The 238,977-nt window shown below is 44.2% G+C and overlaps 12 protein-coding genes and 1 long non-coding RNA gene across 35 annotated transcripts; 5 read left to right on the forward strand and 8 right to left on the reverse strand.

Annotated features, from left to right (window-relative positions):
- The first annotated feature begins 10,935 nt into the window (after positions 1–10,935).
- LOC121569087 (hemoglobin subunit beta-like) lies at positions 10,936–11,848 on the forward strand. The gene is made up of 3 exons (XM_041879724.2): positions 10,936–11,069; positions 11,309–11,531; positions 11,644–11,848. Exons 1-3 carry the CDS (start codon positions 10,978–10,980, stop codon positions 11,770–11,772), a joined length of 444 nt encoding a protein of 147 aa, XP_041735658.1. The 5' UTR covers positions 10,936–10,977; the 3' UTR covers positions 11,773–11,848.
- Positions 11,849–19,489: 7,641 nt separating this feature from the next.
- Positions 19,490–20,267, reverse strand: LOC121569090 (hemoglobin embryonic subunit alpha-like). The gene is made up of 3 exons (XM_041879727.1): positions 20,156–20,267; positions 19,840–20,047; positions 19,490–19,655 (listed from the first exon to the last, which is right to left on the reverse strand). Exons 1-3 carry the CDS (start codon positions 20,248–20,250, stop codon positions 19,527–19,529), a joined length of 432 nt encoding a protein of 143 aa, XP_041735661.1. The 5' UTR covers positions 20,251–20,267; the 3' UTR covers positions 19,490–19,526.
- Positions 20,268–21,542: 1,275 nt separating this feature from the next.
- LOC121569085 (hemoglobin subunit beta-like) lies at positions 21,543–22,514 on the forward strand. Its single transcript, XM_041879723.1, has 3 exons — positions 21,543–21,674; positions 21,945–22,167; positions 22,282–22,514. The coding sequence occupies exons 1-3, from the start codon at positions 21,583–21,585 to the stop codon at positions 22,408–22,410; spliced, it is 444 nt and encodes a 147-aa protein (XP_041735657.1). The 5' UTR covers positions 21,543–21,582; the 3' UTR covers positions 22,411–22,514.
- Positions 22,515–23,836: 1,322 nt separating this feature from the next.
- On the reverse strand, positions 23,837–34,509 carry LOC121569083 (hemoglobin embryonic subunit alpha). 2 transcript variants are annotated; one of them, XM_041879720.1, is made up of 3 exons: positions 34,330–34,509; positions 24,190–24,397; positions 23,837–24,032 (listed from the first exon to the last, which is right to left on the reverse strand). In XM_041879720.1, exons 1-3 carry the CDS (start codon positions 34,476–34,478, stop codon positions 23,904–23,906), a joined length of 486 nt encoding a protein of 161 aa, XP_041735654.1. In that variant the 5' UTR covers positions 34,479–34,509; the 3' UTR covers positions 23,837–23,903. The 2 variants fall into 2 exon arrangements, with proteins under 2 accessions (XP_041735654.1, XP_041735655.1); XM_041879721.1 differs by lacking the exon at positions 34,330–34,509 and adding an exon at positions 24,498–24,696.
- Positions 25,478–29,960, forward strand: LOC121569091. 2 transcript variants are annotated; one of them, XR_006661179.1, is made up of 5 exons: positions 25,478–25,903; positions 26,117–26,223; positions 26,387–26,436; positions 27,892–27,988; positions 28,906–29,960. It is a non-coding gene; the product is annotated as an uncharacterized LOC121569091 (long non-coding RNA). The 2 variants fall into 2 exon arrangements; XR_006661178.1 differs by having other exon boundaries at positions 25,479–25,903; positions 26,114–26,223.
- A 1,567-nt stretch (positions 34,510–36,076) lies between the features above and the next one.
- On the forward strand, positions 36,077–36,956 carry LOC121569084 (hemoglobin embryonic subunit alpha-like). The gene is made up of 3 exons (XM_041879722.1): positions 36,077–36,215; positions 36,321–36,528; positions 36,725–36,956. The coding sequence occupies exons 1-3, from the start codon at positions 36,082–36,084 to the stop codon at positions 36,851–36,853; spliced, it is 471 nt and encodes a 156-aa protein (XP_041735656.1). The 5' UTR covers positions 36,077–36,081; the 3' UTR covers positions 36,854–36,956.
- A 2,459-nt stretch (positions 36,957–39,415) lies between these two features.
- On the reverse strand, positions 39,416–40,180 carry LOC121569088 (hemoglobin subunit beta-like). Its single transcript, XM_041879725.1, has 3 exons — positions 40,073–40,180; positions 39,741–39,963; positions 39,416–39,628 (listed from the first exon to the last, which is right to left on the reverse strand). The coding sequence occupies exons 1-3, from the start codon at positions 40,162–40,164 to the stop codon at positions 39,500–39,502; spliced, it is 444 nt and encodes a 147-aa protein (XP_041735659.1). The 5' UTR covers positions 40,165–40,180; the 3' UTR covers positions 39,416–39,499.
- A 2,304-nt stretch (positions 40,181–42,484) lies between these two features.
- Positions 42,485–43,392, reverse strand: LOC121570427 (hemoglobin embryonic subunit alpha-like). The gene is made up of 3 exons (XM_041881888.2): positions 43,279–43,392; positions 42,839–43,046; positions 42,485–42,648 (listed from the first exon to the last, which is right to left on the reverse strand). The coding sequence occupies exons 1-3, from the start codon at positions 43,371–43,373 to the stop codon at positions 42,520–42,522; spliced, it is 432 nt and encodes a 143-aa protein (XP_041737822.1). The 5' UTR covers positions 43,374–43,392; the 3' UTR covers positions 42,485–42,519.
- A 9,289-nt stretch (positions 43,393–52,681) lies between these two features.
- LOC121569080 (KN motif and ankyrin repeat domain-containing protein 2) lies at positions 52,682–78,286 on the reverse strand. 2 transcript variants are annotated; one of them, XM_041879718.2, is made up of 13 exons: positions 78,183–78,286; positions 68,663–68,772; positions 61,957–62,026; positions 60,087–61,520; positions 59,542–59,754; positions 59,329–59,443; positions 58,433–59,209; positions 58,214–58,301; positions 56,879–57,098; positions 56,473–56,615; positions 55,889–56,089; positions 54,205–54,303; positions 52,682–54,089 (listed from the first exon to the last, which is right to left on the reverse strand). In XM_041879718.2, the coding sequence occupies exons 3-13, from the start codon at positions 61,994–61,996 to the stop codon at positions 54,033–54,035; spliced, it is 3,387 nt and encodes a 1,128-aa protein (XP_041735652.1). In that variant the 5' UTR covers positions 61,997–62,026; positions 68,663–68,772; positions 78,183–78,286; the 3' UTR covers positions 52,682–54,032. The 2 variants fall into 2 exon arrangements, with proteins under 2 accessions (XP_041735652.1, XP_041735653.1); XM_041879719.2 differs by lacking the exon at positions 78,183–78,286 and adding an exon at positions 69,137–69,258.
- Positions 78,287–84,029: 5,743 nt separating this feature from the next.
- Positions 84,030–125,770, reverse strand: LOC121569079 (dedicator of cytokinesis protein 7-like). 6 transcript variants are annotated; one of them, XM_041879717.2, is made up of 46 exons: positions 125,615–125,770; positions 122,537–122,621; positions 120,376–120,548; positions 119,943–120,011; positions 119,452–119,791; positions 116,489–116,574; positions 116,197–116,263; positions 115,782–115,931; positions 113,419–113,499; positions 112,947–113,103; positions 112,566–112,696; positions 111,412–111,505; positions 111,105–111,267; positions 104,190–104,307; positions 103,048–103,118; positions 102,803–102,941; positions 102,481–102,582; positions 102,281–102,367; positions 101,920–102,151; positions 101,501–101,665; positions 101,092–101,267; positions 100,244–100,345; positions 99,522–99,608; positions 98,828–98,923; positions 98,433–98,573; positions 98,100–98,213; positions 97,588–97,758; positions 97,236–97,375; positions 96,948–97,117; positions 96,305–96,453; positions 94,600–94,782; positions 94,332–94,458; positions 94,153–94,234; positions 93,754–93,985; positions 93,439–93,591; positions 91,760–92,019; positions 91,329–91,521; positions 91,073–91,216; positions 90,689–90,835; positions 89,413–89,538; positions 85,918–86,007; positions 85,557–85,793; positions 85,230–85,373; positions 85,023–85,129; positions 84,718–84,897; positions 84,030–84,094 (listed from the first exon to the last, which is right to left on the reverse strand). In XM_041879717.2, the coding sequence occupies exons 1-46, from the start codon at positions 125,662–125,664 to the stop codon at positions 84,052–84,054; spliced, it is 6,354 nt and encodes a 2,117-aa protein (XP_041735651.2). In that variant the 5' UTR covers positions 125,665–125,770; the 3' UTR covers positions 84,030–84,051. The 6 variants fall into 6 exon arrangements, with proteins under 6 accessions (XP_041735651.2, XP_045077218.1, XP_045077221.1 ...); XM_045221283.1 differs by having other exon boundaries at positions 113,413–113,499; XM_045221286.1 differs by lacking the exon at positions 100,244–100,345.
- A 15,077-nt stretch (positions 125,771–140,847) lies between these two features.
- On the forward strand, positions 140,848–161,025 carry LOC121550841 (ELAV-like protein 3). 14 transcript variants are annotated; one of them, XM_045221301.1, is made up of 8 exons: positions 140,848–141,381; positions 150,700–150,919; positions 151,094–151,197; positions 153,202–153,355; positions 153,788–154,013; positions 154,159–154,212; positions 154,624–154,662; positions 155,517–161,025. In XM_045221301.1, the coding sequence occupies exons 1-8, from the start codon at positions 141,364–141,366 to the stop codon at positions 155,842–155,844; spliced, it is 1,143 nt and encodes a 380-aa protein (XP_045077236.1). In that variant the 5' UTR covers positions 140,848–141,363; the 3' UTR covers positions 155,845–161,025. The 14 variants fall into 14 exon arrangements, with proteins under 14 accessions (XP_045077236.1, XP_045077232.1, XP_045077233.1 ...); XM_045221290.1 differs by having other exon boundaries at positions 140,849–141,381; positions 150,700–150,940; positions 155,496–161,025; XM_045221294.1 differs by having other exon boundaries at positions 140,849–141,381; positions 155,496–161,025.
- Positions 161,026–161,275: 250 nt separating this feature from the next.
- LOC121550840 (glucosidase 2 subunit beta-like) lies at positions 161,276–171,004 on the reverse strand. 2 transcript variants are annotated; one of them, XM_041863218.1, is made up of 18 exons: positions 170,926–171,004; positions 170,364–170,513; positions 168,428–168,544; positions 168,206–168,301; positions 168,040–168,097; positions 167,802–167,919; positions 167,452–167,581; positions 167,037–167,121; positions 166,862–166,940; positions 164,430–164,513; positions 164,061–164,231; positions 163,845–163,935; positions 163,569–163,638; positions 163,251–163,340; positions 163,031–163,105; positions 162,807–162,906; positions 162,369–162,531; positions 161,276–161,511 (listed from the first exon to the last, which is right to left on the reverse strand). In XM_041863218.1, the coding sequence occupies exons 2-17, from the start codon at positions 170,461–170,463 to the stop codon at positions 162,385–162,387; spliced, it is 1,611 nt and encodes a 536-aa protein (XP_041719152.1). In that variant the 5' UTR covers positions 170,464–170,513; positions 170,926–171,004; the 3' UTR covers positions 161,276–161,511; positions 162,369–162,384. The 2 variants fall into 2 exon arrangements, with proteins under 2 accessions (XP_041719152.1, XP_041719153.1); XM_041863219.1 differs by having other exon boundaries at positions 162,365–162,531.
- Positions 171,005–171,523: 519 nt separating this feature from the next.
- Positions 171,524–190,834, reverse strand: LOC121550844 (cAMP-specific 3',5'-cyclic phosphodiesterase 4C). The gene is made up of 10 exons (XM_041863234.2): positions 188,954–190,834; positions 180,009–180,102; positions 178,249–178,421; positions 177,420–177,518; positions 177,119–177,283; positions 176,866–176,965; positions 176,432–176,586; positions 176,163–176,285; positions 175,831–176,013; positions 171,524–175,627 (listed from the first exon to the last, which is right to left on the reverse strand). Exons 1-10 carry the CDS (start codon positions 189,215–189,217, stop codon positions 175,076–175,078), a joined length of 1,908 nt encoding a protein of 635 aa, XP_041719168.1. The 5' UTR covers positions 189,218–190,834; the 3' UTR covers positions 171,524–175,075.
- Positions 190,835–238,977: the final 48,143 nt, after the last annotated feature.

The raw sequence follows: 238,977 nt of genomic DNA on the forward strand, positions 1-238,977 counted from the left end.
CCCTCTCCGAGTTGGGCATCTCCGGCGCGGCTCACTCTTGGATTGCGTCCTACCTGACAGGTCGCTCCTACTAGGTGGCGTGGCGAGAATCTGTCTCCGCACCACGTGCTCTCACCACTGGTATCCCCCAGGGCTCAGTTCTAGGCCCTCTCCTATTCTCTCTCTACACCAAGTCACTTGGCTCTGTCATATCCTCACATGGTCTCTCCTATCATTGCTATGCAGACGACACACAATTCATCTTCTCCTTTCCCCCTTCTGACAACCAGGTGGCGAATCGCATCTCTGCATGTCTGGCAGACATATCAGTGTGGATGTCGGATCACCACCTCAAGCTGAACCTCGACAAGACGGAGCTGCTCTTCCTCCCGGGGAAGGACTGCCCGCTCCATGATCTCGCCATCACGGTTGACAACTCCATTGTGTCCTCCTCCCAGAGTGCAAAGAACCTTGGCGTGATCCTGGACAACACCCTGTCGTTCTCCACTAACATCAAAGTGGTGACCCGATCCTGTAGGTTCATGCTCTACAACATTCGCAGAGTACAACCCTACCTTACACAGGAAGCGGCACAGGTCCTAATCCAGGCACTTGTCATCTCCCGTCTGGATTACTGCAACTCGCTGTTGGCTGAGCTCCCTGCCTGTGCCATTAAACCCCTACAACTCATCCAGAACGCTGCAGTCCATCTGGTGTTCAACCTTCCCAAGTTCTCTCACGTCACCCCGCTCCTCTGCACACTCCACTGGCTTCCAGTTGAAGCTCGCATCTGCTACAAGACCATGGTGCTTCAAATTACATTTACATTTACGTCATTTAGTAGACGCTCTTATCCAGAGGGACTTACAAATTGGTGCATTCACCTTTTTTTTTTTTGGTGGGGTGGGGTAAGGGGGTGGGGGTAGAAGGATTACTTTATCCTATCCCAGGTATTCCTTAAAGAGGTGGGGTTTCAAATGTCTCCGGAAGGGGGTGAGTGACTCCGCTGTCCTGGCGTCGTGAGGGAGCTTGTTCCACCATTGGGGTGCCAAAGCAGCGAACAGTTTTGACTGGGCTGAGCGGGAAACTGTGCTTCCGCAGAGGTAGGGGAGCCAGCAGGCCAGAGATGGATGAACACAATGCCCTCGTTTGGGTGTAGGGACTGATCAGAGCCTGAAGGTACGGAGGTGCCGTTCCCCTCAACGCTCCGTAGGCAAGCACCGTGGTCTTGTAGCAGATGCGAGCTTCAACTGGAAGCCAGTGGAGTGTGCGGAGGAGCGGGGTGACGTGAGAGAACTTGGGAAGGTTGAACACCAGACGGGCTGCGGCATTCTGGATGAGTTGTAGGGGTTTAATGGCACAGGCAGGGAGCCCAGCCAACAGCGAGTTGCAGTAATCCAGACGGGAGATGACAAGTGCCTGGATTAGGACCTGTGCCGCTTCCTGTGTAAGGTAGGGTCGTACTCTGCGAAAGTTGTAGAGCTTGAACCTGCAGGATCGGGTCACCGCCTTGATGTTAGCGGAGAACGACAGGGTGTTGTCCAGGGTCACGCCAAGGCTCTTCACATTCTGGGAGGAGGACACAATGGAGTTGTCAACCTTGATGGCGAGATCATGGAACGGGCAGTCCTTCCCCGGGAGGAAGAGCAGCTCCGTCTTGCCAAGGTTCAGCTTGAGGTGGTGATCCGTCATCCACCCTGATATGTCTGCCAGACATGCAGAGATGCGATTCACCACCTGGTTATCAGAAGGGGGAAAGGAGAAGATTAGTTGTGTGTCGTCTGCGTAGCAATGATAGGAGAGGCCATGTGAGGATATGACAGAGCCAAGTGACTTGGTGTATAGCGAGAATAGGAGAGGGCCTAGAACTGAGCCCTGGGAGACACCAGTGTAGAGAGCAGGTGGGGCGGAGACAACTACTTGCGACGCCACTTGGTAGGAGCGACCGGTCAGGTAGAACGCAATCCAAGAGTGAGCCGCGCCGGAGATACCCAGCTCTGAGAGGGTGGAGAGGAGGATCTGATGGTTCACAGTATCAAAGGCAGCAGACAGGTCTAGAAGGACAAGAGCAGAGGAGAGAGAGTTAGCTTTAGCAGTGCGGAGAGCCTCCGTGACACAGAGAAGAGCAGTCTCAGTTGAATGACCAGTCTTGAAACCTGACTGGTTTGGATCAAGAAAGTCATTCTGAGAGAGATAGCAGGAGAGTTGGCTAAAGACGGCACGCTCAAGAGTTTTGGAGAGAAAAGAAAGAAGGGATACTGGTCTGTAGTTGTTGACATCAGAGGGATCGAGTGTTGGTTTTTTGAGAAGGGGTGCAACTCTCGCTCTCTTGAAGATGGAAGGGACATAGCCAGCGGTCAAGGATGAGTTGATCAGTGAGGTGAGGTAAGGGAGAAGGTCACCGGAGATGGTCTGGAGAAGAGAGGAGGGGATAGGGTCAAGCGGGCAGGTTGTTGGGTGGCCGGCCGTCACAAGTCGCAAGATTTTATCTGGAGAGAGAGGGGAGAAAGAAGTCAAAGCATAGGGTAGGGCAGTGTGAGCAGGACCAGCAGTGTCATTTGACTTAACAAACGAGGATCAGATGTCGTCAACCTTCTTTTCAAAATGGTTGACGAAGTCATCCACAGAGAGGGAGGAGGGGGGAGGGGTAGGAGGATTCAGCCAGGGAGGAGAAGGTGGCAAAGAGCTTCCTAGGGTTAGAGGCAGATGCTTGGAATTTAGAGTGGTAGAAAGTGGCCTTAGCAGCAGAAACAGATGAAGAAAATGTAGAGAGGAGGGAGTGAAAAGATGCCAGGTCCGGAGGGAGTCTAGTTTTCCTCTATTTCCGCTCGGCTGCACGGAGCCCTGTTCTGTGAGCTCGCAATGAGTCATCAAGCCACAGAGCTGGAGGGGAGGACCAAGCCGGCCGGGAGGATAGGGGACATAGAGAGTCAAAGGATGCAGAAAGGGAGGAGATGAGGGTTGAGGAGGCAGAATCAGGAGATTGGAGGGAGAAGGATTGAGCAGAGGGAAGAGATGATAGGATGGAAGAGGAGAGAGTAGCGGGAGAGAGAGAGCGATGGTTGCGACGGCGCATTACCATCTGAGTAGGGGCAGAGTGAGTAGTGTTGGAGGAAAGCGAGAAAGAAAAGGATACAAAGTAGTGGTCGGAGACATGGAGGGGAGATGCAGTGAGATTAGTAGAAGAACAGCATCTAGTAAAGATGAGGTCAAGCGTATTGCCTGCCTTGTGAGTAGGGGGGGACGGTGAGAGGGTGAGGTCAAAAGAGGAGAGGAGTGGAAAGAAGGAGGCAGAGAGAAATGAGTCAAAGGTAGACGTAGGGAGGTTGAAGTCCCCCAGAACTGTGAGGCGTGAGCCATCCTCAGGAAAGGAACTTATCAAGGCGCCAAGCTCATTGATGAACTCTCCAAGGGAACCTGGAGGGCGATAAATGACAAGGATGTTAAGCTTAATGGGCTAGTGATTGTGACAGCATTGAATTCAAATGAGGAGATAGACAGAAAAATAGAGAATGTCCACTTGGGAGAGATGAGGATTCCTGTGCCACCACCCCGCTGACCAGATGCTCTCGGGGTATGCGAGAACACATGGTCAGACGAGGAGAGAGCAGTAGGAGTAGCAGTGTTTTCAGTGGTAATCCATGTTTCCGTCAGCACCAAGAAGTCGAGGGACTGGATGGTAGCATAGGCAAATCAAATCAAATTTTATTGGCCACATGCGCCGAATACAACAGGTGCAGACGTTACAGTGAAATGCTTCCTTACAGCCCTTAACCAACAGTGCATTTATTTTTCATAAAAAAGTAAAATAAAACAACAACAAAAAAAGTGTTGAGAAAAAAAGAGCAGAAGTAAAATAAAATAACAGTAGGGAGGCTATGTGCAGAGTCAATGTGCGGGGGCACCGGCTAGTTGAGGTAGTTGAAGTAATATGTACATGTGGGTAGAGTTAAAGTGACTATGCATAAATCATTAACAGAGTAGCAGCAGCGTAAAAAGATGGGGTGGGGGGGCAGTGCAAATAGTCCGGGTAGCCATGATTAGCTGTTCAGGAGTCTTATGGCTTGGGGGTAGAAGCTGTTGAGAAGTCTTTTGGACCTAGACTTGGCACTCCGGTACAGCTTGCCGTGCGGTAGCAGAGAGAACAGTCTATGACTAGGGTGGCTGGAGTCTTTGACAATTTTGAGGGCCTTCCTCTGACACCGCCTGGTATAGAGGTCCTGGATGGCAGGAAGCTTGGCCCCAGAGATGTACTGGGCCGTACGCACTACCCTCTGTAGTGCCTTGCGGTCGGAGGCCAAGCAGTTGCCATACCAGGCGGTGATGCAACCAGTCAGGATGCTCTCGATGGTGCAGCTGTAGAATTTTTTAAGGATCTGAGGACCCATGCCGAATCTTTTCAGTCTCCTGAGGGGGAATAGGCTTTGTCGTGCCCTCTTCATGACTGTCTTGGTGTGTTTGGACCATGATAGTTCGTTGGTGATGTGGACACCAAGGAACTTGAAGCTCTCAACCTGTTCCACTACAGCCCCGTCGATGAGAATGGGGGCGTGCTCAGTCCTCTTTTTTTTCCTGTAGTCCACAATCATCTCCTTTGTCTTGGTCACGTTGAGGGAGAGGTTGTTATCCTGGCATCACACGGCCAGGTCCCTGACCTCCTCCCTATAGGCTGTCTCATCGTTGTCGGTGATCAGGCCTACCACTGTTGTGTCGTCTGCAAACTTAATGATGGTGTTGGAGTCGTGCCTGGCCATGCAGTCATGGGTGAACAGGGAGTACAGGAGGGGACTGAGCACGCACCCCTGAGGGGCCACCGTGTTGAGGATCAGTGTGGCAGATGTGTTGTTACCTACCCTTACCACCTGGGGGCGGCCCGTCAGGAAGTCCAGGATCCAGTTGCAGAGGGAGGTGTTTAGTCCCAGGATCCTTAGCTTAGTGATGAGCTTTGAGGGCACTATGGTGTTGAATGCTGAGCTGTAGTCAATGAATAGCATTCTCACGTAGGTGTTCCTCTTGTCCAGGTGGGAAAGGGCAGTGTGGAGTGCAATAGATATTGCATCATCTGTGGATCTGTTGGGGCGGAATGCAAATTGGAGTGGGTCTAGGGTTTCTGGGATAATGGTGTTGATGTGAGCCATGACCAGCCTTTCAAAGCACTTCATGGCTACAGACGTCAGTGCTACGGGTCGGTAGTCATTTAGGCAGGTTATCTTAGTGTCCTTGGGCACGGGGACTATGGTGGTCTGCTTGAAACATGTTGGTATTACAGACTCAGTCAGGGACATGTTGAAAATGTCAGTGAAGACACTTGCCAGTTGGTCAGCACATGCTCGGAGTACACGTCCTGGTAATCCGTCTGGCCCTGCGGCCTTGTGAATGTTGACCTGCTTAAAAGTCTTACTCACATCGGCTACGGACAGCGTGATCACATAGTCATCCGGAACAGCTGGTGCTCTCATGCTTGCCTACGGCGCTGTGAGGGGAACGATACCTCCTTACCTTCAGGCTCTGATCAGTCCCTACACCCAAACGAGGGCATTGCGTTCTTCCACCTCTGGCCTGCTGGTCCCCCTACCTCTGCGGAAGCACAGTTCCCGCTCAGCCCAGTCAAAACTGTTCGCTGCTTTGGCACCCCAATGGTGGAACAAGCTCCCTCATGACGCCAGGACGGCGGAGTCACTGACCCCCTTCCGAGACACTTGAAACCCCACCTCTTTAAGGAATACCTGGGATAGTATAAAAGTAATCATTCTAACCACCCCCCACCCCCACCCCCACAAAAAAACAACAACAAAAAAAAACAATAAAAACAATTTTAAATATACTCTAAAAATTACAAAATTATAAAAATATATATATATATGTTTTTTAAATTGTGAAGTGGTTGTCCCACTGGCTATCATAAGGTGAATGCACCAATTTGTAAGTCGCTCTGGATAAGAGCGTCTGCTAAATGACTTAAATGTAAAACGTAAACAATGAAAACCTATTCAGAGATTAACAAATAGTTATTTTAGGACTACATGAATTTTACATATTCTAATAACTTTTGAGTATTTTGTCATTTGTATTGTGGTAAAAATGACTATGTAATTTGCAACAAGATTCTGTACTTCAGAGAATGGTAGGGTATTTTGTATTTTCAGTGCAGTGAATTTGGTTCAAAGGGGGACGTGAACTCGACTTTGAAAGCGAACACGTTGTGTTATAATGTATATACCACACTCACTCTCATTCTGGAAGTTCCGCGTCTCGACTTTATTTCAAACCCCTTTTGGTACCGCAGCATTTTGTAGTTCATTTTGATACAATGGTATTTAGGATTTTAAAATTTTGTAGTAATAAAGTGTCTTTGCGCATTTCTAAACCTAAATGTCTGTAAATTAAAAGGTTTTACTATTTCGTACAAACATGTATTGTTTTTGAAATGTGTTGAAATGTAGCCTAGTAGGCCTACTAGTGGGAGAGTCTCTCTGGCTTTTGTTGCGCGCCCTTGTTCCTGATTGTTTTTACACTCAGGCTTGGTTTTACGCTCAGGTTAGGCGCAGACATGATAGTATTTTAATTAATATGCAGTTTTGCACCGCAAACTTTGTTTGATAGGACTACGTGAATTGATGCAATAATTATCGGAGCACTATTTTGTATGTGACTCACCATCATCGGATTTGTTTGAATAAATCCCTGCATCAGTTGCCCTCAAGATGGCGCATCTGTCAATGCGCCTATTAAGTGAAGCTCCCAAATAATCTTTTAAATTGGGTTATTTCGGGGTAATAATTAAGAAGGCTACCCCAAAAATAGCTTCTTAGCCACAAGCAATTTCTCAAGTAAGAATTTTGCAAGGACTGTCTGGGAGTGGTCTGAGTGGAGAGGGGAAACTTGAAACTAGCTGTTATTTGCAAAACTCCATCCCAGGAAAACAGGCAGACATTTCAGGCCACTCTTACACTAAAAGGGCATTATCATCATTTTCACAATTTCGTAGTATTATTTCAACCTCATAGTGTGGAAATATATATAAAACACAGGGAAATCACGTTTTTGACTGCACTTGGCCTTTACAATTATTTTAGATTATTTGGGTATGACATTTAAAAATGTACTTAAAAGATTGATTTAGGCTACACAGGGTTTTAGTACAAAAACGGTAAAAGCACTTCCTGACAGCGGATTGCAGTAACTATTTTGTAAGGAAACCAATATCTAAATATCTAAAGACAAAGTATATCAATATCCAAATATCTAAATAGTTAGAACTCATCTTGATAAATTAATCAATGTCAGATTTTTGTTTTCACTGAATCTCCTTTTGGATATTTGGTTACAATTAAGCGGGGAAATGTTAGCTACAGTGCATTTGGAAAGTATTCAGACCCCTTAACTTTTTCCACATTATGTTATGTTACAGCCTTATTCTAAAATGGATTAAATAGTCCCCCCCCCACGTCCCCCCCCGTCCCGTCAATCTACACACAATACCCCATAATGACAAAGCAAAAATAGGTTTTTAGAATTTTTTGCAAATGTATTAAAAATAAACAGAAATATCTTATTTACATAAGTATTCAGACCCTTTGCTATGAGACTCGAAATTGAGCTCAGGTGCATCCTGTTTCCATTGATCATCCTTGATATGTTTCCAGTGGTGACCCGTCATTCCCTGTTTTGAGCCCCACATTTTTAGCTACAAAAAAAAATAAACCCCCCCCAAAAAAAATAAATAATAATAATAAACTTGTCACATATCAGTTTGCAAACAATTTTTAAAAAACACACACAAAAAACATTAATTTAGTTAATAAATCCGCATACAAACATGGTCTCTTTTTTGCTTTCTTGAGTAAGGCAGCTCCAAAATGCAGGTGTTTCAGCCTAGCTCAGTGCTTTCTGTGGTGTGGGGCAGCCAGTGGAAAATACGGAGCTTAGGGGTTGGCAATGTCAGCTAGCAGTCATCATCATGAATCAAGTTGACTATCTACTGGCAAATCCTTTTTAATCCTTGTCATATGAAGATAAATCATTAAGAGAAAGTATAGATAAAACGTATCGGTGCTCATTGGCCATTGGACATAAACATTACACAACAAGTTGGAAATCGCAAATTCAACAATGAGTGGTTTGGAAGGAATCAGTGGCTAACTACAAGCATTGCAAAGCAATCACTAGCCTGCTATTCAGTGGAGTGGCTGTGTGGTCCCAAGTCTGGGTTTAAGGTTCTCTTTTCCAAGCTTAAAATGGTAAAGTTTCACCATTGGCCATGCTGTCAATCCAGCATGATTTCTGCCGCGCTCAAAACAACTGTTAACTCGGAACTGGGAAATCTGACTTCAGTGAGTTCAAGACAACTGGGAAATCGGGAAAAAACGAGCTCCGACTGGGAAAATACGTTTTGAACGGTCATCCAACTCGGAATTGTAACTCAGGAACATCTCTTCTGTCTGGAAATACAACATTTAAGGCTAGATCATTTGAAATACCTAGCAGTATGTATGTATGTATTAAACTAGGTCATAACACAGTATCAACATAATAATGATGATTTATTGTTTGTCATTAGGGCTATAACCTTAGATCATCATGATATATTATAGCTATTGCATAGTGCAAGGTTTATTGATAGTATTAGTAGTCTTTACCTGTGGATAGTTGCTCTTAGTTATCTTGTGTTTGATATAGCCTGAGAGCCAGGACAGCACAGTTAGTATGGGTGGTGCTGGTCCAGTTGCCCCATCTCCACTCTTCCCGTTCATCTTTCTCTTGAGCCAGACATACTGACCTCTTGAGCCAGACATACTGACCTCGTAGACTCTTCCACTTTGTCCTACATATCTGCTCTCCTACCCCCAAGGTAACAATCATTTCCTTTCAACTGTTCCCACTAAGAATTTACAGACTGCAAGGTCTTCTGACTATCTTTTTTTGGTGCAGTCCTGACCGGCCTCAAGGACCATGATTTTTGGTTCTTGGTCCCCACATTGGAGGTATCATAATACCCATAAAACCTAGCGGTCAAACAGGGAAATGGTTCCAATCGTTTTCCCACCCTTAATTCTTCTCATAGGGGATTTTAGAAACACTTAAAATAAGGGCTGTGTTTTGTGTAGGCTTACCCTAGCGTGAAGTTTTGATAAGCATGTAAATCTCTCTCGGACAAGGTAACTTTTATCAATAAATTCGGCTCTATTTACTTGTAGTTTCAAAAATGCTAATTAGCATCAAAGTAGACATCATGCAAAACTACAAACCCCTGCAAGCTCCTGCACGTCATCTCTAGCTGACACCTTTGCTAACAGGTATAGAGTGAAAAAAAAACTAGCGGTCAAACAAGGAAATGGTTCCAACTTAAAATAAGGGCTGTGTTTCGCGTAGGCTTACTCTGGCGTGATGTTTTGATAACTGTGTAAATCTCTCTAGGACAATGTGACTTTTCTCAATATATTCGCCTGTATTTATCCCCCAAAAATGAAATGCTGATTAGCTGCAAATGACATGATGATCTGGACGAGACTGCCGAATCGAGGCAAAGGTAAGAATCTCTGGATTAACTAGCTAATGTTAGCTAAATGTAGTAATTAATAAATTGGCTAAATATCTTTAAATTGACAATTCTATGAACTGTCTTGTGCAAGTTTTATTAACTTCCAGTGTAATGAGAGCGACTTCATCACAGTGCTATGTCATACCTGACAGATTTCTGCCTGCTTGAACTCCAATAACTCTGATACACATGAAAACATGAAATGACCCAGGAAATCGATAGAACATCACTCAGAGATGCACCAAAACAATATAACATTCAAAATGGGTGAACCTTTCCTTTAAATAGTATGTGAAATGAGTTGCTCTTATAATAACAATAAAGCATTATCTATTGTACTTTTACAGACTAGCTCTCCAATTGGGTGAATATGTCTTGAGGGCTTCCACCATGCTTCTGCCATTTTAAATTAGGCCTAGTCAAAGTAATCAACTGGGTGGGGATTCCTATGGGTTGTAGCCTCAATGGCGCTGCTGTCACAGACGCTATGATGGCACAGATATGAAGATGAGTCCTCTATCTATCTCTATGAGTGTGCCTCTTTGAAAACGCCATGGTATGTTTAGGTATCTCTTACATGAAAGGTTGAGAGTGCCCTCTGCTGGAGATTTGATTGAGGGGGGAAATTATCCAAGAACTACGTCCAATAAAAAGAAAGCGCAACAAAGTGCCATATAGTAACAGCAGACGGCGCTACTATATTTGTAATAGGAAAACCTAATTTCGCCTTGATGCGTGGCTGTATTGTACACATTTCTGACCATTTTCCAACTCTACTAATATGGAACTCAATAGGCCTATGACAAACATGAAACGTGCCGTATTGGCTATTGAGGATCATTATTGTCAGTTTGCACTTGCCCACACACTTACTTTAGTAGCCTGTAACCGTCCTTTATTGAAATGAGAGTATTCGTAAATGTACATAGGCCTATACCCTACAGGCCCAATATGCCCAACTCTCTATTCTCTTTCTCTGAGCAATTCTATTAGTAAGCCTATAAAATAATATAATTGTCCAAATTGTTTTAGCATACAATATAGCTCAGTATTTTTATTATTTATTTTATACAGTATTTTGTGCTCATCTGTATCAAATCAAATCAAATTGTATTTGTCACATGCGCAGAATACAACAGGTGTTGACTTTACCGTGAAATGCTTACCTACGAGCCCTTTCCCAACAATGCGAGGGAGTTAAAAAGTAAGAAAAATGGGTGCCAATAATTTTGGACCTGAGTGTATACGTTACAAAGTAAACCTTTCCATTCACATTATTTTATCTCTGTAAAATCTGTGACGCTTGGCTTTACAGCCTACCATGACCCCACCCATCGCTGTCTTTAGGGAGTGTTCCGGTAGGCTACTTTAAAAACGCTGCTCAAACAAAGGATACCTGCATAGGATTCCTTAACCTCCATTAAGAACCCTGTCAAAGCAACCTCATAGCCAGCAACATGGTTGAGTGGACAGACTTTGAGCGCGCCACAATCCAGAGCATCTTCTCGAAGATGGACTACGATGACGTGGGCCCCGCGGCTCTTTCCAGGTGAGCTACCTTTTATACCCTATTTGATGTCAGTGTTATGGTGCCTTAAAGACTGTTGCCTACAAATTATTGGAATTAGTCATGTTGTTATCAGATTATTTCGCTTGTTATAACGCTTTTCAAGTCGGGTTCTTATTTGACACATGCACGTAATTTTCCCGTAATGGACATCCCCAAACGACAAAATAATTGATTTGTGTAAATTGAATGTGATTCTTGACTGTTTATTATTTCTACAGGTGTCTGGTCGTGTACCCCTGGACTCAGCGGTATTTTGGTAACTTTGGAAACCTGTACAATGCCGCTGCCATCCAGGGAAACCCAATGGTCGCCGCTCACGGAAAGACCGTCCTGCACGGACTGGACCGGGCTGTCAAGAACATGGATAACATCAAGGCCACCTACGCAGAACTGAGCGTGCTGCACTCCGAGAAACTGCACGTGGATCCCGACAACTTCAGGGTAAATTAGTTCTCCTTTTCTACTTCACAAGGTTACATTCTACTTGCCTATCTATTACAATAGTGTGGCAGAATGCGTTTCTTACATGTCCATTTTCTCCTTTCCTTTGCAGCTGCTGGCTGACTGCCTGACTATTGTCGTTGCTGCGAGAATGGGTGCTGACTTCACCGCTGATGTCCAGGGCGCTTTCCAGAAGTTCCTGGCCGTCGTGGTGAGCTCCCTGGGCAGACAGTACCACTAGAGCCCCTCCACTCAGAGACGGACGACTATCAGAGGACCAACAAGCGCTGATCATTTGTTTAGAGGCACATGTTGTTCCTTCTACAAAAACAAATAAAATCTTCCGCAAATGAATATTTTTTATCTGTGCCTTATTTTTCTTGCATGAACATCAATATGGTGGCACATATGGTAGACTAATGCAATATGAGCTAAGTGTGTAAATATTGCCACCTTGTTATCAGATATTGATCATGTGCGATATATACAAACATTTTGCAAATAACTAAAATATTTTCCAATTAACCACACTGACATGTTACATTAGCTGTGCACGAACGAACCAATGGATCTAATAAATACAACCTTGTGTTTGATACAATGCGTTAAAGGATATCAGGACTGCAATTATTAATTCCTGTTTAAACACACACAATCATCTAATTCATAAAAGTTCAACAGAACTTTTCATAACAGATCTGGTATTCTATGTTAGTGTCACGAGTTGCTAAGCCAGAACCCAGAAGCAGACCAGGACAAGGTAAGTTGAAACGAAGGTGAGTGTTTATTTACAAATTCAAGAGTGATGCTGAATAATCCAGGGAACAGAGCGGGCGGCGTTGATTAGTTGTTGGGGGTGCAGTGGTTGATCCCATCCTGGGTCGGCAGCCGCCGACCACCAGGCAGAGGTTGGATGAAGGTTCCGGACGGGTGACTGCAGATGGAACAAAACGGGGGTAAGTAAGCAACAAACCAACAAGGTGCAAAAACAACAAAACTAACGCTAGGCTCTAAGACTGATACTCTGGTAAACCTACTGTTCATGGCTAACGATCCGGCAGGGAATGGATGTTAGGCCAGAGCCTAAGAAGGGTGATGATCGGGACCAGGTGTGCAGATTGCTGATGGGATGCAGGTGCGGAAATCAAGAGAGCTCCCCGGAGCGTTCCAGAACCCTCGGGAAACTGGAGATCACGAACATAACAACTAGTCCACAGACAGGACCCGACTCAGACTGCCGGGGATCGTTACAGTACCCCCCTCCGACGAACGCCACCGGGCGGACTCCCGGAGCGCCAGGATGGAGGCGGTAGAAGTCACTGATGAGGTCAGCATCTAGGACCTGTCGCCGCGGAATCCAACTCCTCTCTTCAGGACCATACCCCTCCCAGTCCACGAGATACTGGAAACCCCGGCCCCGCCGTCTGGAATCCATGATGCGACGTACCGTGTAGGCAGGACCACCTCCGATCATCCGAGGAGGAGGAGGAGGAGGCGGAGGAGGCAACAGAGGACTGAGGAAAACAGGCTTGAGGCAGGAGACATGAAAGGTGGGATGGACTCTGAGCGTCCTCGGGAGTTTGAGTCGAACTGCCACCGGATTGATCACCTTCTCCACCACAAACGGACCAATGAACCTCGGTAACAACTTCCTAGACTCAGTCCGTAAAGGAAGATCCCGTGTGGCCAACCAGACCCTATCTCCGATGGTGTAGGTGGGAGCGGGGATCCGGCGACGATTCGCCTGGAGCTGATACCGGTCCGAAACTCTAAGGAGTGCTTTTCTGGCCCGATGCCAGGTCCGGTGGCAACGACGAATATGGACCTGAACAGAAGGCACTGAGAGCTCCTTCTCCTGAGAAGGGAACAAGGGAGGTTGGTAGCCATACAGGCACTGGAAGGGAGACATCCCAGTGGCAGATGTAGGGGAGAGTATTGTGGGCATACTCAACCCAAGGCAACTGAGAGACCCAGGAGGTGGGGTTGGAAGAGGCCAGGCAGCGTAGCGTGGATTCCATCTTCTGGTTGGCTCTCTCCGCCTGACCATTAGATTGGGGGTGAAAACCAGATGTGAGACTGACTGTAGCTCCAATGGCCAAACAGAAGGACTTCCAGACAGCAGAGGTAAACTGAGGGCCACGGTCGGAAACGATATCACTGGGCAACCCGTGGACCCTGAAAACCTCCCTAACCAGGATCTCGGACGTCTCCGAGGCAGAGGGAAGCTTGGCAATTGGCACAAAGTGGGCGAACTTGCTGAATCTGTCCACGATAGTCAGAACGACCGTGTTCCCCTCAGAAGCGGGCAACCCAGTGACAAAGTCCAGGGGCCAGATGCGACCATGGTCGCCGGGGAATAGGAAGGGGGTGAAGTAGTCCAGAGCTGGGCCGATTGGTACTCTTATTCTGCGCACACACTGGACAGGCAGCAACATAACCCCGAGTATCCTCGGCCATGGCAGGCCACCAAAAACGTCTGCGAAGAAACGCCATTGTCCGAGCCACGCCAGGGTGACAAGCCATCTTGCTGGCGTGGGACCATTTGAGGACAGCAGGACGAACCGACTCAGGCACAAACAACCGACCGGGTGGACCGTTACCGGGACCGGGCTGAGTCCGAAGGGCCGCCAGCACCTCCTCCTCAATCTTCCACATAACTGCTCCCACGACGCAGTTCCGGGGAGAATTGTCTCGGTCTTGGACCCACTCTCCTCCGTCTTGGAGAACATCCGGGACAAGGCGTCCGCCTTGCCGTTCTTAGATCCAGGTCGGAACGTCAGGGAAAACTTGAATCGTCCGAAAAACAACGCCCACCTGGCCTGACGGGAGTTGAGACGTTTAGCCGATTGCACGTAAGCAAGATTCTTGTGGTCAGTCCAGACAATAAACGGTTGCTCCGCCCCCTCCAACCAGTGGCGCCACTCCTCCAAGGCAAGTTTCACCGCGAGAAGCTCCCGGTTACCCACATCGTAATTCCTCTCCGCAGGCGAAAGGCGACGAGAGTAGTAGGCGCAGGGATGGAGTTTACTGTCCGTGGAGCATCGCTGCGACAGGATGGCGCCAACTCCCACATCAGACGCGTCCACTTCAACGACGAACTGACGGGCCGTGTCCGGTTGAGAGAGAATCGGTGCGTTGGTGAATCGCCTCTTCAAATCCAGAAACGCTCGATCCGCCTCCGGATTCCACTTGAAGGTCCTGATACTGGAAGTCAAGGCAGTTAACGGAGCGGCCACACGGCTGTAATCCCGGATGAATCTGCGGTAGAAATTCGCAAACCCCAAAAATCTCTGGAGCTGCAATCTCGTACCGGGCTGGGCCCATTCCAGAACCGCTCTAACCTTCTCCTGGTCCATCCTAATCTCTCCCCTGGAGATGATGTACCCGAGAAAGGATGTCGTGTGGGCGTGAAACTCGCACTTCTCGGCCTTCACGAACAGGCGATTCTCCAACAATCGCTGCAGAACCTGCCGGACATGCTGGACGTGGTCGGAAGGTTCCTTCGAGAAGATCAGAATGTCATCCAGGTAAACAAACACAAAGAGACCGATCATATCTCTCAGGACGTCGTTCACCATACTCTGGAATACCGCTGGAGCATTGGTCAGTCCAAACGGCATCACCTGATACTCGAGTGACCCATCGGTGTATTGAAACCCGTCAACCACTCGTCCCCCTCTCTGATCCGGACCATGTGATACGCATTGCGTAGGTCTAGCTTGGTGAACACCGTAGCACCCTGTAAGGAGTCGAAGGCAGAACTCATCAAGGGCAGGGGATACTTGTTCTTGACCGTGATGTCATTCAACCCCCGATAATCAATACACGGTCGAAGAGAGCCATCCTTCTTACCCACAAAGAAGAATCCTGCCCCCAGGGGGTGATGACGAGGGACGAACGAGACCAGCAGCTAGGGACTCCTTGATGTAGGTCTCCAAAGCCTCACGTTCAGGTCGGGAGATACTGTATAACCTTCCCTTGGGGTAGACAGCTCCAGGGAACAGGTTGATGGCACAATCATATGGTCGGTGGGGAGGGAGTGACAGAGCCTTCTGCTTACTGAACACTTCCCCCAAATCGTGATATGTCTCGGGAACCAGGGACAAATCTGGGGGTTTAGCCTCAATCACCTGACTGGGAACCGAATGGGGGCAGGCAGTCTTGAGACAGTTAGCATGACAATCAAGGCTCCAACTCGTTACCTTGCCCGTCACCCAATCGAACGTGGGATTGTGTTCCTTCAGCCAGGGGTATCCAAGGACCAGAGGAACATGGGAAGACGGCAGAATGAAGAATGAAATCATCTCAGAATGATTCCCGACAACCGCATCTTAACCGGTTCAGTCCTCATCGTGATACGTGCCAGACTACTGCCGTCCAGAGTGGTAGCTTCAATGGCTTCCGGCAATTGCTCCTTGGAAAGCCCCAGCTGTTCCACCAACTCGGCATCTAGAAAGCTTCCATCGGCACCTGAATCGATAAAAGCGTTAATCGCTAAGCTCTGATTCCTGTTCATAAGGGTAGCCGGAAACGGGGTCTGACAGAGGTATTGAGAGGTCGAAACTGGCTCGCTAAAAGTCCTCCCAACTTTAGCGAGCCGCGCAGTTTGACGACCCGACTGGAACCTGAGAAGCTGATCGGTTGGACGGAACCCATTGCTTCTCCCTCCTTCGCTCTCGGACTCGATTATCCACCCGAATAGACAAGGCTACCAAGCTGTCCAGGTCACTAGGCTCCGGATAGGAGATCAACTCATCCTTGAGCTGCTCCGACAGACCCTGGTAAAAGGCCGCTTGCAGAGCCTCCTCATTCCACCCACTCTCCACAGCCAACGTCTTGAACTCGATCACGAAGTCGGCCACGCTGCGAGTTCCTTGGCGAAGCGAAAACAGGCGCCTAGCTGCGTCCCTCCCTCGGACGGAATGGTCGAAGAGCTTCCTCATCTCGGCCGTGAACCCCTGGTATGAAGCCATGCAGGGATCCTGTCGTTCCCAAACGGCTGAAGCCCACTCCAGCGCTCGACCACGCAGCAACTCAATCACAAAGGCTATCCTAGCCTTGTCTGTGGCATAAGAGTAGGGCTGTAGATCGAACACTAATCCACACTGCATAAGGAAGGAACGGCATCTTCCCAGCTCCCCCTCATATTTATCCGGCGTCGGAACCTTGGGCTCACGGAAGGACACAGCGTCAGAAGCGGCAGGCGAGATGGGTGAAACCGGTAGTGGATCCTCCACCGGACACTTGCGTTGGTTCTGGACCTCCGTCAGACCGGTAGAAAGGTTCCGAACTGACAACGCGATCTCCTGTAGTACCGTGCTATGATGGCCCAACATCTTCTCCTGCTGGGTAATGGCATGGCGAACAGAGTCCAGGTCCGCTGGGTTCATTACTGGCCGGATCGTTCTGTCACGAGTTGCTAAGCCAGAACCCAGAAGCAGACCAGGACAAGGTAAGTTGAAACGAAGGTGAGTGTTTATTTACAAATTCAAGAGTGATGCTGAATAATCCAGGGAACAGAGCGGGCGGCGTTGATTAGTTGTTGGGGGTGCAGTGGTTGATCCCATCCTGGTCGGCAGCCGCCGACCACCAGGCAGAGGTTGGATGAAGGTTCCGGACGGGTGACTGCAGATGGAACAAAACGGGGGTAAGTAAGCAACAAACCAACAAGGTGCAAAAACAACAAAACTAACGCTAGGCTCTAAGACTGATACTCTGGTAAACCTACTGTTCATGGCTAACGATCCGGCAGGGAATGGATGTTAGGCCAGAGCCTAAGAAGGGTGATGATCGGGACCAGGTGTGCAGATTGCTGATGGGATGCAGGTGCGGAAATCAAGAGAGCTCCCCGGAGCGTTCCAGAACCCTCGGGAAACTGGAGATCACGAACATAACAACTAGTCCACAGACAGGACCCGACTCAGACTGCCGGGATCGTTACAGTTAGGTTAATGTATTAGTGTGGCAAGGAATTGTTGAGTGATCGAGAGTTTAAACTAGACTCCTTAGTTTATTCATAGGTTTTTTGAATTAATAATATTTACCCATTGATTCTTAAAGAATATAACTTGTAAATGCCTCATGAGTTCAGTTCAACTGTCGTACCCCATCAGAACCCAGAATATAGGCCTAAGCTTGTTTTACGCTTTTACTCTGTTTGTAAACAAAGTAAATGTAAACAAACACAGTATATCCTCAAAATATGGTTAAAACTATAATTTTGATATCATGGATGGGCAGTCCTTGCATCCATAGCTCTGTCTATGCATTTGAGAGTGGTTACATTTCTCCAGGCCCATCCCTCAGCTTTTTACATTTTCATTTTAGTCATTTAGCAGACGCTCTTATCCAGAGCGACTTGCAGTTAGTGAGTGCATACATTTTTTTTCTTCCATAATGGCCCCCCATGGGAATTGAACCCACAACCCTGGCGTTGCAAGCGCCATGCTCTACCAACTGAGCTACACGGGACCAAAACAGACCGTGACCGCTGTGTTATTGTTTCAATTAAGGATTCTAGCTTTAACCAGATCAGCATGAGATACATTTTTATTTATTAATAACAATAAATCAGTTAGTCAAAAGAACCCTATAAAATACAAAATACATTTATCAGAGGCACCTCCTGTCCTTGCCAACTTTGGAACCATGATAACTTTTTTAAAAAGTGTTCAGATAGGAATCTATTCAAGTCATTGTGTATTTCATTTTACATCATTTATAAATGCAACATGTAACTTTTCACATTTTATGAAAACTTAACCACATTGGTTTATCAAAATACATTAATAATATGTTACAATTATAGCATGATCAGCAAAACCATTAGGTTTTACATGTTTTTTTTTACATGTTTTACATGTTTTATACGTTTTTATGTGTAAGAGTTTAGGAAATGTTATTAATAAATAATATAAATCCATTCATAATATATATATAAAATAGTCCTTAATTAGCCTAATTATCTAATTAAGCAATAAGGCCCGAGTGGCGCAGTGGTCTAAGGACTATTGTGGTCTCTGTGCCGCTAGAGATTCTGGTTCGATTCCAGGCTCTGTCGTAGCCGGCTGCGACCGGGAGACCCATGGGGCGGCGCCCAATTGGCCCAGGGTAGGGGAGGGAATGGCCGGCAGGGATGTAGCTCAGTTGGTAGAGCATGGCGTTTGCAATGCCAGCGTTGTGGGTTCAATTCCCACGGGGGGCCAGTATGAAAAATATATTATTTAAATTATGTATTCACTCACTATCTGTAAGTCGCTCTGGATAAGAGCGTCTGCTAAATATGTACCAAGGCTAAGAGCTGTTCTTATGCCTGATGCAACGTGGTGCTAGGACACAGCCCTTAGCGGTGGTATATTGGCCATATGTCACAAACCCCCGAGGTGCCTTATTGCTATTATAAACTGGTTACCAACATAATTAGAGCAGTAAAAATAAATGTTTTGTCTTGCCCATGGTATGTAGTCTGATATACCTTGGCTTTCAGCCAATCAGCATTCAGGGCTCGAACCACCCAGCTTATAATATATATTATTTTGTTATATGAAATCCTTTTTTCCATTTTGTTTATGTGGTCCTATGTCAAATAGTTTGTTCAGTCTTGTTCATCAATAGCAAGTTCTAAGCGAGCCATTTGATTAATCTATAGGCTACTATTTCAACTTTGTTCCTCCTCGATTTTTTAAATTTTACTTTTTAAACTTTTACTGCTAACTTCTCTGAGGACAGATTTTTGTGGCAATGTTTTGTATATAGTGTCCATTTTCTTTATGAATACCTTTTTGCGTTTCAATGTCTTTCAGCCTTGCAAACAACAAGTATTTCATCATTTCAGGTCCTGTGCTCTACAGCACGACTCATTAAAAACCAAAGTAAAGGCCAAAAAACGTAAATATGTGCGTTTGAACTTTTAATTAAATTTTAGATCAATACAGAGCTGAGCACAGTGCTGATCAATGCTGAAATCCGTCTGGTCTGATGCCTTCTGCCCACAGCTTATCGGTACTTCTCAGACAGAGCCCGGCCCACGGCGGCCAAGAACTTGTCCATGGCCACATGAGCTTCGGGGTTGAATTCATTGGGGAATAAGATAGCCAGCACCACCAAGATGTTGTGGGACAAGATCTACAGGACGAAAGGAATGGAAATTAGTACGCTACTGTTTTAACAGGCTATTTTATTTAATAAGCTATGTTGCCATTTTACTGTAAAGAGTACCCGATATGTTTTTAATGCATTTTAACTATACATTTTGATTTGGTGTCAACGGTAAACAAATTATTATAAATAATGCTGTGACTGTCCTGACCTTGAAGTTGGCGGGATCGACACGCAGCTGGAAGGCATGCAGCTCGCTGAGGGTGAGGAGACCTGCGGTGAGGTCGTCGATGCTCGCCACGGCTAAACTGATGCCTCCCATGACGGTCCCACCGTGCTTCCTGACTGGGGCAGAGCCGGGGCTCAGGTCCTTCCAGTGGGAGAAGTAGGTCTTGGTCTGGGGGTACACCACCAGCGTCCTGCACGGGAAGAAAAAGACATGTCAAGAAAGATGGAAAGCTAACACCAAATAGTCTAAATGTTTACTTCAAAAACAGCTATAAGATTAGCAGCAAGAAAACCATTACCTAGACAGAGCATCGCATCCGATGTCCTCAGCCTTGCCGGCCACCTTGGCCCAGAAGGCCTTGACCATTTCCTTGTCCTTAGCGGTGAGACTCATGATTGTCGTTAAAGACGATGCTGAAATAAAAGTTCAGTGATGAGCTCTTACAAACGAAGGCTTTTTATATTAGCCGCAAGCCCCACCCAATGCAGCCCCACCTCCAAGATACACAAGATACAACATGCCTTTTGTTAATTTTCAATAGGCACAATGCCTCACAAGTTATTTATTTATTTGCTTGTTTTACTGGACAAAAACACAAGTTGGTATAGTCCTCCATTAAATACTTACAAAGACATTGTTAGCACCTTGTGAGCAACACACAATATCAAACATAAAACACACAGGGTAGAGATGGATAAAAAATGATGGAAAAAAAGAAGAAGAAATACATGATTATCACAGTCATTGAAGTCCACAAAGTTATTTAGTATTAGAGATGTGTTGAGAGTTTTTTTTATGCTGGTAGTTTTCACAAGGGAGTCAGTCATATATATATTTTAATTCAATACAAAATAATTCAATATTAGTTGATTTATTTATTTATCACTCTGGCTTTATGGTATTTACCCAATAAAGAGAAAAGTCTAATTTTATTGTCAATGGCTAAATTGCCTGTATCATAAGTAAGAAATAGAAGCCTGTACTCAGAAATATGGAAAAGTTAAGACAAGTTTGAAGGTAGAGATACATTATTCAAAAATAGATTGGAATAGTGCAATTATAAAAATGAATATTAAATGGATTCGACCTTACTAGCACAGAATGAACATAGAGGTGAAATATCAATTAATTTGTTTAGAAATGTATTACAAGGATAACAATTGTGTAATATCTTAGTAGGCTATGTAGTATATCTTAGTAATATATTAATATCGTAGTTATATCTTAGTAATATCTGACTATAGGCATACACAGAGTTAGTTGAAAACTGTTTCTCAGACTTCTCAGACTGTTCTTCTCAGACTGTTTCTCAGACAAAGTCATTGGTCTATCACTTCAGATAGTAGGCAAATTACACATTTATTTGCATATGTTTAGAATTGTATATTTCCCCACTATTTTTGGCTTATTTTTGTTAATATTTCAAATAATGTTAATGTAATAATTGTTATGTAACCTAATACTTTAATTCATGATTTCATTATTTATTTTAGGACAGCATATTCTTGTCAAATTGCTTTTAAACATAATTGGTAAACAGTCAACTTTCACATTATTATCTCAGTAAAATCTGTGACTCTTGGCTTATACAGCCCCCTACCATGACCCCACCCATCGCTGTCTTTGGGGAGGAGCGTTCAGATCCTTTTAAAAACGCTGCTCAAACGAAGACCAGGTGTATATGATTCCTTAGCCTCTGTGAAAGAAACTTCAACAGCTAGCAACATGGTTGAGTGGACAGACTTTGAGCGCGCCACAATTCAGAGTATCTTCGGGAAGATGGACTACGATGACGTAGGCCCCGCGGCTCTTTCCAGGTAGGCTACACCTTTTATACCTTACACGTATTTGATTTCAGAATTATGGTGCGTTTAACACTGTGGTCTACAAATTATTTGAATTAGTCATGTTATTATCAGATTAGTATGCGCTTGTTATTTTGATTTTCAAGACGGATTCGTATTAGAGACAGGCGTGTAATTAACGCGTAATTGACATCTCCAAATGACACATTAATTGATTTCCGTAAGTTGTGTGTATGCAGATATCACGTTTGTGTAATTATTGACTGTTTATTATTTCTACAGGTGTCTGGTTGTGTACCCCTGGACCCAGAGGTATTTTGGTAACTTTGGAAACCTGTACAATGCCGCTGCCATCCAGGGAAACCCAATGGTCGCCGCTCACGGAAAGACCGTCCTGCACGGACTGGACCGGGCTGTCAAGAACATGGATAACATCAAGGCCACCTACGCAGAACTGAGCGTGCTGCACTCCGAGAAACTGCACGTGGATCCCGACAACTTCAGGGTAAATTAGCTATACTTTTCTACTTCACACAAGGTCACATTCTACTTGCCTATCTATTACAATAGTGTGGCAGAATGCGTTTCTTACATGTCAATTTTATCCTTTCTTTTGCAGCTGCTGGCTGACTGCCTGACTATTGTCGTTGCTGCGAGAATGGGTGCTGACTTCACCGCTGATGTCCAGGGCGCTTTCCAGAAGTTCCTGGCCGTCGTGGTGAGCTCCCTGGGCAGACAGTACCACTAGAGCCCCTCCACTCAGAGACGGACGACTATCAGAGGACCAACAAGCGCTGATCATTTGTTTAGAGGCACATGTTGTTCCTTCTACTAAAGCAAATAAAATCTTCAGCAGTGAATATTTTTATCTATGTCTTTTTTTTCTTGGATGAAGATCAAAATAGTGGCACATATGGTAGACTAATGGATCTAATATGGTAATATGATAGGCTATGGGTGCGAATATTGCAGATACCTTGTTAACCAGATATGGATAATTTGCAATATATACAAATGTTTTGCAAATAACAACAAATATCTTTTACAATTAACAACACGGACATGTTACATTAGCTGTGCATGAGCGAACCTATGCATATAATGAAGACAAATGTGTGTCCAACGATGCAGCATTGATACATTGAGTCAAATGAGAGCAGAGCTTCAATTATGAATTCCTGTTTAATTACACACAATCGTCATTCATAAAGGTTCAACATAACTTTTCAGAACTGATCTGTTATTCAAGGTTAGGTTGATGTATTAGTGTGGCAAGGAATTGTTGAGTGGTCGAGAGTTTAACCAGATCAAAATGACATACATTTTCATTCATTAATAATAATAAATCAATTGGTCAATAGAACCCTATAAGATGCAAGATTTATCAGAGACACCTCCTGTCATGGCCCAGCTTTGGAACCATGATAACCTTACATAAAGTGTTCAGATAGGAATCTATTGAAGTCATTAATAATAGACTGATTAATCAATTAATTAATCAACCAATATTCTTAAGAAATTAAACAAGATATACTATGTATTTCATTTTAAATAGTTTAAAATTCGACATTTAACTGTTGACATTTTGTGGAAACTGAACGACATTGGTTTATAAAAAGATTCCTAATATGTTACAATTATAGCATGATCAGCCAATCAGAATCATTAGGCTGTGTTTTACGTTTTAGTTTTATTTAGGAAATTGAATTTATAGATAATATCTGCTTATAATCCATTCATAATATTAAGAAATAATATGTTGGTAGTCTATCAAATCCTTTTTTCGTATTTGTATGTCAGATTGTTGGTTCAATCTTGTTTTCAATAGCAAGTTCGAAGAGGGCTATTTGATTAATCTACTACTGGTATTTGTACTTTGAGTTTCTCCTCACCCCTTTTATAGTTTTAGGCTACATACGAAACCTTTACTGCAAACTTCTTAGAGGACTGCTCATGGGCATGGGCAATGTTTTGCATTTTCTTTATGAATACGTTTTTGCATTTCTTCAACATTGGGAGAAATATTTATTTCAGCCTTGCAAATAGCAACGTATTTCATCATATCAAGTCCATGCACTACAACACGACTCATTAAAAACCAAAGTAAAGACCAGATAACGTAATTATGTGCGTTTGAACATTTATTCATAATTTAGAACAAGACAGCGCGTTGAGCACATGTTGCCATATGTCTTGTCTGATAATGCCTTCTCTGCTCACAGCTTATAGGGGGCCCACAGTTTATCTGTACTTTTCGGCCAGAGCCAGGGCCAGGGCGGTCAGGAACTTGTCCACGGACACATGAACCTCTGGGGTGAAGTCAGCGGGGAACAAAATGGCCAGCACCACCAATATGTTGTGGGACAGGATCTACAAGAGGACAGAAATGGAAATTAGTGAGTATGCATCTTTAATGTAGGCTATTTTAGCCTATGTTGTCTATTTTACTGTAAAAAGTAGCCTACTGAAATGTTACAAATGCATTTCATTTGGTGTCAACCTAAAACAAATAATATACTGTACTCACCTTGAAGTTGGCTGGATCTATACGCAGCTGGAAGGCGTGCAGCTCGCTGAGGGTGAGGAGACCTGCTGTGAGGTCGTCGATCTTGCCCACGGCTTCACCGACGCCTCCCATGACCGTCTTACCATGCTTCCTAACCCGGGCAGAACTGGGGCTCAGGTCCGGCCAGTGGGAGAAGTATGTCTTGGTCTGGGGGTACACCACCAGCATTCTGCACGGGAGGAAAAAGACATGTCGATATTTAAGGCTAGCTAACACCAAAATGTATATTCTAAAACAGCAATAGGATAGGAGTTGGATAATTCCATTGCCTAGAAAGAGCTTCGCATCCGATGTCCTCAGCCTTGCCGGACACCTTGGCCCAGAAGGCCCTGACCACTGCCTTGTCCTTAGCGGTGAGACTCATTGTTGTGTCTTTAGAGAGGATACTGAAGTAAAAGTTCAGATGAGCTATTTCAAACGAACGCTTTTTATATTAAACAAGCCGCAAGGCACACCCCAGACCCACCTCCAAGATACATGCCAACTTGAACGTATTCCAATTTTTGTTGATATTCCAATTTTCATAGATAAGAAGTTGAACAACAAATAACTCGTTTTTAAACTCAATGTATAACATGTTCAAGACACTTACAAATTGAGATGTAAGGGGATGGGCCTCGTTTCCCAGGTGTGATGTAACTTAAGTATTACGATGATCCTACCAGATGCATTGTTATTTACGAGCCAACGTTTTAAGTGCTTGTTGTTTTCCAAACAAGGACGTAGAGAAAATGTTCACTAAGTGCGTCGATACTGATAGGAAGCAGCGCTGCTCTCGGATCAGCTTTCTCCACTCAAATTTTACCTTAATGTTAAATAATTATTTCACAAGAATAATGACGACGGATCAGCTCCTAGAGAGAAATTGCCACCTACGGCTGCAAATAGACTATTGAGGCGGCTTATTAGCCCATGCTTACCCAATAATAATGCACTAAATCACAGATTGAGCACATCATTGCGCACATGTTGTCACACATCATGAAACACATTGAGGCAAAAAGTACAGACCGTAGCCTAGTGGCAAAATATAACTCAATTGATTGAATATTAAATTGATTTCAATATGATTTCAATAACCTATAGAGGCCCATGTAGCCTATGTATCTTTTAATGCAGTCATCTCGGTTTTCATTTGAAGCATCATTTTATCCTTCACTTGTTTGAAACAATACTTTGGCAACTTTGTATTTTTAGTCGACTTCATCTCCAGTCTCAGTCAGACAGATAGCCTAAACATATTGATTCTATGTTTAGCGCACTGTAATCCCAAACAGTTGTACTAGCTCATAAGTAATAAGGTCATAACAGTCAAATGTCGTTATGCAGTTGACCAAACTATAAAGTGTTGAGCTCTGTTGAGATTTATGCCACTTTAATTGAAGAGGGCTCAATATTTTATAGGTAATTTGTGTGGAACGCTCAAAAAAGTTTAGGTAGTGTCATGACGTTATTGACGTTCTGGTGGGTGGGTCATCTCTCCCTCAGGAAAGCTGAGTCAGCCATCTTGAATTTGCCTTGATGCGGGGATGTGGAACACAGTTTAATTTGTTTTAATTTGTTTGCAATGCGCAGTTCTATGCTGCTCGCTTGAAACCACCACCACCTCCGTTTTTATCATTAGTCTTATTGCCTTCGTTTTCTTAAGCGCCATCTTATCATCACCTCTGATTTGGTAAGTAACTCTAATGTTGTTTTTGTTGGGTTTTTTTAAATTGAATTTCGATAGTCTTAAATGTGGAACTGGGAATACATTTGTACAATGTGCACAGTGAATATTTGTTGTAAATAGTTTAAAAATCTAAGTAATTGTAACTTTAGAAGTTGTTAAATATGTGACAAATACGTTACATTACTTCATCTTACAACGGTGTAACGTTATCAGCAGGTTTCCTGGATGAACTACATTTCCCATAATGCATGTTTGCCCGGGACATTGACGGTGGAGGAAGGTCCATGAGTTTTCGCTGTTCGCCGGTAATGCAAGTGCGTACTGTGAGTATACTTATTTCAATAAGTGTCTGCCTTACACAGTAAATATTTTACGTTATCGAGCTGTGTGTACGTGTGTGCTAGCGTGAAACGAACAATGCTAAACAACATAATGTGAGTGTGTTATCATGATGCTAACCAGGCCTGTGTTTGTATTTCTTCCTAGGCTCAAGTGTGTGGTTGTGAGATCATCTCGAAATCCTTTTAACAGTTCAGGTAGGATGTATTATGAAATAGTGTTACTAATGTAATACATTGCTAAAACCAAGTATAGAGTGTATTTGTTATAATTCATTGGTATTAGATTTAAAAGGTGATCGAATAGCTCCTGATTTGTAATGTCATTAATGCATTTCTTTTGAAGCAATGTTTTAAAAAAAATGTACAAGTGAATAGGTTGGTTTACTTTTAAGTTTAAATTTCCCACGTATCTCGTTAAAGTTTTGACCAATGAGCTAACTTGTTAAGTTGTGGCCAATGGGAGAGTGGACTGGTTGCCGGGAAAGAAAAGGGAGGGAAAAGTTGAAAGAAGGGAGAGGAGAGACGTTAGTGGGGTTGGTGAAGGAAAAACGACCAAAGGAAACGATAAAGAGAGAACAAAACCATACCTACAGAGTTTTTTTTTAAGGGAAATCCTGATTTTATTTCTATAAGAGAGTGTTTATTATTTAGTTAAGAAAGACCAAGTGGAGACTGAAGCTGCCGTCGCATTGTGGAGACATTCGACATCCTAGAGGTTAGCCTAGCATCGTGCAAGACTTGGAGAGAATTGCTTGTGACGATCAGTTCGGGTTTCCAACGGATGTCTGTTGCTGCTACCGAGTACTGGCTGCATTGATAGCTGTGTTCGCGGTGGATCTTGTGAGGACACCTGCACGGAACTACTATATTTTGCTGAGGCATTATCTACAAGTAGTGAGTAACTACAAATGTGGGGTGGACTTCGGGACTTTATGTATGTCGTCATTTTTTTTATGAGCTCCAACGCGCGCCCAGGGTTTAAGCAAGCTTGCAAATAATTTGGACATGGGGTTGTGGAAAAATCATTGGGGTTTATAATTTGTATTTCTTTTGATGTGATACATTGAACATTTGATTAATATAGATCTTGAACCTTATGTCTGTTGTATTGGTGGAGTCATTTACTGTTTCAGTTTCATTTAATGCATGGGAAAGCATATCCTTATAACAATAACCAAGTCTATAATCATTCTATCTGAAGTTAATACCCTATTTGTCATTCACCCTAGCAAGTTTACAATAGGGATTCTTATTGGAGATGTCCTTCTCACCTAATATCCCATGCTGTTCAGATATTCTAAATAAGGTAATATCGTGAGAGTCAAATTCGAGCCTGGTGAGAGGGTTACACTAATAATTGGTTTTATTTTTATGTGTTTCCACAGTCATTCTTTTGCTATTTCTCTAAATGTTTTTATCTCAACTGTGGGGTCAACAGTTGATCACTTGAACCCTTTATTAATACTTTGTTAAATACAAAGAACAACAACAGAAATAGCAGATCTATAAGCACACAACTTTGATGCTTTGCTTGTTAATAACTAACTTGCTTATCTTTTAACATTTTCATTTTTACTATAATTAGTGTACAATGAATGTTTTTGATATTTGTGTAATTATTATTGTAATGGATATTTTTTGTCCATGTAGGAACAACGTGATGTAAATATGAGACGGGCCCTCGTCCTTCGTGCACTTCCTGTGTACCTGCGTGAAGATGCCTCCCAAGTTTTTCAGGACCTGTAATGTAAGTGTACTGGCCTCACTATCAATCCCTTTGCTTAGCTATTCAGTCAGCTTAAACATGACATCACTCAAAGAACTCTAGGAGAACCAGAGGGGCATTCCAGAAAGCAGGTTATGTGAAAACCATCAGTATAGCCAATTGTATTTTTTCCAACAACGTAATTTCAAAGTCCGTGTTTCTAGTTTGTCGCCGCATTGAGTATGAGATAAAATGTTTTTATATTTCATTTTCAGCCGATTTTAAATAAAACAAAATAGCCTAAAATAAAACATTGAACAACATTCAACCACTTCCTTAAATGCTAATATAAAATAAAGTGATGTTAAATTCAAAATGAAAAGACGACTGCATCTGAAACTCTGTCAGTGATTTATATAACAGCCGCAGCCAGAAAATGTCTGCTTCCTGTTTTCTCCCGTTGCCATGGTGAATAACCGTATCGGAGCTCCATTGATGATGGCTTTTTACTAGTCGTCAGGCACAAGCTCAACTCCGAGTTAACGTACTCTGAGTCAACTTACCTAACTCAGATCAGCTGTTCTGTAACTGAAAACTCAGTTTCACTTCACAGGGTAAGTCAACTCTGAGTTCAGGGTTAGGCTCAGTTTGTTGAACCTCCTTTCTGGAATAGCCCCCAGAACCTGTTTATGAAGTTTCCTTGAGTTGTTATTCTGCAAACTGACATGTAGAAATTACATAAATGAAAAGGTAAGTATAAAGAATTCCACTAAACAAAAAGTATGCTTACAGGTAGGTGTGAAACTAACATAAAATAATAAGCATGTGTAAAGAAAATAGTTTAAACATGTAGCTTAGTTGCAGTCTAAGTGCAAAGTGACCGTAATGTCTAGACATCATTAGCATGATTTGTATCCTTGAGGGGCTGAACTCATTTTTGTATTATTTGTGTTTTATAGTCAGCAGATGGTCCAGACCTCACTGACACTCCGGTGGCTCTCCTGACAGTTGTCACTGATGATACTACTGATGCGGCCCTCTTCAGCCCTGAGAGCATCTGTATTGTCGTGGAAGATGAAATACTTGTGAGTGGTCCCACAAACCTGGCTGACTCATTTCTCCTGCTCTTTGGGTATGTCTATGCACTAGACCTACAGTACCCAAAGAATCTTGAGCTTACATTCACATTTATCCAAAAAGTTGTGATGTGTCTTGAGGACAACAAACCACTGAAAGGCCGTCTACTGACACTGAAGAATGATTTGTTCAATGAGTGAATCACTCAGAATGGACTATTTGTTGAGCTGAGTATTGAGGATGTTTTTAGTTTTTTTTCCCTCTTTACAAATGTAATAATTTGCCTCTTCTACCTCATGTTTAATATGTTACACTGTTTGCCTCTTCTACCTCGGATTTAATACATTGATTGTTAATAGATAAATATCACAACATTGACGTATTGCCAAGCCCAAGTTTTTGTACTGTACTTGTGGGAAACGACTGTTGAATTCATGCACTATACATGTTTAATGTTGTGTGACCTAATGCTTACCTTGATGTTGCCAGTTGAAGTACGGCACAGTAGAAACCAGTACTTTTATTTGAATGTTTTATTTTAAAAAAGTGAGTTGCAGCCTTCAAGGTACAGTAAGTGCCAAAACGTTTTAAATGGCTCCACATTCTAATAGTTGTCATTGCTGTTGAGGATGGATTATAATTAGAATCTTATTGAATTTTATCATGAAGCCTTTGTGAGTTTTTATCATAATGTTTACTGAATAGTGTGATATGGAGACCCAAAATACTGAATCTACCCTCTGTAGCAATGACCACTATCAGAATATGGAACTATTAACACTTAATGTACTTTAAAACACATTTTGTTTTTATGGAGTCATTTCCTTTTCCTTTTTGTTTTAATTTATGACAAGCACTTTGTTTTGACTGAGCTCCTTTTGATTCGTGCCTTTTTAAAAGCACATTGTGTTGAATAAAAAAAAAAGTTAAATTGTCACTGTGGTGTCACTTTCATGTTTTCTAACATTATTCGCTGATTATAATTGTGTAATGGACCGACATCAGTATTTCAGTTTAGAATTAATTTTGATTGCATGTCCCACATTATGAGTTGAAGAATATTGAAAATTTTGAGTGTATTTCACACATTATATGAGTTGAAGAATATTTAATATTTTGAGTGTATTTCCCACATTTATGAGTTGAAGAATATTGAAAGTTTTGAGTGTATTTCCCACATTATATGAGTTGTGTCACGCCCTGGCTCTGGGGACTCTGAAATGTTGAGCCAGGGTGTGGATTTTCTATGTTTAGTTTCACGGGGTAGCTTCTATGTTGTGTTTTCTATATGTTTTGGGTTTTGTTCTAGATCATATAGATCTATGTTGGTCAGGGTGGTTCCCAATCAGAGGCAGCTGTTGCTCGTTGTCTCTGATTGGGAGCCATACTTAGGTAGGCTGTTTTCAGCTATTCTTTGTGGGATCTTGTTCTGATTTGGTTTGTGTTATACCGTAGACGTCACGTTATCGTTGTTGTTTTGATCGTGTGATCATTCTAAATAAATAATATGTTCACCTTCAACGCTGCGCCTTGGTCCGCTTCATCATGTGTCAACGATCGTGACAGAAGATCCCACCTCGACTGGATCAAGCAGCGTGACGAGGAGAGAGGATGGACGTGGGAGGAGATGAGTGCGAGTCTGGCAAGAGGGATGGAGGCCTTGGCCACGGGTAGGAGTGAAGCCCATACATTTTTAGGGGGGCTAACGCCGTGGACGACGGGGCAGCAGGAGGACGCCAGGTTACGGGAGTCACTGGTCACCAGGGGGGAAGGAGGTTGTAGAGGCACGGCGAGAGGTACTGGCGTGTGTTGCCAGTCCGGTCCGGCCTGTTCCTGATCCCCACGTAGGGCCAGTGGTGTGTGTTCCCAGTACGGTCCGGCCTGTTCCTGCCACTCGCACCAAGTCAGTGGTGCGTTTCGTCAGCCCGGCGCGGCCCGCTCCTGCTCCCCGAACCAAGTCAGTGGTGCGCGTCGTCAGCCCGGTCCGGCCCATTCCTGCTCCCCGCACCAAGTCAGTGGTGCGTTTCGTCAGCCCGGCGCGGCCCGTTCCTGCTCCCCGCACCAAGTCAGTGGTGCGCTTCGTCAGCCCGGTCCGGCCCGCTCCTGCTCCCCGCACCAAGTCAGTGGTGCGCTTCGTCAGTCCGGCACGGCCCGTGCCTGTTCCCCGCACCAAGTCAGGGGTGCGCTTCGACAGCCCGGCTCGGCCCGCTCCTGCTCCCCACACCAAGCCAGTGGTGTGCGTCGTCAGTCCGGCACGGCCCGTGCCTGTTCCCCGCACCAAGTCAGGGGTGCGCTTCGACAGCCTGGCTCGGCCCGCTCCTGCTCCCCACACCAAGCCAGTGGTGTGCGTCGTCAGTCCGGCACGGCCCGTGCCTGTTCCACCGGTGGCTGGTCCGGCACCGGTCAGATGCTTCACGTCGGAGCTAGAGCAATCCGCTCCACCAGTGTTCAGTCCAGCTCCGGCCAGCAGGGCCAGACCGGACCAGGGGTACTGTGGGGGGTTAGAGAGGGAGTGGGGATCATGCCCAGAGCCGGATCCGCCGCCAAGGCGGAGTGCCCACCCGGTCCCTCCCTGTGGTGTTCTGTTGGCGCGGTCGGAGTCCGCGCCTTTGGGGGTACTGTCACGCCCTGGCTCTGGGGACTCTGAAATGTTGAGCCAGGGTGTGGATTTTCTATGTTTAGTTTCACGGGGTAGCTTCTATGTTGTGTTTTCTATGTTTTGGGTTTTGTTCTAGATCATATAGATCTATGTTGGTCAGGGTGGTTCCCAATCAGAGGCAGCTGTTGCTCGTTGTCTCTGATTGGGAGCCATACTTAGGTAGGCTGTTTTCAGCTATTCTTTGTGGGATCTTGTTCTGATTTGGTTTGTGTTATACCGTAGACGTCACGTTATCGTTGTTGTTTTGATCGTGTGATCATTCTAAATAAATAATATGTTCACCTTCAACGCTGCGCCTTGGTCCGCTTCATCATGTGTCAACGATCGTGACAAGTTGAAAAATATTGAAAATGTTGAGTGTATTTCCCACATTATATGAGTTGAAAAATATTGAAAATTTTGAGTGAATTACTCCCTAATTATAAGTTGAGGAATATCAATATTTATAAGATAACATTGAGATAATTTAAGGCAACTGTAAATGTAATTTTTATTTTATGTAAACTTAAAACATTTAAAAACATCACTAAAATATTTTTGTGTAATCTGTTACAAAATAATTTGTGAGTTATGTGAACTTATTAGGGTTTACAGTGCGGAGATCTGGGAATAAAGTGACGCTGAAGGGCAAAAAAGCATCTAACGATGCACTTTGGCTGCTCTACGAGTGGTCTGTTAAGGTTTTCAAGAGCCACGTTACTAACGAAGGCTCTGGGAAACACCTCGGCTACTAAAGACACATCGTAAGAAGGTTCTAACGATGATCTTAACGCTAAGAAGGCTCTGTGAAACAAGGCCCTGTCTAGTTAATAAAATATCTAATTTTGGCATTGGCAGATTGGGTGAAAAAAAGAAAAACTATAATGTTACCCATTTACTTGGATAACATAATAGTTATCGAATATGAGTTCAGCATGTTTTTTGCTCAAAAGTAGTAGCTTAAGTGAACCAATATAAAAAGGAAGTATCTAAAAACAATATCTGGAAATATACTGTATATTCCCATTAAAAACTGTTCTAAATGATTAAATTACTTTTCTAACCTCGTTGTTAGGTCGTAAACAAAGTAATAAGTAGGTTGTGGAGAAAGTTCACATGAGGTTAGGAGGTACATGACTTCTTGAATAACCTACATCGAGATCACTCAATAAAAGTTTTTATTTTGTTACAATCTATAGAACAGCGTTTGCGTAAAATTACATGAATGGAGAGAACCTAACTGAATTTAAACATATACTTTGCGACGTATTAGGTATAATTAGTAAAATAACGGATTTCTTCTTTTTTTTGTCTTTTTATTTTTTAAACCAATGGTGTAGTTATTTATTTGGCCCTATTTGGGTACAGGCTTATGTATGATAGAGGTTTTATTTGGTGTATTTTTTATTTATTTATTTGATGCGTAATGATCGTGCGCAATGGGTAATGATTGGAATAATATTTTTTTATGACATTATATGAGCGAGACTGATTTCGATTGACTAAAGTGAATAAATTGATTTTAAATCCTGACCCCGCAATTAATTAATATCAAAAAATGATTTACTAATCAGTTAATACCATGTTGCCCAATACATTCAACATACGGAGATTGTTGTGGCCAAGAAAATTAGGGTGTTTCTAATGGCTTATCAGAACAAGGCAACCAATTGGAGCTTTTACTCAAAGGGTGGAACTCATTCAGAATGTCAAGATAACACTTGTGCCTATACTTCTACTGATAAACAGCCCTTTAGCTGGGACCCTTGCCGGTGTGAAACTTTTCCATAAGTCGACCTCAGTTGCCGTTTGGGCATTTCGCCGAACTATGATGATATGGTGTTGCTCGATAATACCAGCTGGCTGGCTAGCCGTTAAGCAATGATAGATTGCCATTAACGTTTTGCAGACCTTTGATGTCGTTTTTGGCATGAATCCTACAAGTTTGATTCGTCCACTGGGGCGGAGGGATTAAATATAAATGAAAACGCCCCATTGCTGGACACCGACAGATTTTCTCACAGGATCAGAGGACACACAACACCTTCAACATGGTTGACTGGACAGTTGAAGAGCGGAAGCTCATCATAGAGACCTGGGGCAAAATCAACGTCAAAGTGGTCGGACCCCTTGCTTTGAGAAGGTAGGCTTATAATAATGCAAGTAAAAAAAATATGTTGATCATATATCATTTGACTTTTCTAGTCTTGTTTTAGATTTGTGCGCAATTCTATGGATTCATTGAATTCAATTGATTAATTTATATGATGTATCTTCTAATGTAACTTGTATTTTCCAGGTTATTTTCCAGGTTAATGTACATCCATGGACTCAGAGGTACTTTGGAACCTTTGGAGACGTAAACAGCGCAGCGGCTATCATGGGCAATAAAAAAGTTGCCAAGCATGGCATCACTGTGCTGAACGGCCTCGAGAGAGCTGTGTAGAATATGGATGACATCAAGAACACCTACGCCGAGCTGAGCGTTCTACACTCTGAGAAACTGCATGTGGATCCCGACAACTTCAGGGTAAGATTTTGGAGTTGAAAAGACGTGTAATATGAGTACTAATGGTCGTGCGGAAAACAAATTAACAATATGTTTTTCCTCATTGATTTAGGAAAAATTCATCTAAGAGAATACTGCTGTTGCAAATAAATGACTAACGTTTCAATCGTTTCCTGTTGGGCGACTGCCTCACCATTGTTCTGGCCTCCCAGATGGGGCGCGCCTTCACGCCGGACGTCCAAGCGGCCTGGCAGAAGTTCCTGACCGTGGTCGTCTCTGCGCTGGGCAGACAGTACCACTAGAGACATGTTCTACAGTGGAATACACAGATATATTTCATTATAGAAGGCATTTTGTATGAATAATAAAATATATTTTTAAACACACGTCCATACTCTTCACTATATTCTGTTTGAGGGGGCAGTAAAATACGAGCCATTAGAAAATGTAGCCAAGCCTACTTTAACTTGCCTTTATTCCGTTGGCCTAAGTGAGATTGAGAAGCCTCTCTTTGATGCTGGGTTCACGAGAGAGAGTAGATCACATGCAGCAACTAGCTCTTATCAACGTAATAATGAATATATTCATCAGTATTATGTTATTATAGCAATTATTTTTTTAAAAACATTCCTTGTTTGCTAATACACTACCGTAGGAAAAGTAAGGTAGTCTATCAGAAAATACGTTGCCCAGGTTAACTTTTACTTGCCTTAGGTAGACGAAATTATAGGTGAACGTTGGCATTCAAAAAAGTAAAAAATATTGTGAACATAATAATCATTGACTCACCATTCCTCGTTATCTCTCTAGTGGAGAGAAGTGGAGGTGCTGAGGTTAGAGTAGCCTACACAGTAGTTTCACCAGCGCCACCCTTTGAAAAGCAACTGAGATATACTTCAATCATACATGTATCCTGCATGGTGCATTAGCTTACCCAAACAGTCCATTTTCTTCTTGACAAAACGTATTACTCCGATTTTGTCCACGCACCCACAAATGGTGACATGCTCTCTACAAGCTGCAACTACGACATCAGGCTAGATATTGGTGAACAAAGCCTATGCTGGATATACTCTCATGCAAAGCACACACATGTGGATTTATCTCGTTTTAGGGAAATCTGAGTGACATCGCACGACGTGGTAAGGACTATAGAGGTTCAGCAGCATATGACTTGAACAATAGACCTAGGCCTAACCATAACTAAAGACCTACTGAGAAAAATGTATTTGAATGAACCTTCAACACACCTTACCGGATGGGGTGCGGTGTCATTGTTGCCTTGCTGTTGCAGAGATAAGAAAGCAATCTTGGCACTCAACCTTTGCTAACGAGATGTCCATCATCATTTGTCTGGTACCACCCTTGACAAAACAGGGTCAGATTAAGGAGAAATACATTCTATACACTTTGTTCATTAGAGTAGGCCTATTTACTGAATTAATTATTGAATTAATGTATTATCAAATTAATTAATGAATAAATCAACGAATTAATGAATTAATGAGTCAATAAAACAAATGAACGCCTAAACAGCCAAAATAATTGCAATCAGACATATTCCAAAGACCATTCCTTATAAAACGTCCTTCTTACTATATGCATGATATCATAAGAAGCATAAATACATTGTTGCATCATGCATAATGTAGCCTTTAGATTCATGACAATTTGAAGCATGATTGTTCAGTTTTTCAGCACTATCGTCATTACACTTAAACATACTGTATATCCGTGCATAAAGGGTAACATTTGTGATTGATCGTAATGAAATAGGGTTACATTGATGATACATGACTAATGGTTATCACCAAACTCTATATTGTGTACATCCAATGACTTCCAGTTGAAGGTGGAGCTAACCCAAAGAGTTCTTTAGATACCATATAAATACTCCCAGTATCCACTCTTATGGCACCAGCAGTATATTGTGTCATAGAAACCACTAGAATGAGTCTCACAGCCAAGGACAAACAGATCGTGACAGCCTTTTTTGGAAAGGTGGCTGGCAAAGCAGATGACATCGGAAATGAGGCTCTCTCTAGGTAATGACATCATTATATGTTGAACGGATTGTTTTGTAACAGAGTTATGAGGTGCATTTACCCACGTTAAATCATATTACATAATCCCATTTTTTTTATTTCCAGGACCCTGGTGGTGTACCCCCAAACCAAGACCTACTTCTCCCACTGGTCGGACCTGAGCCCCGGCTCTGCTCCCGTCAAGAAGCACGGTCTGACGGTCATGGGAGGCGTCCTGGATGCCGTGACCAAGATCGACGACCTGGCCGGAGGTCTTCTGACCCTCAGCGAGCTGCACGCCTTCACGCTGCGTGTGGATCCCGCCAACTTCAAGGTGACTAAATAACTTACTGAATCAATAAAACGATTCACCCTTTCTCAGTATATCACAGCGGCAACCGTGTCCAAATGTAAGTCCTATGTATGTATTTTGTGAAAATCCAATTGACTCTTCAGAAACACTATCTTTCGCATATGGACTAGGCCTAAAACGCTTGATAATAATGACTCTATTCCCTCTACATCCACAGATCATCAACCACAACATTATGGTGGTGCTGGCCATGCTGTTCCCTGATGACTTTACTCCTGAGGTGCACGTGTCTGTGGACAAGTTCCTCGCCAAATTGGCCCTGGCCATTTCCGAGAAGTATCGTTAAAAGGCAAGAAGATACATCCTCTCGGTTTTCTGTGTTGATCATAAATTTGCACATGTTGTATGATATGAATCATGGAATAAAAAGACCGCCCTCAAAAACTGTTTATCTTGATAGTTTTTTATTTAAATGGAAAGCGGATTTGTGTGGCGAGATAAGCCAGGTTTAGCATTACGCATCAATTAAACATGACACAAACACCGCCACTGTTTGGGCCCCACAATGTGTATCCCAAACGCTATACAGTGCCTTCGGAAAGTATTCAGACCCGTTTACTTTTTCCACATTTTGTTATGTTACAGCCTTATTCTAAGCTGGATTAAATAAATAAAAATCCTCAGCAATCTACACACAATACCCAATAATGACAAAGCGAAAACAGGTTTTTAGAATTTTTAGCAAATGTATTAAAAATAAAAAAACAGAAATACCTTATTTACATAAGTATTCAGACCCTTTGCTATGAGACTCGAAATTGAGCTCAGGTGCATCCTGTTTCCATTGATCATCCTTGAGATGTTTCTACAACTTGATTGGAGTCCACCTGTGGTAAATTAAATTTATTGGACATGATTTGGAAAGGCACACCCCTGTCTATATACGGTCCCACTGTTGACAGTGCATGTCAGAGCAAAAACCAAGCCATGAGTTCGAAGGAATTGTCCGTAGAGCTCCGAGACAGGATTGTGTCGAGGCACAGATCTGGGGAAATGTACCAAAAAATGTCTGCAGCATTGAAGGTCCCCAAGAACACAGTGGCCTCCATCATTCTTAAATGGAAGAAGTTTGGAACCACCAAGACTCTTCCTGGAGCTGGCTGCCCGGCCAAACAGAGCAATCGGGGGAGAAGGGCCTTGGTCAGGGAGGTGACCAAGAACGCGATGGTCACTCTGACAGAGCTCTAGAGTTCCTCTGTGCAGATGGGAGAACCTTCCAGAAGGACAACCATCTCTGCAGCACTCCACCAATCAGGCAGTTATGGTAGAGTGGCCAGATGGAAGCCACTCCTCAGTAAAAGCCATGACAGCCCGCTTGGAGTTTGCCAAAAGGCACCTAAAGACTCTCAGACCATGAGAAACAAGATTCTCTGGTCTGATGAAACCAAGACTGAACTCTTTGGCCTGAATGCCAAGTGTCACCTCTGGAGGAAACCTGGCACCATCCCTACGGTGAAGCATGGTGGTTGCAGCATCATGCTGTGGGGATGTTATTCAGCGTCAGGGAGACTAGTCAGGATCGAGGGAAAGATTAATGGAGCAAAGTACAGAGAGATCCTTGATGAAATCCTGCTCCCGAGTGCTCAGGACCTCACACTTGGGCGAAGGTTCACCTTCTAACAAGACAAGGACCCTAATTACACAGCCAAGACAACGCAGGAGTGGCTTTGAGACAAGTCTCTGAATGTCCTTGAGTGGCCAGCCAGATCCCGGACTTGAACCCGATCTAACATCTCTGGAGAGACCTGAAAATAGCTGTGCAGCAACGCTCCCCATCCAACCTGACAGAGTTTATGAGGATCTGCAGAGAAGAATGGGAGAAACTCCCCAAATGCAGGTGTGCCAAGCTTGTAGCATCATACCCAAGAAGACTTGAAGCTGTAATCGCTGCCAAAGGTGCTTCAACAAAGTACTGAGTAAAGGGTCTGAATACTTATGTAAATGTTATATTTCAGTTTTTTTATTTTTAATAAATTTGCAAAAAATTCGAAAAACCAGTTTTTGCTTTGTCATTATGGAGTATTGTATGTAGATTGAGGAAAACATTTTTTTAAATCAATTTTAGAATGAGGCTGTAATGTAACAAAATGTGGAAAAAGGTTGGTGGAGTTTTATAAACATCATGCTGACACTGTTAATTTAGATTTCAACGTTCTGATGTTCTTAACTTGTCAAGCCTCCAACGGGCCCTTGCAGTGCACACAGGGAAGTAATCGCCATACCTCTAGGCTGCTGTAGCCTACATATTTATTTGGTTTGTCATTCTATCGTTATTTATGGAATTTCTGTGGTAGTTAAATATAGGCTAATTTATTTAGAATTGATCAGAATACATTTTCCATGTATTCTCAAATTGAAAAAAGTGAGGGAGTGCCGCTCCCTCGCGCTCCCCCAGCACTACACACCTGCTTACTTGTGAAGCCAAGGCAGCTGCACAGCACTATTTCATCAATACATTTGTTAACTTTTTTGGGGGCCAAAATATTTTTTTTCTTTAGGGCCTAAAGAAGTAGTGCACTGTAGTGCATTAGCGGTAGCCTCTTCCCCAAAGGGAGATGATAAGTTGACCCCATTCGGCCCCCCTCATGTCTGTTTCCACATCTGTGTGAAATTTATTTTAGGACAATATTTGTGCTTTTGGTTGGACAGAGAATTGGGTGCTTTGGAGGCGTACTAGTAGAAATAAGTTGCACAACTTTTAGGCTTATATAAACCACAAAAAAATATGTAGGCCTATTGACGTGGACCTTTCATTTGTTTAAAATAGATGTTAATCTAGGCTACACATGTTGACAAACGAACACATAAAGTAAGCGATAAAAAATACATTTAGCACTTTATTTGTCCTTCAGAACCGATACAGCTGTTTTGATACATTCAATGAAGGGCGCCGGAAGTTGCTCTGTTTCTGTTGACGCAAGCAACGCACGCTCTAGTGGTACTGTCTGCCCAGGGAGCTCACCACGACGGCCAGGAACTTCTGGAAAGCGCCCTGGACATCAGCGGTGAAGTCAGCACCCATTCTCGCAGCAACGACAATAGTCAGGCAGTCAGCCAGCAGCTGCAAAAGAAAGGAGAAAATGGACATGAAAGAAACGGATTCTGCCACACTATTGTAATAGATAGGCAAGTAGAATGTAACCTTGTGAAGTAGAAAAGGAGAACTAATTTACCCTGAAATTGTCGGGATCCACGTGCAGTTTCTCGGAGTGCAGCACGCTCAGTTCTGCGTAGGTGGCCTTGATGTTATCCATGTTCTTGACAGCCCGGTCCAGTCCGTGCAGGACGGTCTTTCCGTGAGCGGCGACCATTGGGTTTCCCTGGATGGCAGCGGCATTGTACAGGTTTCCAAAGTTACCGAAATACCTCTGGGTCCAGGGGTACACGACCAGACACCTGTAAGTGAATAATTGTATTATGAGTGACTGCATTAATCATATAATATGCACGGTGTTCAATGTAACTGTAGGCCTATTTTTAAGGAGGTATGACAAAGAGCAAAGACCTGGAAAGAGCCGCGGGGCCCACGTCATCGTAGTCCATCTTCCCAAAGATCCTCTGGATTGTTTCGCGCTCGAAGTCTGTCCACTCAACCATATTGACGTTTGTGAGGTATCACTCAAGATGATATGTACTGTTCATGCTACTGACGGGACAGCTTATATACGCGTTTTGTCTCCACACCGAAAGCCAACTATTGGTTTAGCTGTTTTGAGTGGGCTGGGTTAACAATGGTTAACATTTATAGCCTACTGTAAATTACAACGACCAAAAGGTACAAATCACCAAGACAGTGATGATAGTTCTCATGTGCCCTTTACGCTCATTCAATAATGATCATCATTATTTATCACCAATTCATATTTGAAATTATTTCAGTGGTGTTGGGGGAAATGTGGACAGTTTAATGTCCCTGTGACTGCCGATGTATAGCCAAATAATTCATACTTTTGTTTTCAGAAAGTCAAAAGCCAGCCCTTTATTTTATTTTATATAGGCCTAATAGAACATGCATTTTATGTATATATATTTTTTAATCACTATTTATTTTTTTGCAATAATTTATTTTCCTTTTGTTAATCTACATGTTATGATGATAAAGCTTGTTTTAATTCACAATACCTTTTTTTTATTACACTCTTTTATTGAATCATGATACGATATCAAGATGTGTGTGCCTATGTTTTTTCAAGCAAGTGCAAGTTTGAGCAATTATTTAATGATTGGTGTATGAAGTTGTATAATATTAAATGGTGCAAACTAATCTATATCTATAAATTACCTCCTGTAGTTACCTCTATACAGTGAGGGAAAAAAGTACTTGATCCCCTGCTGATTTTGTACGTTTGCCCACTGACAAAGAAATGATCAGTCTATAATTTTAATGGTAGGTTTATTTGAACAGTGAGAGACAGAATAACAACAACAAAATCCAGAAAAACGCATGTCAAAAATGTTATAAATTGATTTGCATTTTAATGAGGGAAATAAGTATTTGACCCCCTCTCAATCAGAAAGATTTCTGGCTCCCAGGTGTCTTTTATACAGGTAACAGCTGAGATTAGGAGCACACTCTTAAAGGGAGTGCTCCTAATCTCATTTTGTTACCTGTATAAAAGACACCTGTCCACATAATTATTTTATTTAAGCAATCAATCAATCAGATTCCAAACTTTCCACCATGGCCAAGACCAAAGAGCTCTCAAGGATGTCAGGGACAAGATTGTAGACCTACACAAGACTGGAATGGGCTACAAGACCATTGCCAAGCAGCTTGGTAAGAAGGTGACAACAGTTTGTGCGATTATTCGCAAATGGAAGAAACACAAAATAACTGTCAATCTCCCTCGGCCTGGTGCTTCATGCAAGATCTCACCTCGTGGAGTTGCAATGATAATGAGAACGGTGAGGAATCAGCCCAGAACTACACGGGAGGATCTTGTCAATGATCTCAATGCAGCTGGGACCATAGTCACCAAGAAAACAATTGGTAACACACTACGCAGTGAAGGACTGAAATCCTGCAGCGCCCGCAAGGTCCCCCTGCTCAAGAAAGCACATATACAAGCCCGTCTGAAGTTTGCCAATGAACATCTGAATGATTCAGAGGAGAACTGGGTGAAAGTGTTGTGGTCAGATGAGACCAAAATGGAGCTCTTTGGCATCAACTCAACTCACCGTGTTTGGAGGAGGAGGAATGAGGGGTCAAATACTTATTTCCCTCAGTAAAATGCAAATCAATTTATAACATTTTTGACATGTGTTTTTCTGGATTTTGTTGTTGTTATTCTGTCTCTCACTGTTCAAATAAACCTACCATTAAAATTATAGACTGATCATGTCTTTGTCAGTGGGCAAACATACAAAATCAGCAGGGGATCAAATACTTGTTTCTCTCACTGTAAGAGCTGGGCCATTGTCATGTGTAGCAACACCTAACATTCTCATGTAAAGGTTGGGTAGAAAATCTGATCCAAGACCAGTGCTTCTGGTTTATTGATTATTTCATGAAACAATAATCTGGTCTAAATACTGGTAATGTAGGCCTCCAGAAGACAAACAGTAATGACTTATCATATAAGGATGTAAGGTCATATAATGATGGTGATATAATAATGGTAGCCTAATAATGATGATGATGATGAAGGTGGTGGTGGTTACCTATTACTATAATAATGTATATTACTATTGATGGCAATGTGGACCCACAGTGGAGTAGTGGACGTTTTCAACTTTGTGGATAGTGGATATATTTGTGGAATAATTTTACTATCAATAATATAGGTGTATCAATGAAATAAATAAGTAACTAAACATTAAAACACATATAGCCTACAATTAATCACCAAGGACAACAACGTTTCAGATTCGATCGGTAGGATTTATTTATTGCATCTTTTAATTTCAATTGGCACCCTACAAAGATTGTCAAGTGGAAATCTAGCTCCTTGCTTAACGGTACTTCTCAGACAGAGCCAGGGCCAGCTGGGCCAGAAACTTGTCCGTAGCCACGTGCACCTCAGGGGTGAAGTCATCCGGGAACATCATGGCCAGGGTCACCAGCATGTTGTGGTTGAAGATCTTGGGATGTGAAGAGAGAGCAGAAACATTATTAGAAGCATATTTCATGAGTATGTTTCTAAAGATTGAAATCCATTGGGTTTTTAAGCTGCATACATTAAGCTATTACAGTATTCAAGCTTGGACGTTTGCTAATGGAAAAAGCTACTAGTGAGAAAGAAAACAAGTGCATTTTTAACTATTTACTCACCTTGAAGTTGGCAGGATCCACTCTCAACAAGAAGGCGTGCAGCTCGCTGAGGGTGAGAAGACCAGCACTAAGGTCGTCAATTTTCTCAATGGCATCCAGGACGCCTCCCATGACGGTCCCACCGTGCTTCCTGACCGGGGCAGAGCCGAGGCTCAGGTCCTTCCAGTGGGAGAAATAGGTCTTGGTCTGGGGGTACACCACCAGCGTCCTGGGAGGGTGAAAAAATACGTCGGTTAAGCGTGGCATGTTTATCGTTGTACTATATGACCCCACTCTTTTTACTTGATGTGCATTGGAAAAAGGGAGTTCCATTTACGCGTGAGTTCCATTTTTACGCACTTGTATGTTAAGGAATTGTCAACCAGTCATAAGTAATTCAAAGGTCTTAAATAATTGTATTGATCAATTACTTGTATTAATAATTCAATAATTGTAATTACCTGGAAAGTGCCTCGTTGCCAACATCCTCGGCCCTGCCGGCAACCTTGCCAAAAAAGGCCTTGACAATTGCCTTGTCCTTAGTGGAGAGACTCATTGTTGCTTCAACTTCTTGACTTGCTGCCAACCAACTCAATAGAGCTCACATTCGGGGCCCTTTTTATGTATTGTCTGATCTGCCCAAGCACAATGCTGCTGCCCAGAAACCACCTCCAAAACAGACCCATTGGTTGTCTCTTATCATAGCGGGTAATCTTAGTTGTTTACAACTCATAGCACACAGCCAAGTATAGATAAAATAAGTTATGGGCGTATGGCAGGGTTATTCAAACGTTATTTTCTTCTTTCTTTTAGTGGATTTGTTATTATTCTTTTGATTTGAATGTTATGAATATCGCTAGCAACAACAAAATAAACGAATTTTGAATGACATACCGACAGTAGAAAAGAGGAGTATATCTTATTTTTAATGATGTCAACTATATTTCTCAACTCCAAATATCGAGCCAATTACACTCACTGGAGTATCTGACCTACGCTTTGAAAAAGCACCTGCTAATAGGCTAGTGCCGCAAGTGCTGCTGGCTGCTGTTAAGCTTTCTTGACTTCGACATTCATTTTACCAACCTTTGTTTAACCAGCTAAACAGCTGCTTTTAGCCAAAATGTGTTTGGAGTTACTCATGTGTTTGGAGTTTACACTTCATCTTCCAACTATAACGAGAGAGGTCAAAATAAGGAAAACGATCTACCAAATTATATATACATTGAAGGAAAAAAGTATTTGATCCCCTGCTGATTTTGTACGTTTGCCCACTGACAAAGAAATGATCAGTCTATAATTTTAATGGTGAGACAGAATAACATCAAAAAAATCCAGAAAAATTTATGTAAAAAATGTTATAAATTGATTTGCATTTTAATGAGGGAAATAAGTATTTGACCCCCTCTCAATCAGAAAGATTTCTGGCTCCCAGGTGTCTTTTATACAGGTAAAGAGCTGAGATTAGGAGCACACTCTTAAAGGGAGTGCTCCTAATCTCAGTTTGTTACCTGTATAAAAGACACCTGTCCACAGAAGCAATCAATCAATCAGATTCCAAACTCTCCACCATGGCCAAGACCAAAGAGCTCTCCAAGGATGTCAGGGACAAGATTGTAGACCTACACAAGGCTGGAATGGGCTACAAGACCATCGCCAAGCAGCTTGGTGAGGTGACAACAGTTGGAGCGATTATTCGCAAATGGAAGAAACACAAAATAACTGTCAATCTCCCTCGGCCTGGGGCTCCATGCAAGATCTCACCTCGTGGAGATGCAATGATCATGAGAACGGTGAGGAATCAGCCCAGAACTACACGGGAGGATCTTGTCAATGATCTCAAGGCAGCTGGGACCATAGTCACCAAGAAAACAATTGGTAACACACTACGCCGTGAAGGACTAAAATCCTGCAGCACCCGCAAGGTCCCCCTGTTCAAGAAAGCACATATACAGGGCCGTCTGAAGTTTGCCAATGAACATCTGAATGATTCAGAGGAGAACTGGGTGAAAGTGTTGTGGTCAGATGAGACCAAAATGGAGCTCTTTGGCATCAACTCAACGCACCGTGTTTGGAGGAGGAGGAATGCTGCCTATGACCCCAAGAACACCATCCCCACCGTCAAACATGGAGGTGGAAACATTATGCTTTGGGGGTGTTTTTCTGCTAAGGGGACAGGACAACTTCACCGCATCAAAGGGACGATGGACGGGGCCATGTACCATCAAATCTTGGGTGAGAACCTCCTTCCCTCAGCCAGGGCATTGAAAATGGGTCGTGGATGGGTATTCCAGCATGACAATGACCCAAAACACATGGCCAAGGCAACAAAGGAGTGGCTCAAGAAGAAGCACATTAAGGTCCTGGAGTGGCCCAGCCAGTCTCCAGACCGTAATCTCATAGAAAATCTGTGGAGGGAGCTGAAGTTTCGAGTTGCCAAACGTCAGCCTCGAAACCTTAATGACTTGGAGAAGATCTGCAAAGAGGAGTGGAACAAAATCCCTCCTGAGATGTGTGCAAACCTGGTGGCCAACTACAGGAAACGTCTGACCTCTGTGATTGCCAACAAGGGTTTTGCCGCCAAGTACTAAGTCATGTTTTGCAGAGGGGTCAAATACTTATTTCCCTCATTAAAATGCAAATCAATTTATAAAATTTTTGACATGTGTTTTTCTGGATTTTGTTGTTGTTATTCTGTCTCTCACTGTTCAAATTAACATACCATTAATATTATAGGCTGATCATGTCTTTGTCAGTGGGCAAACATACAAAATCAGCAGGGGATCAAATACTTTTTTCCCTCACTTTATTCATTTAAAAATGTGGATTACTTCTCCTTGCCATTTACACTACATGACCAAAAGTATGTGGCCACCTGCTCGTCGAACATCTCATTCCCAAATCATAGGCATTAATATGGAGTTGGTCCCCCTTTTTCTGCTGTAACAGCCTCCACTCTTCTGGCAAGGCTTTCCTCTAGACGTTGGAACATTGCTGCGGGGACTTGCTTCCATTCAGCCACAAGAACATTAGTGAGGTCGGGCATTGATGTTGGGCGATAAGTCTGCATTCCAATTCATCCCAAAGCTGTTCGATGTGGTTGAGTTCAGGGCTCTGTGCAGGCCAGTCAAGTTCTTCCACACCAATCTCGACAAACCATTTCTGTATGGACCTCGCTTTGTGCATGGGGGCAATGTCATGCTGAAACATTAAAGGGTTTTCCCCAAACTGTTGCCACAAAGTTGGAAGCACATAATTGTCTAGAAGGTCACTGTATGCTGTAGCGTTAAGATTTCCCTTCACCGGAACTAAGGGGCCTAGCCCAAACCATGAAAAACAGCCCCAGACCATTATTCCTCCTCCACCAAACATTACAGTTGGCACTATGCATTCAGGCAGGTAGTGTTCTCCTGGCATCTGCCAAACCCAAATTCGTATGACAGACTGCCAGACGGTGAAACGTGATTAATCACTCCAGAGAATGCGTTTCCACTGTTCCAGAGTCGGCGAGCTTTACACCACTCCAGCCGACGCTTGCCATTGCGCATGGTGATCTTAGGCTTGTGTGCAGCTGCTCGGCCATGGAAACCCGCGCTTCAGCATTCGGCGGTCTCGTTCTGTGAGCTTGTGTGGCCTACCACTTCGCGGCTGAGCCATTGTTGCTGCTAGATATTTCCACTTCACATTAACAGCACTTACAGTTGACCGGGGCAGCTCTAGCAGAGCAGAAATTTGACGAACTGACTTGTTGGAATGGTGGCATCCTATGACGGTGCCACGTTGAAGGTCACTGAGCTCTTCAGTAAGGCCATTCTACTGCCAATGTTTGTCTATGGAGATTGCATGGCTGTGTGCTTGATTTTATACACCTGTCAGCAACGTGTGTGGCTGAAATAGCCGAATCCACTAATTTGAATGGGTGTCCACATACTTTTGGCCATGTAGTGTACTGTTGTATGTATAGAGTATCATTCGCCTGATCATAAAAAAAGACAAGTGGATATTTTTGGGGGGCTAACTTACTATGGGGGTCCTTGGGCCACCGGTTTGCCTGGGAGGGGGTCCCTGGGCAAGAAAAGGTTGAAGACCCCTGGCATATGGAGATATGGATATTCAATGAAAATGGGTGAACTCACATTCTCAACAGAATGAAAGCAGCAGTCCATAAAATTCCTGCTCCAATTAATTTAGAGTTGGACGCATAGTCAGTCAGGTCAAAGCCTGTGTCACAATTTAAGCTTATACATTGTCAACATTTTGCCATACCACGACAACACGAGGATTCTCTTTAGACTGTGAATATGTGGTGCTGAAAGGACAGCTCCACTAATCGGTCAGGTAGCAGGATAGAGATAGCGATGGTCAGGGTGAACTTGGTGGTGCTGAAGAACAGCTCCGCCAGTTAGAGAAATCTCACTGATGATGAGGGCACACTTTGTCTCAGCAGCTACAGTTGAAGTCGGAAGTTTACATACACCTTAGCCAAATACATTTAAACTCAGTTTTTCACAATTCCTGACATTTAATCCTAGTTAAAATTCCCTGTCTTAAGTCAGTTAGGATCACCACTATATTTTAAGAATGTGAAATGTCAGAATAATAGTAGAGAGAATTATTTATTTCAGCTTTTATTTCTTTCATCATATTCCCAGTGGGTCAGAAGTTTACATACACTCAATTAGTATTTGGTAGCATTGCCTTTAAATTGTTTAACTTGGGTCAAACGTTTCAGGTAGCCTTCCACAAGCTTCCCACAATAAGTTGGGTGAATTATGGCCCATTCCTCCTGACAGAGCTGGTGTAACTGAATCAGGTTTGTAGGCCTCCTTGCTCGCACACGCTTTTTCAGTTCTGCCCACAAATGTTCTATAGGATTGAGGTCAGGGCTTTGTGATGGCCAATCCAATACCTTGACTTTGTGGTACTTAAGCCATTTTGCCACAACTTTGGAAGTATGCTTGGGGTCATTGTCCATTTGGAAGACCCATTTGCAACCAAGCTTTAACTTCCAGACTGATGCCTTGAGATGTTGCTTCAATATATCCACATAATTTTCCTTCCTCATGATGCCATCTATTTCGTGAAGTGCAACAGTCCCTCCTGCAGCAAAGTACCCCCAAAGCATGATGCTGCCACCCCCGTGCTTCACGGTTGGGATGGTGTTCTTCTGCTTGCAAGCCTTCCCCTTTTTCCTCCAAACATAATGATGGTCATTATGGTCAAACAGTTCTATTTTTGTTTCATCAGACCAGAGGACATTTCTCCAAAAAGTACGATCTTTGTCCCCATGTGCAGTTGCAAACCGTAGTCTGGCTTTTTTATGGCGGTTTTGGAGCAGTGGCTTCTTCCTTGCTGAGTGTCCTTTCAGGTTATGTCGATATAGGACTCGTTTTACTGTGGATATAGATACTTTTGTACCTGTTTCCTCCAGCATCTTCACAAGGTCCTTTGCTGTTGTTCTGGGATTGATTTGCACTTTTCGCACCAAAGTACGTTCATCTCTAGGAGACTGAACGCGTCTCCTTCCTGAGCGGTATGACGGCTGCGTGGTCCCATGGTGTTTATACTTGCGTACTATTGTTTGTACAGATGAACGTGGTACCTTCAGGCATTTGGAAATTGCTCCCATGGATGAACCAGACTTCTGGAGGTCTACAATTTTTTCTGAGGTCTTGGCTGATTTCTTTTTATTTTCCCATGATGTCAAGCAAAGAGGCACTGAGTTTGAAGGTAGGCCTTGAAATACATCCACAGGTACACCTCCAATTGACTCAAATGATGTCAATTAGTCTATCAGAAGCTTCTAATGCCATGACATCATTTTCTGGAATTTTCCAAGTTGTTTAAAGGCACAGTCAACTTAGTGTATTTAAACTTCTGACCCACTGGAATTGTGATACAGAGAATTATAAGTGAAATAATCTGTCTGTAAACAATTGTTGAAAAATTACTTGTGTCATGCACAAAGTAGATGTCCTAACCGACTTGCCAGAACTATAGTTTTTAAAAAAGAAATATGTGGAGTGGTTGAAAAATGTGTTTTAATGACTCCAACCTAAGTATATGTAAACTTCCGACTTCAACTTCAACTAGGCCTATAAAACGAACACACAATTACAAAGGAACTGAATTCGGCTTTCAACTTGTCAAGCAATGAGCTCATATTTTGACGATTTGGTGCTCTAACAAGAGGTGGGGGGCACATTGATAAAGGGCATCTATCTATGTCACTGCTTATCTCAAAGGAAACATGCGTCAGTTTTATCACAGTGTTCTGGTTCCACCCTAGTCGCTCAGTTAGGGTGGCACTGGCATGGTATGTATGTACTGCGATTCAGATAATCCTTCCGTGATAGTATGCCCTACGACATACAGTGCTTTCGGAAAGTTTTCAGACCCCTTCCCTTTATTTAAATGTTGTTATGTTACAGCCTTATTCTAAAATGGATTAAATAAATAATAATCCTCAGTAATCTACACACATTACCCCATAATGACAAAGCGAAAACAGTTTTTTAGACATTTTAGCAAATGTATTAAACTTTTAAAACAGAAATACCTTATTTACATAAGTATTCAGACCCTTTGCTATGAGACTCGAAGGTGTATCCTGTTTCCATTGATCTTCCCTGAGATGTTTCTACAACTTGATTGGAGTCCACCTGTGGGAAATTCAATTGATTGGACATGATTTGGGAAGTCACACACCTGTCTATATAAGGTCCCACAGCTGACTGTGCATGTCAGAGCAAAAACCATGCCATGAGGTCGCAGGAATTGTCCGTAGAGCTCCGAGACAGGATTGTGTCAAGGCACAGATCTGGGAAAGGGTACCAAAAAATTTCTGCAGCATTGAAAGTCCCCAAGAACAGAGTGGCCTCCGTCTTTCTTAAATGGAAGAAGTTTGGAACCACCAAGGCTCTTCCTAGAGCTGGCCACCCGGCCAAACTGAGCAATCAGGGGAGAAGGGCCTTGGTCAGGGAGGTGATCAAGAACCCAATGGTCATTCTGACAGAGCTCTAGAGTTCCTCTGTGGAAATGGGAGAACCTTCCAAAAGGACAACCATCTCTGCAGCACTCCACCAATCAGGCCTTTATGGTAGAGTAGCCAGACGAAAGACACTCAGCCCGCTTGGAGTTTGCCAAAAGGTACCTAAAGACTCTCAGACCATGAGAAACAAGATTCTCTGGTCTGATGAAACCAAGAATTAACTCTTTGGCCTGAATGCCAAGCGTCACGTCTGGAGGAAACCTGGCACCATCCCTATGGTGAAGCATGGTGGTTGCAGCATTATGCTGTGGGGATGTTTTTCAGCGGCAGGGACTGGGAGACTAGTCAGGGTTGAGGAAAAGATGAATGGAGCAAAGTACAGAGAGATCCTTGATGAAAACCTGCTCTAGAGCGCTCAGGACGTCAGACCTGGGCGAAGGTTCACCTTCCAACAGAACAACGCAGGAGTGGCTTCGGGACAAGTCTCTGAATGTCCTTGAGTGGCCCAGCCAGAGCCCGGACTTGAACCCGATCGAACATCTCTGGAGAGACCTGAAAATAGCTGTGCAGCAACGCTCCCCATCCAACCTATCAGAGCTTGAGAGGATCTGCAGAGAAGAATGGGAGAAACTCCCCAAATACAGATGTGCCAAGCTTGTAGCGTCATACCCAAGAAGACTCGATGCTGTAATCGCTGCCAAAGGTGCTTCAACAAAGTACTGAGTAAAGGGTCTGAATACTTATGTAAATGTTATATTTCTGTTTTTTATTTTTAGTACATTTGCAAAAATGTCATTTGTCATTATGGGGTATTGATTAGGGAAAAAAACAATTGAATACATTTTAGAATAAGGCTGTAACGTAACAAAATGTGGAAAAAGTAAAGGGGTCTGAATACTTTGAAAGCACTGTAAGAGTAACTTTCCTTGTTTGAGGTCAATTGGTTATTAATAGCATATATAAGCACATTCTGAACATTTTGACTTTTCATAAGAAAGTCATGCTGATTGTGATGATCCTGTTTGTTCCAAGGACCGTGCATGGGGCATATATTGGCCATACAATCTACATTTCATCAATGCTTTACTGTTTCACTTACATATTTTACATTTCTGTGTCATGATGAAGGTACATTTTATAATTTCAGTTAACCTTAAAAAAATCGACATATCAATAGACCAGCAAATCAATCAATCAAAACCAATCAATCAATGGAGTCAACGGTGTCAAAATGTAAAATATGATTGATTCTTCTGAGGCAAAATCTATATTCTTCGGTGACATAACTAAATCAAGAACATTTAATCAACTTTACAACTTTAGTTTACAATATATATAGTAATAATAATATAATAATAATATGTCACATACAATAGGCATACAATTGGAAATTGTAATGGAAATTCTTTATGCACGAGGTAATGATCAATAGGCCAGATTCAAGTGTTTATAATGTTGATGGAATTAGCAGCAGGCTGTTTGATTTTGGGAAGGGATTTATAGGCAGTCTAAGCATTGCGCAGTGGATTTGGGTTATTTGCCAAAGTGGAAGTCTGCTTTTTTTATGGTTTTCTTTTTGTTGTTTTTGAGGGGAAAATATTGTGGACAAAAAGGTCCATATAGCCTATCAATTGGGGGAAACGATAGGTTGGTCTCCACCACAAATACAGTCTCCAGTGTCCTCTGCTGGTCTGCTGCAGACATGACAGCGTGCGCGGCGTGCTCAAGAAATCTCCTACACTAAATGCAACAGCGCACTCCGTTGGTCAAATCATGCACAATTAGGCTACAGCTGGCTCGAGAAATGCGCTATTCAAACTCCTTGCCAAATGTTAATTGCGTGCAAGGTCCTGCACAATACCCACTGCAGAGTAGACTAATAGCCTACTTTTATTATTATGATGATTAGTTTTACTGATTAGGCTAATAGCCTACGTAAGGGCAGAGGAACATTGTCTTGGAATTTATTATAATTACAGTATCATCCACGATGTATTGAAGATTCAAGAAGGCCTTAGCCTAATTAGAGAAATTGGTCCAGATTCTGCTGTTACTAGAAACACACACAGAGACGATTTACGATCAAGGCTTATTTATTTATTTTTCTTCCAAAAACCAAATAGTGAAAAATACAAACGGAGGCAAAAAAATTAAATAAAAAATGTGCGAGTAGGCAGTACAAAAAAATAAGTAGGTAAACCTATAGTTGTGAACAAGTAATACAAATATAATTGTATAAAAAAGAAAGTTAAACAAATGTAAAACGTTATAAAATCCAATTGCTAAGAAAATCCTATATTAAAGGTGTAGGGGGGAATTGATGTAAAAAGTGAAATACAAATTGAGACACCAATGAGTATACAAAAGATTAAGAACACCTGCTCTTTCCATGACAGACTGACCAGGTGAATCCAGCTGAAAGCTCTGAGCCCTTATTGATGTAACTTGTTAAATCCACTTCAATCAGTGTAGATGAAGGGGAGGAGACAGGTTAAATAAGGATTTTCAAGCCTTGAGACAATTGAGACATGGATTGTGTATGTGTGCCATTCAGAAGGTGAGGCAACTCAATATTAAGAAGCTGTCCCTAATGTTTGGTATACTCAGTGTATTTTTATATTCTGGACTTCCATTAAAAAAAATCATTTTATGCATCACTACTACTGTAGAATAATGTCATATATTATTATCATTTTGGTATACCTATATTACAATGCAAATTCTTCATTAGATCCATAGTCCATTCTGTCACTTTCTAGTTACCAACCAATCCAAAAAGGGTGACCACTGAACAGGCATTTTCACCTTGCCTACCACCTTACACACCTCAGTAAAAGCACTCATAAAACCTTTATTCAAGAAAATAAACAATCTTTCATTTCAGAAATGTAGTACCTTTATTGGATAGTTACAGTAGCTACCATTTATAGTTGCCTTCTCATGAACATTACAGCTGTTATTGACCTCAACGATAATGTTGCTGTTACCAAATATTTTGTTGAGAATTATCTGTCTGGTCAATACATATTATTATCTTTACACTCAAAATGATCACCACAACATACAGTGTAACAAACAAGTTGTTATGAGGGAAACATCTTTGGATTAAAATTCGGAACAAATTGTTAACTGTTAACACATTACTAAAATCTGGTTGAAGTTAGCCAGTAAGACCATAATTTAAAACAACATTATCCTGATAAGTGTGCAGTAGGCCTAGTCACAGCTAGGTGTCTGACGTCTAATGTATCAATGTTGTGTGTCAAGTTGGTCAACTGTTAACAGTGTTGAGATCCATACCGTTATCTGTTAACAGTGTTGAGATCCATACCGTTATCTATGTGAAAACTACTGAAATTTGAATTGAATAAAAAGACACTATCAAAAATACTCTAGCGTAAATAAAGGTTGTGTAGAAATCTTGATCTATTGTACTGAATTAAACTGGAGTCCTGTATCAGAATTGTTTTAGCACCAATCAGCTGACTGATACAATCGATAAAGGACACTTCAGAGAGATAAGTGTATTTTAGAATGAAATGGGTGAATTAATCATTTTACAGTGATATGGGTGACTTTCGGCATTTCATAAATGATTGTGATGAGACAACATATTCCTACTGTGTCACTGCAACTGATCAATTATCAATGATATATAGAATGACATATATTGCTTGTACAGTAATAAGTAACAAATGCATATGAACAAAAAAGAAGCTACAATAATGAACTACGGTAAAGTAATACACTCTTGCTTATCTAGTGGCAATAAAATACACAAAATGAATGGAAGTGGGATTATTGCTGAGTTGAGTTTGTGTATTGAGCTATTACAATGGGAATTGCTTATTCTGTCATGTGAATATTATCTGAGATTGATTTCAACCAACACTGTAACAAAAAAACTGACTCTTGTGCATAAAGAACTGTATGTGAGTATAGCATCACAATGAATTCCTTTCTGTTTCAAGAAAAGATGCATTCGGATTGTGACAAGTGCTGGGTTTCATGCCGACATGTGCACATACAGTCCATACAGAGGGAAAATTACAATCACTCTCTCACACACAAATACACACAGACAGACTCACACACACACACACACACACACACACACACACACACGAACACACACATATACACAGATATCAACACTTGTGGTGGAATGGCTGAGGAGCTGGTTGAAGCGGTGCTGCTAAATTCGCCAAAAGTATCTAACAGTGGTCACTTTGTTTCACCAGAGGGGGGAGAGGATCCCAAAAGAGAAGACTTTGGTGATACCTTGAGGGTAAAACAATATTGTAAATCATCACCTGATGGAACCACACGTGAGTGTGTGTTGTTTGTTTGTTTTTGATCAAATGTGTACGGAAATTCTCTGTTTGACAACACTTACAGGGGAAGGAGGCTTGGCGAAGTTGAGGTGAGCGTAGAGAAGCACAGCGATGTCATTCTGACTGGCCTCAAGGGCTATGGACAGGGCTGAACTGCCATCCTAGTGGAGAGAGAGATCGATAATAACCAGAGGTTGGTTGCCAAAGAGAGAGAAAGTGAGAAAGGCAAGAGAAAGTAGGTCAGGCTGAGGGAGGGATGAGAGACAGGGTTGGGAACTGGTTCACGGAGCTGCACCACAGAGAGAGAGAGCAAATTAGAGAGTGCAGAGAGACAAAGACAGAGGAGAAAGTAAAAACAAACCTGTATAGACATAGGAGACAGACTCACAGACACTGTATAGACATGGGAGACAGACTCACAGATACTGTATAGACATGGGAGACAGACTCACAGACACTGCATAGACATGGGAGACAGACTCACAGACACTGTATAGACATGGGAGACAGACTCACAGACACTGTATAGACATGGGAGACAGACTCATAGATACTGTATAGACATGGGAGACAGACTCACAGACACTGCATAGACATGGGAGACAGACTCACAGACACTGTATAGACATGGGAGACAGACTCACAGACACTGTATAGACATGGGAGACAGACTCATAGACATGGGAGACAGACTCACAGACACTGCATAGACATGGGAGACAGACTCACAGACACTGCATAGACATGGGAGACAGACTCACAGACACTGTATAGACATGGGAGACAGACTCACAGACACTGTATAGACATGGGAGACAGACTCACAGACACTGTATAGACATGGGAGACAGACTCACAGACACTGTATAGACATGGGAGACAGACTCACAGACACTGTATAGACATGGGAGACAGACTCACAGACACTGTATAGACATGGGAGACAGACTCACGGATACTGTATAGACATGGGAGACAGACTCATAGACATGGGAGACAGACTCACAGACACTGCATAGACATGGGAGACAGACTCACAGACACTGCATAGACATGGGAGACAGACTCACAGACACTGTATAGACATGGGAGACAGACTCACAGACACTGTATAGACATGGGAGACAGACTCACAGACACTGTATAGACATGGGAGACAGACTCACAGACACTGTATAGACATGGGAGACAGACTCACAGACACTGTATAGACATGGGAGACAGACTCACAGACACTGTATAGACATGGGAGACAGACTCACAGATACTGTATAGACATGGGAGACAGACTCACAGACACTGTATAGACATGGGAGACAGACTCACAGACACTGTATAGACATGGGAGACAGACTCACAGACACTGTATAGACATGGGAGACAGACTCACAGACACTGTATAGACATGGGAGACAGACTCACAGACACTGTATAGACATGGGAGACAGACTCACAGACACTGTATAGACATGGGAGACAGACTCACAGACACTGTATAGACATGGGAGACAGACTCACAGACACTGTATAGACATGGGAGACAGACTCACAGACACTGTATAGACATGGGAGACAGACTCACAGACACTGCATAGACATAGGAGACAGACTCACAGATACTGTATAGACATGGGAGACAGACTCACAGATACTGTTAGACAGGGAGTAGGGAAAACGGGGTGGGAAAACAACCAAATAAAATGCTATGTAAAATCCTAGAAGCTTGGGAGTAGTTTGTTGACTTACATTATCAGTGAGGGTGACATCACAGCCTGGCACAGACAGCAGCTGACGAACGATGTCGACGTGGCCGTGTTCGCAGGCACACATGAGTGCCGTGGAGCCGTCATCGTCGCGGATGTTGACCTGTGCCCCGCAGGAGAGCAGCGCCCGTACCATGTCCCCTCGGCCGTGACTCACCGCCAGCATCAACGCCGTCTGACCCGCCTAACAACACACAACAGTTACCGGTTAGGAGGGCCTCGAGTTTTACCAGTCTCCTGACCATGTGACCTTCTGACCTGGACAAACTCCAGGCAGTAGTTATAAGAGCTGGCCAAACACCCAGTTAGCTTTTCTTACACAAAATTACAAAACCATTGGAGGTTAAACAAAAGACATGTCCTGGCCCAACATAACCAATTGTGAATTTTCATTCCATCAGAACATAGATAGAATGTGGAGCTATCAACAACATACATGCAAAGGAGCTATCTAACGGAAGTAGCTCAAATAGCCATTTTGTCAGGGGCTTGGGAGGGACGTCATTGGTTTGCCTGAGCTTGGCTGTGTGCAGGGAGCCCTGCTGTCCATCAGGGGGCATAGTGTACCTGGCTGGCCTTGGCATTCACGTCCCCTGTGCGCAGCAGCTGCAGGACTGTGTGAAGGTCACTGTCAGAGTGGAAGGCAGCCAGAGCTGTCAGCATGATGGCAGTGTAGCCTGCCTTGTTTTGCTTGTCAGCATTGCACAGGCCTGACAGGGAGCGAGAGAGAGCAGGACACGTTTATTATGGGAATTATATTCCTAAACCATTCCACTAACAGTCATGCAGTACATAAAGGTTATACATACAGTCAATTGTATCTATGGCCCTTTGGCAGACCACAAGTCTGTGTTAGATATATACATTCATACAGTGCTGATCCATATACTGTACAAACAAACCAAACACTTACTTGCCCACCATTCAAACCACCATTCTCTGTCTGTAAACACTCACATCCCCAGTCACTCACCAGTGTCCAGCAGCAGCTTGACCACAGGGAAGTTGGAGTGGGAGACGGTGTAGTGCAGGGCCGTGTTGCCGTTGCCGTCGGCCATATTGACCACAAACTTCAGCAGCTGTTGGGAGACGGACGAGAAGGTGTCCATATAGGCCCTGACAGCGGCAGTGTCAGCTGCCTTGTGACAGGACACACGCAGCCACTCCTGGAGCACTGTGGTGTAGGCTGTCCTCTGGGGAGGGAAAACACAGACTGGTCTCAGACTAACAACCAGACAGGACTGGTCAAAGACTAACTCACACTGTTTATGATACACTTACAGTACCAGTCAAAAGTTTGGACACACCTACTCATTCCAGGGTTTTTCTTTATTTTTACTATTTTCTACATTGTAGAATAATAGTGAAGACATCAAAACTATGAAATAACACATATGGAATCATGTAGTAACCAAAAAAGTGTTAAACAAATATATTATATATTTGAGATTCTTCAAAGTAGCCACCCTTTGCCTTGATGACAGCTTTGCACACTCTTGGCATTCTCTCAACCAGCTTCATGAGGTAGTCACCTGGAATGCATTTCAATTAACAGGTGTGACTTGTTAAAAGTTAACCAGCATGGCTACCACAGCATTCTGCAGCGATACGCCATCCCATCTGGTTTGCGCTTAGTGGGACTATCATTTGTTTTTCAACAGGACAATGACCAAACACACCTCCAGGCTGTGTAAGGGCTATTTGATCAAGAAGGAGAGCGATGGAGTGCTGCATCAGATGACCTGGCCTCCACAATCACCCAACCTCAACCCAATTGAGATGGTTTGGGATGAGTTGGACCGCAGAGTGAAGGAAAAGCAGCCAACAAGTGCTCAGCAAATGTGGGAACTCCTTCAAGACTGTTGGAAAAGCATTCCAGGTGAAGCTGGTTGAGAGAATGCCAAGAGTGTGCAAAGCTGTCATCAAGGCAAAGGGTGGCTACTTTGAAGAATCTAAAATAATAGTTTGATTTGTTTAACACTTTTTTGGTTACTACATAATTCCATATGTGTTATTTCATAGTTTTGATGTCTTCACTATTATTCTACAATGTGGAAAATAGTAAACATAAAGAAAAACCCTTGAATGAGTAGGTGTGTCCAAACATTTGACTGGTACTCTATGAATGTAGGCCTAACAGCTTTAGCTTAATGGGATAACCCAGTATTGTAAAGTGCAGGAGACCCGAGTTCAAATCCCGGTCGGTTACATGAACACAATCATGTAGAAAGTGACTATATGAAATGGCTGGTCACAGATTAAGTCATCTAAACTGGCATGGTGGGCAGAGTAAAAGAGAATAGCATACCGCTCCTTGCTGGCTGAAAGCATTTGGTTCACCCAGGGCTTTCTGCAGGGCATGGAGAGATGCCATCAGGCTCTCACTCAACTCCAGTCTGAGGGAGATGAAAGAAAACACAGCAAATTCAAGCAAACACATACAAACACAATATCATACTGCACATGAGATCACTGATGGAATGACAAATCTACAGATGTTGGCTTTAAAATGGTTATGCTGGTTTACCTGGTTTGTTGATTGGCTGATGAAGTAGCATTTGAGGCGTTTTCAGGTGCTGGCGTCGAGGCTGATGATTGGATTATCCTCTGCTGGGAGCTTTGTTCAGTGGCTGAGGATTGGGTAGCCCCATGCTGAGGGGCGAGGTCAGTAGTTTGTGATTTGATGGCATCTAGCTGAACGGTGACATCAGTGGTACTTGATTGGGTGACACCCTTCTTTACTTCCGGGTTAGTGGCTTCTGGTTGGCATCTGGGTGGCTTGGGGGGTGCAGAACAGGTAGGTGCTGATTGGACGGTGCACTGCTCAGGTGTAGTGGGTTCAGTGCTTGTATTTATGGAGGTACTCTCCTGAGGGATGGGGTCTGGGACCGATGATTGGGCAATACTCTCCTGACGGACACAGTCATTGGCTGGAGACGGGTAGGTACTCTCAGTGGGGGCGGAGTCAGAGTCTGGTGGCTGAGAGGCACATTGCTGCATGGCAGTGTTCAAGGCTGGTGATACGGTGGCTACATGCTGTAGTCCTATGCTTATGGCTGCTGATTGGCTGGTGCTCCGCTCAGAGGCAGGTTCACAGGCTGGTGGTTGGATGGTAGTGGCTGGGAGCGGGGTGGCCTGCTCTACCTTTGTGGAGGAGACTGGGACTGCTGCTGCTTGCTGGTGCTGTCCTGCTGCACCCTCTGCTGCTGCTGCTGGTAGTTTATCTGTGGTCTCATGGTATTCACTGGCATCACTCTCCTCTGAACTCTCACTGCTACTGTCGTCTGAGGAGGTGGACTCATACCTGCAGGACAGGACAGGGGGAACTCATCTATCACACACATCAACTCACAATCTCTGTAGTGTAACATGAATACACTGTTACACATAAACAATGTCATACACTATCAATAACACACATACCCTCCATTGACTCCAATGAACTGCAGGTTCTTCTTAGTGGATGGAGAGCCATGTTCTACCTCTGCCTTATGTTTCATAATGGACCTCAGGGCGGTCTGGGGAGAGGCTGCTGCAGCTGGAGAGAACACCCAATGTTGCCACAATGTTATGTTACGTCAGGGACAGTTAGCGGGAGGGTTAAGGTAAGGAGTTGTACTAATGGTCCATAGTTACCTGGCTTTGATGGGTCTTCTTGAGACTGGACTGTGTTTATGGCAGTGTGCTGGGGTGTCTCTCCTTCCTTCAGATGCAGTAAAGCCATCTGATTACCAATGGTATCAATGGCGATGGCAGGATTAGTGACAGGCACAGAGGTGGACAGCTCACTTCTTAGGACCTCTCTGACCTGTTTGGATGAGATGGCGATGGGCAGCTCAACAGGTGCATCTGGAGGAATGGAAAGGAAGAGGACAAAAGATGGAAGGGATCAACAATCAAAGAAAACTCATGGTTTTTCAACCAAACAACTTATTGTTATAGAAAACATTTTACAGTTTAGAAGACACTCTTATCCAGAGCGACTTACATGAGCAATTAGGGTTAACTGCCTTGCTCAAGGGCACAGACAGAGTTTTTACCTAGTCGGGTCAAGGATTCGTACCAGCGACCTTTCGGTTACTGGCCCAACGCTTTTAACCACTAGACTACCTGCTGCCCCATTTAAACCTACTTCATTTAATTTGATATCACTTTTAACTTATCACTGAAGTCAGACCTACCCTCTGGGCCCAGGGCCTGTGCATGTCCTCTGTGAGTTCCCTCCAGGACTGTACCACCTGGGGGGAGGGAGGGGGAGCTGCACCTCTCTGCTCGGAGCAACGTGCCCACCCCCAACACAGTGGCTGGTTGCTCCAGCGTGTACACCTGGATTCCCACAGTCCTCTGCGCCCGGTGATAGGGCTGCTGGGTAAAGCTGACTACCGTCTGCAGGCTGCGTCCCTGCTGTTCTTGCCAGCTCAGACTGCTAGCCCTGACCGAGTGGTTTGCCTGAGGGGCCTGAGCTGCCTGAGCCTGCCTCTCCCTCTGAGCTGCCTGCACCTCCTGCATTGTCCTCTTCAGCTGGCCCTCCAGCTGGCCCACTTGGCTCTTCAGGGCCTCTGTCTCCGGCACCAGCCCCAGGTCCTGCTCCTGCACCCCAACGCCCACATCCACCTGCCGGCTGCCCCTCGTCTCCTCTGGTCCCACCCCAATGGTACGCACTTCCCTCCGCCCAGCCGGCCGCGCTCCACCCACGATCACTGTGTCCTCGATCTCACAGCCTGAGTCTGCCTGCGGCCTGGAGCCCTCGGGGGTGGTGGGGGTGGTGGGGGACAGAGGCCCTGCAGCATCCCTGGTGGTGGCTCCAGCTCCAGAGCTCACCTCCTCCTCTGGGATGTCGATGTAGAGCTCCCCTCGGGGCCGGCCCGCTCTGCCGAAGCCCAGGGTGTGTCCCAGGAACTTCTGGCTCTTCAGCTGGACACTTAGCTGCCTCTTCTCCTCCTGCAGCACAGAAATCTTCACCTGGAGCACAGGGATGGTCTTCACCTGCTCCTCCAGCTCTCGGATCTTCCTGAGAGCCACCGCCATCTGCTCTCTCACATGCTGCAGGTGGGCCGGGGTGGGCGACACAGGTGTGGAGAGGCCTGAGCTCATGGGGGTGAAGGAGCCCGTTCCTCCTCCATGGGTGCGGTTGTAGCTGTGGGCGCTGCTCAGGGAGGTGGTGGATCCGGCCATGCTGTTGTGCATGCTACCCAGTGTGCTGGAGAACCTCCTGGGGGCGCCTTCTTTCTCTTCCTCCAACTTCCTGCGGGCATCCAGCAGGGTCTTCTCCACCCGGGCCGTGCTGAAGCTGGGCCTCTGGGAGTGGGAGCTATGTGGGTGGTAGCCTGGGGCGCAGTAGGAGAAGGATGATTGGCGGCTGTCCTGGCTGGTGTTGGAGCACAGGGACTCTGTGGAGGTCCACCAGGAGCCTGTGTAGCCGTATCCCCGGGGGAGAGACCCGTAGCGGGGCCGGCGCTGGACGGGCACCTTCTTGATGGTGTTGCCCTTCTCGATGTCGTTGACATACTTGAGGAAGTCCAGGTCCAGACGGTAGCCGTAGGGGGTCTCCACAGAGTAGGGCGCCTCCTGCTCCTTCCCGTGCAGGGAGGGGGGAGCGGATGGGATAAGCTTCCCTGCAGGCAACAGGAAATATAGTTAAAACAAGCGGAAATCTGCCGTCTAATCTTGGACTCAGACTTCAGAAAATAGCATTATCTCTCAGGGATACTGAGTGTTTGGGTATGTACTCTAATAGTAGGTCCACAAAGTATGATAAATAAAGTAGTAGGTTATAGCCAGACCTTGATGGATTTAAGATATCTAAAGTCCTTAGGTTGATCTAAGTTATTTTGGATGTTAAATACTTTAGGCCAAGGCCGATTAAGTTAAATCCTGGACTAAAAAGTATGCCCAATGGAGAATCTCTGTTGAAATGACTTTTTAGTTTTAATCTGTGTCTTGGAAAGAGTCCCTACATGAGAAATTGATTATCCACTCACATGATAGTTTGTGGGAGATGATTCAGTATTATGATGTTAAGAAATAGAAAGAGTAAAGTTAGGACCATACCTCCTGGGAAGCTGGGGTCCATGTGCAGCACCTGAGCCATGATGTCACACGTTTACCCACAAAACCTCACCTGGGGGAGAGGAAGACACATTAAAACAAACCTATCAAACACTTCCACAACACAGTCAGAACTCCTAATGGAGCAACCCACTGCAAGATGGTTGCCAATACCGTAAACACAATGGGGGGGATACCATAGATACACCAACAGGGGAAAGGCCAATGAGTACACTCATTGAAAAAAAGGTGATATCTAGAACCTTAAAGGGTTCTTCGGCTGTCCCCATAGGAAAACCCTTTGAATAACCTTTTTTGGCTACAGGTAGAACTATTTTCATTCCAGGTGGAATCCTTTCTATAGAGGGTTCTACATGGAACCCAAAAGGGTTATACCTGGAACCGAAAAGGATTCTACCTGGAACCAAAAAGGGTTATTCTATGGGGACAGCCGGAGAACCCTTTTGGAACCCTTTTTTCTAAGTGTAGGGCCACAATGACAACCCTTGTAGTTGAAGAGTCTCTCTTTCTCATGGGGGTGGAGAGTATAAACTGGGTTTGTATTGGTCAATATCCTGCTTTGTTGGGATGGCCTGAGAGTTTAATTGGTCATACTGTAGGATGGCCATATGGTGGGTTGGCTATATCTAACATCTTGTTTATGTCCCTAAGAATCTCTCTGTTTGATATTTAGCCTCAATCAATTTGCCATTTCTCTGCTTTTCTGTCTGCTTGTTTTCAGTGTTTCTTTCTGCTTGATAGTACATCTTTTGTTTGTTTCTGGTTCTAATATTCTGAGGAGGATAAGAGTTAGAAGGGGAAAGTTTCCTGGCAGCTTATTCCAGAAGAGAGAGGTTGGAGGCTGCCAGTTACAGCCTTATTAGGAATCATATGTGAACACTAACAGAGGTTCTCGATTTAGGGTTTACTTACACTCTCGCCCTTTCTTTCTCTCCCACTCTTTTTCCATTTCTTTCCCCCTCTCTGTTCCCTCTCTCCGTCTCTCCCTCCCTCCCTCCTCTTTCATTCTTTCTCTCCCCCTGTACTCGTCAGCTGATGATAAAGAGATTTCAGCTGACCACTGTCTCCCCCATCCCCCTTCCCTCTCCTCTTGCTCCCATACACTCAACACAGGATAGTACATTCACCACATTAAACACAATCAAAACAATGACCAAATGCACATTGGGATCGACACTGAGAAATCCAATGCATATTTCATGTTGTTGTGAATTTTCTTACTGTTAGCTTACTAGATGTCTTGCTATTGGCGTACTAGCATTTCTGTTTGGAAGTTAATAGTGATGACCAAGCCATTTGTCAGACACACTTTGCAGTTTCTGTCCGCTTGTGGCAAGCGGAAAGTGACATGCTGCCAGCGATGACATACTGCCCACAACGACGGGGTCTCTGATTCCGTGTGTCTCCCCGGCCGCTAAATGTTAACTTTCTAGGTCATTCATTTGTGGGAACTGGGGATGTACTGTTTCAGCATTACATCTCTTTCATTAGCCACTGGAGCTTGACCAGCTGAATCTGTAAAACAGACATCAAAAGTTTGGACCTGAATTGATTTTGTTCTCAGGGCATACTTAGTTCGTCTTAGTTCATGCCCAGTTTTCTGTTCTGTTCCATCAGCAGGAAATGAGTCTCTCTCTGCTCATTTCAATTTCTGTCTCTCCCCTCACTCGTCCTCTCCCTCTCTCTAATCTCATGACTCTCATCAGTGCCTGTTAATGCTCTGGCCCGTTTCAGGGAAAGTAGGGCACTTGAAAACATTGACTAAATTGACTTGGTATTTTTGAAGCCTGTATATTTCTGTATACTGTAGCTCTCCCTATCTCTGTCTTTCTCACACTGATATGGCCACACACACAGACATGCACGCCCATGCAAACACACACACACACACAGATACGCACACGAACAACACCCCCCCCCCACACACACACAAAGAAGAATGTAAACAATTTGATATGATCAAAGAAACGTTGAAAAGATCAAAAGTGACCTCTGCAAAAAGATGGCAGGACATGTAGTGTTAGTATCAAAGTAGTTGCAACAAATCAAATGCCTTCTTAGGTGTATTGTGTAATGTGCATTGCCTGGTATGAGTACAGTATAAATGCTTATGTGAGCGTATCTGAAATATGGAATGTGAGTGTGTCAGATGTCTGTGAGAATGAACAGGAAGGTGGAGGTCTGGTTGACAAGGGGACAGTTGATGAGATATAATTAGAGTGTTCAGTTCAGATACACAGCGTGACAAACATCCCAGCCCTCAGCAACGACGACGGCCAAAACTGTCCTCTCCTCTCTACACGCTCTTTCTCTCTCTCTTTCTCCTTCTCATCCTAACTCTCCATTTTGTTTAATATTCCTTTATTTTCCTACTCACATCAAGTGAACACGTACTCTGTTACGATCCGCTCTCTCGTCTCTCTATTTAATGCTTTGCCTGCTGCTCCAATTCCTCCCCTCCCCCAAACCTTCTGCATCTGCCTCTACAACAGTGCCTCATTGGGTGTTTGTGTGTGTGTGCACATATGCTTGTGTGTGTGAGCGTCTGTGCCCACCCGTAAGTGTGTGTCTGCCGTGTCTGTGTGCTCCACCATGTATGTGGGTGACCTTACTCAAAAATCTAATCAAATCAAATTGTATTGGTCACATACACATATTTAGCAGATGTTATTGTGGGTGTAGCGAAATGCTTGTGTTCCTAGCTCCAACAGTGCAGTAGTATCTAACTCCCTCTCTCTCTTGGCTGTAAACAGTGTTCCATTGAGATGATATTGAACAGAATCCAGTGTACCCCCCACTCCTCCTCAGCAGCACCAGCACAGCCAACCAACCATTCTTCAGTGATACACTCCCAGACCCAGACCTTAACCTCCTCCTCTCCTCCACCAGCCATTCTCTACCCTCCTCCAGGAGGAATGCGTTGCCCCAGACTGATGCCCCCTCCCCTCCTCCCCACATTCCAGACCAGCGGAAGTTAACATTGCCCGCCTCCAGGGTCCCCACTCCGACTAGTAAGATTAGAAATCAAGGGGAGAAAAACTCAGATCCTTCAAGCACAAAATAGGATGTCTCTGAGACTCCTGATGTCCTGTTGGATGCCAGAGTGGCTACGTGATTGCTGCTTTGCTACTTTTAATCATTGTGACTTGTTGCAACATTGATACACCGAAGCTGTTTCAGAATGTGCTAATATACCGCTACATTGTTATTACACAGTTCCTCACTAAAAGCTACTTTAGTGCCTCACCTGTATCAAAACTACATACCACACTTCTTACAACACATACACAAATCTTTGTGATCAGAGGAGGGTGACCACCACGGTTAGTAGGTAAGATACAGTAGGTTTAGTTCAGGGAGAAAACTCTCAGGGCTAGTCCTTCAACTTCAGTCAGGTGATAAAGATGAGCAAAAAAGACTGTATAAAATGAATAATACAAATACTGAGTTATATTGTATGCAGATGTTTTTTGGGAAAAATGATATTTTATACTAATACAATAGCTCAGAGAAAGAGAGGGGTCAAAAATTATTGGCACCCCCGTTTTCAATTGCTTTCAATACCTCACCTTGCGAGGATAATGGCAAGGTGCTTTTTTATGAGATCGGAGAACACATTGGGAGGGATCTTACACCCTTTTTCCATAACTAATTTTTCCAGATCCTTTATCTGCTCTTATGGACTGCCCTCTTCAATTCAAACCACAGGTTTTCAATGGGGTTCAAGTCCGGAGACTGAGATGGCCATTGCAAAATGTTGACTTTGTGGTCAATTAACCATTTCTTTGTGGCTTTTGATGTGTGCTTGGGGTTATTGTTTTGCTGGAAGATCAACTTGAGGCCAAGTTTCTGCCTCCAGGCAGAGGCAACCAGTTTTGTGGCCAAAATGTCCTGGTACTGGGTAAAGTTATTTTGGATCTCAGTGCCGAGTTTGATAATATTGACTAACATCCCAGCTGGATAGTTGGGGGAATCTCCGGGGTTGCCCTCGCCTGGTTCAGGTCATATCTATGAGGCAGATGTTTCTCAGTGAGCATGGGTGATTCAGTATCACCCTAGCACCTATTCACTATGGTGTCCCACAGGGGTCAATTCTGGGCCCCATCCTTTTTCCCCTGTACATGCTTCCCCTTGGTGACATCATCCGCAATAATAACATTCAGTTTCACTGCTATGCAGATGACACAAAGCTTTATTTACCAATCAGACCCAGTGACCAAGCTAGCGTAGCTACCCTTCACAAGTGTCTTGCTGACATCAAATGATGGATGTCTGACAATTTTCTCCAGCTCAATGATAAGAAATCAGAGGTTGTTTTATTTGGCCCCGACCTTGCTAGAACCCAGATTGTGAATAACCTTAGTCATTTGTCCACCAATGTAAAGCCTACGGCCAGAAACCTTGGTGTCTTCTTTGACCCTGACCTAAACCTCGAGCTGCATGTAAAGAAAGTTGTCCAGTCCTGCTTTTATCATCTAAGAAATATAGCTAAAGAGATATAGCTGGAGAAAGTTATACATGATTTAATTTCCTCATGCCTAGATTACAGTAACTCTTTGTATAAATGTCTCAGTCAGAAATCACTCCATCGTCTATGGATTTGAACAGGCACCAGAAAATGTAACCATATTACACTTATTTTAGCTACCAGTCACTTTTAGAATAGATTAAAAATATATATTAATCACATTTAAAGGAAAGATTCACCCATTTTGAATGTTATATCATTTTTGGCCATCTCTGAGCGATGTTCTATCAATTCCTGGGGTCATTTCCTGTTTTGATGTGTATTTGATCTCTTGCCGTTCACGCAGACAGAAAGACAGCTGATATGACGTAGCATTGTGACCAGGGCTCTCACTACACTGGAAGTTAATAGGAAAATGACTTTTAGATCGCGAAAACGTCAAACTTACATGTCAGATTTCAATACTGGCCAATGTCATAACGTGGGAGGTTGTCTTCTCTCGAATGAGCCATTTATAATATTTTTGCGATATTCCTACCTCCAGAAATGTGTAATTTAACAGAAGGTGCCCCACATTTCTGCAATTTCTCTGCATCCTCAGTCCAGGGTGCATGGTGCTGTTGCGAATGTCAGACTCCACTCTGCAAGGCACATCGATCTGCTGATTGAACATGGTGAGATTGTAGACTCTTAAATTGATAGTACAGTTTGTTTAGGCGGTTTTACAGCTAACTAGCTACTTTACATGCTGATATTGACTTTGGTATTATTGCGTGTAGCTACATTTGCTAGCTAGAAAGACAGGCATAGAAAGACGCCTGAGCAGAGTCCACACTTCCGGAAGTTAGGTTGAAAATACTTTATCCCTGAAAACCAGAAACATCCGCTTTCTGCCAATGCAGGCAAGGCTGGCTAGCTAGCTAGGTAGCTAGCCAGCCCATAGAGAGAGCATTGCATTGTGGGTTCTGTAGTCGACTTGAGATGCATCAGATTTCATGTTGCTACCAACCTTATTATAACGACAATCTCAGATATTTTATCTCCCTACGAGCCAGGACGCATCCTGAGATCCTCTGGCAGGCACTGTTGGCCATTCCAAAGTCTAGGTTGAAAATGAAAGGAGACCGGGCATTTGCCATTGGGGCCCCTAGACTTTGGAATGGCCTTCCAGAGTAGATCAGGCTTGCAGATACTGTGCTTCTTTTTAAATCCCTGCTGAAGACACACTTTTATGAAGATGTATGATTTCAATGTATGATTTTAATTAGCTATATTTTTTCAACAGTGGTCAAATAGCTCTATTTTCATGTCATGCAACAAAAGTAAACACCTGGAGTTTGCTAAACTTGGATTGGAACCGGTGCTATGGTCAGATGACATGAAAATAGAGCTCTTTGGCCATGCACACCAGTGATGGGTTTTACATCTAAAGAAAGATGCATATACAGAAAATAACCCCATACCTACTGTAAAATATGGTGATGGATCTTTGATGTTATGTGGCTATTTTTCTTCCACTGGTCCTGGGGCCCTTGATAGGGTCAATGGCATTATGATTTTTACCCAGTACCAGGACTTGAACCCCATTGAAAATCTGTGGTTTGAATTGAAGAGGGCAGTCCATAAGCGCAGACAAAGAATATCAAGGATCTGGAAGGATTCTGTATGGAGGAATGGCCTAAGATCCCTCCCAATGTGTTCTCCAACTCATATTTTTTTTTAACGACTCAGTGTCGCTATCCTTGCAAGGTGAGGTATTGAAAGGTATTGAAAGGTATTGAAAACAGGGGTGGCAATCATTTTAACCCCTATCTTTTTTAGAAAAAATACTTTACTGAGCAATTGTATTAGTATAAAATAATATAATTTCCAATTTTTTTGGAGCATACAATATCGCTCAGTATTTGTATTATTTATTTTATACAGTCTTTTTTGTTCCTCTTTATCAAGGGTGTCAATAATTTTGGACCTGACTGTATGTCCAACACATTGTCTTTATTCACTGTTTCACCTCCTTTTTAATTGCCACGACAAGGGATTAAGCTTTGCTTATAGCAAAGTAAGAAATACCTTGGTTCCCACTACCCAGAGAAAATCTTTATAGAATTTTCCACCCACGTCTTAAATAGCAACCTTTTGTGTGATTGCTATTCCGCACAAGGTTGGGAATGGGAATGGTTTATGAATTAGGAAAAGAGGGATTTATTTTCTGCTCCTTACCAGCTGCTCAGAGTGCTGCAACGATGGTCTCCTCCTCCACCCCAATCTCCTCACTCTGGCTTCTCTTCTCTCCTCTTTTTCTTCTCTCCCCTCTTTCTCACGGCCAGCACCTGAGCACAGCATGGAGGAAAATAATGGGAAGATAAACTAGGGATAAATGCAACCAAGTTACAAATGAAGCAGATCATTGAGGTACCAGGTGAATCTAACCAGCCATCAAATTTCCAAACATCCATGACAACTCTTAACAGGTCCATCACATCCTCTCCAGAGGGCTACAAACAGGCCTATCATACAAAAGAGGGATTAGCCAATGTTTAGGCAGGTTACCAAGGACTGGTTACTGTAACACTAAACCACCCAGGTCTGCGTTGGAAAACCAACCTCAGAAACACATTCCACCACCTTAGAGTGACAGCTCCTCACATGAAAAACATCCTTTTCATCTCACTACAACATGCCAATCAAACTCACCTCCCTACAGAGCGAGGAACGAGTAGATGGACCTAATTTCAGAGCAACGACAGAACTCCATGCAGCTAGAACCTTTAGAAACCTTCTCATCCCTCAGTCTGAACCACAACAACACAGACTGCTGTGTGGCTAATGAACCCAAGGCTGGCTGAGTCTGGGAACCTCCCTGCCATGCATGACATTGAGCAATGTTTTCAGTTTTCAGGCACTTCTTGACTCACATTCTTGAACCCAGTGCCATGTAACACACCCCTCTGGTTTCACAGGAACACCCCAATATCTTGCCACGGCCTCTCCGCAACATTACCTATACTTACGCATGATTTACAAGGAATACAGCCAATATTCCCTATCTGCAAAATCCTGTGACAAATGCGTGCAAGTTCCAGGAGATAAGCTGCATGATAATGGAGGCTCTTTCTTTTTCTCATACCTTGGCTTTCACTGCAAAGTCTGGGACCTAGCTAGTACATTCCACTGTGGAGTTGTTGCCAAATGACGTCGGTGATTTCCATTTACAGAATGTCACATTATGAACTTTTATCTTACTCAGTCCATTGTTGAATACTTTTGTCATGGGACAGAGGGAGGGAAGGAGAGAGAGAGATAAACAGAGCCTTATAGAGGAATGACAGCCAAATCACAAAGAGCCATTCATTCAGCCCCTAGTTCCACAGCTGGTTCTAATATAGAGCTGGGAGGGGCAGAGAGAGAGAGAGAGAGAGAGAGAGAGAGAGAGAGAGAGAGAGAGAGAGAGAGAGAGAGAGAGAGAGAGAGAGAGAGAGAGAGAGAGAGAGAGAGAGAGAGAGAGAGAGAGAGAGAGAGAGAGAGAGAGAGAGAGAGAGAGAGAGAGAGAGAGAGAGAGAGAGAGAGAGAGAGAGAGAGAGAGAGAGAGAGACAGAGACAGAGACAGAGACAGAGACAGAGACAGAGACAGAGACAGAGAGAGAGAGAGAGAGAGAGAGAGAGAGAGAGAGAGAGAGAGAGAGAGAGAGAGAGAGAGAGAGAGAGGAGAGAGAGAGAGAGACACTACAATGATCACCCCGTATTTACATACACAAATAAGAGGGAGAGAGAAAGGAGAGAAAGAGGAGAGAGGCAGAGAGATGGTGAGAGAGAGAAATAGAGAGAGAGAGACCATTACAGCCAAGAAAATAAGCCTAAAAAAAAACGTAATGGTGTCTGAGGCCCTGTTGTGGATCCAGACACTGTCAGAGAGCAGAAATACAAACAGGCAGGCCCAGTGATGATAAGCGACCAATGTCTGGAAGTCTGTGTACATGTCTTAGACTCCTACTCTTATCAGTCATCACAAATCTATAAAAAATGTGATTCTATCATACTAGAAAGCATCAGTAAATATCACAATAGAGTATAATAACAGTGTAATAACTAGTCTATACAGACTATAAAATGTCATCACTAAACTAAAAGACAGTATATACCAATGTGTATGTAGTGCCCAGTGTTATGAGGTAGGAGGTAGGCTATGCAAACTTTTGTGTACATTCTTGTTTTTGTGAAAGAGTCAAACAGTTCTGAAGAGATAGGTTAACACACACTCCCACGTCTGCACCCGCTACCCTTTCATCGCACAGCTGAAAACACACAGACACACACGGGCACAGATGCACGCGCACACACACACGCACACACTCCAGGATCATTTGAGCCCATGGGACTCCCACAGATCCACAAACACAGCTGAATCATTTCAGTTCATTGTTTCAGGTATAAGCTCTGAAGAAACAAATATGGAGGGCATACAGTAACTCTGTTCTCATCTTCCATCTAAACATGCTGGGAAATTGTAGGGGTGAGTACCAAATCCACCATGACAGTAGTAACCTTTCAACAGCAGCAGTGAGATGAAAACATGCACCCACTCAAAATATAAAATCACCAAGCAAAGGCACCCAACACTACAACCACTCAACACTAGACCCCAGACTGGAAGAGGGCACATCATGGGTAACACTTTTTCACTGTACATTATAAAGGATATACACTACCGTTCAAAAGTTTGGGGTCACTTAGAAATGTCCTTGTTTTCTAAAGAAAAGCAATTTTTTTTGTCAATTAAAATGACATCAAATTGATCAGAAATACAGTGTAGACATTGTTAATGTTGTAAATGGCTATTGTAGCTGGAAACGGCTGATTTTTTATGGAATATCTACATAGGCGTACAGAGGCCCATTATCAAAGAAAAAGCCATTTCTCAGACTGGCCAATAAAAATAAAATATTAAGATGGGCAGTCTGAGATATGGCTTTTTCTTTGCAACTCTGCCTAGAAGGTCAGCATCCTGGAGTCGCCTCTTCACTGTTGACGTTGAGACTGGTGTTTTGCGGGTACTATTTAATGAAGCTGCCAGTTGAGGACCTGTGAGGCGTCTGTTTCTCAAACTAGACACTCTAATATATTTGTCCTCTTGCTCAGTTGTGCACCGGGGCCTCCCACTCCTCTTTCTATTCTGGTTAGAGCCAGTTTGCGCTGTTCTGTGAAGGGAGTAGTACACAGCGGTGTACGAGATCTTCAGTTTCTTGGCAATTTCTCGCATGGAATAGCCTTCATTTCTCAGAACAAGAATAGACTGGGTTTCAGAAGAAAGTTATTTGTTTCTGGCCATTTTGAGCCTGTAATTGAACCCACAATTGCTGATGCTCCAGATACTCAACTAGTCTCAAGAAGGCCAGTGTTATTGCTTCTTTAATCAGCACAACAGTTTTCAGCTGTGCTAACATAATTGCAAAAGGGTTTTCTAAAGATCAATTAGCCTTTTAAAATAATAAACTTGGATTAGCGTGCCATTGGAACACAGGACTAATGGTTGCTGATAATGGGCCTCTGTACGCCTATGTAGATATTCTATAAAAAATCAGCCGTTTCCAGCTACAATAGCCATTTACAACATTAACCATGTCTACACTGTATTTCTGATCAATTTGATGTTATTTTAATGGACAAAAAATTGCTTTTCTTTCGAAAACAAGGACATTTCTAAGTGACCCCAAACTTTTGAACAGTAGTGTATATCATTGATGTGGCATTAAAATGGCTTATTGTGTGATTGCCTGAGGTCTAATGAAGAAAGGGTTACAGGAAAAGCAGCTCCATCTCTGTATTCCCTCAGGACCCAGAAACAACCCAGTCACTTCCTCCAAGACCAGGAGAAAAAGTAACAAGGAAAGGGAGATGGAAAATGAGACAGAGAGGGAGAAAGTAAAGAGAGAGGAGGAGGAGAGTGGAGGTACAGTATGTGAGTGAAAGAGGGGTGGGGGTGTGAGTGAACAACAAGAGGGGTGAGACTGGAGTGGGGGAGAGAAAAAAAAGAGGGAGGGAGAGGAGAAGAGAATAACTTCTAGATGGAAACTTCTAGAATGAGAACAGCATGACTGTTCTAAGATTTAGAATCCACCAGTATGAATCATTGAAACTCCCAGCGGCCACACCATAACGTTGTGTCCTCTGCTCTTGCCAAAACAGGGCAGAGCTCACAGGGATTCAAGAGGGTTTAGAGGAGCTCTTGACCAAGGGTGAATTACATTTCAAAAGATCTTTCCTCCTCATCATCTGAACTGGTTCCGCCTATAAGATTACGATCATATTTTGAACATTCCACTACTGGTTTAAGGATGAAATGAAACTCACAATAGAAACACAACATACAAAGAGGCAGTACTTTTAGTTACTAAATTAAGCTGAATGCTATTTTGTCAGCATCTAGGCTACTTATGGTTGACCTCAGTCCAATGTGTATAATACTGTGTAAAAGAACTTGAACAAAACATGGGAAATTAGGAACTATTATGAAAACTCTTTTAGAAAACAATAAATACATACATCATGCTGGTGTTACATCATTTGCAGGAGGAGAATCCTTCATTGCTCTTTCTGTATCTGCTGGGGACTGCTGTATGTGACCCTAACTCTCATTTTAACAGACGGCTTAATTTAGCCAACCGGTCATGAAAAAGTAATTCACAAATGAATTACTCGTCTCTACTCAGAAGTGGCAAAGATGGAAGCCATTTATCATCAAGTGGTTACTTTACAAGTAAACCACTCTTTTTAGAACAAATGTTGTGCAACATTCGCATGAAAAACAAGACTTTCACATGTGCATAAGGAGGACAGATGCTCTCATATGACCAGGGTACAACAAATTACTGTGAGGGCGATGTGCTTCTGAATGACTAATAGTGGGTTTAACAAGGAACAGTGAAGTCAAATCAAATTTTTCAAATCAAATCAAATGTTATTTGTCAAATGCTTCATAAACAACAGGTATTGATGAACAGTGAAATGCATACTTACAGGCCCTTCCCAACGATGTAGAGAGAAAGAAAGATAAATAATAGAAAAGTAATAACACATAATAAAAGTAATAATAAATACACAATGAGTAACGTTAACTTGGCTATATAGACGGGGTACCAGTACTGAGTCGATGTGCAGGTGTACGAGGTAATTGAGGTAGATATGTACATATAACTAGGAATAAAGTGACTAGGCAACAGGATAGATAATAAACAGTAGCAAGCAGCAGCGTATGTTATGAGTCAAAAAAAAGTTTGTGCAAAAAGGGTCAATGCAGATCGTTAAATAGTTAACCAAATAGCTACCTGGACTAACTATTTAGCAGTCTTAAGGCTTGGGGTAGAAGCTGTTCAGGGTCCTATTGTTTCCAGACTTGGTGCTCTGGTACCGCTTGCCATGCGGTACCAGAGAGAACAGTCTATGACTTGGGTGGCTGGAGACGTATACATTTTTTAGGGCCTTCCTCTGACACCGCCTGGTATAGTGGTCCTGGATGGCAGCGAGCTCGGCCCCAGTGATGTTCTGGGCCGTCCGCACTACCCTCTTTAGCGCTTTCCGATCGGATGTCAAGCAGTTGCCATACCAAGCGGTGATGCAGCCAGTCAAGATGCTTTCAATGGTGCAGCTGTAGAACTTTTTGAAGATCTAAGGGCCCATGCCAAATCTTTTCAGCCTCCTGAGGGTTAAGAGGTGTTGTCGTGCCCTCTTCACAACTGTGTTGGTGTGTTTGGACCATGATAGATCCTTAGTGATGTGGACACTGAGGAACTTGAAGCTCTTGACCTACTCCACTACAGTCCCATCGATGTGAATGGGGGCGTGCTTGGCCCTCCGTTTCCTGTAGTCCACGATCAGCTCCTTTGTCTTGCTGACGTTGAGAGGTTGTTGTCCTGGCACCACACTGCCAGGTCTCTGACCTGCTTCCTATAGGCTGTCTCATTGTCGTTGGTGATCAGGCCTATCACTGTTGTGCATTCAGCAAACTTAATGATGATGTTGGAGTCGTGCACGGCCACACAGTCGCGGGTGAACAGGGAGTACAGGAGGGGACTAAGCACGCACCCCTGGGGGGCCCCAGTGTTGAGGGTCAGCGTGGCGGATGTGTTGTTGCCTACCCTTATCACCTGGGGGCGGCCCGTCAGGAAGTCCAGGATCCAGTTGCAGAGGGAAGTGTTCAGTCCCAGGGCACTTAGCTTAGTGATGAGCTTGGAGGGCACTATGGTATTTTGAACGCTGAGCTGTAGTCAATGAACAGCATTCTCTTATCCAGGTGGGAGAGGGCAGTGTGGAGTGCAACAGAGATTGCGACATATGTGGATCTGTTGGGGCAGAATGCAAATTGGAATGGGTCCAGGGTGTCTGGGATGATGGTGTGGATGTGAGCCACGACCAGCCTTTCAAAGCATTTAATGGCTACAGATGTGAGTGCTACTGGGCAATAGTCATTTAGACAGGTTACCTTGGCGTTCTTGGGCTGCTTGAAGCATGTAGGTATTACAGACTGGGTCAGGGAGAGGTTTAAAATGTCAGTGATGCAATAACCCAGCCAGTGCTGAGACACTACGGCCACTCTCCCAAGTTGTGTAGCCTATGCCCTGTTCCTGCAAGCAAATAGGACGACTGTTTTTAACATTAAGGAGGGGTGGTATGGAGAAAAATACGGCATGCTGCAGAAATAGTCTGACCCATACAGCCAGGGAGTGGCCTTACTGCCTGGCCTCAGCCCTGCCTGCCTGCTCACATTACGTCTGGAACAGGAGAAGAATAAACATCAGCATCACAGCTGCCATTGGTCATTGTGTTGACCCCTCCAAAAGGAAACTGCCTGGCCAAGGGTGGGGCCCAGGGACAGGAATTGCAACAGAAACAAAAAAAGATAAAACTTGCGCATTAGAGAGAGAGCGAGAGAGAGAAATGGAAGGAATGGGAGAGAGACAGAGTGAGAGAGAGTGAGAGAAAGAGAGAGAGGGAGAGAGAGAATTCCTGCGCAGAGCGGGAGGTAGAGGGATTAGGATTGACGGAGGCCAGAGCCAGTGTTCTGGAATGATTTTGTGAAGGTTCAGGGGGAGACTGAGATGAAGACCAGAGCAGAGCTGTTAGTCCGGTCACGCAGGAGAAAGCTGGTCAGACTTACAGCAGTGTTGGGGTTAAAACCTCAGGTCAGTGGAGTGAGTCAGTGGTGGTTACATGCAGCACAGTGGGGTAACGGAAGGAAGTAGTCAAGCACTGAAGCACTGTTGATATGTCTAAGTGATCAGTTCACTGGGATCCTCATTGGTTGTTTCCTGATTGACTCAATGAGTGAAGTAAATTAGATAACAGCAAGCAGAACTTGAACCAAACCTATAGACATGGCAGGTATACACAAACACACAAGGCATTGGGAGGTTGTTGTGAGTCAGTGAATAGAAAAATCCATCTTCCCTTTCGGAACGATTAATGTATTAAGAAGGATTACTCCAGAGATTAGTCCAGCAGATAATGATTTCATGCTTCCTAGGACTCTACATGCATGATCAAGGCATATGTTGACTGAAAACATTACAGGATTGGTCTCTGCCTGTAGGTCTGGATAAATAAGTAGGGATATTAACCCTCAACGGCCAAATCCCCCAATCTGGCCCCATTCTAATATCAGAGCTATGTAATCATCCCCTGCTAAAGCTAAATACATCTGCACCTCTACACAGCAATGACTGATTAGCACAGTCATAAGCAAGGCACTATAGCCTACAGGCTTCACCAAAACAGTTATTAATACTGATTGAGAATTTGATGATAAGTTACTCTCATATTAATGTAAGAAATATTGATATTCTATCAATAAAAGGTGAACAAACGGATCCATTTTTTGTTTGTGTGAAATTTGCATAAAACTATACATTATGTCCAAATGAGTGTGTATTTGAGCTGTAGCCCATTACACCTCCTGTGGCAGTCGTGTAATGCTCAAGTATAACATGCCTTTCTGTGCAGAAGTAGAAGGCTTTCTGCTCACTGAATCAGTAACAATTGTTCATTGACTGAGGCGATAGGACTAGTGTCCAGACTCCACATGAGGACATGTAAAATGGCACAGAGTGAAATATAACTTGACGGCCTACACTTATTAACTCACAGAGCGTCTGTAATGATATTCCACAACCTAATTCAAAGTGATAGGCAACTCAAAATTAATTGCTCATGTGTGTAACCATGGTTTCAGCTGAACAGAGGGGTGTCAGCAAGGGGACAGTCTGGCCAGCTGTGACCTGTCCGCAAATTCTAATAAATCCAGACAATCACAGACATGCAGGTTCAGGGCGTAATTCCATTAGTCTATCTAAACCTTTTAAATGCCCAGCGTGTGGTCCACCGCTACAAATGGGTTTTATAACCTTGCATTCCTCCATTTGGAATTCCACTACTGCGCCCCTCGTTCCAAACGTTGTAATCGGGAATGTGGTCCTGGTCAGTGAGACAGTAGGCTACACATTCCATCCCCGCTGCTGCTGGCAGGAGCATGGGATAACTCCAACTGGGCACCTTAAATTCTAGGACACCTATGGAGACCTGTGTTGGTCACCTATATGTAGGCCTAGTCTGTGTGAAAGTAGACCGCTATCAAGTGACCAATGATTGATCAAAGGACCCCATAAAATTATATGGGCCTATCTAGACTGTAGCCTATTCCCACAAAAGGACACTTGGGTTGTGGACATCTTCTTCAAAGTTCAACAGTTTAATAATGACCAATAGACAAACCGTGAAAATCATTAGTAGGCTATTAGGCCTACAGGCGTTAAATGTTCTTCCAGACACTGCTTCTTCTAGAGAGGAGGAAAAACCTATTGAATGAATTCAACTTTTTGTTGAGGCATCCCTCATTTAGGCTCTGTCGCTTTTGAGACAGACATCCGTTCACTGAACTGATCACTCTGACCACCAGTCACGGACGGGCGGTTAAACCAGACCAAAGTTGAGGGCAGAGCCGCAATGAGAAAGTGATGAACATCTTGAAGCAGGCTAATGAAAAGTGGAAGAATGGAAGGACCCACCCTCTCTCTGGAGTCATGGCAATCACGGAGTTTTCTTTTAATGAGGTAATAATCTTAAAGTATTCAGGAATTCAACTTCAAAACTACCTTTGATTGAAGAAAGAACCTAATCGAGAAACATTTTTAGTTGAAGTTCCACATTTAAAAAAGTTTAGCCTAAAAAGTGAGGGTGGCAAGTTTCCTAAATGTTCCAGAACGCAAATATTAACTAAAAATCTTCTCTCCAATTTCAACAATAACCTCAGTGAAAAGGTGACACCGCTCTCTCAGCGGTCAATAAAATTCAGCCAACATTACCTATTAACACAAAACGTCTCAGGGATTACAAGCGCTAGTACCCAATGCATTGTGTGCGCTACCTCGAGGAGCGCATTATCGCCAATGATGCTCAGCCAAATAGCCTACTATGCACGAGAACAAAACCACTCATTAGGTCATTAATACTTATAGAAATGTGTAGGGAAAAGTGCACACCAATTCATACAAACATATCGCAGTTAAATAGGTGGAGAATGGGCAATAAGAGACCCGTTACTTCTAGAAGTAAGACAAAAACCGGGGAATGGATAGGACAAAAGAAATCTTATGCAAGACACAATTTTCGACTTATTAATTGACCAAATCTTAACATACAGGCTGCAGGGAATTAAGAATATATGATCTTATCAAAAGGCTGTTGTCCTTACCTATCCTTATAAATCCGTTCAGACGTCTTGGGCCAGGAGCGCTCACTGACATGGAGACAAAAACACCGCAGCCAAGCGGTTCAGAACCCCCTCCCTCCGCTCTTAAAGGGCCAGGAGCGCCTTTAGACCGGACTAGTACCTTCGGCTAGAAGCCCCATTCCACTCAGACATCTCTGCATATTCATTCAAAATGGTAAAATGTAAGAGTTGGAATAAGAGAGTCGTCGTATTAATGGCTCAGTGTGTAACTTATAGAAATATAGCCTAATGCACGAGTATAAGCTAAAGTCCGTCAGCATTGCTCTTTCTTTCCATATCTTTTTGATTGGTGACTGTATGGGGAATATGGTTCCCGTAACATGACGTCATACTTTAGTCTCCCCTGGAATCTACCCGTGTCTTACAGAACACTACATAGTCGATTTAGGGACGTAAATATGTGGTTACTGTTTTACAGAGAATGGATACACCACAGCTATATCACTGATTGATTCATGCATAAAATGTGCGTGTGTGTTTTTATTTAAGTGGTAATGTATAACGTGTTACATATCAATAACACACACTACATCCATATGGCGGGCGTTTGCTTTGGCAGACAAACATTATGGCTACGATGTGAGGCACACCGGCACAGGAAATTAATTGCACGTGAAAAATAACAGAAAGGGGCGCATACTCCGGCTTGAGCCGACATCAGGATCAAATAGAGATCTGAGGGGTCCGCTCTGCATCGTCTGGCCAATAATTAGGGTGGTTCATGGCAGCAAAGATGCGTCCTGAGAGCCAGATGACTATACCCTTTCAATTGCTCCAGGATAACCCATCCATAGCCTATTCATTATCCACTCGACATCGAATGTTACATCTCTTTGTCCTCTACATAATTTTTTAAAGAAATTAATAATATGCCATATGTCGATAAACATAAATTAGATACCCTTCTGCATTATTAACACAATATATTATAGGCCTATAGCCTATCAATTAATAAACTAAGGTCTTTAATAATTTAGTTGTGTAATATTTCCCCTGCTGGCTAAATCCAGTCATGGGACTCATATTGCCAGGGTAGTGAAACCATGTGTCTAGAATGACAGACCCTCAAGGTTATAAACAGTGTCAAGGTTACATACAGTGCATTCGGAAAGTATTCTGACCCCTTGACTTTTCCCACACATTGTTACATTACAGCCTTATTATAAAATTGATTTTTTTAAAATAATTCCTAATTCATCTACACACAATACCCGATAAAGACAAAGCGAAAACAAGTTTTTAGAAATGTTTGCAAATGTATTTAAAGTAAAAACAGAAATACCTTATTTACATAAGTATTCAGACCCTTTGCTATGAGACTCGAAACTGAACTCAGGTGCATCCTGTTTCCATTGATCATCCTTGAGATGCTTCTACAACTTGATTGGAGTCCACCTTTGGTAAATTCAATTGATTGGACATGATTTGGAAAGGCACACACTTGTCTACAGTTGAAGTCGGAAGTTAACATACACTTAGGTTGGAGTCATTAAAACTCGTTTTTCAACCACTCCACAAATTTCTTGTTAACAAACTATAGTTTTGGCAAGTCGGTTAGGACATCTACTTTGTGCATGACACAAGTAATTTTTCCAACAATTGTTACAGACAGATTATTTCACTTATAATTCACTGTATCACAATTCCAGTGGGTCAGAAGTTTACATTCACCAAGTTGACTGTGCCTTTAAACAGCTTGGAAATTTCCAGAAAATGATGTCATGGCTTTAGAAGCTTCTGATAGGCTAATTGACATCATTTGAGTCAATTGGAGGTGTACCTGTGGATGTTTTTCAAGGCCTACCTTCAAACTTAGTGCCTCTTTGCTTGACATCATGTGAAAATCAAAAGAAATCAGAAGACCTCAGGAAAAACATTGTAGACCTCCACAAGTCTGGTTCATCCTTGGGAGCAATTTCCAAACGCCTGAAGGTACCACGTTCATCTGTACAAACAATAATATGCAAGTATAAACACCATGGGAACACGCAGCCGTCATACCGCTCAGGAAGAAGACGCGTTCTGTCTCCTAGAGATTAACATACTTTGGTGCGAAAAGTGCAAAATAAATCCCAGAACAACAGCAAAGGACCTTGTGAAGATGCTGGAGGAAACAGGTACAAAAGTTTCTGTAACCACAGTAAAACGAGTCCTATATCGACATAACCTGAAAGGCCGCTCAGCAAGGAAGAAGCCACTGCTCTAAAACCGCCATAAAAAAGCCTGACTACAGTTTGCAACTGCACATGGGGACAAAGATCGTACTTTTTGGAGAAATGTCCTTTGGTCTGATGAAACAAAAATAGAACTGTTTGGCCATAATGACCATCGTTATGTTTGGAAGAAAAAGGGGGTTGCTTGCAAGCCGAAGAACACCATCACAACCGTGAAGAACGGGGGTGGCAGCATCATGCTGTGGGGGTGCTTTGCACTTCACAAAATAGATGGCATCATGAGGAAGGAAGATTATGTGGATATATTGAAGCAACATCTCAAGACATCAGTCAGGAAGTTAAAGCTTGGTCGTAAATGGGTCTTCCAAATGGACAATGACCCCAAGCATACTTCCAAAGTTGTGGCAAAATGGCTTAAGGACAACAAAGTCAAGGTATTGGAGTCGCCATCACAAAGCCCTGACCTCAATCCTATAGAGAATTTGTGGGCAGAACTGACAAAGCGTGTGCGAGCAAGGAGGCCTACAAACCGGACTCAGTTACACCAGCTCTGTCAGGAGGAATGGGCCAAAATTCACCCAACTTATTGTGGGAAGCTTGTGGAAGGCTACCCGAAACGTTTGACCCAAGTTAAACAATTTAAAGGCAATGCTACCAAATACTAATTGAGTGTATGTAAACTTCTGACCCACTGGGAATGTGATGAAATAAATAAAAGCTGAAATACATTTTTCTCTCTACTATTATTCTGACATTTCACATTCTTAAAATAAAGTGGTGATCCTAACTGACCTAAAACAGGGGATTTTTACTAGGATTAAATGTCAGGAATTGTGAGAAACTGAGTTTAAATGTATTTGGCTAAGGTGTTTCATACTGGCCCCACGGGGGGGGCCAGTATGAAAAATATCAAATAATGTATGCACTAACTGTAAGTCGCTCTGGATAAGAGCGTCTGCTAAATGACTAAAATGTAAATGTATGTAAACTTCCGACTTCAACGGTATATAAGGTCCCACAGTTCACAGTGCATGTCAGAGCAAAAACCAAGCCATGAGGTCGAAGGAATTGTCTGTAGAGCTCCGAGACAGAATTGTGTCGAGGCACAGATCTGGGGAAGTGTACCAAAACATTTCTGCAGCATTGAAGGTCCCCAAGAACACAGCGGCCTCCATCATTCTTAAATGGAAGAAGTTTGGAACCACCAAGACTCTTCCTAGAGCTGGACGCCCGGCCAAACTGAACAACAGGGGGAGAAGGGCCTTGGTCAGGGAGGTGACCAAGAACCCGATGGTCACTCTGACAGAGCTCAAGAGTTCCTCTGTGGAGATGGGAAAACCTTCCAGAAGGACAACCATCTCTGCAGCACTCCACTAATCAGGCCTTTATGGTAGAGTGGCCAGACGGAAGCCACTCAGGAGTGGCTTCTGGACAAGTCTCTGAATGTCCTTGAGTGGCACAGCCAGAGCCCAGACTTGAACCCGATCTAACATCTCTGGAGAAACCTGAAAATAACTGTGCAGCGATGCAAACTACCCAAATACAGGTGTGCCAAGCTTGTACCGTCATATCCAAGAACACTCAAGGCTGTAATTGCTGCCAAAGGTGCTTCAACAAATACTGAGTAAAGGGTCTGAATAATTATGTAAATGTGATATGTTTTTTTATTTTTAATACATTAGCTAACATTTCTTTAAAAAGTTTTTGCTTTTGTCATTATGGGGTATTGTGTTTAGATTGATATGGGAAAAAAAACAATTTAATCTATTTTAGAATAAGGTTCTAGCGTAACAAAATGTGGCAAAGTCAAGGGGTCTGAATACTTTCCGAATGCACTGATAAAAGCAGACTGTTAAGATTGAAAGCTGACCTCTTAAGATTGAGAGAACATTTTAATACAAAGCAGTACAAAAAAAACAAAATAAGTGAATAAATAAAAAATAGTAGTTCTTTTCCTGACTGGTAAAAATGCAGTTTGAGACAAGCCTTGTGAACATACAACAAGCAGAGGAAATACAGTAGTTACAGACAGTGGTACGTAGGTGCGGCAGTGTGAATACAGTATAGTGCAATACAATAAAGGAGACACAGTCCAATACAGTAGTTAAAAATACCTACATTATATGTTTCCACCAACCACAGGGTTGAGGATGAATTCCAGAACATGTGGAGTGTTTCTGTCAGCACATCACATCACATCCAGGCAGGAGGAGAACAGTTGAGGACATGAAACATAGTCGATAATAATGACAATGTGTGATCTACTGCATATCTACGTCAGTTCATAGCTGTGTGTGTGTGAGAGAGAGAGAGAGAGAGAGAGAGAGAGAGAGAGAGAGAGAGAGAGAGAGAGAGAGAGAGAGAGAGAGAGAGAGAGAGAGAGAGAGAGAGAGAGAGAGAGAGAGAGAGAGAGAGAGAGAGTGAATGTCATTGCCAGACTGGCAGTGCTTACTATGTGAACATCAGTGATGCGACAGTGTTTTTGGTCAGTGCAGTAAAACATTTCACAGTGTCACCAGAGGCCATTTTTAACACTCCCTCTCTTCCTAAAGCCACATCTTCTCTCTAACCTACGATGTGTCCATTGTATGCTTATCTAGAGCGGTGGGGCCTCTAATGATCAAAATGTCATACTTCTTCATAATGAATTCCTGTCCTGATACAGGGTATATGAAAAGAAGAACTCAGTAGTTAAAGAATGTCAGTTATTTGGTATGAGGATCGTTGAGTACAGAACGACTCCCTGGGACCATTTAATGACTACGTCTGGCAGCAACTGGTCACACACAAATTCACTAAGGCCATTCCACAGCAAACATGACACATACACAAGCAAATGGAAAGAAGCCTAGACCCTGTGCAGTTGAGGCAAGACACACTCAAACACAAACTTCCAAGCGCACATATTCAAACGCGGCCCAAAACAAACACACAATTAAGGAAGCGCCTAGGAGTTGTTTGAACTCTCCAGTTCTGGAAAAGCTAAAATTAAACTGAGCGGAGATGAACAGAGAGGGAGAGGCATCATTCTGGGTCCTCTTCAATGCAGACAAGACTCCTCCTGAAAGCTAGTCTCTGTAAATGCCCAGGGGAAAGAGACATGGTCCAAATGACTATGTTTACAGTGCAGATAAACTTCCAGTATAAACAGAGGGAGCTTTTCCTATAGGAGTGTGAGAGACAGAGAGGATGAGGGGAGGTAGAGCAGAGCAGGAGAGGAAGACCAGAAAGGAGTGAGTGAGGCGGGAGAGAGGTGGTATGGCCTGACGGGAGAGAGGTGGTATGGCCTGACGGGAGAGAGGTGGTATGGCCTGACGGGAGAGAGGTGGTATGGCCTGACGGGAGAGAGGTGGTATGGCCTGACGGGAGAGAGGTGGTATGGCCTGACGGGAGAGAGGTGGTATGGCCTGACGGGAGAGAGGTGGTATGGCCTGACGGGAGAGAGGTGGTATGGCCTGACGGGAGAGAGGTGGTATGGCCTGACACTGGGGGGGGTTGGAATAACAAGCTTGGGAGATGGAGGAGGATGGTGTGTGTGTTTAGGATAGACAGTTGGTGTGTGAAGGGGGTGGGGGAGACAGACAGACCAGTTGAAATCAAGAGTATGTATGTCTCAAGCTCTTGGTTTCTTCTCTGTTGAGGAGGTCTGCTGTGCTTCAACAGTCCCCCCTGCGGAGACTGGACCTACTGAAGGAATTTCTGTGAAGACATAAAAAGATAAAAGACAGATGAAATGTTATCTGGACCAGGGTTTTGCAATATGTGGATGAAGGAGCCTCTTAATTGCTGGTATGGTGTATGTCATTTTCTGTTCTGCCAGGTGTGGCTGTGGTGTATCTGGTTGTGATTAGAAATCCTCCAGCCCTCTAACACTCACATAAGACACGCAGCTGGCTCCAAAAAGCCCCAGTCAAAACCAACCAATAATGTGCTGAGACTTTCCAAAACAAATCTGCTGAGATTATTGAAGCAGCAGCTGCATTGTGTGTGGATGAAGTGGTACTACTAGTGGTACTCAGTGGGGCGTGATGCATTTGTGTGACTACGCGTATGTAAAGTGTCGAGTTACTACAGTTTTAAAAAAGCAGAGGCTGGCAGTGGTGTGTTAAAATGGATTAGCTCACAGTGTGTGTGTGTGTGTGTGTGTGTGTGTGTGTGTTTGCATCTGTGTGTGTGGAAGAGTATGGTGTCGAGTTACTATTGTGTAGGCTGTAGATGTCAGTGCTCTGTAGAGCTGGATGCGCTCATAGTGTGTGTGTGTGTGGTGTGTGTTGTGTGGTGTGTCTGTGTATTATGAGTGTGTGAATCCAGTTTGTTGTAACCTTTGTGTAGCCGGCTGAAGCCCTGTAGCTGGCAGTGTTCTGTAGAGCTGGGGGATCTTGCGGTTGATGAGCGGTCCCAGAGACTCTTTGAGTTTATTGTAGTTCCTCTCCATTTCCTTGTGGTACTCTTTCTGGTCTGGACCAATCAGAGTCTTGTTCTTCCTCAGGGCATCCTCACACCTGAAGGAGAGGAAGGAGCACACACACACGGAGTCGGAGTCTGTTCACTGGGTTATTGAACTGTGTGTGTGTGTGTGTGTGTCAGACTGTATGGTCCATGTACAGGCTTTGTAAGGTGTCATCACCTCTTAGTGAAGTCTTTAAAGCAGAGGCGTAGTTTGTTGTGATGACGGTACAGCTTGGGGTCATCAGGAATGTCAGAGAGAAAGACCTGAGCGACCTCCAGAGGGCCCTGCATGAGAGACGGACGATTACGTACACACTCCAGCATGTCAAACACACACACACACAAAGGGATATTACACAACACAACACACACCCACACACAGTACCTGGTTGACAGTGGTGCCCACAGAGCCCTGCAGCACCATCTGCAGCATCTTGGCGTCGGCAGGCTCCTGGTGGGTGGCGAAGGCCAGCTCCTGGGTCTTCTTCTGCATGTCCTCTATGGCCACCTCCATGGGCACCAGGATGATCTGGAGAGGAGAGGGGACAGCAACATGATCATGAGCACTGCTTCACTGCTAGTGGGTTAAGCTAGTGCTAAAGCTCTTTGAGCGCCTGGAAAAACACTGCTAAATATAAATCCAATCCATCATTCACTGTTCAGTGCTCACCATGTTTCACAGTACAGTCAGACATGTATACAGTGACCCCACCTCCTCTTTGTGGATGACGTTGATGCGTGTCTTGATGTAGGGGAAGGCGTGGGACGTGGTGAGGATGGATTTGCGTTTGTACTGCTCGTGCAGGTCCCCGTGGGCGCGCCCATCCAGGGTGAACGGGGTGCAGTACATGAAGGTGCGCAGGTTGTAGTTCTTGTCGAAGTAGGTGATCCTCTCCTTCAGCTCGTACGTGTCGAAGAAGGGCTCCACGTAGGTGATCTGGAGGTAGGCCTAAGAGCCACGCAGATATACAACACATAGATCAGTACTACAAGTCATTCCTCACGTCCCCATGTAAAAACCGCAACCCAAACCTTCAGTCTTTTCTCTTTCTGAGAGACTTTGGGCCTTTTACCTTATTGGGGTCCAGCTTGTTCTTGTCCACATGGTTGGAGTCCTTGATAATCTCCACCACATCATCTCCAAACCGCTCAGCATAGAACTCCTGAAAAATATGTAGATGAAACACATTCAAAAGACTGGTATCAGCTTATAATACACATATTGCACAACTCCGCAATGATCCAGTGAGTTTCATAAATTGTCACTGGTGAGGGAGGCCCTGCTCTCTCCTCTCCCAGATGTTTAGTTCATTTCATTCCGATCTCCTCTGCATTATTGTAGCCATTTGCTACAGCCTGTCAACTATGCCTCTGCCTATCCCTGTTCTCTCCTCTCTGCACAGGCTACACAAACGCCTCACACCACGTGGCTGCTGCCTCTCTAACCTGGTGGTCCCTGCACGCACCCCACACCTGGAGTTCCAGGTCTCAGGCAGCCTCTGGAACTGCCGTTCTGCTGCCAACAAAGCTGACTTCATCCCAGCCTATGCTAACCTCCAGTCCCTCGACTTCCTGGCGCTGACGGAAACATGGATTACCACTGAAAACACTGCTACTCCTACTGCTCTCTCCTCGTCTGACCATGTGTTCTCGCATACCCCGAGAGCATCTGGTCAGAGGGGTGGTGGCACAGGAATCCTCATCTCTCCCAAGTGGACATTCTCAATTTTTCCCCTAACCCACCTGTCTATCTCCTCATTTGAATTCCATGCTGTCATAGTCACTAGCCCATTTAAGCTTAATATCCTTGTCATCTATCGCCCTCCAGGTTCCCTTGGAGAGTTCATCAATGAGCTTGACGCCTTGATACGTTCCTTTCCTGAGGATGGCTGACCCCTCACAGTTTTGGGGGATTTCAACCTCCCTATGTCCACATTTGACTCATTTCTCTCTGCCTCCTTCTTTCCACTCCTCTCCTCTTTTGACCTCACCCTCTCACCGTCCCCCCCTACTCACAAGGCAGGCAATACGCTTGACCTCATCTTTACTAGATGCTGCTCTTCTACTAATCTCACTGCAACTCCCCTCCATGTCTCCGACCACTACTTTGTTTCCCTTTCTCTCTCGCTCTCCTCCAACACTACTCACTCTGCCCCTACACAGATGGTAATGCGCCGCCGCAACCTTCGCTCTCTCTCTCCCACTACTCTCTCCTCTTCCATCCTATCATCTCTTCCCTCTGCTCAATCCTTCTCCCTCCAATCTCCTGATTCTGCCTCCTCAACCCTCCTCTCCTCCCTTTCTGCATCCTTTGACTCTCTGTGTCCCCTATCCTCCCGGCCGGCTCGGTCCTCCCCTCCAGCTCCGTGGCTTGATGACTCATTGCGAGCTCACAGAACAGAGCTCCGGGCAGCTGAGCGGAAATGGAAGAAAACTAGACTCCCTGCGGACCTGGCATCTTTTCACTCCCTCCTCTCTGCATTTTCTTTATCTGTTTCTGCTGCTAAGGCCACTTTCTACCACTCTAAATTCCAAGCATCTGCCTCTAACCCTAGGAAGCTCTTTGCCACATTTTCCTCCCTCCTGAACCCCCCCTCCTCTCTCTGTGGATGACTTCGTCAACCACTGAAAAGAAGGTTGACGACATCCGATCCTCGTTTGTTAAGTCTAATGACACTGCTGGTCCTACTCACACTGCCCTACCCTATGCTTTGACTTCTTTCTCCCTCTCTCCAGATAAAATCCTACGACTTGTGACTGCAGGCCGCCCAACAACCTGCCCGCTTGACCCCATCCCCTCCTCTCTTCTCCAGACCATCTCCGGTGACCTTCTCCCCTACCTCACCTCGCTGATCAACTCATCCTTGACCACTGGCCATGTCCCTTCCGTCTTCAAGAGAGCGAGAGTTGCTCCCCTTCTCAAAAAACCAACACTCGATCCCACTGATGTCAACAACTACAGACCAGTATCCCTTCTTTCTTTTCTTTCCAAAACTATTGAGCGTGCCGTCTTTAGCCAACTCTCTTGCTATCTCTCTCAGAATGACCTTCTTGATCCAAACCAGTCAGGTTTCAGGACTGGTCATTCAACTGAGACTGCTCTTCTCTGTGTCACGGAGGCTCTGCGCACTGCTAAAGCTAACTCTCTCTCCTCTGCTCTTGTCCTTCTAGACCTGTCTGCTGCCTTTGATACTGTGAACCATCAGATCCTCCTCTCCACCCTCTCCGAGCTGGGCATCTCCGGCGCGGCTCACTCCTGGATTGCGTCCTACCTGACCGGTCGCTCCTACCAAGTGGCGTGGCGAGAAGCTGTCTCCGCACCACGTGCTCTCACCACTGGTGTCCCCCAGGGCTCAGTTCTAGGCCCTCTCCTTTTCTCCCTATACACCAAGTCACTTGGCTCTGTCATATCCTCACATGGCCTCTCCTATCATTGCTACGCTGACGATACACAACTAATCTTCTCCTTTCCCCCTTCTGATAACCAGGTGGCGAATCGCATCTCTGCATGTCTGGCAGACATATCAGTATGGATGACGGATCACCACCTCAAGCTGAACCCTGGCAAGACGGAGCTGCTCTTCCTCCCGGGAAAGGACTGCCCGTTCCATGATCTCGCCATCACGGTTGACAACTCCGTTGTGTCCTCCTCCCAGAGTGCGAAGAGCCTTGGCGTGACCCTGGACAACACCCTGTCGTTCTCCGCTAACATCAAGGCGGTGACCCGCTCCTGCAGGTTCATGCTCTACAACATTCGGAGAGTACGACCCTGCCTTACACAGGAAGCGGCACAGGTCCTAATCCAGGCACTTGTCATCTCCCGTCTGGATTACTGCAACTCACTGTTGGCTGGCCTCCCTGCCTGTGCTATTAAACCCCTACAACTCATCCAGAATGCCGCAGCCCGTCTGGTGTTCAACCTTCCCAAGTTCTCTCACGTCACCCCCCTCCTCCGCACACTCCACTGGCTTCCAGTTGAAGCTCGCATCCGTTACAAGACCATGGTGCTTGCCTATGGAGCAGTGAGGGGAACGGCACCTCTGTACCTTCGGGCTCTGATCAGTCCCTACACCCAAACGAGAGCATTGCGTTCATCCACCTCTGGCCTGCTGGCTCCCCTTCCTCTGCGGAAGCATAGTTCCCGCTCAGCCCAGTCAAAACTGTTCGCTGCTCTGGCACCCCAATGGTGGAACAAGCTCCCTCACGACGCCAGGACAGCGGAGTCACTCACCACCTTCCGGAGACATTTGAAACCCCACCTCTTTAAGGAACACCTGGGATAGGATAAAGTAATCCTTCTACCCCCCCCCCAAAAAAAAATTGTAAAGTGGTTATCCCACTGGCTATAGGGTGAATGCACCAATTTGTGAGTCGCTCTGGATAAGAGCGTCTGCTAAATGACGTAAATGTGCCCTTGAGCAAGGCACTTAACCCTAATTGCTCCTGTAAGTCGCTCTGGATAAGAGCGTCTGCTAAATGACTAAAATGTAAATGTAAATGTCTTTGGGTGCTTTATATAAATGATTATTAACATCATCCTCATCATCATCCTCCTCCTCAGACCGTACCTCTAGTCTGTGGGAGATCTCAGCCAGCTTGGTGATTGAGGGCTCCTTGTACACAAACTCCTGCTCATCCAGGTCCCCATAGCGACAGCCGTAGAAGCCCACCCGGAAGTAGGTCCCAAACATCCTCTACACACTATAGCGAGGGGGATGGAAGACAGAGAGAGAGGGGGGATGGGGGAAGAATAGGAAAACAGAATACAGAGATTACTTTCAGAGTCACTTAGTCTAAGCTGTCCTCAATTGACATGTTACATGAGTCTAAGCTGTCCTCAATTGACATGTTACATGAGTCTAAGCTGTCCTCAATTGACATGTTACATGAGTCTAAGCTGTCCTAAATTGACATGTTACAACCAGGGCTCTAAAGTGCGACCACATGCGACAAAATATTTTGCTGTGCGACCCGGAGTTTTAATTTGGGAGCGGCGTAAAAAAATCTAAAAATCTGATAATTCTTTCAATAATAATTGTTGTAATGGTAAGGCTTTGCTGAACCATTGTTCCCAAGCACAGATTCGTTAGCATCATGCTTGCACCATTAATACAGCGACAACTGCTTGTTTCTAACAGTTCAAAAGATTTGACCCATATTACCGAAATGTCTTGCATGTCCTCATCAAACTTGACACTCTTAAAGAGACAGTGTACAATTTTCAATGCAATGCAGCTCAATCGGAAAATAGTGCTTTTACATAATGTAGAAACCGAATATTCCACAAATGACTTTTTAATTTAAATGACAGGTATTTGTATTAACATGTTCACTTTTTATAATAAACAAATGTATATATAGGGTTACATATTAGTTTCTATGGCACAACATATGCTTCAGAAGTAGCTAGAATTCATTTAGGCTGTATCTCAATCAATTAAAGAAATCTTATTTTCTGGTGCGCCTACATTTTTAAAGTTGGGAACACCAGTGCTACCAATGAAAATGTTAATTTAGAGCCCTGCTTAAAACATTGAAACCATATGCTACCACAGCAACCAGTAAAGACACCCAGGGGAGTTGGAGCCAGTCAATCTTGTGCAACTGTTTTAAACAACTGTGTATTGGTTAAGTGTGTGAAAGTGTGAATGCAATGCAAAACTGTGGTTTGAATAAGTGTTGGGAAGAGTTTTAGAACATTTCACTCACCAGTTAGGAAACATCATCCAGAAAGGAAAGGCAGGGAAACCACGGGAAAGAGAAAGAAAATATGATTGTTTAAATGCATATAAACTCAATGTCGGTTAAGTTACACAAACAAACAGCATATTTAATTTACTTTACCTCCCATCCTGAACTCTGGTTGTAGATTTTGTTAAAGGCGTCCTGCAGCTTTCCGTGGACAGTGGCCAGCTTCTTAAAGTCCCTGTTGGCCTCGTGGACTGGGAGTAGGATCTTATACACCTCGTTGATGGCCTCATACATTGAAGCCTGCAGGAGAGATACAGGATGAAACAGTGAGAGGACAGTGAGAAGTCTACCTACAGCACACTACAATACAGTATACTCCAAAAATCTGGCTTTCTCTATGTTAACATACAGCTCTGACTATGTACTAGGTGGTTAGGCAATCTGATGCTGTGTAGGGCGTCCACTCAAAGAGAGATTCAAAAGTTGTTTATCATGTATTTAAAGGAAATCTCAAGGTAAAGAAAATCTGAGTAATACCATGTGGAAGGAGGTTGCAGCTTGCTCCAGGAGCCCCACCAGGCCCGACTCGCTGAAGTACTTCCCCGCACAGATACCCTCCTCCTCTGGGGACAGGATATCATCAGACACCGCTGACTCCTCCAGAACGTTAGACGAGATGTGCTACAGCAGGTAAGGAACATAGCAGTCAGGAAAAGACCCAGCTAAGGTTTTAAGGTATACTAAAATGGACACGAAACACTCACAGAAACACACACACACACACACTCCTGACCTGGAAGGTGACACAGCCAATGGGCAGGTAGCGGCAGTCCTCCAGCATGTTGAGGTACTCTGCCACCAGGGCGGCGCTGTGCACCAGGCAGTGGGCTGCCTCCGCGTGGTTCCCTCTCTCAGAGTGCTTCCCTGCCATGTTCTGCAGCCACGTCAGGCGCAGGTCAGGGGAGTTCTGGTAGCCCTTAGCAATCCTGAGGGGGGAGAGAGGAGGTGGGAAGAGAGAAAGACAGAAAAATCAGGGTGGTACATAGCTAATGCAATCCAAGCCTATGGATTTCATAGTTGTATGTTTACAGATTTGTTTCCAGATTTGTTTGTGGATGGGAATGTGTTTGAATGGGAATTTGTTTGAATGGGAATTTGTTTGGATGCGAATGTGTTTGAGAGAAAGTGGTTGTGCAGATGAGACAGCTGTCGTATGTGTAATACCTGTACATGAGATCAATGAGCATCTCAGGGTCCTGCTGGTGCTCCTTCATCTTGACTGTGTCAGTCAGAATCATGTGCAGGTTGAACACCAGATCCTGGACCTGTTCTGGGAACGAGGAGTCCCGTAGCTCCAGGTCCTCCTCTGCGTAGGTCAGGATGGTTTTTAAGGAGCGTCGGAGGTGCTCCTCGTTGAAGTTCTGAGATGTCCCCACCAGGGAGGACAGGGACATGGTCACCTGCATCTTCACCCGAGCAAAGTTCTACATCAGAGAGAGAGGATGAGTCAATACTGAAGACTACAGGGGATTTGACCCATACAGAATTACACAACATATCAGTTGATGGTGTTGAGACTGAATTGGAACCATCTTTACTTCTATTCTTATTGCTGTGGCATTGTTGAGAGGTGAACCTGCAAGTAAGCATTTCATTGTAATGTATACACCATGTGTATCCTGTGCATATGACAAATTGTATTATGGTGGGAAGATCTTAAGACTGGTAATCCAAACTGAATTCCCACTTCGTTTCACTATTGCGTTCACTTTACAGTGCTATGAAAAAGTATTTGCCCCCTTTCTAATTTTCTCTACTTTTGCATATTTGTGATACTGAATGTTATCAGATCTTCAACCAAAACCTAATATTAGATAAAGGGAACATAAGTGAACAAATAACACAACAATTACATATTTATTTCATAAACAAAGTTATGCAACACCCAATTCCCCTGTGTGAAAAAGTAATTGCCCCCTTACACTCAATAACTGGTTGTGCCACCTTTAGCTGCAATGACTCCAACCAAATGCTTCCTGTAGTTGTGGATCAGTCTCTCACGTCGCTGTGGAGGAATTTTGGCCCACTCTTCCATGCAGAACTGCTTTAACTCAGTGACGTGTGGGTTTTCAAGCATGAACTGCTCGTTTCAAGTCCTGCCACAACATCTCAATTGGGATTAGGTCTGGACTTTGACTAGGCCATTCCAAAACTTCCAATTTGTTGCTTTTTAGCAATTTTCATGTAGACTTGATTGTGTGTTTTGGATCATTGTCTTGCTGCATGACCCAGCTGCGCTTCAGCTTCAGCTCACAGACGGATGGTCTGACATTCTCCTGTAGAATTCTCTGATACAGAGCAGAATTCATGGTTCCTTCTATTAAGGCAAGTCGTCCATGTCCTGAGGCAGCAAAGCATCCCCAAACCATCACACCACCACCACCATGCTTGACCTTTGGTATGATGTTCTTACTGTGGAATGCAGAGTTTGGTTTTCGCCAGGCATTACTGGAACCATGTCATCCAAAAACGTATACTTTTGAATCATCTGTCCATAGAACGTTCTTCCAAGAGTCTTGATGATCATCCAGGTGCTTTTTGGCAAACTTGAGTAAACTTTTTGGACGAGATGGGTCCCATTATGCCTGGCGAAAACCAAACACTGCATTCCATAGTAACAATAAATATGTAATTGTTGTGTTATTTGTTCACTTATGTTCCCTTTATCTAATATTAGGTTTTGGTTGAAGATCTGATAACATTCAGTATCACAAATATGCAAAAGTAGAGAAAATTAGAAAGGGGGCAAATACTTTTTCATAGCACTGTATAACAGTTAAACGGAGTGTGAATTCAGTTTGGTTTTCCAGGCTTTGACAAGCTTCTGTATGAGTGAGACTCACGTTGCCGATCTCAAAGTTCTGCCTCATGAGCAGGTAGAGGGAGGCGGAGGCTTGACTCCGGACAGAGCCCACACTACTGCTGCAGTGGCGGAGCAGACGCAGACACAGGTCAGCACACAGCTCTGTATCCTCCTCAAACAGCATCTCTGGGAACTACACACACAGGACACACAACACTTAATAGACACACACACAGGACACACAACACTTAATACACACACACACACACACACACACACACACACACACACACACACACACACACACACACACACACACACACACACACACACACACACAGACACAAACACACACCTTGAAGACTAGTCCCCTCTGTGTAGTGAAGCAGTGCTGCAGGAAGAGGGCACTCTGACTCCCTGCCATGCTGTGGAGGAGGACTCTCAACACCCCGCCCAAAACACTCTCCTTCAGCTCTGACACCTGCACCGTCTTCACTATGATCTCCAGTGTGTCCAGGACGACCAGAGAGGCTTCAGTGGCCAGGTTTCCATCCACCACTGACTCTTGCTCTGTCTCCACCTTAGTTCTGCAACGAGACAGGGTTTACTATCACTCAAACACACACAAATCCATACAAACTTCAATATATACAATGTGCCGATACAAATACTGTACACAGACTGTTGATTACATGTTTTATCAAGTCATTGGTCTACCTTGGCATTAGAGTCTGTGCATATTGTGGGGACCTACTTGTCGACTCTGTCTGTATTCTGTCTCCAGTGAGTGACATTCTTCCTCCATCTGACATTCTCATTACCATATGGACTCCGCTCTGAACAAAAACAAAACATATGGACACTTGTAACAACCACAAAGAAACATTGCATGTAGAAAATCTCAAACTATGATGGCCCATCCAGTGCTGGTACCTCTACAGCGGCGGACCATCTCCTGTCGGGCTCCGATGGTTCCCAGTATAGCCTCCTCTAGACGAGCCTTCATGTCCTGAGACTTCTTAAACGTCAGGCTGTTGATACGCTCCAGAGCCTTCCTCCCCTGGGACAACCAATCAGAGATGGAACAGTCAGAATAGTTATAATAGGAGGTCTTCTGGTCTGAGAGGTAAACATGGGTAACATGTGAAGGATGACAGGTATAGATGTATGCTCAGCGAGGAGGGCCAGAAGGGGTGCCTACCTTGTACTCGAAGCAGGACACCGAGAGGTGCAGCAGGTCTAGCAGCCTGTTGATCTGAAGCACAGAGAGGTCTGACACCCAGCTCTCCAGCAGAGCAGCGTCTGCGTTCTTCAGAACCCACAGGAAAGACACCAGCAGAGTCCTACTGCACTCTGCAGACAGAGAGCTGCACTGACGACCAGTCTGGGAGAGAGATGAACACATACATTAGGGCTAGGAGTTTTTCCTGATGTCCCGTTCCAACAATGTCACTTTCCAACAACAATGTCACGTTCCAACAACAATGTCACGTTCCAACAACAATGTCACGTTCCAACAACAATGTCACGTTCCAACAACAACGTCACGTTCCAACAACAATGTCACGATCCAACAACAATGTCACGTTCCAAAAACAATGTCACAATCCAACAACGTCACGTTCCAACAACAATGTCACGTTCCAACAACAATGTCACGTTCCAACAACAATGTCACGTTCCAACAACAATGTCACGTTCCAACGTCACATTCCTACAACAATGTCACTTTCCAACAACAAATGTCACGATCCAACAACGTCACGTTCCAACAACGTCACGTTCCAACAACAATGTCACATTCCAACGTCACATTCCAACAACGTCACATTCCAAAAACAATGTCACGATCCAACAACGTCACGATCCAACAACAATGTCACGTTCCAACAACAATGTCACGTTCCAACAATGTCATGTTCCTACAACAATGTCACTTTCCAACAACAATGTCACGTTCCAACAACAATGTCACGTTCCAACAACGTCACGTTCCAACGTCACATTCCTACAACAATGTCACCTTCCAACAACGTCACGTTCCAACAACGTCACGTCCAACAATGTCACGTTCCAACGTCACATTCCAACAACGTCACGTTCCAACAACGTCACATTCCAACAACAATGTCACGTTCCAACAACGTCACGTTCCAATAACAATGTCACGTTCCAACAATGTCACGTTCCAACGTCACATTCCAACAACAATGTCACATTCCAACAACAATGTCACGATCCAACAACAATGTCACTTTCATTTACATTTTACATTTTAGTCATTTAGCAGACGCTCTTATCCAGAGCGACTTACATGAGCAATTAGGGTTAAGTGCCTTGCTCAAGGGCACATCGACAGATTTTTCACCTAGTCGGCTCGGGGATTAGAACCAGCGACCTTTCGGTTACTGGCACAACGCTCTTAACCACTAAGCTACCTGCCGCCCCCACGTTCCAACAACAACGTCACGTTCCAACAACAATGTCACTTTCCAACAACAATGTCACGTTCCAACAACAATGTCACGTTCCAACAACAATGTCACGTTCCAACAACAATGTCACGTTCCAACAACAATGTCACGTTCCAACAACGTGGATGAGAAAGACAGTCAGAGGAGCTCATGAGCAGTGAGCCATCTACAGGCAGCGAGAGGAAGTTCAGTATGGAGGGTGTAATTAGAAGAAAGGCATGTTGTACCCCCTCTGGTGGGTGGATTTGCCCCATGCTGGTACTGTAGCTTAGTGATGAAGTGTAGTACAAAGGATTTCAATAACAGTGGGAGGGGGAAAATAAGTTCAATCGTTACCAGGATTACTGGAGTTACTAAAAATGGCTGAGATATGAAAGCCTGAGGCAGTAAGCTCCCACACAGCAGAAGGGGGCTGATTGTGTCACTACTCACCACCGTGGGCATGGTGAAGTTGGGGGCTTTGGCATGCGGCAGCGGGGAGCCGGCGATCGCCATGGCGACAGACTGACTGATGGTTCCGTTGTCTGGGTCCCCGTCGTCTTGCATAGCGGAGGCATGGCGGCCCCGAGTGGGAGAGGTGTCTGACAAACACAGGAACAAGACATACTGTCAATTCTATCAACCTAAGCCAGAATAACTAACTAGCATGCAATTTCCCACCTCCAATGAGGGTTTAAACACAACGCAACATGGTCAGAGAAGAGGATGATGATACTGGTTAACCTACAGCAGGGGTAGGCAACTAGATCCAGAAACGGGAACGATTTTTGTCGGAGTGGATGGGTGGCCCTAACATAATTATAATAATTTGTACACTGCAAATTGATCACAACTAAGCCCAAAAAGAGGTTGCATTTGATAATAACTATAATTTCATACCTTGATTACATTGAAACATGTCTCTTTTTTTTGTGTGTGGGAATAGTTGGGAACAGATTTTCTAAATGAAACACATTGTTTGCTGAATTCCTGGTGATTTTACAGTCTTTTTTTACAACCCCAAAAAACTTACTGGCCGTTTTTGGCACGCGGGCAGCCTGTTGCCGAGCCCTGACCTACAGTGTGTCCTTCTCACCTGTGAAGTCATGGAGCTGGGGCAGGGTGTCCATCACGATGGGGATGAGGGGCAGGTAGAGCTGGGCGATGTGGGCTCGCACCTGGGGGTCCGTGTAGCGAGGATCCGCATCATGACTGCACATCAGAGAGTGGACTGCACTGATGGCCTTCTTATGCAGGAAAAACACCCTGGGGAAGACTGAATGAATGAGAATGTGCCGTGTGTGTCTGCTTGTATGTGTGTGTGTGTATGTGTGTGTGTGTGTGTGTGTGTGTGTGTGTGTGTGTGTGTGTAATGCCTCCTCACCCCTCCCCATCAGGCTCCAGGATGAGGGATAGCTCAGTCAGCAGCAGGCCAGACAGGAAGTGTTGCTGTCTGAAGGGGACGGAGAGCTCAAACATACTGGCCACGCCCTGGTCCTGATGCATACTGGAGAACGCTGAACCCTGAGAGACGGAGGGAGAGGGAGATGGATGGATGGTAGGAGGAGGGAGAGGAAGGACTTTCTAGCAAGAGTAAGGGAGACAGTCAATTTGTGGCTAAGAGTATACTCTCCTCAACTGTTTATTACTACAGATGTCAGCGGATGACAAAGTTGGCCCTTGGTCAAGATCATTGTGTTGTCTAGTAATGAATGGAGCCAGTCTAGTGGAGTTACCTGGGAGGTGGTGGAGGAGGTGGAGGGGGAGGGAGAGGCGGGGGGGCTGAGGGTGGAGCAGGGTAGGTTGAGGGTGACGTAGTGCTCATGGCTGCACACGATGCGGGTGAAGTCCATTCTCAGAGCTGTCAGAGAGCTGGGGTTCTGGGCTGTGTGGAACTTGTTGGCAATCTGACACACACACACACACACACACACACACACACACACACACACACACAGACAGACATATGGTTCAGCTATGTGTAAGACTGTCAACATATTCTGGGACTGGTTGCAGTAAAAGCAGATGATGTAATGTGTGTCTGTCATTTGTTATGACTCCATTGATGACTGACAGTGGGTTTAAATACTGGCTTGTATTGTGGCAGAATAGTGACACTGTCTGTATGCATGTTTGTACGTGCCTGTTTGTAGTAGAACCAGACACTCACTGTCTGAGAGTGGGTGAGTGGGTGTCTGTTTATCGTTGGAGCAGATGACAGGACCTGTGTGTGTATGTGTGTGTGTACCTGTTTGTAGTAGGAGCGGATGAGGTTGAAGACAAAGCCACGGTCCATGAGAGACAGCAGGTCATTCAGGAAGAAGGCCAGACTGCTGTTCAACCTCTCCACAAGTTCCACATCCTGAGAGAGAGAGAGAGAACGAGAGAGAGAAGGAGAGATAGAGAGGGAGAGATAGAGAGGGAGAGATAGAGGAGGGAGAGATAGTCAGTGATTAGAGAAAAGTGAATATGGGAAGGGTTAAGAAGACATAGAAACATGGAGGAGTGGGAGATAAAGGTATACTTTGTATTCCCCAAAAAAGGGAAATGTTCTAATGGCCCTTGGGTTGTGGCACTGTACCTTGTGGTATCGGCCTGCTACATCAGCACTGATAGCACCCACTAGAGCAGCGATGTCATCCACAAAGCGGTCTGGGAAGCGCTGGCGTCTGGGAAGGTCTAGTCGGGAGGACAGGAACAGGTGGTGGGACATACTCTTTGTCTGGGAGAGGAGGAGAGGGATCATGGATTGTATCTACTTCTTCAAATGAACACTGGCTATGTAAAACATCATATTCCTTTACGCTTTTCTCTGAAGGAGAAATTTGACCAACTGTTTCTTGATTTATGGAAATCCATAATGGCCTGTGTCATGACGACGAGTGAGTAAATAGAAAGAAAAAAAGTGTCAAGATCTCATGAAAGATGCCATACAGACGCAACCGTCATCATCCTCATTAACATTCAGATACGTACCATGAGTTGGAAGAAGAACCAGGCCTGTTGCAGTGCTGCCTCCCTCACTGTGCTGGTGCTCACCACCCACTGTAGAGCCAGCTCCTCATGGAGCAACTACACCAGGAAGTAAACACACACAGGGTCACAGAGAGAAACACACAGGCAGAGTGCAGTACACCCCGGTTAGCAACAGTGGCTAACGCAGGAAAAGCTAGCTGAAATACCCAGGTAAAAATGTGACCGTGTGAAAATACTGAGCTAACACTACTACCATAAAATCTCTCATAAAAGGTAGGGCTGTCTGCAAACAAACAACACACAGTGAGAAAAGCTACTACTATGCTAACAACAGGGTTAATGTAGAACACTAACATAATACATCCTGTAGATAGCATTAGAGGAACATGGTACTATAGCCAGGTCTTACAATGTAGGCAATGTAGGAGATCCCAGATAACAAACTTTACTCATACCTGGCTTTGATGACTGTGTTAACACTCAATAGCTGATTAAACAATGACTTCTCTCTCACACACACACAGACAGAGACACACACACAGACACACACACACACACACACTCACAGTATGAACTGATAAACACCTGTGTGAGTGTTTTACACAAGTGTGTTACACATACTGACAAACACAGAATGGATGAGGATGGACAAGGGTGTTAGTATAGTGTTTAAGACAGTGTATGACAACGGTACCTTCTTGGCAATCTGTCTTGTTGGAGCTGAACAGAAGGTGGTGCTGTCCACAAAGGCAGACATGCGATTGCAGCCACGATCACTTGCCTGATAGAGTAGCGGAGCGATGGAAACAGTGATGAGGACAAAGAGCAGAAGTGAGTAAGGTGGAAAAAATAAAGAAATGTGATGGATGGATAGTCTTCCTGGACTTTATTGACTAGCTTGGATAGAACAGATGTTAGTGTCAGTTGAAGTTCAGATTGTGTTCCATGCAGCTGATAGGATGAAAAGTGATCCTAATGAAAGGCATAATTATGAATACGAGGGCGAGCCCAGCTAAGCCAAGGAGGTGAAAAGGAACAAACCAATGACAGACAGACAGACAGCTGACAAAATGGACCATAGACAGACACACAGTTCAGGAGCCACATATGAGTAGAGGAGGGAGGGGCAGCGAGGAGGGTGTTGTTGGGTAGAGGAGGGAGGGGCAGCGAGGAGGGTGTTGTTGGGTATGGGGTGAACATTGGGTTTGTTCTGGAGGCCGAAACGTTACAGAATGTTCAGATAGAAATGTATCGGGTAGAACAGACGTCATTGTCTCATGTAGAATAGGGAATCATGTCCGCTCTAGTCATTATATTTCTATCAGCAACATTCTGAACAATTCTCGTTACTGAATGAACCGGCACCCATGGTGGAGGGGTAGGTAGTTGAAGGTAGGGAAGGAGGGTTGTTGGCACCTGCTTGAGCTCACAGCTGAAGTTGGGGTTCCGGCGTAGCACAGCTCTGGAGCCCCCGGGGGCATAAGCAGAGTTTACCCAGGAGTGGGAGCGGTCTATCCCCTGAACATCACATCACATCAGCCACCACCGCACCGCACCGACAGCAACACATAGGCAGCCACAGGCCAGGGGGAGAGAGGGAGGGAGGCAGAGAGGGAGGGAGGCAGAGAGAGAGGGAGCGAAGGAAGGTTAGGGAGGGTGGGAGGGAGAGGGGGGATTAGGGAGGGTTGGAGACAAGGGTGAAATTAGAGAGGGAGGAGAAGGCAGGAAGAGAGGGAGAGAGGAGGGGGAGGAGGGGAATAGTGAGGGATCGGACACAGAGGGACAGACAGACATAGGCACAGCACAAGATTGCACAATTGACAACAGCGGTGGAATCAACCAACCATTGGCACAGACAGACAGGAATCTCTGCAACCACAGACATGCACATCAAGATACTACACTGGAGTGTCACTACAGGAGGACGAGGGGAGTCTGATTGTATGTTTATTCACAGGAAACACATAGGACAGACATTCGGCGTACATTTAAAACAGCCAGAAAACCATTTAACCACCATTTGAGAAAGTGTCTATGTTTAGACTGGAAGAGGCAGCAACACTATCATAAGCACACAGATAACATATTCAGGAGTTCGTCACATAGTGCCTTTACTTCTCCAACTAGAGGAGAAACAGAACAGGTTGTATTTACAGTACCTAGACAGGACAGAGGCAGTGTCTAAGATGGCTGTATTACCGGGAAGGAGCCAATGAGAGAATTCAATTCAATACCATTTGATTTGTATTGGAGATAGAACTGACCTTGCTGCCGATGATCCTCTGCACCTCCTCGTCAGGTGATGTCGGGGTGCTGGCCAGGTCAGGGTTGGAGTTACTGATGCTCTTGGAGTGGGCCAGGTGCAGGGTGCTGGGGCGGGCCGTTGCCCTGGACAACGTGGCGTACTGGATGGGCAGCTGGTAGGCCGGGGTGGCACCCCCTGGGTCAGGGAGAAGAGGAGAGCACTGTTACCAAAAGACACACATATGCTCTTTTTAGTAGAGTGAGAATTCTCCACCCACAAGGTTAAATTAATCACACCCAAGCACATCAGAGACATGGATAGACTAAAATACTCTTCCTTGAAAGCATTGGGACTACATCATTACAGCTGGTGTGGCGATATAGTGACTCTTCAGTGCCTGAGCATGGGTCTGCTGTTCCATTCCTCACCAGTAGGGGGCATGGCAGGCTCGGTGGTGGGCAGGTGGAAGCAGTAGTGGATATAGGAGGCCAGCAGGTTGTTCCTGCCGTGCTGGTCCTGGTTCCCCTCCAGGTTCTTATGGATCTGGTTGACCAGCAGGGACATGGCCTCGAACGCTGCACGACCCAGGTTCACTGAGAGATGGGAATGAGAAAAAGAGGCAGAGATCACACCTGGGTTTGCACTTTTGGGACTGTTCCATTTGTTCCATTGTACAAGGCAAACTCAATCAAGCGTAGACGTAAATTCATTGAAAGATTAATCCTAGATCTTGGAGAAATATTTGACCAGGAGAGTTTCTGTGGGAGAGATGAGGATCTTGAAAGGGAGATGACCGGATGAGTCAATCTAAGATGGCCGCCCCCTGGAGCGTCGCCAAGTCACTCACCGATCTGTCCTGCGATGATGGGCGGGTGGACGATGAGCAGGATGAGTTTGGAGAGCAGCTGGTGGAGGAAGCGGACGCAGGTGTCGAGTAGCGCCCCCCGCAGGCCGGCCATGCTAGCCTTCAGCTCCCCCTCCACATTGGCCTCACTGATGATACAGTCCTTCAGACGGAATGGGAATGAGTACTCCTCCAGGACGTAACACAGGGTGAAGAACTTATCCAGGTGGGGGTCCTAAGAGACAAAGTCACATATTTGGGGGTGGGGGGGGGGGAACAATCCCATTGACTTGAGTATTAGAGGAAGTGAGGGAAAGAGAGAAGTGTGTGAGAGAGAAAGAGAGAGAGAGAGCGAGAGAGTTACCTGAGTGTGAACTGAGGAGGCAGCTGTCACCTCTACATTGAACACCTGCTTGTGATTATCCACCCACTTCATGCCTGGGAGCTGCACCTGCAATACACACACATTACCTACATCAAACTCAGCCAAACACAGACTAAGCATACAAACGAATGAGTTCATGAGAACTAAGCATGCATGTGCTCACACACGCACACACTTACGTCAGGGGTGAGGACGGAGTAGCTGGCTGGTGGTTTCTCCACAGAGACTGGCAGACTGAAGGAACCGGTCCGTAGGCGGCCATGTTGCATCAGAGGAATCCACTGTGGACACAGACAATTTAATGCACATTATTACATCACACATGCATAAACACACAGCACAGCTAATCACTGATGATAATGTTAGTGTATCAAAGCCCTAAATATTAGTAGCTTGTAACTGAGGTATGTAATGGGTAGGGCAGCACCCTAACTTGGGTCCCATAGTTTCCCCTGGTCAGGTGAGTGAAAAAACCTCTGGGTCCTAGTAAATGGTACTCACGGTGTATCCCACGGGGGTCTCCAGGGGCGTGTTCTGTTTGGGCTGACAGCTGATGTGGTAAAAGGTGAACAGGAGGTGGTGGTTGTCTGTCAGGTTGGCTGGAATCTTCATCTTCACCTCCTCATAGAACTCTGGAGACCTGAGGAGAGAGAGATGGATTGATGAGAGGGGGAAGGAGAGGAAGAAAGAGACGAGAGGATGAGAGGAGTGTAATAGGAAAGGTGTGGAACGGAACGGGGTCTTACTTGTCATGGTAGATGACGGGTGAATAAGCCTCTGTAAAGAACTCGGCACAGCTGGACTTCCCAAAGATCACCTGTTATGACGAGAGGAGACCGTTTTCATTGAATCTATGCCCTTTCTTGACCAGCAGGGGGCTCTGTGTCTCTTGCAGATGTCGTCTTCACAGTGATTTGGCACCTCATGTTTTTATTATACACTGAGTGGACAAAACATTAGGAACACCTTCCTAATAATGAGTTGCACCCCCTTTTGCCCTCAGACCATTCTTGATACACAAGGGAAACTATTGAGTGTGAAAAACCCAGCAGCGTTGCACCTACTACTATACTATACAATTCAATATTTTGTCTTGCCCATTCACCCTCTGAATTGCACACATACACAATACATGTCTCAATTGTCTCAAGGCTTACAAATCCTTATTTAACCTGTCTCCTCCCCTTCATCTACACTGATTTAAGTGGATTTAACAAGTGACATCAATAAGGGATCATAGCTTTCACCTGGTCAGTCTGTCATGGCCTAATGTTTTATACACTCAGTGTATGTCCATAAAGGAATTTACCAGAATCCTTCTCAGAACTGCTAACTATGTAAATAACATGTCATACTAAATTACATGTAACCTATGGTTCTTTAGCATTACAGTTGGAAGTCTTCCAAATTAGGTCATTTATAATAAGCTGGTTTCTAAACATCATTAATTGAATTTGACAGTTTTTTACAATTTATTGACTGGGAATATGTCCAATGGTTGTTTAGTCTCCACAGGGCTCCTTCAATGGATTATGACATTGTTGCCAGGGTCCCAGATTAGATTAGGGTGTGTCCTAAAGGCTCTAATCGGATTAAGAATCCACTGCACTGAGACTGAACAACACCACAGCTTTCAGACAGGAAGTTAATTAACCAGTAAAATGGTTGTCTGCTTCCAAAAACCAAGGACTAGGGTTACCTACCCCCAACTCAGTTAAACACACTAGACATTATTGTAGAGTGACCTATTCTTGTGGGACACATCGTATTCCACAGCCTCAGGCTTTTCTTTATGAGGGGGATGCCATTGTCCTGAGAGCACTGTGTTACAACTCTGTAGAGGTTTCCTGTTTTGTGATTGGTGGACTGGTGAAGCAGGCCAACTCACCGGCATGGCCAGACTGGGATCCTCTCCTGCCATGAACTGCACCTTGACAGCAATGTTCCTGACTGAGCCCTGCCGACTGCTGAAGTTCAGGCTCTGGGGGTAGATATACAGCAGGTTCCTGGAAGTGGAGAAGAGGAGGAGGAGGAGGACAAGATGAGGGAGAAGAAAGAAGAGGAACTTGAATTCCCTGATACAACCTGGAAGGCATAGAGGGGTCATTACACTAGTTTCAGCTCAGCTGGCCTACACGCTGCGGCTGCCTGCCAACGCACGCACCACAAATATCTTGCCAGGGAGCATGCATGGTCAAATAAATTATATCTGGCATGTGACAACTTACCACATTTCTGGCACAAAAACAGAACATCTAGCCTACAGTGAGGGAAAAAAGTATTTGATCCCCTGCTGATTTTGTACGTTTGCCCACTGACAAAGACATGATCAGTCTATAATTTGAATAGTGAGAGACAGAATAACAACAAAAAAATCCAGAAAAACACATGTCAAAAATGTTATAAATTGATTTGCATTTTAATGAGGGAAATAAGTATTTGACCCCTCTGCAAAACATGACTTAGTGGCAAAACCCTTTTTGGCAATCACAGAGGTCAGACGTTTCTTGTAGTTGGCCACCAGGTTTGCACACATCTCAGGAGGGATTTTGTCCCACTCCTCTTTGCAGATCTTCTCCAAGTCATTAAGGTTTCGAGGCTGACGTTTGGCAACTCGAACCTTCAGCTCCCTCCACAGATTTTCTATGGGATTATGGTCTGGAGACTGACTAGGCCACTCCAGGACCTTAATGTGCTTATTCTTGAGCCACTCCTTTGTTCCCTTGGCCGTGTGTTTTGGGTCATTGTCATGCTGGAATACCCATCCACGACCCATTTTCAATGCCCTGGCTGAGGGAAGGAGGTTCTCACCCAAGATTTGACGGTACATGGCCCCGTCCATCGTCCCTTTGATGCGGTGAAGTTGTCCTGTCCCCTTAGCAGAAAAACACCCCCAAAGTATAATGTTTCCACCTCCATGTTTGACGGTGGGGATGGTGTTCTTGGGGTCATAGGCAGCATTCCTCCTCCTCCAAACACAGCGAGTTGAGTCGATGCCAAAGAGCTCGATTTTGGTCTCATCTGACCACAACACTTTCACCCAGTTCTCCTCTGAATCATTCAGATGTTCATTGGCATACTTCAGACGGGCCTGTATATGTGCTTTCTTGAGCAGGGGGACCTTGCGGGCGCTGCAGGATTTCAGTCCTTCACGGCGTAGTGTGTTACCAATTGTTTTCTTGGTGACTATGGTCCCAGCTGCCTTGAGATCATTGACAAGATCCTCCCGTGTAGTTCTGGGCTGATTCCTCACCGTTCTCATGATCATTGCAACTCCACGAGGTGAGATCTTTCATGGAGCCCCAGGCCGAGGGAGATTGACAGTTCTTTTGTGTTTCTTCCATTTGCGAATAATCGCACCAACTGTTGTCACCCTCTCACCAAGCTGCTTGGCGATGGTCTTGTAGCCCATTCCAACCTTGTGTAGGTCTACAATCTTGTCCCTGACATCCTTGGAGAGCTCTTTGGTCTTGGCCATGGTGGAGAGTTTGGAATCTGATTGATTGATTGCTTCTGTGGACAGGTGTCTTTTATACAGGTAACAAGCTGAGATTAGGAGCACTCCCTTTAAGAGTGTGCTCCTAATCTCAGCTCATTACCTGTATAAAAGACACCTGGGAGCCAGAAATCTTTCTGATTGAGAGGGGGTCAAATACTTATTTCCCTCATTAAAATGCAAATCAATTTATAACATTTTTGACATGCGTTTTTCTGGATTCTTTTGTTGTTATTCTGTCTCTCACTGTTCAAATAAACCTACCATTACAATTATAGACTGATCATTTCTTTGTCAGTGAGCAAACTTTCAAAATCAGCAGGGGATCAAAAACTTTTTTCCCTCACTGTAAATTAGAGCGTAGTATTAGTTAATTGTAGCAGTTTTATAGCAGATAAAATAGCTGTTGAAATCTTAACAAATAGGCCTATAATGTGAGAAGGATGGGAAGTTTTGAGGAAGCATGTGTGACCTAGCAGGGTGTGAGTGACCTTCAACTCCTGTCCAAGTCAAACATGTGAAAGATAACTTCAGAGCATACCAGTGTATTCCAATCCCAAATGTAATTTACTTATCAAGAACATTGTTTATCTATCTAGTATGCACACACTCACAAACAACACAGAGCAGTGTGACATGATATTGTCATGGTCTGATGGTCAGCCCAATATACTGTACTACTGGGCCAGGTTGCATAAAATATCTTAAGTGTTTCTCTTAAGGATTTGCCTTAAGGAATAATTTCCCCTTACCTAAGAGAATTGTTTAAGGGCGTTGTACAGAGCCCCTCAAACGTTTTCCCTAGGTAAGAGCATACTTAAGGGTACTTAAGGGGTTTTACGGTAGTTTGAAGGCATGTATGGCAGAAAAGCTATCTGGTAACCATGGAGAGTGGCGCAGTGGTCTAAGGCACTGCATCGCAGTGCTAACTGTGCCACTAGAGATCCTGGTTCGAATCCAGCCGGCCGCGACCGGGAGACTCAAGGGCGGCGCACAATTGGCCCAGCGTCGTCCAGGGTAGGGGAGGGAATGGCCGGCAGGGATGTAGCTCAGTTGATAGAGCATGGCGTTTGCAAAGCCAGGGTTGTGGGTTCGATTCCCACGGGGGGCCAGTATAAAAAAATATATATATATATATATATGTATTCACTAACTGTAAGTCGCTCTGGATAAGAGCGTCTGCTAAATGACAAAAAATGTAAAAAAAATAAAAATGAGATGACCTGATTCACTGACTGAAGGTCAAAGAGCATTTATTTTGGGAGATCACAAAATATAACTTCTACATTCAAGACAGGAGAAACAAATTGATTCAGAAGATAATAAAACACGTTTCTTTTAGTTACCTTTTTCTCAACTTGTTTCTATTACTTCAAGCTAACTTACAGAGTAGGTAGCTAGCTAGCCAGCTGGCTTTGTAGCCATTGATTGTGCACCTTCCATTGTTTAGCTAAGTAGCTAGCTAGCTATACACCTTGCTAGCTGGTTGATGTTTTCCTTTTGCAACCAGGGCAGAGGAAAACATTCACTTGCACAAATGCTGTTTACATTGACATCCATACTGAATGAAGCACTTAAGGGACCTCATGGGCACCATTAACTTTTTCACTTAATTTAAGGGAGAAATTCACCTTAAAATGTTTTGTGCAACTGACTAAAAGTTCAACTTGAGATGTTTAATACAACCGGGCCCTGGTCCATATCTACCAGGACAGACAGAGGCTCAGCTGATGTTAATGTAGGGCATGTGTATTTGACACCTGGAGGCCTGACAGAGTTACTCCAGAGGTTGGGATGAATGCCAAGGTCAGCCTGACTAAGGCCACAGAGCTGCTCTCTGATTGGACCACGACTGAGCTAATGTTTTACAGTAATTTTGAACACCCAATATAAAAAGAGACGTATCATTACTGATATCCGATATGAGATGAAAAAGGTACTACTGACCTGAGGCACTTAGACATACAGCTGAGAAACTAAACCCGGGGTACCGTTTTAACGACAATTGAGGAGTAACACCCTTAAAAATCCTTTAAGACAAACAGACATAGGAAGGGGCACTGGGCGATTCTCACTGGATTTTGAGTCGATAGTCTCTCTGAAGAGACAAATAAATAGTATCTCTATATAGCCTCTGTCCTCAGGTCAGGATGAGGGCCACACTAATCTGCCTGCTGTGTATGGCCATGTGTTTAACGGGGATCGCAGCCAGCCCAGTCCGGAAGGCCCAGAAGAACAACCAGGCTGCCCCCATTGATGACATGAACGTGCTGATGTACGGTGTGCTGCAGTTCAGTGAGACCCTACACCACGTCTACGAGAGCACCGATGCCAAGTTTGCGCGGATCGAGAGGTCGCTGAGGAGACATGAGGAGAGGCTGGAGAGGCTGGGCCAGGAGGCAGGCCAGGCCGCAGACAAGGAAAGACAGATGAGACAGGTGCTTGGACTGATACAGGTGAGGAAACAAACGGGTCATGCTCTGACGAAGGTCTACTGTGACCGAAAACTGAAATGTGCATAGATCTAAGTGTGCAGAGGTTTTTTCTTCAGTAGAACTTCGATCTTCATCACCTTAGCTATACTCTGTCAGGTGTACAGTAGATTTATCTATTTACTGGTGAAAACACACCCAGTCAGACACCTCAAACTAACTGACATTGTCATCAACTGGTAGATGTGTTTTGAGAGGGAAAACCATCTAAAATGATGATCAATTTGTGGATTTCACTCCACAGAGCAACAGGGCAGACAGAGATAACCCTGCTTTGCCAACAATCTGAAATCTCAGTCAGTCAGATAAGCTCTATTCCTCTGGGCTCCAACAGGGAGAGAGAGCAGCTGAACAGACAATGGAAAGCAGCTGAACAGACACCATTGGCTATTTGGCTGAATGGGCCAATAACTGCAATGAACCTGAGCACTCAACTATCTGGCTAGCTTTTCAACACAAACACAAAGCCATGTACATATTTGTTTTGTTTACTCAATATAGATCCTAATTTTCTGAGAACAGAGGGCGTGTGAGAATGACATTGGACAGCCAGTATATTGAGGCCAAGGCGGTTTGGGCAGCTGGTCTGAGATCAGTGGGAGGGAGATGATTTAAAGCCAGATGCTCTTTTCCAAGGGCCAGATGGCTGGTCTGCAGTCAGAGGCTGAGGTGGCCAAGGGTAAACTGGCCCGGATGGAGCAGGAGGAGGGGGAGTTTAGGACTAAGGTGTCCAACCTGGAGACATACCTACAGAACTACCCCCCCAACAGCATACAGGAATTAAAGGTAAGGTACACTTCTCAATCACACACAGACTATGCCAAACAATCCAATGCCAACACACTCAAACTGTTCTATTCCATTAATAAATCCATGTGTGTGTTTTCAGGATAGGGCGTTAAAACACTCCAGTGTTCTGGAGGGCCTGCTAACATGGACCCAGTTCCAAAAACAGAGCATTGAGAGTCAGAACCAACAGTTGACCAAGCTACAGAAACTGGTGGGTATAATAGCTGAACATAGTTTGAAAAATTCTAAATAGAATCTGCCCATGATTGATGTAGTGATGGACGCCGTGTTTAAGTTTGCTTTGTTTTTATTTCAGAGTGAAGCCAGGAGATAGCCAGTCCTTTATCACATCAGCTGATGGTTTCACTGAATCTTAACACAAGTTACTGTAGCTACTACACTCCCTGACTTCACCCTGTGCATCAGTACCCTGTCTACTCATACAAGCATCATTCACACATCACAAAAATGTCCACCCAATAAACTCAATTACAACAACTTGTTATATATTTATACCACTGTATTATATTTCTGAATACATTTAATTGTGTTTAAAACAAGCCCTTTTTTATTGTACATTTTCTTGTTCTTTATTTTAATTATAATTAATTCTTACTGTCATATTGTATATATTGTGTGCAAATAAAAATATGAAAATATAATTTCTGTGCTGTGGTGTTTATGCAGTATATGACATGTAAAATCTATGTATGATCTATGACAGTGTATGAGTCTACTGACCTGTAGGTGGTGTGAGGGGTGTAGACTGACCTGTAGGTGGGGTGAGGGGTGTAGACTGACCTGTAGGTGGGGTGAGGGTTGTAGACTGACCTGTAGGTGGTGTGAGGGGTGTAGACTGACCTGTAGGTGGGGTGAGGGGTGTAGAGTGACCTGTAGGTGGGGTGAGGGGTGTAGACTGACCTGTAGGTGGGGTGAGGGGTGTAGACTGACCTGTAGGTGGGGTGAGGGGTGTAGAGTGACCTGTAGGTGGGGTGAGGGGTGTAGACTGACCTGTCGTTGGGGTTAGGGGTGTTGACTGACCTGTAGGTGGTGTGAGGGGTGTAGATGACCTGTAGGTGGTGTGAGGGGTGTAGATGACCTGTCGGTGGGGTGAGGGGTGTAGACTGACCTGTAGGTGGTGTGAGGGGTGTAGACTGACCTGTAGGTGGTGTGAGGGGTGTAGATGACCTGTCGGTGGGGTGAGGGGTGTAGACTGACCTGTAGGTGGTGTGAGGGGTGTAGACTGACCTGTAGGTGGTGTGAGGGGTGTAGACTGACCTGTAGGTGGTGTGAGGGGTGTAGACTGACCTGTAGGTGGGGTGAGGGTTGTAGACTGACCTGTAGGTGGTGTGAGGGGTGTAGATGACCTGTAGGTGGTGTGAGGGGTGTAGACTGACCTGTAGGTGGGGTGAGGGGTGTTGACTGACCTGTAGGTGGTGTGAGGGGTGTAGATGACCTGTCGGTGGGGTGAGGGGTGTAGACTGACCTGTAGGTGGTGTGAGGGGTGTAGACTGACCTGTAGGTGGTGTGAGGGGTGTAGACTGACCTGTAGGTGGTGTGAGGGGTGTAGACTGACCTGTAGGTGGTGTGAGGGGTGTAGACTGACCTGTAGATGGGGTGAGGGGTGTAGACTGACCTGTAGGTGGTGTGAGCGGTGTAGACTGACCTGTAGGTGGGGTGAGGGTTGTAGACTGACCTGTAGGTGGTGTGAGGGGTGTAGACTGACCTGTAGGTGGGGTGAGGGGTGTAGACTGACCTGTAGGTGGTGTGAGGGGTGTAGACTGACCTGTAGGTGGGGTGAGGGGTGTAGACTGACCTGTAGGTGGGGTGAGGGGTGTAGACTGACCTGTAGGTGGTGTGAGGGGTGTAGACTGACCTGTAGGTGGTGTGAGGCGTGTAGACTGACATGTAGGTGGGGTGAGGGGTGTAGACTGACCTGTAGGTGGGGTGAGGGGTGTAGACTGACCTGTAGGTGGTGTGAGGGGTGTAGACTGACCTGTAGGTGGTGTGAGGGGTGTAGACTGACCTGTAAGCGGTGTGAGGGGTGTAGACGTAGCGGGCGGGGAACTCCAGCACCTCCTTGGTGGGGCGCACCCTCAGGTCAGGGTAGGGCTTGACATGGAGAAGCTCAGGAGACAGGCAGTAGTGAGGAGAGTCTGGGGCTGGAGAGATGTCTATCTTCAACTGGGCTAGGGACAGAAGGAGCAGGAAGAGAGAAAAACAATGTTACACTTGTGAACGTAAAATATATTCTCTATTCAGCCTATAGAATTTGTGCAGGTGATTCTATATAAACATATATGTGTGTGCTGAGGAGGTACTGTCGTAGGTACCTGTGACAGGTCTTAGTCTGCGTAGGACAGAGGACGGTCTGCGCATGTCAGCCAGAAATTTGTAGAGGTCTTCATTACTCAGCCTGTCCCCCTCCTACAGATACACAGCGATCATAGTATATTGGCACACAGACACAAATCACACTGAGACAGGTTACAGTGCCTATAACAAGTATTCATACCCCTTGGATCTCTTCACATTTTATTGTTACAAAGTGGGATTCAAATAGATTTAATTTACTTTTTTTTGGTCAAAGATCTACACAAAATACTCTAATGTCAATGTGAAAGATAATTTTTTATACGATTTTATGAAAAATATATCTTGATTAAATCAGTATTCACCCCCCTGAGTCAATACATGTTAGAAACACCTTTGGCAGCGATTACAGCTTTGAGTATTTTTGAGTAAGTCGCTAAGAGCTTTGCACATCTGGATTGTGCAATATTTGCCCATTATTCTTTTCCAATTTCTTCAAGTCTTCAGCACTTTTTTCAAGTCTTGCCATACATTTTCTAGGAGATTTAAAGGGATAGTACAAGATCTTGGCAAACTAACTGTTTTAAAATCACAATTGGCCTCATGGTGAAAACCCTGAGTGGTTTCATTCCTCTCCAGCAACTCAGTTAGGATGGATGCCTGTATCTTTGTAGTGACTGGGTGTATTGATACACCATCCAAAGTGTAATTAACAACTTCACTATGCTCAAAGGAATATTCAGTGTCTGTTTTTTAGTTTTTTTTACCCATCCTTCTTTGCGAGGTATTGGAAATGCTCCCTGGTCTTTGTGGTTGAATCTGTGCTTGAAATTCACTACGCGATTAAGGGACCTTACAGATAATTGTATGTGTGGGGTACAGAGATGAGGTAGTCATTCAAAAATCATGTTAACCCGTATTATTGCACACAGTGAGTCCATGCAACTTATTATATGATTTGTTAAGCACATTTTTACTCCTGAAATGATTTAGGCTTGCCATAACGAAAGGGGTGTATACTTACATAACCAAGGCCTTTTATTTATTTGTATTACTTTGTAAACATTTATAACAACATATCAATCCCACTTTGTAACGCAAAAAATAAATCCAGGAGGGGTGAATACTTATGATAGGCACCTGGGTAGCACAAACACACAGCATTCTGACTGACCTGTTTGAAGAAGTTGGTGACTGTGAGAGTGGCTGGACGGAAGGTGGCAAAGTTACACATGTCCTCTCCTACACTCATCCGCTCAAACCCTTTCTTCTTTCTCTCGTTCCATGTTCCATGGCCTTTCCGCTCTGATAAAAAGACAAGTCATCCGTTTAGATATTAAATAACAATGATTACATACTTATTATGAAATAATGATGACACTTTTGTTACATCCACTATTCAACAAGAAAAGTGGTTGAGTGTGACTGATGTAAGGAATTCAAACATGTATTTCCATGTGTATATTAAGAGAGAATCTGTGTATGTGTGTGTGCTTGACATCCTAACTGTGATTAAACCAGGGGGCGTTTGGTAGAGGTCACAGGTCATAAGTACCAGAGTCAGAGTCGGGGTCGGAGCGCTCCAGCCCCCCCACACTGCTGACGATGTTGACCAGGTGGATGGCCGTCCAGGCGAAGGGCATCCTGTACCTCCCCAGCCTGCTACACGACGTCTCCGCCTGCAGACGTAGCTTCTCCAGCTTCTCCTTGTGCTAAACAGAGAGACACAGACTGACTGACGGGGACTGTATACCTGGATGGGAGCTTGTTCTATCAAGGGCCTTGAGAAAAGGCCTTTGCAAGGTGATACTGTAATATTTATATAATGTTTTAGAGTTTGTTGGACATTGATCTTCAGAATAGGGAATTGCAAATATTGCAGCTGTCTGACTAGGCTGAATTGAGAAATGCTGATGGCTACCCAGCTGGACAGAGTCCCATGTGCATGACCCCATGACCCCATGCACACATGTTACACATGCAGAGAAAAGACCAATAGAAGATAGATACTATGAACTTACTGTTACCTTTGATGAGTCTGACTCTTTCATGACCATGTAGGGTTCACAGGATTCCCCTATGTCTCCCTGCTGAAGGACTTTCTCCAGCTGAAACACACATACAAAACATGTACATACAGACAAGACACGTGGGTAACGGTGAACATTGCTGACTTTACCATTATTTGCAAATGGTGCATGCACACACATTTCTAAAGCAATATATGAAATGCAAATATTGGATGCATCTTCAGAATAACTAATTTCACATTCACTAGTTAAAGACAAATAGGTCATTGCACTTCACTGTCACCTATGCGGCAAAGCTCACAGAACTTTATCTAAAGTAAATAAGTTATATAAAGCAGCCATGATAAGGTATTGCAAAGACACTTGGCATTAATCATTCTGGTGGCTGAAGGACATTCCACTGATTTGTCTGGGATGGTCTGCTCAAATGCAGTTTACACAGCAAATTGGCCAGTGTTACCTTGTGTTACATAAGAACCCCAGTGTTGGTGTTAATAACCAGTGTTGGTGTTAATAACCAGTGTTCTATTGTAGGTTGATTTTTTGAATTGTTTGTTTCAATGTTGTTTGTTTCAATTGATTGATTAATTAGTCTTATGCTACACAAAGATAAATAACATAAATTTTTCTAAACTAATCCAATCTGTTAGTTGGACTTATTGCACCCGTTACTGAAATGGTTGTTCCAGTTTAGATGGTTTAGGTAGTCTCACATCTTAGTCCTTCTGACCATGGCAGTCATTCTGAATGCAGGTTGCGGGTGAAAAAAAATCTAAATGTTGGATATCCCCACTCCGGCTGGATTCCAATGGAAAAGACATCACTTTGCAAGCCAGCATAATTTAACTTGCAAATAAAAAAAGGAAGGTTTTACATCTTACTAAGTCTGAGGGTGGTTTTACCCTTCCAGACTTGGAATTGTATCAACTCTCCACCCAAGGCTTCTACTTGTGACATATAGTTAAATGCACTAGAGGAACAATGGGTACATATTGAAGACGCGCATGCTCATCCCCAGAATCTTTCCATGTGTCTATTTTCAAAGGATAAAGCTAAGAACATTAAAGCTGCATTCTGAAAGTTTTTTTATGCAAGCTTCAAAAACAGCTGAAAATGCAATATTTTTGGTTAAGGAAAATATATTTCACAGTGGTTTAGATGGTACAATGATTATCTACACTATACTTGCTTGTTTTGCCACAAACGATTTGAATTTTTGCAACCAGGAAATGGTGGACCAATTTCTGCATAGAGCATCTTTAACAACTTCATAGTTAAGAACACTAACAATATAGAAGAAAATGAAACAGATTCTACAAGAACCAATATCACTCCTTAAAAACACAACCCTATAGAACAAATCCTTCCATAGCATTTCAGAATTCACTGATAAATTGGTCCACATGAAGAACTAAAGGCATCGAAACCATAAATGACTTTGTAATACGAAATACATGTATTTCCATTACAGAATTAAAAAAGCAATTTTAGACTGACCAATGTAGATATTTTCAAATACATGCAACTTAAAAGTTTCATATTTCGAAGTTTCGATTTGAAATCTTTTCGACATCAGAGCAATCTTGAGGGAATCCTATTTGAGTCAGAAAATGATATTAATATGATAGGTAAGATACAGTGAATTAGGAAAGTATTCAGACCCCTTCCCCTTTTCCACATTTTGTTACGTTACAGCCTTATTCTAAAATGGATTAAATAAAACATTTTCCTCATCAATCTACACACAATACCCCATAATTACAAACACTTTTTTGGTTACTACATGATTCCATATGTGTTATTTCATAGTTTTGATGTCTTCACTATTATTCTACAATGTAAAAAAAAATTGAAAATAAAGAAAAACCTTTGAATGAGTAGGTGTGTCCAAACATTTGACTGATAGTGTATATCTTACAAAATAAGGCTTATGAAATATGTATTGTATTGTCTTAAATAATTACATTTTAATGATAACATATTCGCTTGGGATTTCACTTGGTGAAGGCTACAGGACTTAAAATGAATTAATGCAACAGCCATGTCTCTGTCACTAACAAATTAAGTAATGGGTGGTAACTCTACAATTCACTCGAAAGGCAAGGCACACTGGGAAATATGCAAATAAGGCTTTACACTAAGCAAAGTGTTAATTTCACACTGAAAAGTGTGGACCCATATAGACACTGGAAGAGTGTTACATTTAATCTCTAAATGTTCATATGGACAGGACTAGGGGTTTTCTCCTGACCAGACCAAGAAAAAGTCCTACAGAAGGTCAGTAGTTTGTAATGTGATGTAGAGCCTTCTCTGGACTCTCTGTATGTCCCCCCCCCCCCTGGTGGCCATATGTCCAGTACCTTGATGACCAGGAAGATGTCTGCTGAAGGGTACGTGATGGAGAAGATGGCTGAGCGGGCCAGGGTGGAGATGGCTGCGTGGGGCGTGTGGGGACGCAGCAAGCCCTTCATCTGATCTGAATTCAGGTCAAAGTGGAAGTCCTCTGAGATCTGAGAGAGGGTGAGAGGAAAGGGAGGAGGGAAATGAGAGGGAAGGGGGGAAGGGAGGGAGGAGATGAGGAAATGTATGTCAAGGGATATTAATTACGTTTTGACTCTGAGATTTAAAGCACAAGACCTTCGAGGCATAGTGAGCGCTAGAATAATTTAATCAGTCAAAAGCATGAGCTCAGCATGACATTAGCATATGATCATTCAAAAATAAACATGCTGTATATGTATACAGTCTAAACATTTCTAGAAAACTCATGGGTACCTTTTTCTTTTCCTTGACATCATAGAGAGCAAGAGTCCCAAATATTGGCTCAATTTCTATTTCAAATCTGTAGGTGGTACAAAAAGCACAATGTGTGTTTGGATGAGAAGGAAATATGATTTATAAATTAATAAATGCCTAAATAAAGTGACCAAAACCCTTTTCACACTATTGTGCCGACTTCAACCGTGGCTAAGCACTTTTCCTTAGTGTGAAAAGGGTATAAGCGAAAGAGTGACCAACAAGGATAATTTTAGGAACGATAAGGACAGACAGACAGATGGACACTCACTTGAGGGACAGACACTTGACCATGATCCTCTGACCACAGTGTTCTTTGGGGACCTCTGGGACAGAACATCTCTCCACAGCCTCATCCTGTCAGAGACAACCCACACACACACAGCCGTGAGAACACAAACACCACGGCAACATTTACACAGCCAGACGCCATGGCAACGTTGACACAGACACCGCAGTAGTGTGTACACAGACATAACAATAAAGAGGGAGAGAGAGAGAAGGAGACAGAGGCAAGTAGGGCTGGGTGGTATACAATATACCGGTATTGATGCACGGACCGGTTTGGGATTTTACTTTACCTTCTATAACGGTATTTGAATGTTTGGTTTGTTAAATGTGATACGCCGTGTGTAACGTCCATTTTTATAGTTAACTCCCCTACTTCAGTCATCTCTCTCTGCTCTCTCTCTCTAAATTCCACTATCCACACAGACCTAGCCCCGCCCCCTGTCACTCAAGGAGCACATTTGTTGTTCTTCAACCACAAGACACTTGTGTTCAGTCTGCATGGTCAACGCAGCACATGCAACAATGTTGATGACAATGATGCGGTTTACTTTGCTTCTTAATATAAATCCACTAGCTATCCATAATTACACTATTAGTTTGTGTTTCTTACATCTGCAAACGGCTAGTTTGTCTTTTATTAGCAAGTTGGGCCTAAATCGTGTTAGCCGATAATGAGAATCGCTAGTTAGCTGGCTAGCTAGCTAGTTAATCAATGTACTGAGTCAGAGCAAACATAATTAACTATACAGCCTGATAATACCAGTGACTGTGTAGACCTAAATCAGCATGTTGTTTGTGCAACAGTATCTTCTAAATCAAAAAGGAATACACGAAGAATGAATATGTTAGCTACATAAAGTAGCTAAAGTATAATCTTTGGCTACATTAAATGTTTTTTCTTAGCTATAGTAGCTAAGAGAAAACATTTAATGTAGCCAAAGATTATAGGGTCCCCTAGGAAACACAGTGCATTCGGAAAGTAATCAGACCCCTTCCCTTTTTCCACATTTTGTTACGTTACAGCCTTAATCTAAAATTGATTAAATAAAACATTCTCAATAATCTACACACAATACCCCATAATGACAAAGCGAAAACAGGTTTTTAGAAATGTTTGCTAATTATTACAAATAAAAAAGATAAATACCTTATTTACATAAGTATTCAGACCCGTTGCTATGAGACTCGAAATTGAGCTCAGGTGCATCCTGTTTCCATTGATCATCCTTGAGATGTTTCTACAACTTCATTGGAGTCCACCGGTGGTAAATTCAATTGATTGGACATGATTTGGAAAGGCACACACACCCATCTATATAAAGGTCCCACAGTTGACAGTGCATGTCAGAGCAAAAACCAAGCCATGAGGCCGAAGTAATTGTCCGTAGAGCTCCGAGACAGGATTGTGTCGAGGCACAGATCTGGGGAAGGGTACCAAAACAATTCTGTAGCATTGAAGGTCCCCAAGAACACAGTGGCCTCCATCATTCTTAAAATGGAAGAAGTTTGGAACCACCAAGACTCTTCCTAGAGCTGGACGCCCGGCCAAACTGAGCAACAGGGGGAGAAGGGCCTTGGTCAGGGAGGTGACCAAGAACCCGATGGTCACTGACAGAGCTCCTGAGTTCCTCTGTGGAGATGGGAGAACCTTCCAGAAGGACAACCATCTCTGCAGCACTACACCAATCAGGCCTTTATTGTAGAGTGGACAGACGGAAGCCACTCCTCAGTAAAAAGACTCTCAGACCATGAGAAACATGATTCTCTGGTCTGATGAAACCAATATTGAACTCTTTAGCCTGAATGCCAAGCGTCACATCTGGAGGAAACCTGGCACCATCCCTACGGTGAAGAATGGTGGCAGCATCATGCTGTGGGAACTGGGAGACTAGTCAGGATCGAGGGAAAGATGAACGGAGAAAAGTACAGAGAGATCCTTGATGAAAACCTGCTCCAGAATGCTCAGGACCTCAGACTGGGGTGAAGGTTCACCTTCCAACAGGACAACGACCCTAAGCACACAGCCAAGACAATGCAGGAGTACCTTCGGGACAAGTCTCTGGATGTCCTTGAGTAGCCCAGCCAGAACCCGGACTTGAACCCAATCGAACATCTCTGAAGAGACCTGAAAAAAGCTGTGCAGCGATGCTCCCCATCCAACCTGACAGAGCTTGAGAGGATCTGCAGAGAAGAATGGGAGAAACTCCCCAAATACCGGTGTGCCAAGCTCGAGGCTGTAATCGCTGCCAAAAGTGCTTCACAAAGTACTGAGTAAAGGGTCTGAATACTTATGCAAATGTGATATCAGTTTTCTATTTTTAATACATCTGAAGAAAAAATATCTAAAAACCTGTTTTTGCTTTGTCATTATGGGGGTATTGTGTGTAGATTGATGAGAAAAAATAACAATTGAATCAATTTTAGAATAAGGCTGTAACGTAACAAAATGTGGAAAAAGTCAAGAGGTCTGAATACCTTCCGAATGCACTGTATCAACACTGGTTCCTACCCTGTCACAATAACTCCTCCCTGGCATTTTCATTCGTTGTCATGTCAAACAACACTGTATTCAAAGTGCCCACTAATATATTCTAACTATGGAATTAGAATAATCATTCTATTTCCATGATTCCAACATTGTAAAAAATTATGCAAGAGAGAACAAACAGATGGTCACATGGCTGAGAAGTAGGCCATGATATTGAACATCCATTTCATAGATGTGCTTCAATGTCTCTGGTGGAACTGGCCTGAATTTTAGCAATATAATCTTTTTTTTTGTATGATAACTAACTTTCTAATATAGTTTCCATAGCCTTCTATGGTATAGCTATATTATTCTACACAAAGTCGGCTAACACTTTAGCAACTGATGCTGACAGACAACTGAGCTGAATAGAAGTGAATAGTGTATAGATAATATGAATATTATTTGGGACAGACCTCGTCGGGAGGAGGGAAGAGCCCCAGCAGGTCAGGGTGGCGCCCCTGCATGCGGGCCTCAGCGTTGCGGCGGTCCATGTCCTCTGCAGCCGTGCGCTCTAGCACCGCCGGCAGCAGGGCGTCCGGCAACGAGTTCTTCAGGTCAAAGATACTGGAGGCCCAGCTACCCCGGGGCGTGTCATCCAGAGAGACTGACCGCCGCTTAGCATCGTCTTGGTCGTCCTGGCGGTCAGCGGCCGCAGCCTCGTCCAGTTCAAAGGTCTGCTTAACCAGCCCTCGCTGCCTCTCCCTCTGGCGCTCAGAGTTATGGGGGGTGTGGGTTGTACTGTAACGCTGATACCTACAGACATTACAAAATACATTATCCTCATCTGTAATCACAGAGATAATGTACATCATGGCCACCAATGCTACCAAATCGATTGTAAATCAATGTGGATAAAGGAATGGAAACGAGGGAGGCATGGAACACATGATAGAGGGACACTCACTTCCTCTGAATGATCAACCAGTCATCTGTGTAGACACCCAAGGCATCTCTCACTCTTGGGTCAAATGTGCTGTAGAAATAACACATTCATTATATAGTATGACATAAAAATTACAATGGCATAGGAAAGGTACAGGGTGTTCTGCCTGTCCAGTAGCATGATAATGCTGTGTAAAGTGTGTCAAGATATCCTAGTTATGTGAGCGAGCATGTGTGTCAGTCTTTCCCTCTAGATTATTTTCTAGGCGGGGCACAAAGGAAATCAACGCAACAGCCAAGCCCCTGGCTCCAAAATTGCCATTTGAAATCCATTGAAGCCAAACTCTTTTAGGCAGGTGGTAACAGAGCTAAGCAAGGGGACATAATGCTACGGGAAACATTGGTGTGTGTACTGTACATAATGTACATAGTATGTGTGTGTTAGCGTGACTCACTCCTCGGGCAGAGGGGGCTCCAGTGTAGTACACTCTCTGTCCTGCAGGAGGAGCTCCAGGTCGTCTGGGGGGAACTCCATCAGCTGTCTGAGGGGGCCAGGCTCCGCCCCAGGGGCGTGGCTACTCACATACTCCTCATAGTCCACAGGCTCCACCACCTCTGTCAGCGGCACCTGACAACCAATCAATCAATAACACACAACTTAACAATCAATACCTGGGGTGCGTTCAATTCGTTTGAACGTTTGCAGAACAGTTTGTACTGAACGACACGTTTTCCCAAAACATTATTGTACGTTCTTGAAAAGACAGATACGTTTGCTCCGTTCGGTGGGTGTGCCGGGGTGTGGTTTGAAGCAATGAGTGACATATTTAAAGGGCAGCGGGGCATTTTGAACACACAACCCAACCCCTACCCATTTTTCAACTGGTCGTTCAGTACAACACTGTTTCTGTTCAATTGAACGTTTTTATGTACTGAACGCAGCCCTGGAGAAGCATTATATTCATACACCTCATCTATTCCACCAGGACCACACAAGCTACAGGCCACACCGAGATAGTGAGCCAAGAAATGAGACGGATAATATGAGTGACTAAGCCTACATGTCATCTACTTTTGACACACTTGTATACATATAAACTCAGCAAAAAAAGAAACGTCCTCTCACTGTCAACTGCGTATATTTTCAGCAAACTTAACATTTGTATGAACATAACAAGATTAAACAACTGAGACATAAACTGAACAAGTTCCACAGACATGTGACTAACAGAAATTGAATAATGTGTCCCTGAACAAAGGGGGGGTCAAAATCAAAAGTAACAGTCAGTATCTGGTGTGGCCACCAGCTGCATTAAGTACTGCAGTGCATCTCCTCCTTGTGGACTGCACCAGATTTGCCATTTCTTGCTGTGAGATGTTACCCCACTCTTCCAACAAGGCACCTGCTAGTTTCGGGACATTTCTGGGGGGAATGGCCCTAGCCCTCACCCTCCGATCCAACAGTTCCCAGACATGCTCAATATGATTGAGATCCGGGCTCTTCGCTGGCCATGGCAGAACACTGACATTCCTGTCTTGCAGGATATCACACACAGAACGAGCAGTATGGCTGGTGGCATTGTCATGCTGGAGGGTCATATCAGGATGAGCCTGCAGGAAGGGTACCACATGAGGGAGGAGGATGTCTTCCCTATAATGCACAGCGTTGAGATTGCCTGCAATGACAACATGCTCAGACTGATGATACTGTGAAACACCGCCCCAGACCATGACGGACCCTCCACTTCCAAATCGATCCCGCTCCAGAGTACAGGCCTCGGTGTAACGCTCATTCCTTCGACGATAAACGCGAATCCGACCATCACCCCTGGTGGGTCAAAACCGCGACTCGTCAGTGAAGAGCACTTTTTGCCAGTCCAGTCTGGTCCAGCGATGGTGGGTTTGTGCCCATAGGCGACATTGTTGCCGGTGATGTCTGGGGAGGACCGGCCTTACAACAGGCCTACAAGCCCTCAGTCCAGCCTCTCTCAGCCTATTGCGGACAGTCTGAGCACTGATGGAGGGATTGTGCGTTCCTGGTGTAACTCGGGCAGTTGTTGTTGCCATCCTGTACCTGTCCCGCAGGTGTGATGTTCGGATGTACCGATCCTGTGCAGGTGTTGTTACACGTGGTCTGCCACTGCGAGGACAATCAGCTGTCCTCGCCTCTTTCTAAGTTTTCATAACTGTGACCTTAATTGCCTACCGTCTGTAAGCTGTTAGTGTCTTAACGACCGTTCCACAGGTGCATGTTCATTAATTGTTTGAACAAGCATGGGAAACAGTGTTTAAACCCTTTACAATGAAGATCTGTGAAGTTATTTGGATTTTTACAAATTATCTTTGAAAGACAGGGTCCTGAAAAAGGGACGTTTCTTTTTTTGCTGAGTTTACATAGACACTGGCTCTACTTCAGTAAGAGCACTGCGGAGCTGGCCTTATAATGCACAAATAGATGACATCCTCAGAAGTGGTTGATGACCTCCTTAAGAAGTTGTTTGTTTCCAAAGCAGTAAATTCAACTTAACCATACAAATTCCATCCTCATCTTTGACCAAAGATAAGGTGATATACCTAAAAACAAAGACACAAAAGCCTAAACACACTGTGACTTACAGGTTGGTGTGCTCCTCGTTTCTTGGAGAGCTGAGGGGAGCCATACTCTCTGGATACCTGCTTCCTGACCTCTGCAGCCACCGTCCTGACAGAGACAGACAGACAGGAAATGGTAGAGTACAGTTACGCTCAAACATGAGAAAAACAGTTTTTCATTTTACATTTACATTTTAGTCATTTAGCAGACGCTCTTATCCAGAGCAGTTACAGTTAGTGAGTGCATACATTTTCATACTGGCCCCCCGTGGGAAACGAACCCACAACCCTGGCGATGCAAGCGCCATGCTCTACCAACTGAGCTACAGGGGACTACACAGCTGTATCCTCAGGAAGCCAAACAGAAACAAGTCTAGACATAATAAATACCAGAATAGCAATCATTCTGTCAGTGGATAAAGACAGTTAACTTGAGTACAACTGATTTGATGACCAAATATGCTCCATAATCTAGATCCAAGAAATACTCAGCTAAAATCTCTCCAGCGAGGTGCCAAAAATCTAATTGCCTCACTATTATCATGCACATGCAAATAGGCCAATTTACATAGGCTAAACAAAACCCTTGCTGCAGATAACCCAGAGCTAAACCTATTACATTTTGCCTATTGCTGCTTTAAACCACTATGAATCTGTAGGCTACAGTTAGCCTACTCCCAGATGTCATGCTAGATGTGTTTTATACATAATTATGTGCCTGCCTTAGATTTCCTAATAGCTTTCCAGTTTTGACTTCTTATCAGATGTGAGCAGCCCATGTATTCCATCCACTCTCTCCCCACTACCCAGTCCCCAGCAGCTGGTACCAGTAGCAGTGCTGAATGCCAGCAGCTGTTGTGAATGGGAGTCAAGCCGGATCTGTGGGAGAAGAGAGGAGAGGTGGATGGGCCTAGTACAGAAACCAGGCAAAGAGCCATAACTCTCTCTCTACCCCTGGCCTGGGCCTTTATGGACCAATAGCAAATAGGAGGCTTAGAGAGGGGGACAAAGCCAAACTAGGCCCCCAATCCTCTGAGAGACAATATGCAGCTGCTCTTCCATAAACTTATAACGAACTGGCCATCTCAATCTCTCAGACTCTCTTTCACACACAGACATGCACAGATACACACACACACATAGTTACACGCACAGTTACACACAACACACCCACAGATGCAAGGGCTTCCGAAATTCCCTGGTCACGGTCGCTATGGACAAACTATGTCTTCATTCCACACATTAAATGCTACTGCTCTCTGCTTCAAAAGGAGACCCTCAAATGTAATTTCTCCCCATGACATACTACACTCGCCCCTCCCCATCTCTCAGAAATAACTCTGCTACCCCAAAATCACACAACCCTTTCAAGCTGGAACTCTACAACAATCTTTTGCCCTTGGAGGCGATAGCTTTCCTTTATCCTGTTTAAAGTGCGGATTGGAAACGGCAGAATAACACTATCACAACAATATGTTTGGGATAGTGTTATTCTGCCGTTAAATGTGCTACCTTTTCCAATCCCCACTTTAAACAGGATAAAGGAAAGCTATCGCCTCCAAGGGCAATAGGCGGAACACCCCGTCACACCCTTTCCTGCATCCTTAACCGATACAATGGACTGGCTCCCACTGAGGAGAGGGAGGAGAAACTGTAGCAATGATTAGGCCTAAGCTGTAGAATCCAGCACTCTACTCAGTTACTACTAGGTTAGGCTATAGCCTAGTAGTAGATTAACTGATACAATTTGAACTAGTAGGCTACCAGTCAACATTCAGAGGGAACAGCACTATTCACCATTAGCTACGCTAACTCAATAAGATAATAATGTGAGACTGAGAAATATGCGGACATACCATGGTGAGTGTAATAAGTCTGGTATGGGCCAGTCGGAAAGTCCTAATACGAGATATAAGGTATGGGCCTGTTGTGGTGTTGTTGACTGTTTCGTACTGGACTGCTGACATTCCAAGATGTCATTGAGATTTCCTCCCTGTTGGTTTTGATGTGACATGTTTACCTGCATGTTGTGATGCTGATAGACATCTCTTATCAAATATCCAGTCTGCTCTCAGTAGCCTCCAAAGGCCACTCACCCATAACATGAAGGGGGTTCTCAGACGATTCTATGAAGATTACATGAAGGCTGCAAGGTGAACAGCTAGGCTAGTGCATTTATTCTGAAAGTGTGTGTGTGTGGGGGGGACACCTGTTATTAGCATGTACTACCTATTCCCATATACCCACCAACCTTACACCACGCAATCAATTACTTAGCATGCAGTTCCCTGATCAAGGCTTTGATGAACACAAGTATGAACTCAACTCAACAATGGTGGACCTGGAAAATGCATAATGTCTTGCAAAGTGATATTACAGCTATAGGTCTGATCTAATTCTGTGGATAATAATAAAGATACTGTCCTTAGCTACTTTACTTTCCCACAGGAAAAGGGGAACTCCATCTTGCCTACTTCTGTTTTCATTGTAGAGCAGAACTCCATAAGAGCTAGACTTTTCAGTTCCATCTACAGAACTACCCCCAGAAAGAGTTCTACACAGTATGACTTGAACTAGGAGTGACAGCACAGAGGATCAAGCAGTTAATTTGCAGTGCAACAATATTAGTGTAACCTAACCCACGACTTGTTATCCCACAGGTCGACGGGAAAGCAAATTCAATAGCTAGTATGACTAGATAACTACTAATTATAGTTTTATATCCGTTTTACTTGGGGCTCCTCAAGATAATGTCAAATAAAGTAATTTAGGTAACTAGTAGCCAACACATTTGATGGCTCGAGTGTCAGCCTACTAGCAAAAGGATAGCTGTGATCTAGTTCTGTCTGTGTGTGCAACAAAGTAACAATCTCAAGGTATGAAAAATAGATTTCGTTTTCTAAACAATGGCAGGTTGATGATAAATTCACATTTAATTTGACGCCCATATGCTGAACAATAGACTCGCCTCCGTCTGTCTCAGTTCCTATTCAGTCTGCGCGGTTTACGGTTAGTGATACCCCCAAATCCTGCACTACCTGGTCTGTCCGTCATGTCACGCGAACTAGCTGTCCTACTGAATACATACAAATTGAGTCTCACCGATTAATTTTGTGAGCAAATGCCCTCCTCTCGCTGGTTGAAGATGCCATTTCGCGTCCCCATGTAGTGTACTCTTCGAACTATTCTCTCTTTCTCTCCTGTACTTCGATACTATATCTGTCCTGCTGGAATTCGCTTCCTTGTATCACCACGATACGGTGCCTATCCCAGTGGTCCTCCTAGTGGTTGGGAGCATAAATACAAGGTTGTGTTGTGTGGAATCGTCCGCAGTGCATTCAAAATTCTCACCTGACCGGTTTCAGTGACGCTGTCACACGCCCGAGAATGGCCCATATCCTCAACAGTTAGGGTTTCATTACAGTGTGAAAATTGAGGAAGTTTGCTGAACAGCGAGACCTACTTTAGTTCAACATGTATACCAAGTGAAAAACATGTCAAAGCACGTAGGTGTGTCACCTGTTGACAGTTTGGTAGGCCTAGCTATCTGTCAAAACAAAAGCAAAACACTACAATTAATGCATACATTCATAAATCACACGGCATATATTATAGGCCTATAATACGGGTATGGATCTGCAGTAGGCCAAACATTTTTTTTACTATGCACCCATTGGTGAACTGGGAAATCTGCAGTGATGCAAGTAGGCAGGTGCAACACAGCAGGCAGGTGGCACCTGAACAAGGTCAATATTTTTTAGGTCAAGGAGGTTGAAGAGGATGGTAGGCTATCAAGCAATACTATCAAGAGAGCAGGTAGGGTTGTGAAGTACTAGGCTAGCCGGCTAGGGATTAAATAGGTTTATAGCCTACTGTTCAACTACTAGGCTTTTTGAGCCAATAGGCCTAGGACTGTGTCAACCAGACAGATGACTGTGGTCTGATTACTATTTTCCTCACCCGGCGGTCATCTAATCCAAGTGATGAAAAAATAATCTGCTTTTTACCAGGGAGGGAGCCATTTCATTCGTCATTTGGTTAAGTAGATCTAATCCTGTTAATTCTGTCTCGCATGCGCCTACAAGGTCTATCTAAGAGGAGGTGTACTGGCCCTATAATTCAGTGATGCTACATTGTGGTGTGCTAATTTACACCCTTTAAAGCATTTGTCTACCTCGATCATGCTGTGTACATTAGAATACTCTTCACACTACACAAGGATAGTGTGTTCATATTTGGGATGAATATGTATTATGATCAAATGCCCATCCCCTCAAACAGTTAGTTCCTCTGGGTGTATCTCTACAGCAGCATCATATGTTTACCTCACATTCATATCATGCTCAAGTTTATTCCATTATCCCCTCTTGGAGGGAGTCTATGTATTATACTGTATGACATTTCCCACATCAGCCAGACGACAGAATGCTGCCTCTCCATTCAGCAAGTGTGCTTTACTAACTGTTGACCAGCAGAGGGAGATGTTCACCATGATTGTGGGAAAAAGGGCAGGGCCCAAGGCTCTTCTCTAAGAAAGGCAGGTCTTCGGGTTCATGATTCTTTCTGTTTTCTGATTAGTGGTTCATGGTTCTCAACGGAGCTAGCTAGTACTGTAGTGACAGACTCTGATTGTAGTGTTATGTTTCTTTGTTGCCTTTCAGTAGATAGATAACAAACGTTGGTCTTAAGAACCAAGGGAGGTGGCCTCCTTTCAAATGTAATCCAATTACTTACAATGAAGCAAATCTAAAGGAGGTACAACAAAGTTCAGGACACAATGTAGCCCCACAGGGTTGTCCCTGATTACATGTCTTATAACTGATCCATCTTTCATCTCAAATTGAAATTAGCAGGTAACACTAAATGGGAAATGAATCAATGCATTATTGTATTTACATTTGAGTCATTTAGCAGACACTCTTATCCAGAGCGACTTACAGTTAGTGCATTCATCTAACGATAGCTAGGTGGGACAACCACATGTCACAGTAAGTACATTCTTCTTCCAAGTAGCTCTCAGCAAAGTCAGAGATAGTAAGGTAAGTATTGTTTTATGTATCTCTCTCTCTCTTTCTCCATCCTTCTCTCCTTCACATTACATTTACGTCATTTAGCAGACGCTCTTATCCAGAGCGACTTACAGTTAGTGAATACATTATTTATATATATTTTTTTTATACTGGCCCCCCATGGGAATCGAACCCACAACCCTGGCGTTGCAAACGCCATGCTCTACCAACTGAGCTACCTCCCTGCCGGCCATTCCCTCCCCTACCCTAGACGACACTGGGCCAATTGTGTGCCGACCCATTGGTCTCCCGGTTGCGGCCGGCTACGACAGAGCCTGGATTAGAACCAGGATCTCTAGTGGCACAGCTAGCACTGCGATGCAGTGCCTTAGACCACTGCGCCACTCGACCCTTCTCCACAGGAACCACTTGTCAATTTACTGAAAAACCACTCCCTCCTCTCTGTCTGCCTTCATTCCCCACCCCCATCTCCTCCATCTGCAAAGTATAACCAAATAGAGCTGCCTGCTGCAACCCTGCCCCCACCCCTCCTCACTCTCCCTCTGCCCCATGGTCCACCAATTCAGCACCAGGGAAAGCAGCCTGCCTGTGCAGGTACTCAGCTCCCGCTCTGCTCTATCTGCAAGATGGCAGATGAATAATGGGGTGTATGGAGGTTTATGAAAAATGAGAGACGGAGAGAGAGGGAATGGGAGAGAGAGTGTGAGAGAGAGAGAGAAAGAGAGAGAGAGAGGGTTGGGGGGAGGGGGGAGTGGAATAATTTAACCTTGTGTGACAGACAGAGGCTGGGGCTGGGCTGTAGCAGAGGAAGGACATACATCTTGGGGATTTGTGTGTGCATGGAACCAGTCTCTCAGAGCAAAGCAGGGTAGCAGGCAGGCTCATTGCTAACAGCAGGCAGGAGTCTGGGCCAGAGACCATGTTAATGAAGACAAATTAATCTAAATTTCTCTCTCTCCGCTATGTGTAGGTCCACTGCTTCCACTACAATGCCCACACTAGCCCTTTCTCTACCATGGTTGTCCTGAAAATGAAGAATGGAGAGTATTGCCTTACCTCTTCTTCCAAGGCGACACGTGTGCATTAGAGATTGTGAGAGCCTAGGTATTTTATTTGTAATGGTTAATGCATACATTAATAGTAATCATATGGTTTTCAACAGTGTTTTCTCAGGTGGTCAAGAGCCAATGAGCCAGACAATGTAGATCACTATGAGCTTTTATCATGACAACCAGACAATGTAGATCACTATGAGCTTTTATCATGACAACCAGACAATGTAGATCACTATGAGCTTCCATCATGAGAACCAGACAATGTAGATCACTATGAGCTTCCATCATGAGAACCAGACAATGTAGATCACTATGAGCTTCCATCATGAGAACCAGACAATGTAGATCACTATGAGCTTCCATCATGACAACCAGACAAACTAGACAATGTACATCATCATGATACTCTTTCCCCTTGGTAAGTCAGAATACATTATTAATTTGACATTTAATTGGATATTACATAAAGCATCTTGCACACTACAATGCAGCCATCATTACCATCACGCATAGAGACAAATCTATAAATATCACGCTGATGTCATATTTGGGAATTAAATGTCAGTATCCAATCAAATCAAAGTTTATTGGTCGCGTGCACAGATTTGCAGGTGTTATAGCAGGTGCAGCAAAATGCTTATGTTACTAGCTCCAACAGTGCAGTAGAATGTCTAGCAAATACAATAAAAAAACAAATATTCAACAATTTAATGAAGCGCTCGTCTGTTTGGCAGTGACATTGTGTTGCCCTTGCATTGTGTTTGTTCGTATAGCACTGATTAATACTATAAGTGGACAGTACCTACTCCTGATCTTTTCTTCCATCCTCACCTCTCTAGCCTCCTTCTGTTCTCTCCTTAGCCCTCCTCTGTTCATCGAAGGCTTTCAATTCCTAGACCGGCACTATTGTTCGAGTCGCTGCCCCTCCCCCACAGCCGAGAGAGCCCCCCACCCCTTCCATCCCTGCTGCATTACCAAAGAACAAAAGAGAGAGTGTCAGACACCACCCACTAGATCTCTTTCACACAACAGCCCCCACCTCACTTCCAGATGGGCGTAGCTTTTTTTTCAGGGGTTTCTCACAACCCCAAGAGTCCTCCAAAATGGATGTCACCCCCCCAGAATCCACTCCTCAGCTGCCCGTCATCCACCTGCTCGCCCACCACGCGCCCATGCCCAGAGCACGCCCCCTCTCCACCCCCTCCCCTCTACCTCTCCCTATCGGCCCGGGGGGGGGGGGGGGGTCCCATTAAAATCATTAACCACTTGCTCACTGTGGCCCAGCTCCAGGACATTACTTCAGCAGCCATAAAAAGGCTTTTACGATATTAAGTGCTGAGGGAGGGAAAAGGAAGATCAAACCTCTAGTGTTTTTGCATATGAAAGCTCTCACAATTTATGTCAGGGGAGGAAAACAAACATGCGTAAATTACATGCTAAAAAGAGAGACGATAAGAGGTTTTATCAATATACAGAGATTCTGTATGATTGACTACATGTATGAAACTAAAGCAATAAACCAAAAATGCAAATAAATTATGCAAAATAAGACACTATATATGCTCATATGTCTATAACAAGTAATAAAGCATTACACCTGTTGACTATAAGTAAAGTGTTACCAAGGATGACATAATGGTATAAGGTTCACAATCACCTTCACAAGCTTAACACTGACGATGAAGGAATTACCCATCATGACAATAGCTATAATCAATAATGTTAAAGCTAATATGCAGTAGTATCTCTTGCTGTCCTCTACTGAGGGGCAGGCAGATGCTTATTTGATTATGTGGCTCGAAAGGCATCAACACGTTGCATCTTCAGGAGAGTGTTTGCGCTAACCTCCACCCCTGGAGCGACCCTTTCCCCTCCAGGGAGCTAGAGGAGAGGTGCAGCACTAGGCCGCATCTGTCACCCCCACCGGTAATCACAGCTAAAATCCTTTCAAATCTGGTTAATTACTGTAGAATACAGAAATCTATATCCTCCAGTTGCCAGTACACATCCCTCCACTTCTGTACTCCCACTCAGCAGATTTGGCTAATAGACAGAGAGCCATTTAACAAAGTAAATCCTGATGCTAGCTAAATTATTTCAAAATGCAGTGCACTAGTACTCAGTATACACACAGAGGGTACAGAATATGTCGAACTACCTAGAGCTGTAGTGTAGCCTTCAGTATATGTTGGTTGGTGTTGCAGACATGTTTGCGAAATTGCGGTTGAGGCGTCAAAAGCACCAATCTGAGCAGCAGCAGTAGAGACTCCACATTTTCCTGCCTTCATTACATGCATGGCTGCTTGCATCGCTGTCACACTAACCAAGATTTATGTGGATATCCACAGTTCCACCCCCAATAATGCCTACTACAAGCCAGCCTTGTTGAAGTGTGTTTCATTGTGGAGGACATGCAGATTGTGATACAGTTTAATGCATGCATGTGTTTATGATTCCCTCGACTGTACCCTCTATAGATTATTTTCTCTGACCAGCAGGAAATGACCAAACCCCCATCCCCATTACCACCACCCCCTCCCAGTCCCTAAGGGTTCAAGCACCCAAATCAATGTAAAGAAAAGAGAAGTGGGCTGTGTTCCTCCCCCTACATCTGTCATAGAGAGAGAGAGGGAGGGGTTGTACTTCTGGGCCGTACAGGGGAACAATATCACTCCATCTGTCACAAACCAACTGCTTCATCTCTGATGAGATAAAATACACCTCCTAAAAACATCTACCTTTAGATGATCACAGAGCATTAGTTGACTGGGGGCAACGGCTCCCCCAATCCCCTACAGTATACCCAGCAGACACTCTGTCTGCTTCTGCTTCTGCCTAACCACACCCTACCTCTAGTGTATCCATCCACCCAGCAAGCTGCACCTTACACCCACACATAATACGCTTTTCCATAGTCAAAAATCTAGACATTCTGTGCAAAAGGAACTAATTTAATTTCACAATATTAAATTAGGGAATTCAAATGGTGCTCGACACAATAAGGAAATATATGGAGAGTGTTTCTAGGAGAGTGCACAGAATGGATGTGAAAGCTTGATGAAAGGAGAGCACATTGTACTCAGAGGTAATGTTGAAAATGTAAGATGCAATCTGTTCATAACTAAACAGGGCTCTTTCATATTTAAATGGGGCTGCTGCCTCTGCTGCCTCTGATACGGGAGGATGGGCGGGGCTGGCGGATTCTTCTTGCTTCCTTAGCCGTCGCCTCTTTGTGACATGCCCTTTTACTGTTCACTCTGTCCAACTATGCCAAAGCCCTTGTTCAGTACAGAGCACTAAATGACCATCCTAAACAATATTGGTACAAAAATGTATGTCACTTTGATGATTAGCCTATGATGGGCTGAAAGAGATCCTAGTAAACAACAACAACAACAAATCACTGCACATTGCTTCTCAACCAAACAAGACAACAGACACCCCAGTAATTTCAGTATGGGGCTGGCTAGCAGAATGGGTCTGTATGGAGAGAACTCAGCTAAACCCCATATCCCCCATGGGTCATGTGCCTCTCTCCCTCTCTCGCTCTCTCCCAGTAGCAGGTAGCTAGAGCCGCAATCTCAGTCATTCATATTTAATTCCAGTGGAGTTTCCGGCCAGACTAATGTGCTATTGATTTCAAGTCTCCTATTACTGGAGCTGGGGAGATCGGCGTGGGAGAGAGGGATGGAGAGGGACTGATGAGAGGAGAAGGAAAAGGTGGAAGATGGAGAGGGGGAAGAGAATACCGTGGGGGTGCTGTTGAAGAGCATGGACATCGAAGTATCATGATCGTATTTCTTCTCAGACTGACTGTGGCATCTATTTTGGAGTTCTATTTTCTCTCTCTCATTAAATCCTATTTAGACCAAAGTCATGTTACGACTTCCATTAGAAACAGTGGAGGTAGAACATTTGAGACAGTGAAAACAAAAGTGTTTTAAATGATTACACTTTTTTTAAAGGCCCAATGCAGTTGTTTTTATATCAATATCAAATAATTTCTGGGTAACAATTAAGTACCTTACCGTAATAGATTTCCATTAAAATGGGCAAAAATCTTATATATATATATTTTTTTAAACTATTTCTCAAGCAAAAATTTAGCTAGGACTTTCTGGGAGTAGTTTGAGTGGGGAGGGGGGAACTGAAAACTAGCTGCCTGTAAGGTTCTGTATTTATTTTCTTAGTTCACCTTGTGTTCTTGAACGTAGCCCTGTTTCTTTGTGTTCTTGAACATAGCCCTGTCTTTCATTTTTGTTCATTGATTTCACCTGTGTTAGTTACTCACCTGGTCTCATCAGCTCCTTATTTAGTTCAGTTCTTTCTGTTTGTGCCTTGTGAGGTATTGTTCGTTTTGACTCTACTAAGCCTTTTCCTAGCTCGTTTGTGAGAACCAGTTTTAGCCTTCAGTCCTAGTTTTGTTTCACCTTCCTGTTTGCCTACCTGTGTATGACCATTGCCTGCCTGTGACCAAGATTCCTGCCTTCTGCGAAGGCGTAATAAACACCTGCTGCGCTCTGCGCGTGAATCTACACCTTTTTCTCCCTGAGTATTCATTACACTGTCATTGACAGAGAGGTTTGGAACTCTCTTTGTTATTGAGCTATTAACCAATTTACCGCATGGTGATGTCACCACGGAAAGCCCAAACTCCCCACCCATGCAAACCTGCTGATTAGAAGATCCTGTGTAGATTGTATTTTCAACCAGCAACTATCAGGAAATAACACTGACTTTTTCACACTTTTACAGTGTCAGTTTCATCAGCTGTTGTACAATATCATAAAAAACAGAATTTTGACTGCACTGGGCCTTCAAAGTCAGAACTGTCACACAATATGAATAATAATGAGCTGAAGAAACACCCACACTCTTGCGCTTATTGCATTTAGCTTAGTGATGGTGTTTGTATGTGACAGATAAGACAGAGAAAAGAGAGAGGGAAAGGGAGAAGAAGAAAAGAGAGAGATTGTCTAAGAGCTGTGTGTATTGACGGTTTTCTCCCTGGATACCAAGGCAGACGGGTCGGGATGGAGGATGAATAACCATCTATATTTAACGAGGTTTAGAGTAAAACATGTTCCTTACCAGAAAGGGTGGTCGCACTCACCCCCCCACACACACACACACACACACACACACAAATAAATACACAATGCACAATTACTTTTTGAACATATAATGGGTGTGCACATTCACAATTAATGTAGACTGCATACACTCCTACGGCATGAAAAAATATAATGCACTTACAGTACATGTTATACACCAATGGCCTACATTAACACAGAAGGATACAATACATTAACACTCAGGCTTGAACTAAAACACACACAATCACACAATCACGCACACACACACACACACACACACACACACTCATCCAGAAGCTTGGAAAGCAGAATATAATCAATAAGTAAAAAGATGACAAGAGGCATCTTAGTTCAGAGTCTTCCTCCCACCCACCAGCCAGTCTACTCTAATAATAGCCCAGAGACAACACATTGAAACAGACAGAGGGAGAGAACTAGCCGGGGAGAGAGAGAGAGAGAGAGAGAGAGAGAGAGAGAGAGAGAGAGAGAGAGAGAGAGAGAGAGAGAGAGAGAGAGAGATGAAGAAAGGGAGAGAGAGAGCCCAAGAGAAATGCCAAATAATACATGCGGGGGTTGAATTAGGCCAATAGCCATTATCAACAAATGTCATTTCAAAGAGGGGCTGATTTAATTGTGGATCCATTCCTAAAAGCAGTAACCCCCTCAGCCCTGTTACTATGAAACCCTGCATCGCCCAGAGCTCACCCCAGTAGAGAGACCACTATTAACCTGAGGCTCTCTGCTCCATCACTACCCATCCCCCAAACAGACACAGGCACGCAAAAAAACACACACAAAACAGACTCATACATGCATCCATTAATACATACTACAGCGTCATAAGGCAACCAAGGGTTGATAATTTAATCAAATGGGAGATAAATCAGCCATTAAGATGTAAATAACAACCTTAATGCAATGTGACCTTCATGTACACAGTATAATGAAGAGGTAACGTGTATTGTGATATCTTGTGATGTAATACTAGTACAGGAAGTGCACATTATGAACATTATGAACTTAATTCATAATTGATTCAGACGTCTGGTTGTTCTGTCATTAATGTTATTGCCATTATCATGTGAAACCGAGCCCATTCGCAGGCCAGATTCCATTATTCTGTTGAAACAAAGTACTGGGATGTTTCTCAGTTAGTAGAACACTGCTAAAAGCTTTGGACATTTATCAACTACAAAACAATCACCAACTTATATTAAAAAACTAGCATTTGATATCCTCATGTAGTCATTTTGCACAGCACCTTTATCATTTCTAATTGTTGTTATTTATAATAATTTTCTCAGTTGCAACTAGCAACAGTTATCATGAGTGTGCTGATGCACTGTAGTAGTGCCTGTTCTTGCAATTCCATGTATGGTTGATAGGAGTGTGATGTGGATACCGAATTAGAATGGTCATTGTTTAATCACAAGTACATATTTTCAATGAATCTTAACACTGGCTTATCTAAGCCTCATATCATTTGGGGCCCAGCACTTGAATGTGAATATTCTGTTGAGTGCTTCACTCATTGGACATACCTGACATGAAAAGAGAAGTGTCTGAATGATTCAATTAATAGGAGTGCCATGAAATGATCAATCTAAACGTTAATAGCTGAACTAGCCTTCAGGTTTTCTTCTATGAAATTGATGCAAAAATAAACAATATAGAATTGTACCTCATACGAATGCAGAAAGACTACAGCATTCAATTTTCACCACTTAAGAGAGAAATCGATCTACATCACATGAATATTGTATTTCTGTCACGATCGTCGAAATGAGTGGACCAAGGCGCAGCGTGATATGCGTACATCTTCTTTAATAGAGTACTGGCAACACGATACAAAATACAAAACGAAACGTGAAGTCCTCGGTTAACAAACACAAACCTACACGGAACAAGATCCCACGAATCACAAGTGCACAAAAGGCTGCCTAAGTATGGTTCCCAATCAGAGACAACAAGCAACAGCTGATTCTCGTTGCCTCTGATTGAGAACCACCCCGGCCAACATAGAAACACATAACCTAGAACAGAACATAGGAAACGAAACATAGACACTACACAAAGAAACGAACACCCTGGCTCAACATACAAGAGTCCCCAGAGCCAGGGCGTGACAGTACCCCCCCCCAAAGGCGCGGACTGCGACCGCGCCAACATAAACCCAACAGGGGAGGGGCCGGGTGGGCATTCCACCTCGGAGGCGGATCCGGCTCCGGGCGTGACCACCACCCTCTAACAACCCCCCCCGTGGCTCCCCTGGTCTGGTCCCGCTGGCTGGAGCTGGACTGGACATCGGTGGAGCGGATTGCTTAGGCTCCGGTGTGGAGCAGCTGACCGGTACCTGAACAGGCACCGGTGAAACAGGCACAGGTTGTGCCGGACTGACGACGCGCACCACAGGCTTGGTGCGGGGAGCAGGGACGGGCCGGACCGGGCTGGCGACGCGCACCACAGGCTTGGTGCGGGGAGCAGGAACAGGCCGGACCGGGCTGGCGACGCGCACCACAGGCTTGGTGCGGGGAGCAGGAACAGGCCGGGCCGGGCTGACGACGCGCACCATAGGCTTGGTGCGGGGAGCAGGAACAGGCCGGGCCGGGCTGGCGACGCGCACCATAGGCTTGGTGCGGGAGCAGGAACAGGCCGGGCCGGGCTGGCGACGCGCACCATAGGCTTGGTGCGGGGAGCAGGTACAGGCCGGGCCGGGCTGGCGACGCGCACCATAGGCTTAGTGCGGGGAGCAGGAACAGGCCGGGCCGGGCTGGCGACGCGCACCATTGGCTTGGTGCGAGGGGCAGGAACAGGCCGAGCCGGGCTGGCGACGCGCACCACAGGCTTGGTGCGAGGGGCAGGAACAGGCCGGGCCGGGCTGGCGACGCGCACCACAGGCTTGGTGCGAGGGGCAGGAACAGGCCGGGCCGGGCTGGCGACGTGCACCACAGGCTTGGTGCGGGGAGCAGGAACAGACCGGGCCGGGCTGGCGACGCGCACCACAGTCTTGGTGCGAGGGGCAGGAACAGGCCGGACCGGGCTGGCGACGCGCACCACAGGCTTGGTGCGGGGAGCAGGAACAGGCCGGACCGGGCTGTGGAGACGGACTGGAGGTCTGGAGCGAAGAGCTGACACAACCCGTCCTGGCTGAATGCCTATTTTTACACACTCTGTGTGAGGCATCAGCACAGGACGTACAGGGCTGTGTACTCGTACTGGCACTACAGCACGTGACACTGGCGCAGGATATCCGGGACCGAGGAGGGGTACTGGAGGCCACGAGCGTTGAGCCGGCACACTCCGTCCTGGCTGCATGCCCACCTTAGCACGACACGTGCGTGGTGCTCGCACAGGACGTACCGGACTGTGCCGGACCACTTGCGGCACAGTACGCAGCTCCGCATACCTCGGAACCTGCCCAGTCTCACGCTGCCTAGCCTGAGTACGGGGAGTTGGCTCTGCTCTACCTCTAGGCTCCGCCAACCTCCCTTCCAGCCCCCCAAACCCGGTGGCCTCCTCTCCTAATCCCCAAACTCGCCCTGTAGCTGCCTCCAGCAGCCCCGTCGTCCATGCTGTGTGCCCCCCCCAAAAAAATTATTGGGGTTGCCTCTTGCGTGTCCGACGTCGACCCGGTTGGCGCCGCTGCTCCTCTCTATGGCGTGCCTCCACCGTCTCCTCCCACGGACGGCGATCCATTCCGGCCTGGATTTCCTCCCAAGTCCAGGACCCCTGCCCGTCCAAGATCTCCTCCCAAGTCCAGGCTGTCTGCTCCTGGACATGCTGCTTGGTCCTTTGATGGTGGGATCTTCTGTCACAATCGTCGAAATGAGTGGACCAAGGCGCAGCGTGATATGCGTACATCTTCTTTAATAGAGTACTGGCAACACGATACAAAATACAAAACAACAAAACGAAACGTGAAGTCCTCGGTTAACAAACACAAACCTACACGGAACAAGATCCCACGAATCACAAGTGCACAAAAGGCTGCCTAAGTATGGTTCCCAATCAGAGACAACAAGCAACAGCTGATTCTCGTTGCCTCTGATTAAGAACCACCCCGGCCAACATAGAAACACATAACCTAGAACAGAACATAGGAAACGAAACATAGACACTACACAAAGAAACTAACACCCTGGCTCAACATACAAGAGTCCCCAGAGCCAGGGCGTGACAATTTCAGAATCTGTGAATTTTACATACATATTAATAAGCTGCTCAAAATGCATACATTTCTCCCAGTGCCACCAAATATGCATTCCATACGGTTTATGCAGACAGCAAATCAAATCAACACACTAAGCCAGCTATATGAGTTAGAACAATAGAATGCCTGAGGGCCCCTTCAGAATCCCAACCCATGCAACAGGGTTCCTAATCACCTCCACTGGAGAGAAGGGCCCCTAGAAATAAGAAAATAATCAGTAGAACAACAAAAGGTTTTCAGGCTAAAAGCGATGCTTGATTGTTTAATTCATAGAGATGTACAATAGGTGCTTGAGGTGCCCTCTCCTCCTACCCACAAGGAGGATTCAGCTGCAGCCTGCCCTGCTGCCAACCAGTGCCTTCTAATGAGGGACCGCAATTAAGCCTGTTTATTCACACTAAGTGTGAACTGCAAGTGCCAGGGGCTGCAGTCAGTTAAAAGACCTGGGTGCCTTTGTGTCACAAGAGCCGCTTTTATTCAGCAAACAAAGCAGAAAACACAACACACAAGCACCTAATGACAAAATCTGCCTCTCTAGCAGACACTCACATACAGTACATAGGCTACACACACACTTTCACACAGAAAGACAGACACACGTTCACAACCACACACACACACACTTTATCTCTCTCTCTCTCACACACACACACACACAGACAGACACAAACACATACAGTACAGACTGAATTGAGTCAGTGCTTGACAGAACAGTGAACAGTGAGGGCGGGGTTAAGACAGACTGACAGCGGGGCCCATCTCTCTCCTCTTATTAACGCTTAACGAGTGCTTTCCTCATGCAATATTCATCTCCGCTAATATCATCCCAGCTCTGAGCTGAGCTGGCTACTTATGTAAGGCAATTATGTAAAATATCAGACAGGGCCCACATTCACAAACTGACTGGGCTGGGGGAGAGAGCTGCAGGACAAGGACAGAGAGAGGAAGAGAGGTACAGGAAGAGAGAGAGGGAGGGAGGGATGGAGGGAGTGGAACAAACAGAGAGCGAGGGAGGCAGGGAGAGCCAAAAGAGCAGGAAGCTACGATACAATTATGTGGTGAATTAGCATCTATTTCAACCCAGTGGAGCAGCTAAGATCAGCCTAGAGCAGCCAGCTTTACTCTAGTTCTGTTGTGTTCACCCCAGAACCATGCTCACGTTTAACCTGAAACCCACAAATACTATGGCCTACAACTGGAAAGTAGTATTTCTAACAACACTGTTTACATTCCATTTACATTAACTTCAGTATCTAGGCTAAATGTATATAGGCATATCGAACATACATTACACATCTATAAGCACATCGTAAACATCATGCCAGACTGTAGCTACATAGGGCATTATCACTCACACTTGCACACAAACATGCACACGAACACACACACACACACACACACACAGTCCCCTCTTTTATCGCCTACACACTCCATACTGTCCGCCTCTTATACAAGCATGTTTGTTTTATGTATGCAAATGTGAGAATATTGAAACACACATAGTGATACAAATGGATAGATATCTTTATATGGGCACCACTACTGTCCTCCAGAATACATCCATGTCAAAAATAGCATCCACAGATTAAATGCAGATGCCTGCTACCTGAACAGTCAATGCCAATAATCATCCCATCCCCCTCCTGCTTCCCCCATAATTTCTTCAAGGCGGAGACATCTAAGGACACATCAAGGTCAGTCTGAGAGGAAGGCAGGAAAACACACCATTGTTGTGGGAGAGTCACATCATGCAACACCATGCACACACACTCTAACCTCATACACAAACACACTAAACACATTAGTATTCATTTTACATACACAAAAATACAATCACACATATTAACCATTGAATAACAACAACCCACTATGTATATACCCCCCCCACACACACACACACACACACACACACACACACGCACACACAGAACACACAAATGTAGCTACACACGCACCCTCAGGTCAAGGCCCTATGGGGGTCTGTGCAGAAATAGGTCATTTGTCACACATCATGTCCCGGGGCAGAGGATGCATTATAGATGAGACCAAACAGTCAGTCTCAGTCAGCACTTCACTCGCCACACACTCACTGCTGTGGAGGAAGGAGGGAGGGATGGATGGAGAGATGACAACTCCTCAAAAGGAGGATGTTTCAGAAACATTGAGTACTATACTGTCTATCACTTTCACTGCCATTGCTGTGCTGTTTTTGTCTTTACAAAACATGCCTATCTTCATTTTCATAACATAACTGATATCATAATATTTCATCTCTGAAGTATATATTGAATATAATCACAGATCAATTCAGCAGCCAAATCCAAATATTCTCATGTCTGCACCTGACTCAGTCCTAGTCCCCCATCTGCCCTGCACATGACTGGAACAGTAGACTGGAACAGTAGAGGAACACACAGCCAATAGGAAGGGATCCCTAATTCATCCCATTAGTCAGCTTTGGTGATTTCCTGCTTTGTTATTGGCCACGTATTACGCCCTGATTTTAATGGTTTGCCATTTTTGTTTGTTTGTGCTGTGATTGGCTGCATTAAAATGGTAGACTCCCTGTGTGAGTGTACACAGAGAGTCCTTTTTTCACAAGGACAAAAGCTAAAACACTGATTTTGTCCAATACAGCTTCAAACGGGGGAAAATGAGGGATGAAGAAAGGACATGTAGAGAGAGTAGGGAAAGAGAGAGACGGAGAGAGAAAACTGCTGTCTTCTGCTGCTGCACCCATCTGTTCTGATAGTGCAGGTGGAGCCTCTATTCACTCAGCTCTGCATGTGTGTGTGGAGAGGGGGAGGCAGGAAGAAAGGAACGGCAGAGAGAAGGAGGGAGTGGAGGGATGGATGGATGGATGGAGGGAGGGGGGCAGTGAGATGGAGGAGGAGAAAGGGGGGGGCTCCTGGTGATCTCTCCTGAAGGGGATAGTGGGAGAGGAGCGCATTGCAATGGCTGCCGTGTGTAGTACCCTCCCTGCACAATTAGCCAATCAGGAGCGAGCTCTGCCAGCCAGAAGGACGCATAAAAGAAGAACATTGCAGCAGAGGCACAGAAGGAGACTGCAAGAGGAGCTGGGAATATTACACACACAACACAGCCGAACCAGAACACCCTCCCCTGGACACACCCTGCTGGGGATCACTGCTTCTCTTTTTTTCTGAACCGTCGCCCACGCCACTCGGAGAGAAAGCTCTCCCTCACCATCATCCTGAAGAAAACCCCTTTCTCCTCATTTTCACCCTACAGAGGACACCTACCAATCTCCAAGGGCTGAGATTCCCCTGCTGAACACTGGCTTTTTTCTTTTTTTCTTTTTTTCCTTTTGGATTTGGACACAGCCTCTCTACAGTAAATACACAGGCCAGCTAATATAAACACTACAGATCATAGTATTGACTCAACCTACGGCTTGAAGACCTGCCAAACCAAGAAGGACCTAGATCACTCTCATTGTATGTCAAGAATGGTTACTGTACGTATGGCTCATTTTCCTCTTCTATTTGCAAGGATGGTGGTTGTTGTAGCAGCAGCATGCATTGCATAGGCTACATTTTGGAGCGCAGACCCTTTGTTTTCCACTTGATTGAATTGTACACAAACATATATACATGAATGCATAATTAATATATAGGCCTATATATATATATATACATATTGAATATGATATAATATGCGATCTATGATAGGCTAGCTAGCTATAATACTGGTATAAACAAACACACATGTATTACACACAATATTTATAAGCTTTAGTGGCCTAAATAGGCTTATACTACTGCTCTCTCGGCTATGGGATATTGTCTTGACAAGATTAACGATCGATGCTGGCAATTAGTAATGTCATGCTGAGCGATGCGCCACGGCTGCCTGCGCGAGGCTCCATCCCTGCCTGCGTCTTCGACGCTGGAGAGCAAAATGCTTTCTTCTGCCATTTTTTTGGACCATATATTTGTTTATCTTAGGCCCAGTAGGCTATATCAAAATCCATGGCTGCATTATTTGTATACAAATTTTAAGCACAATGCAGCGCAGTGAAGGTTACAGAATTCCGCAGGAATAAAGAGAAGTACTTAAAAGACAGAAGGAAGGGCGTAGGGGGGTGAGGGTGTTGAGGCCGCGTGCGGCTGCTGCTGCTGAGCGGCGGATAGAGTGGTGGGGGAGGAATGTCTTTCTCCGCCTGCGCTGCCTGGCACAGCACAAGGATGCTCGAGACGGATTTCTGAGACAAAACATGATGCCTCGGAGGCTGAGGGCCCATCGAGAGCAAGGCAAAGAAAAAGGGTCGAGTCACTCAGGGAGGGGGAGGGGAAGAAGAGAGATTACGCATCCATTGGTTTGGATTGAATCAGGCAAGTCAAAATTCCTAAGGGTTCTCGTTGCGATGCAACGGAGTAAATGGGATGGAAATTTCAGAGGCCGCGAAAAGAGGGATGGCGACTGGCGTTTTCTTTTTTACAAGCACATTTTTATCCATCCATCATAACACTTATTTTCAAAAGCTAGTTCCTATTTGAATCACGCCTGTTTGATAAAAGGGTTTTTGTAGCCTTAGCAGTGATAAATTAGCCTAGCTCATAGCCGACGGCCGAATTGGGCGTGTCTCTGCTGGACTCCAGCGCATAATGATGGCACGCGCTGGCTATTGGTCTCAAAGCTTTCATCTCTCCAAACATCCTTTCCTCTTGACTTAATGGCGCTGCCTCCAATTTATACCTGTCAGCAGGTGGAATGATTTACCGTCGCATTGTTCTCATGGCTTAGGAAAACTGGCATGCAAGGAGCAAGCTAAATAAGCAAAATATGATTAAATAACTACCTTTTATGCTCTATATTTATTCTTTATATAAAAGGCTATATATTTATCAAGTAGGCTATATGCCTATATTCTATCGTCTTACTTTACAGATTTTAATGACAGGTGCAGGTAGAACCACATTTATTTTAAATAATAGGCTGTTACCATATCCAAGGGGATATAATAATTTGTTGCAACCAAAAACACAAATACGGCCATTTAGAAATTATACACAATATAGGCCAACATAAATGATCACATCGAATGACCATTCCATGGGACTTGGTAGCCTACTGTGATGGTCGTGTAGGCCCAAAATAAAGTCTAGTAGCCTACATAATATAGTAAGAGCAGACTTATTTTGCAAGGCCTAAATCTTTGAGATCATAATAATGCAATTATTTCAATCAATAGTCCACTTGATAATTAACTAGACCTATAGCCTCAATATGTTTCAGCTGTCCTTATTGAATAGTAGCCTATTTGTTTTAATCAGTGTTTGCCCTTAGGACAGGCAGGCCCAGAGTCCAGTCAGCGTCATGCACGTAGGCCTATAGCTCCTGTCCACATGTTCCGCAGTCCTCCGTGAGCATGCCTGTACCGCAGTGCCAAGCAAATAAAACAGTTGAGTCAGATAACCTTCCCGAGGCGCTTACGCGATTCAAGGACAAGGACAGCAGATGCCACCAAGTGTAAACGAGCCTAAATAGAACTGACGCTATAAGTTTATAATATAAAATGTATACTGTATTTACATGTATTGTCAAATTATTTCGTCTAGAAAATCAATGCACCCTGGAGTATGACTGGGGGGCAAAATCAGGTGTAGCCTAAAAAGATTTGGATTGATTTAGAAATAGCCTATATTTACTTCTTCAAGATGGCCTATAGGGAACTGAAATAGACTCGTAGGCCTACATAAGAATACGAGTCCTCAATTGCCAGGTTGTTACGTAAGCCATGCATGGTATAGCCTATAGCTTAGCCTACTACTGTCCTCATAAATTGAAGTAATTGACAGCCATGGTCGTGGAAATAATACAGCATGAGGAAAATATCTACTAAACTGAGCGAAGATAATTGTATAGCCCTCATTTGATTTTTCCCTCTATGTCCTAAAAATATATGTTGTACATATTATTATTATTATTATTATTATTATTATTATTATTATTATTATTATTATTATCAGGCCTATTATGACTGACTTACTGGAGCGAAATGGTGCTGGCAATTGTGGCGTTCATTGTTCCCGGAGCGTCCTGCAGCCTCTGGCCATGAAACAAAGCGCTACTGTTTACATTAATATTCATAGAGCTGCCATAGTCTCTGCGCGCGAGAAGAGGAGGAACGGGTGGCTCTTTTGTTTGGTTGTTTCAATACGTTTATTCAGCAAAAAGGCGCTCGGGTGTGTGAATGCCTACAGAGCGCACGTCTTGTTTTCATGAAATATATAAAAAGAAAAAGGTTAGGGCAGAAGATGTTCTGTAATATAAATGCGAATATTTTCAAATGCGTGAAAAGAAGCGAATGAAGCATTCCGAAATGTTACAGAAAAGGCTTGATGGCTTGGACAATGCATTCTGGACTCAAACGGAATCGCCTGAAAGCCACTCCCTACTTCAGCACTCTGGATAGCGCCCCTGGTTTCAACGAAAGCTACACGCACACACACACACACACACACACACACACACAAACTCACACACACACACACAAGGAATTCGCAACATGGCTTATGTCTGTGTCTTAAAGTGCATTGACAAACGGGGAAATTATTTAAAAATATCACATTTTCCTAATATAACACTGAAAGAAAACAATATATATATATAGGCCTATTAAAAATGAGTGTTAGTGCTGAGTGTTAGTTACTGACTGTATGTAGGCTAAGGTTGTGAGTGTTGGGCTGTGACTTGTGTTGCCCTGTTGTTTTACAGCTGCCACCATGATCTCTTTAAGCTGTAGAGAGTGTGGCTAATGCCTTTTGTTTAGGATAATCCTGTAATCTGTGTTATTTAGAAGGCCCATTGACAACCCCAGCCTAGAATTCACTTGTGATTCAGGCCTTCCAAAAGAATGATTGATGTATATTTTAAAAACAAGGGTGAGAAAGAGAAAAAAAAGCCTTGAAAATCGAAGCCTTTCTCTTGAGCTAAACCTTAGTTTAGTGAATCCCCTGTCTTTGGTGGTTCCATTAAATTTGATTTTCAAATGTATTTCCTCGTTTTCAAGTTACTCAAATAAGACTAATGCACTACCATTTTAGTTGTGTTTTATTGTGGTACAACAGTGTCTGCAATAGTGTTTTACTGATGAGTTGCACATGAAAAAGAGAACACAACAACTACTAAATTCCCTGAAATATTCAGAACCTAGTATTTTCTGATGGTGTTGTTGCCAACAGGAAATAACCTTTTTAAATTCTCTCTCTTACCTTATCTCACTCAGAGATAGAGATTCTATTCTATGACTCTCCCAGTACAGTGCGACTGCATCACCCATGAATGACTGTGTTGTCATCAGTGGTAGCACTAACAGCAGTGTGTAGCAGTAATATAGTTCCCCATCTCAGTGGGTAGATCAGCAGAGGCCTCCTTGTGACCTCCCATTATTTGCTAAGAGAGAAGCTGTTGTATTTAGTTATTACTGCCACAACATATTTTTTTTTCTTATTGGTTGATTTATGGATAACAATCTAGATTTAGATTTTCGTCATTTAGCAGACGCTCTTATCCAGAGCGACTTACAGTTAGTGAATACCATTTTTTTTTGATTTTTTTGTCTTAAATATATACAGTGGGGGAAAAAAGTATTTAGTCAGCCACCAATTGTGCAAGTTCTCCCACTTAAAAAGATGAGAGAGGCCTGTAATTTTCATCATAGGTACACGTCAACTATGACAGACAAATTAAGAAAAAAAATTCCATAAAATCACACTGTAGGATTTTTAATGAATTTATTTGCAAATGATGGTGGAAAATAAGTATTTGGTCACCTACAAACAAGCAAGATTTCTGGCTCTCACAGACCTGTAACTTCTTCTTTAAGAGGCTCCTCTGTCCTCCACTCGTTACCTGTATTAATAGCACCTGTTTGAACTTGTTATCAGTATAAAGACACCTGTCCACAACCTCAAACAGTCACACTCCAAACTCCACTATGGCCAAGACCAAAGAGCTGTCAAAGGACACCAGAAACAAAATTGTAGACCTGCACCAGGCTGGGAAGACTGAATCTGCAATAGGTGAGCAGCTTGGTTTGAAGAAATCAACTGTGGGAGCAATTATTAGGAAATGGAAGACATACAAGACCACTGATAATCTCCCTCGATCTGGGGCTCCACGCAAGATCTCACCCCGTGGGGTCAAAATTATCACAAGAACGGTGAGCAAAAATCCCAGAACCACACAGGGGGACCTAGTGAATGACCTGCAGAGAGCTGGGACCAAAGTAACAAAGCCTACCATCAGTAACACACTACGCCGCCAGGGACTCAAATCCTGCAGTTCCAGACGTGTCCCCCTGCTTAAGCCAGTACATGTCCAGGCCCGTCTGAAGTTTGCTAGAGTGCATTTGGATGATCCAGAAGAGGATTGGGAGAATGTCATATGGTCAGATGAAACCAAAATATAACTTTTTGGTAAAAACTCAACTCATCGTGTTTGGAGGACAAAGAATGCTGAGTTGCATCCAAAGAACACCATACCTACTGTGAAGCATGGGGGGTGTAAACATCATGCTTTGGGGCTGTTTTTCTGCAAAGGGACCAGGACGACTGATCCGTGTAAAGGAAAGAATGAATGGGGCCATGTATCGTGAGATTTTGAGTGAAAACCTCCTTCCATCAGCAAGGGCATTGAAGATGAAACGTGGCTGGGTCTTTCAGCATGACAATGATCCCAAACACACTGCCCGGGCAACGAAGGAGTGGCTTCGTAAGAAGCATTTCAAGGTCCTGGAGTGGCCTAGCCAGTCTCCAGATCTCAACCCCATAGAAAATCTTTGAGGGAGTTGAAAGTCCGTGTTGCCCAGCGACAGCCCCAAAACATCACTGCTCTAGAGGAGATCTGCATGGAGGAATGGGCCAAAATAGTGTGTGAAAACCTTGTGAAGACTTACAGAAAACGTTTGACCTGTGTCATTGCCAACAAAGGGTATATAACAAAGTATTGAGAAACTTTTGTTATTGACCAAATACTTATTTTCCACCATAATTTGCAAATAAATTCATTAAAAATCCTACAATGTGATTTTCTGGATTTTTTTTCTTATTTTGTCTGTCATAGTTGACGTGTACCTATGATGAAAATTAAAGGCCTCTCTCATCTTTTTAAGTGGGAGAACTTGCACAATTGGTGGCTGACTAAATACTTTTTTTCCCCACTGTATATATATATTTTTTTTTTATACTGGCCCCCCGTGGGAGTCATGCTCTATCAACTGAGCTACATCCCCTGCCGGCCATTCCCTCCCCTACCCTGGGCCAATTGTGCGCCGCCCATGAGTCTCCCGGTCGCGGCCGGCTGCGACAGAGCCTGGATTCGAACCAGGATCTCTAGTGGCACAGTTAGCACTGCGATGCAGTGCCTTAGACCACTGCGCCACTACAGGAGACTTCTAAGCAATGTTTTTTTTTAATGCTAGGAATGTTTCTGAACAGGAAGAGAGTAGATGCCAAGCACATGTGATATTATCAGAAGAATCTAATGACAAGTCCCTTTTTTACGATGTAGACAGGAGTCTTGACTCCAATGTATGGACAAGTGTTTGATTCTCATTGGTACAATTGGGTACAATGAGGCATAGCATGAGAATCTCAGTTACATCTGGCCCAGCCCAAGTCTTCTAGCTGATACAATTACAGTGATTTCCGTAAATGGTAATCACATCACATGCTTTGACCTTTATCAGGACATGACAAAAGCTGGCCTGAATACTGTATGTGGCAGACTGCTGCTTCTTGTCTTAGGACAAGTCTTCTCCTTCCATTTGTAGGAAACCAACAGCAGTCATGCATATAGACAAGAAGAAAGCCAATTTGAAGAAGCCAACGCTGCCAGTATCCATATTTACATTTGGGTCATGTAATGTTGCTGTGTTTTGTAATTGAGCATTGTCAAGTGTAGGTGGTCTGTGTGCTGTGCTCGCTCCACTCGGCAGGCCGAGAGAGGAGAGGAGGTAAGGCTCTTGGCTCTTGTTTGCGTGGAGTCTTGGTCCATGTATAGGTGATGCTGATGATGCAGTCCATTAAATATTAAGGGAGATCTCTCAGGTCCCAGAAATAGAAAAAGAAAGGCACATCTAGTGCCGGGACAGAAGAGCTGGCCCAACCAACAGCAGAAATCTGAACGATGTTGGGGGTTGTGTGTTTAATGCGTTTGTGTGTTTAATGCGTTTGTGTGTGGTAACTCTCTTTGTTGTCATTCATCATGACTAGCAACAGAATTAATGAACAGAATTAGCCGATATATATCCCTATCAGAGGTGGGCTGGTTGGCCCTTTATCTATGGCCAGATGGGTTATTGCCTACATCCTTGCCATATCAGTACTTGGATATTGTTATGGAAGTAGTTTATATTTTCCCCTAATTTCTTTGTAAAGGCTAACATGTTCCGACTCGTTCTATTTATAGCATCCTAAATGCACTCTGTTTTTTTAATCCTCCTGCATGTTTGCATGGAGATCTCAGGGTGATGTTAGATGTTGCTTGTGTCAGCCAGTCTCTCCCTCTGTGTCTCTGTGGCCAGTCTGAGCCTGGGAATTATATAACATTAGAACTTGTCACTGTGAATGTCTGGCCTGCCACACTGAGGTCTATTTCAGTTGACAAATCAAATTTGCTGGGATTCGGTGTCTTTGTGCAAAGGGCTGTAATATTTGGTCAGTTCTGGGGCAGATTCAGAAAATATTCATATTTCTTTTAGTTTCAGACGTTTGTGTGTTACATGGCGACACATAGTAGATAGATGCATTTTATTCATCTATTTATCATACCCATGTGGACTATTTGTTCGTCCCATTATGCATGAAGGATGATCTTTTAACTGGGTATTGTAGCGCCTTCTTTCCATGTTCTGTTCCTGAGCAGTCCCGAGATCAGCAGATCTTACCGCTCTAGTCTAGACCAAAGAAGCCTATAACATGTGTATGATGGATGGCTAGTCTACTTTGCAGCGGCTCTCTTGTGCTGCTTAGATATGTGTGTTTGCTGTGTTTTATTTTTAGGCTGTCATAATTCACTCCATTTCCCTCTCCCACTTCCTCTCCCTCTGATGTTCTCTCCCTGTCAATGTCAATTTGACTTAAATATATTCTCTGCTTCCGCAAAGCCATCGAATATTAATACATGGAGAAAAACAATATCTGCCCAACAGAGATGGATTTATTTCGTTCTCTCTGCCTCTATCTTTCTGTCTGCGCACGCACACAGACAGAAAGATAGAGGCAGAGAGAACGCACGCTCACACACACACACAACCAAAAGTCAGCCAGTCAGCCAGCCATTAGCAACAGTCTTGAAGCCGCTGTTACCTGGGCAACATGGTTAAAGGTACAGCTCAAGGCAGAAATCAGGTTAGACAGAGAGAGAGAGGGGCATGAGCACGAAGGGGGGAAACAAGATGGAGGACACTAAGAGCTACAATAGGGCTTGGGGGATATCATCAAAGCAATGAATGCTTTTAGAGTAATATGTTCATAGCAGGGAAAGGAACACTACTCAGTCTACTCCATTAAGACGAATGGATACACATCAAAAGAAAACCCTGCCACGCAAAAGGGAAAATTACAAACATAGGCTATAACCAAAACAATAGACAAACAGTAGTGAAACTGCTGGTATCTTACTAAAATAACTCTAGAAGCTTAGGCTACACTGTGAGAACCCTGGAGCTTTGGCAGTAGACGTCTTAGCAAGCCTCATAACACCCACCAGTCTGAGACCTGCAGTCACCATGCCAGCCAGACTCACAGATACCAGCTTGAATAATGGTACGTATTTAAACCACACATCCCAGGTACACTATACCAGGAACTGGAACAGGGAGCCAAAATTAACATTTGTATCAGTTTGGGTGGAGCCCATGAGGCCAGTAACACAGGGACAACATCTTAGTACTAGCTTGTTTACACAGTCTGTCAAAAGATAGTTCTATTCTAGACAGAATGGTGAAAAGGAGGAGAGGATGAATAGAATAGATGGAGCAGGGAGAGAGGGAAGTTTAGTTTCTGACCTGCACACACAGCTGTTCCATGAAGTCAATCCCCCGTGGGTCAAATTAAGCAACATGGTGTATTCCAGAGCAACACATGACACCAACACACCTCTGTGGGCACAAATACACACTCACTCATTCATCCACTCGCACAAACAAGTTTGAGTCAGTCACAAATACGCACTTACAAAAGAAAGAGAGCACACTAAAACCCCACATTTATTTTCCCAAGTCTTTCTTTTTTCGGTTGAAACTTTCCATCTCGCTACATGACAGCCTTCAGAGATGTTAGGGCTGAGCAGATCTGACAATGTCACTTTCTCTTTTGTCTGTCATGTCACCCTCCCCGTCACACAGCCCCCTACCCCACCTGCCCCACCACCACCAATACATAGGACCCTGTAATGATGTAATGCTGTTTGACCCTGTGGATGGATGGATGGATGGAGGCTGGGGGATGGGAGGAGGAAACGGGACTGTGACATCTGCAGGGCCAGAGGCAGCGAGAGAGAGAAAGAGTGGGGGAGGAGAGAGGGGGGAAACGGGGAGGGGGAGAGAGGGGTCTGTGTGTAGCCTACTGCTATCCCTGCCTCGCATCCTTCCACCCCCTCAGCTGATGTCTGACCTCTCCCTAGCTGACAATGACAGAGCGGACATTCATTCAATGAGTCTATATTACAGGCCTACTAACAACACCCCACCGTTACTCCACTGTGTGTTATTACTGCGGATGTATATTATTTGTACACAGGGTTCTATATTCTTCATTTTCCTCAGCAGATAATCAGCACCATGGAAACCCAGGTGTCCAACGGTCCGAGCGGAACCAGCCTGCCTAACGGGCCAGTGATCAGCACCAACGGTGCCACAGATGACAGCAAGACCAACCTGATCGTCAACTACCTGCCTCAGAACATGACCCAGGAGGAATTCAAGAGCCTGTTCGGTAGCATCGGAGAGATTGAATCCTGCAAACTGGTCCGAGACAAGATTACAGGTATTCATGATGCTTCAGCAGGTACAGTTGATGAATAGACAGACAAACAAAATCTATTTCTAGTTGGAGGATAACAAATAATCACATACTGTATATGTACCTGTAGGTACAGTTATTTTGGTGCAAAAACAGTTTCTAAAGGACCATTATCGATATCTGTTTTTAACGATTTAGGCCAGAGTTTGGGCTATGGGTTCGTAAACTATGTGGATCCCAATGACGCAGACAAGGCCATCAACACACTCAACGGTCTCAAACTGCAGACCAAAACAATTAAGGTAAGAGCACCTCTCCTTCCTGTTTTCAACCTGGCACTCTCTCTTCTAAAAGCATTTAGCAACGCTACAGAGACTTACAGGAGCAATTAGGGGTAAGTGCCTGCTCAAAGGCACATGACAGACACCACAACGTACCACTAAGCTATCTTCTCTGCTTCAATATGCTGCGGAAGACCAGAAGAAAGGCAGGGAGCAACTGAAAGAAAGGGAGGTGGAGAGAGAGGCAGACGTGACAAGAGGGGAAGGAGGAAATAAATGGAGGAGGGAGAGGCAGAAGGGAGGGGTCGCAGGGACAAAGGAAGTGAGCAGAAGAAGAAAAGAGAGAGGGAGAGGAGGAGAGAGGGAGAGTGGAGGTCAGAAAGCAAGGGGCTAGCAGCATGCAGAGGTGATTGTGATGGAAATGTAATCAGGGAGTCTCACTGTGGGGCACGGGGGTCAGTCCAGGCTCCCCCATCTGCCTCCAATCTGGCCTAATTAGGGGGCTTCTTTGTCCCCAATATGGATGGGGGGAAGAGATGGAGGGAGGAGCGGGAGGGGGAGGAGGAGGAGGGAGGAGAGGGGGGCAGATTAAACACTACTCCATCCGTCCCTCCGCCCCCCTCCTCCCACCTGATCAAAGTAGATCAAAGATTGGGATAAAGTGCAGGCTTAGTTAAAATCGGACTTCTGAAAGACTGGGGCATAGAGAGTCAACAGCATCAGGAGCTGGGTTGGGCTGTTGGAGTTATACAGACAGGTGGTAAATCATATTGTTAATCATTTGTACAATATGTTTTAGTTACATTACTGTACAAATACACATATATTGTATTTAGGGGGCAATATTAACATTATTACTACTGTTACTACTATAATACCAATATAATTGGGCCGATATAAATTACAGAAAATGTATACATTTTGTGGTTGTTATTTACGTTGTTCTTAATGTTGTTATTACAATTGTTAAAATTAAAGATGTTGATATTATCAGAAGGGCTATTTTGAAAATCAATAAATATTATACAGCCATAAAACAATGACCAAGCAAATGTCATATTTCCACGAAAGCATTGTAAGATGGAGGGATGGAGGGCCGTGGCAGGAGGAGTAAAGGGTAGGGGGTAGCTTGGGGAGCAGAATGCCAATGACAGGATTAGGGGCCATATGGGTTACAGGCACCATCTGTACTGTGGGAGAGACAGGGAGAGGGTTAATTATAGGGTAGCCTCCGCTACCCCCATTCCCTCCTTTAGCACCCCCCCCAATCACTGCATCACACACCCTGTCCACATACACTATACACGATACTGGAGTCCTACACACTCACTGCACCATTTAGAATGAGTACAACCTTATACTCTGGGTCAAATACATCCATAGGCATGATAATACTCAATATTGTCTGCATATCTCAATCTAAATGTTCACTCTCACTAGAAATGTCCCATATTTATATCTAAAACACATTCATTCAAGTTACACTGTACTTGTATATGTGAGTATGTGTTTATATAATAAGGAGTGAATGTTTTAGTGAGTTGACAGTCAGGGATGCTGTCTTGTGATGTATTTATATTGTTTGCTGGTTGCCAGTGGAGCTGTTCTCCCTCGAGGCTAGAAACAAAGGAAAGAGGTAGGAGAGGGAGGGGAAATCAGCCTATCTCTGGCAACACTCGCTCCCTCTCCCTCCATCCGGTAAACAAACAGACAGACCACTCACAACAATGCACAGACTCTCACTATCTATCATACTCTCTCACTGGCTTTCATACACGCCAACACATGAATATGTAGACATTTTCATAATCAATCTAAGTCACACTATAGTCTCACCATAGAATACTAATGTCAACTTTGCACAATGGTGGACACAATCAGTCACAAAGCACTGCTAGGAGTAACTACTATATGGTTTTATGTGCAGTAAAGATATGGGAAACCTTTGATATGATAATAATGTGTTGATATCAGTGTTAAATCAGTGATAAGTGTTAAAATTAGTGTTTCTTTGATGTGCTGTAGGTATCGTACGCCCGGCCCAGCTCAGCATCTATCCGTGATGCCAACCTGTATGTGAGCGGTCTGCCTAAGACCATGACCCAGAAGGACATGGAGCAGCTGTTCTCCCAGTACGGACGCATCATCACCTCCCGCATCCTAGTGGACCAGGTTACAGGTACAGCCTTAACTCACTTCTGGCACAACTGACCCCTACTCGAACCTACCATTACCCTACTCTAACATACCCCCGACCTACCCTAACTTACCCTAACCCTACTCTAAAGTTCCCTGACCTACCCTAACTTACCCTAACCCTACTCTAACGTACCCGACCTACCCTAAACCTACTATAATGTACCCCTGACCTACCCTAACCCTACTCTAACGTACCCCTTACCTACCCTAATTACCCTAACCTACTCTAACATACCCCTGACCTACCCTAGCTTACCCTTACCAACTCTAACCTACCTCCCCCTAACCAACTTTAACCCTACTCTAACCTTGCCCATCTCATTGGACCAAGTCAGAGTCATGACTCACCCTGCCTCACCCCCTTCTCACCACTCAGGTGCTAACATTAGCTTGCTTTCTGACCCCGGAGCAGGTATATCGCGAGGAGTGGGCTTCATCCGGTTTGACAAGCGGAACGAGGCGGAGGAGGCTATCAAGGGCCTGAATGGCCAGAAGCCCCTGGGCGCAGCCGAACCCATCACGGTGAAGTTCGCCAACAACCCCAGCCAGAAGACAGGCCAGGCCCTGCTCACCCAGCTGTACCAGACCGCTGCCCGCCGCTACACTGGCCCACTGCACCACCAGACCCAGCGCTTCAGGTACTGCCCCCACCACCACCCAATCCCTGCTCTGACCTGTCTGTCATCTGACCCGACACACCTGTCCTGCTGGAACGAGCACTACGGCGCTCGCTCATTCTATCTTCCTCTCTCTCTTTTTTCTTGACTTTCTTTTAAACTGCAGCCTCATCCCTCCATTTGGAAAGGGACCAGATCCAAATAACAGCACAAAACCAATGTAAGAGACCCCCAATTTATCAAAGCACAAATCAAATGAAAGCAAAGCAAAGTGCTCCAAACCAGTCAAATAACATAGTATCTAATAAACAAGATGAAGAAATTACATTTAAATGAATCAGACAATGCAGATCTCCAACACACACACACACACACACTTATCTGCACACTAACAAACTGATTTGCATAGTGCGTTGTTGTGGTTCGCTAGGGCTAGGCCGTGAGTGGCTCTGTGATGGGTTGCTGTTGGGATAGACAGACAGACGGCTCCTCTACAGTACAGCGAAGGGGAAGGGCGCCCTCTGGAGGCAAGCTGGTGGAGGAGCAGGAGCTGCATGTTAAAAGGCCTTCCTCCTCTCAGACCTCACCACTAACGTCTCCACCCCCTTCATTTCTCCCTCTTGCGTTGCAGACTCGACAATTTACTAAACGCCAGCTACGGAGTCAAGAGGTAAATGCCAAAGGTGTACTTTGTAAAATAACAAAATATACTAAAAAAAATACATCCATGCCTAAGAACAAACCTCAAACAAAGTGACCGGAATACCACCTGCTGCCTTCACCTTGAATTGAGAGATTATCAAAATATTCCCTAATTCCCTAATCACATTGCCCATTAAACTGAGTAGTTATGTAACAACCAGTTCAGACATTATAACACATCTAAATATGCTAAGCAGTGTCTAGGGCTTTCTAACAGCAGGGTATTCTGGCATGGCTTTGTTTATAATCATTTGGTTCTTTATTTTGGTTTGATTACATAGTGGAACTGATTTATGTGTATTTCTTTATGAACTAACATTATCAGTTTCGGTTTTGCTTTAATGTCCCTTTTCCACTAGCATGGACATACCAGATTGCGTTTGCGTCTTCTTCTTCTGTTTGCTCCAATTTTCCTATGATTTGATTCGGATTTGCTTTCATCCCTCTCTAGGTTTCTGTGTTTTGTTCAATATTGTGATTTCTGTGTCTAATTTTTGCAGAGGCTTTGGTCAGCAGAGACTATGACTAAAATATGCAGTGTGGGTGTTTGTGTGTCATAGAAGCACACAGTGTGTTGTTTTGTGTTAGCAGGTAGTCTGGAACCACTGTGGTGCCCTGCCCACACATATATTTATATATCTACTCACTGCAGAAAAAGTGTTGATGGAGATCGATTGGGTCTCCAGACAGACTCCATGCCCCTCCGACTACAAAGCCTTCAGCGCATATCATAGCTACAAACATGGCCAGTTTATAGAGAGCTGATTGCTGCGTGGAACTTCAGAATGACACCCAATGTAGTTCTCCATCTCTCCTTCCTAGGTTCTCCCCCATCACCATCGACAGCATGACCAGCCTTGCGGGAGTCAACCTAACCGGGCCCACCGGAGCCGGCTGGTGTATCTTCGTCTACAACCTATCGCCAGAGGCTGACGAAAGCGTCCTGTGGCAGCTGTTCGGGCCCTTCGGCGCCGTCACAAATGTCAAGGTCATCCGTGACTTCACCACCAACAAATGTAAGGGCTTCGGCTTCGTCACCATGACCAACTACGATGAGGCAGCCATGGCCATCGCTAGTCTCAACGGTTACCGCCTGGGAGACCGCGTGCTGCAGGTCTCCTTCAAGACCAGCAAGCAACACAAGGCCTGAGAGAGAGAGAGAGCTGCTAGCTCACGCCAGCTCCTTCAGCCAGCAGGGAGCGCCACTGAGCTCCCTGTTACCGTCACTCTACATGGGCCTGGACTGAGTCTCTCTCTCTGACGCACACACACCCATACACAGCCCAATACACATACATACATACATACATACATACATACATACATACATACATACATACACTATCAGACATGCATACACACACAAACATACACAAAGTCAGAGTTTCAAACAAATACACTAGTAGAGTTTTTATTTTCTCTTTACACAACATGCTAGTCCTTCCCTATGTTTGCCTGGATTGAATTAGTAGAGGTGCGTTGGGTAGTTGGTCTCTGGGGTTGGGGGTAGAGGCCTCGATGAGGGAGACAGTCTAACGAATGTGACAGAGAATGTGTGCTGAGTGCTTTGATTGAATTCAGGCAAATAATGACAAAAACTGCTGAAACAAAATGATCTAAAATCTAAAATGAACTACAAATATGTGCAATTTAAACCCCAAACGTTTACCCCACGAACTATCCCATTATCTTGCTGGAGAGAGTGTAGTCACTTTTTTTTACACTTGGGCATTTTGAATTGGTGAATTTTTTTTAGATCAAAGAAAATTAATTAAAAACAGTGTTCTCTTATATACATATATTAAAATATAACTATATATTCAATATTTAAGGTGGTTATAATAGCCGAGTATGTAAGCTTTTTCTAGAAACTTTGACTACTGTTTCCTGGCTCTACATTAGGTAGGTTGTGCCTATCTTTAGGGCAGTTTCTCTACCCTATTAAGGTCACATCCAATACGATTTAGGTTATCAAACTGAAAAGATACTGGTCACTAAGACAAGCAGCCTGAAGGCCACCAGAATTACACCCTCACTACACAACACAGATAGTCTCACTCACACTGAGAGAAAACACAACACATCCACTACAGAAACACACAGTCACACATATAACAACACTAGAATACCGAACATCACTGACATCCAAGAATCTCCCTGTATTTTTTCACTCTGGTTCTTTTATTCAGAGAGTAGAATTGATGGATTCCACCACAAACAGAGCTGTCTGTGTGAACAAAGTAGAGCATTGTCCCAGCTAGTGTTCCCATGGAGACAGTGTTCACGTACAATTCTCTGAGAGACTAGGGACCGTGAGTTTAGAGCAGTCATTTCACCAAATCACAGAGCCACTTTACCAAAACACCCAACCAGATATAACACCCCTCCAAGGGAATGAGAAGGTTTTTACAATTCAATGGAAATGATTGGCCTGGCTAGACAGGCTCAACATCACCATTATGCATGGATCAGATTGAGAGGACGGCAGTTTTGACTTAGGTTGAGATTCCGTCATGACTCAGTGATATCTCCTCACTGAGTCCCAGAGGGTGAGACAGCTTCTTACCTATTCCTCAGTTCGCTAAACACTCCTCCGTTTCATTCAAACCCCTTATATGACACTTTATAGAAGCTCCTGAGAATCAGTTTCTAATCACTCTCATTGTAACCCTGCCTGCCCTGTCAAAATAGAAGAAATCAAGCCTGCAGAAACCAACAGTAACGAGTTTGTTTATCTCACATTGGCAATTCAAAAATAAGTTATTGTTGATTCGCAACATCTGATCGGCACTATCACCTAGCTAGAATGTAAAAACAAATATCAACAAACCCATTGAAATCATTTATGACACCCCTTGATGAAAATATAACGACAACATATCTGAAATATCTGACGTTTCATGGGGAGAGATAGGATTACAATATAAAGACATCTGCATATAATAGATTAAATAAGGTAAAGTGTGTTCAAGACATTTTTGCTTTTCTAAATAACGCTGTGTTAGCCAAAGAGGACAACCATCTCTTTGAAAGGATTACTTTAGAGATAAATCTATTTTTATACATACAAAAGAACAAGACCTTGTGCTGAATTTTTACAGATTCTTAAAACTCTGAAAACCTGGGACACCGCATGGCTGTATTTTAAGACCTTTGATCTTTGAGAGAGAGAGGGAGGAGAGCCTGCATGCGGTGTATAGGTGGGGGTCGAGGAAAGGGGGCGAAGAAGAAAAGTTATCTCACACAACCTTACTTTTTCAACCACAACCTATAAACAAACTATTGAAAACATAAACAAAGACATTGGAATAGAACAAATACACATCAACACAAACCAATTCAATGATTAGGAATCAAACTTTACAGAGACACATCTGCATTACTAATACTGCAATCTTTGAGTGTAAACTAGACAAACACATATGGCTTTCTCTGAAGTTGCGTACAGTCAGTGTTGCTTCAATGATTGTGCAGTGAAGTGTATTGCTTTCAAAGGAGACACTTAAATCAGACTGCAGTAAAGACAGTGAGTCAGGCCCAATGATTTGTCCTCACAGACACCTTGGGCTGGTTTGAAACAGAAAGGCTTGAAGTAGATTCTCAATAAAGCGTCCTTTCAATGCAATGATGATTAGGTATATTTGAATTAAGATTTAGCCAAATAATTTGGAATATGGGTGTCAATAAGGAATAATTCAGTCTATACTATTACTAACTGTTCCCCTAATAATTCTTCTATAAACCATTATCATATATTGCATGAAGATCCCTTATCATTTTAAATCCCCATAGCGCTTGCAGAAATATCTGTTGTTCATATCAAATTATATCAGAATGAACTAATATCTTTTGGTTAACATATCTGTTGAGTAAATATAATTTAGCCCATTTGCACAGGTGCTTACCACAAACCTACAACAATGTTTACAAAGAATTCACCTTTCAGCAAAAACCACGACAGTTCCACACAAGTGTCTCTTGAACCTCAATACTGTAATATTCACACCATCCGCTCACAATAGGAATCCAATATATCAGAGTATGACAGCATTGTTTCAGTTTAACCCTATGCTCTTCCACTGTTACACCATCAGCCTCTTTCTAACCCTGACCATTCCATTTCTTACTGTGCCCCAGTTGTATATTGGTTGTGTGCCAACCAAAACAAACAAAAATGAAAAGTCAGACAATAACACCCTGTCATAATTTAACTCCACCCCACTCCTCCCTTCCCCATTCAATGAGTTGTGCCCATACTCAAGAGAAGGTAGCACAGTAGGACTGATACAGCATCACTTTAGGAGACCAGATGTGAATCTTGGGAACAGAACAGCAAATAGGCCACGTTGTTGAGCTGCAGTTGAAGTAGTAGTCCCACTTGTGATATGGGGTACAGTTCCAGCCCAGTTCCCCCACACCCTAGACCAACAATAGGCCCTAGGCCACACCCTAGACTAGACCAACAACAAACTGTCCCATTTTACACAGCCAATACAGAGACCCTCTTCTCTTCCCACACCTACGTATGGTAGAGAGCCAAGGACAATGGCAGTAGACAAATGTACTGCACTGCTTGAGCAACAATAAACAAATAATCATTTAAAAAGACAAAAAAACTTTCCTATGGAACAATGTGCTTTGTTTTTATATTGACTGAGAACAAAAATATATATATATTTTTTAAAAGAAAAAGAAATTAAACATCACACTGAAATGGTTTGCGGAAAAGGCGGAAGGATCAAATGTAAAGAAATAAAAGTGTTAATGCACTGATTCATTAAAGAGAATCAAACAAGCACCGATGGAGAGCTCTGAAAATGTCCATAATCCCAGCCCCGGATTAGTGCTCTGAACATGCAAGCTAAAACTAACTGCATATTATTATTGGGTGAATAAAAAAAGAGCAATTTAATTGAAAAGACCTTGAAAGGGATACTGTCTAATATATCATCAGTTTTAGCCCACGTCGATTTTAGAATTATCATTTTTCCTGTAATTTATTGATTTTCTTTTACATATCAAGACTCACATGTTAACTTAGCGTATTTGTGTTGTTGACGTTGCCATATAGGACACACATGGGTCGAATATTTTATTTGGTTGCTTTGATTGGGTCATATTTTTTTTCCCATTCCATTATTGAATTAGTTGCAGTTCTTAGTGTATGCAGATTTTAGACTTAGTTAGAATTTTATTTCAATCAAAATGTGTTCAATTGTGTTTGTAAAAGTCTGTGGTAGCTTTTGTTGCAACATAAACAATTTAAACAGAAAAAATTCAAGATAGCGCCAACAAACTTGTATTATTTGGGCGACTTTAAGCTTGTAGTTTTAACTTATTGTTAACTTAAAAACTATTTATTATTATTATTGCCTCGTATAAAGTATGTTTTGTGTATATTTATGGTTTATTTCATTATATTTGCAAGTTTAAAAGATTTTAAGTTTGCCAAAATTGTGGTTACATATTCTTTCTTAAAAAGGGAACAAATAGATTAAAAAACAGCTTTAGAAGTACGATTTGGAAATGTTCTCCATAGTCAAAGAATGCACTGCTATATTTAACTAATTGAAGTGTATAAACATACATGCTGTGTGCTAGATGTTATGCCTTTACTGCCTGTGTTCTGTTTGTCTTGTTAAATGAAAACCTTTTGATTATTTAATCTAATCACAGTCTTGTTTTTCCAGCCACTGAGAACCTTGGGGAGTGTCAGTCAGGACATGGGCTGGGCCTGGGGTGTGGCCTATTGTAGGCTCCAGGGCGGAGCCTGGACCTTAGGCAGTGCCTGAGGCTCCATGTGCACTCAACATGCTTTCCCTCCTACTGCTGATGAACAGAACTACTGTAGTTATTAGAAGGACCATAGCACAGAACTCCAACATGACATCTGAGTTCTATGTACAGTAGTTCTAACAGCAGCCAGGAGGAAAGCATCGTTGGGGGTTACTCGTATAGGAAAGGGGTCAGTGGTTCTTCTGTTTCTCAACCAACTGTATTTTGTGTCTATTTATTTAGAAGAGGGGACACAGTAACTTAGTGACGTTCTTCTTACAACATTTTCCTGGAATGGTAGAACAAATCAAAGGAGAAAATGATCAAAACAGATCTACTGGCATCAATGTATCAATGTCAGTAGGAAGATATCAAAATCTCATACTTCCAAACATGACCAAATGAACAATGACAAAATGTAACAAAGAAAATAATAAACCTTTCAGTTTAGGATATTTATTACTGGGATTTCAGCTGAAGACGCTTGAAGACTTTTTCATGGAATTGTTTAATTATTTGTACTTTACATGCCAGAAAAAATAAAAGGTTACAAATCTGAGTGACTCATGTTGTTTTTACAAGATGACATTGAGCGTTGTTGTCGTTTCCAGAAGGTAACAATGCAAAACCATAGATGCGCCTAAGACAAACTGCCCACCATCGTCATAATGCACATCATTGGCATAATCATCTACTGTACTATTAGAGCCAACAGCTAACATTCTACTGACTATCCTGCTTAGATAAAGTACAGCTCAGATCAACAGATTACGTTGATTGGCAAAGTGGAAAATAGGAGAAAACAATTCAGCATATTAAAATTCAACTTTATTTAAAAAAGAAATTATGGATTTACAAAAAAATATATCTAATTGAAACACTAACCCTAGACAAACAAGTTAATTCAACAACAGACAAGAATAGGAGTAAAGGACAAGCAACCATTTTGAATCTTCATCTTCCAGTTTGTGAAGCCAGAGTGCAGCTGCTGGTTGTTGCAGAGCAGGGTGGGGAGGCTAGCATGTGGTCCATAAAGAGAAACCTGAAAGAGAAATTACTGTTATTTTATTTTCAATCAGAATTGACAACAAATGCTCTCAGAAACAAATGGTTTTGACCGCTTGGAAATTTAGCACAGTGCCTTACTTCTCATAAAATGTTTGCTTTTCCCGTTGTGAAATTACCAACTTTACCCTTTTCATGTAAAAATTATCAAATACATGTGCAAGGTGGAAGGATGTCCTACCAAGTCAAGGCTGGCTCCTTGCACAATGCCTGTATTCCTCTGTCCCTCTGGCCTGTTAACATCCTCTGTTTCACTGTCTTCTCATTTTCCTGCTTGTTTGTACCTTCTTGCTTTGTACAGTAGCTAGCTGGTTAGCACTAGCTTGATTCGAACTGTTTTAAATTAAGCTACTCGACCAGAGTTAAACTACTCGACCAGGTGAGGGAAGTAAGCATAATTTATCTAGATTGGCGCGTCTTCCTACGTGGACTTGAATTACATTTATGTCAGATCTCTTTTGAAGATAAATCCAGGAAAATGCTGACAAAATACCCAAACACTTCCCCCCTGCACCAATACAACTATATGAGCCGGACCCAACAGTTGACAATGTTTCTAAGTTAGCTAATGAGAGTGCAAGCTCAAGACAGACATGCAGAGTAGAGTGACGATTGAAAGACAACTTTAAGTTTCTAAAATGAATGTATTAAAAACTATTATGAAGGTCATTTAATTTTTTCCCGTGGTTGTTGTCCATAATTGTAGGGTACATGATTAAACAATTACTGTTCCAGCCCTAACATGTACAGTATTTATAAGAAGTTGATATCCACGTTATTATAAATTGCTCCACTGCTCTATAAGTTCAATGGACCTGGCTTGTACCTACCTACCTGTTGGTGTGGAGCACTAAAGCTCTGTGTGTCCGTGCAGGACTTCGTCCAGGCTGGGTGGCTCCTGGCACACGGCGGGGGTGGTGAACTCCATAAGGTATTCACAGCGACTGGGCTCTGACGTGGACGTCACCACCGTCTCCTTCCCACACGTCAGCTTCACCTGACACACACAGAGGGAGAACATTAACCCTTCACTGCTACATTCACAGGACAGTTTGTGGGTTAGCAGTACCTCTATAGAGTAGGGACCTGTACACTTACACAGCCTCAGTGTGCACAGATTGTGTCAATTATCATGCACGTTCCCCCGCCCAGCACTGCATGAAACATGCTTTGACTTAATCTGCTTCATATGCTCTCAGCAAATAAGACCGTCATAAAGGATGTAGCATTGGGCTGGGAGGGAAGTGAAGTTTAGATATTAGAGAGACTTACTGTGGTGGACCTGTTGGGGCCCTGCCAGCACCCCAGCCCATGGTCATACTTCATCACTGAGTATAAATTGTCTTCAGGACCAACCCATTGTCCCCACAAGCTACAACGAGGACAGAGACAGAGAGGAGAATGACCACTAACATTCCTAACAGTTTTAGAAGGACCTCAGTCATTTGAACAGTTAAAAGCTCCAGTAAAATGAAGTGAAGAGGAGGTTCTCTTACCCAAGGTTAGTCTCTGATCCCCCAAACTTAGGTTTCTGGGAGACCCTATTGAATGGACACAGCCTGTAGATGTACCTGATGAAAAAGAAGAGGGGCAGTCTTAGATATAATCTTTGGTAGATTCAAACAGTTTCACATTCATATAAACACAGATTATTTCTCTCACAAAGGCATACAAACAGACTACGAGTATTTACAAAGATAGATTAAGTATACATACTCGCTAGTGGATAATTCGTAGCACTGGCTGTACAGATATGCAAATTCAGCACTGGGCCCAAAGTCAAACCCAATCTCCTTCTCAAGGTTCCTGCAGATCCAAATAAATTCAGGATCACATATTAATGATTGACTTGCAGAAACAGGGTACATTCATTTGTGTTTTCAAACCTAATAATACAACCTGCACTTGTATGCCTGTGTAGTGTTTGCATGTTGAGTATCATCATGAGATGTTTTTGTGTTGCAAGGACTAACATACAGTTGTTCCCAAAGCCAGCAGAGATTAAGCATTGTGGTTGCCTGGTTGCAAACTCACTTAATTTGATCGTCCACTTCCCGGAGGGCCCTCTCAGCTTCATCGAAATCATCCCTGGCTTTCTGGGCAGCTGAGGATCAAAGACAAAGACAAACACAACCTCAAAAGACAGACCAATGAGACATACAATTCCACAGCACAGAAAATCACAATTCAGACATTTTCGCTTAATATCATCTGAACCCCCTGCTTCGTATATCCAGACAAACACAGTGTCCCTGTTTAAAAGGTAGTGCGGTACCAAGCCCAGATTGTAAGACAGATGAATGTATGCACCATCAATAAGGCTCTGGGTCTCAGCGTCGTATGGTGGCATGGACACCTCATCGTCCTCTCTTTTCTCTGGGGTCTGCACGGTGGGAGGGACCTAATCATCAAACACGCGTTGTTACTGGGACAACTGACCACCCAAGCCCTCCAATACTAGCCTAGCTCAGGTCCATCCAGGCCAACGTGAGGATTGCCAACTTTTCATGAACGAGGGAAGCCTACCTTCTCCTCTTCCTCCTCCTCCTCGTGATCACCATCTTCCTCGTCGTCCTCCACATCCTCCTCCTCTCCAGCGTAATCCTCGGGGTAATGGTCAGAGTCGTGGTCAGAGACAAATTCCCTGGTCTCCTCCTCCTGGGGGGTCTCCACTGGGGCAGGGGGATCCGACTGGCCCTGAGACAGCCACACGGTCACATCATCAACCAATCAAATCACACAAACTTACACAGCCCTTTAAAGCACATTTCTCACAAAGTGCTTTACAGTAACCCAGCCTAGACACCCAATCTGAAGCTCCAGGACACAGACCATAGAACATTCTACCAGGATATGGAAATGACTGTGGAACATAAGTGTTAATGTGGTGCTGACCTCTGATAGGTACTTGTCTTTGATGCCGCTCCACACACTTTCAAATGTTGACGTGTCCACTTTGTCTGCACCTCCCAGCAATCCCTGTGGGATTGGATTAGGAAATCAGAAAAATTGCAAAACTTCCATCATGAAATAATATTTGTTTATCTTAATAAGACGTCTTACCAAGATAAATGATCTTACTGCACTGGCAGATCATGTGCTTATTTTAACCTACAAAAGGCTTGATAGTCAGAATATCTTGATGTAAAAAAAATAATGTTTTACCTTTATTTAACTAGGCAAGTCAGTTAAGAAAAAATTCTTATTTACAATGACGGCCTACACCGGCCAAACCCGGACGACTCTGGGCCAATTGTGCGCCGCCCTATGGGACTCCCAATCACGGCCGGTTGTGATACAGCCTGGAATCGAACCAGGGGGTCTGTAGTGACGCCTCAAGCACTGAGATGCAGTGCCTTAGACCGCTGCGCCACTCGGGAGCCCAAGACAAATTATCTTGATGCATTTTCTGGGTAACTCAAAACAAGTACAGTGGGGAAAAAAAGTATTTAGTCAGTCACCAATTGTGCAAGTTCTCCCACTTAAAAAGATGAGAGGCCTGTAATTTTCATCATAGGTACACGTCAACTATGACAGACAAATTGAGAAAATAAAATCACATTGTAGGATTTTTAATGAATTTATTTGCAAATTATGGTGGAAAATAAGTATTTGGTCACCTACAAACAAGCAAGATTACTGGCTCTCACAGACCTGTAACTTCTTCTTTAAGAGGCTCCTCTGTCTTCCACTCGTTACCTGTATTAATGGCACCTGTTTGAACTTGTTATCAGTATAAAAGACACCTGTCCACAACCTCAAACAGTCACACTCCAAACTCCACTATGGCCAAGACCAAAGAGCTGTCAAAGGACACCAGAAACAAAATTGTAGACCTGCACCAGGCTGGGAAGACTGAATCTGCAATAGGAAAGCAGCTTGGTTTGAAGAAATCAACTGTGGGAGCAATTATTAGGAAATGGAAGACATACAAGACCACTGATAATCTCCCTCGATCTGGGGCTCCACACAAGATCTCACCCCGTGGGGTCAAAATGATCACAAGAACGGTGAGCAAAAATCCCAGAACCACACGGGGGGACCTAGTGAATGACCTGCAGAGAGCTGGGACCAAAGTAACAAAGCCTACCATCAGTAACACACTATGCCGCCAGGGACTCAAATCCTGCAGTACCAGACGTGTCCCCCTGCTTAAGCCAGTACATGTCCAGGCCCGTCTGAAGTTTGCTAGAGTGCATTTGGATGATCCAGAAGAGGATTGGGAGAATGTCATATGGTCAGATGAAACCAAAATAGAACTTTTTGGTAAAAACTCAACTCGTCGTGTTTGGAGGACAAAGAATGCCGAGTTGCATCCAAAGAACACCATACCTACTGTGAAGCATGGGGGTGGAAACATCATGCTTTGGGGCAGTTTTTCTGCAAAGGGACCAGGACGACTGATCCGTGTAAAGGAAAGAATGAATGGGGCCATGTATCGTGAGATTTTGAGTGAAAACCTCCTTCCATCAGCAAGGGCATTGAAGATGAAACGTGGCTGGGTCTTTCAGCACGACAATGATCCCAAACACACCGCCCGGGCAACGAAGGAGTGGCTTCGTAAGAAGCATTTCAAGGTCCTGGAGTGGCCTAGCCAGTCTCCAGATCTCAACCCCATAGAAAATCTTTGGAGGGAGTTGAAAGTCTGTGTTGCCCAGCGACAGCCCCACTGCTCTAGAGGAGATCTGCATGGAGGAATGGGCCAAAATACCAGCAACAGTGTGTGAAAACCTTGTGAAGACTTACAGAAAACGTTTGACCTGTGTCATTGCCAACAAAGGGTATATAACAAAGTATTGAGAAACTTTTGTTATTGACCAAATACTTATTTTCCACCATAATTTGCAAATAAATTCATTAAAAATCTTACAATGTGATTTTCTGGAGAAAAAAATTCTCATTGTGTCTGTCATAGTTGACGTGTACCTATGATGAAAATTACAGGCCTCTCTCATCTTTTTAAGTGGGAGAACTTGCACAATTGGTGGCTGACTAAATACTTTTTTTCCCCACTGTAAATGCAAATGCTTTGGGTAAGCGAGATCAAATAAAAACAAGTAATTTTGACTTAATATGTCAATAAAAAAAAATAAAAAATAAAAGGTTTATTGCAGTGTACTGCCCATTTTGAATATAGAAAAAGGTGTTGCTAAAAGCACTGCATTTGCAAATATAAAATAGTTGTATTTTGTCATGTGGGTAGTTGGGGTGATGCATTACATGACCTAGGCTAAGTAATATAAAGATACGACTGCCCACTATAATTGACTAGTGTGATAGAAATGCATCACTTGACTTGAGGGGGAGGAAGATAACAGGCATCTTACCTGAGTCTCTGTTTCCGTCAGAGAGCCATCTGAATCTGGGTCCAGCTCTAGATGGGACTGCAGCTCAGCCACAGAAACACTGGGAATAACAAAAGCACCATATTAGCCACTCACTGAATCACACAGAAATATCTCTGAATATCTCCAACGCTGACAGTGACACACACACACTCACTAGCCGTCTGCGTCATCATCCAGCTCCAGAAAAGCCTCAGCCATTCTAGTTTTGTCCTTCTCCATACGGATGACTTCTTTTTGTTCTGAAACAGACAAATCAAATCAATCACATACAACTTAGAAAGAGAAATCTTCAACAGGTCTTTTGTTATTCATTTCCAAATCATTAAGTTAACTGCATCAAAAAATCTGACTGGAGAGATGATTTGCGCTGGGCATTTCACAACATTTAACAATATCTGTTTTTTAACTATATCCTAACTATATGAATATACTTAAATATCTTGGTTTTACCGAACAGCACAAAAGCACCTTTTTTGTGTGAAGAAAACAAATACATTGAGAGAATTGATTATGTGCATAGGTTAAAAGCAGAGAGATAATGGCTTCCAGTGTAATACCAGTGTACTTACCCTCCCAAGCCTTCAGGTGGCGCTCTTTAGCCGCTTTCTCTGGATCCTCTGATGTTTCTTTCACGGTCCTCAGAGCCTCCACCTTCTCCTCCAGACCCTTCTTACTTCCCTGCAGCTCAGTCAACTTGCCCTGCACAAACACATGGATGGAAGTAATTTACACAAAACTTTTGAAATAAAGTTTTGTCATTTGATGAACACGTTCTATGGCAAGGATTTATACCAATCCCTCTATATATGAAATGGTCTCTGTATAGGCCCCAGCCATTTCTGCTGCCTACTCAACCCCAAATACATCCACATGCATCTACTATCCTTGTTACACCGTTTGGTTGGTTAGTCTCTCTCACCTGTTTGTCCTCCTGTCCCCTTTTAGCTTCATGTATCAGCTGTTGTTTGAGCATAAAGCCTTCCTTTGTGATCTCAGCCATTATCTGCAGACTCTCCCTCTCCTTACGCCCCAACTCCCTAGGGGTTACACAGCCAACACAATCAGTCTTCACACACATACTGGGCACATACTGGAGGAATCGTTTGACAACACAAAGGCCAATGTTTGCACAATGCTGTTTTTTTACTACTGCTCACCTGCAGGTGTTTTGACAAGTGGCACCACTGTTGTACTCGTCTGTCGTGTCACAGCAGTCTGAGGAGAGAACACACTTCATCAGCACACAGCACTTACACACACAAAAAATGTACAGAGAGAACGGGATGACTGATCTATGGAAAGATGCGGTGACGATGTTCTTACCACAGATGCCGTCGTTGATCCGGGAGGAAGGGATGAATGCGAGTCTGAAGCCAGCGTTGGTGCAGTGGAAGCTGCCGTTGGGGCAGGCAGCAGTACCTGAGGAAAAAATGCAAAGACATTCATTACAGTCAAGACCTTATTGATAACTGTGCACAGTAGTGTGTAGTGTCTTGATAGTGGGTTCAGTCTGGCTTTACTGATGAGAAGTGAGTGATACTGTACCTGGTTCATCTGAGCCATCCTTGCAGTCGCAGTAGTCATCATTGACTCGATCAAAGGGGATGGTGCGGGAGCCATCCAGACAGGTAAAGGGCTTGTTCTCCTCATAGAACTGTCTCTCTGTCGGGATCGATGGGGACAGGTAAGGGTTGGGTACATACAGTTGAAGTCGGAAGTTTACATACACCTTAGCCAAATACATTAAAACTCAGTTTTTCACAATTCCTGACATTTAATCCTAGTCAAAATTCCCTGTCTTAGGTCAGTTAGGATCACCACTTTATTTTAAGAATGTGAAATGTCAGAATAGTAGTAGAGAGAATAATTTATTTCAGCTTTTATTTCTTTCATCACATTCCAAGTGGGTCAGAAGTTTACATGCACTCAATTAGTATTTGGTAGCATAGCCTTTAAATTGTTTAACTTGGGTCAAACGTTTCGGGTAGCCTTCCACAAGCTTCCCACAATAAATTGGGTGAATTTTGGCCCATTCCTCCTGACAGAGCTGATGTAACTGAGTCAGGTTTGTAGGCATCCTTGCTCGCACACGCTTTTTCAGTTCTGCCCACACATTTTCTATAGGATTGAGGTCAGGGCTTTGTGACGGCCACTCCAATTCCTTGACTTTGTTGTCCTTAAGCCATTTTGCTACAACTTTGGAAGTATGCTTGGGGTCATTGTCCATTTGGAAGACCCATTTGCGACCAAGCTTTAACTTCCTGACTGATGTCTTAAGATTTTGCTTCAATATATCCACATAATTTCCCTTCCTCATGATGCCATCTATTTTGTGAAGTGCACCAGTCCCTCCTGCAGCAAAGCACCCCCACAGCATGATGCTGCCACCCCCGTGCTTCACGGTTGGGATGGTGTTCTTCGGCTTGCAAGCAACCCCCTTTTTCCAAACATAACGATGGTCATTATGGCCAAACAGTTCTATTTTTGTTTCATCAGACCAGAGGACATTTCTCCAAAAAGTACGATCTTTGTCCCCATGTGCAGTTGCAAACTGTAGTCTGGCTTTTATTATGGCGGTTTTGGAGCAGTGGCTTCTTCCTTGCTGAGCGGCCTTTCAGGTTATGTCGATATAGGACTCGTTCTACTGTGGATATTGATACTTTTGTACCCGTTTCCTCCAGCATCTTCACAAGGTCCTTTGCTGTTGTTCTGGGATTGATTTGCACTTTTCGCACCAAAGTACATTCATCTCTAGGAGACAAAATGCGTCTCCTTCCTGAGCGGTATGGCAGCTGCGTGGTCCCATGGTGTTTATACTTGCGTACTATTGTTTGTACAGATGAACGTGGTACCTTCAGGCGTTTGGAAATTGCTCCCAAGGATGAACCAGACTTGTGGAGGTCTACAATTCTTTTTCCCATGATGTCAAGCAAAGAGGCACTGCGTTTGAAGGTAGGCCTTGAAATACATCCACAGGTACACTTCCAATTGACTCAAATGATGTCAATTAGCCTATCAGAAGCTTCTAAAGTCATGACATCATTTTCTGGAATTTTCCAAGCTGTTTAAAGGCACAGTCAACTTAGTGTATGTACATTTCTGACCCACTGGAATTGTGATACAGTGAATTATAAGTGAAATAATCTGTCTAAACAATTGTTGGAAAAATTACTTGTGTCATGCACAAAGTAGATGTCCTAACCGACTTGACAAAACTATAGTTTGTTAACAAGAAATTTGTGGAGTGGTTGAAAAACGAGTTTTAATGACTCCAACCTAAGTGTATGTAAACTTCCGACTTCAACTGTAAGAGCTCATCTGAGAGACAATGCACACCTACCAGGATAAAAACCATGCTCACAATGGGATTCTGACAGCTAAAATAGCATAGACTGCCATAGACTAGGCCTACCTCACTGGCTGTGATGAGAACCATAACGTTATTTGTCTGAATTCGGGTCAGAATTAGATGCCAACTCACTTGATAGTGGTACTCCGCGTGGACGCTGGATCTCCACCGTTGCGCCAGTGCGCATCGCCAATGCCAAGGTCATCAACAACAGTAGGTGCGCACAAGACATTATGCAGTATCAACCGGGACCAGCTACACTTTCAGGAATTCGCGGCGCCCCTGCAAACACAACTCAAGGCATTAGCCAATGTACTTGAACCCAATGAAGCTAGTCCTCAGACGCACCACCATTCACAACATTGAGACAGTCGGCCCCATATGAAACCTCTGATGCAATGCGTTAACGGCTTTTTCAAAATTGGACGAATTAGGCATGCTTTCTAACATTTAGTCATAATTCAATACATGTAACGCTAGGTAACTAACGTTGCTAGCTGATGAAGGACTAAAGTAGTAGCAGCTAGCTATCACCGGTCTTGATTTAACGCGGGAAAACTTCCTTATGAACAATATTTATGAATGTTGTATATACAATAAAGTATCAGGTTCACAATAAATCAAATAAAAAGTGTTAAAAACACTTCCACAAATCGTTATTTTGGAAGTAGAAATATGGCTAATCATTCATTACCTCTCTTCCGCAATGCTTCAGGAAACGTCTCCTGTGCTCGTGCACTGTGGTGTTTTCCTCTGATTGGACTACCTCTCGTATCCGACCTGTGATTGGAGACGAATTGTACCGTGGTGCATGCTGGGTAATACGTTGGGAGCAGCCATGTCAGAGAGGGTGGAGAACCTCTTTTGGCCATGTTATGTGGATTTGAAATTGCAGACGTGTGTCTGTCAAAATACTTCACAATTATAAGAGAGGTAGCCTGAAACTGCCAGGCTGAAATGAGTCCATCAATTCCTTCAATGGGGCTTATAATATGTGTTGAAAATCCTCATGGTGTGCAATGGTAGTCTCTGTAACCCATTTTTACTAATCGTTTAGATAGTCTTTGATAAACATGTAGGCCTATTTATACATCTATTCTCAATAAAGAAAAATATGGTGTGGAAGCATAGTATTCACATTCACTGTAGAGGCCACAATAAACCAGACTATTGAAGACCTTGACCTTTTAGTCTACTCCTTTTTTATAATCTCTGATACCATTATTAAGCACACACAGTAGCCCACACAGACAACAAATAAAAGCCAGTAGGCTTTTTCTCTTTGCTTATATTATAAAAAATCTTCCTTTATTTGTAATTTTAACACACTTTACAGTACCGAACAGTGAAATAAAATAAAAAATATACTGATATATAATTGTATTATATAGCTGTTTGCTTATTAAATGCATTTTATTCACAAAATGACACCTCAGTTCTCTCAGAGGAAAACCTTTCATAAAAATAATATAATAAAAAATAACTTGGGCACATTTTACACGTTACAGCAATATAATTTACAAATATTACAATCATTTCATGGTGTTTTTTCCATTTATATAATTTTCCTAACTTGTGAACAAGTAACACATGAATTAAAGCCCAGATAATTGTTCTCAGAGGGAGTCTAATATGATGAAAGTGACCAAGAAGTAGCGGTGGAGCTCATTTCAAAATGGCTTCGCAATGTCTCTCTCAGAACCCTCTTGTGTTTTACCTCTCGCTCCACCCATACACATCTGTCAATTACTCACAGTCACTCCTACATGGCATATTGATAATGAATAGTTTTCATTGATTATGATTTGGGCAATATGGAATGGCAAACATGGAATAGTACAATATAAAAAATAAAATAATAATAAGGCTTGAAACCAGGTCCAATGGAACCAGCGAGTGACAGATAACTACCAACTCCTCCAACAAACACATACCCACACACTACTTTAACCACATTGTCTACCCTACAACCTCCCTAAATTCAAGTTCTGGTACAAAATATTTTCATTTTTCTGATGATTCATCTAATCCATCTAATTAATCTAATCCTTTGTATACAATTTGAATTTACACAATTCAGTGTGTGAGAAAAATGATAGCACAAAAGAGAAAGACAGAGGAAAGATGAGGAAAGAGAAAGAGAAGGAAAGCGTGATGGTGTGGCCTGTAGTGCTTTAGTGATTTAGTTATTTCCTTATAACTAAACGTTGTTAATTATCAATGATAATGACCTGAATCAATTTCTAATTTACAATCCAACATTACAAGATATACAAAACAAGCTGTGATAACACTAATAGTTATATTATCAATATGTCATTATAGTTCCGTTTCTAGACCATCCACCAGAATGATACAAAAATAAAAACTGTACACAAACTGTTCAAAGAAAACACTTGTGGTATTTCCCATGGTTTTCTTTTCATTATTGAAAAAGAATGGCAGCAATTAATCAACTGAATAATTTCTTAATAAGAAATGATTGCTACAGTATTGTGTTAAAATGGTAATTAAACATTTATTTGTTTTTATAGCTCATGACAAAACAAAAAGCCAGAAAAACAAAGCCGTATATCTTCAAAGACAGGGGGAAGCATCATGGGAATCTCCTACTCCAGGTACTGAGACAGTAACGTTGGATTCCCATTCCAACAATTAAAGGCCTGTGCGGTGACACTGCAATGCTGCAATCACAGAGCTGGACTGGACGGATCTCAGGCCTCTGTTCCTTCAGGCACAGGCTGTTCTTTAGATGAGCTATGTTACTGACCAGCAGAAACCATCTATACTCATGCTGTTGTTTTTTACCCTGTGAACAACTCCAAGTCAAACTGAGACCTATTCAAGCTGTGCTGATCAATCCTGTGACCATAACCTCATACAGCCAGGATGGTGATTCTAGTGAGTGAGTGATGACACACAGCACATGACAAGAGAAAGGTCTCTCTCTCTCTCTCGCTCTCTCTCTCTCCTCTCTCTCTCAACATAACATCCATCATTTCCTCAACCAGCCCAAGACAGATGTATTTTCAACCAGAAAAAGTATTGTGAGAAAATATAGTTACTCTGCATCCGGTCTGCAACATCTATATGTATACCGCTCATTTGACCTGCATTCCCTGGAGCTAAATTGGCCTATTTATTGTGCCCTCGTAACTAACACAACACATTCTTAATATTGGCCATAAAATGTTCCTGTCCATCTGCAGATGCTGGGTACATTGTGTATAGACACACAGACACTCACAGATAGGGGCATACAGACATGGTATAAATATACTAGGATATTTAGAATATATCTTATAAATCTACAGAGTGGCAGGTATGTATCCTGCATTTGACATTAAGGCAAAAAAGCTTAAAACGTAACAAGAATGGCTGTGTGTGACTTCCTGAACATCCTCCTTTTTGGCCAAGATCGTTCTTTCGATTCCCTTCAATCCTGAAATCACCCTGACAAAATCCTCTCAGTCTGCCCCGTCAAAGCACCTCTCCCCTCATCAGTTTCCAATTTCTTGCTTTGGTGAAAACTGAAGCAGTGAGTGAGAAGAGTGGTGAATAAATACAGTGTGAGTGGGTAAGAGATGGAATGTGAATATGTGCTGCTGATGATATTATCCTAATCCTTCAAACATATTTAGCAAAAACTGTAATAAATAGAAAACAGGCAGAACATATACTCCAAAGTATCACATGGCTTATCCTCAGAACGTAAAAAATATAAATAATTTTCATATGTAAAAACTGGAGAGTCCACAAGCAGCAATAGTGGCGGTGTAGTGGTAGTGACTGCTCCTTATCTATGAGTTCTGAAACGTCTCATCACCTTGAAAAGCAACAAAGGAAGACTTACAGCTGAAAACATGTCACCACGGAAACAGACTGAGCGTGTGACACACACACACACACATAATAATATTATTAAATCATGAAGAGTTACAATAGATCTTTGAACAAGAGACAATCAAAAATGAAGACAAAAGCAGACACTCCTGTCCCACGATGCATTGCTTCACAACAGCTCCATATTTCAGGAGCTTGTGTATCCAGAAAGGCACACAGCCATCTTGCACCGGTAGTACTTCTTCATAAAGGGAAAATGGGGGCGGGACCCTCAGGTCACCTCATCACAGCATCTTCCTTTCTTTATTAAAGGTAATCCTCTCTTCTTTTCTCGCTCCATTCCTCCTCTCTATATAGATGTCTGTAGTTTTCTTTCCGACAGAAATGGAAAATAAGTCACTCAGAAAAAAACAGAGTTCTTGTTGAATTCTAACAAACATGAATTAGTAATACTGACTGATGCTAGTTAATACTCCATATAGAGATGGCTTTTTCCAAAGAGATTCGTTACCAATCAGAGTCCCCTAAACACACACGCACACACAGGCATGCACAAACACACACATTCTCGTGTGTAGACTTGAGAGTTTTTTTCATGATTCAAAGTGTGTGAGTGAGGTGTGTTTGCGTGTGCATTCATGTATTTTTGTGTGTGTATGTGAGTTTGTGTGTGGAGGTGAGTTTGTGCGTGTTTATGTGTGTGTGTGTTTCAGTTCTGGTGCTACACTGTCTTCAATGGCCCATTATTAATGCTTCTCTATGATCCCCTTTCTCCTCATAGCAGTTCCTCATAGCCCATCCCACTCCAAATCTACAGTTGCTGTGTAAATAGCTTTTCTATAAGCAATATTATTTGTGTTCCCTTTTTGAAAAATAGATTTAAAGGTCTATTGTTTATGTAGTCTTATTTGATCTTGGTTTTTGGTCATCGGAAATAAAGGATGGACAAGAGGGGCGTGGTGTGTGCATGTGGGGTGTGGCCAGGGAGAGAGGAGCGGAACTCATGTGTCATCAGCTGGTGAGGATGAGTCTTCCTCCTCCTCGTCCTCCACAGGGCTTGTGTCAGTGTATCTCTCCACCCCTAACTGAGCTCGCTGAAGAACTCCCCTCTTCTCCTCCTTCTCCACCTCCTCCTCCATCACTGCTTCCCCTTCCTCCTCGATGATGTCTCCTTCTCTTTCCTCCTTTACCCCGTCCTCTCCTTCCTCCTCTTCTCTCTTGTCTTCCTCCTCTCCCTGACTGCTGTCCAGCACCATGTGATTGGGGGTGGTTTTCCCCTCCTCCTCCTCTTCCTCCTCCTCCTCTTCCTCCTCCTGTCCTCCCTCCGTGTCATCGTCCAAGGTGAGCTTGAACTGGAACTTGTCGATGCAGGCGTTGAGCCTCTTGTCTGGGCCGAGGGAGATTGGGGGTGGGGAAATAGGGCTCTGGGGGATGGTGCTCTGGTACCAGTCCCTGTTGTCCTCCAGAGTGTCCAGGATGTCCTGGGCGTCAGGATGCACCAAGTCCCCCCACGTCTCCCACAGAGGGTGCACGATGTAGTCGATGAAGCCCACCTACAGCACACAACACCAGGAGAATCAAACACACTGACAAACAGTTGCTGTGTAAACATTACTGGGCTAAGGAATTTGTGTAAGCAACATGAGATGACATTTATAAACATAAATAATCATTTAAAAAGCATTTATTGGCATTTAGCTTTTATAATGACTTTAAAAGGGATGCCAAAATGTGTGTTCTGTGTGTGTTTCCTAACCTGACTCTTCTCCACAGAAGCAGTGTGTTTGTCACACATGGGGCTGATCTCCATGCCTCTCTCCCTCTCCTTGTCTCCCTGTCTAAAGAACTCCTCCATGATGCGTTCAGTCCACTCTCTGTACACGGCCAGGGGCTTGGTGGGGTTACTTAGGTCCGCACAGTGCACCATGTTCCTCAGCACCTGCAGACACACACATAAGGTCAGGGTTCACCAGTGCACAGTAGGCGTTGTGAATTTTCTCCAGCTCCAATTTGAGTTTGGAGTACCATTTTGGAGTACCATCTGCAGGGCGAATGTTTAGAGGACAGAGGTGAAAGGTGAAAGCTCACCTGGATGCGGTCAGTGTAGTGGTCGAGCAGGAGCACTCCTGAACTGGTCACCTTCTTCGTCTCCACCATGGTCTTCAGATCAGCCAGCAAACTCATGTGCTTAGACATATCTGTCGCCAACACCTTGAGAGGTCAATTAAAGGAGGAGGTCAAACAAAAACATAGAAAACATCAGAAAAAAACATTTAAATAACTCTTATAAGCCCCGCCCCTTACTGAGGCAGCAGAGCAGCCCATTATTGGGTGAGTGTGAGTGGCAGGAGCCTCACCATATCGATAACGAGCTTGCGCAGGCTCTGTCTCTGCCTCTTGCTGAGGTTCTGGAAGATGTCACAGTTGTCCTCGTGGAGCAGCTTGAAGCCCACAGCCAGGTGGTGGTTCTCCAGGACTGACTCATCGTTGTACATCAGAGCCAGCTCCGAGTCTGGGGGAGAGGACAGACAGAACACACCGGGTCAGTACAGAACACACACTGGGTCAGAGCACCTGTAGACACACCCCACTAGCACCCTTTTCACATTATTGTTCCGACCAAACCATACAGTGTTGACTCTGACATTTTATGTTTACGTTATTAGCTACACTGACTAGTAGCCTAAGCTCAACTGAGATGTGGTTTAAGGAGCTTTATTTAGTTATAATGCACTGTACTGTACAGTATCCTGTCTCCTCCTGTGCTCCTATCTCCTTTGTAAGGACTCACTGGTGTTGATGAGGAACTGGTTGGACACGCCAGGATGATCCACATCATGGATGGCAGCAGCAAATAACGCAGCTAGGATCTCCAGATCAGTGAACACAGCCTGGCAGAGAGCGAGATAGAACACAGTGTAACCAATCACATTTTAGAACACCCTACAGGACATGAATGTGCGATGGAGTTAGAGTGCAGCTGTGTGCTTCAAGTTAGTTGTTGTTAGATGTAGGCTCAGTGTGTGGTGAAATGTGGTTCTTACGTCCAGAGCCGGTGTGGACAGCAGGACGTGGGTGGACTGTGTGACGTCAGCAGCATGGAGGCTGTTGTGGTAGGCCACGTTGGCATGGTAGTGGTCTTCCAGGGTCATCACATAGGTCACAAACGTGTCGACAGGGATTTGAAACGTCTTCAACAGATCCCTCTCCTACAGGGAAGGAACACACTGTGTCACACAAACACTCAGGATCCTATACACGTATATGAACAGCAAAGTCTACATTAAGTCTATATGACCACTCTTCCTGAAAATCAAATGGATAAAACCACTACTTTTCACCAACCTGGAAGATGGCGAACATGATGCAGCTGAGAGGCCTATTATTGGAGAACTCAGCCAGACGAAAGATATTAAGGCCCCACTTATTCAAGTCATCCAGCTCCTGGTCAACAGACAACATCAGAATCAGAAACAGAATCACCTTTATTTGCCAAGTACATTTACACATACTGTACCCGGAATTTGACTTGACATATGACTCCATTTAATCCCTCCTGAGACCCATCAATTCATTTTTGCCACTCTAATGAAGATTGTTTTTTGGGCCGTATCTCTGAGGCCATACATGCCACTGTGTTAAATCCTGTTGTGCCTTTGAGAGGACATTCTGGGGTTTTCAATGATATGTGACTTTCTCATCCTGTTTTTTTTAAATGGCTGCCATCTCAATTTAGCAAATTTTATGGAAAGAAGAAGGTGAATGTATGCAATTGTGTTATCATAAGTAAATATCTGTGGAATAGTTTGGTGAGTTTTCACAGCAGTGTAATATATATTTTTCACATTAAATAAGAGCTAAATAATTATACTGTGCTTTTGACCTACCGTACACATTTACTGTAATGTAAAATTGTACATATATAATATCAACTGGATCCTAATGTCCACTACAGTGGACATACAATTAAAAAGAAAAAGAAAAACATTGTAACATTTATTTCACTTCAAATACTTATGTGATGTAAAAAAATAAAGTTATAATTCAAAAAGCATTTTTTCACTGGTTCTCAGGAGGAGATGTCATTTTAAATAATCTTCAAAGTGAGTGAATGTTCATGTGTGAGTGTGTGTAAGGTTTCACAGATCCCAGATCCAGTACAGATATACCGTACCCTGGCCAGTGCGTCCTCCTGTTCAGTCTTGACTCCGAAGCGTGGCATGGTGGTGTTGATGGACAGGCTGGAGCTGTGTGTCAGCTTCTTCACTCCACTGATGTGACACATGGGCTTGTCCCGCTCCCGCTCCCGCAGGGTCGGAGACGGGATCTCTACCTCATTCTGCTTATCTGGAGGAGACATGGAGGTCAGAGGTTAACTATAATGCTTTCTAATGCTTGTTATAAGCATGCATGAGCTTTTATAACTTATTATTATAAGGCCTATAGTGTGCTATATCTCTGCAGTATGCATCATTACAGGGCTCACTTGTAAAAGAGACCCGGATCTAAATGACTCCCTGCACACTGTAAACCCGAAGGCATTTTTTACTCAAATACTTCTAGTAAGTTGAACTCAAAGTCAATAAAAAAGTAATTATTACTTAAAATGCTTATGTGGTACTGACTCAAAACGAAATGAGAAGTCACATCAACTTAATTTTTTTAAGTTATGATAACAAATGAACTTTTTTCCCAGCATGCTCTACTGTAGGTTGATTTTTGGGAATTGTATTTAATATCTGTGCTTTTGTATGTACATTGAGTGATTAATCCTATGTTACACACAGATTAATAACATACATTTTTCTAAACTAATCCAATCATTTAGTCAGATTTTTTGCATCCGTTACTGAAATAGTTGTCCCAGTTTAAATGGCTTAGGTAGTCTTCTCACAATGTTCCTAACCCTGGCAGTCATTAGGAATGCAGGTTGCGAGTGAATACACATTTCTACTGTTGGATAGCCTAACTCTGGCTGGATTCCAATAGGAATTGCACATCACTTTGCAAGCCAGCATAATCCGACTTGCAGGTAGGGTTGCAAAATTCTGGTACATTTCCCAGGTTTTCCAGAAATCCCGGTTAGAAGATTCCTGGAAATCCTTCAACCAGGAATTTTTGAAAATCTGGGAATTTTGGGAAAGTTCCCAGAATTTTGCAACCCTACTTGCAGGCCTGATGTGGCCTGTAAACCATGAGTTTCAGGCCACTGTGTTAGAGTAAAGCTAGGCCTCACAATAAGGCCTTATGAAATATGTAATGTTTAATTATAATGATAACATTCGCCTAGGAATTCACTTGGTGAAGGACACAGGACTGAAAATGAACAAATTCAACAACCATGTTTCTGTCACTAACAAATACAGTCATGGGTGGTGACTCTACAATTTTCTCAAAAAGGCAAGGAACACTGGGAAATTATATTGGAGGCGTGGCTTTACTCTGATACAACTCAAATCAGGACCCCCTACAAGGTCACAGTGACTATCGGTTTGATTAATAACTACAAAATCACTTTAAGTAACTTTATTCAGATATATTAAGTGCAACGTGTTTCCTCAAAAGTGTTGAGTAATGACAGCACATTACATTTTAGATTTTAGCAGATGCTCTTATGCAGAGCGACTTACAGTTAGTGAGTGTATACATTTTTCATACTGGCCCCCCGTGGGAAACGAACCCACAACCCTGGCGTTGCAAGCGCCATGCTCTACCAACTGAGCTACATTGGGGTTAACAGTGTGGATCAGTGTTAAGTAAAATATAACCCTATTTTTAAATGACACCCCATATAGTACACTAATTTTGACCAGAGCGATATACATAGGGCTCTGTTCAGTTTTATAGAGGATAGAGGACTGAGGTATATAAGGGATAGAAGACAGACAGAGACCCAGTCAGGAGTGCAGTTGAAAGGTGAGGTGTGTGACTTACCCAGGAAGGTAGTGGAGATGTATTCAGACACCTGGTTCCCTGAACGACTCATCTCTGACAGGTGAGATAGCTCCCGGTTCAACATCCTCTTAAACTGGGGGAGGAAACGGAGAGAGAGATGGAGAGAGGGATGGAGACAAGGAGAGAGAGATGGAGAGAGGTAGAGCATGATATTAATACAGAGGACAGGAGAAAACAGAAGTTAGAGGTATTACTTGAATAGTGTCCCTTAAATAATGTTAAAACTGGAAAGTCTTGGACACAAAGCTACACTTGGCCTCAGAGTAGTACTGCTGAAAAACCACAAATATCTAGAGAAAGCTGCAACATATATATATATATTTTTTAATAAATATATATATCTATATAAAAAATAACAAACAAGCAACCTCTGCATGATCCAAAGTCAAAATGAGACCCCACTCTCTTTATATGTGTACAGTAGGCCCATGTTCGCGCTGGATTTCATACCACGCTAAAAACAGCACATCATAGTCCATCAGAAAGGAAATGTGTACAAATCCCTTTTTAGCTAAATACATACAAATATATTTATAACTAACCCAAGATAGTTCATCTGTGTCATTTTCAATGGGCGCAAATTAAGCATAGTGGGCAGAACAAGCAAGTAGGTTGGCAGAGCCAAGCACGAGCTAGCGAGATCCTATTGGCACGTTCTAGCATGTGCGTGTGCAATAACTAAATTCGCCCTTGCACTCCTTGTAAACAACGTCATTTTTTGAAACTTTGGCAAAGGATCACATCTACAAAACTTAGTGCACTCTGTTTGTAACAGATTGTAGTTTTGGGAACAGAAAACTGTATTGAGATCAGGCTTTGATGAGATTGGGCTTGGATGAGAAAATCTGCAGAATATCGGCCCAGTTCCAACTCGCTCCATACTCTCCCATACTGCCGGCCACTGGGCTTCCTCTCCTCACCATATTTGGTGGGGAGTGGAAATTCCAACCGGAGGCTTCAAATGTATACATCTGGTGAAACATCTGGCTCTATCTGTGGTTAGAGCATTGGGACAGTAACCAGAAGGTCGCTAGTTTGTATCCCTGAGCTGACAAGATGAACATTCGGTCGATGTGCCCTTGAGCAAAGCACTTAACCCTAATTGCTCCCTGGGTGTCTCAGGGGGAGTTGGGATATGCAAAAAATACATTTCCAATTCACACATGCGTATTAAAGTTTTTTTTCAATCACTTTGGCACATTGTTTCAGACCCCTTGACTTTTTCCACATTTTGTTACGTTACAGCCTTATTCTGAAAATTGATTAAATAGTTTTTTCCCCCTCATCAATCCACACACAATCCCCCATAATGACAAAGCAGAAAGAGGTGTTTTGATTTTTTTGCAAATGTATTACAAATAAAAACAGAAATATTACATTTACATAAGTATTCAGACCCTTTACTCAGTACTTTGTTGAAGCACCTTTGGCAGCGGTTAAAGCCTCAAGTCTTCTTGGGTATGCTACAAGCTTGGCACACCTGTATTTGGGGAGTTTCAACCATTCTTCTCTGCAGATCCTCTCAAGCTCTGTCAGGTTGGATGGGGAGCGTCTCTGCACAGCTATTTTCAGGTCTCTCCAGAGATGATAGATCGGGTTCAAGTCCGGGCTCTGGCTGGGCCACTCAAGGACATTCAGAGACGTGTCCCAAAGCCACTCCTGTGTTGTCTTGGCTGTGTGCGTAGGGTTGTTGTCCTGTTCGGTCTGAATATTTATGTAAACAAGGTATTTCAGTTTTTTATTTGTAATAAAAAAAAAATTATGTCTAAAAACCTGTTTTTGCTTTGTCATTTTTTATTTAATCCATTTAGAATAAGGCTGTAACGCAACAAAATGTGGAAAAGGTCAAGGGGTCTGAATATTTTCCGAAGGCACTCTAAGTAGTTTATTTTCAAAACTCTAAATACAAAACTCTAAACTGTTAAGACTTGTAATGCCCCCTATCGTATGTTCAGAACCTTTGATTGTGCATTTATTGGAGTTTAACACATCTTTCACCCTTGAGTCATTCATGCAAAATCAGTTTTCTGTGAAATACTATGAGAACATTTTGTTTAGTCATCAATACATCAGGCTCACCATTTAGTCATTTTAACTAGCATTTAATCCAATAGCAAAAAATACATGATACACATTTAAAAACGGTTCTTTTTGAAGTGTTGAATAGAAATAATAGTAGATGGTAAATATAATTTTCCATAATTGTATTGTTAACAAATGACAAGAAAATCCTATCAAAAGTAAAGTGAATATTGCATTTTGAAAAGCAGATACTTCGATTGAATATGCTTCCAAATTGAAGGAGTGATTTGGTGCAGTGAACAAGTGACTGTTAATTTGTTTGTTGTACTACTCAGTCAATTGAAAATGTGCTTAGGGTTTTGAAACATGAGCCATTTTGTTGATCTGTTTAGATATGTGTGCTTAGAGTTGTGAAAATGTACCACATACTTGTGAAAATTTCACCAACGTGATTGACAAAAACTGTAATATGTACTTGTGTATGTGAGAAATATAACAGATTATTATTATTATTATTACTATTAATCACTATACCTCATTCAGGATACAGGTCATACCAGTAAACAAAGACGAATATTGTACATTGGCTCTAACCTCAATCAAAAATGTCAACATTGTAGCAAAATATTCATTGGGGGCTCATTGTGTTTGATACTGATGTATCATACATCTACTGTATAATAGTGAAATTGAATTAATAAAGAACACATGCGTTTACTATACAACATTCATACAGTACGGTATGACCTTGTCAACAGGCAACCACTGCAGGAGCCTGTCAAAGCAACAGCATGTTGGAGCATTGGTGGAAGGGCTGCCCTTTTCTACATCATGTTCTGTGTCTTTTGGTGATGATTTCACACCCTGCCTGTACAATGGAGCGTGTCTGCTGGAATAATAATAATATGCCATTTAGCAGATGCTTTTATCCAAAGCGACTTACAGTCATGCGTGCATACATTTTTGTGTATGGTTGGTCCCGGGGATCAAACCCACTACCCTGCCGTTACAAGCGCTGTGCTCTACCAGCTGAGCTACAGAGGACCACAGGAATGTAGGTGAGAAAAAGACACTGAACGCATGAATAGGATAAATATGTTCCATATGGCTAAATAGAAAATGTAATGTTGCATAGACTTCATGTCGTGATATCTCCACCAAACATGAGCGGATCTTGAAGACTGGCAGTGGAATGTGTTTTGTTACAAACAGAGGCAGTCACGTGCAGGCAGGCGCAGTGCGATTCGGACAAGTCCCCTCAGTCTGTGTCCTACTGACTGATCCTTCACACATAACAATCTCCATGGCAACCAGAGAGGTTGCCCTAGCAACTGCCTCCTCACAGTCAGTCCTGCAGCATGGTGGGAGCAACGGAGGGAGGGAGGCGGCTGCTGCTTGGGTGACAATCTCAGAGAGTAGGCAGGTGTCTCTGACCTTTCTCAAGGTCAATCCTCTCCTCTCCTCTCCTCTCCTCTCCTCTCCTCTCCTCTCCTCTCCTCTCCTCTCCTCTCCTCTCCTGTGTTCTCCTCCCCTGTGTTCTCCTCCCCTGTGTTCTCCTCTCCCCTCTTCTCCTCCCCTGTGTTCTCCTCTCCCCTCTTCTCCTTCCCTGTTCCCCTCTCCCCTGTTCTCCTCCCCTGTTCCCCTCTCCCCTGTTCTCCTCCCCTGTTCTCCTCTCCCCTCTTCTCCTCCCCTGTGTTCTCCTCTCCCCTCTTCTCCTCCCCTGTTCTCCTCCCCTGTTCTCCTCTACCCTCTTCTCCTCCTCTGTTCTCCTCTCCCCTCTTCTTCCCTCCACTCCTCTGCTTCTCTCTCCATCTACTTATTTCTCTTACTCCTCTCCTCCGCTCTCCTCCCCTTCCCTCTCCATCTCCTGCTCTCTCTTACTCACCTCTTCTCCTCCCTTCTCTCCCACTCTCTCAATCTTCCCTCATTCACGCAACCCTTCCTCCTTCTATTTTTAATGTCTCTCTCTCTCTCCTCCCTTATTCCAGTCCAACCAGGTATTAGTGACACAGTTCGGCACTTTGTTAGAACAGTCAGGTCCCTTTCCCTCCGTCAGAAGCCACTACGACCGACAGACAGACAGACAGACAGACAGACAGACAGACAGACAGACAGACAGACAGACAGACAGACAGACAGACAGACAGACAGACAGACAGACAGACAGACAGACAGACAGACAGACAGACAGACAGACAGACAGACAGACAGACAGACAGACAGACAGACAGACAGACGAGACAGAAGACAGACAGACAGACAGACAGACGAGACAGACGGACAGACAGACAGACAGACAGACAGACAGACAGACAGACAGACAGACAGACAGACAGACAGACAGACAGACAGACAGACAGACAGACAGACAGACAGACAGACAGACAGACAGACAGACAGACAGACAGACAGACAGACAGACAGACAGACAGACAGACAGACAGACAGACAGACAGACAGACAGACAGACAGACAGACAGACAGACAGACAGACAGACAGACAGACAGACAGACAGACAGACAGACAGACAGACAGACAGACAGACAGACAGACAGACCGACAGACCGACAGACCGACAGACCGACAGACCGACAGACCGACAGACCGACAGACCGACAGACCGACAGACCGACCGACCGACCGACCGACCGACCGACCGACCGACCGACCGACCGACCGACCGACCGACCGACCGACCGACCGACCGACCGACCGACCGACCGACCGACCGACCGACCGACAGACAGACAGACAGACAGACAGACAGACAGACAGACAGACAGACAGACAGACAGATAGATAGATATATTTGTGATCATGCACCAGGTAGGTACTGTAGACTAGTCAGCCAGTCAAGCCCAGTGACACAGTTATACTGCAGGCTCCATCTCTTTCCATCTCTCTCTCCATCTTTCTCTCCATCTCTCTACTATATTGAGTCATAATCTGCCAACCAACACAACCCCAGTGCCAGGACACACAGACAGACGCCACACCACGCTACCGTGCTTCCTCATATGGCCCCCTGACTGATGGAACACAAGATGCCGGGGTGAAGCTGTGAGAGACGCAAAGGGGCATCATCAACCCTCTGATAACTGACTAACATATGGACACACAGGGAAATGGGACGTATTGTAACAGGCAGGCTCTTCCTGCTTTTCACATGACAATAGCAGTTTACAGTAATGCTCTTTGATGATAACATGGTGACTCAGCTCTCACAACCTACCAACCATTCAATTTCACTTTGTTTATCAAAGTACTGTATATTCACTTTTTTTTTGTTGCTAATGGTAATGGTAAGGCTGTTGTTGGACTCTATCTTGTATCAAAACAATAGTTGTCATATTGTAGCAGATTGCAAAAAACACAGTTTGCAGAGAGAGATGGGGGAGTGGATACAGCTAGCACATTTGGTTCCTTGGAAGATGTGGGAGCGTAATTGTTTTGTTTCCCATTGGTTCTGGGAACGAAGCCATAAGTTTCCTGACCGGTAAAACGGAACGTTTTTTTTTTTTCTTTCTGAGAACGGAAGTGAAAATGTTGCCTGTTCTGGGAATGTACATTTTTAGGTTGCAAGGAGGTTCTGAGAAGGTTTTACTATGGTTCCCTGAAATATTTTCTGGGAGGTTTTATTAATCTTCTGAGAACAGAAATTATAGGTTATTTGAAGGTAATTAAATAACGTTCTGAGAACATGTTTCAATAAGACTTTTAATAACACTGCTAGATTAGTTTGGGTTAACTGTTTTAACTGTTTTGAAACACAGATATGACACATGGAAATTAATTGCCTAGGCATTAATCATGCAAACACAATTATTTTTTATTGTGGCACGGTGTCACTGAGATTCTAACCTATGATCTTACGCTACATATACAAAAGTATGTGGACATCCCTTCAAATTAGTGGATTCGGCTATTTCAGCCACACCCGTTGCTGACAGGTGTATAAAATCGAGCACACAGCCATGCAATCTCCATAGACAAACATTGGCAGTAGAATGGCCTTACTGAAGAGCTCAGTGACTTTCAACGTGACACCAGAGCTGCCCCGGTCAACAATAATTGCTGTTATTGTGAAGTGGAAACGTCTAGGAGCAACAACGGCTCAGCCGCGAAGTGGTAGGCCACACAAGGTCACAGAACGGGACCGGCGAGTGCTGCAGCACGTAGCGCGTAAATATCATTGGACTCTGGAGCAGTGGAAACACGTTCTCTGGAGTGATTGATCACGCTTCACCATCTGGCAGTCCGACGGACGAATCTGGGTTTGGCAGATGCCAGGAGAACGTTATTTGCACGAATGCATAGCACCAACTGTAACGTTTGGTGGAGGAGGAATAATGGTCTGGGGCTGTTTTTCATGGTTGGGGCTAGGCCCTTTAGTTCCAGTGAATGAAGGGAAATCTTAACGCTACAGCATACAATGACATTCTAGACGATTCTGTGCTTCAAACTTTGTGGCAACAGTTTGGGGAAGGCCCTTTCCTGTTTCAGTATGACAATGCCCCCGTGCACAAAGCGAGGTCCATACAGAAATGGTTTGTCGAGATCGGTGTGGAAGAACTTGACTGGCCTGTACAAAGCCCTGACCTCAACCCAATCGAACACCTTTGGGATTAATCGGAACGTCGACTGCGAGCCAGGCCTGCCCGACCTCACTAATGCTCTTGTGGCTGAATGGAAGCAAGTCCCCGCAGCAATGTTCCAACATCTAGTGGAAAACCTTCCCAGAAGAGTGGAGGTTATTATAGCAGCAAAGAGGGGACAAACTCCATATTAATGCCCATGATTTTGGAATGAGATGTTCGACGAGCAGGTGTCCACATACTTTTGGTCATGTAGTGTATGTTCTCTATCCATGGAATTAGTCCACTGCACCACCAGGATGGAGCTAGCATTCCATGTTTCTTTTTACTCATACAAAGCTGTCTATTTTAGTCTATTCAAACAGACCCCATTTCAAAGCGACCCCAGAAACAAGCACTCATTAGGATCAGGTGTGGCCAATTACTGGGCACGGCCAACACACCTGAACACACTTAACAAGAAAGAGGATAGAGAAGGTTTTGTTGATGCTGAGAACGGAATGTATATATTTTAAAAGAACATTCTTAGAACATTCGTTACTAATGTTTTCTTGTGTTTTTTATGGAAAGTGTTCTTAATGTTCTGAGAACATGATTTTAAATAGAACCATGAGGAAACCTGTAGCAAACGTTATGCTGAAATACTGAAATTCCCATCACAGAAAAACGTTGTTTCTTAACGTTCTTTGAACGTTCTGAGAACATGACTTTAACCATGAGGAAACATAGAAAACGTTATGCTGAAGTACTGTAACTCCCACTGAAGAACGTTGTTTCTTAACATTCTCTAACCGTTCTGAGAACATGATTTTAAATAGAACCATGAGGAAACCTGTAGGAAACGTTATGCTGAAGTACGGAAATTCTCACAGAAGAACATTGTTTCTAAACGTTCTCTGAACTATTTGAGAATATTCCCCATGTTAAACCAGTTGGAGACGTTCCTAGAACATTACCAAAATTTTAATAAAATCTAACCATGTTTGAACTTTTAGGAAATATCAAGAAAATTACATTTTTTTGTCAAGTTCCTTTAATGTGCTGAGAATGTTCGAAAGCCAAGCAACTATCCTGCACCATTCCCACAACGTTGTGGGAAGGTTGTATGCAAAATAACCATAGGACAACCACGCGCTCACCAAGCGCTAAGAAACATATGGTTCTGAGAACATTATGTGCTAGCTGTATGTATCTCAGTAAAGCACAGACAAGACAGCACAGTCAAGAAAATGGTTCACGAGGGCACAGTCACTGCCACGGACAAGAGAGCTCGGTCAAAATAACAGGGTCAGTACATGGTTGTAATAAAAACATATGCCATCAACTACACGCTGCAGTAACAATACGTCCATAAGTCCTATCATGTCTCAGCCTCTCAAAGAAAAATAGAAAACTGTTCTGACATTGACTAAGATCACAGGAAAACACTGAGATAAACACACACAGCACTGAGCTAAGATATCCTGTGTGTGTGTGCGTGTGCGTGTGCGTGTGCGTGTGTGTGTGTGTGTGTGTGTGTTGAGGATGGAGATGGACATCTTGTGACAAAGCAGGCTACCTGCAGGAGAACGATTTAACTATTTCATTCCTTGCCTCACAACCACTTCCAAATTATTCCCTTTTGTACCTTTTATTGTATCTGCATTGATGTTTTGCTACTCCTGTTTACCTGTTTTGGATACATCTGTATGTTTATTAAGCTGCTGTAACAATAGGACAATACAGATATTCTTAATAGGATTGTCTGTGGTTTGAATGGAGAAAATGAGTCTCTAAGGTGAAAAGTTTTGAGTTTATAGCTTCAGGTTGAAGTGTACTGCAGCTGAGGTTCAGTGCACCCAGTGCCACAGGTAGCATAACAACACATTACAGGGTGAGTTTAGGGTTAAGAAACTCAATGCCTTTTCCCCTTCAGTGCCCACAGGCATAAATAATGTATAGAATATGAAAACAGAGTTGCTGAGGGAAAATATAAACTTACAGTCACTCAACATACACCCTGGTATGCCTGCCATCCACAAGGACATAGGCTGCTTTAACACATCTTTAGGTCATCTCCTGCCTCCCTGTCCCACCTAGTCCCTGCAATCCACAGAACTAAAACGCACACAACTGACATGGTTGTCTTTTCAACATGAAACTTCAATAGCTTAACAGAATCGCACCTACTAAGTGGAATTGACAGATAACCTATATAATGGCCAGAACATCAAGGGTGGAAAAATAGTTAATCAAAACAGCTATCCAAGATGGCCACCTGTCTGTCTGGCCCGGTTCCCTTCCCCTCCCAGCCCTTCTAGCCCTACCTGGTCCCACCATCCGATGAGCCAAGGTCTCGAGCAGGTCTCACAGAACAGGTCTACTAGAGGTGTCCTGCGCTCCGCTGCCGTCCCAGCCCCTTCCAGAACCCCTCCGGCAGCCGCACCAAGGTCCAGCTCCAGGTCTGCCCCTCCTCCCCTCCCCTGCAGCTGGCTGTAGCTGGTGGAAGAGCGGGGCAGCCGGTAGCCCCCTGGCACGGGCGAGGGGCAAGGGGACGGCGAGGCGGGGTCAATGGCCTCTACCACGCCCATGCTTAGGGTGATGGGGGGCACGGGGCGCTTGCCCAGACAGGAGGACCGGTAGTGGAGCGGGCTGGGGGTGGGGGCGCTGCAGGTGTCCCAGCAGCATGAGGAGGGATTCGTCGTCAGCGTGTGGGCAGCGTGTAGGCCGCAGCCAGCCAGGCCGGGACACTCCAGAGCGACAGCTTCCCCCCGCCGGGTGTGGGGGGGCGAGGGGTGGAGGGGGAGAGGGACAGGGTCCACTGGTGCTCACAGTCCGTCCCTACATGCAGTTCTCCTGGAAGCAGGCCACCCACCCAGTGCGTCCAGATATGGGCCCCAGTGTGAGGACGGTCCACAGATGAGGGTGCCCCGCAAACGGCAGGCCAGGAGCCCCCTGGATCCCCAAGCTCCAGAGACTACATCTCATCCCAGCTGGTGAGCAGAACTGACCCAAATCAAACAGCAGGGTGGGGAGAGGGGGAGGATAGGATGGGGGAGGATGGAGAATGAGAGAGGGATCGTCTGAAGGGCAAAGAGAGGCAATGGAGGAGGAGAAGGAAGAGAGAAAGGGTGAGAGAGAAAAGGCAAGATGTTATAATGAAAGATAGAAGGTCAGGGAATAGGAGATTGGCGACAGACAGTCAGACCGACAGACAAACAGACAGACAGAGATGGAGTTAAAAGAGGAGCTTAGAAGGATGGAGGGATGGAAAGACGGTGATGACAGGGTGGGAAAGATGACCGTAGTATTGAGCGATGGGACAGAGAAAGAGGACAGACAGAGACAGAGAGAGAGAGGGAGACGAATGGTAATGGAGAGAGAAAGAGAAGGAAGGAGAGACCGAGAGAGAGAGAAATAGGGAGGCAGGCCTGTGCTGTAGTTAGCAGACGGTCGGTCAGGCTACAGAATCACAGCAGAGCTCTTGGTGAGGGAAAAAACAGGCTCTCTCCTTGTCTCCCTGCGTTGCGTCTACTCTGCACAGCGCCCCTCCCCCACAGCGCACCGGATCCAGGGGCCGGGCCCAGTCGTCCTCCTGCTGCATCAGCCCCGTATGTACCTCAGCGATGATCCCAACACACACACAGTCCACAGTCCACCTCCCAGTAGCTTCCCCCGCAGTATCCCAGTCACTCCATCGTGGCTCCCTGGGCTGGTTAAATTATGCCTGAGGTTGAAACTAATCCAAGAGCTTCAGGCTCCCCTTATCTTTCCTTCCTCTCTTCTTCCTCCGCCGTAGCAGAGCACTGCTGCCTCCTGTAGCGCCGTCTCCCTGGATGCTGTAGACAGCCCTTGCAAGCTAATCAGCCTGACAGCGTGCACTTGTGTGTGTGTGTGTCTTGAGAGTGTATGTGTGTGTGTGCAACCTGAACGTGCATGTGCTGCAGACAGCATGTACGCCTGTCGGAAATATGTGTGTGTGAGAGAGAGAGTGTGTTCATATGTGTGTGTGCATGTTGCTGTGCTTTTGTGTGTATGTGTCTTTATGTCGCCTGTCTGCTCTTAAAGACCACAGCATTCGCTCTGCTTCTCTGTCAGCCAGGAGCACACACACACACACTCTCCCCCCTCTCTCACTCTATCTTTCTCTCTCTTGCCCTCTGTCTGTCTCTCAAACACAGGCATCCTTACACACATACAAATCCAAACTGCTGTCTTTTGCGTTCTGAAACAGTTGCAACATGCTACATATTCCCCTCAGGGTGATAAGAAAAACAAGAATACCACACTGTCTCTTTTAGACAGAACACTGTTGAAGGAACCTTGCCTCTTTTTCATTGGTCGCTGCCCAGACCACATGCCTTGTGGTCAGAGTGGTGAGCCAATGAGTAAAAGGGAAGGGCAGACCCTGCTGTTCGATAGCAACCAAGGTTACAGCAGAGACATCAGCATCAGGACCTGTTCCCCCTCCTCCCTCTTCTGCTCTGTTCTGTGTCCTCCCTTCCCACCCACAGACCCTCACCCTCCCCTTCTCTCTCTCTGTCTGTCTGTCTCTCTCTCTCTCTCTCTTTCGCTCTCTCACTCTCGCCGTCTCTCTCTCTCCATCCTAAATTTTAAGCGGAACATCTCGCTGCAGCTCATGCATTCATGTGCACAAATACACATCCGCTACAAACACACACTCTAAACAGCAGTATACAGTACACACATATCACCCATACATTTGTAAATATAGAGGATCTGACAAATCTTTGAACATATTCGCACATTCTGTGTACATGCACACATATATTCCCGTCAACCTCAAAAGGACAATACACAAATCCCAAACATCACTGGGACTAACAGCTCCTGCGAGCCACAAGACTGTGATAGTCTACTGAGCTAAAAGCTAGATATTATCCTGGGGAGCTAACCCAAGTCTTCACGTGTCAGTCAAGGATACTCGTCACGAGAGTGTGGTTGACCGAACCACCTCTGTTACATTAGCTTGGCCAGTCCACAGTCCACATTCACACAGTTCAGTTCCACCAAATGCAAACCAGCCTCACAGACATTAATGAAAGATACAGTATTGGGGAATGATAATAGTATTGATATTTAGTTATGCACAGTTGGACTAGGAAACACAAATACGTTGAGGTTGTGGTAGAGGGTATAGGAGAGGGACATGGACAGATGAAGAGGCCAGGTGTAGTGTAGGGTCGTGGTGGTGTAGGGTAGTGGTAGTTGTAGTGGTGGTGTATGGTAGTGGTAGTTGTGGTGTAGGGTATTGGTAGTGGTGGTGTAGGTAGGGTAGTGGTAGTGGTGGTGTAGGGTAGTGGTGGTGTAGGGTAGTGGTGGTGGTAGTGGTAGTGCAGTAGTAGTGGCAGTGTTACTGGTGGTGGTGTAGGGTAGTGGTGGTGTAGGGTAGTGGTGGTGGTAGTGTAGGGTAGTGGTAGTGGTGGTGGTAGTGTAAGGTAGTGGTGGTGGTGGTGTAGGGTAGTGATGGTGGTAGTGGTGGTGTAGGGTAGTGGTAGTGGTAGTGGTGGTGTAGGGTGGTGTAGGGTAGTGGTAGTGGTGGTGTAGGGTAGGGTAGTGGTGGTGGTGGTGGTGTAGGGTAGTGGTGGTGGTAGTGGTGGTGTAGGGTAGTGGTAGTGGTGTAGGGTAGTGGTGGTGATATTGGTAGGGTAATGGTAGTGGTGGTGGTGGTGTAGGGTAGTGGTGGTGGTAGTGGTAGGATAGTGGTGGTAGTGGTGGTGTAGGGTAGTGGTAGTGGTGGTGATGTAGGGTAGTAGTGGTGGTATTGGTAGGGTAGTGGTAGTGGTGGTGGTGGTGTAGGGTGGTGGTAGTGGTGGTGTAGGGTAGTGGTAGTGGCAGTGTTAGTAGTGGTGGTGTAGGGTAGTGGTAGTGGTGGTGTAGGGTAGTGGTGGTGGTAGTGTAGGGTAGTGGTAGTGGTGGTGGTAGTGTAGGGTAGTGGTGGTGGTGGTGGTGGTAGTAGTAGGGTAGTGATGTGGTAGTGGTGGTGTAGGGTAGTGGTAGTGGTAGTGGTGGTGTAGGGTAGTGGTAGTGTTAGTGGTGGTGGTGTAGGGTAGTGGTAGTGGTGGTGTAGGGTAGTGGTGGTGTAGGTTAATGGTAGTGTAGTGTAGTGGTAGTGGTGGTGTAGGGTAGTGGTGGTGGTAGTGGTAGGAGGTGGTGTAGGGTAGTGGTAGTGGTGGTTTAGGGTAGTGATGGTGGTAGTGGTAGAGTAGTGGTGGTGGTGGTGTAGGGTAGTGGTAGTGGTAGTGTACGGAAGTGGTGGTGGTAGTGTAGGGTAGTGGTAGTGGTAGTGGTGGTGTAGGGTAGTGGTAGTGGTGGTGTAGGGTAGTGGTAGTGGTGGTGGTAGTGTAGGGTAGTGATGTGGTAATGGTGGTGTAGGGTAGTGGTAGTGTTAGTGGTGGTGGTGTAGGATAGTGGTGGTGGTGGTGTAGGGTAGTGGTAGTGGTAGTGTTAGTGGTGGTGGTGTAGGGTAGTGGTGGTGTAGGTTAATGGTAGTGTAGTGTAGTGGTAGTGGTGGTGTAGGGTAGAGGTGGTGGTAGTGGTAGGGTAGTGGTGGTGTAGGGTAGTGGTAGTGGTAGTGGTGGTGTAGGGTAGTGGTAGTGGTAGTGGTGGTGTACGGTAGTGGTGGTGTTGGTGTAGGGTAGTGGTAGTGTAGGGTAGTGGTGGTGGTAGTGTAGGGTAGTGGTAGTGGTAGTGGTGGTGTAGGGTAGTGATAGTGGTGGTGTAGGGTAGTGGTGTTGGTGGTGTAGGTTAGTTGTGGTGTAGGGTAGTGGTAGTGTAGGGTAGTAGTGGTGTAGGGTAGTGGTAGTGGTATAGTGGTGGTGTAGGGTAGTGGTGGTGTAGGGTAGTGATGGTGGTAGTGGTAGGGTAGTGGTGGTGGTGGTGTAGGGTAGTGGTAGTGTACGGTAGTGGTGGTGGTAGTGTAGGGTAGTGGTAGTGGTAGTGGTGGTGTAGGGTAGTGGTAGTGGTGGTGTAGGGTAGTGGTAGTGGTGGTGGTAGTGTAGGGTAGTGATGTGGTAATGGTGGTGTAGGGTAATGGTAGTGTTAGTGGTGGTGGTGTAGGGTAGTGGTAGTGGTGGTGTAGGGTAGTGGTGGTGTAGGTTAATGGTAGTGTAGTGTAGTGGTAGTGGTGGTGTAGGGTATTGGTGGTGGTAGTGGTAGGGTAGTGGTGGTGTAGGGTAGTGGTAGTGGTGGTGTAGGGTAGTGATGGTGGTAGTGGTAGGGTAGTGGTGGTGGTGTAGGGTAGTGGTAGTGTACGGTAGTGGTGGTGGTAGTGTAGGGTAGTGGTAGTGGTGGTGTAGGGTAGTGGTAGTGGTGGTGTAGGGTAGTGGTAGTGGTGGTGGTAGTGTAGGGTAGTGATGTGGTAATGGTGGTGTAGGGTAGTGGTAGTGTTAGTGGTGGTGGTGTAGGATAGTGGTGGTGGTGTAGGGTAGTGGTAGTAGTAGTGGTAGTGTTAGTGGTGGTGGTGTAGGGTAGTGGTAGTGGTGGTGTAGGGTAGTGGTGGTGTAGGTTAATGGTAGTGTAGTGTAGTGGTAGTGGTGGTGTAGGGTAGTGGTGGTGGTAGTGGTGGTGGTGGTGGTGTAGGGTAGTGGTAGTGTACCTTAGTGGTGGTGGTAGTGTAGGGTAGTGGTAGTGGTAGTGGTAGTGGTGGTGTAGGGTAGTGGTAGTGGTGGTGTAGGGTAGTGGTGTTGATGGTGTAGGTTAGTGGTGGTGTAGGGTAGTGGTAGTGTAGGGTAGTAGTGGTGTAGGGTAGTGGTAGTGGTAGAGTAGTGGTGGTGTAGGGTAGTGGTGGTGTAGGGTAGTGATGGTGGTAGTTGTAGGGTAATGGTGGTGGTGGTGTAGGGTAGTAGTAGTATAGGGTAGTGGTGGTGGTGTAGGGTAGTGATGGTGGTGGAGTAGGGTAGTGATAGTGGTAGTGTAGGGTAGTGGTATTGGTAGTGTATGGTAGTGGTTGTGGTAGTGGTAGGGTAGTGGTGGTGTAGGGTAATGGTGGTGGTGGTGGTAGTGTAGGGTAGTGGTGGTGTAGGGTAGTGGTGGTGGTGGTGTAGGGTAGTGGTAGTGGTAGTGTAGGGTAGTGGTAGTGGTGGTGTAGGGTAGTGGTAGTGGTGGTGTAGGGTAATGGTAGTGGTGGGGTAGGGGTAGGGTAGTGGTAGTGGTTGTGTAGGGTAGTGGTAGCGGTGGTGTAGGGGTAGGGTAGTGGTAGTGGTTGTGTAGGGTAGTGGTAGCGGTGGTGTAGGGTAGTGGTAGTGGTTGTGTAGGGTAGTGGTAGCGGTGGTGTAGGGTAGTGGTAGTGGTGGTGTAGGGTAGTGGTAGTGCGGGGTGATGGTAGTGGTGTTGAAGGGTTGTGGTAGTGGTGGTGGTGGTGCAGGGTGGTGGTAGTGGTGGTGTAGGGTAGTGGTAGTGGTGTTGAAGGGTAGTGGTAGTGGTGGTGTAAGGTAGTGGTGGTGTAGGGTAGTGGTAGTGGTAGTGGTAGGGGTGTTGAAGGGTAGTGGTAGTGGTGGTGTAGGGTAGTGGTAGTGGTGGTGTAAGGTAGTGGTAGTGGTGGTGTAGCGTAGTGGTAGTGGTAGTGGTGTTGAAGGGTAGTGGTAGTGGTGGTGTAGGGTAGTGGTAGTGGTGGTGTAGGGTAGTGGTATTGGTGGTGTAGGTTAGTGGTGGTGTAGGGTAGTGGTAGTGTAGGGTAGTAGTGGTGTAGGGTAGTGGTAGTGGTGTTGAAGGGTAGTGGTAGTGGTGTTGAAGGGTAGTGGTGGTGGTGGTGTAGGGTAGTGGTAGTGGTGGAGTAGGGTAGTGATAGTGGTAGTGTAGGGTAGTGGTATTGGTAGTGTATGGTAGTGGTTGTGGTAGTGGTAGGGTAGTGGTGGTGTAGGGTAGTGGTATTGGTGGTGTAGTGTAGTGGTAGTGGTGGTGTAGGGTAGTGGTAGTGGCGGTGTAGGGTAGTGGTAGTGGTGGTGTAGGGTAGTGGTATTGGTGGTGTAGGGTAGTGGTATTGGTGGTGTAGGGTAGTGGTAGTGGTGGTGTAGGGTAATGGTACTGGTAGAAGTGGTAGTACCTTGTTGGAGGCCATGTCACCGACGCTGCGGTGGGTCTGGATGGTCTCCAGCTGGTCCAGACACCAGTCTAACTCAGCCAGTGTCTCCCTGGCCATCTGCTGGTACGTCTCATCTACAGACACACACACACGAGAGGAGAGGGTGGCATTAATGTACTGATGGTCCCGTGTAGCTCAGTTGGTAGAGCATGGCGTTTGCAACGCCAGGGTTGTGGGTTCAATTCCCACGGGGGGCCTGTATGAAAAATGTATGCACTCACTAACTGTACGTCGCTCTGGATAAGAGTGTCTGCTAAATGACTAAAATGTAAATGTATGCATTATTATAACCGGTATGATTTATCTCAGCATTGATATAATATAGTGTATCATAATATAATGGCCTGTGTAACGGGTCATATTATCTGCATCTGTGTGTTCTCTTGAACTGTATCAGCCAAATTGCTACATTTGTAATTTATTAGAATTGTTCAGTTGAGACTCCAGATTGACACTTATTCATTCAAATCATCTGCAGAATTAAATGCAGCCTACCGGTATGCATTATTGAGAAAGCCACAGGCCACCGTGCTGCAAATTCTCCTATTAATATTGGTGCATTTTTTATGAGTTTTTGGAAGCTTGAGTGCACACTACCAAACAGTGTGAGTTGTGTGGGAGAGTGTTCCCAATCAGTAGTGACTAAAGTTCATTTTAGCAGGAAACCTACCAGAGAGTGTTGCCTGGGGAACAGTGGGTTGGCTTGTCACTGGTGACCTCCTGTGGACAAATAGATCATTACATCATCAGAGGAAGTGATAAAGAGTGCCAACTAGTGGACTCTAAGAACATTACAGTGATACAGGGCATGAATTGTGTAGTGTAACAACATTACACTGGAAATAGATGAGCAAACGTATATAAGCTCATCTGTATTATGGGCAGTAAATATTGTGAGGAATAATAAACTATTTGAATAGATCTGCATCGCAGTCCTTTGAAATATTATTGTAGCCAATAATATTAAAAACAATGCCTCCTATAAGCTCAGCTCTCTCAGCTCTCAGCTATCTCTTTCTCTACATTGTGGTTCAACTTGCAATCTAGTGAGGGAGGATTCTGTTTGGAGCTGAGGGCATCATTCACACTAATTATGTCTCTAGATAATTCCATGGTGCATTGTTACTGCTCATATTGACGTACTGCTAAAAATCCTGCCAACTCATGCTCTGCCTGTTTCTTGCATTACAAACTAGGATTTATTTAGCATTATTGACCACTTCTATCCTTGTGAATACCCAGTCAGTCAGGTAGTCAGTCAGTCAGGCTGTCTGTCAGTCAGTATGTCTGTCTGTCTGTCTGTCTGTCTGTCTGTCTGTCTGTCAGTCAGTCAGGTAGTCAGCCAGTCAGGCTGTCTGTCAGTCAGTATGTCTGTCTGTCTGTCTGTCTGTCTGTCTGTCTGTCTGTCTGTCAGTCAGGTAGTCAGCCAGTCAGGTAGTCTTTCAGGTAGTCAGTCAGTCAGTCAGGTAGTCAGCCAGTCAGGCTGTCTGTCAGTCAGTATGTCTGTCTGTCTGTCTGTCTGTCTGTCTGTCTGTCTGTCAGTCAGTCAGGTAGTCAGCCAGTCAGGCTGTCTGTCAGTCAGTATGTCTGTCTGTCTGTCTGTCTGTCTGTCTGTCTGTCAGTCAGTCAGGTAGTCAGCCAGTCAGGTAGTCTTTCAGGCAGTCAGTCAGTCAGGTAGTCTTTCAGGTAGTCAGTCAGTCAGTCAGGGACTTCCATTGGGGACATGCTGTTCTCAGCAGAACACAATAAAGACACAATGTGATGAGAGTATTGCCACATTATAGCCTACTGATATGACACAAAGTTATGACAAAATATAAGGAAGATATTTACTAAAACTACATATGAAGAGTTTCATTCAAAAACGCTAAATATCAATTTTCAGAAATGTTGGTAAATTATCTTTTACTGTTTAACGAAATTATGAAACAGATAGGTGTTTTTTCACTATCTAATCATGGCATGTAGTTGTACAATGACAGACATGTCCAGTTGAAGTTGGAAGTTTACATACACTTAGGTTGGAGTCATTAAAACTCGTTTTTCAACCACTAACAAACTATACTTTTGGCAAGTCGGTTAGGACATCTACTTTGTGCATGACACAAGTAATGTTTCCAACAATTGTTTACAGACAGATTATTTCACTTATAATTCACTGTATCACAATTCCAGTGGTTCAGAAGTGTACATACCCTAAGTTGACTGTGCCTTTAAACAGCTTGGAAAATTCCAGAAAATGATGTCATGGCTTTAGAAGCTTCTGATAGGCTAATTGACATAATTTGAGTCAATTGGAGGTGTACCTGTGGATGTATTTCAAGGCCTACCTTCAAACGCAGTGCCTCTTTGCTTGACATCATGGGAAAATCGAAAGAAATCAGCCAAGACCTCAGAAAAATAATTGTAGACCTCCACAAGTCTGATTCATCCTTGGGAGCAATTTCCAAACGCCTGAAGGTACCACGTTCATCTGTCCAAACAATGGTACGTAAGTATAAACACCATGGGACCACGCAGCCTTCATACCGCTCAGGAAGGAGACACGTTCTGTCTCCTAGAGATGAACGTACTTTGGTGCGAAAAGTGCAAATCAATCACAGAACAACAGCAAAGGACCTTGTGAAGATTCTTAGATGAAACAGGTACAAAAGTATCTATATCAACAGTAAAACGAGTCCTATATCGAAATAACCTGAAAGGCCGCTCAGCAAGGAAGAAGCCACTGCTCCAAAACCGCCATAAAAAAGCCAGACTACGGTTTGCAACTGCACATGGGCACAAAGTTCGTAGTTTTTGGAGAAATGTCCTCTGGTCTGATGAAACAAAAATAGAACTGTTTGGCCATAATGACCATCGTTATGTTTGGAAAAAGGGGGTTGCTTGCAAGCCGAAGAACACCATCTCAACCGTGAAGCACGGGGGTGGCAGCATCATGCTGTGGGGGTGCTTTGCTGCAGGAGGGACTGGTGCACTTCACAAAATAGATGGCATCATGAGGAAGGAAAATTATGTGGATATATTGAAGCAACATCTTAAGACATCAGTCAGGAAGTTAAAGCTTGGTCGCAAATGGGTCTTCCAAATGGACAATGGCCCAAAGCATACTTCCAAAGTTGTGGCAAAATGGCTTAAGGACAACAAAGTCAAGGTTTTGGAGTGGCCATCACAAAGCCCTGACCTCAATCCTATAGAACATTTGTGTGTAGAACTGAAAAAGCGTGTGCGAGCAAGGAGGCCTACAAACCTGATTCAGTTACACCAGCTCTGTCAGGAGGAATGGGCCAAAATTCACCCAACTTATTGTGGGACGCTTGTGGAAGGCTACCCGAAATGTTTGACCAAAGTTAAACAATTTAAAGGCAATGCTACTAAATACTAATTGAGTGTATGTGAACTTCTGACCCACTGGGAATGTGATGAAATAAATAAAAGCTGAAATAAATCATTCTCTCTACTATTATTCTGACATTTCACATTCTTAAAATAAAGTGGTGATCCTAACTGACCTAAGACAGGGAATTTTTTACTAGGATTAAATGTCAGGAATTGTGAAAAACTGAGTTTAAATGTATTTGGCTAAGGTGTATGTAAACTTCCGACTTCAACTGTATTTGTTTAAAATCTATCACTTGATGGTTTCATTTCAGAGAGACAAATAATAAAATATATCTGCCTCATTCTCAGAGAAATAACTAGTACTGCTAGCTTTTACAAAGTCAAATGTAACAAATAGCTACATTTTTTAAATAAACGATAATAATAATAATTATTCAATATCCCCCTATTACCCCTATTACCAGCCTGTTCAACCTCTCTTTCATATAGTCTGAGATCCCCATAGATTGGAAAGCTGCCGCGGTCATCCCCTTCTTCAAAGGGGGTGACATTCTAGATCCAAACTGTTACAGACCTATATCCATCCTGCCCTGCCTTTCGAAAGTATTTGAAAGCCAAGTTAACAAACAGATCACCGACCATTTCGAATCCCACCGTACCTTTTCTGCTATGCAATCTGGTTTCCGAGTCATGTGTGTACCTCAGCCACGCTCAAGGTCCTAAACGATATAATAACCGCGATCGATAAAAGACAGTACTGTGCAGCCGTCTTCATTGACCTGGCCAAGGCTTTTGACTCTGTCAATCACCGCATTCTTATTGGCCGACTAAATAGCCTTGGTTTCTCAAATGACTGCCTCGCCTGGTTCACCAACTACTTCTCAGATAGAGTTCAATGTGTCAAATCGGAGGGCCTGTTGTCTGGACCTCTGGCAGTCTCTATGGGGGTGCCACAGGGTTCAATTCTCGGGCCGACTCTATTCTGTGTATATCAATGATGTCGCTCTTGCTGCTGGTGACTCTCAGGTCCACCTCTACGCAGACGACACCATTTTGCATACATCTGGCCCTTCATTGGACACAGTGTTAACAAATCTCCAAACGAGCTTCAATGCCATACAACACTCCTTCCGTGGCCTCCAACTGCTCTTAAACGCTAGTAAAACTAAATGCATGCTCTTCAATCGAACGCTGCTTGCACCCGCCCGACTAGAATCACTACTCTTGGCGGGTCTGACTTAGAATATGTGGACAACTACAAATACCTAGGTGTCTGGTTATACCGTAAACTCTCCTTCCAGACTCACATTAAGCATCTCCAATCCAAAGTTAAATCTAGAATCGGCTTCCTATTTCGCAACAAAGCCTCCTTCACTCATGCTGCTAAACATGCCCTCGTAAAACTGACTATCCTACCGATCCATGACTTCAGCGATGTCATTTACAAAATAGCTTCCAACACTCTACTCAGCAAATTTGATGTAGTCTATCACAGTGCCATCCGTTTTGTCACCAAAGCCCCATATACTACCCACCATTGTGACCTGTACGCTCTTGTTGGCTGGCCCTCACTACATATTCGTCGCCAAACCCACTGGCTCCAGGTCATCTATAAATCACTTCTAGGCAAATCCCTGCCTTATCTTAGCTCATTGATCACCATAGCAACACCCACCCGTAGTATGCGTTCCAGCAGGTATATCTCACTGGTCATCCCCAAAGCCAACACCTCCTTTGGTCGCCATTCCTTCCAGTTCTCTGCTGCCAATGACTGGAACGAACTGCATAAATCTCTGAAGCTGGAGACACATCTCCCTCACTATCTTTAAGCATCAGTTGTCAGAGCAGCTTACCGATCACTGCACCTGTACACAGCCCATCTGTAATTAGCCCACCCAACTACCTCATCCCCATATTGTTATTTACATTGTTATTTATTTTGCTCATTTGCACCCCAGTATCTATATTTGCACATCATCTTCTGCACATCTATCACTCCAGTGTTAATACTAAATTATAATTGTAATTATTTTGCACTATGACCTATTTATTGCCTTGCCTCCATAACTTACTACATTTGCACACACTGTATATAGATTTTCTATTGTGTTATTGACTGTACGTTTTGTTTATTCCATATGTAACTCTGTGTTGTTGTTTTTACCGCACTGCTTTGCTTTATCTTGGCCAGGTCGCAGTTGTAAATGAGAACTTGTTCTCAACTGGCTTACCTGGTTAAATAAAGGTTAAATAAAAAAAATAAAAAAATACAAAATACAGTAATATGATATCTGTATATAAAACATTTGCATTTGACATTTGAGTCATTTGGCAGGTGCTCTTATCCAGAGGCATTCATCTTAAGATACAGTAGCAAGGTGAGACACCCACATATCACAGTCAAATATGCAGGATATGAACATTCCATTCCAGCTAAACAATGGATATATAGCATTTTGTAAAATAAACATTTTCATACACATCTAAAATATATTATTAAAAAATCTGAGAACAGTAATATTTTACACACACATGAAGGTACCCAAAAGCAATCATTTCTGATGAAAAAACACAAAAGTGAAAAATTAGTTGATATAGTGTTTTGGAAATAAACTCTTCATATTCCGCTGAGAATAAGGACAATGAAGAGACAGACTGCACAGTTACAATACAGACACAGTGAGAAGATATCATTCAGGCTTCGATAGAGAAGAGAGATGTGACCACATTAAAAGGGGTTGAAAGGGTCATGTGGCTGACGGAATGCTACTGACTTGTTAGTGGGTGTCGTGACATTGGCGAGGATGGTGAAGTTGCTTCTTACAGTTCGTAGACTGGCCAACACCTGGGGGATGGACGGACGGACGAACGGACGGTGGGTGGTGGGGCAGAGGGGGAAGAGGGGAGAGGGGCAGAGAGGGGAGTGAGACAAATTCACTACATACTAATTTTAGCCCCTTTCAAGTTATTTACTGAATTGTTCTATCTTTATGCAGGCAATGTGAAGTGTATGCTACTTCATCAATAAACTGCAGCGCTGGTGCTTACCTGAGCAAAAGGGGTGACTATGAGATCTTCAGCATGCCTGTAGAAAGAGAGAAAATATAAAAAGGAAGGAAGGAGATGACAGTAAAGTAAGCAGGATAGATGGAGAGTTATCGCTGGAGTGTAACCTCTATGACAGTTTACATTAACAGATACCAGATATACAGTATATGTGAACCAATGGTTTACATAGCCCTATCTGAATCTAAACACAATATCACTGACCAAAAGGCATCTTTCTGAAAGGGAAGCAGACCAAGACAAATTACACCGCTATGAAGCTAAAAAGATTTCAGTAGGATTTCATTAGCATAATACTGCCATAATCATAATAATCATAAATGCCAAGTAGGTTGATTGTGATTGTATAGTGAGTAATGTACAGTCGTGGTCAAAAGTTTTGAGAATGACACAAGTATTGGTCTTCACAAAGTTTGCTGCTTCAGTGTTTTTAGATATTTTTGTCAGATGTTACTATGGTATACTGAAGTATAATTACAAGCATTCCATAAGTGTTAAAGGCCTTTATTGACAATTACATTAAGTTTATGTAAAGAGTCAATATTTGCAGTGTTGACCCTTCTTTTCAAGACCTCTGTAATCCGCCCTGGCATGCTGTCAATTAACCTCTGGGCCACATCCTGACTGATGGCAGCCCATTCTTGCATAATCAATGCTTGGAGTTTGTCAGAATTTGTGGGTTTTTGTTTGTCCACCCGCCTCTTGAGGATTGACCACAAGTTCTCAATGGGATTAAGGTCTGGGGAGTTTCCTGGCCATGGAACCAACATTTCAATGTTTTGTTCCCCGAGCCACTTAGTTATCACTTTTGCCTTATGGCAAGGTGCTCCATCATGCTGGAAAAGGCATTGTTCATCACCAAACTGTTATTGGATGGTTGGGAGAAGTTGCTCTCGGAGGATGTGTTGGTACCATTCTTTATTCATGGCTGTGTTCTTAGGCAAAATTGTGAGTGAGCCCACTCCCTTGGCTGAGAAGCAACCCCACACATGAATGGTCTCAGGATGCTTTACTGTTGGCATGACACATGACTGATGGTAGTGCTCACCTTGTCTTCTCCGGACAAGCTTTTTTCCGGATGCCCCAAACAATCGGAAAGGGGATTCATCAGAGAAAATTACTTTACCCCAGTCCTCAGCAGTCCAATCCCTGTACCTTTTTCAGAATATCAGTCTGTCCCTGATGTTTTTCCTGGAGAGAAGTGGCTTCCTCGCTGCCCTTCTTGACACCAGGCCATCCTCCAAAAGTATTCGCCTCACTGTGCGTGCAGATGCACTCACACCTGCCTGCTGCCATTCCTGAGCAAGCTCTGCACTGGTGGTGCCCAAATCCCGCAGCTGAATCAACTTTAGGAGACGGTCCTGGCGCTTGCTGGACTTTCTTGGGCGCCCTGAAGCCTTCTTCACAACAATTGAACCTCTCTCCTTGAAGTTCTTGATGATCCGATTAAATGGTTGATTTAGGTGCAATCTTACTAGCAGCAATATCCTTGCCTGTGAAGCCCTTTTTGTGCAAAGCAATGATGACGGCACTTGTTTCCTTGCAGGTAACCATGGTTAACAGAGGAAGAACAATGATTTCAAGAACCACCCGCCTTTTAAAGCTTCCAGTCTGTTATTCTAACTCAATCAGCATGACAGAGTGATCTCCAGCCTTGTCCTCGTCAACACTTTCACCTGTATTAACGAGAGAATCACTGACATGATGTCAGCTGGTCCTTTTGTGGCAGGGCTGAAATGCAGTGCAAATGTTTTTGGGGGATTAAGTTCATTTTCATGGCAAAGAGGGTCTTTGCAATTAATTGCAATTCTGGAGTATATGCAAATTGACATTATAAAAACTGAGGCAGCAGACTTTGTGAAAATTAGTATTTGTGTCATTCTCAAAACTATTGACCACGACTGTATAGTGTTGCAGAAATCTGGAGTGTCAGTGAGGCCACTTTAACTCAGAGTGGTTTTAACCATGTGGAGTAGCCAAGGTGGTTTTGATGGCATGTGATGAACGCAGGAAGGGGAGATTGTAAGGGGGTACATACTCACCAAACCAGGGTTCAGATAGCACAATAGTTTAGCTGGGCTTGATTGAGCTTGCCTGGTGCAATAGAACCAATGGAATAGTCCTAAAAGTTCAAACCCCCGCCCAGGTTTGATACTCACCCCTCACTGTTGATGGAGGAGTTGCGTGACATGGTCTTGGGGGACATGTCATAGTCAGAGTCTGATCGGTACAGGAAGGACTCCCGGCGCTCCCCGCGACTCCTGCACCCCTCTGTGGTGAAGGAGGGGTGTAGCCCCAGCACAGGACTCGCCTGCGAATCCATGGGGCTGCGGCCAGGGGATGGACCATTCTCTGAGTCAAAACTGAAAGACAAAGTGAGAGAGAGAGGAAAGGTGTCTGGATCAATGCTTAATTAAAGGCATTTTCCTGTGGTTTATATATATTTCCACACTAAGAGGTTGGAATAAATCTGTGAAATTGTGAAAATTATGATAATGCCTTTTTAGTGTAAGAGCTGTTTAAAAAGACAGCAAAATTCCATGAACTTTCAATACATTCCCTGGTTTTCAAGAAATACTTGTTGGAGGATTCCGGATATCCTGCTTATTCCCTCCTGATTCCGTGAAACCTCCAACCGCGATTTTGGGAAAACCAGGGAATTTATTGAAAGTTCCTGGAATTTTGTAATCATAGGTGGGATGAAGTTTTGGCCTGCCTGGTGACATCACCAGAAGGTAAATTAGGAAATAGACCAATAAGAAAGAGAGTTCCAAACCTCTCTGTCAATAACACCTAGTTTTCAGTTTTCCCCTCCCCACTCAAACCACTCCCAGACAGACAGTCCTAGCAACATTCTTGCTTGAGAAATTGCTCTTTGCTAAGTTTCTTTTTAGCCATTTTAATTGAAAACAATCACAGTAAGGTACTTATTGTTACCCAGAAATTATTTGATATTCGAGATAAAAACGGCTGCATTGGACCTTTAAAATATCACTTTTGAGAGCAGCAATAAGTTGAGTGAATGATACCTTCTTTACTTCATACTAGATCCAAGTTCAAATTAAGTGGAGCTGAAGGGTGGGACTAAAAACAACAAGACAACTAATGTAAAATATACTGTGTCCGTAAAATGTATATAGGTTCAGATCTTTTGTGAAACAGCACAGTTAAAAATATATGGCAAAAAGAAATCAAACTGGATGTTCTTTGAGATAGATGGGAGGGGTTGAGGGTAGCTGAAGGATGGGATTAAAAACAAACAAAAGATAACTATTGTAAAATACATTGTGTCATAAAAATTATATAGTATGTACAGTATAAGCTGGAAGTAGAAGCCAGTGTTGTTGTTCATTAGTTTACTCCAGTTAAGGGAGTGGTGGTACGGTTAGGGGAAAATAATAAAGGAAAATACATTTTAAAGATATATGTATACAGTGGGGGAAAAAAGTATTTAGTCAGCCACCAATTGTGCAAGTTCTCCCACTTAAAAAGATGAGAGAGGCCTGTAATTTTCATAATAGGTACACGTCAACTATGACAGACAAAATGAGGAAAAAAAATCCAGAAAATCACATTGTAGGATTTTTAATGAATTTATTTGCAAATTATGGTGGAAAATAAGTATTTGGTCAATAACAAAAGTTTCTCAATACTTTGTTATATACCCTTTGTTGGCAATGACACAGGTCAAACGTTTTCTGTAAGTCTTCACAAGGTTTTCACACACTGTTGCTGGTATTTTGGCCCATTTCTCCATGCAGATCTCCTCTAGAGCAGTGATGTTTTGGGGCTGTCGCTGGGCAACACAGACTTTCAACTCCCTCCAAAGATTTTCTATGGGGTTGAGATCTGGAGACTGGCTAGGCCACTCCAGGACCTTGAAATGCTTCTTACGAAGCCACTCCTTCGTTGCCCGGGCGGTGTGTTTGGGATCATTGTCATGCTGAAAGACCCAGCCACGTTTCATCTTCAATGCCCTTGCTGATGGACTTTGTTATATACCCTTTGTTGGCAATGACACAGGTCAAATGTTTTCTGTAAGTCTTCACAAGGTTTTCACACACTGTTGCTGGTATTTTGGCCCATTCCTCCATGCAGATCTCCTCTAGAGCAGTGATGTTTTGGGGCTGTCGCTGGGCAACACAGACTTTCAACTCCCTCCAAAGATTTTCTATGGGGTTGAGATCTGGAGACTGGCTAGGCCACTCCAGGACCTTGAAATGCTTCTTACGAAGCCACTCCTTCATTGCCCGGTCAGTGTGTTTGGGATCATTGTCATGCTGAAAGACCCAGCCACGTTTCATCTTCAATGCCCTTGCTGATGGACTTTGTTATATACCCTTTGTTGGCAATGACACAGGTCAAACGTTTTCTGTAAGTCTTCACAAGGTTTTCACACACTGTTGCTGGTATTTTGGCCCATTCCTCCATGCAGATCTCCTCTAGAGCAGTGATGTTTTGGGGCTGTCGCTGGGCAACACAGACTTTCAACTCCCTCCAAAGATTTTCTATGGGGTTGAGATCTGGAGACTGGCTAGGCCACTCCAGGACCTTGAAATGCTTCTTACGAAGCCACTCCTTCGTTGCCCGGGCGGTGTGTTTGGGATCATTGTCATGCTGAAAGACCCAGCCACGTTTCATCTTCAATGCCCTTGCTGATGGAAGGAGGTTTTCACTCAAAATCTCACGATACATGGCCCCATTCATTCTTTCCTTTACACGGATCAGTCGTCCTGGTCCCTTTGCAGAAAAACAGACCCAAAGCATGATGTTTCCACCCCCATGCTTCACAGTAGGTATGGTGTTCTTTGGATGCAACTCAGCAATCTTTGTCCTCCAAACACGACGAGTTGAGTTTTTACCAAAAAGTTATATTTTGGTTTCATCTGACCATATGACATTCTCCCAATCCTCTTCTGGATCATCCAAATGCACTCTAGCAATCTTCAGACGGGCCTGGACATGTACTGGCTTAAGCAGGGGGACACGTCTGGCACTGCAGGATTTGAGTCCCTGGCGGCGTAGTGTGTTACTGATGGTAGGCTTTGTTACTTTGGTCCCAGCTCTCTGCAGGTCATTCACTAGGTCCCCCCGTGTGGTTCTGGGATTTTTGCTCACCGTTCTTGTGATCATTTTGACCCCATCGGGGTGAGATCTTGCGTGGAGCCCCAGATCGAGGGAGATTATCAGTGGTCTTGTATGTCTTCCATTTCCTAATAATTGCTCCCACAGTTGATTTCTTCAAACCAAGCTGCTTACCTATTGCAGATTCAGTCTTCCCAGCCTGGTGCAGGTCTACAATTTTGTTTCTGGTGTCCTTTGACAGCTCTTTGGTCTTGGCCATAGTGGAGTTTGGAGTGTGACTGTTTGAGGTTGTGGACAGGTGTCTTTTATACTGATAACAAGTTCAAACAGGTGCCATTAATACAGGTAACGAGTGGAGGACAGAGGAGCCTCTTAAAGAAGAAGTTACAGGTCTGTGAGAGCCAGAAATTGTGCTTGTTTGTAGGTGAACAAATACTTATTTTCCACCATAATTTGCAAATAAATTCATAAAAAATCCTACAATGTAATTTTCTGGATTTTATTTCCTCAATTTGTCTGTCATAGTTGACGTGTACCTATGATGAAAATTACAGGCCTCTCTCATCTTTTTAAGTGGGAGAACTTGCACAATTGGTGGCTGACTAAATACTTTTTTTTCCCCACTGTATGTGTATGTATGTATATGTGTATATATTGTGATGTCACGAGAGGCTACACAGCTTTTAGCGGGATTGCTCAAGTAGTGCAAGGAGACCAGGTTCAACCAAAACAAGGATTTTATTAAAGGTCTTGGGAAACTAACGAAAGTATAACACAATTCTGTTCTCTGGTGCCTCTTTAAGGGTTAACAGTTCAGGGATGTCTCTTCCACATCCAAAATCATAACTCTCCCTTGCTCAAATAACTTTTCCCCAGTCTTACTGTATTCCACGTTGCAGCTAGTGGCCAACCCAGCAAAACGTCCTTCCAAATGTCCCACACGTATTTCCACAGGTGCATATATCCAAAGGTGAGTATTTCCCCAAAGGTAAGTATCTCCAAATCCTTATATTCCTCATGGAAGTGGACGTGCAGCACTCTTGTCCTCCAGAGAGCCCCGGTTGGAGACTGTGTCTCTTCACCCCCCCACACACTCCCCTCAGTGTGTCTCTTCCCTTCCCAAACCTTCAGCTCATCAGCTCCTCATTTGTTTCAGCTGCGTGGGAAGATTGGCCATAGAGGGGTGGAGTTCCCGACCATACCAGCAGATGGAGCCATAGCTGTCTGGGTTTGCAGCCACCTCAGGGGGATGTAACGTCCCTCCAGGACACAGCCTCTCGTGACATCACACATCCCCCTCCTCGGGACCGACGTCCTCGTCGGGGTAAAGGCAGCGAAGAAGGCATCACGCCGGGAGAGGGCGTCCGCATTGCCGTGGTGCTTGCCAGCCTGCTCTCTCTTCAACTCCTCCACCTCTAGGACCAGGGACTCAGCCTCCTGTTGTCTCTCCTTGAGTTTCTTACTGAACGCATCCGCCTTGGTTTTAGCAGAGTTTAGCTTCTGTTGAGCAGCTTTCAGTTCCTTCTCTCTCTCTGCCTCCGCATTCTTCATCTTGTTCTCCAACACCTTGTACTTCTCCTCTGCCTTCTTCTGGACCTCCTTACTACTGCGCAGGGTCTCCTCACACTCCTCGATGGTCCTGCGCAGCCTCTCCAGCTCCTCCTGTTGCTTATGGAAGGAGCTCTGTTGGAGTTTAGCCTGGAGGATATCTAACTCTTCTGTCTTCATGTCTAACTGTTGCTTTAACAAACGATACCTCTCAGCGGTCCCCTTCAGACCAGACAGTTCTTTGTCCAGATTCTGTAGCTCCGTCTCTGTGTCGGTCTGGGCACCTGCCATCCCTATCAGAGCCCGGGCGGGAGTGAGTAATTCGGAGGATTGCACCGGAGCCTTCCCAGGATGAGTCTTGCCTCTCCGTTTCCGAGGTACTCGGGTTATCCTCTCCTGAGACTCTCTCCAGAGTGGGTAAAAGGCTGGGCAGTCTCGTCCAATTAGGACAGGGACGGGAGGGAATCAACCACCCCCGCCGTCGTGTGTATGGTTCCCGTGTGCTGGTCATTGTAAGTTCAGTAATGGGGTATTCTCTGGTGTCCCCATGGACACAGGAAACTGGGAGGACTTTCCCCGGGGTCAGACACGTTGGGCCCACCAAATCCTTACGCACCAGGGTGGCCCGGCTACCAGAATCCAGTAAGGCCTCCACATCATGGTGATTCACAGTTACCGGGCAGGTGGGGGGGTCGATCTGGGCCGCCATCTACGACTCCCAAGAGCGAGGCAAAACGGTGTGTGGGTGCTGAGCTGGAGGACTCCGCAGTGGGCATAGGTTCATCGGCTGGTTTCCCACACTGCCAGGAGATATGTCCCATCTCCCCACACCGGTAACACTGTCGAGTTTCCCCCTCCTGGTGTACTCTTCTTGGACCCGCCTGGTTTCTGGCTCCCCCTGGAGCCGGGATAAGTCCTGACGTGGCTGGGTTCGAGACCTTGGGGTCCTTTGGACGGGTTCTTCCCATTTGTGGTGGGGCCGCACTCCTGGGGTCTTTTCGGGAAGCATTCAGCATCTCCGCTGTGGCCTGGTACTTTTCCACAGCTTCCACGGTCAGATCAGCCGTGGTCAAGGCCTGTTGACTGATGAACCGTTTTGCCTCATAAGGCAGGGGCGCGTAGGTAACGATCCACCACAACGGCCTCCACCACCGCCGCTGCTGTATTCCTCTGCGGATCCAGCCATTTCCTTGCGATTCGGACAAGTTCATGCATCTGCGCCCGAGGAGGTTGGTCTGGTTGGAAGGTCCAGCTGTGAAAGCGCTGGGCCATACCAAACTTTGTGAGTCCATATCTGCTGAGGATCTCAGACTTCAGGGCATCATAGTCAGTAACCTGGTCAGGGCCCAGGTCCCGGACAGCATTCAGCGATTCCCGGTTAGAAAGGGGGCTAACAGACCAACCCACTGTTGCTTGGGCCAGGCTTCCCTAGTGGCCGTGGCCTCAAATGCATGCAGGTATGCCTCAATGTCATCGGTAGCTCCCATCTTAGATATAAAGTCACTTGCCTTTATTGGGCGGGTATTTTGGACAACCCTCTGTCTCTGCAACTGCAATTCCTCTGCCTTCAGAAGGTTGGCTTTCTTTTGCTCCTCCAAGAGAGCCACGTTTGCTTGCATCTGGGCTTGCTGGCCAGCAACAAGGGCTTTCAATATGTCCTCCATTTCAGTCGGCGGGGAGCCTACGGCCAACTTGGAAAACTGGGTGATCAAACCTTCGGTATCCTCCTCTGACATGCACTATTAACGCTTGAGCGTGCCTGTATTCTCCACCATCTGTGACGTCACGAGAGGCTACACAGCTTTTAGCGGGATTGCTCAAGTAGTGCAAGGAGACCAGGTTCAACCAAAACAAGGATTTTATTAAAGGTCTTGGGAAACTAACGAAAGTATAACACAATTCTGTTCTCTGGTGCCTCTTTAAGGGTTAACAGTTCAGGGATGTCTCTTCCACATCCAAAATCATAACTCTCCCTTGCTCAAATAACTTTTCCCCAGTCTTACTGTATTCCACGTTGCAGCTAGTGGCCAACCCAGCAAAACGTCCTTCCAAATGTCCCACACGTATTTCCACAGGTGCATATATCCAAAGGTGAGTATTTCCCCAAAGGTAAGTATCTCCAAATCCTTATATTCCTCATGGAAGTGGACGTGCAGCACTCTTGTCCTCCAGAGAGCCCCGGTTGGAGACTGTGTCTCTTCACCCCCCACACACTCCCTCAGTGTGTCTCTTCCCTTCCCAAACCTTCAGCTCATCAGCTCCTCATTTGTTTCAGCTGCGTGGGAAGATTGGCCATAGAGGGGTGGAGTTCCCGACCATACCAGCAGATGGAGCCATAGCTGTCTGGGTTTGCAGCCACCTCAGGGGGATGTAACGTCCCTCCAGGACACAGCCTCTCGTGACATCACAATATATATATATTTGCGAGAGAAAAAAACATATGGGGGATTGGAAGTGATACAGACAATTACATTGATGGAAGTTACAATCTATCTGCAATATTAAAGCTGATCTACCCCCTAAAAAAATTATATATATATATATATATATGAAAAAAATTATAATACAGAAAAAAGAAAGAAAAGAAGATTCAGGCCTTTATGGTAGAGTGGCCAGACAGAAGCCACTCCTCAGTAAAAGGCACATGACAGCCCGCTTGGAGTTTGCCAAAAGGCACCTAAAGACTCTCAGACCATGAGAAACAAGATTGTCTGGTCTGATGAAACCAAGATTGAACTCTTCGGCCTAAATGCCAAGCATCACGTCTGGAGGAAACCTGGCACCATCCCTACGGTGAAGCATGGTGGTGGCAGCATCATGCTGTGGGGATGTTTTTCAGCGGCAGGGACTGGGAGGCTAGTCAGGATCGAGGGAAAGATGAACGGAGCAAAGTACAGAGAGATCCTTGATGAAAACCTGCTCCAGAGCACTCAGGACCTCAGACTGAGGCGAAGGTTCACCTTCTAACAGGACAATGACCCTAAGCACACAGCCAAGACAACGTAGGAGTGACTTCGGGATAAGTCTCTGAATGTCCTTGAGTGGCCCAGCCAGATCCCGGACTTGAACTCGATCGAACATCTCTGGAGAGACCTGAAAATAGCTGTGCACAACGCTCCCCATCCAACCTGACAGAGCTTGAGAGGATCTGCAGAGAAGAATCAGAAAAACTCCCCAAATCCAGGTGTACCAAGCTTGTACCCAAGAAGACTCAAGGCTGTAATTGCTGCCAAAGGCACTTCAACAAAGTACTGAGTAAAGGGTCTGAATACCTACGTAAATGTGATGTTTCCGTTTTTTATTTGTAAACATTTTCAAAAAACCTGTTTTTGCTTTGTCATTATGGGGTATTATGTGTAGATTTATGAGGGGGAAAAAACTATTTAATCCATTTTAGAATAAGGCTGTAACGTAACAAAATGTGGAAAAGGTCAAGGGGTCTGAATACTTTCCGAATGCACTGTATATATATATATATATTAAAGCTGATCTACCCCCTAAAAACAAAAGTTCAAATTCAGTTTTGAAGGAGAGACAGACCTTTATCCGAGTTCAGCCAAGGACAGCTGATCTAATATATTTCCAAGAGCACCATACCAATCTAGCGTTACAGGCAACCACTCGACCTCAAGCACAAGATTAGGAATAATCTCAGAGAGATCCAGTCAAACAGAAGTTTAGTGAGAGTTTAGCCAAATTGTACACAGAAACATACTTCTTAGGTTTAGAGGGAGATTTCAATTTTTTGAACCATGAAATGTTTCTTCAGTTTCATCAAAAATGAAATGCACATAATGGAGAGAGATTTTGTGAAGCCACACACACACACACATCACAGGGCCTGATAACTGTGCATGGCTACTTGAACACCATGAATACCTGAGAGGAAGGTGAGAGTGAGACGACCGTCTGTGCTCTATACTGCAGTTGAGCTTCATACGGCGGAAAAACATGGAATTCACGTGTCCCCGAGTGTGGTCGTGATCAGGGGACACAGGTGAGTTGATGGAGGTGACGTAGGGAGAGGTGGGGGTCAGGGTGGGGGTGGTCAACCCCTCGGGGGTCTCCCACAGATTCATCTGTCGTGTCAGCTTCCTCTGACTCATCTCTGGGAGCTCTGGGCACGATGGAGAGGACTGACTGAAGAAACCACCATCCCTCTCTCCCTCTCTCCTTCTCTACCTCTCTCCCTCCCGCCAGCAAAAACTCTGTCTGTCAAACTTTGTCTGCTACTGCCAACACTTCAACCTCCCAACCAGTCACTCTCCCTCCTACGCTCCCCCCACCCCCCCGCCTTGTTCCACGGTTCAGTAGCACAGCTCACGTCCCAGACAAAGAGAGTTCTCCTGCACACACCAGCACAAAATCCTGCCAGTCAGAAAGCCCTTGATAACTGACCCTAATCCTATAGTTTTATTCCTGGTCCCAATCCTCAGAGTCCACGTTCAGTTGAAGTCTTTGGTTTGATCCTGAAGCCCTGGAGTGCTGCTGCGTCTGTCCACTTCCCCTGTTCACCTCCACACCACTTTGTTCCCTGTTTCTCAGCAGCTTGTGCTTGTCCTTCTCTGCCTGTGTAGGTTTGTTTTTGTTTCCTCTGTCACTGAAGGGTGGCGGTGCAGCTGTAACCCACAGCCTCTCTCTCAGATATCAGCTATCTGAACAGGGCCACTCTCAGGAGAGGCCTTCTGATATTTCACTAGCTCAGCTCTCTCTCTCTCTCCCTCGCTCTGTCTGAGTCCATATACTTTTCCTGTGTGTCCTGTCCTGCCTCGCCGTCCTCGTCTTCCCCGACCCCTCTGGGACACTGTGCTGCCTGTCTGCCCGGGCGTCTGCCCGATGTCCCACTCACACACACACCACCTGGAGGACATACCGACATGGCCGTCCCGCCGCTCCATTTCCTAATCTTTCTCTCTCCTTTTCTTTGCTTTCTCTGCCTGTTTTTATCTCCTTTACCTCCCCCTGCTGCAAGCGTGTTCTCTCTTTCTCTCTCCTTATCTCACTGCTCACAGTTCCTCTACAGACCACAGGCAGGAGAGAGAGAGAGAGCGAGAGAGAGAGAGAGAGAGAGAGAGAGAGAGAGAGAGAGAGAGAGAGAGAGAGAGAGAGAGAGAGAGAGAGAGAGAGAGAGAGAGAGAGAGAGAGAGAGAGAGAGAGGCAGAGAGAGAGAGAGAGAGAGAGAGAGAGAGAGAGAGAGAGAGAGAGAGAGAGAGAGAGAGAGAGAGCGCGAGAGAGGAAAATGAAAGGAAGTGAGGCCAGGGAAAGGAGGGAGATAGAAAGTCAAGGAGAAAGAGGAGGGAAGGGCAGAGGAGAGGAGAAGAGAAGGAGGAGTGACTCATGGCCTGTGGAAATGTTTACAAGAGCATGCATGATTTGCTTCCAAAACATTATTTTTTAACATCAACAGCCAAGCCAACAGCCAAGCTTCTTGACCTTTGCAGTACACAGAAAAACATAGGCCTACTGACCAAGTACAGAACTACTACACAAACAGACCTCTACTCAGAGAAGAGAATTCTGTGAAGGTTCAAATGAACTGTATCTGCATACACATCAGTGTGTGTGTGTGTGTGTGTGTGTGTCTGACAAAAAGAAGAGAGAAAAGAGAAGAGTTAATTTGCATGTATGCATGAACGCTTGTGTATGTGCATGCTTACAAAAGTGAGTTTGCGTGTATCTGTTTGTTTTTTCATGGTAATGTGCATCTTCTGTCATCCGTTTCTTTGCTTTTGCAGCAAGAGTAAATCCCTGTGCATGAATTCTACATCCCACCAGGCTGACTAGACAAGGAGCAGCACAAAGACTATCCACAGAGTAGAACACTATAGAGATGAGATGCCTTGTCAACCACACGTTTCCCCCTCCTCTCTCTCTCTCTCTCTCTCTCTCTCTCTCTCTCTCTCTCTCTCTCTCTCTCTCTCTCTCTCTCTCTCTCTCTCTCTCTCTCTCTCTCTCTCTCTCTCTCTCTCTCTCTCTCTCTCTCTCTCTCTCTCTCTCTCTCTCTCCTACCACACTGTCACTGTCTGATGTCTCTCAAGACCCTTCCTTTCCCTTTCTGACTCTCTCTCTGTCATTTGTCTCTCTTCCAGTGACTCACCCCAGAATAATGAAAGAAAAAGAAGAAGGCACCAGCAGGATGGTAGAGCAGAGCTCAGCTCCCATTTGTTTGTGAAGCACAAGGGACCCACTGAGCATAGCCCTCTTAAGTCACTCATGAACAGTCCTTTATGAAATATGGGCTAGAGGAACATTACTCTGATCTGACATCTCTGACTGCTGAAAAACCTCAAGGATTCCTACTCATTGTGATGAATGCAATTAAAAACTGCAGGGGGTCGATGCTTGTAAAAAGTCAATAATCACATTATCAATTATTAATGAGTAATACAGCTGGACACAACGTTTCACAGTGTGAATTTGTGTGAACGAACACACAAACACAGTACACACGCACACACACACACACACACACACACCCTAACACAGTGTGATTCTCTACCTCCAACACTCCAGTATCCCAGCACATGGTACATTTGGTATTGGCACTGACCCTGTATATAGCTTCCTATCTTATTTGTTATTTATCGTGTTTTCTTTATCATATACAGTACATGTATATTTTTAAATGTTTTATTAGTTATACTATTTTGATATTGATTACTGCACTGTTGGGTAGAGCATGCAAGTTAAGCATTTCACTGTACTTGTGGATGAGACACTAACACTTGAACTTGATTCCAGGATGGGCTGCCTGTGGACAGCTACTCGCTATTTCATTATGTGATAACAGAGCCCCTGGAGAGGATGACTGTGGACAATGACATGATGATCAGAGGTCGCATAGGAAAGGGGATGTGTACCAGCTGGGTGACTCCTTCCTCTGTAAGATAAAACCCCTCACAGCTCAATGAGGAGAGAGCGAGAGAGGAGCTAGCTAATTAAAACGGCTGTTTATCATGTAGCTCACCTGTGTTTTCCTACTACTCCCAGTGGCTAGGTGAAGTAGCATAGTGTCAACACATCTCACACTAGACACAAACACAGTAATGGACACAGCAACAACATGACAGTTACTGCCAGTTCAAATTGCATGATTATTGTGTATGTTTTCATTGCCATGGGAAACCTATAAACCTCCTTCATTGCTTGAACAAATATTATAAAATGCTCAGCTCAATGGTATTATGGCTGAGAAGGGACCTTTGTACTGGCAGGTACTGTAAGCGGCTTGTCTTATTGAATTGATAAATCAAGATGATGTTCTACCTCGGCTTTTCTTCCAATGAATATTGCAGTGTATGCTGCTCCCAAACACTATGAGTATTTAAACAATTTTCCCTGCTCTGCAGCAATACTCCTAACCCTCCTCTCTATGCAACACATTTCTATAACAAAGAGAGAGAATTTGATTATATTCCATTAATAACGCAGCTTTGAAAGGCTTTGAAGCCTGAGTCAATGTGCTGATTAGTTTAATTAAACCGGAGTCTTTAAGGGACAAGAAAGATTTACACTCTCACTCAGTCCTTCCAATGAACCCTCCTCCCATTGATTATATATTAACAATAGACTTGGAGCTTATGAGTGTGTACGTGCGTGCATGTGTGTGTGTGTGTGTGATGGAGAGCTGCTGCCACATCAGCGGTTTCCTACAGCCCAGTCTCTCTCTCTCTCTCTCTCTCTCTCTCTCTCTCTCTCTCTCTCTCTCTCTCTCTCTCTCTCTCTCTCTCTCTCTCTCTCTCTCTCTCTCTCTCTCTCTCTCTCTCTCTCTCTCTCTCTCTCTCTCTCTCTCTCTCTCTCTCTCTCTCTCCTTGAGCTGCAGTTGGTCAGGCCCAGGCAGCCAGCATACAGCTCACATTCCCTTGCTGAGTGGGGAGGGAGGGAGGGAAGCCAGAGCCTTCATTTATTAAAGTCACTTTCCAAAATCGATCCCTCTATCCCTCTCATTCTTATTCTCTCTCTCCACATTAATGATGAACCTTCCCCAGCCACTCCATCCCTCATGCCTCCTCCCCCCGCTGCCCAGGCCTACCCTCAGCCTGAACGGGGGATGAGAGTGATTTCCTGCCTCCGCTTCCTTTTCTGCCAAGCCAAGCACAGATGCTAATTTCCACGCGCTATCTCAATCTCTCTCTCTCTCCCCCCTCCACCCCCACCACCTCCCTCCCCTGATGTGCATTGCCTCACCCAGGCGTTTAGCACCTGGCTGATTGCTATATGCGTGGGGGGAGAGTGGAGGGATGGAGTGAGGGGAAAGGAAGGGAGATGCTGCTTTTATGGCCCCATCGTACAATCACGACTGTATTTATTGCTACGGTTGAATCACGAACTGAATGTTGAATCAGAAACTGATCTGGCAAGGTAATAGGGTTTTTATTACAGAGCAGCTATCACTCCCTGTTGCAGCAGAGCAGGGGCATGTGTTCATATCAGGGCAGAATGCCCATCACTGACTCAACTCAAAGCACATTTCAAATGAGATGGCCAAGCCAAGAACAACACACCCTCTCCTCTCAGCACTTCTCCCTGCCCCAGCATGCCCTCTGTTTCACGCCAGTTCACAGTGCCATCCCTCCTCTACAGAGAGGATGACACAGACCTGCCTGCCCTGGCTGTGTTTTAAAGGCCAACATTTACACTGCTGCCCTGCCCAACTGCCTGAGCTTTGAGCCCTCTGAGGAGAGGAGAGTGCTGGCCTGGCTGGAGCCTGGCGCTCTGCCACCCTTGGATCAGGGAGGGCATCTGGCCGTCCCAGCCTCACACAGGGCACAGAGACACTGCAATGCAAGCAGGGTGGTCGGGGATAGAGGAGAGAATGAGAGAGCGAGAGAGAGAGAGAGAGAGAGAGAGAGAGAGAGAGAGAGAGAGAGAGAGAGAGAGAGAGAGAGAGAGAGAGAGAGAGAGAGAGAGAGAGAGAGAGAGAGAGAGAGAGAGAGAGAGAGAGAGAGATGGAGATAAAGAGAGTAGTTAAAGAGGGAGAGAGAGGGGATTCTCTCTACAGGGTGACAGGCTAGTCAGCTGGTCATCCCAGCGATGCCCTGACCGGCCGGCTCCCTCCCAGACAGAAAGAGAGAGGACAGAGGGAGAGAGTTCCCCCGTCCACTGTGCTGCATGAGGTCGGTCAGATAACAGCCAGAGGATTACAGAGCCATAATCCTGCCCACAGGATCAGCGACACCATTCAGAAGAGCTCGACTCAGAGAGCTACTGTACTGGAACCACATAGAGTTTTAGCAAGGCAGCAGGCAGACACACACCTTTCAGGAAGAAGAAGAAGCTTAAGGATGACATACAGTAGTAGCTACAATTGATTCCTCAGACAATCACTAGGCCGACTGACCCCTGGTGGATAGTGGTGTCTTTCATTCAATCCAGAGATGCGCTGTAGTGGATATTCAGTCTCCTCCATCAAATGTCATGTGAAGCCACAGGCTCACTTCAGTGTGAAGGAATGATGGCTTGCCTCGAAACCTGGGTTCAAATACTATTCTAAATCTTTCAAATACTTTTTGCGTTTGCTTTAGCCTTTCCTTGAATGCCAGATGGGTGGGGTTTGCAGACTTGCGACTATTCTATTGGTTCCATGGCACCAGGCAAGCTCAATCAAACCCAGCTAAAGCATTTAAAATGATTACAGTAGTACTTAAATCCAGGTCTGCTAGATTAGCCCCTGACAGCACTCAGAATGTATAATGCAGTGTACAAATCCAGTGGTTGTAAATATAACACTATATTACACAAGCACACTGCTCCAAGCCTCATGCTGTTCCCCCTCCTGTGTAGTTGGGTCTCTGTTGCCGTGTTGTTTGTCCAGAACGTCTGTATTCTCCCCCAAGCCACCAGGGACACCAATCACACCGCATTACCATCACTACATCAGTTTTCTCCAACTCTCTGAGAAACTTTGTCTAGGTATAGAATAAATCGACTGTCATTTTTTTGTTTATCTTCCATCCTTAACTCTACAACGCCTAAACTCCTGCCTGTCTTGTCCATTGTCTGCACGTCGCTGTGAAATATGCTTCCTTTTAACAAAACTTTGGCACAGTCTGATGAAATGAACATCGCATCATGAATTATGATGACTGTTCCTCTTGTAATAGTAAACAATGTCTCAACTGTTACAGAGCCTTCAAAGTATTCACACCCTGTGATGAGTGTGATAGAAGGAGTCAGGCGCAGGAGGGTAATCACCGAATGCAGAGTTTATTCCGTCGTACACAAATAGCGCTGGATAGCGACAAGCGAAACAGGCACAGGGGAAAATCTACCCTGGCAATACAAGGTAACGGTAGCTCCAACAATAACAGGCACAGGGGAAATATCTACCCCGGCAATAACAAGGTACGAGTAGCTCCACCGAGCTACACTACTCTCACAAATAAACAACCACCCACAAGGACACGGGGGCAGAGGGAACACTTATACACGGACTAATGAGGGGATAAGAACCAGGTGTGTGTGATTGATAAGACAAGACAAATGGAATGACGAATAATGGAGCGGCAGTGGCTAGTTAGCTGGTGACGACGAACGCCGAAGCCTGCCCGAACAAGGAGGGAGTCGTGACACACCCCTTTACTTTTTCCACATTGTGTTGTGTTACAGCCTGAATGTAGATTTTGTGACACTGAATATGTTAGATTTTGTGTTGCTACACACAATACCCCATAATGATTTTATACTTTTTGGGGGGACAAATTAATAAAAAATGAAAAGCTGAAATGTCTAGAGTCAATAAGTATTCAACCACTTTGTTATGGCAAGCCTAAATAAGTTCAGGAGTACAAATGTGCTTAACAAATCACATAATAAGTTGCATGGACTCATTCTGTGTTCAACACAGTTGCTAACCAAGACGACATTGAATGTTCCTGAGTGGCCTAGTTACTGTTTAGACTTAAATTGGCTTGAAAATCTATGGCAAGACTTGAAAATGGCTGTCTAGGAATGATCAGCAAACAACTTGACAGAGCTTGAAGAATTTTTAAAAGTATTGTACAATCCAGCTCTTAGAGACTTATCCAAAAAGACTCACAGCTGTAATCGCTGCCAAAGGTGTTTATAACATGTATTGACTCAGGGGGCTGAGTACTTATCTTAATCAAGACAAATTAGTGTTTAATTTTCATAATTGTTTTACTGCATGTACAGTGAGGGAAAAAAGTATTTGATCCCCTGCTGATTTTGTACGTTTGCCCACTGACAAAGACATGATCAGTCTATAATTTTTATGTTAGGTTTATTTGAACAGTGAGAGACAAAATAACAACAAAAAAATCCAGAAAAACCCATGTCAAAAATGTTATAAATTGATTTGCATTTTAATGAGGGAAATAAGTATTTGACCCTTTTGCAAAACATGACTTAGTACTTGATGGCAAAACCCTTGTTGGCAATCACAGAGGTCAGACGTTTCTTGTAGTTGGCCACCAGGTTTGCACACATCTCAGGAGGGATTTTGTTCCACTCCTCTTTGCAGATCTTCTCCAAGTTTGGCAACTCGAACCTTCAGCTCCCTCCACAGATTTTCTATGGGATTAAGGTCTGGAGACTGGCTAGGCCACTCCAGGACCTTAATGTGCTTCTTCTTGAGCCACTCCTTTGTTGCATTGGCTGTGTGTTTTGGGTCATTGTCATACTGGAATACCCATCCACGACCCATTTTCAATGCCCTGGCTGAGGGAATGAGGTTCTAATTCAAGATTTGACGGTACATGGCCCCGTCCATCGTCCCTTTGATGCGGTGAAGTTGTCCTGTCCCCTTAGCACCTCCATGTTTGACGGTGGGGATGGTGTTCTTGGTGTCATAGGCAGCATTCCTCCTCCTCCAAACACGGCGAGTTGAGTTGATGCCAAAGAGCTCGATTTTGGTCTGATCTGACCACAACACTTTCACCCAGTTCTCCTCTGAATCATTCAGATGTTCATTGGCAAACTTCAGACGGGCATGTATATGTGCTTTCTTGAGCAGGGGGACCTTGCGGGCGCTGCAGGATCTCAGTCCTTCACGGCGTAGTGTGTTACCAATTGTTTTCTTGGTGACTATGGTCCCAGCTTCCTTGAGATCATTGACAAGATCCTCCCTTGTAGTTCTGGGCTGATTCCTCACCATTCTCATGATCATTGCAACTCCACGAGGTGAGATCTTGCATGGAGCCCCAGGCCGAGGGAGATCGACAGGTCTTTTATGTTTCTTCCATTTGCGAATAATCGCACCAACTGTTGTCACCTTCTCACCAAGCTGCTTGGCGATGGTCTTGTAGCCCATTCCAGCCTTGTGTAGGTCTACAATCTTGTCCCTGACATCCTTGGAGAGCTCTTTGGTCTTGGCCATGGTGGAGAGTTTGGAATCTGATTGATTCATTGCTTCTGTGGACAGTTGTCTTTTATACAGGTAACAAGCTGAGATTTGGAGCACTCCCTTTAAGAGTGTGCTCCTAATCTCAGCTCGTTACCTGTATAAAAGACACCTGGGAGCCAGAAATCTTTCTGATTGAGAGGGGGTCAAATACTTATTTCCCTCATTAAAATGCAAATCAATTTATAACATTTTTGACATGCGTTTTTCTGGATTTTTTTGTTGTTATTCTGTCTCTCACTGTTCAAATAAACCTACCATTAAAATTATAGATTGATCATTTATTTGTCAATGGGCAAACTTACAAATTCAGCAGGGGATCAAATACTTTTTTCCCTCACTGTATAAATTCCTCACCTACGTTCATTCGTCAGTGGATGATGGGCAATGGATGAGGAATTGATATGCATGTACACTCAACCAGCCCCATGACATCATTTGTGCCAATATAATGACTACGGTGTGAAGCAATTATAATGCACATTTGAAACTGCAACCATTCCACTGTCTGTATTCAATCATCTCTATCCTATCTCATTGTAACACCACCACTATTACCAGAATAAATGCATGTCAGCAGCACTGCATAGCACAGTCTTTCTGTGTTGCCGATCAGTGTTGGACCGTGTGTTTGTGTGCATGTATGTGTGTGTGTGTGTGTGTGTGTAGCTCTGGCCCTCAGTCTACTGAATCAGTGTCCCAGCCAGTCAGTGGGCCCCATCGGCCCCATGCTGCCTCCTACCTGACTAATTACAGCTGACTGACACACCCACCACAGTTATTACACACTCTCCCTCTCTTCTCCTCCTATCTCTCCTCCCTCACTCTCTCTCTCACATTATAATACACTCTTCCCCTCCTATCTCTCCCCCCGCTCTCTCTTTCACACAGTCCTTCGCTCGCTCCACTAAGCTTCCTAACCTTTTTTATGTAAATGATCCCTGCGGAACCAGTGGCTGTTTAGTGTAAAAGGGAAACTGTTTAAAACCGTGTCTCAAACATCCACATATTTTAACCAGCATTACTGAACTGGAATGTCAGGGGGAGCCTGAACAAGTGTTTGTTTTAATGAGGGTTGCCTTCTTCAGAGGGATGGGGATATAGAGAGAGAGAGGAAGAGAGAGAGAGAGTGAGGGGGGAGGAGAGAGAGAGAGAGAGAGAGAGAGAGAGAGAGAGAGAGAGAGAGAGAGAGAGAGAGAGAGAGAGAGAGAGAGAGAGAGAGAGAGAGAGAGAGAGAGAGAGAGAGAGAGAGAGGGAGAGAGAGGGAGAGAGAGAGAGAGAGAGAGAGAGAGAGAGAGAGAGAGAGAGAGTGAGGGAGAGAGAGAGAGAGAGGAAGAGAGAGAGAGAGTGAGGGGGGAGGAGAGAGAGAGAGAGAGAGAGAGAGAGAGAGAGAGAGAGAGAGAGAGAGAGAGAGAGAGAGAGAGAGAGAGTGAGGGGGGGAGGAGAGAGAGACAGAGAGAAAGAGAGCAGCGTGTCTCTGTGTTTGGGGAGAGGAGCGGGATTTCCATTGTGCCTTGTTGTTTTGGAGCATGAGACTGGAGCCTCAGTTAAACAGATGGATAGACTGACATGGAAACCGGTCCAGAGAGAAGACAGATGGAGGAACGTTTTCAATTGGTGTTTCTAATTCATTTGTGCCAGCTGCATCTAAACAAATTAGGAGTTGTAAAATTGTAATGACTTGCACTCAGGGCACAGAGATCTGTCTCAAGAGAAATAAATGTTTTGGCATACAGAGGGGTAGAGGCTTATTTTGCTGCGATATTGATTTGCTCACAATGCCTAACGGAGTTCATCTCTCTCTGTGATGCACTGAGACATGCAGTTCCAGGGGTGTGGGTGGTGGTGGTGGGTACAACATGGAGACTAGTGGATAATTGGATCAAGAATCAGGGGGATTCAACTCAATGAACTAAATGTCATCAGCACACTTAGTTGAACACAACCGACTGACCAGCAGCAGCTCTCCTGGAAAGTGGATTCAGAGCGAACAAGTCCAAAACAGGCATTTACCCAGGCTCGTTCCTGACCTTATGTTGCATCTGATATCTTTGGACTTCCGGCACAGTAAATATCAGTAATGTGTAAAGCAGCCATCCGCCCCGCTGTATGCAGCCCACACAAGGAGGGGTATTTTTAGCGCATCACCCTGTCTTTGAGATGGAGCGCGTAACTCCCTCTCTGCAGGCTGAGGCTGCCGGGCTCTTTTATTTTAAATCAAACTGGAGAGAGAGAGCGAGTGAGAGAGAGAGAGAGCAAGAGAGAGACTGAGAAAGAGAGAGAGAGAGAGAGAGAGAGAGAGAGAGAGAGAGAGAGAGAGAGAGAGAGAGAGAGGGAAGGAGAAAGAGATGGAGAGAGAGAGAGACAGAGGGAGGAAAACAGAGAGTGTGAGTCATCGAGAGCTACCTTTGTGTAACTGTCACTCTGTTCCTCTTCTTCGCCATCTCACCATCCCTCCCTCTATTCATTCCTCCCTCATCTAACATCTCTCTTTTCTCCGCTACTCTTTCTCTATCTATCTATAGACTGTATCTCATATCTTATTTCTTATCTCTTATTTTTCCACCTCAATGCCGTCACATCAAAGCCAATTTAAAAGTGAGATGCACACTAATACGGCAATCGTCGCAATCGATTTGTTAAACATATTTCATACCATGAAGATGAATTCTAGGGTGTTAAACTGATATTACAGATAATTACTGATATAATGTGACATAATAAGAAGCACCAGATAAGAAGCTGTAGAAGGTTGATATTAATGGTGCTGCACTATGTGCTCTTAGAGGAATAGAAATTGCGGAACACCTCAAATGTGTCTAAACATCTCTTCCTTACATCAAGATGTTGGTATTGCTTAACAGTACAGTAGACCTATATTCATTTACAGGTATAGCCAAACAAGATCATATTGCAAATAGTCATAATTAAACCAGTAATAGCAGAACAATAGTGAGATCACAGTGATGATCCTGCCATCCAGGACCTCTATACCAGGCGGTGTCAGAGGAAGGCCCTCAAAATTGTCAAAGACTCCAGCCACCCTAGTCATAGACTGTTCTCTCTGCTACCGCACGGCAAGCGGTACCGGAGTGCCAAGTCTAGGTCCAAAAGACTTCTCAACAGCTTCTACCCCCAAGCCATAAGACTCCTGAACAGCTAATCATGGCTACCCGGACTATTTGCACTGCCCCCCCACCCCATCTTTTTACGCTGCTGCTACTCTGTTAATTATTTATGCATAGTCACTTTAACTCTACCCACATGTACAACTACCTCAACTAGCCGGTGCCCCCGCACATTGACTCTGCACCGGTACCCCCCTGTATATATAGCCTCCCTACTGTTATTTTATTTTACTTCTGCTCTTTTTTTCTCAACACTTTTTTGTTGTTGTTTTATTTTACTTTTTTATTACAAATAAATGCACTGTTGGTTAAGGGCTGTAAGTAAGCATTTCACTGTAATGTCTGCACCTGTTGTATTCGGCGCATGTGGCCAATACATTTTGATTTGATTTGATTTGATGGAGGGAGGGGGGGGGGGTTGGCTTGTGTGGTAAGTGGGCCTCGCCTGTCTGTCATTCTTATCACTGTTATAATTAGTGTATTTTCAATCTTTTAAGTTATTTCTCCCTTTTTAGAAAGAAAAAAGCTTAATTTTAGAGCAGCATGTGTCCTACTTCAACCAATCACAATGTTGTCACTACACCTGTCCATGGTCAGAACCAATCAATGCTCAATGGTCTATGGTCAGGACCAATAACTCACCTATGTTTGACAAGGTTAAGAAACTCTAAAAGTCTGAATTCCTAAAGTGTGACGTTTATTTTGGCATCTTCTTTCTGTCTGAAATATGAGATTAGGCCAGAGACTGCAAATATAGTTTTTGGGGCTTACTGTATATTTTGGCTTTGAAGAAACTGCCGGTGGTGCATCTACTGTAGCTAGTGAATCTAGCATTTCCTTTATCTGTGTTCTTGACAAAACCTCAGCATCTGTTTCCACAATCTCTCTTTTACATTTGTCTCCTTCTCTACCACCATCCTATCCCTCAAGCTCCCTCTTCCTCTTTCTCTTCCATCTATCTTGTCTGCCATACAACCACACCTCTTTCGCTATCATCATGCCGGCCATATTTCTCCTTGCTGAGATTGATGGATGTCCTTTTAATAGAGTTCAGTTGTGCGCTACATTCATGTTGATAGACATCATATTTCTGGTTATCTGTAATGAGAAGGGGATGAAGGAGACAGATAGCTTATGCTGGCTGGCCTTGCTTAGTGGCTGGCTGGCTGGCTGGTTGGCTGGCTGACTGGCTGGCTGGTTGGCTGGTTGGCTGAGAGCAGAGCAGAGCAGATCAGACTGGAACCAGAGAGAAGAGATCACTGGTAATTGATGTTGAAATGAAGGAATGATGAAAGGCGATTTGCTAATGAGACCTGAGGTATGGTCGGAGGAGCTCCAGTTCAACTAGGGACTCCAGAAGTGTAGTAACACCCAGGCAGGCGTAACACATGGAAGTGGGTGTGGACTGTATGGTGTTGTGAATGAGCAGTATGTCCAAAACAGACTGGAGGTCTCCCACACTACATGTCCCCAGACACACTCAGACAATAGCATGGCTCACACACACATAAACACATACGCTCAGCCACAATGGCTGTGCCATAGAGGAACTTCCTCTGCATGGCATTCATAGTTTATGATTTAACAATAACATGGCAAATGCCTTTACACTGAGGTATTTGTTACCTACCTCATACTAAAGATATAAAATAACTTTTAACAGAGGGGAAATGTGAGAACCTGTCGACAGTTTCAACTCTGAGGTTGCAAATGCAACATCCTGATGGCAGAATGTTATAGTGACAAATGCTTTACCCTCATGACAAACATCTTTAGAAGATGTGCCATGCCCAGAGGGGTGCAAAATGAGGACATTACACACACATACATACACACACACTCTCTTTCAAATGCATATACAGCACACACATACACGCATCAACACACTCACTGACACACAAACAGATGATCCTAATGCGAATGATCAATCTTCCTCCACTCATGCAACTGCAGCAGCCGACACAGTCAATATCTTGCTTGTACACATTGAAAAACAGAAAGGAAGCAGAAATAAAGCTCAGCAAACACTGGAAGCTGAAGCTGGTTGGGTTTAATCTCATTACAATTGGAGCCTTGGGCCTCCTGTCTCCTCTCCTCCTCCTATTTATAGCCCCCTCGCAGAGAACAGGGTGGGCCCTGACATAAACTATGCTCCACTGGCTGGGGCTGATCTGGCCGGATTACTGACGGGCAACACAACCAATCACGGCTGGCTTGGGGTTCGGCTTCCTCCAATTTGAAGTGACAAAACGTGAGACAGCCCAGAAATCATTCATGACAGCTGGGCCACGGTTTCCAGCCACAATCTCCTCCTCTCACCCTTTGTTTTCCTCTCCTCTCAGCTGGGCCACGGTCTCCAGCCACAATCTCATACTCTTACCCTCTGTTTTCCTCTCCTCTCAGCTGGGCAACGGTCTCCAGCCACAATCTCCTCTTCTTACCCTCTGTTTTCCTCTCCTCTCTAGTCTGCCTACGCCCCCTCTCCCTGGAGTCTCCTGTCCTCATCCCACCTGCCCTCCTGAAAAGGCTGGGCTCCAGTGTCGCCTTGGATGACAGCAAACAGTGTCTAAACACACAACGACATGTCCCTTCATCTGTCACTGGGAATAAAACTCTCAGGAGCAGAACCAGAGGAAGAAGGGATGAGAGAGAGAGAGAGAGAGAGAGAGAGAGAGAGAGAGTGAGAGAGAGAGAGAGAGAGAGAGAGAGAGAGAGAGAGAGAGAGAGAGAGAGAGAGAGAGAGAGAGAGAGAGAGCAGGGGGGAGAGAGGAGAGAGAGAGAGAGAGAGAGGAGGAGAGAGAGAGAGAGAGAGAGAGAGAGAGAGAGAGAGAGAGAGAGAGAGAGAGAGAGAGAGAGAGAGAGAGAGAGAGAGAGAGAGAGAGAGAGAGGGAGAGAGAGAGAGAGAGAGAGAGAGAGAGAGAGAGAGAGAGAGAGAGAGAGAGAGAGAGAGAGAGAGAGAGAGAGAGAGAGAGAGGGTGAGAGAGAGAGAGAGAGAGAGAGAGAGGGTGAGAGAGAGAGAGAGAGAGAGAGAGAGAGAGAGAGAGAGTGCATGGCGTTAACGTCATCCTCAAAGACACCTCATTCGGCTCATACTGTAGGTTATGTTACTCAGCATTGCCAGAATAACACTGGAATATACTGTAGACTCCCCACCCTGACAGTTTTCACGGTAAGTGTATGTGCATAAACTACATAACTCTCCAGCGTATTTGCCAATGTGTGAGTCTGTGTATGAGAGATGGGGGCAAGAGATATTTATGTAGTAGGATAAGTGACAGAAAGAGAGAGAGAGAGAGAGAGACAAAGAGAGGAAGAGAGAGAGTCAAGGCCAGGACAGCTCATCACTGTTGTTAATTAATTTGCCAGTGTCCGAGTAAAACCCAGCCTCTGGCCTCCCTTCCCGGCTTCGTGCTCATGACCTGCACTGACTGTCACTCACAGTGCACTGGAGCATATAGTGCTGCTACTACATATGGCCGCGGCCCAAGAAACAGTCATGGTATTTTAAAGAGGATCCGGCTCTCAGACTGACAAGTCCAGTATCCACCGGGAATACAATGTCCAGTCCGCAGGGACCTTTTGACCAGCTAATAGCCTGGATGGTGGTGAACAGGATTTTTTATATTTTAGTCATTTAGCAGATGCTCTTATCCAGAACAATTTACAGTAGTGAGTACATACATTTTCATACTTTTTTTATCTGGGTAAGTCTCTAAAAGCTTTACACACCTGGATTGTGCAACATTTGCCCATTATTCTTTTCAAATTCTTCAAGCTCTGTCACATTGGTTGTTGATCATTGGTAGACAACCATTTTCAGGTCTTGACATAGATTTTCTAAGCAGATTTAAGTCAAAACTGTAACTTGGCCACTCAGGAACATTCAATGTCTTCTTGGTAAGTGTAGATTTGGCCTTGTGTTTTAGCTTATTGTCCTGAATTAATCTCCTAGTGTCTGTATTACTTTAGTGCCTTGTTGCAAAGAGGATGGATGTTTTGGAATATTTGTATTCTGTACAGGCTTCCTTCTTTCAATTAGGTTAGTATTGTGGAGTAACTACAATGTTGTTGATCCATTCTCAGTTTTCTCCTATCACAGCCATTAAAGTCTGTTTTAAAGTCACCATTGGCCTCATGGTGAAATCCCTGAGCGGTTTCATTCCTCTACGGCAACTGAGTTAGGAAGGATGCCTGTATCTTTGTAGTGACTGGGTGTATTGATACACCATCCAAAGTGTAATTAATGCTCAAAGGGATATTCAATGTCTGCTTTTTTTAACCTATCTACCAGTAGGTTCCCTTCTTTGTGAGGTATTAGAAAACCTCCCTGGTCTTTGTGGTTGAATCTGTGTTTGAAATTCACTGAGGGACCTTACAGATAATTGTATGTGTGGGGTACAGAGATGAGGTAGTTATTAAAAAATCATGTTAAACACTATTATTGCACACAGAGTGAGTCCATGCAACGTATTATGTGACTTGTTAAGCACATTTTTACTCCTGAACTTATTTAGCCTTGCCATAACAAAGTGGTTGAATACTTATTGACTCAAGACATTTTAGCTTTTCATTTTTTATTAATTTGTAAAACATTTGAAAAACATAATTCCACTTTGACATTATTGGGTACTGTGTGTTGGCCAGTGACAGAAAACCTCAATTGAATCCATTTTAAATTCAGGCTATAACACAACAATATGTGGAGAAAGTCAAGGGGTGTGAATACTTTCTGAAGGCACTGTACACAGAGTAGATGGACAGGACACTGTGACAAGACAAGCTGTGTTCACACTTTGATCTAACAGAGGTCAGGAACTGTATAAGTGAATCCTCTCTCCTGAGGCAGAGGGAGAGCCCAAGCAGAACAGTGACGTGCATTACCAGCTTCCACTGTACACCTAACAGGGCTGTATGGCTATACATCAAGGCTTCTCATCCATTATGTAGAAACCTTGAGTGTTTTCAATAACCTTGTCTGCTATGTCTTGGAAAGTGCTGCTCTATATTCCAAAGCTATACAGTATTGTTTGTGCTTGGATTCCTTTGTGGTAGGATTTCTCCCAATCATGCCTATGCTTTAGCAATAGCAATGATTTGTTTTGCTTGCTACAGGGAATGAGTAAGGTGCTACGGATGTAGGATCTTAATTTGATCACAGCAGCAAATGCTAACTTGTAGTGTATTCAAGATTTAAAAAGGCTTCTAAAGTTTGTAATTTCCACTTTAAAATGTCAGACTTGATTTGCCCTAATGAAAAATGTATCAACCCCTACAAAAAATTTCCATTAATTATAATCCACATAATAATTCACATTTCCTGTTGCTGCAGGATTATTTTCCTGCTGTAGCAAACTGGCTCAAATTAAGATCCTACATCTGTAGATGCTGCACTCATATACTGTATGCGTGCACATCCACCCACACAAACACTTACACACACACCAAACCCACAGACAGCCATCGACACTCAAAGTTGAAATATGAAGAAAAAAAGAATAATCAAAAGGCATGAAGCATTTCAAGCCAGTCAGTGTGTTTCTACGTCAAACATGATTAACTTAAAAATACTAATATCTGCAAAAATATCAAATTTAGTCACATCTATCTATAAATACCATAGCAAGTAGTTCAATTCAACAGTTCCTGGTGCCATCAACTAAATCTATATTTGTGAACAAAATGTTATTTGTCTGGCGGTTATGTAAAGATGGTGAGTCAGAAACAGTTGCTTCCAGTTCAATTCCCATACAACCACAGCATAGCAGAGCCAAGCAAGACCAAGACAGGCCAACGGAGGCCAATTTCTCCTCCATCTCTACACATACACTCACCATCTCTCTCTCTCTCTCCAGAGAACACAACCTCTCCGGCATTTAGAAATCAACGCATGAACCATGTCATATGTCAGACGTGTTCTATTTTCTCAATCAGAATGTATTGCTAAATACTGTACATGGTGATATAATGGCAAATACAAAATGATCAACATGTATTATTTCCAATCCAATAGGGAAAAGAGGACATATTGACAAGGCAAGGCCATGTATTGGCTCTGCTGAAGCCAGAGAGTACAGTATAGTATGACAGTTAGTCAGTGAAATATTCTGCTGCCTGCGACGGCTGCCATCTGTCCTTCCTCTGTAAGCGGGACCCGGGATCGCCACCTTCTCCTAATTATCCACTGAATTGGGAGTTTGAGATCCTGCCCGTAATTCTGGGAAAAGATGTATCCCATGGGGCCTGGTGTATTAGGCAGGAGGATGATAGGAAGTAAAACCGTTGTATCAGCCTGCATTCTCAATACAGATACACACAGGACTGACTCTCTCATGTCTGGCTGCATTTGCTGTGCTGTGGCTAGCCCCATTCCATTCCCAGGAGATGTCATTCACTCAGTTCTGCCCTGATTTGTTGTGAGTTGCCGACCTAAACAAGCTATTTTCTCCGCCTGTCTGTGTCTGTGTTTGTCTGTGTGTGTCTGTGTTTGTCGGTATATGTGATCCCTTTTGTACCTTCCATTAGTTCTCCATTCTGCTCTGCTTCTTTCCGCTCCTGCCTCCAGTATGACTACTATGTTAGTGATGGAGAGGAGATGTGCTGTGATATCCAGCTGACATCCAGTCTCTCCTCTTCACTCAAACAGCCTCTCCTCTGAGAGAGAGCAGCAGATGCCTAAAGCACCCTCCAGGGGGTCATCCACTCGCCAAGCTGCTGTTGCATCTCTGCCTGTGCCCGCCTGCCCACCCACCCGCCGCACCGCAGCAGCAGCATCACAATGTGACAATGGGATTGTGGGCCGCTACGCTTCTGCTGGGATTAGAGTACTCTCTCTAGAGTCTAGAGTCTAGTAGGTTACTGGGCAATAGGGGGGAGAAAGTACTCTTCCCACCTCCACCTCTAAATTGCTGTGGAGTTTCTAAGATTGAGTGCTTGGCAGTGTCACACAAGGGAATCGAAATTATGAAATAATATTACAGGTCTCTCTCAGGAATATGACGGTCTCAGTAATAAAGGTACATGTTACATATCAAGAAACCTAGAAAGTCAGGGACTGTAAGGAATTTTAAAATATAAATATCTTTGAGGGTACATGATTATCACCCTGGCTGTGCTTGTCTAGACAGCAATTCTGTGACTCGAGTCCCGAATGGTACTGTCAAAGCATCATATTTTGTGTCATACAAAACCTTGTTGGTGCCATTAGGTTTTAAATTATTATTATAGTGATACATGATAATAAATGGGTTATCCAGCTATGTCACTGTTTTATCTCATTTAGCAGACTAACACCTATCTGTATTTAAATAAACGAATCCACTTCCATTCTACTCTCTAGGTATCCATAAGAACAAAGCTATTCAGTTGACTCATTACGGCAGATTGCAGTAGACTTAATGGATTCTTGGAAGGATGATGATGTAAATGGTAGCGCTGCATGAACAGATCTGAAGTATTATTAACCGAGGTGTGACTTTAAGGGAAGCAGGAGATGAGATAATGCACAGCACAATGGTAATGGTGGGCAGCTCATCTCACCTGGGGAGATGGAGAAATGGAGAGGAGAGAGAGAGATTGAGATTCACAGAAAATGCATGGTGAAGAGAAGAGTCTGCTATCTAGATCATGCTGATCTCAGTGGACGAGAGGAGAGGGGGAGTGGGAACAGGAAGAAATGATAGATTTAAGATGAAGGGAGGGAGGGAACAGCAGTGTGATTAACACAGCAGTTGGCAAGAACATGGCTATAAGAGAGAAACTGAGAGGCATCAGGGATCTTATGAAGAGGACAGAGAGAATAATAATAATATGCCATTTAGCAGACGCTTTTATCCAAAGCGACTTACAGTCATGCGTGCATACATTTTTTATTTTTTTGTGTATGGGTGGTCCCGGGGATTGAACCCACTACCTTGGCGTTACAAGCGCCGTGCTCTACCAGCTGAGCTACAGAGAATGGGGAGAGACAGAGAGAGGAGAGAAAAAACGATATTTCCCCATTTAACAACGATAATGGGAGAGTAGACCAGTGCTGGGAGACTTGCTGTGATCAAAGTTAGTAATTACAGTGGACAAAGGAGTCATATTAACAATATTATTATATAAGGAGAAATAGACAGGGCTTATCAAGTATAACAAGCCAGCTGAGAGGATGACGGGGTGTGGAACAGTGAACGAACACCTGATATTCTGGAGAGAGAGAGAGAGAGAGAGAAGGGGGGAGAGATATAGAGGGGGGAGAGATAAAGAGAGAAAAGGACAGTGAGAGAGAAACCACTGGAGACAGCTAAGTGGATTCAAGGCGCTTGAAGATAAATGAAGACGACTAACCGCAGGTCAAGTGTAAAACGCTGAATATTATAAAAGAGAAAATGTGTTGAGAGTCATGCATAAAGAAGATAACCAAACAGCAAGGTTATTAATAGCTGATATGCAGCAGAATGTCCAACAATCATCAGGAGAGATAGAGAGGCTCTGGTAGCAGAGGTGATGGATCTAGACTAGAGAGAGAGGGGGAACATGGAAGAAACCAAAACAGAGCCTGCAGGTACTTGAGCAGAGACATAGTAATGAGCAGAGGGCAAAGCTACAGAAAATCTTGATTCAGTTTCAACCACATCACCACAGCACTCATAATGTATGTGTGAAGGTTATGTGCCGAAACGTCACCCAGTACTACCCATCAGAGGCTGACGCTTTGCCTTTTTAGATAAATGTAGCTATTATACACATCTGTAAAACAAGTAACCATAGCAACAGGTTCCTCTGTTCAGCGTCTGTCATTCTTCTGGTAACTAACTTTCCAGAGTGTATTGGGTTTGGGACAGTGACTGGTAGATTGAAAGACTGTCATACAAAGATGGAGAGAGAGAGAGAGAGAGAGAGAGAGAGAGAGAGAGAGAGAGAGAGAGAGAGAGAGAGAGAGAGAGAGAGAGAGAGAGAGAGAGGGAGAGAGAGAGAGCAAAAGAGAGGATGAACAGTCTGATACGCATGGGGAGACAGTCAGCCACTCAGACTCTGGTGGTTACAGGTTACATTATACAGCAAGGACAAGATTAAAACATTTTGTGTGCACTCACTAACTGTAAGTCGCTCTGGATAAGAGCGTCTGCTAAATGACTAAAAAAAAGGCTGACTGGCTGACGTTATAAAAATCAATTTCCCACACACATGGTTGGTTTCCTTCACAGGTTGTTTACCTCAACATGTCGTCTGTATGCCACCCATGCACTAGGCTGGGCTACTCCCCACTGTTTCTGTTAAACTAACCAATGTGATTCAAGCAAGCTATCACACAATGGTAATACAATCACCTTTGTGATCCTAGTCCCATCTCATCTGACAAGAGGTCAGAGGGTATTGATTTTTTTCTGAGCTGTCTCCAGGCTGGCCCATAGGTGAGAGGGCTGTCTGTCTGTGATGCTGATACATACACCAGGGTCAGCAGTACACTGATCCAGACATGACAACACATTATCTACAGGAGGCTGGGGCCCCCAGGGACCACGATGATCGACTGACGTGATTTCCGTTCGCTTTCACTGACATCTAAGCTATAACGCATGTATATGAATTTTGCAGCACTATTTATTTATTAGCGTTAATGACCCCTATGTAAAGTATTCATGATGAGGACGTAAAGTGAAGTATTTGTTCAAGCCACAGAGATGGCAAAAAGCAGGAAAAAAAACTAGTTGTAGCAGCGCTCTCTCCTGCATCTGATAGATTGAAAAATAAGATAAGGGATCCAACAACATAGCAACTGCATGTAAACAACAATTTACGCGTAAAGCCTTTCGAGGGGGGTTCTACTAAGCTAACATATGGAATTGTTTTAAGATGGTTATACCATGGATAATTTTTCTATTTGATTTTGAGTTTTAGGAGCCCTGTAGGTATCCCAAAATATATTTTTAAATGATTTGATTAAATATTGAATTTGGCCTTACTGCTATTAGCCCATAGAACGCATTGAAAAACAGATTAATTCATGGCAAAACAGAGAGTAAAAAAATACTGTGGCTTGTGAAAGTATTCACCCCCCCTTGGCATTTTTCCTATTTTGTTGCCTTACAACCTGGAATTAAAATCGATTTTTGGGGGGTTTGTATCATTTGATTTACACAACATGCCTACCACTTTGAAGATGCAACATATTTTTTATTGTGAAACAAACAAGAAATAAGACAAAAAACCTGAAAACTTCAGCGTGCATAACTATTCACCCCCCAAAGAGCCACCTTTTGCATCAATTACAGATGCAAGTCTCTTGGGGTATGTCTCGATAAGCTTGGCACATCTAGCCACTGGGATTTTTGCCCATTCTTCAAGGCAAAACTGCTCCAGCTCCTTCAAGTTGGATGGGTTCCGCTGGTGTACAGCAATCTTTAAGTCATACCACGGATTCTCAATTGGATTGAGGTCTGGGCTTTGACTAGGCCATTCCAAGACATTTAAATGTTTCCCCTTAAACCACTTGAGTGTTGCTTTAGCAGTATGCTTAGGGTCATTGTCCTTCTGGAAGGTGAACCTCCATCCCAGTCTCAAATCTCTGGAAAGTTTCCCTCAAGAATATCCCTGTATTTAGCGCCATCCATCATTCCTTCAATTCTGACCAGTTTCCCAGTCCCTGCCGATGAAAAACATCCCCACAGCATGATGCTGCCACCACCTTGCTTCACTGGGGATGGTGTTCTCGGGGTGATGAAAGGTGTTGGGTTTGCGCCAGACATAGCATTTTCCTTGATGGCCAAAAAACTCAATTTTAGTCTCATTGACCAAAGTACCTTCTTCCATATGTTTGGGGAGTCTCCCACATGCCTTTTGGCGAACACCAAACGTGTTTGCTTATTTTTTTCTTTAAGGCTTTTTTCTGGCCACTCTTCCGTAAAGCCCAGCTCTATGGAGCGTACGGCTTAAAGTGGTCCTATGGACACTTTGCAGCTCCTTCAGGGTTATCTTTGTTCTCTTTGTTGCCTCTCTGATTAATGCCCTCCTTGCCTGGTCCGTGAGTTTTGGTGGGCAGCCCTCTGTCACGTTCGTCGGATACAGAGGACCAAGGCGCAGCGTGGAAGGCGAACATACTTATTTTTATTAGAATGAACACACGAACAAAAACAACAAACGATAACGTGACGTCCTCGGTTCTAGCACAAACCTATACTGGAACAAAACCCAATGAAAACTCACACCCTGGCTCAACATACTAGAGTCCCCAGAGCCAGGGCGTGACACCCTCTCTTGGCAGGTTTGTTGTGGTGCCATATTCTTTCAATTTTTTAATAATAGATTTAATGGTGCTCCGTGGGATGTTTCAGATATTTTTTTATAACCCAACCCTGATCTGTACTTCTCCACAACTTTGTCCCTGACCTGTTTGGAGAGCTCCTTGGTCTTCATGGTGCCACTTGCTTGGTGTTGCCCCTTGCTTAGTGGTGTTGCAGACTCTGGGGCCTTTCAGAACAGGTGTATACAGTGGGGGAAAAAAGTATTTAGTCAGCCACCAATTGTGCAAGTTCTCCCACTTAAAAAGATGAGAGAGGCCTGTAATTTTCATCATAGGTACACGTCAACTATGACAGACAAATTGAGAAAAAAATTCCAGAAAATCACATTGTAGGATTTTTTATGAATTTATTTGCAAATTATGGCGGAAAATAAGTATTTGGTCAATAACAAAAGTTTCTCAATACTTTGTTATATACCCTTTGTTGGCAATGACACAGGTCAAACGTTTTCTGTAAGTCTTCACAAGGTTTTCACACACTGTTGCTGGTATTTTGGCCCATTCCTCCATGCAGATCTCCTCTAGAGCAGTGATGTTTTGGGGCTGTCACTGGGCAACACGGACTTTCAACTCCCTCCAAAGATTTTCTATGGGGTTGGGATCTGGAGATTGGCTAGGCCACTCCAGGACCTTGAAATGCTTCTTACGAAGCCACTCCTTCGTTGCCCGGGCGGTGTGTTTGGGATCATTGTCATGCTGAAAGACCCAGCCACGTTTCATCTTCAATGCCCTTGCTGATGGAAGAAGGTTTTCACTCAAAATCTCACGATACATGGCCCCATTCATTCTTTCCTTTACACGGATCAGTCGTCCTGGTCCCTTTGCAGAAAAACAGCCCCAAAGCATGATGTTTCCACCCCCATGCTTCACAGTAGGTATGGTGTTCTTTGGATGCAACTCAGCATTCTTTGTCCTCCAAACACGACGAGTTAAAAGTTATATTTTGGTTTCATCTGACCATATGACATTCTCCCAATCCTCTTATGGATCATCCAAATGCACTCTAGCAAACTTCAGACGGGCCTGGACATGTACTGGCTTAAGCAGGGGGACACGTCTGGCACTGCAGGATTTGAGTCCCTGGCGGCGTAGTGTGTTACTGATGGTAGGCTTTGTTACTTTGGTCCCAGCTCTCTGCAGGTCATTCACTAGGTCCCCCCGTGTGGTTCTGGGATTTTTGCTCACCGTTCTTGTGATCATTTTGACCCCACGGGGTGAGATCTTGTGTGGAGCCCCAGATTGAGGGAGATTATCAGTGGTCTTGTATGTCTTCCATTTCCTAATAATTGCTCCCACAGTTGATTTCTTCAAACCAAGCTGCTTACCTATTGCAGATTCAGTCTTCCCAGCCTGGTGCAGGTCTACAATTTTGTTTCTGGTGTCCTTTGACAGCTCTTTGGTCTTGGCCATAGTGGAGTTTGGAGTGTGACTGTTTGAGGTTGTGGACAGGTGTATTTTATACTGATAACAAGTTCAAACAGGTGCCATTAATACAGGTAACGAGTGGAGGACAGAGGAGCCTCTTAAAGAAGAAGTTACAGGTCTGCGAGAGCCAGACATCTTGCTTGTTTGTAGGTGACCAAATACTTATTTTCCACCATAATTTGCAAAAAATTCATAAAAAATCCTACAATGTGATTTTCTGGATTTTTTTTCTCTCAATTTGTCTGTCATAGTTGACGTGTACCTATGATGAAAATTACAGGCCTCTCTCATCTTTTTAAGTTTGAAAACTTGCACAATTGGTGGCTGACTAAATACTTTTTTCCCCCACTGTATATACTGAGATCCTATGACACTTACTGTAGATTGCACACAGGTGGACTTTATTTAACTAATTATGTGACTTCTGAAGTTAATTGGTTGCACCAAATCTTTTTTAGGGGCTTCATAGCAAAGGGGGTGAATACATATGCACGCACCACTTTTCCGTAATTTTCTTTTTAGAATTTTTTTCATTTCACTTCACCAATTTGGACTATTTTGTGTATGTCCATTAAATGAAATCCAAATAAAAATCCATTTAAATTACAGGTTGTAATGCAACAAAATAGGAAAAACGCCAAGGGGGATGAATAGTTTTGCAAGGCACTGTAAATCAAAAGGACGTTTGTTTTTAAGTGTCTGTCTCTGTCCTATGTCTTAGAGATTTAAGAAAGATCAGGATTTATCTATATTTTTTTAGGCATAATTAAAAAAAAAATAGTCACTAAACTACTTCCATATACGTATATTTCCATTCATTTTTTAACTGGTCCCGGGCTACCTTCAGACGAGTCTTGTGAGGCTTCTGGGCATCCTAGAGCTAAACAACCAACATGTACAGTGCCAGTCAAAAGTTTGAACACACCTACTCATTCAAGGGTTTTTCTTTATTTTTACTATTTTCTACATTGTTGAATAATAGTGAAGACATTAAAACTATGAAATAACACATATTGAATCATGTAGTAACCAAAAAAGTGGTAAACAAATCTAAATATATTTTGACAGCTTTGCACACTCTTGGCCTTCTCTCAACCAGCTTCATGAGGTAGTCACCTGGAATGCATTTCAATTAACAGGTGTGCCCTGTTAAAAGTTAATTTGTGGAACTTCTTTCCTTCTTAGTGCATTTGAGCCAATCAGTTGTGTTGTGACAAGTTAGGGTTGGTATACAGAAGACCACCTATTTGGTAAAAGACCAAGTCCATATTATGGCAGCTCAAATAAGCAAAGAGAAATGACAGTCCATCATTACCTTAAGACATGAAGGTCAGTCAATCCGGAACATTTCAAGAACTTTGAAAGTTTCTTCAAGTGCAGTCGCAAAAACCATGAAGCGCTATGATGAAACTGGCTCTCATGAGGACCGCCACAGAAAAGGAAGATCCAGAGTTACCTCTGCTGCAGAGGATAAATTCATTTGAGTTAACAGCCTCAGAAATTGCAGCCCAAATAAATGCTTCATGGAGTTCAAGTAACAGACACATCTCAACATCAACTGTTCAGAGGAGACTGCATGAATCAGGCCGTCATGTTCGAATGGCTGCAAAGAAACGAATGGCTACCAAAGGACACCCGAGTGGCGCAGCGGTCTAAGGCACTGCATCTCAGTGCTTGAGGTGTCACTAAAGACTCCCTGGTTCGATTCCAGGCTGTATCACAACCGGCTGTGATTGGGAGTCCCATAGGGCGGCGCACAATTGGCCCAGCATCGTCTGGGTTTGGCTGGTGTAGGCTGTCATTGTAAATAAGAATTTGTTCTTAACTGACTTGCCTAGTTAAATAAAAAAGAAGAAGAGACTTGCTTGGGCCAAGAAACATGAGCATTAGACTGGTGGAATTCTGTCCTTTGGTCTGGAGTCCAAATTTAAGATTTTTGGTTCCAACCGCTGTGTCTTTGTGAGACGCAGAGTAGGTGAGCAGATGATCTCTGCATGTGTGGTTCCCACCTT

Source organism: Coregonus clupeaformis, chromosome 7, assembly GCF_020615455.1.
Source record: "Coregonus clupeaformis isolate EN_2021a chromosome 7, ASM2061545v1, whole genome shotgun sequence".
NCBI classification, from domain to species: Eukaryota; Metazoa; Chordata; class Actinopteri; order Salmoniformes; family Salmonidae; genus Coregonus; species Coregonus clupeaformis.

Bases quoted from the DNA above. Each gene is read 5' to 3' on its own strand.
- LOC121569087 (XM_041879724.2), top strand. From the start codon at position 10,978: ATGGTTGAGTGGACAGACTTTGAGCGCGCCACAATCCAGAGCATCTTC. The intron at 11,070-11,308 runs GTGAGCTACCTT...TTATTTCTACAG, and splicing joins GGCCCCGCGGCTCTTTCCAG to GTGTCTGGTCGTGTACCCCT. The intron at 11,532-11,643 runs GTAAATTAGTTC...TTTCCTTTGCAG, and splicing joins TGGATCCCGACAACTTCAGG to CTGCTGGCTGACTGCCTGAC.
- LOC121569090 (XM_041879727.1), bottom strand. From the start codon at position 20,250: ATGAGTCTCACCGCTAAGGACAAGGAAATGGTCAAGGCCTTCTGGGCC. The intron at 20,048-20,155 runs GTAATGGTTTTC...CTTCCCGTGCAG, and splicing joins GGATGCGATGCTCTGTCTAG to GACGCTGGTGGTGTACCCCC. The intron at 19,656-19,839 runs GTCAGGACAGTC...TTCGTCCTGTAG, and splicing joins TCGATCCCGCCAACTTCAAG to ATCTTGTCCCACAACATCTT.
- LOC121569085 (XM_041879723.1), top strand. From the start codon at position 21,583: ATGGTTGAGTGGACAGACTTTGAGCGCGCCACAATTCAGAGTATCTTC. The intron at 21,675-21,944 runs GTAGGCTACACC...TTATTTCTACAG, and splicing joins GGCCCCGCGGCTCTTTCCAG to GTGTCTGGTTGTGTACCCCT. The intron at 22,168-22,281 runs GTAAATTAGCTA...TTTCTTTTGCAG, and splicing joins TGGATCCCGACAACTTCAGG to CTGCTGGCTGACTGCCTGAC.
- LOC121569083 (XM_041879720.1), bottom strand. From the start codon at position 34,478: ATGTCTCTAGTGGTACTGTCTGCCCAGCGCAGAGACGACCACGGTCAG. The intron at 24,398-34,329 runs GTTAGTCATTTA...CCTCCCGTGCAG, and splicing joins CAACAGGAAACGATTGAAAC to AATGCTGGTGGTGTACCCCC. The intron at 24,033-24,189 runs GTGAGTACAGTA...GTCCTCTTGTAG, and splicing joins TAGATCCAGCCAACTTCAAG to ATCCTGTCCCACAACATATT.
- LOC121569084 (XM_041879722.1), top strand. From the start codon at position 36,082: ATGGCACCAGCAGTATATTGTGTCATAGAAACCACTAGAATGAGTCTC. The intron at 36,216-36,320 runs GTAATGACATCA...TTTTATTTCCAG, and splicing joins GGAAATGAGGCTCTCTCTAG to GACCCTGGTGGTGTACCCCC. The intron at 36,529-36,724 runs GTGACTAAATAA...CTACATCCACAG, and splicing joins TGGATCCCGCCAACTTCAAG to ATCATCAACCACAACATTAT.
- LOC121569088 (XM_041879725.1), bottom strand. From the start codon at position 40,164: ATGGTTGAGTGGACAGACTTCGAGCGCGAAACAATCCAGAGGATCTTT. The intron at 39,964-40,072 runs GTCTTTGCTCTT...ATTCACTTACAG, and splicing joins GGCCCCGCGGCTCTTTCCAG to GTGTCTGGTCGTGTACCCCT. The intron at 39,629-39,740 runs GTAAATTAGTTC...TTTCTTTTGCAG, and splicing joins TGGATCCCGACAATTTCAGG to CTGCTGGCTGACTGCCTGAC.
- LOC121570427 (XM_041881888.2), bottom strand. From the start codon at position 43,373: ATGAGTCTCTCCACTAAGGACAAGGCAATTGTCAAGGCCTTTTTTGGC. The intron at 43,047-43,278 runs GTAATTACAATT...TCACCCTCCCAG, and splicing joins GGCAACGAGGCACTTTCCAG to GACGCTGGTGGTGTACCCCC. The intron at 42,649-42,838 runs GTGAGTAAATAG...TCACATCCCAAG, and splicing joins TGGATCCTGCCAACTTCAAG to ATCTTCAACCACAACATGCT.
- LOC121569080 (XM_041879718.2), bottom strand. From the start codon at position 61,996: ATGGCTCAGGTGCTGCACATGGACCCCAGCTTCCCAGGAG. The intron at 59,755-60,086 runs GTAGGTCTGACT...CCATTCCTCCAG, and splicing joins ACAGGCCCTGGGCCCAGAGG to ATGCACCTGTTGAGCTGCCC. The intron at 59,444-59,541 runs GTAACTATGGAC...TGTTCTCTCCAG, and splicing joins AGAAGACCCATCAAAGCCAG to CTGCAGCAGCCTCTCCCCAG.
- LOC121569079 (XM_045221283.1), bottom strand. From the start codon at position 125,664: ATGGCATCTTCAACCAGCGAGAGGAGGGCATTTGCTCACAAAATTAAT. The intron at 122,622-125,614 runs GTGAGACTCAAT...TGTCTCTGTCAG, and splicing joins TTTGCTCACAAAATTAATCG to GACGGTGGCTGCAGAGGTCA. The intron at 111,268-111,411 runs GTACCTACGACA...TTCTGTCCCTAG, and splicing joins CAGACTAAGACCTGTCACAG to CCCAGTTGAAGATAGACATC.
- LOC121550841 (XM_045221288.1), top strand. The intron at 151,198-153,201 runs GTAAGAGCACCT...GATGTGCTGTAG, and splicing joins TGCAGACCAAAACAATTAAG to GTATCGTACGCCCGGCCCAG. The intron at 154,014-154,158 runs GTACTGCCCCCA...TTTAAACTGCAG, and splicing joins CACCAGACCCAGCGCTTCAG to CCTCATCCCTCCATTTGGAA.
- LOC121550840 (XM_041863218.1), bottom strand. From the start codon at position 170,463: ATGTCTTGTGCGCACCTACTGTTGTTGATGACCTTGGCATTGGCGATG. The intron at 167,920-168,039 runs GTGAGCAGTAGT...TGTAACCCCTAG, and splicing joins ACTTGTCAAAACACCTGCAG to GGAGTTGGGGCGTAAGGAGA. The intron at 162,532-162,806 runs GTAAGTCTCTCT...TGTGTGTGTCAG, and splicing joins GCCCCAACAGGTCCACCACA to GTGAAGCTGACGTGTGGGAA.
- LOC121550844 (XM_041863234.2), bottom strand. From the start codon at position 189,217: ATGGGCGTGGTAGAGGCCATTGACCCCGCCTCGCCGTCCCCTTGCCCC. The intron at 180,103-188,953 runs GTAGGGCTAGAA...TTCCTCCCCCAG, and splicing joins TCATCGGATGGTGGGACCAG to TTTAAGAGGATGTTGAACCG. The intron at 176,966-177,118 runs GTAAGAACCACA...GCTCTCTGCCAG, and splicing joins TGTCCACACCGGCTCTGGAC to GCTGTGTTCACTGATCTGGA.